General features: G+C 38.5%; 1 protein-coding gene and 1 pseudogene across 1 annotated transcript; one reads left to right on the top strand and one right to left on the bottom strand.

Moving 5' to 3' along the window:
- The first annotated feature begins 231,945 nt into the window (after positions 1-231,945).
- On the top strand, positions 231,946-234,020 carry LOC122225603 (zinc finger CCCH domain-containing protein 14-like). The gene is given in 5 exon segments (XM_042948454.1): positions 231,946-232,021; positions 232,024-232,889; positions 232,892-233,723; positions 233,726-233,836; positions 233,839-234,020. Coding segments are annotated over 5 exon segments (2,067 nt in total).
- A 34,067-nt stretch (positions 234,021-268,087) lies between these two features.
- Positions 268,088-268,996, bottom strand: LOC122225604 (annotated as a pseudogene).
- Positions 268,997-288,358: the final 19,362 nt, after the last annotated feature.

Raw genomic sequence — 288,358 nt, forward strand, 5'->3', positions numbered from 1 at the left:
ATGTTGAAAATAGAACTTAAACCAAAATCTTTTGACTTCAAGTGTTGTAGTCAGGAAATTCAGTGTCTGTGTTATGTGGACAAACTTGAGTTACTTCATCTCCTCTCACATTGATCAGGTGTGGGTATTATCCTGCCTTCTATGTAGTGGGGCTTATGAGTGTCCTGGGTCTTAGAACTGGGATTATATAATGAACCAGACAGGGCTGCTGAATTACATCTGGCTCACTCAGATGAGCTCCATGTAACCTGGATACCTACCAGTAGTGATTCTTCCATTTGGACACAGTAAGGCTCTTGGTCAAGTTACCGTTCTTGGTGCTGATATATTTTGGCTAACTCAGATTATGGAGCATAGTTGGCTTGGTCAGGTGGTGATGTCCTTCCGACCTTCTCATGTCTGAAAAGCCTCTGCCTTCTCCCTTTGTAGCATGTCCCTTTTTTTTTTTTTTTTTTTTTTTTTTTTTTTTTTTGCCACATGACTTCTCACTCCCACTCAGGCACAGTTGCTTTACCTTCTGAAGCTCAAATCGGGAGTCCTGGATTTTCTTAATCTCTTTCAGCAAATTCTCTCTTAAGGTTCAATCCCATTTTTTTTTCTCTTAAGGTTTTTTGAGTCTCACTTACTTTTTTGTCTTGGTAACCACTTTTCTTCATCCTTTTCTAGCCACATTTTCAAAAATATTTAAATTGAACCACATCCCAGGTATATGTTTTCTGCCATTTCTAGGGAAAACACCTTTAAAAAAAAAAAGATACCAATATCTGTTAATCTAAAGCTTCCCACAATGTCTCTATCTGACGCCCTAAGTATTTGTATTATTTCTGTGTCAGCATAATTCTCAAGGTGTAGGCATCACTTGTATCAGCTGTTTTTAACAGACTTTTGACCTTTGTTTCAATGAGGATATCCTCCAGCTTTCCTTCTACCCTTGTCCACATGTAGATTATACCTATAGTATGGGAGAAGACCTTCACTTCTTTTGTTATTTTTCCATAATGAAGTCCTCTTCTTTTCTGTGAAAGCTGCAATATAGATCTACAAGATTCACAAATGTAATTAGCACATGGTGAATTAAAGGCAGGCAAGCCACCCAGTCTTTGGAACAATCCCACTTTGGCCCAAGATGAAGATCAATACTTAATATTCCAAGACCAATGTCTCCTATTGGTTTATAGAACTGGCTGAGAATCAGAGCAGAGGGTCCAGACTGTTCAGCTCACTGATACATGGGTTGGTAAACTTCTCTATAACAGGCCAGAGAGTATTTTAGGTTTATGGGCCATATGATCTTTATTGCAACTGCTCAACTTTGCCATTGTAGCATGGAAGCAGTCATAGACTATATGTAAATGAATAGGTGTAGATGTGTTCCAATAACACTTTTTATTTATTTGTTTGCTTATTTGTTTATTTGTGTGTTTGTTTTTACAAAAACAGGAGGCAAGTCACATTTGACATGTGGGCTATTGTTCGCCAAACCCTTACTAATGCCTGAACAACTAGAACTTAGAAACTATTCTGAAGTGAGCTTTCAAAAGAACTAAAGAAAGCAGTCAAGGTTAAAGATGTATATGCCTCTCACTGGAGCATGCATCCTGGCTCTATCAAATGCCTCTAAGTATGTGTTTTGTTGGTTTTTTTTAAATTTTTTTAAATCTTTATTATTTATTTTTGAGAGAGAGGGAGAGAGAGACAGAGAGAGTGTGAGCAGGGGAGGGGCAGAGAGAGAGGGAGACACAGAATCCGAAGCAGGCTCCAGGCTCCAAGCTGGTAGCACAGAGCACAATGTGGGGCTCGAACCCATGAACCACGAGATCATGACCTGAGACAAAGTCGGACGCTTAACCAACTGAGCCACCTAGGCGCCCCTGTTGTTGTTATTTTTTTAATTTTGTTTTGTCTTCATCTGCAATTCTATTTCCTGTCCTCTTTCTCTCAAATTCCATGGTCCATTGCACCAGATATTGGGGTCATGGTGGGAGAGACCAGTAATAACATTCTTTTCCCCTATCCACGTTCTGAACCACTTGAGAAATAAAGCAAGGAAGTTGACATATGGAGAGCAATGTTTTACTTTTATGGCTATGAAATACCAGATTGGAGGCTGTGCGTTTCCTAGTTTAGAGTCCCAAATTTAGGCATTCTTATCAGCCTAGAACTTCTGCTCTCTGCAGGCAGCTAGCATTCAAGAGAATGGTAGAAGAAAGGGCTCTGCTTACTTTTTCTCCCCACATTTACCTTTTAGGTAAGTAATTCCACCTAGCCTGGACAGGAGTGAGGGAGGGAGCCAAAAAGTTCTAGAAGTACTGTTTCAGTTGGGCTTTTCTCCAAAGGGAAAAGAAGAATTCTGCAATAAACAAAGTCACCAATAAACAACTCACGACTCAAGCCATGAGATCTTAAGCATTGTTTTCTGTTGAGATGAATAAGGCAACTGGTGATACAATAACAGATGAAGAAAGCAGCAGGATTCTTAGGTTGAATGACATTCACACAACTATTTAAAATCGTCCTGCTTTAAATAGTGGTCCCGCTCTGTTGCTCCCCAAAGGATGTGGGAAAGTCAAGAACATCCTCAAAATAATTTGTTTGATGAAGTTCCAGGTTTCTTATCATTATAATAATTCTTTCTGCAATAACCCAAAAACCTTGAAAGCAGCTCTTACAGGTCTGCAGAATCATGACTAGCAACACTTTCTCTTTTTTTTCCATCAGCACCTAATACAGTGGTGGTCAAATAGAAATCCTCAATAAATATTGCTTAAGCAAATGAATAAATACAACCTTCTGAAGTCTTGATTTCCTATCCTTATTATCTTGTTTAAACAGTTAACAATAAACCTCTCTTTAACAGTATCTGCTCATTCTCTTAAAAGACGCTTCTCTTCAGCTCATGGAAATTTAGATTCATCTTACCCTCTTCTTTTCTAACTAATTGCTCTTGAAAAAAAAGGTGGGAAAGTAACAGTATCTCATGCATAAGACACAGCCAGAGGTGATGGTATAACTGAAAAAGGATGACAATTTTTGTAATACAGAGGCATCTGCTAATATGTTGCTAATTTATATTTGGAAATCGATGTTGTCTCTGAAGTATTTAATGAGGTCAGGAAAATATAGAGGCTCCTTTAAAAAGGGAAAATGAAATAAAAAAAATAAGTTTCATATTTTCCTTGGTCTGTTGCTTAAGAAGGTTACTGTAGGAAATGTAAATAGACCACAGGAAGCTTTAGAAACTCAGCTCCTTGATTGGAAAAATGGAAATTCTGTTTTTTATGGAAATAAAGTAATTCTATGAAAATACAAAATGTAGTTGGTTATCATTTTAAAAAGGTTAGTCTTTTGGATTATGGTTTCTTTGATATAGTACAACTCTGGCACAGACCATTCCAAGTATATTTCTGAAAGCAAAATAAATGGAAAACTGTTTTCTCTCTTCATTAATGTCTTGCTGTGTTCTATTTGTGGAATGCCAAGAGAAGGAGCACACAGAGTTTCCCTGGACGATTTTCAGAGAGAGAAGGATGAATGGGGTAAGGGAGTAGACCCCGGAAGAAAAGAGTCACTCCACTTGAAGGAATAATGCTTCTACAGGCTTATGGTACACTTAGATTCTCTACTTGTGCAAAATAATACTTTTTCTAGACCTTCAATACCATTCCTCTTAAATGAAAAATATCCAAAAGAACACGGCAAGTGGAAGAGAAGATTTTGTTTGTTTGTTTGCTTGCTAACTATAAAGTTTTCATGACCTTACCAGGCTTATAAATTATTCTTTTTGGGTTATTTTTCTCATTTCCCCTCCAAACACACATTTCCTATCTTCTCCATTTGCCTTGAACTTTGTACCATCTCTTGGTGAAATTCAACTCAACTCTTTTTCTTTTTCTTTAAATAAATTTTATAATGAAAATTATATTATCTTGAAGAAGTTATACTTCCTTATATTTTTTAAATCGATATATTTTGATCAATGACTATATGCCAGGGCCTAGGGATACAGTAGAGAATAAATCAAATGTTTTCTGTGTCCTCATGAGGCTTATTGACTTTCTAAAGTATCTAGAATAAGAGTCAGCCAACTACAGCTCATGGGGCAGATCTGGCCAATTGCCATATTTTGGAAATAAAGTTTTACTGGAACAGAATCATGCTCATTCAATTACATATTGTATATGTCTGTATATGTCTGCTTTTGTGCTACCATAGCCAATGTAATTATTCTCATAGCTGCAATTTAACCATTGGGTTGGCAAAGCCTGAAATATTTACGACCTGGTCCTTTACAAAAAAATGTTTGTCAACTGCTGCTCAGGAAAACAAACTAATTCCTATAATACATAGAGCTAAAGAAAGAGACAGCCATTAAAGGATTTCTGTGGAAAGGTACATCGAGGCTTACCAGTTGACCCCCAATATTTACTTTTCACTCTTTTCTTTGAAAAATAGACCCAGCTTGCAGTTGGGCATACATCACCTGGAATATAGATTGTATTTCCCAGCCGTCTTTGCAGATAAAGATAACCTTGCATTTAAGTTCTGACCAGTGGGATGTAAGAAGTATTATGTGAACTTTTTAGAAGTTTCCATAAGACAGGATGGATCCTTCTTTATGGATTCTTTATGGATCCTATTGATTATAGTGCAGTTATGGTGACTTTCACTTGAACAGCTATCTGGGACCATGAAACCCAGAACTAGAAATAGTGACACAACACAGCAGAAAAGACTGATTTATGGAGCCAATCATGCTAAACTTGGAATACCTCCCATTGAATTTCATTTATGTGAAGGAGAACTAAACTACTATGGTTAAGCTAATGCCATCTTGGCTTTTCTGTCAAATGCAACTACCCTCTAGAATTTCTATCTAATAAAACTGATATACATTTTTTACTCCCCCTCTTCAGTGTAAACCCATGATTTTTTTTTACCTTTTTAATGAGGTGTACTACACATAAAAAGATGTATATGTCATGTTTATTGTTCAATAAATTTTTATAAATTGAGCTGGCTACTTTACTCACTGGTTAGTTTGCTGGGTATTTAGCGTAACCAGTACCTAAATAAGAAACAGAATATTACCAGCACCCCAGAATGTTCCCTACTCTTCCTTCTAATAGTTATCCCCACTTATGAATAACCACTTTCCTGACTTCTAATAGCATTGATTACCTTTTCCTGTTTTAATTTATTATACAAATGAGTTAACACAATGAGTCTTCTTCCATGTCTGGCTCCTTTTGTTCAATATTATGTTTGTGAATTTTATCCATATTGTAGAACATAGGTATGATAATTCATTCTCACTGCTATAGTATACTACAGTATTTCATTGTGTCACTATACCACAACTTATTTATCCATTCCACATTTGATAGACATTTGAGTAGCTTCTAATTTTTTGAAAACTACAAAGAATTCCACTATAAACATTTTAGTACATGTCTTTTGATGAACAGATATACACATTTCCTTCTGGTATTTTCCTAGGAGTGGAATTGCTGGTCATAGGGTATACATAGGTTCAACTATAATAGATATTGCAAACAGTTTTCCAAAGTGACTAAATCAAGCTGCACTCCCACCAACAATGTATGAAAGTTTTGATTGCTCTAAGTTCTTGCTAACACTTGAGATTTTCTTTCTTTTTCATTTCAGAAATTTTTGGTGTGTATATAGCAGTATTACATTGAGTCTTCATTTGCATCTTTCTCATGACTAATTGTATCATTTATCTATTGCCACAGTAGTGCTACATATCAAGCAACCACAAAATGTCAGTGGCATTTCACAGTAAACATGTGCTGATCTCAAGTATGGAGTCATCTGGGGGGCTGGTTTGGCAGGTCTGCTGTTCTTGGCTGGGATTGTTCACATACCTGTGGGGGTCAGCTGACTATCATCTGATTTAGTCTGGCTGCAACTGGAGTGATTGGGGTTACTCATCTCTCTTCTACACATCTCTCAATCCTCAAGAGGCTAGCCCCAGGATTCTCATGGCTATGGCACAGGTGCAAAAGGAAACAAGCCCAACTGTGCAAGTGCAAAGTTTTCAAAACTTTGTTTGCATGACATTTGCTAATATTCCATTGGTCAAAGTGAGTCACACAGTCTAGCTCAGATTCAGCATCAGTCAGTATTACAAAGTTACATGGCAAAGGAAATAGAGACAGAGATGGAAGAAGTGAGCCAGTTTTGCAATGTATTACACTAAATGAAGTTCAGTAACTTTCAGATTCTTATTGGCCATATCTTCTTCTTTGACCTGGCTGCTCAGGTATTTCCCATTTTCCTTTTGGGTTGTCAGTCTTCTTATTGATGTATAGATTTTTATGTTTCTTGATACAAGTTTTATTGAATATATGTATTGCAAATAGCTTCTTCCCCTCTGTGAACTACCTATTTAACCTTCAGTGATGTCTTTTGAAAAACAAAACTTGTTAACTTAATGTAGTCAATTTATCATTTCTTTATGTTTAATGTTTTCTGTGTCTATTTAAAGAGTCTTGCCTAGTCCAAGAGCATAGGGATATTTAGTTGGTCTTTTTTCCAATATTTTTATTATTTTATCTCTCATATGTAAATCATAATTCAATAACTATATTTATGAAAAGACTGAGATAGGAATCAAAATGCATTGTTCCCTTATGTTACCCAATTAACCACGTAACACTTACTGAAAAGGCCATCCTTTTCTTACTGTGGAACAGGCTCACCTTTGTCATAAGTCAGACAGCCATGTATGTATCAATATGTTTCTATACAATTTTTGATATAATCTTGAAAATATTATGGCCTAGTTTTGGCTGCACTTTGGGAGTTAATATCTAGTCCTGTTTTTTGTGCCTAGAGAGATGTGATAAAGATTAAGTTGGGTGAGCCTGCAGATTCTTACGCGAAGTGAATTTTTACTGAAGAATATGGATTTGAAACAGTGCAAACGTTTATTTCATACTATTTTTGACTAAGGATCAAAATCAATATCTTATGAGGAAACCTATTTTTTTCTGGTTTAGAGTATTAGGCAAACTATTTTTAAAGTATTTGCAGCACAAAATTTCTCTGTCAGTTTAATCCACAAAGCTTCAGTGTTTACATCTATTCCTAGGATGATATCTGATGTGTATTATAGCTTTCAATAGTTTTCATACCCACATTTAGGTAGACACCAGCATATAGGAGATTTGCTTCCTTTCCCTCTGCCCAGGACTTACATAATAGAATAATTATTGTTTTGTGTAAAAACAAAAACTTTCTTATTGGTATAACAGTAAGAAATGTAGGCACTGAATTTCCAGATGGAGAATCAGGGATAGAGAATGTCACTCCAAATTTTCCAGACCATTTGAAACTGCAGCCTAATGGACCAGAAAGGGAGATTTTTATAATGATATGCCCGAGTTAATCTGACTCTCATTCAGGCCAGAACCCAAAAGGTTTTGTTACTGCATGTTGTCTGCCAGGAGTGGCTATATACCAGAGATAGTATAATCTAAATCTAGTATAAATACCAATTTTTAAAATTTGTTATCTGATCAGATACTTGAGCCTGCTTTACTAGAAAGAAATGGCTGAAAATGCTGCAGGTGTCTGATTTGTAGTTGCAAGTGAATAAATAAATATTTCGCCAAGAAGAGCTTGGACAATCTTGAAGGTCCCATTCTAATTTACCTGGGATATATTTTCCTTGACATAATTCCTCATACAGGCTTCTTCTTTTTTATTAGATATAAATATGATATGTTTTAAAATATTTTAATAAACCAGAATAATAGATTTAATGTAAGTTATACCTACTGCAGGTAAGGAACCATGAAAACAACGAAAAGGAGACAGCATGCAAGGAAGGATGCAACTTAGGAAATGGTATTTTCTTTTTTTAATGATTTTTATTTTATTTTAGAGAAAAAGAGAGAGTGCACAGTGGGGGAGAGGGGCAGAGGGAGAGAGAGAGAAAATCCCAAGGGGATGGGGCTCAATCCCATGACCCTGGGATCATGACCAAGCCAAAAACAAGAATCTGACTCTCAAGTGACTGAGCCACCGGGCGCTCCAGGAAATGGCATTTTCTTCATATAACTTCCTCCTTGTGCCTCAATTCAAGGACAGGGAGGGAAAAGCTATTTATCTGGTGGCTTAGTGCTTGTCCTCTTTACCCACAAAAGAAGAGACATTTCTTTATTGTCATTAATTTAGTAACTACACCCAGCTGGTATGTGCAGTGGTCATTGTCAGTTGGTGAATGTATGAATTCTGCCTTGGATCACTTCTCAAAATGTTCATGTGTATACGTTCCATCTCTAAATTGCCTATCAATTTTCAGAAGATAGAAAATGTATCTTCATCACTTTAGTATTCTCCTCTGTGTTCAGCATGCTACTGAGCATAAAGCAGGCACTCAAAACCTAGTTAGAAAGATTGAATTCAAATTATCAGATAATTAGGAAATCCCAGTGTTCTTTTACATTTTCCAAGCTACACTTATATCCAATACCTAGATGAGATATATAGTATATGGTGAGAAGTTATGAGGACCTAGGTCAGGACTGTAGGAAGCAGCAATATGAGTGGGACAGAAGAGGCTAAGTGCTCATTAGAGAAGATTAAAGTAACTAGTAAAAACAATGAGAGGAGACTGGAAATAAGATAGTTCAGAATCCAAGGAAGAAAAGGGTTTCAGAAATAAAAGAGTAGTCAATGATGTCAATGTCACAGAGAGGTCAAGTTGAGGGAGGCTCAAAATAGATCCTGAAATTTGGTAAATAGAAGGTCACTTGTGACTTCAGAGAGAACCATTTCAATAGAATGGCCAACAGTAGTGAGGTCAGCAGTGGTGAGCTAAGGAGTGAGTAAGAGAGGGCATGGGGAAACATGAGTAAAGACATTCTCTCAGGAAGTTTTAAGTGTTTTGAAGAACAATTAATGTTGCAGGAGTTCAAAGAAGGGAAAGAGCAGGGAAACTCTATAAAGGAGGTATGATGAAGGGAAGGGAAATTTATGACTCATTGGGAAATGAGCATAAATAATAGTTTGAGGTTAAAATGGCACATATAGGGGTGGCAGCAGGAAAGTGAAAGAGGAGAAAAGGTATTAGAAAATCGTGGTGATGAAGGCTATGTGCCTTGGTATTGGTTGACTACAGGGAGCTTGGGAAATGGGGGATTTGGAAATTTCAAGCCTGTGTGATGAGCACTATATAGTGCCATGGACAGAAATAGGGAACTGGGAAGAACTAATAGATTTTGCAGAAGGCTGGGAATGAGTTTAATCTAAAAGCTATTAACCATGAGGTGTACATGGAATCTCTTGGTGTGAGCGTCAAGATGGCAGTAGGAATTGTAGGCTGGAGGAGTGATTTTACAGCATCTGGCACTGTATCCCAGCACCTGATTTCCCAGAATTTAACAAGCACAATCTCTTCATTTCCTCTGTAACAACCTTCTTGTTGGTACTGTTTTTCAACTGAAAAGCAAACTTTCTAGTCTATATCACTAAAAGCCTTTATTGATAGTTTATATAATCATCATTTACTATATAAAATCCCTCTTCTCTTGTGGCATGTTGCATGGAAAGCACTTGACAGAGTGCTTAGCCACAACAAGTACTCGGTTAAAGAAATGTAATTTTCCCTGACTGCAAGCTCCTCTGCTCCTTCCTTGGGTCAAATCCTACTTACTCTTTGTATCAGTTTTCTACTGCTGCTGTAAAACAATGACTGTAAACATAGTCACATGACACAATACAGGTTTATTTTCTTATTGTTCTAGAGATCAGAAGTCCCAAAAGTGTTTCTCTGGGCTATAGTCAAGGTGTTGGCTAAAATCAGAGCTGTATCCTTTTCTGGAGGAGAGGATCTGTATCCTTGCCTTTTCCAGCTTCCAGAAGCTTGCCATACTCATCATCTCCTCTTCCCCCTCGATTTTTAAATTCAGCAATGAGTCTTGTATCTCATCACTCTGACACTGACTCTTTTTCTGCTACCACTCTTAAGGATCCTTGTGATGACATTGGGCCCACTCATAACCCAAGATTGTCTCCCCATCTCAGGGTCAGCTGAATTACCAACCTTAATTTCAGCTTCACCCTTAATTCTTCTTTTCCATGTAGCATGACCTATTCACAGGTTCTGGGGATTAAGGTGTGATTATCTTTGGAAGGCATTATTCTATTTACCTTGCAGGTCACGTGCAGGTATCACTTTTGTGAGCATACAGTGACTCTCCAAGATAAAGGGAATCATGCCATTCTCAGCATTTCTTCAGCCCATAGTGACTATCTCTTATTATATTGCTTAGCAAATTGTTCTGTGTTGTTTGTATAATAGTCTGACACCTTCATTCCAGGAAGGCACAGCCTTTGTGTCTGGCAGAGAGCAAGTTCTGAATGAAAAATTGTTTAATTAACAGATGTGGAGGAAGTAGACAGAATTTTGGTTTAAAGTTTTATTATTAGAAGGATGAAGGGTTTATGATGGGGAAGTGAATTTGAGGGCCATTTTATGATATGATAGGGATATATGAGCGAAAGTCAGGTAAATACCTATACTTAGGGTCAAGGTTGAGAAGTCAGATTCAATGAAATGGGCACAATGAGCTAACTATTGCCCAGAAATTGCTGGAATCTGTGTAATTTTATCTCACACTCCACTGCAATTTAGGAATAGCTTATTTATGAACTCCTACTTCATTATGAAGAGAACCTAAAATGAAAGGAAGGCTATATGTCTCAACATGAGGAGGGCTTTATGTCTCATCATAAAGAGACACCATCATGAAACAAAATCCAGAAACCGATATTTTTTTTCTCTCTCTCTCCATATGTATGTGTGTGTGTGTGTGTCTGTGTGTGAAACTAACATAAACAAATAAACAATAACAATAAAAAAAATCCTTCTTTATCCATCACTCTCCAGGGAGACTGGTGTTTTGATTTAGATGATAAGGATAGTTCTATTTCCTTCTTAGCCTGAGCTATCCCTTGGGTGGAGTAGGTCAACATTGGGTTGTATGAGTGTGACGCACATTTCCTTCAGGCAACAATCAATTTCCTTTTTCCGATCTGTGCTCCCCACACACCCGCTGATAAACAGTCTCGTCTCCGAGGGGAGCCACTCACCAGGAAGGGAGTGCCTGGTTCACATCTGACCAGTCCTATTCCCAGGCCTGCTGGTGGTTGGCCCACAACAGATGAATAAACTGTGTCCAGTTGTAACGGTGTTTGGGTGGTTATTAGAATGAATCAATTTTCCAGGACCAAGTGGGAAGTCTAATAAATATAATGTATCTAAAAACATGTCAAAGACCAGCCCTTGATCACAATGAGTCCAGGAAGATGTAACCTCTCTGAGGCATGTCTGCGCTTGTGGCTCTGTCTGTGAGTGCTACTGTGGTGGTTAATTTTTGACTCATACAGCTGTGCAGCGTAGGTGATGGGATGCTTCCACATGGCAGGCAATAGGTGGTCACTGGAGCTTCATAAATCATTAAGAAGTAAGAGGGTAAAAATGGAGGCTTAGAAAGATTCATCTGACTTTGCCATACATAAAGGATTAATAGGTTATGAAAGACAAATGGAGTCACTAAGGAGGCTGTGAAAATACTGCCTGAATAGCTAAGGGCCTGGACTTCCAAACCCAGAAAGAGGGTTGTGTTAAGACACTGTGCAGTTAGAAACTGACCACTATCAAGGATACGGTATGTAGAAGGAGCAGCAACCGAAGAGGAGTCTTTGATTTTGATTATGGACACCAGAGTGAGGCTAATCTGAAAGGATCTATATTCAGTTATATATTCAATAAAACTTTTCAATGGCCCCTACATTAAAGGTGTGACATGATTTCAATATTATTTTCTTTTAAAAAAGTGTCAGGCAATATTTTTCAAAAGACTTGTTAGCAGCAACTCAAATAGAAGATTATCACCTAGACATACTCTTGACTATATGAGCAATTTCGTTGTTTCAAACCTTAGCTCTGTTGCTGTTTTTATCGGTTAGTAATAGTTGATAAATTATTTCAGAAAGCAAGTATAAAGTTAAAAATAGTCTCCGAAATATGATGCTTAAATTAGTAGGAAATGGTAATGGCATTTGAAAAAATCCAATTGCTACCAGGAAAGACCAACTTGAAGTGATGGGTATGCACCAAGTCTCTTCCAAAATTACTCTAACTGCCTAGAATCATGCAGGAAATATTTTGCAAAGCCACCTGGAGTTCTAACAAATACCTAGGAAGCAATACTTGTAGGTGAAAGCTGAGCAGAAATTTAGAGCCCTTGATGGTACCAAACAATGTAGCATCTTCAGGAGACTTGCATTTCATTTACAATCCAGGTCACATTAAATTTTGTGCAAATACTTTGGCTCAACTCCATATCCAATACTCCTTTCAAAAGTCACATGAACACAAAAGTAAAGCTAAGATAAATAAATAAAATTCATAAAGAACAAGAGCCTCATTGTCTGCCTGGCAAATTTACCTGAAGCTGTTCTCTCTCTCCTTCATACACACACACACACACACACACACACACACACACACACAGACACACACACACACACACACACACACATTTTTTTTTTTAAATCCTTAATTGAAAAATTGAGCCTCCAGGAGCCAAAACATACACTGCAAAGCTAAAGCCGTTTGGGCATTGGCATCTCCAAGAACCTGGCACTTATGACTGCTGTAGCTAGTTTTCGCACTGTGAGGCTGCTTTTGATTTATTGCTGTCATAAAACAGGAATAGGTGTAGCATTATGATGATTTGCGATTTGTTCCTAACTCAAAGGGCTCTGGTGGCCTCTTAAACTTATTATAACAACTCCATATTAGGAAAATGGAACTAACTTGACAGGATTCATTCCTTCAGGTCACACAGAAATTGCGGGGGTTTTCCCTCCTATGTGTGAGGTTTGAGGGGAAAGGGCAATGAAGAGCTGGAAGAGGGGAAAATGTAGCCACTTGATGCCCTTGCCCCCAGACAGTCAACTAAGAGCAGGAGGGGTGGAGTTTTAGGTATTTAGGGCTTTCCTTGTGCAATTAAAAACATTTCTAAAAAGTCACATATGTTCCCATTTTATTTGCTCATCTTTACATTTTTCACTCTGCCATGAGGGTTCCATTGGGGCAGGGTTCCTGCCAACATGACAACGATATCCATGCTGGCTCATGGCAGCTTGACGGGGCATCAGGGAGAGAACGCCTCAAACGGGCCGCCCACGACCTCAGCATGAGTGAGTAATTGTAAAGGCTCCCCGCCATGTGTGTTAATACTTAGAAACACAGAACTGAATGTCAACACTTTGCCTCTCCCGAGAGCCCTCAGATCTGAGCATGGAGGCTGAGGGTAACACCACACCAACCTGGAGTTCATAAAGGAAAGTATATGTTATCTGCTTTAAATCACTTGTCAAAAAGGAGTTTTTCTTGAACTCTCTTCTTTGGGAAGAAAAAATATCCACGAGCCTTTGGCATCAACTGTCTTGCCTTGGTACTGAGAAGAAGCTATGAACACTGAGACAGGGCACCCATACCAGAATGGCTCACACACTCATCATTACTCAAAAACAAAGCATTTGCATAGCAAAGATTGGTTCGTTCTGCTGTTCTTATCCACAGCAATCCTCAAAACTTGTCTAAATTCCAGTTTTCTCACTGACAAAGGGAGCTTAATTTTTGTTTCCCTAACAGGTCTGCCATAAGGAAAAGTCACCTCTAGTCCTTGCTAGGGAACATGCATGTGCACGCACATGCATGTGTGTTAGTAGTGAAGAAGAACTTTTGCATTGTGCAAAGTAGAATCCATGTAGTGGAGTTGGAAAGGGACCCCATGCCCACGAAAAGCTAAATTAACACCCATGGTAAAATTTAGCCCCTGTTAGAATATTAATAATCTATTAATTTAAGGCAGAAGCATTAAATCCCTTGGTAACATCACCATGAACAGGAAATTGCTAAGGGTCTCACTCCACAGATTCCTCTGCAAAAGAGAAGCTAAAGTGCAGGAAAGTGGTATCTGCTGTGCTTCTACTTTTCTTTCCAAAGTCCTTCCAATCATGAATGTGCCAAAAGAAATGGTAGTGCTCTTGGGAAGCCATAATGATAGTCCTAGTTGGCCTGACCCCTCTATGTCCCTTGGTTGTGACAACATGATAGGTTGCTTGCAGCCCTCTGCCCAGGCTTGATCAACTTTGATCAAACTCTTCCCCCAAGATAAAGTGGTTTGTCTCAGCTTAGTTTCATGGAAACTGCACTGTACCAGGAACTGGGGTGTCCCAGTTCTCGTCCTGACTCTGCTACTAACTCTGAGAAAATTGCTTAACCTCTCTGAGCATGTTTCCTAGTCTACAAGATGTGATGGGTCAGGGGAAAGGGGGGCCTTTGTGAAGTGGTAGACTAAATGTTTACATCTCTTTTCAGTTCAGACTGAATGACTGGATGGTCAAATGGAACATCTAGAACATGCTTAGTCTCATAGATGGGAAGTAATAGAAATAGCTACCATTCGTTTAGCTCTTTCTATGTGCAAGGGCCTTTTCTAAGCAACTTACATGCATTATCTCATTTCCTCCTCACAACAACCCTAGGAAATAGGTGGCATTGCTATACACAATTTATCAATTATGAAATCAAAGTATAGAGAAAGATTGATTTTCCCAAATAACACCTCCAGGAAGTAGTGCAGTATTTGAGCCTAGGTTGTTTGGCTCCAAAATTCATGTGCTTTAGCTTCAAACTATAGTGGCTTTTTGCAACATTATTTTTAGAAAAAATTAAAAATCTCAATAGGAAAGAATTCCTTGATTGATTACTAATGTTTGCCAAGAGCTTGGAAGTCAGGAGTACAGGCACTCATGCTGAGTATCTGTTGGTCTTGATGATAGATGAATCATCCAGCATTCCTGAGGTACCAAACCTAGAGGAATATTTACATTTTTAAATACAATGCCTACATACCTTACTTAGGACACCTAGCAGGGTAGGACAGATGGGGGGTGGGTGGGACAGATGCAACCATGCCCCTCATTGAAAGGACCTGCAGCATAAGCTTTTCCCCAACTGAATTCAACAATTTTAATATCTATTCTCCCACTCCTCACTTCCTTGTTTGCTGTCTCCAGAATTTTATAAATCTTTGGGAGCAATCCAAAGTAATCCTTCTGCAGAAAAAGGATGGGGCCTTTTCTTTAATACAAATAGTGGGATTCGGGTTGGATGTCCCAAATGGTAGGAAAGAATTTGTAGGTGTGAAAATGTCTCCTGGGAAGACCAAACTTGACGCCTGGCATTTCCATACAACTTGAATTTACATATGGAGAAAGAACATATCTTGTTGTCCATTTCCAGATGATTCAGATATTTTTTGGGGGGGATATAAAGATACACTTCTCACATTGCCAATAAATAGAATAGAACTTAATTCATGTTAGAGATATAGCTTATGTTTAATCTTGAACCAATTGTAACTTTGGAGTAAATGTAAAAAAAGTATAGAGGAGAAACTTTGAAACACACAATTTATAAACAAACAAATTATAAACCAGCAGGAATTGGTATTTAATTAGTTATGTAAAAGGTCAGTTTTCTCAGAAAATATCTTTAAGGCTAAAGAGAGGACTAGTGTGAACTCAGTGCAGTGGAATTCTATTTTGATGGCTATCCACCTTTTTCTTCAATTTGTTTCTTTTTTTCTAGAGTACCTAGTCCATGATCTCTCATAACACTACCTACATTGTACAGTTTATGGACCCATCTCTGCTATTAGACCAAGTTTCTTGAAGACAGGAGCTGTCTTTAGTTCATCTTGAGGTCCCCAGGGTCTAGCATAATGCCTAGCACATAAAAAGTATCCATGTCAACAATTGCTACAAAAATGCTCTATAACCACCCACTAAAACTCAGGCTTACACAAACTTAGAGTTTGTACTTTAGAGCAAGGTTCCAAGGTTCACTGTGGATCAGAAGTTCTCGGCGGAGCTCAGCTTGGAGATTCTTTTCCAGCTGTGTGTCCAGTTGGCTTGGCTCCTTGCTGAAGGCTGTGCTCCAGTCTGTGTCTGGGACCCAGGCTGCAGAGGCAGTAGCTAATCAGAAAAAAATGTTCCCGTGACAGAGGCAGGAGCCCAAGGGGGCAAACCCAACCACCGACACACACATTTCCAAACGTTTGATTATGTCATGTCCATTAGTATTTTATTGGCCAGAGCAAGTCACATGATCAAGCTCAACATTAACTGAGTGGGAGAATACACTCTACATCCGGTGGAAGAAACTTCAAAGCCATGTGGCAAAAGGCGTGGATACAGAATAGAGTAAGAAACTAGAAATGCTAATGCAGCCTACCACAATAGGTACCCAATAGAAGCTTTGAGAGTTAATGTGTTCATGTTCCTCACCCTATTTCTTCATACCCTTTTTGAGGTCCTAACTAATGACTACATCAAAAGCTCTGTTGGTTTGTTTTTTGGGTTTGTAATTTTATCAGAATAGTATTAGCGGTCGGTAAATATTAAATAATTGGAAGTCCAGAAATTATTCTAGTGTGATTTGAACCAGAGGACTTCCCAAGATGAACCCAAAAACTCTGCAAATATTCTTTCTGGCAGTGTATAGCATTTCTTTTCATGATCCAGCCCTGAGCCAAGAAGAAAAAGAAGAAACGAAAATGGAAAAGATTTATAGAAATGCCCTCTAGTAGTTGAGCTCATAAACATGTGGGGTCTGTTGTTTTCAGTTCTTTTATTTGAAGGCAATGGTTTGAAGCGGTCAGTTTAACTCCCCTATCTCCATCCCAGCCACAACTGAAGAATTTTTCTTTGCGAGATGATGGACACCCAGGACATGCCCATCTAGAACTCCCACAGCAAAGGCCCTCTAGGAAGTTGTTGCCCCGCTGGGACCCTAACCTTCCTTCCAGAACCACTGAATGACTTCTGCCATGTTTCTGTGAGAGGCTGACACACCTGCTTTGAATATCAATTTGCCTGTGCCTCTGGATTTCCAGGTGGTGATTTTTATTGCTTTCCAAAGCATGAAATTTGAACTTGCGTTTTCCCTGATGTCAGATTAGCAAAAGCACCTTAACAGTGAGCTTTTTAAATAAAGCAGCTATTTCTGGTGGTTACCTCATATTTTAAGAGCCCATTAGAACTATATAGAGAGTTTGCTAAAAGGCAGGGAGAAGAGTGTTAGACATTTAAAGTTTCAACTGGTCATCTCTCCATTAAAATATTAGGTGTAGACTGGCTTACATACTTTTTTTATGTTACAAACCACACATCTGAAGATAGAATAATAAGCCTCAGCGGCCAGAGATGGAGTTTCCTTGTCTGTTTTTCAAAGAAATGTGGGAAACTTAACTTTACGTTAGGGGAGACGTATGGAGAGAAAAACAGCTCTGGATGGCACAGGACGTTGCTGGTGGCTACAGTGTGAGGTCATCTTGCATTTCAAGTCACAGAGCACAACGTGATCCTTATAAACTCATAACCTGTTTTAGCAAACACGAGTAATTACAAACAAAACACCACGCAAGTTGAGATTTTACATGCTACCTCATTTTTACCAAGGCTGAAATGTAAAGCAAATAAAATAAAACTCTGTCCCACTTGCCATGCAAATTGGTTGCCTGGGGTATAATTATCTGATTAGTCGTTGCAAACCCTTGCTTGTATGTGCAAATTTGATTTAGAGGCCTCTCCCAACACGATAGCTAACCGCGTTGCATAAACATTGCCTCCGCTGTGCAGAGCCCAGTGCCGAGACAATTTTGCAGATCTGTTATGGTTATTCTCTGCATGAAGAAATGGAACTTGTGGGAATAAGCGGGGCAGCTGTAAGCATACAAATAACCTTCATTGCCCACTTCTATTCTCCTGGGAAAGCATGCATGTGGGCCAATATTATATTTCTAATCTGTCACAAAAATCTTTCCTGCAGGAAACTCAAAGTCTTTCTGGCACTTTCGTAAAGCTTTATTTTAAATCAGTTGATTTCTAAGATTTTTATTTGTATCTCTGTCAAGCAATAATACTGATTTTTTAGAAATGTTTTCACAATGTCTTGTCAGTTGGACAGGAAGGTAAAACATTATGACCAGGTGATGCCCTAGCATTTGCTGGGTTCAACTGTTTCATTGTGCAGCTAAGAAAACTAAAGGTCAGAGAGACAAGGGCCTGTTCAGGTAACAGAACACCCATACCAAGTTCCAGATCAGCTGCCACCTTGTCAAATACTCTGTTCACGTCTCGGGCTGCCTCTCACAGTAAAACCATAGTGCAGTTTGTACTGGATTTTATTGGTCTGCAAACTGAAACTGAGAAGCCTACAATGGATACAACTGAGATTCTGAATGTGGTCCCCACATTCTTCACTGAAACCATGCCCTTCCAAGGACTTATTTTTGCCCTTTCCTCAAGCATGGGCTTAGGATATAGGATATAGGATAGGGAACATCTTTGTTACATTCTCTGCTGTACTATCCAATGTGATAGCCACCAGCCACATGTGGCTATGTCAGTTTAAATAAAATGAACATTTAAAAATCAGTTCTTCAGTTGTCCTAGCTACATTTCAAATGTCTAATAACCACATGTGGCTAGTGACAACTCTACTGAACAGCACAGGATATAGGACATTTCCACCATCACAGAAATTTCTATTGGATGGTGCTACCTTTCCATCGGGAAATGAAGTTTGACACTTTACATTCTCTGAGTTTGGCCATGGCTGGGAACATTTTTCACAATTACTGGTGGGCTGAAAAACTCCTCCCTGAGAAAGTTCCATGTCTTGGTCTGTTAGGGCTGCTATAACAAATACGATAGACTGGATGGCTTTATACATTACAGAAATGTACTTCACACCGTTCTGGAGGCTGGAAAGTCCAAGATCAAAACATAGACAAATTCCATGTCTGGTGAGAGACGTCTTTCTAGTTCACAGATGGTCCTTATCTCCCTCTGTCCTCACAAGGCAGAGGGGAGAGAGGGTTCTCTAGCGTATCTTTTATGAGGGCACTGATACGAGGGCATTGGTGAGGCCTCCACCCTCAGGTCATGCTATGGTGTAAGCACCTCCCAAAGGTCCCACCTTCCAGTGCCATCACATTGGGCGTTAGGTTTCCACATATGCATTTGAGGACACGGACATTCTGTCTACAGTATCCTGACTTCTGTCTTTGTGTCCCAATCTTAATGCCACCTGAGGGCGACCTTGATTTGTGTCTGCAGCAGTTTGGGTCTTCAGACTTTTCATGTTCATACCAATATTTCTTTCTCAAACAAACACACAAACACACACACATTTTCATTCAGCCAGATTTCTACAGAGAAATTAGGTGCTGTACTTTATTGGAAACATACCTTCAGACAATTTAATGAAAATTCATTACTTTCATTTTTACCTTCTAGCAAAAATAGTCAGTATATTTAAACATGAAGCATTTTAAGAGTTGTCATTTTGACCTTTATTTTCTGTACTAAGTGGTGTGGAATCAAGAGAAACAAATTTTTTATGTCACCTTATTGATGCAATAAAGGTTATTGAACCACACAGTCCAGTAAATGTCAGTGAAAACATTGGTATTTATAGGTAACCAATTTTTCTAAATTATTTAAGCTTCTAGAACGGTATCACTGTGGCAATGATTTGCCCTTCTGGCAATGTGAATGTGTTTGTTCTTTCAGGTTTTAGAAGAGAAAATAATTCCCTTGTGCTATGATCCACTAGAGGAAAAGTCTTTGTAAGGTAAGGGAAATTAAAATAGTGATAAAGGGGCACCTGGGTGACTCAATCAGTTAAGTGTCCGACTCTTCATTTTGGCTTGGGTCATGATCTCATGGTTCATGAGATAGAGCCCCATGTCAGGCTCTTCACTGACAGCATGGAGCCTGCTTGGGATTCTCTCTCTCTCCCTGTCTCTCTGCCCCTCCCCCTCTATGAGTGTATACACGCTCTCAAAATAAAAAAAATAAACATTTAAAAAAATTAAATAGTGACAAAAAACCCACGAGAACTGATAGGACACTAGAGTATTTGAAAAATATAAAAATGATTAAATATTATTATTTGGTGAAGGAAATGATGACGAATTTCTTATTTGGAGGCAGTGTGCATAGTGACTAAGAGAGCAAATTCCAAAGTCCATCCTACTGCCTAGATGGATTCCAAAACCCAGTTCTGTGATTTTCTAACTGTGTGACTTTGAGGAATTTAATTAGCCTCCCTGAGGCAAGTCTAAGAAAGCTCTTATAAGGAGGATTGCAACCCTTATAAAGAGGATTAATGAGGAGTCATTGCAGAGGGACCCAATTATGAAATAATGCCAAACCAGTTTTCTGCTTATCAGAGCCTCCTTACCTTTCAACTCCTGCCTCATTTTCCTTTTTCTCCCTACTCCATCCATTCAGCTTGCCATGTGCAAAGCACCTGCTCATTCTCGCAGATATGGATCATCTGTGCTATGAATATAGCTTAGCATTTGAGACCTCCACCTTTTTTTTTTCACGAACGTCACCTGTTTGCCCTTCTAATGGTTCTTTCAAATGTGTGTCTGACAAGCTATCTTGAACAGATATCCTACTTAGCTTGTCCCATTTTCCAAAGTTCAGATGCCTCTCCTCTTCCAGGCACTGCTAGGTATCCCTGACCCTGCAGGGATCGGCCCTAACAGCCTATCTTTTCCTCTTTCTTCCAAGGCCCTAAGCACTAGCAGGAATTTTACCTAGTTAACATGTCACCCTTTGCCTGGCCCGAATAAGGGTGTGATAAATGTTAACTGAGGCAATAATGCTCAAAATTGTCTGATTTATTACTCTTTATACAGTTCTTTATATAGTAATTTGTGTTGGGCACTCTGGGGAGCAGAAGTCATTTAAAACAAGGTCCTTCCAAGAAGGAACTTACAATTTATTTTGGGAGGTCAAGCATATGATTGAAAACTGTGTTGCAATAGGAAAGATAGGTTTCTGGATTCCATAGCTATTGGGGAAATGTTCCAAAAATTGGCCTACATGAAATTTCCACCAGCTTGCTAGGAGTGACTATTTCCTTCCAACAGCATTAAAACTTCTTTATGTGTTAATGGCCATGGGAGATCCAGGTCCACCCCAGGAGAAGGTCTGGTTCCCAGGAGATAAGCTGAGTTTACAACTGTGAGGAAGGGAGTGAATATAGCTACGCTTCCTGGCACCAGAGGAAGAAGGGTGAGGAAAAAAGATATTCTTTTAATAATGTCAGTGAGGTTATACAAATTGCCAAGAGTGAATGCTCTTAAACTTATAATGTCACTGGCCCTTTATTAAAATTTGTAATTCGTTAAAACTTGTAACTTATTAAAATACATGGCTTTTCCTTGTGGGTGGCTAGTGTGGTTATGCTCTTTGATGGAGAAGGTCACTGAATAATTTCAAATTTCTGGCTCCTAAGACTGACCCCAGAAATCAAGACTAAGGGGCTGGAAGAGGTAGCTCAGGAGCTCCCCAGGGTGACTGAAATATGAGGGACTTCATATTTGAAGTAGGAGAGACAGCCTATTGGTGCAACAGACAGTGCAAAAGGAGCTTAAAGAGCATCGTAGTAGTTAGGCAAAATTCATCAAAGGATCATGGCCCTGGAGTATGGCCAACTGTGCTTTGCAATGATAGGCATTTACTGGAAAATTAAGGCAAAACAGAAGAAAATTGGATAGTAAAAACAAGTTGGTTAAACCTCCACATCACAAGGTCTAGGTTTCCTCATTATCTTACCACAGTCCACTTCTTTATCAGGTTCCCAGGTCCTGCTCCCTTCCAAGCTGCCTGGGAATTCTCCCTCCCAGCCCCTCCCTCACCCCTCCCTTCCACAAGAGATGCCTTGGTCACACAGTAAGAATGGGAGAGAGGAGAGGGGAAGGGATGATGTCACCCTATGTGTGAAAGTTTGTATGAATGCTGATGGACTTTCTGAAATGTATTTACTATGGAAGTTTTCTTAATGGTGGAATAGAGTTAACAAATACCAATCTCATATATGGGCTGCCCTTGGTCAAATGGCCATGGCAAGTTCAATCAGCTGAGGCTGAGCGGTTGGTCTTGAACAGGGCCAGAATCAGGGTGAAAGAATGAAGCACTCCCCTTGGGTGCACGATTTAGAGGGATGCCAAAAAAAGTAGGTAATCAAAATAAATAATATTTAACACACTATTTAAAACACAAAAGTAATGCACAAATCCATGAGGAATGTTGGAGTAGAAAACTGGCAGAACAACTTCCGAGAGGCTAATCCCCATACAGAAGTAGCGACTCACCTTGCCAGGATGGCTGAGGCTGAAAAGCAAGATCTCTGCAGCCAGTGATTAAGCAGCCACTGTTCTGAACTGTGTTAGTAGAGCAATGGGCGTCATATGCAAAAGGAGGGCAGAGAGAGGATGGCAGATAAGAAAGCACAGCTTTTAACCAACCACTGTGGGCTTAACCACTACCCTCTGAAAGAGGGGAAAGAAGCCGTCTCTGGGAACCCCAGCTACTTTTCAACTTCATTTCATTCTTGATGCTTATACCACATAACAGTAATTATTTGGTCATTTCCATGACTGTACTGATCATGCTATTAAATATTTTATAGCATATTATGATATTGCCCCAATCGTCTCATTTATACAGCGGGCACATATAACAAAGTGGTTAAGAAGTTAGACTCTCTTCCATGTGTGGATGTTGCTTATGTAGCTGCATGTTGGTCAATGAGTTCAGCATTCCTTTGTTCTTCAGTTTCCTCATCTGATAGGGGAGATAAGAAAACTCTGTAGTGTGGTTGTGAACATTAATTTACCTAATACATAAAAAGTGTTCAAAAGGCCTGCCAATGCCAACTCTTGGTGTTACTGCATCTTCCTAATTCGCTTGTGAAAAACCCATGAAGGGAACTGTCGTATATTGTCTGGTAATAGTCTCCTGTCACACCTCAAGTGACCGGCACGATGGAAGGCACCCGATGGCTACTGGAAAAGTGGGTGCGGTTCAAGAAAAAGAAATACTGCCAGGATGAATGTATGAGGATTACAGGTGGCAGAAGAAGTGAGAAATCAAAACTAAAGTTTAAAAGAAAAAAACAGGATTTGTTTTTAGAGTAGAAAGATATTTGGTATGAAAATGTCATATCAATATGATATTTGAATTAAGACTGAAAAGAAATGGGACAAGCGAGCACGAAGCAGTGCTTCTAGCTCCCGCTCACGTAGTTGGCACAGTGTTCTGATCATCAGGGCCCCGTCAATGGAGTGGATATATGGAAAAGCTTTTCTACCCCCTGAAGCCTCAAATACATCTATTACTATTATCTTATGTAACTAGATGCTCTGTGATCTGAACACGAGTTACAAGTAAGCTTTAGTGATTTTGCTGTGGACGTAGGTTTAGATCTGAAGGGTTTTCACCCACCACCTTGTTTGAGGTGCCTCATCTTGTGTCCCAGGGTGGTTGCACAGGTGGACCGAGTTCTTACCCCCACCTCTGTTTTGTACGTTTGGATCCAGGTTTGATGGAAGAACACACAGCCATCTCAAAGTGAGGTAGTTTGATGGGAGCTGAGCAAGGGACTTACGCTTGGATGGGTGAGCACTATCTGGACAGCTTCCGAGTGAGGTGTGTCTTGGAGTGAGCTTTCTGGAACCCAGATCTAAAGGAAGTTCTTAGCTTAGCATCACCAGCTGAAGAAGAAACTGGGCCTTAAGAAAGTCAGTTCGTCTCCAACTTTTTCACAGGATCAAGATGGTTCAGTTTCATTCCCAAGTATTAGCTAATTCAGACATCACTAAATTCCTAATCTAACGAGATAGCCCCCTTACTCCCTCTTAAATTTAATTGCATTACAGAAGAATAGATTTTGACTGGGGTTGTCAAAGGATGCTTGAGACAAATGGGCAATCCCAAGAAACAGATCTTGGCTTTTTTGAGTGGCATAGCGACTGAGTGACTCAGCCTGGACTATGGGCTCCTTGACCTTGAGACAGGTCAGTTATGGTAAAGGTTCTGTCTTAGCTCCCCAGTGTGGAGAATGGAGTGAATACCACTGGGGAGGAAAATCACATACAAATGTCAAATGCTGCTTTGTTGGTTTGTTTGTTTTACTTATTACTCTAGTAAGCTATTTTGATCAGTTTTTGTGTTTTTGATTTCCTTTTTAAGAGGGAAAAATCCTTTTCTTCTTAAAATGTATCCTTTAGATAAATTTATCCTTTAATTGGGAGAGTTAATATTTTGCTCCTCTCCTCTTCCTAGTCCTTCTGACCCACCTAGCTATCACAATCAGCAACACACACCTAGAGTTAGCCCCTATCAAGAAGTTTTTCAGGAAGAACATTTTCACCTTGAGAGGAATGGAAAATGATAATTCTGAGTTGAGATAGAAATTGCTGCATCGCATCAGGTTATAATATTCTTTGGAAGGTTAGAGAGGTGACCATGATTTTTGTGCAATACATTCAAATATAAGCAATAATATGACAAGCTTTATAACTGAATTGTGCCACATAAATATTTGGGGGATATTTAATACTTCTTTTCTGCAAATCCATTTTCCAATTGTTTCAGCTTAGATGTATTTTCAGGCACACTAAATGACTTCTGAGGTTTCACTAACTTAACTGCTCTTCGCTTTCTAACAAAAGTAACCAAATTTCAATGGAAGAATGTCACTGCTTTGGATAATACATCAGTGAAGACATGATTTCATTTCCTTTGATATTAAGAGTGAGTTCAGCTTGGCTAATACATCATAGATTGTTAACATAATAATCGTGCTAAAAAATGTGGTCCCTGCTGTCATTAACTTTGCAGACCCAGTGACAGTACATGTGATGGTTAATTTGACGTGTCAACTTGATTGGGCCATGAGATCCACAGATATTCAAGCAAACATTAATCTGAGTGTTTCTATGAAGGTATTTCTGGATGAGAGTAACATTTAAATTGATAGACTGAGTGAAGTAAATTGCCCTCTATAATGTGAGTGGGCCTCATCTAATCAGTTGAAGACCTAAGTCATACAAAAGACTGACCCTCCCCCAAATAAAAGGGAATTCCTCTGCAGTGAAATAGGACATTATAGCCCTTCCTGACTATGGCAGCTACTGTCCTTTGGACTCAAACTTGGATATCAGCTCTGCAGATTTTGGGCATCTCAGCCTCCACAATCTCATAAGCCAATTGTTTGTAATAAATCTCTTTCTATAGTATCTTAATGGTTCTGTTTATCTGGAGAGTCCTGACTAATGCAGTACACCATGGTTGACATGTGAATAATGGTGTTCAGGATTTTAGATAGAGATCACATCATATATACAGATTTATCTTCATGATTTTTTTCTTTATTTATACTTAGCATTACATTGTGTATTTTTTTCTTTATCATAAAGTTATCAGAAAATAATTTTAAATCCTGTTTACTATTTCATAATATAAATATGCCATTTCTTTATTATTTGACTTGAGGTTAATTTTAGTTTTTACTAATATACATAAACATTTGATGAATATCTTTGAATGCAAAATTTGCCCTCATTTCTGATTATTTTCTTGTGGTAGATTCCTAGGAAAGGCATTATTGGGTCTGGTGTAGGTTCTGGCTGGCTCTGGGTCACCTGAGCAATATACCAGACTCTAGTAACTGAACAACAGTTCTTTTTTTAAGTTTATTTATTTATTTTGAGAGAGAGGAGGAGGAGCAGAGAAGGGACAGAGAGAGAGGGAGAGAGAGAATCCCAAGCAGGCTTCTCACTGGGGCTCCATTTGGATGTGGGGCTTGAACCCACAAACCATGAGATCATGATGTGAGCCGAGATCAAGAGTTGGACACTTAACCAACTGAGCTACCCAGGTGCCCCTGAACAACACTTCTAATAGGGAGGATGATTAGTTAAGATGCAAGGAAATAGCTTAAACAAAAATACACCTGCCCTTCCCCACTATCAGAATCTGATAAGAGTGGAGCCAGGTATCTGTATTTATAAGACCTTTGCAGAGGTTTTAATGGTCAACCATGGCTGAGAACCCCTTGAGAACCTCATACCTGTTTTTGAAATCTAGGCAACATGGATACTTCTCTTATCTTTTCTCCTCAGTTACAGCCAGCTACAATTGTATTCAGCAGGAGTTCAACTCCTGTGTGAATTCAGTTTATCATTCATGTTAAGCTTACTTTTCTGTCACTCCTGAACCCCTACCTTCATTACAACCTTCACTTTTCCTATAACCATGCTCTTGTCACTATTTTGAAGCTCTTCTAGCTGGCCCTACTGATGTTGGTCCAATGTCAAGGCAGTGAACAACATCCCATTGTGAACTCCCTTGGGACCAGACTTGGAGATCCCTTGCCGCCCTGCTCAGAGGTGAATTCTACCTGTCTTGAGAAAAGCTCAGAGTTAAGACTTCCTTCTTTCAGAATGACTTGCCTTTCTTCCTCTTTCCTATGCTGTAATTTCCTTTTCTGAGGTCATGGAACCATATGACCATTCCAGCCCTCCCGCTAAGGTATGTCATACTTAAGAACCTGGATATTGCTCTTTACCATTCTTATTAAAACAACTAATGGTCAGTATCACTTTAGAGTCTGAATGAGGATCATGTCTTTTGTTAATCAACAATAAAGTTATCCATGATAATAATAGTTTTTCTTTTCTCCCTTAGGAGTATTTGCATTTCAAGGAAATGTTATTAGAGAAACAGATCTTAAATTTAAAGAAACAAATCTCCACAGATGGTATTTCACAAACTGTATGGTTGTCTGATAGGGATTTGGGGGAGATTTTTGGTAAGAGTGGCCCAGAAAATATCATTAAAGAAACGAAAGACTTGTGCATTAATGAATGAGTCTGGAATTAACAATAATTGTTCACACTTGTAAGCACCTCTTAACCTTTGAATGACTGTGTTTTTTATGTGGTTCATAATTTAAAATTCAACAGACCACTACACCAATGCAATATATTAATAATAGGTGAAACTGAGGGCAGAGAGAGAGCACGTACATAGGAAATCTCCATACTTTCTGCTCAATTTTTCTTTAAACCTAAAACAGCCCTAAAAATAAAATCTACTCATGAAAAAAAAGTTCAACAACAATATCAGGTAGGTTTTTCATCTGCATTTTACTGTTGAAGAATCATAGATGTTGAGCCGAGCTAAGGCAAACCCGGATCTGTGACTCAAAGACTAAGCCCTACCTGTGCTGCCACATTTCCTTTCCTGTGGAAGAACCTCACGCATGCTTATTTACACTTTATCTTCACATTCATGTTCAAGGACCTTGGACAAATTTGTCTCTGAGTTAGGAGGGAAAAAGCAAACAAACCGGCCACTCAATAAACAAAAACAATGTTCAGCAAAGAGTCAGCATGTGAACCTGCAGAAGAATTGTATAGAGAACCCAATCCTCTTATGTTTATTCTTTCCCTTCAATGGCAAGAACATGACCATGCTTTAGAGTCTCTCATCACCCTGAGTTAGTTCTAAACAACTGAAATCAAGTGCCTCCACCTTTGGTATAGAGATTTCCTTATGCCAAGAATAAAGAAAACCATTCTTCACAGAACTCAAGGGTGTAATCAGCAAAGACGCCAGCATCTCTGTTGAAAGATCCACCATTTGTGTTTGTGATGGCAGGGGAGGCACAGAAAGCTTCTGAGAGCCTGTGATACTTTTAGCAGGCATCTGGCATTTGAGGCAAGACCATTTACCCAGAAAACTGCCTGCTCTTTCAGCTTGGTAACCATGGACTCTAGCCAGAAGTGATTTTGGCTCCTACTTGTCCTTTCTAAATTCCTCTAAAGAGTGAGGGAGAGAGAGAAGGAGTGATTTTTTTCCTTTTTGGTAAATTAAATTAAAATAAACAAAAATATCTACTTATGTAGGTTGAAAATCCTTGGGTAAGTACAAAGCTCTGATTGTATGGATAGTAAGCTAGCTATTTGATCAATGTAAACACACATACACACAAAAGTTTTCTTACTTTTTAAAATGGGTTGAGACCACATGATTCTGAAGCCAGGGCACACAGATTTTAGCTTACCTTCTCTGGTCTGGCACCTTCCTTTTGCTGGCAATAAGTTTGGCTTGTACAGTGAGATTTTGAAGAGACGTCTGAGTCTGATTAACTGTGCCTTTATGAATAACATCCTCAGAATTCCAGACCATGTTCAGAATCTTGACTGTAGCAGACATGGAGCATTGGTGTATAGTTAAGCTGTTCCTTGCAACAGAAGATTCTGACAGATCATAACTCTTCCGACCTATAGCAGTCATCGCCTTTTTTTTGCAGGATGATATTCTTAACATTTTCATTTCACTCACTCTTCAGTTGATTTGTCAATTTACTGAGAATCATCAAATCCATTTTGATGCCCAGTTCGCTCCCTGCTGGGAAGTCACTACTCAGAGACTTGGGATGTTCTTAAGGATGAAGAGGTGCCTAATTAGAGAGTTAAGACAAATAGAAGAGAAGGGGGAACATCCCTAAGAATTATCTACAGCTGAGGTATTTCCTACTAGTTTAGTCTTAGAGTCTTCCCTTGGTGAGGGTGACTGTCTGTAGACTCTTCAGATTATGGAGAATCAGCTGTAGTAAAATTCCTGGGCCACACCCATGGTGAATCCAGCTACTGGATCGAGCAACTTTCCCAGTTGGTCTGTCTGCCAGTTGGTAAATGCAGTTGAGTGGAAAATCAAATGGCAACTAATGTTTCTTCCTCCTCAACAGAGACCACCAAAGTGGGGGTGGGTGGGAAGCCATTAATCTTTCCTGTGTTAATTGAGAACACTGGATGCCATTATGAAACCATTTCCTTTGGAGTCACTCTACTCATTTGAATCCCAGTTCAAGTTTGTTGAAATTGTAATGGTAGTAGGCGTTATCATGTCACAGGGTACCATATTACAACATGATTGCCTTCATTCTACATGGTTCATAAAACAAAATAAATTCTGAATAACCGATAGTGTGAGTAATAATTGGTATATGAGTATGTATTTTCAGGAGCAGAAAATGTTCCAATGACAATATACTGCATTGGTAATTCAGTACATTTTCTCTTCACTGTGCTATTCAAGATGCAAGATATTCATATTATATTTTGATTTGCTACCTCCTTTCTTCAGAAGAGGCAAAAAGGTCAGACTATCATATGTTATATGTATGTGTGTTTTGGAAGGGAAAAAGACTTTTGCCTTATTGATTTTTTTTTAATCAGCAATTTCTCTAAGAGAATAATTTCTAAATGAAAAATCATCTTTATAGAGTTTACTATAAGGGAGGAACCCAGAGTAACTAAGCAACTGTCAAATAGAGGAGTTTATTTGCAAGTCCCACTCAATCTTCTTTTGTTGAGAAAATTCTCCCCTCCTACCTTAGCTGCCAAAGACAATATACTAACTTCTGCACCAGTACAATGTCTCCAATCAGGATTTTTGGACACTGCTTCTTGCTCTGGACCTTTCTTACTGTCTACCTTCCCTCTACCCCCTGTCAAACTGTACCATTTAATCTTTTAGCAACAGTGACCAATAAATAAATAAATAAATAAGAAACAAACAAACAAACAAGATTTCATTCAGTACCAGATATCTCATCAGAAGCAATGGATAAAGATCTTCAGACTTCCATAAGAGACTTATTTTTAACTTAGAATTTCATATTTAACCAAACTATCAATCAAACAGAAGGGCATAATGATTTTTTTTTTCAGAAAGCCAAGGCAAGGCAAGGATCCCAAAAGTTTAGCTTCCGTAGACCTTTTCTTAGAAAGGTACTTTGACATATATGCCTATTAAAATGATTGTGCACCCAATTCCCAATTCTGGTGGTAGTGGTGATGGGGGCCAGGGGGTGGTTTCCTATGCCACCAAACAATTCTGGGATACCACCTGGGTGTCTGGCAATTCAACTGAAATCTGGCACTATTTACCAGGAGAGGACATCAGATTCCACAGGTTAAATGTCAGTCCTACAATACCGTTCCCCCTACTCCCATTTCAAGTGCCTGTTTTAAGCCTAGATTGTTCCATGTACCTCTGACCAACAGGCTATAAATCAGAGGTTCCCATGATTCCCTCCTTGGGTTTCATTAATTTGCTAAGAGCAATTCACAGAACTCAGGAAATCCATTTACTCACTAGATTACCAACTTATTACAAAGGATATTAAAGGTTAAGAATCAAGAGTCAAATGAATAGATATGTAGGGTGAAGTCTTAAACAAAGGAACTTCTGTCCCAGTGAAGTTGGGTCCCAACATGGTGGCATATGGACGCCTTCTGTTTCCCCAACCTGGATGTTCTCCAAACATCTTCCTTTGAGGTCTTTGTGGAGGCTTCATTACATGGGCCATTGGTGATTGATTCAAACTCAATCTTTCCCTTCCCTGGAAATCAGGAGGTGAAAGTTACAATCCTCTATTTATGGTTGGTTCCCCTGTCAACCAGTCCCCATCCTTAGGTGCTTTTCAGAAATCACTTCATTAACATAAACCCAGTTGTGATAGAAAGGAGTTTGTTATGAATAACAAGACACCTATTTCACCTTTATGGCCCTGAAGGGATTTCAGGAACTGAGGACAAGAGACCAAATATTATACCAAAATATGTTCTTGCTCTTATAGCTCAGGAAATTCCAAGTGTTTTGGGAGATCTGTGTCAGAAATGAGGATGAATGATGAACAAAGACAAAAAATACATATATACATTATGTGTGTGTATGTGTATATATATGTATATATATCATAATATATCATATCATACCAATGAAACAAGAGAGTAAATTAAGAAAATCAAGATGTGGTTTTAAAAGCAGGAAAAGAGTGGCATTTTATCCCAGATTCATTGTTTTGTAGCTGCCTTAGAAAAATTCAGATTGGAACAGATGATAGAGCCCTCTAGCTACAGTTGGGAAAATTTTGAGCTTCTGTTAGTGGCAAAAGACAGATTGTAAAAACAAAGAGAATTCATTGCAGTTTGATTGCAGGATCATTTTTATTTGAGTGGCATAGGGATAATGCTATTTAATTATGGTGTATATAAGACATATAACAAAGAAATGTAAGTATAGCTCACTATGCTTTCAGAGATGAATAATTTTTATGTGGGTACGACATAAAGGCTATTAGTTGGTTTTCAACTTCTAGAATCAACTTACAAACAAAGCACAGAAGACAACCATAATTACAGAATGAAAAGGAAATGTGTTCATTTTAGAAGAAGGAAGCAAGTATTGGAGTTCTAGTGTCTTCACGTCACAAATTGGGAGGTCAAGGCACTCTGCATGTCACGAGGGCAGTAGTGTTACTCTGTCTGGATTAGCTAGAGTGTCAGTCAGGATTCTTAATTGTAAGCAACAGAAACCACCTCTGGCTGACTCAGGAAGAAAAGGGAAGCCTCTCTTGGAGGACTGGAGAAACTGGGGCTTGGTGGCCAGAAGCACTGAAAAAAAAATGCACACACCAGAAGTCCTCTGTCAGCTGAGCACAAAGCAGGGCAGTCTGTACTTTAAACCCAGCTGGCACGGGCAGCTATTAATAGCACTGTGGCCACTGCTACCCAGGAACTGAATTTTACCACAAATGTGCTTCTGGGTCTGCATACCACGATCTGAGAACAGCAAGGGTCTGGGCTTTCAGAATGCTAATATTTTCTGGTTTGTACTGGCCCCTAAATCATCCCCTTGGCGGGGATGGGTGGGGCAGGTGAGGTCATCCCTGTGTTAATCGGGCTGAGGTGGAACAGCAGATTAACAGCAGGGGTAGAAGGGACTGCCCTTACTGTGCTTCTGCTTTCCAGTTTGGACCCCAGAGGTGTGGTGTTAGCTCACTAGCCTATCACCAGGGAACACTTCTCTCTTCTGTCGCCCATGGTGGGGTGAACCACAGCCTGGGAGGGGAAGGTGCAAATTCCCATCGGGGCCAGGATTATGTAACCTCTTTTATCACCAGGAGGGTGTGTCTCCTCAAGCTGGCAAGGAAGGCAATAAATAGCTTTCAAGTGTTTCATTTTAAAATCTCAAAAAAATATATTTTCTATTTCTTTCGCTTTGTGAGGCTTTTGAGCTTTATTAATTTTTTTTTTTTAATTTTTAACTTGAGAGCATAACCTTTTAACCTGCTAGCATCAGAAGTCAAGAAATACTTGAGCAAGTCTTGAACAAGTCATTTGACCTTTCTGGAAGTCCAGTTTCCTTGCTTGGCAAATACATTAGCTCTCTTCTCAACTTCTTTCATTGAACATTCTATGACTCTATGCCCAAATTCCTCAAACCTGATTTATATTCCTGTGCATTATTTGCATTTTTTCTCTCTTTATCAGAGGTACTGCTAACAGTTTCAAGTTTTAGATAAAAGTGAAAATTTTATCTTTACCACGATGCCTTGCAACCCTGGAAAGAATCTCTTGATTGCATCCACCTCCCGGTCAGGGAGAAGGATGTAAGGAAAATTTGTAGTTTAAAACAAGTCTCAACATTATCTATAACAGCTAAAAAGTGAAACATCATACATGTCCATTACCTGAACAAATATCTGTACAATGTAATATTATTGGGAAATATTAAAGAGAAGTATAGTACTGATATATGCTGTAATATGGATGAATCTTTTTTTTTTAAGATTTTATTTTTAAGTAATCTCTACCCCCAATGTGGGGCTCGAACTCACAACCCTGAGATCAAGAGTCAAATGCTCTACCAACTGAGCCAGCCATGAGCCCCTATGGATGAATCTTCAAAACATTTTAAGTGAAGTAAGTCAGACACAGCAGATCACATTCTGTATGATATCATTCACATGCAATATCCAGAATAGGCAATTCCATAGAGACAGGAGCAGTTAGGGTTGCCTAGGACCAGGGGTTGAGAGGGTTTGGGTTCATGAGAGTTACTGCTAATGTGTATGGGGGGTATGTAAAGGTGACAGAGATGTTCTAAAATTAATTGCAGTTTGTATAACTCTGTTAATATACTAAAAACTATTGAATAATACAATTTAAATGGGTGAGTTTATGCTATATAAATTATATCTCAATAAAGCTATTATTAAAAAACAAACACATCTGTAGCCCCTCACTGAAGGGTTGGCTACTGGGAAGAAAGTGTTGGTATTTGGGGATCCACATGGTGGTTCCCCAGGATTGGCCTCCTGAGGTATGTTTGCATCTTAATAAGTGTCAGCACATGTGAAATCAAGAAACTGTGACCAAGAGTTGTAAACTTTAAGGCTCCAATTCATCAGAGAGTGTCAATGCTCACTGAGGAGTTACCTGCAGAGAGAGGCTCTATTCTGGCCCCATGTAAGAGGCAGTGGGCCAAAAGGCCAGTAGCTACAGCCATCCTCTGGGCACAGCCTCTGAAGCTGACTCTATGGCACACTGGACTTCACTCCATGAGCTGTGTCCTCTCCCACACAGGGGCCCCTGCCAATGTGTTCCTGAGAGGTCACATGTGCCTCACAGATAACCAGCCATATTTCCAAATCTTCTCACTAAGCTCAGTCTCACTGGGTCTCCTGTTTTTGAAGAAAGGCTGCAGCAAGGACAAGGTCCCTTCCACATCGTGGCCCTTATTTGGTCCTCATTCCATACTTCAACATGACCCATCAAGGTTGGTTTCTATGGGGCAACCAGATGTGTCTGGGCTTCAAAGGGTCAGTGCAATTGCTGAGAACAGGAGGTCCTCCCTGCTGGACACTCGTAAACTGTGGGCTCCCTGGATGGATGAGGACTTGAAAGGGCTTAGAACAGGCTTCTCTTTGTTTCCCTTTGTGAAATGGGGGGTGTCGAATACTGTACCCCAAGGGCCACTTGGAGCATTTTGTTTGCTTTACAAAGTAAGTAGATGTCTATGGTCAGGCCTTCTTTCATTCAGTCATTTATCCAGTTAACATTAGTGTAACATCTGCACGCTGCACGTTCCACAGGGGCTAGAGGTAAAGATGGTTCACACAGCAAAGCTGTCCTGGAGTTGCTTAGTGTCTGCAAGAACTTGGACATGAGCCTAAATAGCTAGAATGAAGGTAGAATCTGGTGCATTTTGGTTTGGGTGATGAGATACGTAATTCTTTTTCTTTTTTTTTAAATATATTTTATAAGTTTATTTATTTTGAGAGAGAGAGAGAGCACCTGCACAAGCGCTCTCAAATGAGGGAGATGCAGAAAGAGAGAGGGAGAGAGAGAATCCCAAGCAGGCTCTGCACTGTCAGCACAGAGCCCAATGTGGGGCTTGAACTCACTAACAATGGGATCATGACCTGAGCCAAAATGAAGAGTCAGATACTTAACCTACTGAGCCACCCAGGTGTCTAGGTGAGATACCTAATTCTTTAAAAAAAATTTTTTTTAAATGTTTATTTATTTTTGAAGGAGAGAGAGACAGAGTGTGAGTTGGGGGACGGGGGCAGAGAGAGAGAGGGAGACACACATCTAAAGCAGGCTCCAGGATCTGAGCTGTCAGCACAGAGCCCGACGCAGGGCTCAAACCCACAAACCACAAGATCGTGACCTGAGCCGAAGTCGGACACCTGACTGAACCCAGGCACACCGATACATAATTCTTAACACTATTATCCAAATAATGAAATTAATCCATACAGAGACAAAGAGCTTTTATAAAATATCAACGACAGGATGTGAGGACCCCCAAACAGTAGTGTTTTATTTAAAAAAAAAATCATAGAGGTTTCTAGTGTGCAGCCAAAGTTGAGACCCACTACTCTCAACAATTTATTAAAACATAGAGAAATAGGGGCATCTAGGTGGCTCAGTCAGTTAAGTGTCTGACTCTGGATTTTGGCTCAGCTCATGATCTCATGGTGCATGGGTTCGAGCCCCACATCAGGCTCTAGGCTGACAGTGCAGAACCTGCTTGGGATTCTTTCTCTCTTTCTCTCTCTGCCCTTACCCCACTAGTGTTCATGCTCTCTCTCTCTCTCTCTCTCTCTCTCTCTCAAAATAAATAAATAAATATTTTTTTTAAAGTAGGGAAATAATAGCACTATGATCACTACCTATTCTGTAAGCAGATTTGGGCTACAGAACTTAACAGAGAATTATTTTTAGACTTGTGAATTTGGTTACAGGGAAAAAACTTTTTGTCAGGCCAAACTAACTTAAATGAATAGTTCTCAAGCCTTCCGGTCTCAGGACCCATTACGCTCTTAAATATTACTGAGGATTCAAAGAGCTTTTGTTTATTATGTGGGTTATATCTATGGATGTTGACTGTGTTACCGTTATAGAAATTAAGACTGAGAAAATTTAAATACATTTTGTATTAATTCACCTGAGAATAACATTAACAAACCCATTACGTGCTCACACCAAGAGCATGGTCTTATGAACTATGACTGTTTTTGAAAACAAAACAATTTAGTGAGAGGAGGGGCACTCTCACATTTTTGGAAATCTCTTTGCTGTCTGGCTTAATAGGAGGCAGCTGGGTTCTCTGCTCTGCATTCATTCAATCTGTTGTGATATCTCACATGATGTAGCTTCGGAAAAACTCCACCAGACCCTCAAGAGAGAGTTAGAGAGAACAAGGCAAATGACGTTTTCGCATTATTATGAAAATAGTTTCAGTGTCAGGACTCTGGGTCTCAGGGGTCCTCCCTATTGACATCCCTACATTCATTCTCATAGCAATGCTGTCATTTAAGTAAACTTGGAAACTGAGGCTTAGGAAGGTAAGGAAGGCACCCGGGATCACATGGCACTGACGGGAGGGCTGGGATTTGTTCGCAGGTGGTTGGCAGCCAGAGTGGGGGCTCTGCCCCTGCACAAGTCCTGTGTCAACAGATCACACAGTACTTCATAGTCATTTTATTTCTTCACTCATCCTGCTGCTGATGTTGATAGGATATTGTTCCCTTTAGACTTGTTTGAAGAACGTAACAAACTCAAAAGTAGTTATTGTTACATTTTTTCAAATGTCTCAAGGCAGCCTAATTCTTTTGGATTAATCAGAGGCATCTTAGAGTTTCAACAGTTATCAAATGACTTTTCTCATCCTCACACATTGTAAGTTATTGGAAATGATCGTAACACTGGCAAGAGATTGATTTCATTTTTTTCTTTTGTTTTCAATACAGTTTGTTCTATTCTAACCCAGGATTGACATCCTAATAAATTTTGTTTTACTAAAAAAACAAACAAAAAACCCCAACAAATTCATTGTTTCAATAAAGTACAAATGGATAGAAGCTAGAGAGTTTTGGATTCATAGCACTTTTTTTTCATGCAGAAATTTTAATAAAGTTTTTTGTTTGTTTGTTTTTTAGCCAAAAGGCTATAGCTATAAAAGCTGCAATTACTGAGCAAAATCCAGCTCTGATTACATTCTCTGTGCCTACAAAAGCAAGATCTTTTCCACTTAACCAGTAGCACTGATCAGTGCATCTAACATGAGCTTACCACTTCATCTTCTAGAATTCTTTTTTGTTAAGGTAAATAAAACCCAGAGCCACAAACAAAGCAGCTAAATTGGGTAACTGTTCTTTGTTGGTGATATTATTGTTTGTAGGTTTGTTTTTGTTTACATTTTTGCCTTTCCTCCTAGATGTCAGTTGCAAATCCTAGATCCATATTAGGTTATGACTAATAAATTGCCCCACATAATGTAATTTGTGCTTGCTCTATATTAGGTCTAATTGTAACTATTCATGTCGTAAGAACTTAGGCTATGGAAGAAATAAATGGCTGTTCTAATGTTCTCGTACACAAAACATTAAAATACATTTAGGCATTCTGACACATAAACACTTTCTCATTGATAAGTAATTGTTAAGACAAAACTATAAACGCAAACTCATCTCCAGGATAACTGCAGAAAAAAAAAAATGGAACACTCACTTAAAAAAATTCCCCCTTTCCCCCCCAAGAATATCCCATTTAATCTTTCTTTATTCCCTTATAAATCCTAAAATAAATGATAAGGGCAATTAAGATCATTCTTCCTAAGATTTCTTTTTTTTTTCTTTTTTAATGTTTATTTGTTTTTGAGAGAGAGAGACTGAGACAGAGCATGAGCTGGGTGGGGGCAGAGAGAGAGGGAGACAGAGATCTGAAGCAGGATCCAGGCTCTGAGCCATAGCACAGAGTCGGACTCAGGGCTTAAACTCATGAACCATGAGATCACGACCTGAGCTGAAGTCTGACGGTTAACCGGTTAACCGACTGAGCCACCTAGGCGCCACCCAAAGATTTCAACTGAATAAAGTAGACAGTTTACAAAGCAATAGTCTTTACAGGTTATAACAGATTCAAATAGCTGTTCATACATTATTAGTCATATTTATCCTTAATTCTTTTATTCTTAGTTGCAAAAGTTTAGAAGTTTGTTTTTCTTTCTTCTAAATTTAGGTGAGAATTGCTATTTTATATAGACCTTTCCATTTTGATATTATATTATACTTTAAAAATAGCTCCATGGAAGAGCTAAATTTCCACTTTGTAACACTGTAAGAATTGGAAGGAAATTTCTGAAATAATATCTTAAAAAACTCTTAAAATTGAGACAGTTTTCTATTAAAAAAATAAGCTTATAAGGACTTGGGGGTTATTTATTATTATTATTATTATTATTATTATTATTGTTACTAACAGTGGTCAAGTTTCTCAGAAATCATATGCTTAGGAACAAAAGCTACCTGTATTTTGTTTGAATAAAATTAAAAAAATAATTTTTATATCTTTTTTATACAATTTATACTTGAATATTTTTCTCTCTAGTAAAATATCAAATACAATTAGATTAACAAAATTTTAGAAATATATACTATCTAGTTTCCACTAATGCACAAGCACAATGAACTTTCTAGTCCTTAAAAACAGAGCTTTTGCTTTTTTGGACTCAGCATTTTTAGTGGGTGTGGTAATGATCTTATCAACAGGTCTGCTGATTGTCAGAATACAGGAAAACAAAATCTTTCACCTGGCAGGCCATAACATTAGTTCCAGGACTTTTATGGAAATATCTTGCCAAAATAAGAAAAACGTTTCTTTCAGATTTGAGTAAATGCATCTGATAAAACAGTAAAACACGGAATTTTTCCCAATCCTTACCAAATTGTTTGAGCTTTCTATAACATTATACAAAATGATTTCACTTTTTTGTTTGAGCAAAATAAAATTCTCAAAGTGGAAATTTTGCTTGGGGAGCAATCTGCACATTTGACGTGGTTAACTGGGCTTAATGGCAAGATATGCAGTTTTGGCTTTCTTTGCCACAACATCGATTTTAAACCTAATTACACTTTAAAGGAAATTTCTTCATTGAATCTTTGGGATCAAAAGAGCTGTATGTGTAGGAGTATTTGTTAGATATCACATAGAAAGCCTTTATATGTGTCAACAGGGAGCAATTTACTTACGAATTTGGATGCTAATGTTACCTGAAGGGCTATCACGTTTCTTTTTAAAAGAATGTTTCTTTTTCATAGCCTCATTTCAAGTGGACTTAAATTGCCCTTAGCACTTATTTTGTCACTAAAATAAAAGTCTATCATTAATTTCAAATAGTACCTCAAACAACCGTGAACCACAGACAAGGTTAATGCCTGGAAACACACCTACATCGTTTTGTCATCCTGTTAGGTTTGCCTTCTTATAATTGCATAGGCATTTATTCATTTCTAAAGGCAACAGTTTTGTGTATTATATAAATTAAAATAAATTTTTGCATTAGTGTTGTTTGTCTTATTTAATTTGATTTTTAATGTAACATTTGCATACATTGAGTGTTCAACATGATGATTTGCTCTACATAGTGAAATAGTTACTGCTATTTAATGAATCAAGCTAATTCACATATTATCTCCTCACATAGTTACCCTATTTTTGGGGTGATGAGAGCACCTAAAGCACTCTAAGTGTTTGAAACTGTGAATGTGGTGACCAAATTACTGTGCAACCACCCAACAGAACACTACTCATCAGTTGTTTTCCCTTCTCCATGGTTTTGCTTTCCACAGTTTCGGTTACCTATGGTCAATCATGGTCTGGAAGCAGATTATCCTCCTTCTGTCATATCTTCAGAAGGGTAAGAGTAGCCTAACACTATGTCACGATGTCGACGGCATTCACCTCACTTCATCTCATCACAGGAAGAAAGGTGAATACTTTATAATAGATATTTTGAGAGAGAAGAAGAAACAGGGAGAGAGAGAGAATCCACGTTCACTTAACTTTTATTATAATATATCACTATAATTATTCTATGTTGTTATCAGTTATTGTTGTTAATCTCTTACTGTGCCAAATTTATGAATCAAACTTTATGTTTATGTAAATCATAGTTATGTATAGGAAAAAACACAGTATATGTAGGGTTCAGTACTATCTGTGGTTTCAGGCATCCACCGGGGAGTCTTGGAACATATCCACCATGGATAGGGGGGTACTACTGTATATAAGGTGGAAATAGTATGTCCTACAATTGTAAGCTTACATGAGAACATGCCCTTACATTACCTGGAATGTTAAGTGTCCATAAATATAAGTTTTCCTTTTTTTCAATGCACACTTTCTTAGAGAGACATGTATTAGGATGGGTTCTGTTTGTTGCAAGTCACAGAAACACATTCACATTTAAGTGGCTTCAGTTAAAAAAGAGCATTACTGACTCATGTAATTGGGAAGTTCAAGGCACTGAACTTCAAGCATAGATGGATCTGGACCTTCAGAGAATACAGTTCTCGTTCTCTCTCCCAGCTGTTTCTCTTTCTGTTGGCTTTGTTCTCAGCCAGGTGATTTTCATGCTGTGGCAAGACATCCAGATGTAAATGACAGTTTTGCAACCTCCTGTGAAATTGAGCCTCTTCTTCAGTGTCCCTACAGCAATTTGGCTCTTCATTGGCCCAGCTTTGGTTCATGTGCCTGCCCTGAGCTAATCACTGTGACTCAAGTTAGCCAGCCTCGTGCCGAGAAACCAAACCTGGAGTCAGGGGTCCTAGCACAGAAACACATGTCCCGACTGTGGGGGACCTCTCAAAAGTGAAATCAGAATGTCATATCCAATCAAAGAGAGACTGGATGCTGGACAAAAATTGTGGATGTTCGCTGTAGCAGATAGCAAATCGTATCTTTATCCCTCCAATAGAGCCCGAAGCATTCATTGATTTGCACACGTGCACACAGTAGGGCCTCAGTAGGCAGTTGTGCTCGTGTTTAAAAATTTCCAGGAGCCTACAGGAGTGTCCCTTATTTTTGTTTTCTCTGTAGGTGGGTGTCATTCATACAGGTGTGCAAACCCAAGTGTTAACAGCAACTCCCATCTTGGCTCCCCTGTTTATCCCTACAGCACTATTGCAAATTGTTGCCATGAGAATATAGGTCTTCTTTCAAGTGTATTATTATCATCACCACCTGCTTGTTGCACAATATGTAATAATAAATACCATCATAATGGAAGTCACAGAGTGTAGTGATGCTTATAGCAGCCTATCCAAATAGATATAAACAGTTAGAGATGAAAACATCTTTTTATATAGACACATTTAAACCAAATCACAGAGTCATCTTTTAACAAGAACAGGGCAAACACTTACATCAATCCAACTAATTGCTAGGCTGACTTAACCATATACATGTTAAATATTATAAAGGAAAATAATATCCCTGTATAGAGATTGCTCAAGGCAATACTTTTTTCTTTGCTTTTGGAACATAACTTCATTCTGTGGTGTATTTTTTTTCTAGTAGTGTGATGAGCCAATTTTAGGGGAAATGAAAGCAGGGAGCATGACAGGATTGGCTCCAAGGACTTCATTCTTGCAGATTTCCATCATTTCTACCATGGCATTCCTTTTGTTAACCTCAAAAGATCATGCGCGATCCAGATTGGGGGTGGATATTTTTGCTCCATTGCATATCCTACATAATGAGCCATTTGTGTTATGAATTTATTGTCCCATTCTCCCACCCAGTATGATTTAATGTCTTCTTTAAGCACTAACCTCAGCAACCCTTATTGTGTGCAGGAGGAAGAAATGCCCCTTTCTGGCCATTACTGAAATGAAAGTCTGTGAGGCCTTAGACACTGGGTTCTGCCTTTTGGAAACAAAAAGCAAATAAACACACATGTAAGTCCCCACCAGAAACTCTAGGAACATTCTATGTGTTTAAAAAAAATCCCTCTGAGCCCCCTTCTCCCTGTCCCAGACCCTTTTTTAAACACACACACACACACACACACACACACACAGCGTACAGTTTTTTTGTCTGTGGAAGCCATGTCCCTGGGCAAACATTTTCATACCAGTCTGTTTAGTTCCCCGAAAAAAATGACTATTTTCTAATTGTTGTTTTTCAGGGTCTGAATGTAGTAAAAATTCCTGCTCCAGCTTTCTCCTCCCTGAGTGCTTGCAAAGTGCCCCACAAGTGAAGCAAGGGCACGGAGATCTGCAGCTTGGAAAAAGTCAGGGCCAGGGAAGTAACTCACATTCTGTGTCCCAGCCATGTGGGAGCTCTAGAATTCATCTTCTCACCAGAGCCAATGACACTTATTACAGGAAAGTGTGTTCATTTAGACCTGACACCATGTCTGAGACACCAATCTCAACTCATTCATTCACCCACTCATTGATTCATCTATTTTTTAGGAAGGTAGCTCCAGCTAAATGGCAACCATGGGCAATAGATGTAACATTTCCCTGCTTTGATCAAATGTGGAGAATGACATAATCTACCACACAGGGTTGTTACGAGGTATGAATCATTGATGAAAGTAGGGCCCTCAGCACAGAACCTGGCATTCAAAGCAGCTTCCAGAACAAAGTTGTTCCTGAGAATACTATTTTTTTAATATTTATTTATTTGAGAGAGAAAGAGAGCATGAATGGAGAACGGGCAGAGAGAGAGAGAGAGAGAGAGAGAGATTGAGAGAAGAGATAGAGAATCTGAAGCAGACTCCCCAAACTGTCAGCACAGATCCAAACACGGGTCTCAGAGTCACAAACCATGAGCTCATGACCTGAGCCAAAGTCAGACGCTTAACCAACTGAGCTACCCAGGTGCCCCAACAATACTATTTTTGAGTAGAAAGAAAAACATGATTTAAAAAATGAAGGAAATAGAGATTTTTGCTGTATATGCTATTTGCTCTAATGAGGTAGTCACTAGCCACATCCAGTTATTTATGTTTAAATTTAAATTAATTAAAACTAATTAAAATTAGACATTCAATTCCTCCATCACACTAGCCACAAGTCAAGCGCTCATTGGCCACCAGTATCTTAGGGACTAGCAAATCAGGGCAGATACAGAACATATCCATCATTATAGGAAGTTCTATTGACAATGGTATTTAGGTTGCATTCTCCATATTGGACTCTGCATGCTATTTTGCTTAACTTTATCCTTTTATCCCCAAAATACTTATTGATCTTCTTGCATGCATAAAGCATCATGTTATATTCAGTGGGGTTACAAAGATGAATATTCCTATCTTGAAGAGACTACAAGTTTAGCACCTAAAAAACAGAGGTAAGACGTGCTCATAATCAATGACAACACACAATGTGTAATGGCTCAGTATTTATTAGTTGTACAGTATATAGGGCAAATGATATGGATCGCTATGAGAATGATGGGTGTCTACAAGAAAGAAGCTTCTTTTAAAGATAAAAACTGCGGGAGTTTTTAACCTACAGTATGGAGCAGAAATCAGTCCCTGTGGGGATGGGGTGGGTGGCAAGTTTCTGAGTTTTAAAAAATCATATGTGAGAAAGTTTTATAATCATGCAACTATGAAGTAAATACCCACTTATTCTTCCTTCAGAAGTTCTGAATGGGACACCTGAGGATGGTAGTTTTTCATTGAGTAATGGGAAAAACTGCTTTCGATGTGAGCTGAGCACATTTCTACTGAGATTATTAAAACATCAGCTGATATTTTTCTCAGGAGGGGAAGCTGGATACTAGTCAAGAGATTAGGGATCTAGACTAAGGGAGGAAAGAGGATTCTTGAGAGAGGAGATATAGAGACCTTATTACATGGCAGCCTCTGGAAAGGGGGGCTGACGACAAAAGTAGCCATAAGAGTCCCCTAAAGGGCATTAACCCTGGTAGGAGAAGCAATGAGTGCTCATCATTTTCCAGTTTCCTCTTCCCCATTGTGATTGTTTCATGTTATCCTCTGCCATTAGTAAAGTTTGCCAACATGATTTCCCCATGTGTGCTGTGCTTTGGAGAAGAAAGTGAGGGGTGCACGTCATGTATTTGTTCTGGGAGAGAGCTGACAGAGTTGCAAGTCAGCTCTGAGAGTCAGTTACAAGTCAGCAGGCAGTGATTGGGAGAGGATATTGGAGCAACACCCAGAGTTCACCTTGCAGGTCTGTGATTTTTACCGTAACTTAACAAACTGACATTTTAGTTTCCATGTACCAGGCTTTTGAGAATGTAGCTTTTGTCAGCCATGGTTTGATCACTTACAAAGTAAGAAATAAGACCATGCCATGTGGAGAGTTCAACAAGTACTGCCACCCTTTAGAATTCATTTCAGACATTCTTGAGATGAATTAGCTATCTATAGGATATATTCCACTTTCCAAATCGGTAAGAAATGGGGAAGATTTGGTGATGACCTGGAAGATTTTGTGGTGACTTTTGTTATTGTTATTTTTTTAATATTTATTTATTTTTGAGAGAGAGAGAGAGAGAGAGAGAGAGAGACAGAATCCCAAGCAAACTCCATGCTGTCACTGGAAAACCAAATACAGGGCTCAAACTCACAAACTGTAAGATCATGACCTGAGCTGAAATCAAGAGTTGGACACTCAACCAACCAAGCCACCCAGGCACCCCCTTCTGTGATTATTTTTTAAAGAATATACATAAGTGACCTTAATTTCACCAACATCCAAACAAGTGCACTTTCATACAGATGCAGAGGGCATAGAAATTCTCTATTTCCTGCTGTGGAACCCTGCAGTCTAGTGAGGGACTCAGAGGTCGCTACTTGTCCTCCATGTTGCTTCTTATCCACAGCAATAGAAATTCCTCTGTTAGTAGACTCATCATCATCTGTGAAATTGGCTATTTTAGCAGGTTTTCTTTAGCAGGTGGAGTGGCCCTGAGTCTAAGTTTAGCTAGCAAAATATACGGGAAACAGGCATGTGCAATATCTGGAATGTGTTCTTGAATGATGGCCCCTTTCTGTTTCATCTCCCCCCTTCTCACTGGCATAATGAAGATCTGATGGTTAGCCATTTGGATATGGCAGAAAGCGAAATACCCCAGGAGTGGGGGAGCAACAAGTCGGAAGCCTGGATCCTGACAACATTGCGGAGCAGAGCTGCCTGATCAGTTTGAATTTAAATATGATCTTCTTCGAGCTGTTCTTCAGGTCTCTTTCTACTCAGCCCAACTAGTTATATAATAAAACCTGCCACTAGAAAGGGAACTGGTACATATTAATCACTCAGGGGTATTATTGTTTAAAGATACTAGTGGAATTAATTTTAGTATACATATATACTTGTCTAATAGGACATAAAACCAATAATGAAATTAATTTTTGATTGAAAATATGTACTGCTATTTGATATTCCTACAAATCATCTGGTAAAACTCTTAAAGTCCACATGAATAGCTAAATGGTACACTTTGCTTTCAAGTTTGCCAAACTGAATATATCTAAACTTATTCCACAGGGCAATCACTGCCTTGCCATTTTAAGACAACATTAAGCAATGTTTAATTGCCTTAAAGTCCTTTCTAATCCGTGTGACCCAGATATCAGTTTGGGTCACCTTGCCCTTAAGAAGTCCAATGCCTTCCCCAAACTTCTATAATTTGTATGGTGTTTGGTTTCTTTCAGCTACATCTGGCTTTGGTTTCTGGCATCTGCCAGTGCTGTCCAATCTGCATCTTGCAGCTGGGTAGTTATCTCTCCCTGCATAGCACCTTTCCTTCGATTCCCTCTCTTCCAAATACTACTCACATGCCACAGCTGTGTGTGTTAACCAGAGATCTGGTGGCAACGATAAAAGGATATAGAACTATCCCACAGTTAATTCCCAACTGTATGTCAGACTTCCCTGCTCTTCAAAAACCCTCTTGGCCATTTCTACCAACTTAGGTTCCAGCTACCCACCACTCTGTCTGGCCTATGTTTTATTCTCTCTTAGGTTTTCCTAAATTAGGTTTAGTTGACTTCTTGGACAAAGTAGTTTATTTTCCCATTGTCAGGAATATCTAATCCATGTCCTCAGACACACACTTTCCTTTTCTAAATATGGTAATACAGGGGCACCGGGTGGCTCAGTTGGTTAAGCATCTGACTCTTGATTTTGGCTCAGGTCATGATGCTCAAGCTCTGTATCAGGCTCCATGCTGAGTGTGGAGCCTGCTTAGGATTCTCTCCCTCTCTCCTTCTGCCCCTCTCCCCAGTTCACTCTCTCTCTAAAATTAATATATATATACACACACACACACACACACACACACACACACACATACATATACAGTATTTTCCTGAAAATGACCGTTCTTTCCCCACAATGATCTCCGGTGACTACTGACTACATTTAGACCCATCAACTATTCCCATGGATGAAATGAAATTCAATCTATCTTACTTTGTGGTTAGATAGTTTACTTTTTTGGTTTATGACCTCATTGTTTAAATTTTAGGAAAATTTTATGATGTTCTAGCTTTTTAAAAAAATTAGAATAGAATCCAATTTAATATATTGAAATCTCAAACTGCTATTGCACTGTCTTAATATTATTGCTTTTCTTCCAATTGTGAATGATGCTTATCTTACCTCCTTCTGTTCTCTGTATTTTCCGAAGGATCATTTCCAAGAGGGTGATACGAGGTCTTGAAGATCTTGACGTCCAGTGCTCCACAGTAACTCTAGCCTCAGATTTCCCACAACTCCCATGGCCCCAGGAATGGTTCTTTGTACCTTATCTGTCACAAAACACTAGCTCTCTTTTTTCATTCTCTTATGTCCACTTCACTTACCTCGTTATTAAGCCTTGGCTCCTTACACTTATTCAAATGCATTTATTACCCTTGCAAAATGTCCTGCTCCTTTAGGCAGTTTAAGAACATATTCTTTCTGTTGCCTCCACGTCTCCTGTGACTACAAAATACCCCTCAATAAATAATTGTTGTATTAGAAAGAATATAAGAAGTATTTCTTCCAGTTGCTAAAAAGTATTTACAGTGTCATTTTTTTAATGTGTGGAAGAATTCAGTTGGTTTCTCCCTAGCAGATTCCTAGAGATTCAAGACCAAATCCAAGAAGCTTCTGGCTGCAGAAACCTGTTCAATTTAATACCTATTTGTCTCTTCTGGTCAAATTTGGTGTTTATATAAGTTGTTAATATTCTAATTAGAACTTGAAAGTTAGATTATATTTTTCTCCTCTTTTTCACTTGGCCCTCTGGAGGAAAAGCCAGGGTTGGAATAGTATTTTAAGATTCATTTTTGAAAAAAAAAGAAAAGAAAAAGAAAAAACGACTAATCAGAAGACAGTTGACATTGGTCAATTTCTTTACCCCTTTCTGACACCAGTGACCGATAGGACTCTATTGGCTCCTGTGTTCCTTCTTGGGTCCTGTCATTTTAGATTTAGGATTTGGGGGGACCGAGAATTTAAGAAGTAAGATTTTATTTTCAATGTCCTGGTATACACAAGGACTTTCAAATGCCTTATTAAGATTTTATAGATGGGTTATTAAAGTACAATTACATGCTTAATTGGTAATGAGTGTTTTCATTTATTTACTTTTCAGGGTAAGAATTAAAAATATATATATATATATTTTGTCAAATCTTTTGCCAAGAAACACCCCACATCCCTACAGTACTTTTGGAGACTGAAGACTATCCCACTGTGCCTATAACCATTGAAACCCCCTCTGTCTGCTTGCAATCAATCATGAACAGCTTGGTGGGTAAGCAAGAGTGGTGTATATGAAGGTAAAGGGGTTATCACTCAACATGTTTCATGTACATGCTTTCATTTATAGCTTTACTTTCAAGGCAGGAGATAGCACAGCTTCACTGAAGACTGCAAGATTTATAGAAACCTTCGCAAGAAAGCCTGTGAGTGTTAGGGTTTGAGCACTAGGTTAGGTCACTTAGTCTTTCTTCCTCCAGCCAGTCTTTTCAAAGAAATTTAGCTGGCACCAGGCTTCATTTCTGCTGAATTTCTACAGTTATTTTAGCCTACCACATAATTTAAACCTCAGTTATATGCTTTTTATGTTAATATTGTTATAATTGTGTAGTACTAGGTGTTTTCATGACATTGGAAGGGGGACAGAAGAGCTTAACTTTGAATGCTGGGTTACTATTAACTATCTATCCATTTGGCTCTTCCCAAATCATATCCTCTCTGAACCTTTTTTCTCTTATGTGAAAAATGGGAATAAAAACTTACTTTGCTGGGATTTTGAATGATTTTATGTAAAAACACCTTTTGCAAAGTATTCCCTGAATAAATATTAGCTATTAGTATACGTTGCCATATATATTTTATTTTTATCTCCTTCAATATAAATGGTACATTCACCAAGTGTGTATCAAAAACTGTGAAGGGTCGGGGCACCTGGGTAGCTTAGTCAGTTAAGCATCTGACTTAGGCTCAGGTCATGATGTCACAGTTTGTGAGTTCCGGCCCCACATCAGCCTCCATGCTGATAGCCCAAAGCCTCGAGCCTGCTTCAGATTTTGTGTCTCCCTCTCTCTCTGCCCCTCCCCAACTCACGCTCTGTCTCTGTCTCTCTCTCTCAAAAATAAAATAAACATTTAAAAAATTGTGAAGGGTCTGAGATTTTCCCTACTTCCAAACAATTTAGCCTACCTATTTACCTTATTTAGTTTCATGGATGCTAATAGAAGACACATTCCTGGATCAGAAACAAAAGACAATTTATTACTGATAACAATGGCAGTAGACAGAATGTCAACATTTTGGTATCAGTTCTTCATGCCCCAAATCCCACAGTGAAGAAGTCCCAAAGATACCTGTAAATACAGTTAGTTCCTTTACAGGATGGGAGCCCAGACCTTAAGGAACCAGTTCTTTTTAAAGACAAGGAAGTGTACCTGCCATTTGTTCCACAGGGAGCTTAGGGAGCTTTTTTCCAAAGCTATAAGAAACCTACCCTTGTTCTGAGGGACATTAACTCTATCTCTCAATACTGCTATACAAACACCCTTAAAAATATAGTTGGGAATAAAATGCAATCCATGCCTTGCTCACAAGACATGCAGGAATATCAAAGACTCATGGAATATTGTCTTCCAACAACATGATTTATGGTATATAACCAAAAAACAACTTTAAAATTTAATTACTGAGTTTCAGCTATGATTGAATAATTGGGATTGAGATTTATTTGTCTATAATAAAACAACAACAACAACAAAACCTGAAAAAAATCCATGTGGCCATGGTTTTCATACATTGGATGACGGAAAACAGAGGACTCTGATTCCTGAGAGAAGACAAATCATCAGAGCCCTGTGACTTCTCTGGCTCTCTGTTTAGAGGATTTTCTGGATCTCTGTGGGGGTACGGACCAGATGGGGGTATTCCAGATAAAGCACTCAGGCTTGCTGAATTAAGGAGATGGAGAAAAGTGTTCCTGGAAGCTGAAATGCCTGGCATTTTTAGGGAAGACTAGCCAAGAAAATGGAGATATGTAGAGAGAATGCTCCAAAGATCTGTATAAGATTCCCTTTTAGATGGCAGCTGAATGTCATGCATATGCATAGGACAAAACCCCTAAGAGGCTAGACCAAAACAAGAGATTGTGAAGAGATAAGCTAAGTAGTTCCCTGGGGTTCATATGGATCTGGGAGACATCCAAGTTCCAACCACCCAGAATAAAGAGTCCCTGTTAAACACCTGAGCCCTCAGTAGAGATCCCAGAAATATCATGCTTTAGTAGTGGAGCTACACTTCCGTTAGATTAAAGCTACTTTAAATTTTCTTTTTAAAAAGATGAAATACAAGCCTCAAAAGGATAAATCAATCACAGTGATTTACTATCTGCTAGAACAAATGCCAATGGTCTTTGAAGAATATAATAAAATCTGGCTCTTGAAAACATAAAAGTCACAATGTAATAAAAATTTCTACATGTACAAAGAAGCAGAAAACGTCACACATTAACAGGAAAAACTAGAAATAATGTAACACAATAAAAACATATCCAGAAATGACAAAGATGATAGAATTAACAGAAAAGATATTTAAAGCACCTAATATATCTGTTTAAAAAATGTTCAAGAATTTAAAAGAGAGCATAAGCATAATGAATAGCAAAATGGAAGATATTTCAAAAATTTCCAAATGGAACTTCTAAAGATGAAAACTATAATGTTTCAAATTAAAAATTCACTCTAAAAGATTGAAAGCAAATTAGAAATGATAAAAGAAATGGTTAATGAACTTGAAAATATAGCAGTAGACATTCTTTATGGTAAAGCAAAGAGGAAAAGAAGGCTAAAACTTTTAATAGAGCCTCTGTGACCTGTGGGACACAACATATGTAATTAGAAGCCCAAAAGAGAGGAATGAGAAAAAGTATTTGAAGATGCAATTCTTAACATTTTTCAAACTTAATAAAAACTACAAACTTACAGATCTAAGTTTCTCAGCAAACCCAAGCAGGATAAATACAGAATTTTTAAAACTACTAATTAAAGGGGCGCCTGGGTGGCTCAGTCGGTTAAGCGGCCGACTTCGGCTCAGGTCATGATCTAGCGGTCCGTGAGTTCGAGCCCCGCGTCGGGCTCTGGGCTGATGGCTCAGAGCCTGGAGCCTGCTTCCGATTCTGTGTCTCCCTCTCTCTGACCCTCCCCGTTCATGTCTGTCTCTCTCTGTCTCAAAAATAAATAAACGTTAAAAAAAAATTTAAAGAAAAACACTACTAATTAAAGAAAAAAAAAAAACATTTTAAAGCTACCAGAGGAGAATAAAAGACACGTTATATACAGAAGAGCAGTAGAAGAATGATAGCACATTTCTTGCCTGAAACTACACAAGACAGAACACAGTGAAGTGGTATCTTTAATATTATATTAAAAACTAAAAGTTAACCTAGATTCTACAGCTAGTAACACTACATTTTAATAATTAAAGGGTACGGAAACAATTTGGTAGATTTTTAAAAGTTGGCAATATCATCCCAGTAGACTCACACCACAAAAATATTAAATGAAATATTTCAAGTAGGAGGAAAATGGTACTAGCTGGAAATTTATATACAAAAAAGAGAGTGATGGAAATAATAAATGAGTAAATGTAAAAAATATTTTATCTCATTTAAAATATTTCTCTAGAATATAATTTACTAAAGCAAAAATATTAACAATGAATTGTGGCATTTAACAGTAAATTAACAGTAAATTTTGCCAAAAAATACCACAAAAGGGGCACCTGGTTGGCTCAGTCAGTCAAGCATCTGACTCTCAGTTTCAGCTCAGATCATGATCCCATTGTTGTGAGATTGAACCCCTCATCAGACTCTGCACTGACAGCACAGAGCCTGCTTGGAATTCTCTCTTCTTCTTTCTCTGCCCCACCCCTGCTTGTGCCCCCTCCTCCCGTCAAAATAAATAAATAAACTTAAAAAAATAATACAAAAGATGGAAAGGAAGTAAGTAGTAACATAGTGTGAAAAGTTGTTACATTGTAGATACAGTGGAATAGTATTAGTTGATGGCCAATTGAGATATTTTAAAGATTCATTTTTCAAACTGTGTAGCAATCAATAATAACAAAAAAGATGTATAGATAATACCAGTAATGAACATAAAATAGAAAAGAGTAGCCAATAAATTCAAAAGAAGGAAGAAGAGAAAAAAGAGACAAAGAGCAAATGGAACAAATGAAAATAAACTAGCAAGATGATAGATTTAAAGCTGATCATATCAGTAATTGCATTAAATATAAACCATAAAAACTCTAATTAGAGGTCAGATATCATGAGACTGAAGAAAAACGCAAGACACAATTATGTGTTGCCTGTGAGAAACCTACTTTAAATACAGAGACATAGGTAGCTTTAGAAGGAAAGTAAAAAATTTCATACAATGAAAACACTATAAGAAAGCGGGGATGGCCATATTAACATAAGAAATTTAGCAATGAGAATAAGGAATATTACTAGGGATAAAGAGGAACACTTTATCATTTAAGTAGGTCAGTTAATTCAGAAGGCATAATAGTGTTAAATATATAAGTTTTATTTCTTACATTTGGGCCTTTAGCTATGTTAATTTTTGTGTATAGTGTGAAGTAGGGATCCAACTTATTTTTTTGTGTGTGGATAACCAGTTGCCCCCAACATTTTGTTGAAAAGACTTTTCCTTCACAATTGAGTGCTCTTGGCATATTTGTAAAAATCGGTGACCATAGATTAATGGTTTATTTTTGAACTCTCAATGCTTTTTTATTGATATATATGTCTATCATTATACTAACACAACACTCTCTTGATTACAGAAGCTTTTTAGTAGGTTTTAAAACTGAGAAGTATGTGTTAGTTTTTCTTTTTCAAGTTTGGCTATTCTGGGCCCCTTATAATTTCATATCAATTTTAAGATGGATTTGTCCAGTTCTGTAAAAAAAAATGGCAGTTGGAATTTTGATAGGTATCATGTTGAATCCGCAGATCAATTTGGACAGGATTGCCATCTTAACAATGTCTTCCAATTCACAAACATGAATGTCTTTCTTTATTTAGGTATTATTTAATTTCTTTCAACAATATTTTGCAGTTTTCAATGTACAAGTCTTGTACTTCTTAGTTAAATTTTTCCTAAGTATTGTATTATTTTTAATGTTATTGTAAATGGAATTGTTTTCTTACTTTCGTTTCAGATTATTTACTGCTGGTGTATAAAAATACAAATTCTTGGGGCTCCTGGGTGGCTCAGTCGGTTAAGCGGCCGACTTCAGCTCAGGTCATGATCTCACGGTCCGTGAGTTCGAGCCCCGCGTCGGGCTCTGTGCTGACGGCTCAGAGCCTGGAGCCTGTTTCAGATTCTGTGTCTCCCTCTCTCTCACCCTCCCCTGTTCATGCTCTGTCTCTCCCTGTCTCAAAAATAAATAAAAATGTTAAAAAAAATTAAAAAAAATACAAATTCTTCTTTTGGGTGTTAATGTCATAACCTACAAACATACTGGACTTATTAGGTGTAATAGTATTTCTGTGGTTTCTTTAGGGTATGTATTTTCATGTCATCCTCAAATAGGCATAGCTTTACTCCTTCTTTTCTGATCCTATTGCCTTTTACTTCTTTTTATTGCCTAACTGCCTTGGCTGGAATCTCTGGGTACAAAGTTGAAAAGAAGTAGTAATAACAGACATTCCTGTCTTGTTCCTGTTCGGTCTCACCATTAAGTATGATGTTAAGCTGTGAGTTTTTCAAAGATGTCCTTTATCAAGTTGAGGAACTTCCCTTCTATTCCCAGTTTGTTGTGTATTTTTGTCATGAAAGAGTGTTGGTTTTTGTCAAATGCTTTTTCTGTATCTATTGAGATATTACATGGTGTTTAATACTTATCTTAATATGGAGTAGTTTCACTGATTGATTTTCATATGTTGAACCAACCTTGCATTCCTGGAATAAAGCTCAGTCAGGGCATATAGTCCTTTTTATATGATTCTGGATTCACTTTGCTTGTATTTTGTTGAGGATATTTTGCATCTATATCCATAAAGAATATTGGCCTATAGTTTTCTTTTCATGTGATGTCTTTGTCTGTTTTTGGTATCAAAATAATACTGACCATAGAATAAGTTAGGAAGTGTTACCCTGTCACTTTTTTTTTTTTTTTTTTTTTTTTTTTGGTAAGAGTTTGTGAAGAATTAACATTAACTCTTCTATGAGGATTTGATAGAATTCACCAGTGAAGTAATCTGTTCCTGGGCTTTTCTTTGTGGATGTTTTATGATTACTAACAGAGTATGATTAGTTGGTATGGGCATATTCAAATTTCTATTTCTTGTGGACCCATTTTTGATAGTTTTGTCTTTTTACAACTTTATCCATTTCATTGAGGATGTCCAATTTCTTGGTATATAATTGTTTATCATATTTATATTTATGTAAGGGCAGTGGTAATGGTTCTTCTTTCATTTGTGATTTTAGTAATATTGATTTTCTTAGTGGTTTTCTTCCCATGGATTATGAGATACTCTTCCACGTGGTTTGCCTATTTCTATTTATTTTAAATGTCTTTTGATGACTTCTCTTTCTTTGTCTGGTCCTTAGATAACAGTGCTCCCTAGGACTCTGACTAGCCCATTTTCTATTCTTATTCTATTAGCTTCCTTACTCAGTATCATCTACTTCCATGGCGTAAAATACTACCTATAATGTTGATGACTCACAATATTTTATTTCTAGAAGAAAAACTCTTCTGAGATCTAGACAATATCTGTAGCTGGAGTCTTCAGTTTAATGTGCTAACATCACTCCAACATGTCCCAATCTAAAGGTGTCTACTTCTCCTCATACTAAACTTGCTATGTGTTACCTGGTTCAGTGAGTGAATGGTGTGACCATCAATTCAAGTGCTTAAGACACAGACCTAAGTTTCACATAACTTCTCACATCTACCAATCACCAACACCTAAAGAAAAGGCCTTATATCTCTTCTTAAGACTTATATTACTTAATACTTATAATGCTTAATTCCTTATATTTCTTTTAAAAAAAATTTTTAATTTTACTTATTTATTTTGAAAGAGACAGAGAGAATGCAAGTGGGGAAGGGCAGAGAAAGAGGGAGAAAGAGGATCCCAAGCAGGCTCTGCACTGTCCTTGCAGAGCTTGATGCAGGGGCTTAAATTCATGAAACTGTGAGATCATGATCTGAGTTGAAATCAAGTGTTGGATGTTCAACCAACTGAGCCACCCAGTCACCCCTATCTCTCTCTTAATACTCCTAATGTACTCTCTGCCTGAGATTTTCTCCTCTTAACTTTACCAATGTCTGTTTGATAAATTCATTCATTTTTGGATGAAACACTAATTTTTTTCATCTTTTCTCTTTCCAGTCCCTCAGGTGCATTAATCATTCCCTCCTCTCAGCTCACATTTAATCCTAACCTCATTTCAGTTCTTCTAACACTTTATCAAATATATTCATTTACATGTCTTCATCTCTTTCCTATAATGTAAGATGCTCAAGGGCATCTTGTCTGCATTCTTGTCTGGGAATAATAGATGCCTGAAATATATTCGTTGAGTGAATGAATGAACAAGTGAATATAATATTGCTGGATCTCAGTCTTGTCGGACTAGGAAGCGGTATAGTAGGATTTAAAGGGGTTAGAAGTAGGACATTCAAATCTGAGGAAACCGAGGATGCAAAGACACAGAGCCATAAAATCAATTGGAGTATTATAGGAACTACAAGTTTAGAAAATTGACAAGAGTAAGGAAGGTTACTCGTGTCCAAAGAGCCGACTCTGATGGCTAACCTCTAAACAGATGAGAGGCAAAGAAGGTGCAAAGTCCCCTTGAGGCTATAGGAATCCATATTCACTGCCCAGACTAGGGGATTCATTAGTCCTGCTCTACTGTAATTGCTGATACTAATGCTATAGACCAGAGGACACTACTCAACCCCATAGTCTAAAGAACCATGGCACCATTGCTGGCACCATTGATTGATAAAGCCAAAGTTTGTTATTGCTCCTTCCTAAAATTCTAGCAGTCTTTGGCTTGCAACTACAAACTTAGAAAGGCCCTGGCACCCACTTGCTGCAGTTATGAATACTAAGTGTGGTGCCTGCTCTCACCTTGGCTGCCCTCGGAAACACGGCTTGATAGCAATCCTGTGCTCAGGTCACTGCTGCTGAAATAGCTCTCTGCTCAAAATGTATCACTTCTTTACAGTGTTTAGAAGGTGGCTTCTTTGTGGTATACTAAGCTGAGGGCATTCTGAATCAACATTGTCCTACATTCTATTAATTCATCAGCACAGCCACTTTCCCAACACAAGTTGATTCTAGAATGTCTTGGTCAGGTATGTTGGTTTGGCCAGCTGTTTTCTTCCCAGTCCTTGGATGCCAGGCTTATCTACTGGTACACCACCCTGGTAGTTTCTTTCTCAGGTAAATTCTATCTTAGTAACTTCATCTTCCTTCCTATTTGACCTTAAACAGAGCTACCTCAGGTAAAACAATATGGTTTAGTTCTTTTTTTAACACTTTTAATTTTTTTATTTCTCTCTAACACATATTTCAAGGGAAATTACTATGAAATTCTAACAATTCAGATGAGATGAGACTAATATTTTTCTATATACATCTGAACATTTGTGTAACCATAACTCTTATGCTTTCATGTTCCCTTCCTCATTTTTTTAAATTTTGTTCTTTTAATTTACATCCAAATTAGTTACCATATAGTGCAACAACGATTTCAGGAGTCGATTCCTTAATGCCCCTTACCCATTTAGCCCATCCCCCCTCCCACAACCCATCCGTAACCCTCTGTTTTTTCTCCATATTTAAGAGTCTCTTATATTTTGTCCCCCTCCCTGTTTTTATCTTATTTTTGCTTCTCTCCCCTTATGTTCATCTGTTGTGTGTCTTCAATTCCTTTTAGGTGTGAAGTCATATGATATTTGTCTTACTCTGACTGACTGATTTTGCTTAGCATAATACTTCTAGTTCCATCCACGTAGTTGCAAATGGCTAGATTTCATTCTTTTTGATTGCCAAGTAATACTCCACTGTGTGTGTGTGTGTATATGTGTGTGTGTGTGTGTGTGTGTGTGTGTGTGTGTGTATATATATATATATATATATATATATATATATATATATATCACATCTTCTTTATTCATTCATCCATTGATGGACATTTGGGTTCTTTCCACACTGTGGCTATTGTTGATAGTGCTTCTATAAACATTGGGGTGCATGTGCCCCTTCAAAATAGCATACCTGTATCCCTAGGATAAATACCTAGTAGTGTAACTGCTGGGTCATAGGGTAGTCCTACTTTTAATTTTTTGAGGAATCTCCATACTGTATTCCAGAGTGCCTACACCAGCTTGCATTTCCACCAGCAATGCAAAAGAGATCCTCTTTCTCCGCATCCTCGCCGACATCTGTGGTTGCCTGAGTTGTTAATGTTAGCCATTCTGACAGGGGTGAGGTGGTATCTCATTGTGGTTTTGATTCGTATTTCCTTGATGATGAGTGATGAGCATTTTTTTCAGGTGTCAGTTGGCTATCTGGATATCTTCCTTGGAGAAGTGTCTATTCATGTCTTTGGCCCATTTCTTCACTGGATTATTTGTTTTTTGGGTGTTGAGTTTGATAAGTTCCTTATAAATTTTGGATACTAACCCTTTGTATGATATGTCGTTTGCGAATATCTTCTCCCATTCTGTCGGTTGCCTTTTAATTTGCTGATTGTTTCCTTCACTGTGTAGAAGATTTTTATTTTGATGAGGTTCAAATAGTTTTTTTTTGCTTTTGTTTCCCTTGCCTCCAGAGACATGTTGAGTAAGAAGTTGCTGTGGCCAAGATCAAAGAGGCTTTTGCCTGGTTTCTCCTCCAGGATTTTGATGGCTTCCTGTCTTACATATAGGTCTTCCATCCATTTTGAGTTTATTTTTGTGTATGGTGTAAGAAAATGGTCCAGGTTCATTCTTCTGCATGTCGCTGTCCAAGTTCCCAGCATCACTTGCTGAAGAGACTGTCTTTATTCCATTGGATATTCTTTCCTGCCTTGTCATAGATTAGTTGGCCACACACTTCTGAGTCCATTTCTGGGTTCTCTCTTCTGTTCCAATGATCTGAGTGTCTGTTTTTGTGCCAGTACCATACTGTCTTGATGATTACAGCTTTGTAGTTTAGCTTGAAGTACGGGATTGTGATGCCTCCTGTTTTGGTTTTGTTTTTCAAGATTTCTTTGGCTATTCAGGGTCTTTTCTCATTCCATACAAATTTTAGGATTGTTTGTTCTAGCCCTGTGAAGCATGCTGGTGTTATTTTGATAGGGATTATATTGAATATGTAAATTGCTTTGGGTGGTATCGACATTTTAACAATATTTGTTCTTCCTATCCAGAAGCATGGAACATTTGTCCTTTTTTTGTGTGTCTTTTTCAATTTCTTTCATAAGCTTTCTATAATTTTCAGTGTATAGATTTTTTACCTCTTTGGTTAGATTTATTCCTAGGTATTTTATGGTTTTTGGTGCAATTGTAAATGGGACTGATTCCTTGATTTCTCTTTCTCTTGCTTCATTGTTGGTGTATAGAAATGCAACCAATTTGTGTGCATTGTTTTTATATCCTACAACTTTGCTGAATTGGTGAACCAGTTCTAGCAGTCTTTTGGTGGAATCCTTTGGGTTTTCCATATAAAGTATCATGTCATCTGGGAAGAGTGAAAATTTGACCTCCTCCTGGCCAATTTGGATGTCTTTTATTCCTTTGTGTTGTCTGATTGCTGAGGCTAAGACTTCCAATACCATGTTGAATAACAGTGGTGAGAGTGGACATCCCTGTCTTGTTCCTGACCTTAAGGGGAAAGCTCTCAGTTTTTCTCCATTGAGGATGATATTAGCATTGGGTCATTCACATATGGCTTTTATGATCTTGAGGTGTGATACTTTTATCCTTACTTTCTTGAGGGTTTTTAACAAGAAAAGATGCTGTATTTTGTCAGATGCTTTGTCTTCATGTATTGAGAGGATTATGTGATTCTTTTCCTTTTATTGATGTGATGAATCACATTGATTGTTTTGAGGATATTGAACCAGCCCTGCATCCTAGGTATAAATCCCACCTGGTCGTTGTGAAGAATTTTTTTTAATGTATTGTTGGATCCAGTTGGCTAGTATCTTGTTGAGGATTTTTGTGTCCATATTCATCAGGGAAATTGGTCTATAGTTCTCCTTTTTAGTGGTATCTCTGTCTGGTTTTGGAATCAAGATAATGCTGGCCTCATAGAAAAAGTTTGGAAGTTTTCCTTCCATTTTTATTTTTTGGAACAGCTTCAAGAGAATAGGTGTTAATTCTTCCTTAAATTTTTGATAGACTTCTCCTGGAAAGCCATCTGGCCCTGGACTCTTCTTTTTTGGGAGATTTTTGATTACTAATTCAATTTCTTTACTGGTTATATGTCTGTTAAAATTTTCTATTTCTTCCTGCTTCAGTTTTGGTAGTGCGTATGTCTAAGGATTCGTCCATTTCTTCCAGATTGCCCATTTTATTGGCGTATAAGTGCTCATAGTGTTCTCTTATTATTGTTTTTATTTCTGTTGAGTTGGTTGTGATCTCTCCTCTTTCCTTCTTGATTTTACTTATTTGGGTCCTTTTCTTTTTCTTTTTGATCAAACTGGCTAGTAGTTTATCAATTTTGTAAATTCTTTCAAAGAACCAGCTTCTGGTTTCATGGATCTTTTCTACTGTTCTTATGGTTTTGATAGCATTAATTTCTCCTCTAATCTTTATTATTTCCTGTATTCTGCTGGTTTGGGGTTTTATTTGCTGTTCTTTTTCAAGCTCTTTAAGGTGTAAAGTTAGGTTGTGTATCTGAGACCTTTCTTCCTTCTTCAGGAAGGCCTGGATTGCTATATACTTTCTTCTTATGACTGCCTTTGCTGTATCCCAGAGGTTTTGGGCTGTGGTGTTATCATTTTCATTGGCTTTCATGTACTTTTTAATTTCCTCTTTAACTTCTTGGTTAGCCCATTCATTCTTTAGTAGGATGTTCTTTAGTCTCCAAGTATTTGTTACCTTTCCAAATTTTTTCTTGTGGTTGACTTCGAGTTTCATAGCATTGTGGTCTGAAAATGTGCACAGTATGATCTCCATCTTTTTGTACTTGTTGAGGGCCGATTTGTGTCCCTGTATGTGGTCTATTGTGGAGAACGTTCCATGTGTACTGGAGAAGAATGTATAGTCTGCTGCTTCAGGTTGAAATGTTCTGAATGTATCTGTTAAGTCCATCTGGTCCAGTGTGTCATTCAAAGCCATTGTTTCCTTGTTGATATTTTGATTAGATGATCGGTCCATTGTTGTAAGTGGGGTGGTGAAATTCCTACTATTATGGTATTATTATCAATGAGTTTCTTTAAGTGTGATTATTTGATTTATATATTTGGGTGTCCCACATTTGGTGCATAAATGTTTACAACTGTTAGGTCTTCTTGTTGGATAGACCCCTTGATAATGATATAATGCCCTTCTTCATCTCTTGATACTCTCTTTATTTTAAAGTCTAGACTGTCTGACATAAGTATGGCTACTCTGGCTTTCTTTTGTTGACCATTAGCATGATAGATGGTTCTCCATCCCCTTACTTTCAATCTGAAGGTGTCTTTAGGTCTAAAGTGGGTCTCTTGTAAACAGCATATAGACGAATCTTGTTTTCTTAACCATTCTGTTACCCTATGTCTTTTGATTGGAGCATTGAGTCCATTGACATTTAGAGTGAGTATTGAAAGATATGAATTTATTACCATTATGTTGCGTGTAGTGTTGGAGTTTCTGGTGGTGTTCTCTGGTCCTTTCTAGTCTTTGTTGCTTTTGGTCTTTATTTATTTGTTTTTTTTTTTTTTTTCCATCTTTTCTCCCCTCACAGGGTCCCCCTTAAAATTTCTTGCAGGGCTGGTTTAGTGGTCACAAACTCCTTTAATTTTTAAACTTGTTTATCTTTTTTAAACTTTTTATACTTTTTAAACTTTTTATCTCTCCTTCTATTTTGAATGACAGCCTTGCTGGAAAGAATTCTTGGCTGCATATTTTTCTGATTCAGCACATTGAATATATCCTGCCACTCCTTTCTGGCCTGCCACGTTTCTGTGGATAAGTCTGCTGCAAACCTGATCTGTCTTCCCTTGTAGGTTAAGTACTTTTTTCCCCCTTGCTGCTTTCAAGATTCTTTCCTTGCCTGACTTATTTTGTCAATTTGACTATGCTATGCCTTGTTGATCGTTGGTTTTTGTTGATTCCTCTGTGTTTCCTGGATTATGATGTCTGTGTCTTTCCCCAGGTTAGGAAAGTTTTCCACTATGATTTGCTCACATAACCCTTCTACCCCTAGTATCTCTCTTCCTCTTCTGGGACCTCTATGATTCTGATGTTCCTTTTTAATGAGTCACTGATTTCACTAGGTCTTAAATTGCCTTAGTCTCCCTCTTTTTTTCTGCTTCATTATTCTCCATAAGTTTGTCCTCTATATTGCTGATTCTCTGTTCTGCCTCATCCATCCTTGCCACCATGGCATCCACTGGAGATGGCAGCTTAGTTATAGAATTTTTTATTTATCATGATGAGTATCTTTTACTTCTTTTATCTCCACAGAAAGGGATTCTAATCTATTTTTGACTCCAGCTAGTATTGTTATTATCGTGATTCTAAATTCTCGTTCACATATGTTGCTTGTATCTGTGTTGGTTAAGTCCCTGGCTGTCGTTTCTTCTTGCTCTTTCTTTTGGGGTGAATTCCTTCAATTCATCATTTGGAAGGAGAAAAGGAATTAATGAGGTAAAAAAATTAAAATTAAAATATATTAAAATATTAAAATTAAAAACACACATACAAAAAAAATCGAATAAATGATGCTAGATCCTAGAGGTGTTTTCTTCTGGTGGTGTTGAAAGGGGTGTTGAAAGGGGCTTGATAGAGTAGATAAAAAGGGAAAAGAAAAAAAAAGGAAATCATTTGAAAATTTGGAAAAATGAATACACTGAAGTAGACTAAAATGAAATGATGGAAGTAAAATAGAATTTGAAAAAACTTACACAAAAGTAAAAAATATGGTAGAAAAAAATGAAAGAAAAATATTTTTAACAAAAATTGAAAATAAAAATGATTTTTTTTCTCTTTCTGTAGTCAAGAAAAAGAAACGAAAAAGAGAAAAAAGAAAAAAAAGAAAGAAAATGAAATAGATTGACCCTCAAACAGACTGAAATATGACTGAAATTACTTTGCTTTCCCTTAAAAGTCAAACTATGAAGACTTTATAGTCCATAAACTAAGCAGGCCGAGAGACTTGTGTTCCTGAAGAGCGAGATTCGCCCAGTTGAGCTGGGCTTAGTGTAACGGCTCCATTCTCCACTAGATGGCGCTGCTTAGCTTACCGGGGTGGATTGTTGCCGCGCTTGTAGGTGCGTTCGCGCGTGCACAGGATCGGTGAAAATGGCGTCATACGGGTACCCAGTATCTATACTCAGTATCGAACTCTGTTTTCCCTGACCCAGCAATCACGCACCCATCCTTTGTCTTCCGCTTCCGTCCATTCCCCACTTTTACACAGTTCCTGACCAAGCCCCAGGCAGAACCTTTCTCCTGAGTTTTGTCTCAGATGCGACTGTTTTTCCCGACCCCTTACTTCTGAGGGACTGCGGCTTTGACCCATTCTGCTCTTCTGCGGGACAGTCTCACCGAGCACTGGTCGGGTGCGGGCCACACCCGGGAACATTCGTGTGACCTTGCTGCTGCCGACACCCAGAGACTGTGGCTGGGTGCCAGCCCACCCCAGAAAAAGTTCATGTGATTGTGTAGCAGCAGCCTTTCAGGGATTATGGCAAATTACAGCAGCATCTGGCACCAGGCTTCACCCCCAGAGACTTTTTTCCAGCACCAGCAAATGTGGTTGTTCTCCCGGGTCCACTGGGGCCTTTACCTGTGGAGGGGGTACATGGCCTGTACCAGATGTCCTCCCAGCAGGGGAACCACCTCTCCCTGTGTGGCCCGAAGACCCTGGACTTCACTCCTCTCCTGGGGATTCGCCCTTCTCACCAGAGCACCACCAGGTATCGAGCTGCGGAGTTTCAGACTCCACACTCCCTGTGTTTATGGAGTCTTAATGGAATTTAAACCCTCTCCTTTCTCCTTTCTCTCTTTTTAGTTCAGTCCCTATGGCTGTTTCCACTTTTCCACTTTCTCTCCAGCTGCTTTTTGGGGGCGGCGGTGCTCTTCCTGTATCCACCCCCTCCCCCCATCTCTGTGCTCTCTTCGCACCCAGAAATGGCTCCCTTACCTCCACAGTTTCTCTCTCCCCCAGTTCACCTCTCTGCGCCATGTACCTGCTGAATTCTGTGGTTCAGGTTGTGCAGATTGTTGTGTTAATCCTCAGATCAGTTTTCTAGGTGTGCAGGATAGTTTAGTGTTGGTCTGGCTGTATTTCATGGACGCGAGACACAAAAAAAACTTCCATGCTGTTCTGCCATCTTGGCTCTTCCATTTAGTTTTTTTTTTTTTTAATTTCAAGGACAAGGGTCTCTGTCCTTTTCCTCCTTAGAATGCCACTATCACCTTCTGTAAGTAAATTTATTTTGCCTCTTACAATTTCCAAACTCTATACACAAGTGGGTGTGTCAGAATTAGGTTAAAGAGGCCATCCTTACACTAAATGTCCTTTTGTGAACTAAAGGTCTGATTTCTGGGGTGCCTGGGTGGCTCAGTCATTTAAATGTCCAACTCCTGATTTTGGCTCAGTCATGATTTCAAGGTTAGTAAGATCAAGCCCCCCATCAGGCTCTGAGCTCACAGCATGAAGCCTGCTTACGATTCTGTCCCTCCCTCTCTCTCTGCCCCTCCCCTGCTCTCTCTCTCTCTGTCTTTCTCAAAGTATATAAACATGAAAAGCATTTGTTTTTAATTTTAAAGAGCTTATTTCTATAAATCTCTAATCAACTACAAATAATTTTAAAAATAACTTGTGTGGAGTGTGTATTTGTGTGTGTGTGTGTGTGTGTGTGTGTATACATGTGAGTGTTTGTGTTTTAGCACTGAAAAGGAGAGAGGAGGTCAGCTCAGGGTTCTTAGTTCTGGCTGCATCACTAACTGCTGTTGACTTTGGATGACTCACATAAAAATCTTCGTGCCTCACTTCCTTCATGCAAAAAAATGGAGGGGTGGAGCTACATAGTTGTTCTGGTTACTTCCAGCTCTAGATAATTCTATAATTCTTTTTGATGACCTAAACATAATTTGTAGGCAAACACACCCTTGTGTGTTGTTCCGGAAGCTTCATTTCTGACCATTAGGTTCATTCTTGGTCATCAGCTTGATTCAGCCAAATCCTGATGACCCACTCACAGATGCTTGTGGATTACCCATGGGTGGTCTGGCTCTTCATAAGCAATAGGTTAGACTGGGGGCTGCCCTAGGGCGCACCATAGGCCAGATTCATCCAAATACAGAGCCAGAACGATGCCAGTCTCTGCAGGCTGGTGGAGCCCAAGGCAAGGTACCTCCAGTTCTGCTTCAGAATGTTCATGTCAAACTGCTCAGAAGTTTGTTCACAAACACAAATTCCTATGGCAGCCTAACAAAAAGGAATCGAAAGAAGAGAGAATGCCTCACAAAATTCCCCTAGGCCCTGGACAGAAGCTGCTTTTTGAGACTGTCATAAGACCGAATGTAAGGGTGTAGCCCTTTCGTAAAATTACCCTGCACTGTTTGTGTTTTCCTGATATATGGTGCTCATGTCAAATCAGAACTGAATCCAAGCCCTCACCCTCAGACACAACGTGAGTGTTTTGGGAGGTTCCAAACATCTTTGGTTTGTTTTTAAATTTTAATAAGTTCAGTACTTCCTGGGTTTGGCCAGGCCAGACACACCACAGGACGTTTCCAGCCTGAAACCAGAAAGCGTGCAGGCACTCACAGAGGAGACTGATGCAGCGAGCTTTCCATCCCACTTGCCAGACCTAAAAGCATCTCGTGTGGTTAGCTGACTCGTGGTTATACCTACCCAGAGCGCATAACATATGAAAAGAGATTTTATGTATTGGCCATGTCCTAGCACGCTATGCGTGCACTAGCCCTCGTATATCCGCTACTTCGCATAATATTTCTAGGAAGGAAGGAAGACTGGCCTTCTCATTAAGTAGATGAATGTGAACATTTCTTGACAGCAAGGACAATGTTTCCATGTTCAATTTACTATTAAAAGAACTCCACTAGTAATTGCTCTTGATGAGGAGGAAATTGAGGCACTGACATTTTGAATAATCCAGTTCGGTGCTGTGAGTCACCCATCCACAGTATTCAATTCAGCAACTATTTAATTGAACGCTACTGCCCCAGTACCAGGATAATTATAGACACTGCGGAGGATTAGAAACTTGTAAAATTTTAGGGTTTTGAGAACCAAGTGGTCATCCAGGAAACCACGACACAGTATCTGGCCTCAAAGAGGTTATACTCCGGCTGGGGAGACAGTATTAGCTCCCATGAATCCCATGGCAAAATAAAAGATGTAGGGCAAGTGCCTCCTATAGCCACTGATCTATCTACCTTTCTGTTTCCCTTCAGAGCTACATTCATTTCCAGAGAAGTTTGTATTGACAGTCTGTATTTTCTTACTTTCTTACTTCCCAGCTTCCAGGAGGAACACTATTAAGTCCAAATGGGCACTTTCTGTCTGCATCTGACTTGTCCTTTCTGCAATATTTGACACTCTTAACAACTTCTTCCTTCTGGAAACTCTCCACATGTCCAATATTAAGTATACTGTCTCTCCTTTCTTCCCCACTGCCCCACAATCTCCTAAACCAGTCTTCCTGAATTTCTCATCTTGGTCAAGAACATCACCATCTACCCAATTAGTCAAGCCAGAAATGGCAGTAGGTGGAAATTTTGGAGGGTGAGGAGATCATTTACTAGTTATTTTTTATTCACCCTTTTGTCTAGTCAGTCACAAAATCTTATAGAATTTTCTTTATTAACACCATATGTATTCCTTCTTCTGAGTCTTAAAGCTATTGGCCTTATCATATATCACCTAATTCTTTCTCTTTTTTTTTTTTAAGTTTATTTACTCTGAGAGAGTGGGGGGATGGGTGGGAAGAGAGAGGGAGAGAGAGAGAATCCCAAGCAGGCTCCACACTATCAGTGTGGATCCTGATGTGGGGCATGAACTCACAAACCATGAGATCATGACCTGAGCCTAAATCTAGAGTCAGACACTTAACCAACTGAGCCACCCAGGTGCCCCTATATCACCTATATTATTGAAGAGTCTATTATTAGATTTTAGACTCATTCTCTGTCAATCCATCATGCAGACTGCTACCAAATTTACCTTTTCCAAAAAAAAAAAAAAAAAAAAAAAAAAAAGAATTGTAATCAAGCTAGCTCCCTATTCAAATTTGACTCCACATTCCTGTAGGAAAAACTCAAAGTCCATGGTGTGACATACGAGAGCATTTGTGATCTAGCCCCAGTTGTGCCTTCACCTTTATCCACCACTTAGCCATTCTCAACGACTTATGAGCCTGGGATAGTGTGAGTGCCCTATAACACCTCTGCACTTTGGTTCATCCAGTCAAAAATCAAGAATCCCCTTTTTTCATCCTAATCTACTTTGTCCAAACCTCTAGCTTAGCACTTACCAAGCTGTACAACTTTTGCAGAGGCAATTAAAATTTTTTAATGTTTACTTATATTTAAGAGAGAGAGAGACAGTGTGCGAGCAGGGGAGGGACAGAGTGAGAGAGACAGAGACAAAATCTGAAGTAGGCTTCAGGCTCTGAGCTGTCAACACAGAACCCGATGCAAGACTCAAACTTACGAGCCACGAGATCATGACCTGGACCAAAGTCAGACGTTTAACTGACTTAGCCACCCAGACACCCCATACAAAGGCAATGATTTAAACAGACAAACCAGACAAAATAAAAACCAATGAGGTATGTTTGGAAAACTATAAGTAATTTCACTTAGTAGAGTTTAGGGCCTTGGTGAACCTCAAAGGTATGGAGCATGAAATAAAATGGGTAGTCATTCACAGATTTTATTTTTTTCAAAGTTTATTTTTTTTTGAGAGAGAGAGGGGAGGGGCAGAGACAGAGGAAGACACAGAATCTAAAGCAGGCTTCAGGCTCTGAGCTGTCAGCACAGAGCCCGACATGAGGCTCGAACTCACAAACCGTGAGATCATGACCTGAGCTGAAGTTGGATGCGTAACCAACTGAGCCACCCAAGACTCCCATTCACAGATTTTTATTAGGGAAGTTACGTGATCAGATTTGCATTTTAGAACCTTATTCCATTTGCGTGTAAGATGCACTGCAAAAACTCCATAATTATTAAGGCCTGAAGGAGGGCCAGCAGTGTGGCTAAAAAAGGAAGAGTAATGATTCCACAAGTATTTATACAGTAAAATTGGCAAGTCTGATGAATCAATTAAGCAAATGGAGAATTTATCCATTGATTCAATAATTATTGAGGACTAAGCATTGCTTAGTTTCTAGAATTAAAAAAAATTATGAGATGTCCCCACTCTTAAAGATATTATAATGAAATACAAAGTAGACCAGAAGGAGACTCAAATACAGATAGGAGTTTAGTAAATGATAAAGATTGAATTCTTTAATATGTACTTTTAGGACAGTTAGCTGTTTGGGAAATACAGATATAAAGTCATATTTTCCCATATCAAATTCAGTTCCAAATAAATTGGATATAAAATGTGAAATATAAAAACAATAAAATGCCCATAGTTTAATATATATATATAAATTTATGGCATTTAAACCTTCCTAAGCAGAGCATCAAAGACATAAACCACACACTGAAAAGCAATACATTTGACTATATAAAATTGAAAATCTCTTTGTCAAAAAAGTATGGAAATAGAGAAATAATTACAACATAAAAGTATATAAAGGTTTAGTACAATATAAAAATTGTTACAGTATTATACACTGGCCTTTGTTTTGGCTTGTTCCAAAGGCTGTCATGAGAGCAGCCTGAGGATCTATTTGATTAAACATGTGTAATAAAACAGAACCATGAATCTCTAATTGCTCTTATAAGGATGTTAACTGAGTACCAAATAATGGTAACAGCTTTGTATCAAAGAACTCTAGAAATTCAGAGACAGGGGTTGGGGTACCCAATAATACTCTTCAAAGAAAGAAAAAAAATACTCAAGCCTGATAAAACATTTCTACTCTGAAGTTTCCCACTGATCTACTTTTGTTTCCTGAAACTTAGTTCCAGGAGCCAAATAATTTCCATCCATCCAGTAAGCAGTTGATGAGAACCTATTATGTTCTAAGGCAGTATGTTAGCCACTGTCTTTTCCACAGTAAGCACAATTATCTTCCTCAAAGATGAGTAAGACAATGTCTTTGCCATCAAGAAACTCATGCATGAACATTTAAAGAAGGGAATAATATCTACAATGCAGTCTGTATTTTACTCATACTGAATGCATTTGAATTACTTTGTGATCCCAGCCCAACTGGGTTAAGTGACTTATGGAGGACACTGGAGACAGAACATTTTTATTTAATGGTTATAGCACAGCTTTCCTTATTTGGTTAGATGGAGCCTCAGTTTGTGGGCTGTCAGTACAACACCTTCTAAAATGTCACATTCCCTTTCTGTGATGTTTCAGAGGCAAGTGATGTGGATTTAAGAGCGTAAGAAAGTGATGCTTATTAGTTTTTTTTTTAATTTTTTATATGAAATTTATTGTCAAATTGGTTTCCATACAACACGCAGTGCTCATCCCAACAGGTGCCCTCCTCAGTGCCCATCCCTACCCTCCCCTTCCTCCCACTCCCCATCAACCCTCAGTTTATTCTCCGTTTTTGAGTCTCTTATAGTTTGACTTCCTTCCACTCTTTTTTTTCGCCCTTCCCCTCCCCCATGGTCTTCTGTTACGTTTCTCAGGATCCACATAAGAGTGAAAACATATGGTATCTGTCTTTCTCTGTATGACTTATTTCACTTAGCATCACACTCTCCAGTTCCATCCACGATGCTACAAAAGGCCAGATTTCATTCTTTCTCATTGCCAAGTAGTATTCCATTGTGTATATAAACCACACTTTCTTTATCCATTCATCAGTTGATGGATATTTAGGCTCTTTCCATAGTTTGGCTATTGTTGAAAATGCTGCTGTAAACATTGGGGTACAAGTGCCCCTATGCATCAGCACTCCTGTATCCCTTGGGTAAATTCCTAGCAGTGCTATTACTGGGTCATAGGGTAGATCTATTTTTAATTTTTTGAGGAATCTTCACACTGTTTTTCAGAGTGGCTTCACCAGTTTGCATTCCCAAACAGTGCAAGAGGGTTCCCGTTTCTCCACATCCTCTGGAGCATCTATAGTCTGCTGATTTGTTCATTTTGGCCACTCTGACTGGCATGAGGTGGTATCTCAGTGTGGTTTTGATTTGTATTTCCCTGATGAGGAGTGACGTTAAGCATCTTTTCATGTGCCTGTTGGCCATCTGGATATCTTCTTTAGAGAAGTGTCTATTCATGTTTTCTGCCTATTTCTTCACCAGATTATTTGTTTTTTGGGTGTGGAGTTTGGTGAGCTCTTTATAGATTTTAGATACTAGCCCTTTGTCCAATATGTCATTTGCAAATATCTTTTCCCATTCTGTCAGTTGCTTTTTAGTTTTGTTGATTGTTTCCTTTGCAGTGCAGAAGCTTTTTGTCTTCATGAGGTCCCAATAGTTCATTTTTGCTTTTAATTCCCTTGCCTTTCGAGATGTGTCAAGTAAGAAATTGCTGCGGTTGAGATCAGAGAGGTTTTTTCCTGCTTTCTCCTCTAGGGTTTTGATGGTTTCCTGTCTCACATTCAGGTCCTTCATCCATTTTTAGTTTGTTTTTGTGAATTGTGTAAGAAAGTGGTCTAGTTTCATTCTTCTGCATGTTGCTGTCTAGTTCTCCCAGCACCATTTGTTAAAGAGACTGTCTTTTTTCTATTGGATATTCTTTTTCCTGTTTTGTCAAAGATTAGTTGGCCATACATTTGTGGGTCCAATTCTGGAGTCTCTATTCTGTCCCATTGGTCTATGTGTCTGTTTTTGTGCCAATACCATGCTGTCTTGATGATTACAGCACTGTAGTAGAGGCTAAAGTCTGGGATTGTGATGCCTCCCACTTTAGTTTTCTTCTTCAATATTACTTTGGCTATTCGGGGTATTTTGTGGTTCCATACAAATTTTAGGATTGCTTGTTCTAGCTTCGAGAAGAATGCTGGTGCAATTTTGATTGGGATTGCATTGAATCTGTAGATAGCTTTGGGTAGTATTGACATTTTAACAATATTTATTCTTCCAACCCATGAGCACGGAATGTTTTTCCATTTCTTTGTATCTTCTTCAATTTCCTTCATAAGCTTTCTATTGTTTTCAGCATACAGATCTTTTACATCTTTGGTTATGTTTATTCCTAGGTATTTTATGCTTCTTGGTGCAATTGTGAATGGGATCAGTTTCTTTATCTGTCTATGTATTGCCTCATTATTAGTGTATAAGAATGCAAATGATTTCTGTACATTAATTTTATATCCTGCGACTTTGCTGAATTCACGTAACAGTTCTAGCAGACTTTTGGTGGAGTCTATCGAGTTTTCCATGTATAGTATCATGTCATCTGCAAAAAGTGAAAGCTTAACTTCATCTTTGCCAATTTTGATGCCTTTTATTTCCTTTTGTTGTCTGATTGCTGATGCTAGAACTTCCAACTCTATGTTAAACAACAGTGGTGAGAGTGGACACCCCTGTCGTGTTCCTGATCTTAGGGAGAAAGCTCTCAGTTTTTCCCCATTGAAGATGATATTAGCTGTGGGCTTTTCATAAATGGCTTTTATGATGTTTAAGTATGTTCCTTCTATCCCGAATTTCTCAAGGGTTTTTATTAAGAAAGAATGCTGAATTTTGTCAAAGGCATTTTCTGCATCAATTGACAGGATCATATGGTTCTTTTCTTTTCCTTTTCTTTTATTAATGTGATGTATCACATTGATTGATTTGTGAATGTTGAACCAGCCCTGCAGCCCAGGAATGAATCCCACTTGATCATGGTGAATGATTCTTTTCATATACTGTTAAATTTGATTTGCTAGTATCTTATTGAGAATTTTTGCATCCATATTCATCAGGGATATTGGCCTGTAGTTCTCTTTCTTTGCTGGGTCTCTGTCTGGTTTAGGAATCAGAGTAATGCTGGCTTCATAGAATGAGCGTGGAAGTTTTCCTTCCCCTTCTATTTTTCAGAACAGCTTGAGAAGGATAGGTATTATCTCTGCTTTAAATGTCTGGTAAAATTCCCCAGGGAAGCCATCTGGTCCTGGACTCTTATTTGTTGGGAGATTTTTGATAACTGATTCCATTTCTTCACTGGTTATAGGTCTGTTCAAGTTTTCTATTTCTTTCTGTTTGGGTTTTGGAAATCTGTGGATACTTAGGAATTTGTCCATTTCTTCCAGGTTGTCCAGTTTTTTGGTATATTATTTTTAATAGTATTCCCTGATAATTGCTTGTATTTCTGAGGGATTGGTTGTAATAATTCTATTTTCATTCATGATTTATCTATTTAGGTCATCTCCCTTTTCTTTTTGAGAAGGCTGGCTAGAGGTTTATCAATTTTATTTATTTTTTCAAAAAGCCAAGTCTTGGTTTCATTGATCTGCTCTATAGTTTTTTTTAGTTTCTATATTGTTTATTTCTGCTCTGATCTTTATTATTTCTCTTCTTCTGCTGGGTTTGGGGTGTCTTTGCTGCTCTGCTTCTATTTCCTTTAGGTGTGCTGTTAGATTTTGTATTTGGGATTTTTCTTGTTTCTTGAGATAGGCCTGGATTGCAATATATTTTCCTCTCAGGACTGCCTTTACTGCATCCCAAAGCATTTGGATTATTGTATTTTCAACTTCATTTGTTTCCATCTATTTTTTAATTTCTTCTCTAATTGCCTGGTTGACCCAGTCATTCTTTAGTAGGGTGTTCTTTAACCTCCATGCTTTTGGAGGTTTTCCAGACTTTTTCCTGTGGTTGATTTCAAGTTTCATAGCATTGTGGTCTGAAAGTGTGCATGGTATTATCTCAATTCTTTTATACTTAAAAGGGCTGTTATGTGACCCAGTATGTGATCTATCTTGGAGAATGTTCCATGTGCTCTTGAGAAGAAAGTATATTCTGTTGTTTTGGGATGCAGAGTTCTAAATATATCTGTCAAGTCCATCTGATCCAATGTATCATTCAGGGCCCTTGTTTCTTTATTGATCCTGTGTCTAGATGATCTATCCATTGTTCTAAGTGGGAAATTAAAGTCCCCTACAATTACCACATTCTTATCAATAAGGTTGCTTATATTTGTGATTAATTTTTTTACACATTTGGGGGCTTCCGTATTCAGTGCATAGACATTTATAATTGTTAGCTCTTCCTGATGGATACACCCTGTAATTATTATATAATATCCTTCTTCATCTCTTGTTACAGCCTTTAATTTAAAATCTAGTTTGTCTGATATAAGTATGGCTACTCCAGCTTTCTTTTGACTTCCAGTAGCATGATAGATAGTTCTCCATCCCCTCACTTTCAATCTGAAGGTATCCTCAGGTCTAAAATGAGTCTCTTGTAGACAGCAAATAGATGGGTCTTGTTTTTTTATCCATTCTGATACCCTATGTCTTTTGGTTGGAACATTTAGTCCATTTACATTCAGTGTTATTATTGAAAGATATGGGTTTAGAGTCATTGTGATGTATGCAGGTTTCATGCTTGTAGTGATGTCTCTGGTACTTTGTGGTCCTTGCAACATTTCACTCACAGAATCCCCCTGTGACCCTCCTAGGATCTCTTGTAGGGTTGGTTTAGTGGTGACGAATTCCTTCAGTTTTTGTTTGTTTGGAAAGACCTTTATCTCTCCTTCTATTCTGAATGACAGACTTGCTGGATAAAGGATTCTCAGCTGCATATTTTTTCCATTCATCACATTGAAGATTTCCTGCCATTCCTTTCTGGCCTGACAAGTTTCAGTAGATAGGTCTGCCATTACTCTTATGGGTCTACTGTTGTAAGTTAGAGCGTGTTTATCACTATCTGCTTTCAGAATTTTCTCTTTATCCTTATATTTTGCCAGTTTCACTATGATATGTCATGAAGAAGATTGATTCAAGTTATGTCTGAAGGGAGTTCTGTGTGCCTCTTGGATTTCAGTGCCTTTTTCCTTCCCCAGGTAGGGAAGTTCTCAGCTATGATTTGTTCAAGTACACCTTCAGCCCCTTTCTCTCTTCTTCTTCTGGAATTCCTATGATACAGATATTATTCCGTTTGATTGCATCACTTAGTTCTCTAATTCTCCTCTCATACTCCTGGAATTTTTATCTCTCTTTTTCTCAGCTTCCTCTGTTTCCATAATTTTATCTTCTAATTCGCCTATTCTCTCCTCTCTCTCTTCAATCCATGCTATGGCTGCCTCCATATTATTTTGCACCTCATTTACAACATTTTTTAGCTCCTCATGACTATTTCTTAGTCCCTTGATCTCTGTAGCAATAGATTCTCTGCTGTCCTCTATAGTCTTTTCAAGCCCAGCGATTAATTTTATGACTATTATTCTAAGTTCTTGTTCTGTTATGTTGCTTAAATCGTTTTTGATCAATTCATTAGCTGTCACTACTTCCTGGAGTTTCTTTTGAGGAGATTTCTTCCGTTTTGTCATTTTAGGTAGTCCTTGCAGTGGCTCCAAACTGCCGGGCACTTCCCCTGTGCTGTCCAAAGAAACTTGCTTTGGTGGGCGGGGCCACAGTCAGACCCGATGTCTGCCCCCAGCCTACTTCTGGGGCCACAGTCAGACTGGTGTGTGCCTTATCTTCCCTTCTCCCAGGGGCAGGACTCACTCTGGAGTGGTGTGGCCCCTGTCTAGGCTACTTGCACACTGCCAGGCTTTTGGTGCTGCTTCTATGGGACCTGGCATATTAGCAGGGGTTGATCCGCAAGGTACACAGGGACGGGAGGGGCAGGCTTAGCTCACTTTGCCATTGGTGGTTGTCCCTTGTGGGAGGGGCTCTGCAGCATTGGGATAGAGGCAGACCCGTCAGAGGGATGGATCCACAGAAGCACAGCATTGGGCATTTGCACGGTGCAAGCAAATTCAGTGATGGGCACTGGTTCCCTTTGGAATTTCAGCTGGGGGATGGGAGAGGGAGATGGCGTTTGCCAGTGCCTTTGTTCCCCTGCCTAGCTGAGTTCTGTCTTCCGGGGCTCAACAACTCTCCCTCCTGGTGTCCTCTCGCCCTCCCCACTCTCCAAGAGCAGAGCTGTTGACTTTTAACATTCCAGATGTTAAGTTCCGCTGGCTGTCAGAACTCACAGAGTCTGGTCCCTCTGCTTTTGCAAGCCAGACTTTGGGGGGGGCTCTGCCTTGCTGGGCGGGCTGCCCCTCCACCACCCGGCTCCCTCCCGCCAGTCCATGTAGCACACACCGCCTCTCTGCCCTTCCTACCCTCTTCCGTGGGCCTTTTGTCTACACTTGGCTCTGGAGAGTCCTTTCTGCTAGTCTTCTCATGGTTTTCTGGGTTGTTTAGGTAAATGTGGGTGTAATCTAAGCGATCAGCAGGATGAGGTGAGCCCAGCGTCCTCCTACATCGCCGTCTTCGATGCTTATTAATTTGAATGAGGTCATCAGAGTCACTCTGCAGGATGCTTAGGGGTAGGATAGGGCCCACAGACCCATACCAGTTAAAATAATCTCAACAGAGTCAGACATTGTGGTGAATGTATATACAGAATGTCATCATATTTTCCTCAAGCATGCTTTTACATGCTAAATCCTAGAAACCTCTGAATTCGGGCTTGAGAACATTGAATACTTACTATGGCAAGAAAGCAATAAACATCTCCTTGTGGGCAGTCTCATTGCCACCCTGAACTTCACATCCCTAAGTCCATCCATGGCCCTGCCCACATCTGTTCTTGGGTTTCCACCTGCCAGATTTGACACCTCGCCCATCGCTGATTTTCAAAAGTCCTTTGAGTCTTCTTGTTTCGGGTGCTCCTACTTGATTCTTTTTAAAAAGGTTTATCTGGGGCAGGATGAAATTAATGTCCTGGCATCAGGCACCAGCTTCCTTAATGCTTGTTCGCCTCATACCATCCTCACTCTCCTTCTGCCCCATTCCCAGTCTACCGCATAATCTCCAAGATGATGTTCTACAAACACATATTTTGAAATTTTCCTCTTTTTCCCTTCATTCAAATGTTCCCTCAATATTTACCTCTTTCCAAGACTAACTCTCAGAGTTTTGGGTAAAGTGAAGCAAAACATAAGCTAAACAAAAACCAGCCATTCAGGGACCTACTATAGACCTACCAAACTAGGAAAGGGGTCCAGACTCCAACTTCTTTCTTAATTGGCTTCATGACTAAAAGCTACAGGGACCTGTAAACAGCAATTAGGAATACATACCGTGCTTCCCCTCCATTAGCTCCCACCCCCTTCCAAATCTGAGGTAAGCTAAGGACACCGATTCTGGGATACTTGTGGGTTCTTTCTGACCCTCAGTGATTATTAAATAGCACATTTGGGTTAGGGTTTTTTTCCCCTGCATTGTGGTTTCTGTGATTAAGTGATGTACTACATAATGTTCTTGCTACTCCAACTGCCTCACATAGTTTTACTATTTATGCATATTCATTTTTTATTTTTCTACAAAAAAAATTAAAAGAGGTATTTGAAAAGCAGATTGAGATTTGTTCTTTTTTCTCTCCCTTTTAAAGATCTGACAAAATCTTTAGAAGTGCTCAATGGGATATTGTTCTGAAAGATCAGTACTTTTGTAAGCAAACAAAGGGAAGTTCTTTCTTCAGCCAAGTCAGCCTCTGCCTACTCTACCAGGGAAGTAGGCAGAGTTTCTAAAGTATGCACATGTTTGCTGACTGGCAAACAAAGGGGGAAAGGAGAGGAAGGAAGGGGAGGAAGAAATAGAGAATGAGAAAAAGAAGCAAGAAGGAGAAGACAAGAAAGCAGTTGTATATTCAATGAGCCTGAGTTAGTATAAGATCTTCCTTCACATGTTGACCCCTGGATTACAAAGGTGGTCAATTTCCCATCTTGCTCTAGGCCATATTATTGCCTCACATTATATCGACTTTTTTTGTATTTTGTATTTAAAACAAAACAAAAAAACAGTGTTGCTAAATCTTTTGACTTTGAGCTTTGCAAAACAATAAAAGACACAGAACATTTTTTTCACAACAGTTACTTTGTATGGTTCCCGGCACAATTTAAAAGTGATTTAGTTACAAAAGGGTAAATGTTCAAATGACCATGCCTTATTCAAAGTAGTCTTAAAAATATACAGAACTGATTGTAAGAGAAAGACCTCCTCAAGGTGATATATTTTGCTTGAACAGGGAAACAAAATCGAGCATGGCTTCACTCTGTTGGCTTTGTTTTTCCGAAGTTATTGAAGAAAAGAGAGGTTTGCCAAAACTAAACAAAACACAGAACCATTTCTTTGAACCTGAGAACTCTCCAGTGCCCAAACATGATTAAAAACCATCTTGGTTAAGCCGTTTTGATCGGCATGCCTGTAGTAAAACCTGTTCTGAGTCGCTGGCAATTACAGTCTTATCTGTGTGGTCCTTTCCCTTCGAGAACTTTCAGTATGATGTTGTCCTGCTGGAGCTCAGCTAATTGCTTATGGAAGATGTCGCATAGAGAGCTCAGTGCCCATTGAGAATGATGCCACCAATGTACTCCCCCCCTCCCCACCCCGCCAAACCCCAGCAAATGTGCCTTCTCATCTCTCTACAAAAGAGACTTTCTGAGAAGAGAAAGGGAAAGAACGGAAAGGAAATTAAATGAGTAACTTCAGGACAGCATAGAGAAACATGCAGACAAATGCTTGGCGTTTCTGGAGTTTTCTTTATTAAAGACTCTAATTGAATTTCATTGACTGAAGTTGAAAGCCATGTCTAGAGCACACTGTAGATCTGTTACTTTCCCATTCTATTTATATGTCTATGAAGTAGATCATTGTAATGAATACAAATGGGCAATAAGTACAAAGTTATTGCATAATTTTTCAAAATTTTATGATTGCTTTTCCTACTTCCTCTTAGAATAATGGCCCTTCTGTGTAGCCTGTAGACCATTCACTATATCTTCAGTATATTTTACCACTTCAGCAGATCTCAATTTATTAGAGACATACTAGAAGTGGTATGTAAACAATCCACAGAATGAAACTGATCTGTAAGACATGGACAACCTGAACTAGTATTAAGTTACTTCTGACATCACTTGGTGAATGCAAATGCATATGTATTTTTCCCTCTTTTCCCCTCCCTGCCTGCTTCTGATTTGGCAAAGGTTGGGACTTGGGACTGGAAGAAAAACCAAATTAAAGCCACCCACCAGTCCATAGCAAGCAGAACAGAAAATGTCAGTCTTTTGATGGGATGTGTAACAAGATGGAAAGTTTCTCTATGGGTTTGCATTTCTAAGCCAGACTTCGGCAAGGGTTCAAAGCAGTGAGCTCTGAGTAAACAAACACAGCTTTACAAGATGAAGTAGGCTAATGGCTGCTCCAGCATTTGTGGGATTGACTCAGATGGAAATGACTGACACTTTACTTTGTTCCGCTCCTTTTACTTTATTCCTCTTCTTTCTGAGACCTTGACTCCTCTCTAGATATGATCACTAAGGGAAAAGTTGTCTGATGTGACAATTCCAGGGCCTTTTGAGCCTATGTCAATAGCCATTCTTTGTCATGCCATTTCTAGGACCGTGGTCTTTGCTTCTCAGGCTCTTACGTACAGTTTATGTTTCCAGTTGACCTTGTACATACAGCTGAAGTGATTTTGACCACCTGTATGTTCACTGCTCTAGATCTAAGCACAATGGATGAGGTTTTCATGTACTTTGGAAGCACCTTAGAGGAAGTGATCAACTCTGCCTGACAGTGCCGGAAAAGGCTTCGTGGAAGAACAGCATGGGCACTGGTGTTTGCAGAACTACTTGAAGCTGCAGAATCGATGGGCAAGCATATGATGACTCATGATATGAATCATCATGTAGGCAGGGTGGTGCGCTTTGATGGAGATACCTATTTTCTGTGGATTTAGGATCTTGCAATTTTAAATATGAATACTCACATAAAGGGGGAATAAAGTATGGAAGGCTAGAATTAACTATAGGAAATGTGTGATGTGTATATTTCTCTTGGTTTGAAGAGAACAATTTAAATCTATATTGCAAAGAATTAAAAATTTTGATTTAAAAAGCTTTTATAATATACACTTAAAACTAGTAAGGCTACACAGAAAGACTAGGTATATCAGCAGTAAGTGGGCCTGTGAAGCAAAGCAGTACTCCTCAAGCCATAGTTCTCATATCCTCCCTACAAATATTTGGAAAAAACAGGTACCATCTGACATATTGTCAAGTTGACATCCGGAAAATTTCAAAAAAAGTCTCAATAGTTGCGAAAGATGTAATTTGTGATAGTTTATAACACTGATGTTTTAGATGCCTTTTAAATTAATCAAATGGTATCTAAATAGTATAGTAGGTTGATAAACACTCATCCATTAAATTTTTTCCTTTTTTTAATGAATAAGCTGATTTTCAATAGGGAGAATTTTTTCTCTTTGAACTTATATTTCTGTCCCATTTTACTCAAATTTTTGTTTTCTAATGCAGTGTTTTTAGACTTGAAATTATTTTATTGCTCACTTTATCATATTTCTCACAACTAAAAACATATGTCTATATTTAAAAATTACTTTGACATAAGATTCTTTTTCTTTTTTTACTTTGGCATAAGATTCTAAATTCAAAATACATCTTTTTGGGTTGAGTTATTATAACTATTATTATTATAAAATTGATAAAACTATAAATATAAATTTTGGAAAAATCATTAAATATTAAAATGAAATTTTGCTGGAAAGTTCTTTCTATTTAAGATGGTTGGGACTTTTGTTTTTCCCATGGGTTCATGTGTCCCCCTATTATTTTACTGTTGTAAAAATGAACAATGTTCAGCATCGCTTCTACCCCTGTTTTTTCATTATGATAACTGTAAGTGCTGAGAAAGGTTGTTCTCATAGAAAAGCAAATGAAGGATTTTTGTTATAGCAACATCACATATTTTGAATTTCTGAGTTTGATGCCAGATATCGCATGGTGATATAGTATAGAAATACTTTTTAATACCCATCTGCTAATAACTTGATTAGTTATTTCATTTTATGGAGAGCAAAGAATCTTGATAGTCATTAACACTAGGTGCTGAAGCTCTATGAGTAAAGAACTTAGTCTAAAGAAAGAAGGTTCCTGAAGCTAGAATCGTGAGAAACACCTATTTAAGTAGGCAGATGATGAAAAGTAGCCAGTAAAATATATCAAGAACTAGGATCCAGGGAGTACAGTGTCATGGTAGTCAAAGGAGAAGAGACAGTTTCAAGCAGGAGATGTACTTAGCAGGGTCAAAATAATTCAGGAAGACAGGCTTCGAGAGAACTGATGCCATTATTCTTCTGAGGTTCTAAGAATAATAAAGAAGCTAAATTTTTCCTGTACACAAAATTGTGAACATTTGCCATTTTTATCATGTTACAGAGGCTCTGGGATTTGGGTAGTTGGAAGTCTGTTTAGCACCTGTTTGGAACCAGGTCCTATAATGATGGTTTGGGGGTGCCTGTCCTGCAACTGGACTATTTCAGATACAGTCATAAGGCTGGTTAGCAGTTTGGCTTCGTTCCTGGTCACAAAACTATCTTAGCATTTCTGTCTCCTAGACCTATAATGCTTTCTGAAGCCGTAATCTGATAATTATTTTAAAAACATATCTTGACATATAGGGGAGGGAGCCTCTCTCTAGGCATAGATGTCAAGCAGTAACTCCAGATCTGGTCCTCTGCCTTGCATGGGGGACTTTCAGTACCAGTTTTCCTTGAGAAGCCAAGACTTTTTGGTTACCATGCCTACTGCTGGGCATGGAGACCAGCAAGGTTGGACTTCCATCATGCTTACTGCTTTGCCTTTCAACTCTGTTTTTAAGTTTACTAAAAAGTTCATTTTGCTTTTGAGCATGCCATGTCTTTTTAGTTAAAGTTTAGTTAAAGTTTTAGTTAAAGTTTAAAGTTAAAAGTTAAAGTGCTCTTTTAAAGCACTTTATTTATAATTGCTATAGGCATAAGAGGAGCAAAAAACTAGACTTGGGATCAACTAAAAATGAAAATAAAATGAGATTTTAAGAGATTATGTAAATTGGGAATGCTGATTTTAAAGTGTTTCTTCATTATAGGACTCTGACAGTTATCTGAAGAATCACCCTTCATATCAAAGCTTTCAATAAAGGGTATATTGATTTGGCTTAAAAAACAAAGCAATTAAACATCAAGATGTTTTTAAATGGTTGATTAATATGTAAGACCATTGCCATCACCTCAGCACTGGAGCCGACCATTGGCTTTGTTCCATGCCATCTTGATCCTTATCTGCTATGGAAGACATGGTTAGATGGGGGTAAGGTTATGCATAACCTACACATACCACCACCCAAAGCAAGTGTCCTTACAAGCCCCTTTACAATATGAAACTTGAAAATACACAAATGTATTCAAAGCCCACTGGATTAGCCAAAAATGTCTAACACTCAATTGTAAGAAGACTAGACAGTGCAAACATTAATGTAGTTAGTTGATATTTTAGGAAAACTTGAGGCCTGATAAAGTGTTCCTGGGAAATCAGAGAAAGTAATATTTATTAATTCAGCAAGCATTATTCAAGTAAAAACTGTATTGTAAGAAATAAAACCTATGTTTGAGAAGCACATAGCCTTTGAGGGATAGTGTATAAGTGCTGAATCACTAGCTAAGAAACACAAGCAAAGAGCTATGAGCAGAGAAGCTTTTATCTTGTTTGTTCCTCTGAGGCAAAGTAATCTTTAAAATTACTTAAGGAAGAAAATTTTCTCTGTTTGTTTTGCTTCCAGGAAATTCTGAGCTAAATTTTATGCTTAATTGTATTACTATCTAAGATTTGAAAATAATTATCTCAACCTTCCATCTATTCAATTTTGAATTTTTTTCAGATGTTATCTCCATTATGAAAATCTTTTAAGTTCTTTCTGGAGTTAAGATATTAATGAGTGGATTGAAAAAAAAATGAATTAATAGCATTTGAGCTGTGAGGGGAAAACTACAGAATCTGTTCATACTGAGTTCAACAAAAGTCCCAACACACCCTCACCTCAGAAACAGGAAATGGCTGAAAGTATTTTACTTGTATTTGTATGTTATATAATGCAAATGAGTAATTACTATATTCTTACTGTCTCTCTTCCTTCCTGGGAACTCTTCAAGTGGAATTTTATGTCTGGTTAGGATGAATACAATTTAAGAAGGATGTGGATATACTGGAGAGGTTACAATGGAAACTACTTAAAATTATGAGAATTCTAGAAACCATGGTCTGTAAAGGAAAATGGAAAGAAAAATGAGACATATTCAGCAAAAGGAGAAATAGTGCTAGGTTAGGAAGAAGACAAGATGAGGTAAACTAGAGGAAAGTCATTTTTAACTAGAGCAAGGGTAGATTAGAATTTTTGAAAGATCCACTAAATATTTTAATTAAATATTTTAGTTAGTTAACCTCCTTAGGGAGGTTAAGAAAGTTTTTCTAAATGGAGGTTTCTCATAAACCACCCTGTCCCTCAACACTGCTTCACTCTTCAGTCTTCCTGACAAAGAAAGTTTGCTTAATTGTCTTTCGATGTGACACAAGTAATAGGGTCAATGAGAAAGGACCTACCCACATGCCCATAAAGGAACTGTGTCTTTGACCCTGGAATTGCTGCCAACTATCTTTGCGGGTAATTTAGAGACTAAAAATTTCTATTCTTTCAAGAATTCTGCAGCAGATGACCACCAGGATCCAGCGAGGAGTGAATGGGACAGTGGAAAAGGCAAAAGATCTCCTCTTTAGGAGACAGAAAATTCCAGTCCCAGCTCTTTCACTAGCTGGTGGTTCATCACTTAACCTCCTTAAGCTTTGTTTCTTCATCTCTAAAATTAGGTGGGGTTGGGGGGCAGGCAGGGAATCTCTGAGGGTTTTGGGAGTTCTGACCAGCTATGGGTCCATGGGATTCTGAGACAGTTCCTGGGGGTCAAGCAGGAGTGAAGAATAAGGAGTAGGGTTTTCCAGCAGCCACTTTCATCAGCAAATTATTGTATAAGCATGGCAGCTGAAACAAACAACTTTGTGGGGCTCACATCAAAATGCCTCACCGTCCTCATTACTGAACCTTGTCACAACCACGCAGGATGCTGCCATCATTGGTGGATTTTGATCCACACAGAAAGGGAGAGAGATTATCAAGCAACTGGTTGCCTGTCTCTGACCCCAGTACCGCCCTGTTTGGCAGTCACCATCACCTCGGTCTAGCCTCATCCAAACACTGAGACTTTTATTTATGCTCCAATAAATAATGCCTTTTAGATACTCAGATAGCTACTTTGATTGCATTCAAGCTCTCAAAGTGAACTAAACCCAATCCCTCAAAGTCTGAAGGCTTTAAATTCTTTTTTCCTTTTTAACGTTGGCACATTGTGGTCCTGCCCAGTGTGGAAACTGCTTCCACATCCTTATCCCCTGTTCACACTTTCCCCATCAATCTGATGACATGAAACCGCTTGACTCATAAACAGGAGTTAGAGAAACAGAGGTTAAACCACGGGCACCAAAAGTGGTTGTGAGTCTGTGAGTGTGGAAAAAGTGGGAAAATCCACAAGCATGTGGCTTTTACCATCTGCCTCAAGTGCTGAACTGTAGAACTGTGTTCAGCAAGAGCCTGCTGTTTAAAATAATACAAATACTTTGCCCCCCCCCCCCACCGCCTTTCCTTGGTAAAGACCAGTGTGTTTTGCCACAAAACACCTTCTCTTCTGAATCTCCAATATGAAAATAGATGTATCGACAACTGTCCATTTTCTTTTCCTTTTAATTGACAATGGGAAGACTCCTAAGTCTCTACCAATATTGTTCTATATTGTTGATCTCCTTTTTCCACCTCTAATATATCATCTACAGTAAAAGCTGTTGTAAATGCTTATTCAGTGTATATTATGTAACAGAAACTGTTCTAAGTACTTTACGTAGATTAACACATTTAATGCTTAAATCAACCTCATGATACAGGTATTGTTATTATCCCTGTTTAACACACAAGGAAATCAAATACAGAAAGGTTAAATGGCTTTTCCCAGGTAACAGAGCTAATAAGTTTCAAAGCTTGGATTTGAACTTGGACATTCTGGCCCCAAAGTGTATGCTTTTAGGCATTGTGTTCTTCGGAGAAGGACAAAGATGGAAACTAAGAAAACAGATGATGCCATAGTAATGGCACCAAGATATAGAAAGTTTTTAAATAGACTAAGAAATCAACTTTTCCTAGGAGAGTACATTGGGCACAACTACATATAAAATTTACTTTTTCCTTACTTTGTTGTTGTGTTCTTGTAGTATGTACAAAACTGCTATGCACTAAGCAGGGCGCTCTGGACCCTTAAGCTCATTGCGTTACAGTGAATTCACTAACTGGAGAGACCAGGACTACAGATATCAAAGCCAGTTTTGTGGCAATAATGAGATGTACAAGGGCAATGGAGTGTGACAGTTCAAATGCAGTCACTTGAGAGGGTTAACACTGAACCTCTGCCAGGTACCATCCTGTGACTGGACATTTTCAAGTACTCTCCTGAGGGCATCTCAGCAAGGTCACTGTGCTTGCATAGAGATGATTATAAACAACCCTGAGCAGTGAAACAAATTATAATGTGATTTTAATTATGATGGTAATTAAAGTAAGCATAGTATATCTTATCTCTCCTGTTTGCCCTCTCAGCCTTCCACTCCTTTCTGATTGATAATGAAGCGGTCTCTATTTCACTTTGTCATTAGCTGTTAGTTTAGTCTAATTCAACAAACATTATGATGAGCACCTACTAGGTACCACAGATTTCCTGTCATCAAGTTTACTCAGTCCAGCAAGTTGATGTCGTTTTCATCCTTTTAGTGCTCAAACTAAGTCACTCCTAAATTTCACACTGACTTACAACTATAAATAAATAAAGTACTTCATTTTGACTGCTGGTATCTGAGAACATGTAAGAGAAACTCTTTCTCTGCGAATTTCAAAGACAGTGCACTAGAAAGGAAAACTCATATATTTTTTTCTTCTATGATTCATCATTAACTAGGAGATTTTTGGGGGGCACAAATGATATCAGAATATTTCCTTCCTTTATATCTTCTCACATTGTGTGGGTTTGTTCATTGCATGAGTCATATGGTTAAAACTTTTGAAAATTTCTGATTTAACAATAAACAGTAAGAGAACAGACCTCCTTTATCTTTGGAGTTGGGTATCCCGTCATTTACAGACAGTTGCCCAGAGCTATGAAATGTTGTGTGAGTGACTGACTGGGGGAGGTGGGTAGGGCAGACATTCACTCAGTCTCTATCAATATAATACTTGTCTAGAGTCTGTTTATCTTCCACCTTTAACCTCAGCAAATCTGTGTCCCTGACCTGGGAAATGTGGGAGAATTCAGGGGACTGGGAAGATTTTTCTCATGGAAAAAAAAAAGTGCTTTTATTTTCCAAGAACATGAAATAAATGGATATGTTAGGATCACTGCATTCGTTCCCTAGAACTGCCATAACAAAGTGCCACAAACCGGGTGGATCAAACAACAGAAAGGTACTGCCTCACAGTTCTGGAGGCTAGAAGTCCAAGATCAAGATGCGGGCTGGATTGGTTCCTTCCAAGAGCTGTAAGGAAGAATATGCCCCGTGCCTCTCTTCTAGCTTCTGTTGGCATCAGACATGCCTTGGCTGATAGGTGGTTCTCCCTGCGTATTCACATCATCTTCCTCTCTTAGTGTCTGTCTCTATGTCCAAATTTCCCCTTTATATAAGGACACCAGTTTTATTGGATTTAGGATCCACGCTTCAGACCTCATTTTAACTTGCTTATGTCTGTAAAGACTCTACTTAGAAATAAGATCACATGAGGCAACTGGGACCTCCACATATCTTTTTGCAGGCGGACAACTCAGGCCATAACAAGCACCAAGAAAACAAAATGTCGTGGAGATTTAGAAATAAGCCTAACAGGGGCATCTGGGTGGCTCAGTTGGTTGAGCGTCCAACTCTTGATTTTGGCTCAGGTCATGATCTCACAGTTTCCGAGTTCAAGTCCTGCATCAGGCTCTGTGCTGACAGTGTGGAGCTTGCTTGAGATTCTCTCTCCTTCTCTTTCTGCCCCTCCCTGCTCACTCTCTCCCTCTCTCTCTCTCTCTCAAAATAAATAAATAAACTTTAAAAAATTAAAAGACATAAACCTAATAAAACTGTATTCTTTAAATAAAACCCTTCCAGCTCTCCATCCTCTCCCGGCTTTCATCCTCAGGTAGATTTTTGCCTGACTTAAATAAGAAGGATTGTGTGAACATAATTTCACATCCTTGGGCTCTGAACACAGTTTGAGATGGAACCATGGATTTATACCCAGACTAGGGAAGACCCGGGGCGAGAAGTTGAAATCATAGTGCCAAATCTGTCATTAATTAACTTGTTTCCTAAGCCACTTTTTTTTTTTTTTTGAGGCTTCATTTCCTGATCTGTCAAATGCGCATAAGTACACATGCCTGAAGTATCCCATTAGGATATATAAACCCTGCAAGCATTCAGACTTTAGTCCATTTTGTTCCCTGAAATATCCCACGCAGCAGCTAGAAGGGTCCTTGCACATAATTGACAATTACTATTTATTAAATTCATGAGTGAATGAGTAGACTTTCTACATACATTAAGTTCACCTTGTGCACATAAAAGATTTTAAAAGTTAGAATATTCTGTATAGGCGAGAGTTTGAGGCAGAAAGAAGTGTGGCCGTGGAAGTCAGGAGACAGGTTTCTAGTCTCAGTATTCCCAACTCATTGTTCTGATCCTTCACTGTGAAGTAGGGGGAAAATAAACTCCAAAGTCCCTTTCACTCTAAAATCCTAAACCCCATGTTTTTCATGACATGTAGTGTAGTATTCATGTGTGTTCTTAAGTGCCATGTAGAAGTGAGCCCTCTGATACACAGGATGCCTGTTCTCTCAAGCTTTCTTGGAACTATTTATTAATCTGACCTCCTCCTCTTGTGCATGGACTGAGCTCCAGTCACACCCTGGAGAACCAGCTGAAATGGTTCTCAAGGGTCTGAGATGGAACCATGCAAGGGGAGCAGAGGCAATATTTTGTCAGGCTTTTTCTCATATGTATTTTTCTCCACATTTGGTGCAGAATTTCAAAGAAGTTTCATGTGTAGCAGATGAAAAGTACCAGGAACGAAAAGAAGTGGGTTTGGATTACTTTCCCAGAGTAGTGGGAATTTGGAATTCTTATAATGCAAATCAATACTAAGCCCATTTAGAATCAGAAAAACAAAGTGATGATTATTTTATGTCTCTGGGCCCAGAGCAAATCTGCTTCCAGCTAGTCTAATACCTATTAACATTTACAAAGTTCTTTCTAGTAAAAGACATGTCTTTGGGGAATAGCTCATGCCTAGCTATTTCATGCCTTTTCACACTTGGCACAAACAGATCTAGGTTTTGATGTGGAAATTCTTCCTTATTATAAGAATTCTGATTCTTGAATCTCCCTTTTCCTCTCTCTCTGTCTCCCTCTCTCTCCCTCATCTCCTAAAACCACCTGGTGGTAAAAGAAGTCAGTGGGGAATAATCCCTTACACAGCACTAAGATTAGCCTGCAAGCAAAATGAACTCTGTCATTGAGGTGATGACTGAGACAATGGGCCCAGCCTTCCCCCACCTGGGTTAATGACTCCCATGTGCCCAGACATGCACACACTGTCTGTCCAGGGCATGTCCTAGGCACCTCAAGTACCTCTCTTCCACGTTGTTTCTAATAATGTTGACTGTCCAATTTCCCCTGCCAGTCCTATCCTATTAGCAATGCACCCCTCAAAGTGAGGACACTGACTCAACCAGGAGTCCCACCTCACACTTACCAATATGCTTGCAATACTGCTACCAGGAGGCTGCCTAACTCTACAAATCCTAACAGCCCTGTTCCTAGCTATACACTGTACATCGGACACAGCAACTGCCTTCTCATCAGTAACCCACAGTTACTGTGACGTTAACTATGGCTGAATCATTCGATATATATGTGCCGGCAGAGCTTCCGTTTTTTTCACCTGCCTATTCATACAGGTAGGCTGAGGCATGTACTATGGCTCTTACACCTTCTCAGAAACATGAACTATCAGAGTTGTATTGTTATTCATAGTCATAGCCATACATTCATAGGTTATGTTTTACCATGAGGCCAAACATCCTTGAGGAGCCACTGTTATCACCAACTCCTATCAGCAATCCCCTACATCGGTACTAACTTAGTAGAATGAATCTGAGGGGCGTTCTCCGAAGAGGAAGCCACTTTAATAGGAGTCCTTGCTTTCCACTTTATCCTCCCATTTGCTTCCAGTGGGAAATGTGTTTCTTACATCTTAGATGGAGAGTTAAACAGGAAAATTAGCCGTGAGCAATCATGGTATCTTTTGAAACATGGACTCTGAACAATCCTGATGTGATTTCTCAATGGTCTTTTCTTTCTTGTTTAGGGAAGTGTCTGTGTAGCATGAACTATAACAGGTGCTCAGATAAAAAGTGAATTTGCCCTCAGAAACCTCACATTCCAGATGAAAAATATTTAGGTAAAGAAACAATTGCAGAATAGTGAGAAAATAGGTAGGTGGGTAGGCAGGCAGGTAGGTAGATGGGTACATAGAACATATCAGATAGGGGAAGATTTGTTCCACCTAGGGGTTCTAAGATGGTTGGTCAGAGAAGGCCATAACTGATCTAGTTTTGAAGAATGGGAAGGAGATAACATGCCTGTCAGAGAAAGAGAAACATAAATAAAAGTAAATTTGGGTGGGGTAAAGAAATAATGAATAGTTCTGCCTGGTTGGAAGAAACAATATTTAGGGGGAATGGCCAGAAATAAACTGGAAAATTTGGACCAGGTCTTGAAGCTCCCACCAGACCTGAAAGAACTGCTGTACTCACATATCAACTTTTGGCAGCTCAGCAGCTACCCCTACTGGCCAGGCGCAGTTGGTATCCAGAGTTTTGAATAGGGTCTTCCCTGTCTTTTATCTGGAACTATATATCTGAAAGTATGTCCCATGTATTACCTACCACCCAGCTCCCAGCCCTCGCTCTCCTCCACAAGCTATTCCATTAAAAGAGAATGTGGGGTCTAATACTGTATCTGTATCTAGTACAGTTCACCAGCATAGGGACTTATGGCCAAAGCCATAGGCAGCAATACAGAGTGTACCTTACCTAGAGATGTATTTGGGATCTCAGTGGAAATGGTTGAGGCTGCTCAACAGTTTTGGATTCTGCTCAAGGGATTCTATGTCCCATCATAACCAACAACTAGTGTTTCAAGCAAATACAGAATAGAGACTTCCACAATGGAATCTGTGTAGTCCTAATCCACTGTTCATGCTTTCTGTGGTTTTCACTTCCAGAAAGATAATACAGTGTGACCTCCTTTTCTCTTTAGCTTGTCTCTACCTCATTGATTGATTCATTCAGTTTTTAATACAAGTTATTTTCCAGGCATGACCAAAAACTTAACCCCATCAGGAGGGAAGATTTCTACTGTCAGGGAAGCAGGTGAATATAACACTCCTGATTTATGTTCCAACATTCTATCAAGCAGATTTTCTAATATTTCCAAGGAAAACTATACTTTTCTCCTGCAAAGACATTTTGAATCATTATGGTGAAGGAACCTCTCCACATCCTTCAAATTTAAGGGTGGTAACAAGAAATGAATCTTTGCAGTGTTTCTCCTGAGGCTCAAGTGGAATGTCTTAAAGGGCCTAAGTTGAAAAACATAGGCTTCTTTGGGGATTTGGCCCATTCTGTCAGGATTAAGTCCAAGTTTGGGGATTACCAAAGGTAGGAAGTTTTTTTACTCTAGGAGAGTTGAGAGTCCCAGGCTTCTCCATTTCCAGGGAACAGGAGATACTTGCCTAGTTTTGGGGATATACTTTTCCTGCATAAAAAAAAAGGCAATATTTGCAGAAGTCATTGCTCTCCATGATACCTTTGGGAATGATGTCCACCTTTAGCCCAAGCTCGACAAGAAATAGAGGATAGAGAAGAATAATAAGTCTTGAGGTTTGGTGTTTACCTGCTCACAGTGTCAGGAAAGCCTCCAGCAATCTTCCTAACTGTCCATAAATGATGTAGTGGAGGAGCCTGGGTCAGACTGAGGTCCCTGAAGAATTTCAGAGTATTGCCCAAATGCATGTGCTGTGAAAGCTCAGGCCACTCCTGGTAGCTGTTCTGGTCTAGCTGGTGAGTGATCAAGTGCAGGTGTCAGCAGCTCCATTGTAATAGGAAGAAATGGAGTGAGAGCAGGGAAATAGGTTTAATACATTACAAATTGTAATCCTTGTTGTGTTAATCTACTCAGGCTGCTATAACAAGATACCATAGACTGGGTGGCTTAAACAACACACATTTACTTTCCTACAGGTCTGGAGGCTGAAAGTCCAAAATCAAGATGCCGGCCAATTTGGTTGTTAGTGAGAGCTCTCTTCCTAACTTGTAGACAGCTGCCTTCCTGTGGTGTCTTCACATTGTGGAGAGAGATGTCTCTCTCTTCCTCTTATTATAAAGCCACTGACTAATCCCCTCATGAGAGCCCACCCTCATAACCTCATCTAACCCTAATTATTTCCCCAAAGCCTCCTTTCCAAATATTATCAAACTGGGGGCTGGGACTTCATCATGTGAATGTGTGTGTGTGTGTGATGATGGCAGGGGACACAATTCAGTCTGTAGCAGTTATATAACAGAGGAAAAGGGCTCAGCACAAAAATGGAAAGGAAAATCCAGATATACCTTTAGTGACAACTGCTTCTTGTTCTTAATCTTCATCATTGAGGGTGGAGTTAGGATTCTGTTTTCAGCTCAAGTCTTTTTCTGCATAATCAAGAAAATGGAAATCATTCTAGGTATTTGAAACTGAAAATGGTTGTCATAAAAGGCAACATGTGTTTAGAAAACTGTTGGAAGGGGTGAAAGAGCAAGGACTGGGAGAGGACGAACTAAACTTTCTCTCTGGTGCAAAGTGTCAGGAAAATACCATTGCACCCAAAGGTCATGAGACTTTGGGAAACCACACTGCTGTCAAAACTGCCCCCACATCACTTTCAAAGTTTGTTACCACTAACGGGTAACAGGGTAACAAAAGTCTTCAGTTGAGAGAGTCTAGGGAAATGCATTTCTAGGGTTTCTGGTCCCTGAGATATCAGAGAGAAGAGAGAATAGGATGGCAGTGGACGATTTCCAGCAAACTCTCCTCTGCAATGTCTGCCTGCCATTGCATTCTTCCCAGCTGTTGATGTCTTGGTTTGCATTGCGCTTCCACACAAGCTAAGGGAGTAGATGAGACTGAATTGTTTCCTGCCGTCAAAAGAAAGGGAGCCTTACCTTGTCAAAGATGTATGTTCATGTCCACATTAAATGGCACACCCACGGAGATTGCCTTAACTTTACAATTCAAAATTTTTACATTTTTCCTACATAGTTTTCTGTCTCCCCTCCCCCACCCCACACACTTCAACAATAGACTTTTACTCATCAAATCAAATGGACTTCTACTCATCCAAGTATTCCTGAGCACTTTTTCCTTGCTGTGGGCCTCAATTCATGCCAAGTACTAGACAGTGTTAAAGAAAAAAAAAAGTAAGAAGACAAGGCAAATAAGAAGATGCTGGGTAAAAATATATAACAATATAAATTTAAATAAACTCTCCAAAGCTCTCTATAAGTAAAACAAGAGAGCAAAAAAGGAAAAGTCCACTGGAGGCTTGTGTACTTGCAGCTAAGCTTTCATAGCAAAAGAGAGATGAACTGGGTTCAGAGGGAAGATCTGGATAGAGGGAGAGAAGACAAGGTATTTGAAATGTGTCTAAGTACATGGCTATGTCTGAGTCAGTGAAGAGATCTACCATGTTGATGATGAAGGTGGTCCCCTACTATGGTGGCCTTTACTATGGTGGCCCATAATAAGATCCACTGGTGGTTCTTTGCTACTACTTTCCACTTCTGTATAGAGCCAACATTTTTGTTCCTTATAAGATCAAAAAATGCCTTAAAATGATACCTAAAAGGGGGTATTAGGAATTGTCAGGAATGGAATTAGCTGTCAGTTCTACCCTTCACTAGATGTAGTATTTGACATGGAATTAGCTGTCAGCTCTGTTATTTGACCTAAGTCTTACTTTCTAGATGTATGGAATATGGGGAGCTCCTCTCTCTTGTTCTCTCTTTTCCTCAAGATTGCGTTGAGAAATACATAAGGTAAAGGATGCATTTCTCATGGTGCCTACCATATAGTAGGCATTCAAAAATTGTTAACTTCAACTTTCCCCTTTTCCCCTTAGTGAGTGAAAAAACTAACCACCATCTAGATGTATGAGAATTTCTAGCTACCAGAATAATCCCAAGAACTACTGTCTTTTAGTTTCATTAAAAAAAAAAAAAACCCAAACTTCCAAAATAAAATACGCTGGGAAAAGTTTCCATAGTTTGGAGTTTTACAAAGCCTGCCTACATGCCAGAACTTCACATAAAGTGTCTGGGTTTTGCACTTAGGGAATCAGTGTCTCCATGATGCACATAAAATATGAAGAGTTTGCTTCTCATCTAGCCATGGAAGAATGACTGATTGTAGAATGCCAGACGAGATAATTAGATGGTACAGACAATAGCTATTATCACAAGCACTAACACATGGTAACTTGCATGCTACTGTGCCAGAACTGTCAAGAATCCTCAAACTATATATCCCTGGAATACACTGAAGGAATCACTTCATAGCCTGAGCATCTGCTGGAGCAAATGAGGGGCAATTACTTCACCTCCAAAATAAAGAGAGTGATTTGATTGCCTTAACTTACACTTGCTTAACCTTCTTGGCTGAAAGGATAGCACAATGTAGAAGTGCCCTCTAACGTTGCTTTCGGGGCAAAAAAAAAATTGGCTGTGGGTGGGGAAAACCTGGCCTCTGATACTTGCAGGTGTATTTTTCTTGGGAAGCAAGATTGCTAGAGAAACAAAAGATTTGGTTCGTTTGGCTTGGCAAGTCAAAAATGCAATCCTAGAAGAAGACTTTATTTAGAAACTTTATTTTTCCCCTGTTAACTTGAATAGTTTGTGGAAGAAAAAAAAACTATAAATGGTTCATAAGTTCGCAATTATTTTTGTTTTGGTTTTAAAAACAAAATATACTATCCCCACCCAGGTAGATCTTTCTATAGATTAATTTCAAATTTAATTGGCTACTATTCAGATCCCCACAAAGCTTTAGTTTAGACTGAGAGATATGATTTTAAAGCATGTGAATACATAGAAGGGCTCTGCTCCCTCAGTATCATTACTCTGTCCTGAATCTTCAAGTCCTCCCTCACCTAAGCTTTGTCCTAAGTCTATAAGAATGTCTATCTCTCCTTTTAAATATACTCCTTCCTTGATTCTGCTTTCTTTCCATTAATCTCCAAATCACCAATTCTTGCTTTCCCCCCACCTTCCATGCACTCTTCAACCCACCATCATCTAGTTTTTGCCCCATCACAACCATGATACTGAATTTACTGAGATCACTCGTAATTACCAAGTTTAAAAGAGACTGTATATTTAACTGATGCCTCTGAGTAATTAAATACTGTTGATCACTACCCCCTCCTTGGAACTACTTTTTCATCAACTCTTTTCTGGTTCTTCTATCACTATGACTTCTCTTCTTCCATGTCCTTTCCTGACTTCCCTCCCACATGTATAGAGTACATTTTCTCCCTTTCTATGTTCTTGCTGGGTGATCTTATCACACCTGTGACTTCAACTTTCCCCAGATCCTAGTGACTGCCAAAACAATATTCCTAATCCTTTTAGCTTTTCCAAGCCCTAGTCCCATATTTCTAGTTGCCTAGAGGACAAGTCATTCTGACTACCCTATAGGAAACTCCAATAGAGTGTGTTCAAAACTGAACTTACTGCATTCTCTCACAACTTGTTGCCTTCCTATATGCCAGTTCCTATATGACATCATCCAGTTGCTTAGGCTAGAAATCTTTGAGTTGTCTATGAATGTCTTGACCCCCAATATTCAGATGCAACCAGTCACCAATTCTTATGAATTATATTTCATCAGTATATCTTGACTCTTTTATCTGTTTTTGCCACTTTAGTTCAAGCTCTCTTTCTGAACTAAGACTACTACAATGAATTTTTTTTTTTTTCTATCACTACCTACCCTCTCTGCAATCCATTCTATGTCATAGAATAATTAACACTTTAGGACACATTTTTTAAAATGTCTCTCTGCTACAAAATGTATACATAAAACCAGACAGTAGATCCTGATGTATATGACATAAATTCTAAAATTCTTAATTTACAGAAGACAGCAGAAAAATCTGTTCATAATCTGGTGATGCCCAATGCTTCAACTCCCTTTTAGCATCCTCTATTTACATCCCCATTCACTCCATGCTTCAGCCACAACTTTGCCATATCACATTCAATTCATTCATGTGCATGCTTTTCTTTCATGCCCTTCTCTTCAGAAGAACAGGCACGCTTCCCCTTCCATCTGGTGAACTCCTGTTTATTTCTCAAATTATAACTCAAATGTTGGCACTTCTAAAAAATGATCTGACACTCCTGAACTGAACTGGTAGTGACTTCCTTTGAATTTCCTTTTAATTTTCTATTCTACAATTACCTATTTTTGCCATCTGTTGTATTAAATTGCTTACATGTAAATATCCCAGCTAAGTTCTTTAAGTCCTGGAATGAGGGACTGTGTCTGATTTCATTTATACCTCTAGTGTTTACCACAATGCCTGCCATTTGGGAGTCGGGTGAGTCTGGTGAGTCTGCGGAATGAATGAATGAATACATTCTATAAAAGTGCAACACTACAATCTTTGGTTAGGCCTATAAAAAAACAAAACAACAACAACAAAAAAGCAACTCAAGACTTCTAGTGTTCCAAATCATAGGTCTTCATTCTTTCCCTGTTGGAATGGTCTTCTCCAGTGGCTTTTTCTTTAAGTATGCAAATGACTACCTTGTGGTACTTGTATTTAATCTATTTATCTGGCTTTATTTAAATAGTGAATAGAGGCTCTACATTCTATAGTTCTAGTACAGCATAGTGGGAAATAATTTTATATGAGTGAAAAGAGACAATTACTTAAGAAATCTCCATAAGAAGGTGAAATTAAGCTTCCTTAGCCCTTGTTGTTTGAGAGAGATATCCCCCATTGGCTGCTCTGCAGGCCCAAACCTTTTCTACCTACCTCCATCCTTTTCATGAACCCAATTTCTTTAGAACACATTTCTTTTCCTCACCTTCTTCAACTCATTCCCAAGTTTATTAACTTAGTGAGATCACTTATTAATCAATCATTATATGAACATTTCCAAAGCCCACTTTTACATATGGCATGTTTTTTTTCCCCCACCTATTGGGAAGCATGGGATTACCATTCTATATAAAAATAAGGGGGAGAGAATTTCCTTTATTCCATTATTTTATTGTTTTTCCCCCAAACCTTATGAACTAAATCCCATGTCACTGATAAAGCAGCTACACAGCTAATAGGTGCTAATGGATTCCATTTGGCTCAAAATTGCAGGGCTGAGAAAGTAATTTAAAGATTCAGAGCTGAATTATTGACCAGTCTTCAATGGCATCTTTAAAGGGCCTCGGGAATTGAAAACAAAATCCTAACAGATCTAATTAACCTGTGAAAGTAAGGTAAGGGGAGAGTCATAGCAAGGAAACCTCTTGAGTGTGGCTTGTAACTATAGGGAATGAGCCAAGAAAGATTTGAGATTGCATTCAGATATGTTATCAAGAAATAATTCATGCTTTTAATAAAGATTTGGGGCATATTTTTTTTATGATAGGAAATAATATCTAGCCAGGGAATGTAACCTGTGACATCTCTTTTAAAAAGTCTTTGCCTGTCCTACACAAAATATGAGTTGTGTTATGGTAGCCAGAAGACATTTTTTTTGTGCCAACCCAGTAAAATGGCAGAATTCAATAAAAGAATGTTCTAGGCTGCATTCTTTACCAGCTGCCATCAGTGACTGAGTGGGCTCAGGTCAGCTTACAGTTTTCCTTTCCCTCTCACCCTGAGCCAACTCCTTCTGTACTTTATCCAATTCTGAGCCCTCAATTGGTTTTCCCTTCCTTCCTTCCCTTCCTTGTTTTAATCTAGAGAATTTTCCCCAGCTTAAGCACTACTCCCAAACAGGTTCACTTAAGTCCTTCTTTTTTCCTGCCCATGCAGAAATAGAAATCTTTTCATCAACACAATTACCTTTGCCAACAGAATATCTAATCCTACAGAGAGGAAAGAGGCAATATGAAAAGGGATGCAGAGACAAACTCATCAAAATGACCAATAAGAAAGAAAAACATAAGGGACCCCTGGGTGGCTCATTCAGTTAACCATGACTCTTGATTTCAGCTCAGGTTAGGTTTCATGGTTCATGAGTGTAAGCCCTGCATCAGGTTCTGTACTGGTAGTGTGGATCCTGCTTGGGATTCTCTGTATCTCCCTCTCTCTCTCTGCCATCCCCTACCCCCAAAATAAATAAATAAACTTAAAAAAAAGAAAGGAAAACATATACTGACAATAGTCTATTTTCCTGTTAGAAAAGAGTAAAAACTAAAATGGTATTTTTACACTCATGTTAACAGTGTTTCCTTTGTTTTTCAAACACGTAGTGGAGCAAGGCAAGGGGCAGCGGGGGTGGTTACTGAATCTTATCAGTAAGCAGTGTGGAAGGCTGGGCATAGAGGATGTGACCTGAGCAGTTTCCACCCCCCAGGACAGTGAGCATTTGGAAGAGAACCTAAGGCTTTTTCTGCACTCTTCATTAGCTCTAAGGATCCTTGTCTGCAGAAAGATGGTTTGTTCACAAGGCCAATTTTACTCCAAGTTAGTTCATGGGCATCTTGTCCTTACAAAGAAGGAAGGGGTGGTCATGCAAATAATCCTAAAGACAGCTGACTTCTACTGGAAAATGAAGTGAAAGGGATGATTTGACTCCTTAGCATAAATGTGTGAAAAGTGCTTTGAGTGAGAAAGGCACTGCAGGGATTTTCAAGGACATTCAGCACAGCAGGACATCTTTCCCAGGCCTGGTCTGAATGATTTTCCTCCCTTCTTCCTGTATTCTTTTCCCACCTTTCCCATTTCTTTCCTCCAATCTTTGACAATTATGAGGATGACAAGCTGATTAACATTTTTTCCATGAAAGACTAGATAATGCTTACAAAGGTTATTGAATTCTCATTGTGTGCTCTGTGCTTTTGCAGAGTTTTATGTGTCATCTATTGAATCCTCACCCACACTCTTTGAACTATTTTTATTATACCCATTTATGGATGAAGAAACAAGGCTCAGAGAGAGTAATGCTGCCTTCTATCAGCAGACTCTTTCAATTGGACAAGCCAGGAGTCAAACTCCAGTGTGTCTGTCACCCAAGGTGATGCATTCCCTACTATGTTATACGTTGTCTCAACTTGACCCCTCTGTTTTATCAACCATACATTCGGTATTTGGAATGATATCATTTGCTTTGTATTGTTTTATATTGGACAATATCATTTGCTCATTGTGTAGAAAAATAGAAACAAACTCATTATTTTGAGAGGGAAAATAGAGATGTTTTGCAGTACCCAAGATAAAAAATGCACAGCTGTCAGGAGGAGAGAGAACCAAGGACTGGAGAACTTGGATCTCTTTCTACCTCTCAGCTCTTAGATGTTAGCTTCATCCTTACCATTCTCTGCAGACACATTTTCTCTGCATTCCAGTCCAACTATTAGTGAACAGGTCTGATCACTATGCCTGGCTGACACCAATTAAAACTAAGTGCCAAATCCTATCATTCCATTTCAAAATTTTTAGAGAAGGGATTCTTATTGGCTTATCTTAGGTGTGGACTCATATTCTAGACCAATCAACTATGGTTAAGGGGCTAGGGTCATATTGTACAAATGGATGCTTTCAGAGGCTCACTGTCTTTACATGTGTTTTTATAGGAGACTATTAGGATACCCACCCAGTATATGGCAGACATGTATTAGGTCTCCACTAAGAGTTGAGAACACATGCATGCATGGTAATGAATCACCCAGTATCTTAGAAACTCAAGATGCTTTGGCTGTGGAGTACAAATGTTCAAAAGTAAGCAGTGTAGATAGGAGTACCTTATTTGTCTGTTGTCTTACCTTAAGCCTCAACTTAGTTCAGCCAAAACTGGTAAATAAACCACTTTTCTTCCTTCACATGCCCCTGAATTCTTGGGTCAACTCTTGAAAACTTAATGGCAATTTAAAAATACCAGTATATTTCAATTCACTATTATAAGCAAGGGCATTGAAGATCCTCATCATTCAGGGAGCCTGAGTGGCTCTATCAGTTGAGCATCTGACTTTAGCTCAGGTCATGATCTTATGGTTTATGAGTTCAAGCCCTACATTGGGCTCTCTACTGTCAGTGCAGAGCCTGTCTCAGATCTTCTGTCCCCCTTTCCCTCTGCCCTTAACCCACTCATGCTTTCTGTCTCTTAAAAATAAATAAATATTTTTTAAAAACTTTTAAAAAAAAAGTAAAATTCTCATCATTAGGCATGATTCAGACTAATAAATGTTGGGGTTTTTTTTGCCAAAAATAAAAGAAGCCTAACCAAATTGTTCATTAACATGTTTCAAAAAATTGAAATAATACTATGCACAGATTTTCCCACATTTGTATTCTCTGAAATACTTTAGTTAGATGAGAAATTCTGTATAATACATCCCCTTTTTGGATACTGACAAAGGGTATTTTTAAGTTTCAGAGAAGTCTTTCAGTAATGAAACTTATTTAACTTTGTGTAATCTAACATCTGTCTACTGGTTTAATGAAGGAATATCTTATAAGTATTAGTATTATCATGAACACGGTTTGGAAAACACCACTGCAAAGGCTATGAAATAATTTCATGGAAAGATAGATTTCCTGTAGTTGAATACAATTGAAAACAAATCCCATTTTACTGAACAGAATTTCATCAGAATTCCAGGAAGATCAGTTAAGGTAGAGATGACCATCTCTATTTTTAAAGATAAAGCTGTCAGAGAAAGTAAATAATTTTCCTAATGTTCTATTACATAATAAGTCTAAAAGGTCTCTAACTCTTAAGCTGGTGTTCTTTCTACGTGTCAACACATGGAACAAGAGCTTGTTTGAGATCTAGCAAAAGGAAAATAGTCAATTCAAATGGCCTTTAACGTTTTCCACAAAGCTCATCAGTGATTTCATAACACAAAGGGTCAACTCTTCAGAGGTTGATTTCTACAGAAACCATGATTACTCCAAAATATAAACTCACCAGCTGACCAAACTCCTAGCAATGTTTGAGATACCAAGACTATTTGAAAATAACAAACATAATAATAATAAAAATAGGGTTAGATTTGTTTTTGTGTTTTACCTGTAGAAGAAATGTTAGGTAATAAGAGAATTTATCTGTTCACCCCACCTGGTACTATAGTAATTTCACCCTCCTGAACTTCCACATTCACCCCCCTGAATTCTGGGAGTTCCCTAGATGATTCCCACAAATACCCTTGGTACTTCAACATTTGTATCCACTTATTCCCCAGTCTGATGCCACAATAAAAGTGACAACTAAGCTACTAAATGCCAAGTAGAGGCATATGTATTTGCTGCTGCTAGCTGCATTGACAACATCAATGCCTAAAACCGAAACAACTGCTGTCTGCAAGTAGGTGCTGGTGATCTGGTCAACACCCCACATACTACCATTGCCACAGTGGGCAACCCACTGCCATGGAGGCTGCCAAAGCCAGTTTTTCTGACATCCCTGCCATTTTCACCTTGAATTATCAGTATCTCACAGAGACAGTGGAGAAAAAGATTTTTAACTTTCACTGGACCTTTGGTATGGTCCATTCACCCAGTGACTCAAATGGAAGACAACAGCAACAAGGCCACAGGCAAAATTCTCTCTCCCAGTCCTGGTTTCTGCAACTTGATCCAAATCAGGGCATGTTGGCTTCCTTTTGCCTTGGAATGATGTCTTTCCTGCGTGGCTACTCAGTCTTCTGTGGCTTTGCCAATCAGTTATTTAATTTTCTCAGATGCGGGACAGAATCCTAGGATGGACAAAGCAGAGCATCTGGCTAGAGCCCTGGCTGTAATAGCCTACACCCAGCTGTTCTCATCTAAAGGAAGACGGGATCTCTCCTTCAGTGACTCTATTAAACAGTGTGCAACCGTTATGGGTTGGGCAAGCCCAGCTGCAATGAGAGTATCATTTTCCTAAATAAACATCAGTGTTTAAAGTAAGAGCTCCATGAAGTGGTGAAAAGGCCCTGGCCTGGGAAGAGGACATCTGGACTCTGCTTCTTATTAGCTGTTTGGCCTCAGTTGAGTCCTTTAATCTCTCCGGACTTCAGCTTCCTAGCTTGTAAAACCCAGTGGTCACTCTGGTCGCTAAAGCTTCTATCTAGCCCTGACATTTGCTACTTGAATAGGTGAATCCAGGTCATCTCATTTCCACAAAGGCCCCTAATGCATTTATTTGTCTTGTTGAATAAAACATTTATTATTACTGTTCCATCTTAGTGATTATTATTCACCTTGTTTAATAGATAAACAAATTGAAGTCAAAAGTCTTATGTTAACATATACACAATGCTAGTATAAGTTTTTTTTTTCGGGAAATTAAAGAGTTATGCCAACTTGCAGCTGATTTTTTCTTCTTTTCCATATATTTATTAGTGATTCTTTATCGCCCTTGTCTTTCACAACCAAGTTATGTCAATATTTCTCGACAGCAGCACCTTTTGTATTCTCATTGCTAACTGCCTGATTTGGACCTTCTTTGTCTCAGCCCTTGAGCAGCTCATTGCTGAAGTACCTTCTTAAATGCCTTCTATTCTTCTAACCTCCTCAGCACCCCGCTTATACCCTCCATCGCCCTGGTAGATAATTTTATTGAGTACAGACCCATTCACATTCCTACTGTTCATAAACCTCCAGAGAACCTTTATCAATCACAGAATAACATCTACACTCTTTAACCTGACATTTAACCTGACATTTAACTCTCACAATGTGGCTTCAACACACTTGTCAATTTTCATTTTTCTAATCACCTTCCCTTATATTAAGCAAATGGATTTACTTCCAGTTCCTCTAAACACTTTGGAATACTCACACATTGCGCCTCTGTTCATGATGTCTGTACCTCCATCTGAGACAACATTCCCTTTTACTTAATACATCCAAATCCTCTCTGTCTTCAAAAACTGAGCTCCAATGAATTCTTTTTAAAAGCATTCCTCTATACCATTGGAAGTAGTCTTTCTCTTTGAATCACCTAGCACTTTATAAGTATCTCTAGTTTGAAGTCTTTATACATCTTTGATTTTTCATTTATTCAATCTTTCTTCTCCCTCTAGCAATAAGCTTCTAAAGGGCAAGAATCATGTCTATTTTTGCTTATCATTCTGTTCCTCAGGTCTAGCACAGTAGGCAATTATCAAACAATTAGTTGAATGAACATCTCTTAAGACTCATTTTCTAACTCATGAGGTTAAGTATTTGTATCCATGTCTTGTCTTCTACAATCAACTCTTAGCTCCTTGAAAACAGTATTTATGTCTGATTCTGTTTGGGTATCTCTTAAAGAAAAATGGCTTACATGTTGAAAATATTTATTTATAAAGATTATTAAATATTACTTATAAATATTTGTTAATTTATAGTTGACTAACAAAGAAAATTTAGGGGGGAAAAACTTTGAGGTCATAGAGCTCTATGTTCAAATCCTGGCTTTATAAACTTAGATGAAAATGTTCCAGGATATTTTCCAATTAACATATTGTTTTTACAATCTGCAAAGAACTTTCATATATATCTCAGATGATTGCCAAACAATGTTAGATAGTATTATTATCCCTAATTTATAGATGAGGAAACAGAGAAGTAAAAATAAGACAATTCAGGCTTTAAGAGGCTAATGGTCACTCAGGTATTAAATGGAGAAACAGAGAGTCAAACTAAGGTTTTTGGAGACAAAAACCAATGTCTTTTGTTTTAAGTTTATTTATTTATTTTTAGAGAGAGAGGGAGCATAAGCAGGGGAGGGGCAGAGAGAGGGAGAGAGAGAGAATCCCAAGCAGACTCCATGCTGTCAGCATGGAGCCCAGAGCCCAGTCAGGCTCCAACTCACAAACCCTGAGATCATGACCTGGGCTGAAGTCAAGAGTCGGACACTTAACTGACTGAGGCACCCGGGTGGCCCTATGTCTTTTCCATTCTCATGAATATATTGACAGTACATAGATGCTGACAAGTGGATCTGTGCCTTTGGATAACAACATTATAACAACATTGTTTCTAGAATTCAGGCCTCTTTAAGTCCTTATCCACTGTTCTGACCTCTGAAGACACAAGAAGGAGCTTATTTGGAATTTCTGGTCTCAGGATAGAAAGATAGTCCCCCCACACCTGCCCTTATCTGTGGTTTTACTTTCCATGGGTTCAGTTACCCTTGCTCAACTTCAGTCTGGAAGCAGATGACCCTCCTTCTGATATGTTGTCAGAAGGTCAAAAGTAACCTAACAGTACATCACAATGCCTATGTCCTTCAGCTCACTCCATCTTATCATATAGGCATTTTATCATCACACATCATCACAGGAAGAAGAGTGAGTATAGTACAAGACACTATCATGATAAAGAGACACCACATCCACACAACTTTTATTACAACATATTTTAATAGTTATTGTATAATCATATAATAATTTATAATTATATAAATAATACGATCTATTTTGTTATTACTTATTTTTGTTAATCTCTTACTGTGCCTAATTTATAAATTAAACTTTATCATAGGTATGAATGTATGGGACATAGTATATATAGGGTTCGTTACTATCTCTGGTTTCAGGCTGGGGGTCTTGGAACACATCCCCTGCAGATAACAGGAGATTACTGTATGTGATACATTTTGGAGAAAGAGCATAAATAGGCCTATTTTCATACTTGACACAGAAATTACAGAAGAACTTCAAGAATTTTTTTATTCTGACTGAAGCCATCTTCACTAAGTAGGTACAAAATGGAAACTCATCACTTTTATTTAAACCAGAGACCCTTCTTTTCTTTTTGTAAAACATCTCTATCTCTATATTGAAGCTCAAATCCAAGTCAAGAGAAAAACAAGCTATTATTTATTATGCAGTTTGCTCTCATTATGTTCTTCCCAGAAATGAATCTCCGTCCCTCTCAGACTTCCTTTCACAGGACGCTCTGATCTGGCTCACCCTCACAGCACTGGGCAAGTTGTTTTGCCTGGCTTATCCCATCAATAGAAGGCTCAGCTGCCTTTTCTCACACTCAGAATCCAGCAGACCATTTTCCTTGGTCATCAGCAGAGAAATGGGGAGTCTCTTCTCTTAATGGGCTGAGCTCCTGCCAAGTTCCAAAGTGCTCTCACCCTTTCTTAAAAATGCTGAATATTTGCTCCTCACTCAAGACATCTGGACACCTTGTGTGAATAGTCCCCTCCTAAGGGTGGTGGGTTTTTTGAAAGCTGATCGTTCCAGTAAAAAATACTCAGGCACTTTCATACAATTCTGATAGAACTTGGAAACTTAAACAAAACAAAACAAAAACCTTCCCAGTTGTAGTTTCTACTCAATAGCAGGTGAAACAATAAAAAAAAATTATTGAGCAAGCAAAATTAATCCGCATCCAGAGAATTTTAATAAATTTTAAAACAAATAAATCCACATAGATCCTCTGGGGTTTTGCCAGCAAGTCTTTAACAATCTGTTTTTAATAGCCAGGCAGTATCCTACAACAGCAGACATGGAAGAGTAACAAAGTACTTTGTAAAAAATAAATAAATAAAAGTGATAATAATGCTGAACACAATTTCAAAAGAGAAACAAAATGTTTTGACTGAAACACAAGGAGTACTAGAAGTTATGCTGGTTAAATACCTATCAGCTGGATAACTGAGTTCAATGGTCCTTAAATTCTTACTTCAGAGAAGTGTGACAGGTATGTGGCTTGACTAGAGGGCATTTACTACTTACAAGCCAGCCAGCCAAAAGTCAATACAGATCTTATTAACAGTCACATGGGAATCATGAGATTTGGTCTGTTTTTCCTTTTATTTTTTCATAGCCTGAAAGTTGCCTCCAAACTTCAGAAAGAAAAAAATAATTTTTAAAAAGACACTTTTTTGGTAACTGTTATTCCTCTAAAGTAACACCTCATTTGTCCATCATCAATGAGGGAATGCATATTCTTCACAAATTCATTTTCCAATAAAAGAAAGCAAGTTTAGTGTTCAAAGAAGCAAATTTCCTTGAGATATTTTTGCTGGAACTCTTTCTAAAAGATATTACATATTGAACAGGATTTGACCTTTTCTGGTGATTCAGAGTTATCATCATGAGCATCAATCACTATGAATCGCCACCACCTCCTTCCTCCCAGAGTGCAAATATACTGGAATCTCTCACAAGCTAAAAGAAATGCTCCTTTTGACCCTATCCACCTTTAACTATTCCCTTTACTTTTTAAAAACAGCTTTATCAAGATATAATATACATACCATATAATTCACCCATTTAGAGTGTACAGTTAATAGCTTTCATGTATTCAAAGGTATATGCAACTATTACCATAGTCAATTTTAGACTACTTGCAGAAAGAAACTTGTACCCATTAGCTATCATCCTCTCCATTCTTTGCTACCACTCCCACCCCCTCCAGCCCAAAGAAATACTGCTCTGCTTTCCATCTCTAGACTTCCCTCTTCTGGACTTTCATATCAATGGCATCATATCCTGCAAGGTGTTTTGTGACTGGTTTCTTTCACTGAGCATGATTTTTCAATTTACATCCACATTATTGTATATATCAGTACTTCATTCTGTTTTATGGCCAAATAGTACTCCATTGTGTAGATGGATATACCAGATTTTTTTTTAAGTTTATTTATTTTGTGAGAAACAGAGACAGCACAAGTAGGGGAGGGTAAGAAAGAGAATCCCAATAGGCTTTGTACTGTTAGTGCAGAACCTGACATGGGGCTCAATCCCACACACTGTGAGACAGATCATGACCTGAGCTGAAATCTAGAGTCAGATGCTCAACAAACTGAGCCACCCAGGTGCCCCAGATATACCAGATATTTTGGTTCACTTTTCTATTGACGGACATTTGGGTTGTTTCTACCCTTGACTCTTGAAGAATGCCACCATAAACATTTGTGCACAAGTTTTTGTGTGGACGTATGCTTTTATTTCTCTTGAGTATATACCTAGGAATGAAGTTGCTGGGTCATATGGAAATTCTGTATTTAATCGTTTAAGGAACAGCCTGACTCTTTCCCAAAGTGGCTGCAACATTCTACCTCCCTTCCAACAGTATATGGGAGCTCTAATTTCTCCACATTCTTGTCAAAGCTTATCTGATTTTTGATTCCAGCCATTCTAGTGAATGTGAAGTGGTATCTCATTGTGATTTTGATTTGCATTTCCCTGATGACTAATGATACTATCTTTTCATGTGCTGATTGGCCATTTGTGTATCTTCTTTGGAGAAATGTCTATGCAGATTCTTTGCCCACTTTTAATTAGGTTGTCTTTTTACTATTGAGTTGTAATCGTTCTTTATATATTTTATATATGTCTAACAAGTCCTTTATTGGAGGTATGGTTTGCAAATATTTTCTCCCACTCTGTGGGTTGCCCTTGTACTTTTCGGTGATCTTTTCCCTTTTCTTCTGTTGTTGCCCAGCTACTTGAAAGAAGTTCCTTGTAGTCCACTATGTCTTGCTTCCCATTTATTCCTAAAAACTACCACAGTGTGGTTCCCACACCCTCCATTCCTTTGAAACCCTCTTACTAAGGCCAAATTGCTCTTATTAGAGCCAGTGAGGGATTTCTCCCTGTTAAATCCAAAGGCTTTTCCTTAATGGCCTCTATTTGTCATTTGACATTTGGCAATGCTCAATCTTCATTTCTTTGAAAAATTCTCCTCCTTAGCTTTTATGATACCATTTTCTTCAGATTTTACTCCTATTATAATAACAATTCCTCAGTTTCCTCTTCTTCTCTTTTCCTACTTACACTCAAATGTTGATGTTCTTCAGTTTAATCTGCAATCATCTTTTCAGAGTACATATTCTTCTAGAATGATCTCACTTATTTCCATGCCTTTGACTCTATTGATAACTTCCCAAATAAATCACCAGACTGTACCTTGTTCTAGAGTCCAGAACTGTATCTTTAGCTGACTGTAAGTAATCCTTCTTAATCACTTGGAGGCAGTTAAACCATTTCTTTTTCAAAATCCAAAATAATCTTTCTCTCTAATTGTTTATCTTCTCTTATTCTTATGTCATTGGGGCAAGGAAGTCTGGAATCATTCCCCATTAATCTTTTTCTTTCATGTTGGTTTCATGTTGGTCATGTCTGTCTTACCTTCTAAATATTTTCTAATCTTTTTCTTTCACTTATTCACTACTGTCATTGTCTTTTGATAAACTTACATAACCACTTATTAGGATTATTTCAGTACAGGCTGAGTCCGTTCATCCATCATCTCTCCTGTTCAATCCATCTCTATCATTTTGGTCAACATTAACTTTCTAAAACATAAATCTGGTCCTGGTACCCTTTACATTATCTACTTTTAATGACTCCCTGTAAACCACATGATAAATTTAGACTTCTTTTCATTATATATCAGACTCTTAGTTTTTCTCTTGTCTACATTTCTCTTGCTGTCTTGTTTATCTACCCCACAATCCTGAAATCTTAAACTTCTCTTCCCCCAAATGCTGTATCCATTTCTTTTTTGTTGGCATGGAACAAATTACCAGAAATTTAGCAGTTTAAAATGACATAAATTTATTATCTCGCATTTTCTGTGAATCAGAACTCTGGCACATTTTAGTTGGGTTCTCCACCAAGGTCTCACTAAGGTGAAATCAAGGTGTCAGACACCTATGTCCTCATATGGAAGCTTAACCAGGGAGAGATCCATCTCCAAACTCTTTCAGGCTCTTTGCAGAATTTATTTACTTGCAGCCATATGACTGAGGTGGCTGTTTTATTACTAGCTGTTGTAGGGCCCCCACCAGTAGGGGCCACTTACAGCACCTAGAGATGACTCTTGTATCCCTATCACAGACTCTATCTACAATGCAGAGCCTGTGGATATATCCTTCAAGGCCAGGAGAGTATCTCTCTCTTTGAATCTCTGAACTTCTTTTAAGGGTGCACTTTTAAGTCAGACCACCCAAGATAATCTCGATGTTTTATTACCTCAAAGTCAACTGGTTAGAAACCTTAATTCCATCTGTAAAATCGCTTTTGACCATTCATACAACATAATCATGTGAGTGATATCCCCTCATATTCACAGGCTGACCTGCTCACACTCAAGGGGAAGGGGCTATACAAAGCATGTTCAGCAGGGGTGGGAATCTTGGGGACCAAATTAAAAGTCTGCCTGCCATACACATGCTCTTTCACTACTCTATGCCTGTGTTCATACTGTCATTTCTTTCTATTATATCCAGTCCTCCATTATTAGTTTGGAAAGACCCCGATTGTTTTTTAAAACCAGTTTCAAATATTACTTATCCATTAAGCCTTCGAGACAAATCAGTTTTTCCCTTCTCTATGCTCCTATTGCACTTGCTCTTTCTATCATAATTCTTATGTCTCTGATTCCCCAGCTGAACTGTAATATTTTCAAGTACATGAACTACCTTTTACTTGTGTTTGCTTCCCCAACCCCAGCTATGTATTAAGTTCTTAACAAATGTATATTGAATGAATTAACCCACCTCTTTGCTGTGCAGTAAGGCCATGATATCTCATTGGCTGTTTACGTGACTAGAGCTTTGAACCACGTAGCAAATGTCCTCAGTTTGACACTGTTAAGCTGGTTTTTTGTTTTGTTTTGTTTGGGTTTGGGTTTGGGTTTGGGTTTGGGTTTGTTCTCCCTCTCTCACTGTATTATCAGATTGTCAAATGTTACTGCTTCTTAGAGTCAGGAGACTTAACTGTAAAACTGCTCCTTTGGAATTGCTACATCCAAACTGGTGTGGACCAGGAAACAAACAAATTAAATATATTAGAATTAAGAACAAAGTCTGAGTACAATGGTTGTACTTTCATTAATTGTCAGAAAGTCTCTTTTATGGTTGTGGTACATGACCTTTGGCACAGAAACTGCAAAATCAATTTTGAATGTTTTTGTAGGCATTTTTCCAGATACTTGAAAACCAGCTAGCAGTTTGCTGGGTAAGTGACCTTTGAATAAGTAAGGGCCAATTTTGCATTCACAAGATCAACGATTTTGAAAGGTAACTTTTAATAGAAGGCAGCTAAAAACAAGAGAACTTGTCCAACACTTTACTGTTCTGTTTACATAACTACTAACAAATGAAGGTTTTCAATGAACTTAACAGAAAGTCTTGAAATTGGAAAAATTATCTAAAAATGCTTCTTCTAATCTTAAATATTTAATTCACTTGTTTTGGTCATTTCATTCATTGAGTGTCCCAAGAGAGATAAGATCATAAATGTATATTTTAGAATTAAGCATCAAGTCCCCAGCACACCACAAAAAAAGCAGAAGTCAATGAAACAGACCTCAGCAGAAAAACCTATAAATTTTGAGCTGCCCAAATTCTATACTTCCAGTGGCTACAATGGCAATTTGCCAGAAGCCTGAGGGCCACAGTTAATTTGCACATACATTTATAAAAAATTTTAAATTGTGAGCATGCATGCACAAGCTTAGCACTCATTTGTATTATAAATGGAAATGTCTTGTTTCCTTTTACTAGTTATAAGAACTCTAAGATGGATAAGCTTTGTCCCCAGACCGCTATAATGCAAAAATGGTACCTCTGGGCTTTTAGTCATATAGCCTAGAGACAAACCTTCAGTTTGGTTTGACATTATTCTCAAACCACAGACTCTCAAAGACATCTTTACTGAATGAGTTATTCTAATGTGGTTTTTTTTTTTTGGTAAATGATGGGTTAGATTGGGTGTTGACTATGTGTAGATACCAGTGACACTTACATAGAATATTTTTAAATAACAATTTTAATAAAAAGCAAGTACTCAACTCTTAACATTCATCTGCACCCAAGAAGACACATAAATTAGGAAACAGAAGATAACTATAATATAAAGGACTTACATGGAGTTGGGAAGGATATGGGTCAAGGTGCATTCCCCTTGGATTGTTCTCTTCCTGCTCAAAGTCAGAAAGATCTGTAAAACCCTATTCATTTAGGTAATCTAATAAATGAAGCATTCACTAATAAATATTATATGAAAATATTTCCTCAAGGAGAGAGTAAGCTTTTAATTTTTCAATATTAAATGTGCCCTTATAGTATGAAATAAGAATAAAAATAGTTGAAACAACAAAAAAGAGTCGATGATAAACATTGAGCAACTATGGACATAAAACTCAGTACTTTTTTACAGTCTATATGCCAGAAAAGAATAGTCATTAGAATGTGTGTGCTCTAAGAGTGAGGACTACATCCAACATGTTCACTATATTATCTCCTCTGCTTGGTCCAACTTCAGCACCATTAAATCTTTATTGAGTGAAAGAATGATGGCAGATCTGATATCTAACGCTGTGACTCAATATGAGTCTTGAACTGAAATATGTGGTGTTAGAAGGGAATCAGTGGATAATAGAGACTCAGCATGAGAGGTAATGGAGAAGACTTTAATCCAAACATGGAGATACATTTTCTCATTCCTAGTGCAGTATTTCATCTTCACTAGTGGGATTGATGGTTATAGAGAGACTCAAATGCCAGTGATGCCTCCATATATTATTTATAGCTATTGTATGTATTGTACATGTATGCTTAGGTTAACAGAAGACTACTCCACAATATTACTTTTGTCCTTTATCAATTCACCTAAGTCTTCAAAACCTAATCACACTAGACTTAGGTGAATCAAACAACACTTTTCTCAGCAGTCTGTTGGCCAGAGTATAAAGGCAGAGTAAGAAGAACTCTTAGGATGATTCATAACAAGAGCCTATTCTCCTATGGCATCATTTTGTACAGGCTGATCCCTTTAAGCTTAATCAGGATAATGTAAGCAGAACACATATCTCTGCTAACAGTCCCTATGGTATAATATTAATTTCAAAACTGAATAATTTTGAGTTTTTGAGTATTTCTAGGAATTGGGGAGTGGGGTGGATAACTGTAATTAGAATCATTTTATAACAAATAAGTTATAGCCACTCAAATGATATATAGGAAATTCACTAGATTGAGTAATAAGAGATCTCTGCAAATAGCTGTGTAATGTTTGTTGGAGTCATTTAGTCTCAGGACGACTCAGTTTTCTTGCTGAAAAATGATAGTTGATCCACATAATATCTAACTTCCCCTCTCTAACATTCTAAAGTTCTGATCCTGATTTTTGGTTGTTGTGTTTTACCACTATTTCATTTAGTAAGTCCATGATACAGTTTTGTCATTCTCTTCCATTTCTGCTTGGCAAGAATCATCCATAGGCCTGAATTGTTTCTCACACATTTGAAGATCATCATTTGTTGAGTTTTAATTGGCATTTATAATCATATAGGTCATCTAGACCACCAAAGGATAGGCATGACCAAAAACTGGGTGGACATAAAAAACAGGTGTCTGGTAATTCTGGCTGAGATGGAGTAATAATACTACCTGTATTGGAAAGCCAGTGACAAATTAGAAGCCAGTGACCATATAAAGCTTCCAGGTAGATATTGAACATGATATGTATACTTTATGAGTATAAAATGTTGAGCATATCTGTCTGTAGACAGTAATGACCATGAAAAAGTCTCTGAAATCAACCTCAAACACAAGAAAAGCAGAATAGAATTTTGAATGTCTTTCTTCCCAATGCATCTAGTATGAAAGAAGAGGATTAGTAAATTTTGGAAATGGCTTAAATACTTCACATAGTTGCCAAAATACATTAAAAGCAATAAACTACCCTGGAAGAAAGAATATATTATCCAAATACTTATGCCCAAGAGTTCTGGATTCTAAGGTATGGTTATTCCTTTAGGCTTTCACCCTACTGAACTGATTTGAACACTATATGTGGCTATTTCATCAAAGGCCTTGGATCAAATTTTAAAAGCCTCTGAAGATGCTTTGTGAAATGTCTTGGGCAGCAAGAGATGTTTACTCTGGGAATATCTCTTTGGGAAATTCAGTCACTACTTGGGAAAGGATCACTTCCGAAATCATAATGACTTTGACAATATTCATGCATGTCTCTGAAAGCTGAAAAAATAGGGTATATTTTTAATGAAGTTCTAAGAGAAATGGTCATCAAATAACAAGTCTTCCCATTTATTTTGCCAGAATGAGTACTGTGTTTGGAATGGCTGGGGTTCCAATTTACTGGTAGGACTTCTATGAGAATGTCAGCCTTCCTGCTTCACAGATTTTTGGCAGTTGCCATTTGTCCTATATTTTCCATTTAAGCATACCACACAACATAAAACTCACATCTAAAAATATAGTATAACGTCACCTGTGAGATCTCAGTAAAAGTAAGTTAAATGGTAAAAACCTCTCATACTGGCAGAGTACACGTGGTTCTTCAGTAAACCAATCTGCCTTTAAAATAATTTTCGCTAAACCTACTGCTTTAATATTTTTTGTCCTTCCCTCAGGGGCCATTGCTAGCAAAAGTCCATAGCAACCTTTTCGATATTTATAAACTATGTTTGTTGATACAATAGAAACTTGGTGCAGTCAGCTAAATAAAGCACCAACCAGCTGCCATATCTTCTGCCCTCTGAATTTGAATGAGATGTGGCCCGTAAAGATTCTGATGGGAACATAGGGAAAGAAAGGGTTGCATGCTAAAAGTCAAACTAGTTTTTCTAAATAATACCAAAATTCAAACACCTTTATTTAATGAGATAGCATAAAACCATTTCTTATACCAAAGTGAAGTGTCTTTTGCCATGAGCCCTAAAGTGTTTTGAGGTCCTGAAACTTCCACAAAAGAGTAAGATAAAGTCTAGAAATGCTACATACTAAATTCTCCTCTGTTAGTATCACAATATGTGTTAGGGTATTAGAAACTCTGAGAAATCCTGTTCCAAAGAGACCCATTTAACTCGTTTAAGCCTTTATAAAAACTTATCTTACCTTTTTTTTTCTTATAACACCTATTATTGTTGAAAGAAATTATTTTTCTGCAATCCATGCCAGGGGGGAGGCTGTCTTTCCCTTTGTGGAAATGAAACATAAGTGGCCACAATTTTCTTTACTTGGCTAAAATACTATTAAACTGGCACAAAGTAATAACACATAACTGCCATTCTTTTCATGACTTAGATTGCCTCTTTCTCCTAAAGAAAAAATAACAGATAACCCAGAGCTCATTCCAAGTCCCTCTATTCACCAACCAACCCCTTGATTTGAAATTACTAGTATTGAATACTGAGCCTTAGAACTTTTGAGCCATTTTTTCTTCCCATATGTGCCTGCCTATCAGGTGTGACCTTAAAGGTTATCAGATTAATGGTGTTTCATTATCAACAACAATAGCAACAGCAACGATATAAAATCAACTGTCTTAGTGGTGAGTGGAGGATATGTGATAAAAATCTCCACATAGTATTCTTTTCTTCTCCCTGGAAAGAATATAACCAGAATATCAAAATAATATCTGAAAGAAGACAGTTTAAGAAGTAGCTAAAACAATAAACTTTGATTATTGGAAAGGGTGCTCACTACTTTGGTTATCGTGTTATTACCGGTGTATTTGAACAAACTTCTCATTTTATTCACCTCTAATTATTTCTAATTCTTCTTGTGTCCTTACAGTTGTTGAGGGTCTGAGTGAGCCATAATGACTTGTAGGAAACTGCTCAGCAGAAATAACAAAATTGACTTCATGGTGAGCTAAAGGTGGAAGGCAGACAGGGAAGTAATAATAGTTATTTCATTACTAAAATTTTGAAAGAACCCCACAACATGTTCTTCCTGAAGTTCTTGACATCCAGGAGCCCTCTGGAATTGCTACTTTAAAATACAAGCATGCAGACCTTTGAACAAAAGCAGAGGACAGTGATTATTTCAAAGTGGCATTTAGGACATTAAAGTCTAGACTTCTTTAGAAGGTAAAATGCTATGTTTGAGGATGAAGACTTTGAAAATTCTACCTTTTATTGGAGCCACCATTAAAAAAAAATGGCACTTGAATCCTTATGTATTTGGTTGCCTGACTTTGAAATTATTTTCTGTAGGATAAAGGCACAAAACCAAGAAGATATATTAAAAATCCTACTCTCAAATGTATGTCTGTGGGACCTACATGAATTTAAAATGCTTACAATATATATAATTTTTTTATGGAGTATTTCTACCTTCAATGGCACTAAAAGCTTGTACATTTAGAACTTATAAAGCAAGTCCCTTCAAGTCAATTTACGTGAATGAGAGCATTAGAGGTGCATGCTTCCTAAGATGATTGTTGAATTTGGCTTAGGTAATCTTGGCAGAAGGTTGCCACCTTCCAAGCTTTGTTCTACCTGACTGAAAACAAATATGCCATTTTCCTGATTAAAAACCATCAGAATTTCCTCCCCGCTTTTTCTCCAGGGAAGATTGTATAGTTAATGGTTCAAATCCTGCCTCTGATACTTGTGGCTATGTGACTATCACGTTTTCATCTGTGGACTAGGTATAATAATACTTTCCCATGGTATTGTTGTAAGAATACAATGAAGAATAGAATGGGCTCATTTTCCCCAAGATAACTCTAAATTGACTTCTTAGTTGACAAACTGGCTCATGGGGACCTCCTCTCCAAGAGAGATCAGAACTGCTTTAAGGATGCAGGAAAACCCCTGTGACCCAGGATGTGGGTAACCAGGCACCCTATCCCTTACTCAAGGAAGAGTTTCCTGCAGGTATTTAGGAGATTCCATTCTTTCTTCCCAAGGAAGAGTTGCCTGCAGGCTGTGAAAGAGCCCAAAACTCTAAGGATGAGAACAAGCCTGGCAAAGTTGCCCTGCCCAGCCCAGCTGGAGGCCACTGGGAATAATATCACCTAATTCAGAATCTCCATGAGAATGGGAGTGAAGTGAATGTCTTTTGAAAACAGGACTGGTCACTGCTCATGATCATCAGTCAGCCACAACCAAGAGCATGGAGGCTGTCTATTTGTACATGCAGTTATCTTCTATGAATGAGGAAGGCACCCCTCAGAGTCCCCATCCCAGTGGGATCTCCCCAGGCTCCTTCTTTCCCAGCCTTTACTAAAGTGTTAGCTAATTGAAAAGGAATATGCTAGTAGGACCTGGGTCTTTTGTTCCCTGAACCCTTACACCTCTTTCCTCCTCAAGATATCCAGTACTCTCCCTTCACAGAGGAGATCTGAGCTGCTTTCAAGCAGCTGAAGAAGATATAGCCCTCATGGGTCATGGTTTCTTTAAAGGTCAGGGCTCACACAATTCCTCAGTAGAGAGGGCTTGGCATGAACAGGAACTTCTCTGTAGGATTTCTTATCAGTGAAGAGGATGGGTCCCTTCCCCTCATCACTCTTTTCCCCTTTATCCCAGAGCTCAGCTTGGACCCAAAGACTCTTCCATTTACCATTAACATGAAAACTTGGCTCATCACATGGATGTATTCTTCCTCTTTTGTGCACTCTCTTATTCTTCAAAACTTCCCCTCCATGAAGGAGGCCTGTGGAGTCAAGGGGCCTGGCCAGTCACCCAGAGGTGACTGAGCCCCTCAGACCTCAGGTTTGGTAGACAAGTTTAATAAAGGCCTTATGTCCTTGAAAAAAAAATGAAGAATAGAATGAACTATGTGTTCAGTTGACGTTATTATTACTTTTGTTTTCATCAAGTCATGCTTGTTTGCCTTCTTGCCTTTCTTAATTTGAGTCTCTCTGCCAGAAATGGCTTTGTCGTACTTTTTTTTTAACCACTGAAGTTCTAAATATCTTTTAAGTCACAATCTAATTATAGTTTCCTTTATAAGCCATTCTTTAATGTCTCCTGGTACAGTTAATTGTCCTTTCTTCTGTGTTTCTGTAGTTTCCTTTTAAGTATCTGCATTATTTAATTTTTACCAAAGATCTATTATATGTGAAACACTATGGAGATACAAAGAAGAATGTGACCAGATCTCTGTTCTTGATGTATTCTGACATATTACATGAAGGCTTTTTGATCTCCCTCACCAGACTGAGAACAGAATAAGGCATGCTCCAAGCCTTTTTTAACCTTTTTTTCTCATCCCTTCCAAGTTTTATCTAGCTGTCTATGATCTAAAACAGTATTCATCATAAACTCTGAAATGTTATACAAATTTCCTCTCCCACATCCCTCTCCTGGGCCTCTTTTAGAACATAGCCTCTGTTCAGTTTAAGTTGAGGGTGACTAAGCTCTATCACTTGCTCTAAATAGGAAAGAGATGGCATTGAAACTAAATATTTTATTTTATTTCTGAATACAAATGTCTCATTAAAACCATAAAATCTTCATGGCAGTTCATTTTCATATCTCTTTGCCAACCCAGTAGAATAAATAAAGAGACAAGTGAATGTTAAATCACACTTTAAAGAATCAGTCAACCTTTCCAACACAATCATCAAGAGGAACTATTAATAACAATTTGGTTTTGAAATATAAATGCAACAAGCACATCCTTAAGAATGTATCATAAAGAATATCCCATTTGAAAAATGATTAGAAAGAGAGGTCCCAAGAGGTCCTGGAAATGACTGAGAAGAAAAGGAAAAGCAAAAAAACAAAAACAAAAACAAAAAACAGAAGAAGAAGAAGAAGAAGAAGAAGAAGAAGAAGAAGAAGAAGAAGAAGAAGAAGAAGGAGGAGGAGGAAGAGGAGGAGGAGGAGGGGAAGGATATACATCTTAGCAATGTATATGGGGTTTTTTTATGATCTGTCCTATGGCTTATTTCAATCTGACAAATTATACAAATCATTTGCAATCCCTGTGCACACCAAACTCCCTCAGGTTGCTGTAACTAGTTGATTAAAGGCATTAACTTAGTAAGGTACAAACAGAAAGTACAATTATTCTTTGTCACCATTTCCTTTTAAAACCCATTCAGTTGAGTTGTTCTTAAATGTACTTAGGTGAAATCTTGTGCTGACTCCTTAGTTTATTCAGGTCATTCCTAAATCAACAAATATTCTCCAGTTTCAGATAGTAAATATTCTAATCTAACCCAAATGAAGGTTTTGATCTTTAATCCATACTACAACATTTCTCATCCCCTTGCTCAGGTTTGAAAACCTCCACCTAAAAAGCTGGATGTTCCTCCTGTTTCCTCTGGGCTCTGATACTAATGCCCATACACTAAGATGTTTCTGAATCCTCTGAGATTAGAAGAAAGAAGGCATAATTGGAGAGATGTAGAAGTTGAAAAATTTTTAGATATCAGGTGATGTCTGTAGTTTTCTCTTCAGTCATGGTAAATGTCCAAAATCTTGTTCTTTTTCTAGGAGGGAGTTTTATGATTACTTTCAGGGCCACTTCATATTCATCATTAAGTATATTTGATTTATAGTTTTCTGATTCAGAATATGAATCCTCTGGATGTCCTTGCAATGCAATTCTTACTTTTGGTGGGCCTCAAAGATTCTTTCTGTTAGGATAACCTGTCATCTCCAACTGGACCACTTAGATAGGACCACTGTGATGGTTAATTTTATGTCAGTTTGACTAGGGCATGGAATGCCCACATAACTAGTTAAACATTATCTCTGGGTGTGTCTGTGAGGATATTGCTGAAAGAGATGAACATTTGAATTGGCTGTCTGGGTGAAGCAGATTGCCCTCCCCAATGTGAATGGACATCATCTAATCCATGGAAGCTCTGTATAGAACAAAAAGGTGGAGGAAGGCTGAATTTTTTCTCTGCTGACTGCCTAAGCTGGAACATGGATCTTCTGCCTTCTGTGCTTCTGGTTTTCAGGCCTACAGATCTAGACTGGAATCTCCACAACTAGCTCTCTCATTCTCTGATCATTGAACTATTCCACTGATTTTCCTGGGTCTCCAACTTGCAGATAGCAGATCATGAAACTTCTCAGCTTCCGTAATTATGTGAGCCAATACCTCAAAATAAACGTGGGGGGAGGGTGGGGGGGTATCCTATTGGTTCTATTTCTCTTGAGAACTCTGACTAATACAAACACTTCCAAGTCTCAGGTTTGGCTCCATGACTGGACCATGGGACATACTCACTTTTTTCCCCCAGCTTTAGTGAGGGAGCCATTCACTACCATTGTAATCCTTTCTCACTGTCATTGGGGGCCACTTCAGCTAGCTTCTTGCCTTTAAATTATTTTTAGTATGAGTTAGATTTAAGTCCTTATCTTTATCAACTGCCAGGAAACATCTTTATCAAATGCCAGGGATCTCTGTTAGATCTCAGAACGGTCTTCAAAAGCATTAAAAAGCATAGGGAAAGCACTTGCCATATGTCTCTAGAAAGGTTTGGGAGATCTTTTAATTTTTTGATTCTTCACAGAGGTGATGATGTTAGAAATTCACTTTCTAAATGGTAAAAATAGCTTCTTTTTTGAATTTTTTAAAATATTTATTTATTTTTGAGAGAAAGAGCGTGAGCAGGGGAGAGGAAGAGAGAGAGAGAGAGAGAGAGAGAGAGAGAGACAGAATCTGAAACAGGCTCCAGGCTCTGAGGTGACAACACAGAGCTTAATGCAGGGCTCTAACTCATGGACCATGAGATCATGATCTGAGCCGAAGTCAGATGCTTAACTGACTGATCCACTCAGGTGTCCCCAAAAAGCTTCTTTTTCATGTATAATTTTTTCAGTGATCCTCAGCAAATGAAACTTACTAATGTAGATGCCTTTCAGAGGCCTCAAGTGCACAAGAGTTTGTGGCCTTTTCTGCAATACACTATAATTGTGTACTATAATAAGGATCTCTTTGGAAATAGTTTCCCAAATAATTTCCTGTCTAGAGTACTTCTACAATATCTTACAAAGATAATAGTTTTTCTTTTTCAAACTCTTCCAGTGATGTTAATTATATGAGAATAAAATAATGCAGTATTGTTTTGTAGCAACGGGTCAAGTGTTAATTTTAGTGTTTAAGGACTTCCCCAGGAATTATTAACCAATTGCCATTCAATAACTGAGAAAGAAGAAAGAGATGTGAAAGATGGTAGTGAAGCAGAATTTTAAAAGGATTTTTTGAATCTTTTTTGCTCAAAGGACCCAACTTATATCATTATAATTTAGTTGAGAATATGTACTGAGTTGTCTTCTAAGTGTTAGAAATATAGTGAACTTTTCTCTGCTGTCACCAAAACTCAACTTTTATTGGGAAAGATAGACATTTAAGAGACAATTGTAATTTAATATGATTAATGTTGTAAGTACATAACATCAGGATGCCACAGAAGCATATAGAAAGATCTTTTGAAATGAGGAGGAGATAGTGAAGCATATTAAGGAGTGATTCCATTCTAAGCAAAGGGAAATGTATATTCAGTTAGAAACAAGAGGATAAAATTGTCCATTCAGAAGAAGTAAAGTATGTCTGAAATATAAAAGTATAGAAACAATTCCATGTCTTCTCACATATCACACAGACACTCTTTTTCCCTTGTTCTAAAAATAATTCCATTTTGAACCACTAACCAACACCCATTATATAATGGTATTATATAAAATGGCATTATGTAAAAGGCATGCATGCAGGATTTGTGATTATTATTTTTGCCTTCCCAATATTATATTGATGTCCTCTTTTATAGTTTAGTGATTTATGAATAGTGATTTATGAATATCTCAGGATCTTTTATTGCTGCATCATTAAAAAATATCAGATTATACAGACACATCTCCGAAAGTGGTAGAATAAAACTTCTCAATTTTTTTCATTCATAAAGGAAATGAAACACTGGTAAAAATTTCTCAGGATCAACCTTTTCAGAACTCTAGAAATTAACCAAAGTCTTACAGAAATTAAGTAAGCATTTATCCAAGAAAAGTGGCTGAATCTCATTAAGAATAGTATTTGCGGCAATTTAACTTTTCCAACTTCCCTTTCCCCAACTCCATGCTTCAACCATATGCTCTGCAAGAGATACATTTTATAATCAAAGACAAAAATAGGTTGAAAGCAAAATGATGTGAAAAGACCATGCAATCAGTAACCTAACAGGGGTGGGAGTGGCTATACTACTGTCATAAAAAATAGACTTCAAGACAAATTGTAACTAGAGACAAAGAAGGACATTTTAAATGATAAAAGGGTCAATATATCAAAAAGATACAACAATTATAAACACATATGTACCTACCAGAGAGCTCTAAATTACATGAATCAAAGACAGAACTGAAGAGAGAAATTGACAATTCAATAACAGTAGTTGAATACTTCAATATCCCACTTTCAATATTGTATAGAACAACTAGATAATAATAATAAGGAAATAAAAGGTTTGAACAGACTATTAAAAGAACCCTAGACCTATCAGATATCAATACAACACTCCACTAAACAGTAAAACATATAATCCTCACAAATGTAAAGGAAACAATTATAACTCAATAATAACAACCCCACCAAATAATCCAATTAAAAATTGCAAAGGTTTGGATAGATATTTCTCTAAAAAAAATTAAAAATGGACAAAAAATATGTGAAAAGATCTGTGACATCATTAGTCATTAAGGAAATACAAATCAAAACCACAGTGAGATACTTCACAACCATTAGCATTGCTATATTTAAAAAGACAGAGAGTAACAAGTGCTGTAAGGATGCAGAGAAATCAGAATCAGAATATACACTGTTGGCGGGTATATGAAATAGTTGAGCCATTTGGGAAAACAGTCACCCTAGGCCTTAGGCAGACAAGGGGAAGTATACGGGTGGGTGCTAGGGATAAGTCACCAGAGGAGGTAGAAAACAGGGCTCTGCTCCAGAGCTAGAAGAGCCAATAGAATCAAGGAAAATAACATGAACACCAAGACAGTGAGAGATGGGATGATTGTGGGCAAAGGACTCTTTCTGCCTGGGCAACCCCTGTACGCAGCTGAACTCCAGGACTACAAAGCTACAGACAGGCTCTGTGTCTCCTGTTTAGTTTTTCTGCTTACCAAAACCAGAAAATAGTTCCTCATATACCCCAACATTTCTGGTTCCAAAATATAGAGACAAAGAAGATTGGAAAGTTGCTTCTGAAAAATAACCTGCAGGAACCTCTAATTACGCTTTGCTAGACAGATACCATGAACTGCCTGGCTGGCTCTGTAAGGAGGGGGAAAGGTACTCTTCCCTTGACCTACAGGTCATTATGCTAATGGTTCTCTCAAATTATCCCTTTAAACATCTGATCTTTTCTTTTATCGGCTAGACATGAATGACAGAGAGTGATTGCAAATTGGATGTGGTCAGCTGTACTAACTTCCTATTCTCAGTTCAGGGATTGTAGAAAAAAATTCAAGATAAGAAAAAACATCTCAGCTAGCTTATTTCTACTTACCAAATCATTCATTGGTTCTATACATGCTGTTACTTTAGACTCAAGTACAAAATGAACCCATATTCACTACTTTAAATCTCTTACTTGTTCCAACTATAATATATCATGATGTCCTAGGAGCTCTTTTGCTCTTAGGAGCAGTTTAGATGCCATTTTCTCAGAGAAGCCTCTGCAGATCACCCTATTCATGGAACAGTCCCCCCACCCCCACCCCACCCTGGCCGGCCAGTCTCTCAACTACATCTCCAAGTTTGTATCCTTTGAAGTACTTCTGAATCTCTGAGGTCACCTTACTCATTTATTCATCTGTTTATTGTGCTTCTCTCGCCACTAGAATATGCTTCATTATGGTAAGAAGACCTTATTGTCCTGTTCATTCATGTGTCTTAAATGCCTAAAATAATTCCTGACACAGAGTAAGTGCACAGTAAGTATTTATTGAATGAATAAATGAGTAAATAACCAAGATTTTTTTAAAAATATGGCCCAGTTTCATAATTTCATCTTGCTCTTGGAGTTTTTGCCCCTTGATAGAAGAGTTTCATAACCATAGTAGTATCTGTACAGTAAGTTATCTACTGTACTCAGCAAGCCACCAGGTAAACTACATTGAGGACATTTGCTTGAGGAAATATGTCCTTGCCTGGAACTTTCATAGCCCATTGAGGCAGCTTTTTCAGGAAACTCTGTATTCACGAGAAAACACTGAGAATATTTGTTATTGAGTCATACTTTTGCTGTATATACATCATCATTTTCAGGTAGTTACCTTTCAAAATAGGCCTCAAATCTGACCATCTCTTTCCAGTTTTTCTAACTCTACCTCTGCCAGGATTACTGCAACACCCTCCAAACTATCTCCCTAAATCTAGTTTTGTCTTTCTCTAATCCAGACTGCAGTCTGGATGATCTTTCTGAAACAGAAATGCTATTGTTCTCCTTCACTAAAAACATAAAACCCTCCAATATTTTCTACTGGTTATCAGACTAAGGTCCAAACTTCTTGATATAGTTTGCAAGAAACTTGTGACCCACTGTCCTCTGCCCTCTATAATTTTATTTCAAATCACTCTCCCAACATTCTTTCAGTTCATAGAAGAATATTCTCATTTTCTCTCTCTTTCTCTTTCCCCCCTCCTTTTCCTCCCCCCACTTCTCCCTCTCCTCCTCCCCACAGTAATATTCTTTATAAATGGAATCAATTTCTTAATTTCATTGCTGGATTGCTCATTACTAATATATAAAAATATAATTGAGTTTTGTATATTGATTGTTGGTCTTGTATCCTGCAACCCTGCTAAACACACTTATTAGATTAAATTTTTTATAGACTCCATAGGATTTTGTCTACAATCATACCATCTTCAAATACAGTTTTACTTTTTCCTTTCCCACTCATATGATTTTAACTTCTTTTCCTTGCCTTGCTTCTCTGGCTAGAATCTCTAGTATAGTGTTGAATAGAAGTGGTAAGTGGACATTGTCACCTTATTCCCAATCTTAGAGGGAAAACAACCAAGCTTTCACCATCATGTGATGTTAGCTATATATTTTTCATAGAAGTTTTTTATCAAATTGAAGAAGTTCCCCTTTGTATCAGTTACCTACTGCTTCATAACAAATATCCACAAACTTAGCAGCTTAAAGCATCATGTATTTATTATTGGGACAGCGTGCAATGTGTTCTTGAAAAGAATGTGTGTTCTGATGCTGTTGAGTGGTGTTTTCTCTACATGCCACTTAGGTCAAATTGGTTGATAATGTTACTGAAGTTTCTCACTCTCTCACCCTGCTGGCTTTGAGGAAGCCAATAGGCATGTCAGAAAACACCATTGGGTCAGGAGCTGAAGGTGGCCTCTGGCCAACAGCCTACAAGAAACTGAGTTCTCAGTCCAACAACTTCTAGGAACTGATTCTGCCAACAACCTGACTGAGCTTAGAAGAAGATTCTTCTCCAACTGAGCCTCAAATGATACTGTACCTCACTTGATTGCCCTTGTGAGATCCTCAGCAGAGGATCCAGTTAGGACATGCCCAGATTTCTGACTCAGAATAACTGGAACAATCATGTGTAGAACATCAATATAGCTCTCTTACAGTCACTGTTTGTGTTGTGCCATTTGCATGGCATATCTTCTTCCATCTTTTTACTCTGAACTTATTTGCATCTTTGATTCTAAAGCATATCTCTTGTAGGAAACACAGAACTGTATTATTTGTATCCAGTGTAACACTCTATGTCTTTAGCTGGAGTATTTGGTCCACTTACATTTTGGTTTTGTATTCTATATGTCTCACATTGTTTTTGTTCCTCTATCCCTCCTTTATTGCCATCTTTTGGTTAAACAGATATTTTTTAGTATATAATTTACATTTCCTTATATTTTATTAACTGTATGTTTGAGATTTTTTGCTCTGGGAATTACAAAAAGAATCTTTAATTTATTATAAGCTCATCAAAATCCACTTCAGGTTACTATTGATTTAATTCTAGTAAATATAACAATGGTGCAAAGCTGTGAGTTTCTGTCCTCTGCTACAAATCAAGCTTGCCTCCTTTGGTAGCAAAGCTGAACATTTTGAAGTTATTCCCAAGCTACTAAAACTATAGTTATCATCAAGTTGTGGCGGGGGGGGGGGGGGGGGGGGGAGGATGGGAGAAGCCCCTAGCAAATAGGCCATAGACTCCCGTGTTCTTACCTGACACTCTAGGAGTTTTTCAACAATAAATGATTCTTAATTTATTGTCTGTCAGTAATCAACAAGAAATGGTTGTTCTGAAAATTTTGTCTAGTTTGGGTTTGTTTTTTTTTTTTTTTGAGGGGGGAGGGAGGATAACAAACCTTACCACAATATAAGTGGAAGTACCAGGTGCCCTCTTCATTTTTAACCTTACCTCCAGTCTTCTTTAACCAGGATTGTCAGAGATTTATGCCTGTTATTTAGCAATGGTGAAAAAAATCTATCAATTTAAATACGACTGTTTCCCAGCATAAAAATTAACAAGACTGGGGCTGATGTCAGCAAGAAGTCAGAATAGGAAGTACCCTGCTATATCCTCTCATGGAAACAATAATTTGGCAGCCATCCATGGACAAAAATACCTTCATGGGAGCATTAGGATTCAGGTTGGGAAACCCTGGTGGAAACCAAGATTGAAGGGTCCATTTTGGTAAGGCACCCACAAGCAGGTAGCAGGCTTGCTGACCCTGGTTCTGGCTACAGACCCAGAAAGAGCTCTGCACCACTGTGGATGCAGCTACAGCTCTGCTTAGCCTTGGTCTAGCCATCAGCACCATCCCCAAGGGACCTGGGAAAACCCATGTCCACCCATTCCTTGGGTAACTGACATGCCGACCTTGGTCCTGAATATGAACCCTGAGGCAGCTCTAGCTCCTCTCCATGGTCTAGGAGTAGTCGTGCCTCCCCACAGCAAGAGATACTCCCATCTGTAACCCTAGAGGTAAGCCTGGTAGCCTGTCTGATTGTTAATCCTGAAGTGGCCCTATGCCTGGACTCCAGTTCCACTCAACCATGGTCCAAAAGTAGTCCTGCCCACCAATGAACCCAGCAGCAAGATCACCCATCTGGAGCCAGGCCTACAGACCTTAGTCCTGGCTATGGATCCTGAAGCAACGTTGTGACTTTATTCTAGCCCCTATCAGAGGCAGTCCAGGCCAGTTCTGTCCACCTAGGCGCTCACCAAGTGATGTGATAGGGCCCTCCCAGGGTCCTGGTTAGAGCTACATCCATCTGTGGACCTGGTCACAGGCTTACCACCTGCAGACCTGTATGAAAACCAAGTGATATGAAGTATCTTTTCAGACCACAATAGTATGAATCTACAGATCAATTACAGGAGGAAAATGGGAAAATTCACAAATATCGGAAATTAAACAACAGAATCCTGAACAACCAATGTGTCAAAGAAGAAATCAAAAGGAAAATCAAAAAGTATCTTGAGACAAATGAAAATGGAAACACACACACCAAAATTTATGGAATGCAGCAAAAACAGTTCTTAGAGGAGAGTTTAGAGTGATAAATCCCTACAAAAGAAAAAAGAGATCTCAAATAAACAACTTAATTTATACAATTTTAACCTAACTTTATAGTAGAAAAAAGAAGAAGAAACTAAGACCAAAGTTAGCAGAAGGAAGGAAATAATAAAGATTAGAGAAGAAATAAGTGAAATGGAGACTTGGAAGACAAAAAAAATATCAACAAAAACGAGTTGATTTTTTAAAAGATAAACAAGGTAGGGGCACCTGAGCAGCTCAGTCAGTTAAGTGTCCAACTTTGGTTCAGGTCAGGATCTTACAGTTCATGAGTTTGAGCCCCACCTCAGGCTCTGTGCTGACAGTTTGGAGCCTGGAGCCTGCTTTGAATTCTGTGTCTCCATCTCTCTCTGCCCCTCCCCCCACTCACACTCTGTCTCTCTCTCCCAAGAATAAATATTTAAAAAATTAAAAACAAAACAAAAACAAAATCAACAAAATTTTAGCCAGACTAACCAAGGAAAAAAAAAAGAGAGGATCCAAATAGATAAAATTATAAATGAAAGAGAAAACATTACAACAGGCACCAGAGAAATACAAAGGATTGTAAGACTACTAGAATATCTCTATGTAAACAAATTGGACAATTTATAGGAAATGGATAAATTCCTAGAAACACACAACCTAATAAGACTGAATCATGAAGAAACAGAAAGTCAGAGCAGATCGTTAAGGAATATGGAGATTGAAGTTATAATCAAAAACCTCCCAACAAGGAAAGGCCAGGACCAAATGGCATCATGGATGAATTCTAGCAAACATTTAAAGAAGAGTTAATACCAATCATTCTCAACCTCTTCCAAAAAATTGAAGAGGAAGAAACACTTCCAAACACATTTTTTATGGCCAACATTACCCTAATAAAGCCATATAAGGGTGCCACAAGAAAGGAAAATTACAGTCCAATATTCTTGATGAACACAGATGAAAGATGTTCAACAAAATACTGGCAAATCAAATTCAACATCACATTAAAAGCATCATACACCATGATCAAGTGAGATTTATCGCCTGGGATGTAAGAATGGCTCAATATATGCAAATCAATGAATGTGATATACCACATTAACAGAATGAGGGATAAAACTGCTATGACATCTCAATAGATAATCATAGAAAAAACATTTGACAAATTCAATTTTTTATGATAAAAAATCTTGATAAATTAGGTATAGAAGAAATGTACTACAAAATAATAAAGGCCATATATTACAGTTAATATCACACTCAATGGTAAAAAGCTGAAAGCTTTTCCTGTAAAATCATGAACAAAACAAGGATGCCCAATCTCACCTAGTCAACATCATACTGGAAATCATAGCCAGAGCAATTAGACAGGAATAAGGAAAAAAAGGCATCCAAAATAGAAAAGAAATTAACTTGTCTCTGTAGATGACATAACATTCTATATAGAAAATCCTAAAGACCCCATCAAAAACTATTAGAACTAATAAAGAAATTCAGTATTGTTTCAGGATATAAAACCAACACACTAAAATCAGTGCAGTTGTATTTCTATACACTAACAACAAACTATTTGGAAAAAAATTAAGAAAATGGCACCATTTACAATAGCATCAAAAATATTAAAATAGGAATAAACTTAACAAAGGAGGGGGAAATATGTGTACACTGAAAACTATAAGACATTGGTGAAAGAAATTGAAGAAAACACAAATAAATGGGAGGATATCCTATGGTTATAGACTGGAAGAATGAATATTTTTAGAATACTGCCCAAGCAATCTACATATTTAATGTAATCTCTATTAAAATTCCAAGGGCACTTTTCATAGAAATATAAAAACCAGGGTGCCTGGGTGGCTCATTTGGTTAAGCATCTGACTTTGGCTCAGGTCGTGATCTCATGGTTCCTGGGCTCTATGCTGACAGCTCAGGGTCTAGAGCCTGCTTTGGATTCTGTCTCCCTCTCTCTGCCCCTCCCCTGCTCATGCTCTGTCTTTCTTTCTCAAAAATAAATAAACATTTTTAAAAATTCAAAAAAAAAAATAAAAACCAGTCCTAAAAAATCATATGGAACCACAAAAGACTCTGACTAGCCAAAGCAATCTTGAGTGAGAACAAAGCTTGGAGACATCACATTTCTTTATTTCAAACTATGGTACAAAGCTATAGTAATCAAACAATATAATTCTGGCAGAAAAACAGATACATAAACCAGCAGAACAAAATAAAGAGCCCAGAAATAAACCCACACATTTACAGTCAGAGAATCTTTGGCAAAGACACCAAGAATACAAAATAGAGAAAGAATAATCTCTTCAATACATGATATTGGGAAAAATGGATATCAACATGCAAAAGAACAAAATTAGATCCTTATCTTACATTATACACAAAATTTAATTTGAAATGGATTAAAGACTTACATGTGAGACCTGAAATGATAAAACTCCTAGAAGAAAACATAGGGAAAATTTCCTTGACATCGGTTTTGGTAATGATTTTTTTTTAGGTATGACACCAAAAACACAGGCAACAAAAGCAATGACAAACAAGTGGGACTACATCAACCTAAAAAACTTCTGCACAGTAAAGAAAGCCATCAACAAAATGAAAAGGCCAAGGCTGGGGGTGGGGGAAACAGGTAAATGTTGCCCAAAGCATACAAACTTTCAGTTATAAGATGAAAAAATTCTGGAGATCTAATATACAGTATCATGACTGATGATGAAAAATACTATATTGTATACTTGAAATTTCCTGAGAGTAAATCTTTTTTTTATGTTTATTAATTTTTAGAAGAGAGAGAGACACAGAGTGTGAGTGGGAGAGAGGGAGGCACAGGCAGGCTCCAGGCTCTGAGCTGTCAGTACAGAGTCTGAAGTGGGGTTTGAACTCACGGACCACGAGATCATGACCTGAGCTGAAGTCGGACACTTAACTAACTGAGCCACCCAGACACCCCTTCTGATAGTAAATCTTAAGTGTTCTCACCACACACATAAAAATGTTAACTACGTGACATTATGGGTATGTTAATTACCTTGATTGTGATAATCATTTCAAGACATATATGTATATCAAATCATCATGTTGTACATCTTAAATATATTCAATTTCTATGTGTCAATTATACCTCAATAAAGCTGGACAAAAATTAATAGTCCTGATTTAGGGAAAAGAATTTCTAAAACCTATTGTTTTATACATATCTGCTATAACTAAATGACTAAATGATTAAAATAAACAATAAAGACTTCTTCTTGGCTCTTTTGCTATTTTTGGCATTCTCAGATGCCCTTTTGTGGCATATGTTCCAGTGGCTGTTTGAGTTTAGAACATATTTTTTATTTTCAAATTTAAAGTGAATTAAAGAAAATAATTAAAACTGCTGGATCTGGAATATCTGCAATAGAATATTTCAGCATTAAACATGAATATGTATAGTTTTTTTACTCTCAACCAAAATGGTGAGTCTGAACAAGACAAGAAATGACATTTACAAGATTTCATGAAGTTAACGAGAAAAGATTTTTAGTTAAAAAAAAACACTAAACTGATTTTACTGAAAAAAATGTAATTACATTTCTTACAGCATATTCATATGAAAATATAGGGGCATGTTGCCCTTAATGAGGATTCAGTATGGTATTTCCAGCAATCTTTTTGCATAGGAGAAAGAAATACAAGTTAGGAAAAGAAAACTTCAAAAACTTGAATGCTCTGATACTAATAAATTTTGAAAATGCCATTTGTTGGTGACAATAGTCTCTCTATATAGGGCAGAGTCTTTGCAAAGACTTAACCAATTCATTGGGACCATTTCTGCAGGGTCACCTGATCACAGGGAAGTTGAAGCACGTGAGAATGCAAATGACGACTTGAAAGGAATTCAAACATATTTAGCATCAAAGGCATGTAATGCAGATTGAAGGGAGGCCAGACATTGTGCTATGTTTATTAGTTTACATTAAATCATCGACATATTATGTCATTCGGTCTCCACACCATGGCTGTGGGACAACCAGCACTTTGGGGCACATTTCATTGAGGAGGGGATTGGCAGTGACCTCCCACCCTCGGAAACTCTGCCTAGCACCTTGGGAATGTTCTTGGCCTGCTAGGCGAAGGTAATGTGAAGCTGTTCTTGGGCCACAAGCAGTGCAGTTAGCAGTAATTACCTGGAAACTCAGCAGGACGATAGAGCTTAAGAAGCCTCCACAAATGACTAAGTTTTTCCTAGAGAATTTCTCAAGCCCTGGAAAAAGGTAGCTTATTATATGTAAACATTGCTGAGGGTGTTTCTGTGTGAGAGTGAAGAGTGAAGTGTTTGGGTGGCAGGGACATGAAGGGAGCACTGAGGGAGCTACAAGACGAGACCTAAACAGGAGCGAGAGGATGAAAAGATGCCCTGCACTGGCAGGCAGATGCAGTGGATTGAGGAGTCTGGGGGCTCTGAAGCCAAGTCATGGAAATTGAACTCCCAGGAAAAAAAAAAAGCATTTGAAAATAAAGAGTAAGGCAAGAGCTTCAGAGAAACATCCAGAAATTTCAGGAGGGAATTAGGTTACATCTCAAAAATAGGTATCAGAAAGATGGTGGTGCCAGGAGGGCAAGACCAGCTCTAGGAGGAAAACATCATTGCACAGTGATGGGGATGACCCCCACAGTTCTAAAGACGACTCTCTGTAAACAGCTGCTGGCCAGATGTCTCAAAGCGAATGGCAAGTGATAACACGCCCCTTCCCAGGCGCCCCCCAGCCAAAGAGCCCAGTCAGAACTGAAATTCCCTGCAGAAGCCGCCCCAAACCTCAAGTGTCAGTGCCTCCAATCCTGCCAATTTTTCATTGGGGAATTTGTTTTCCAACCCCAGTGAGGAGTTTCCTGAAAGAGCAACAAACTCTATCCTCACCAATGTGACTCACGCTGGGAGTGGTGAGGGGAGCCAGGTCTCCCCAGGCTACATGCTATCTGGGCTCCCAAAGGTGGCCTTGGACTGTTTCCGAGGGGTGGTGCCAGTGTGCGGCTTCCCCGTGGCCTCTAGAGAGGAATTGGTTCTCGGCGTGGGCAGCTGTTGTTGGCGGGAGATTCCCGGGCATGTCTCATCACCAAGGCACCATGATGGCGGCGCTTGTTGGCATGGCCTCCCTTTGGCAGTGGCAGCACATTCTCTGTCAGCACCGTTCACGGGGCCCACGCTATTTTTCTGAGTCTCTTGCTGTTCCATAGAGACAGTTAAGCGCCACCTCCCACTGTTGCCTGCAGCAGGGACCTACCGCGCGTTTCAGTGGGAGTTACTCTACACCAATCTGTAAATGAACTAGTTTAACAGCCTCCATAGGTGTAATGGGGTACAAACCTAAGTACCACTTACGGCGTATGTCATTTCCCTGTGTTAAGCTCAGAAACACCGATACTTGGCTTAGGTTGAGTGCCTGTACTCACAATGATGCCCTATCAGGAGATAGGGCCCATCACTCTCTCGGGCAAATGTCTACACTTGTTAAAAGACTCCGATCAAAGATCATATCAGCTAGATATGAATTTTAATCTAGTCTGTCCCACATATTAATGCTGTTTCTTTTTTAGCTAACTTATTAACTTGCTTAGCTCAGCCTCAGTTTCCTCATCTATAAATATTTTATCTCACAAAGGGGTTATGATTGAATTAAATTCAATAATTTATAGTACAGTAAAACCTTAGTTTGCAAGTGTAATTCATTCTAGAAACATGCTTATAATCCAAAGCACTTGTATATCAAAGCAAACTTCAAGAACCATTGGTTTAGTCATGATCATGTGACATTAGGTGTCATGTACTACTCGTATTGCAAAGCATAGCTCGTTTGGCAAGTTAAAATTTATTAGAAATGTTTGCTCGTCTTGTGGAACACTCACAGAACAAGTTACTCGCAATCCAAGGTTTTGCTGTACTTATTTTAGACTCTGGTTGTATACTTCCTTCCCTAATAAAAAGAAATGAACCTGAACACAACAACTCCCTGAGATAAGAGATTACTTGGCAAATACTCTCTGGGTGTCCCTGGGAGAATGTCCATCTCCTTCATGCTGGGTCAGGTGCATCTGCAGCAAGGAGACAGCTGGGGTGGCCCTGATAAGCCCCATTTGACCACCTCACCTGGGAGCCAGGAAGCCTGGCCTGGGCCTTAATTTCCCAGAACTTCAAAAGCAGTAGGTGAAATGTCTCAGGAGAGGAGGCAGCTACAGGTTAGAGGCCTTCCCGGGAGAGAGGCAGGGAATGCCATACCTCACACCAGAAACACAGAGGCACCTCCTCTCCAATTTTTAATAACATCAATCTTTGTAGAATCCACCTATCCTCTGGCACACCTGAACACATCTGGTGACTTGTTGACCAGATCTGCCAGAATTTGCATGAGGAACCATGGAGAATTTATCATCCACTTAAAACTATCAATATTTATTAAGCATCAATTATGTACTAGGTGCTGTACAAAGCCCCCATATACAGTGATGTGAACAAACAGTGTTGTGTAGGAAGAGAGAAGCAGGCAGAGGAGCATGCCCAGTAGTGCAGTCTTGGCTGAGGGGTGATTGGGCTGGCACATGGTCACATGATGTGGACCTTCTTTTCAGCTCCAGAGGCATGTGGAGAGGAGGACCATGAGGGACAGTGTCCTTCTTCTCACAGACTGAACAATCTATAGCATGCCTTTAGTTCCAAAGGACTTCCAGGAACACTGTGTTGGCAGCCACCTGGCAGACAGAGAAGTTTTCAGGGGAAGCCACAGTTGTGACTAGAGGAAGTATCTGTGGACATAGTGAAGGGGTTTGAGAAAGGGGAAAATTGGAGGAGAAAAAGGAAAACAGAGGACCCCAAGCGGGAGCTAACAAGACTTACCTATGAACACAGGAGACAACTGTGTGGATTCCCAGACATAAAAAGGCAGGACTTTGGCTTTGGCTTTGCAGTGCTTGGAGAACTTCAGCAAGAGGTGTGTTCAAGAACAAGGACGAGCCATAGGGGGCGCTCTTCTACTATCAGAACAGGGGCTCACACCGGGCTCACAGCACAGTCTTGGCGGTGGCTGTGGCAGCCACAGCAAGAGAAGAGAATGCTTCCTCCTTTGACTCCATCAAAGACAGTACCTCGTTAGCTGTGTGGGGTGCAGAGGGTGTAGACACTGAGGTGTGCGCACTCAGGGTCGGCTCTGACGCAGGTTGCTCCTCAGAGTCAGGGCGGAGGGCTGCGAAGCTATGAACATGGAAGGGGCCCACTCCTGTACACACCTGTAGGGCCTGCAACCCTAGTTATATTCCTAAACTTCCCCCAACCTATGTGTGTCCTGCACGATGCTCATGTTCAGTCTTACCTTGTGTAATTTATAAAATAGTATTGTCATTTACTTCCTAGGATACACATTTTAGATCCTGCTTTATACCAACACTGACTAAGCTAACTCCTGGTTCAACTAGTATCTGAATGCATACGGGGGAGAGGCGCCTGGGTAGCTCCTTGGGTTAAACGTGGGACTTTTGATGCCAGCTCAGGTCATGATCTCACGGTTCATGAGTTCCAGCCCTGCATGAGGCTCTGCACTGACAGCGTGGAGCCTGCTTGGGATTCTCTCTAAAAATAAATAAACTAAAAACAAAATTTAAATACATACCTGGGGCAACTACTTAAACCAGGGCTTCTCTTCCACAAGAATCACCTGGAGAGCCTCTTAAAATGCAGATGCTGATTCAGCATTTGTGGGGAAGAGCCTGTCATTAGGCGTGCCTTGCAGGCAACCAGGTAATGCTGCTGCTGCTCCTAAACCCCACTCTGAGTAGTGGGGACTTAACTCTTTGATCCTCAGTTTTCTCATGTGTAAAATGGGGATAATAATGGTTAGGTTGTAGTGAGGTTCGAAAGAGATGGTGCACTTAGCACAGTGTCTGGCAACTGTTAGGTATTCAATGGGACCAAATATTTTAGGACTATTCGTTAGTTGCACTTTATGGAAAACCCACAAAAATATACCATATTTGGTGTATTTGGTATAACTGACATAATTGATATAAATTTGTGTGTTCTAGAACAAATATCTCATTGCAAACTTTCTATTTTACATTTCCAAACATTGCAGAAATTCCTTTAAATAGTTATTTTTTGTTGCTTATATAGTCTCTTCAGTGCAATGAATAAATTTATTATTAGTAGTAAGAATAAAAATAATAATGTATTTACCTTCTACATAGTAATGTATAGTAATCCTTGTAATCAAACCTCTGGGACAAGCTACAAAAAAATCAGACATTTATTCATCCCTGGTGGCTTTACCTCTGGTAAAGCAAGTGACAATGTTCTGACCTACTTTCTAGAGTTAACTTTTAAGTATGGAATAACTAGTTATGGGTCCCCCAATACTAGTAACAAACTGTTATTAGATTTACAGAGTTTTTTTTTAACTAAAAGCAAACACCATCATTGTGCAGATTCTTCCAAAAAAGATAATAGAGAACTTTCAACTTACATTTATCTCAAAGTAGCTTAAAACTTTCTTTAAAAACCTATATCAAAACTTTTCTGATTTCTCATTTGAAGTTTTATTTTTAAAAAATCAAGTGTTTTAACATTTCTATATGACATATCTGTAAATTCATCTGTAGTAATTATTTTTACTCATTTAAAATGGATTTTCTCTTTAATTTTACATCGGATTTTTTAAACCACTATAGTAAAATATCTCTTAGTAATAACTACTGAAAAATCGGTTTAAAAAAATCTTGCTGATATTAAGAATACTGATCTCTGCTCTCTCCATAGAGTCTATAAAACCACACCACAGGCTTTTGTACATGCAAAGGAAAAAAGGAATGCCATATATGATTCTCTTTTCTCCAGTGTTGTTGACCACTTGAGGGTAAGTGAGAATGAATGGGTTATTTTAGTAGTTCAGAGACTCTCATCTTCTTCCTGGTGGCTGAAGAAGTGTTGCCATTTTAAGTTTCCCAAGAAGTTAGTCATCCTCACTCTCGAATGATGACTGCTAACATTCACTGATCCAATAGTTTTTAACACTGGCTGCCCATTAGGATCTTCTAGAGGCTTTAAAAAACACCACTGTCCGATTCCTGCCCTAGACTGGTTGCATCAGAATCTCTGAGGCTCAAGCATTTATATTTTTTTAAAGTGCCCTAGGTGATTTTGGTGTACAATGAGGTCTGGAAAATAACTTAACCTAATTAATAGAACAGATTCAAAATCTAAATACAGGCTAGTAGAATGAGATTCACTTTGTCATATAATCCTTTTCACAATTCTGTGAATTCAGTATATTTGGTCATGCCTTCAATTTAAGCTTAGAAAGACTGATTAATTCAATCAAGGTCACAAAGCCAGGACCAGTTAAGTGGTAGCTGCATAAATTGAATCCAAGTCTGTCTAACTCTCAAGTCTCTAGTAGTTCCACTAAGCTATATTGCAGGGGAAAAATAATAATAAAATAATGAGAATAATTAAATTAAATTTTAAAATAAGTGAAAAGTAGACATTCCTCTTTGACATTTTAGTAAGATTAAACACAGTATTTCTGTTTTCTAGAGAGTTTTATCACAATTTAGGCCCAGAAAGACCCAAACTGATTCATGTTCCAGAAAGAAAGAGAAGACATCCAGAGAAGATGGTTTTAGGCATAGTAGTAATCAAGAATAATAGGCAAAAAAAAAAAAAAAAATTATAGGTCCTGAGTAATAACACGTTCTGGATGTGCAAACATGTATAGCCACATTCATCTGAGGTTGTTTAACATCCCCCAGTTGCTCAAGAAGACATTGATATAGTGACTGCTTGAAGACAAACCATAGTCTAGGTTAAGCCCAATGCATGAGAAATGTGATGTCTATGTAGAAGATGAAAATATCAAGAAAGTCAAATGAAACCATGTTTAGCATTATGTTGGGAAGATAACACAACCACTCTGTATATTTCAAAGTCCACATTTCAAATTCCTGCTTCCAAAGTTGTCCAATATTCAAAGAGCAAATCTAAAATCTGCTTTGAAAGCAACATTTTCAAAGCTCCTGCTTAATTAACTTCAATGTGGTTTCATTTTAGACCACCATTCTAGTCCAAAGAAACCTCATTTGATAAGCTAATACTGAATTAGTATTTGCCCAGTCACCAGAAAACTGACTTAAGACTAAGACTATCCCCATATAGGCTATAACAATAGAATTGCTATGGAAATGACCCCATCAAGATTATAAAGGCAAACATCCTTTTTCTTTCTTTCTCTCCAACATCAGTTTCCCAACTTAAAGAAAAAAATTCAATGCAGATATACATTGACTAAAGTTGAATTAAGGGTAATACTTGTTGAACAATTAACCAGGATATGAGTATCTAAGAGAGACTGCAAACATAATGAGATAGAGAAAATTGAACATATGTGAATTCTTTTTAGGCAGAGGACCATATGAGCCACATGGGTAAGCCATTAAGAACTCCCACCACCTCCACCAGCTGTACTACTTCACTTACAAGAGCATGTTTATGCAATAAAGAGTGCCTGAAATAATTTGCAAAGAGTTCTAGTTAACTGCAAAGCTTTCTTTATCCAAAGCTTCTCTTTTTTACCAAGTGGGAGATTGGTAAAGCTTCTCTTTTTTACCAAATCCTCTTTCTGCAAATTTGGGGCCAAAAGAGTCACCTCTGGTTCTCTTATCCCACCCTTTGATATACCGTTTCACCCCTCTTCCAAATAAAATTGAACTGAAATACCAGTTTGCAAATGTCTTCCCAGAGCAACCAGCCATTGGTCTACCTGGGCCATTGGTCAGTCTGACTCTGTTGCTGATTCTCCTATCTTATTGCCAGTCTACTGAACTAGATGTTGATTAAAAATAATTTATAGACCAGGCTCATTTCTAGCCAAAGGAAATTTTCATTCCTATTTTTTAGGAGCTATGTGCCAAGCAAAAATAGGAGTTATGTGTGAGCCTGTCCATGAGGAGCTCTCAATCTAATCATGGTTGGGATCAGAATTTTAAAATTCTAAATTTTGAAATTCTAAATATGAGTTGTTGTACAGAAACTGGCAGGAAGAGAACTCATCTCCTTTAATAGAAAAGTCCTACTATATGTGAGGAAAAACTGATGTTTCTCAGAAAACAAAAGTTTTAAAGAATAGGATGTTCCCTCCTGTTGTTTCACATTTAAATGCCTGTGATTCTAAGTCACCCATTCTGCTGACATTTACTGAAAATCTCTTGTAGTCTAGGCACTGTGGGATAAGGGGAAGCTAAGACTGCTCAACCATGGTGGATGACCACAAGCTCAAATCATGAAAGTAGAGAAATTTTTTGAAAAAAATTTTTAACAGTTATTCATTTTTGAGAGTGAGAGAGACAGAGCATGAGCAGGGGAGGGATAGAGAGAGAGGGAGACATAGAATCTGAAGCAGGATCCAGGCTCTGAGCTCTCAGCACAGAGCCTGATGCGGGGCTAGAACTCACAAACTGTGAGATCATGACCTGAGCTGAGGTCAGATGCTTAACTGACTGAGCTACCCTGGCACCCTGAAAGTAAAGAAATTTTTAAGAAGATATAAAGCAGAGAGGACAAAGAGAATAAGGGAAACAAGAACAGTAAAAAGAAGGTCAAATACAAACTAAAAGAGGCCTAGGTGTAAGATTCTATAGTGAATGGTATCTCAACTTTGCCCTTTGGGGATGCTAGCAGCTAGCCATAGATCATTCCCAACCCTACCCTCCACAGAAGACTGGTGAGGTTTTTTTTTTTTTTCCTTTGGTGAAAAAGAATAACTCTAAAGCAAAAACTTATAGATACTGATATTTGGAGGTCCCCTAATTGATTAGCCCACCATTTGGGCTAATTATGAAAAGTAAAAATGAAAAGTAGAGACCACAAGAATGAAAGAAAATAATGAACTTGAAAGAAATATGACAACCCAGGAAACATAAGACAACTTTTAAAACTGTGACTTTGTTAAATATATTTGGACAAATAAAAGGTGATATTGCATCTGTTAAAAAAAAAGAGTAGGGTGTCATAAAAAGGGAAGGAACAGAGAAAAAGAAGTTTTTGAAAATTAAAAAAAAATTGATGGCAGAAATAAACAATAGAAGATTTGGAAAAATAAAGTTAAGGAAATCATCAAGAAAGTAGGGCAAAAAGAGAGATGGAAAATTGGAGATAAAGTGTAAGAAAATTAGAGAATCACTTCTAGAGGGCCAACAGTTAGTGACTAGGTATTCTGAAAGAGAGCAGAGAAAATAGAGTATATTGCTAAAGAAATAATAGAAGAAAACTTACCAGCACAAAAAGACATGAGATTCTAGCTAAATAAGTGAAAAAGACCAACACCCAGGCACACTCACAATGTGAAATTATGTAACACTAGGGATAAAGAGAAGATCCTGAAGACTTCCAGAGAAACAATTACATCGTGGAGAAAAAAGAGGGAATAAGCATGGCTTATGGTCTAGTAAAGCTAACAGATGAAAGTAAGGTAATGCATTAAAAATTGTGAGGTGTGTTTTAACCTTATCATTGAGTAATTACAAATTTAAAAAAAATGATATTTCAACTATCAATCATATATGTGGATACAAGAAAAATAATTTTCAGTCATGTTTGAAAATTACTTACCTCCCATCCCTTCTTTCTCAAGAGACTTCAAGGAAATATGCTTCACTAGAATGAAGGAATAAATCATGAAACAGAAAATTCCAGAACCAGCAAAAGGAGAAATTCAGCAATGGAGCAAAGCCTAGGTAAACTCACTCACTCCTTTTCCTTAATTAGGGTAGGGTTATAGCTCCTGGGGTGACAGGACCATACTCCTGCAGAAGTCCCTGGAATTTAACCTTGGCTATATGTCCCTGGGACACAACCATTGTCAAACACTAGTCTCCATTGTTTATCTTAGTAGCAAATTCCTTACCTAAAAGAATGCTCAGTAGTCTGATAATCTGCAAGGGTCATCACTTATGTGTAAATATCCAAAAATGACTCAATGTAAGGGTACATGTACCTTAGAAGCTGTTAATAGTGCAGCCAACCTGACTTTAACTTGGAAAAAAAGTCACCATTTCATACTCCTCACCTATTTACTAAAAGGCAAAATAGTGGGGTGATTGTACTAAGTCAGTGCTTTCAAAATATGGCTCAGAATGGCCTTAGCATCACCTGGGCTATTTATTAAGAATATAGATCATCAATAGCAATCTGTCCTTCTGGTTTTTTGTTTTGTTTTGGTTTGTTTTCCTTACTAATTTGCACTACAAGATGCTCTGGACTCATCTTGGATCTTCCCTGTCACAATTTTTGGAATCATCCATTTCTCCAAGTCATGTATATTTTAAAGAAAAATATTTCAGTACCAATACCATTGTAATGAATCAGCACTGCCTAGGTGGAGGTTCCATAGGAAGGTCTGAGATAAACCAAGACACCCGAGTTCCTCCTAAGTTATACAGTATAGTTCTAGGTGAGCCACTAAAGTTTACTTCAAATCTAATTCTGGGGTCCACCCCATTACATGGCCTATATTTGGACTACTTACTTCATGGTGATGGAGGCTTTTTCCTGAGTCTTTGTTCCATACATTTTGATGAGAGCATCCAGAATATTTCCCATCTTACACACCTCACCTGCATGAGCAGAGCAAGAATCTGACATTTGGGGCATGTGTATACTCCTGCCATGCACACCTGTGCTCACAGAAACCGCACCTCATTTGTACTGATGAATGAAAACTAAGGCAGCTTGTGTCTATTTTTTAATTATCACAAAGATCTGCATTGTAACTTAAAAAAAACCTTGGCATTCTTAAGTGTGAACAGATTCATGTAACATTAGTTGTTCCCCTTTTTTGTTTATAAACTGTGATAGTATCTCTTTCCATCTCTTCCAATTGGGTGCTGCCAAGACTTATTAAGCTGATATGAGTTAGTCATGCCTGGTACTAAATGAGTTAGCATTGTAGTAACTTTAGGAACTTCACTGGGGCATGATTTATTTTAGATAAACAAACTTGCCTATAAACATTCCAAAGTTCAAAGCATGTTTTTAAAACCAAAATTTAATAATAAGACACTCTCATTTGTGTTCGATCTTTTCACAGTAAATAGTCACTCAAGCTATTTGAGAACAAAGGAGTTAAAAATACTCTTTCGCAGTTCTTTCTCTTTTCTGCCCATTTTATCATTACTTTGTACCATAGAGAAAAGGGATTTAAACATGGTTGGTTGCTTATTTGTCAACTTTTGGATTTCAGATGACTTGTTTTTACTTTAGGCTCATTTTGTTTGTCAGAAGACTGCCCCAAGCAGTCTTCACTGTTGATGACTCTTTCATAGACAACATCAATGGAGTCTATCTCTGCTTTGATGTCTGCAAAGGGGACTCCATAAGACTATTAGATATTCTTATATGGCTTGATAGAGGTCCTCACTTCTTAGAAACTTAATTTTCAAAATGATCTGGTTACCATGTTTCAGTGTATTACTTCTGAATGTTAAGAGTTTGGAGTACCTTCCATCATTTAGCTCTGCATAGAATCACATAACTAAAAGAAACTTCAAAACATATTGCTGAACACTATTGTGTTAAAAAAAATGTATCACAGTCTGAACCTGAGATGGATCTGTAATGATCATGTTTCCTGGGCAACACTAGTCTCAGCACATGATGGGGATATTGTTAACCAATGAGCAAGATTCTGTGCAGCCTCAACCTCAGAATAGGAGAAGCCTGATCCAACCCTAATTTGTCCTCACAGATTCCAGAACTCAGGAAAGACCTCTCTAGGAAGGTTATCTTTAAGCAGAAACCTGCATGAAATGAGACAGGAAGTGAGGTGAAGATCTAGGGAGAGGCAGGCTGGTCAGAAGGAAAGCCAATGCAAGGCCCGGAGGCTATAGTAGATTTGGTTTGCTTGAGAAACAGCAAAAGAGTCATAATGGCTGAAGCAGAAAGGGAGAGATTATGAAGGGGTAGAGCTGGTGAGGAAGGGAGGAGTCAACACACAGAGTTTTGTTCACCTTGGCAAAGAGTTTCAGCTTTATATTGGGTATGGTAGAAAACTACTAGAGAATTCTGAAGAGTGTAATAATGTCATCATGATTCAGACAATGGTGGCTTTAAGTCCTCTGTCATTTTGTGTGGTGACATACATTCTTCTATTGTATTTTCCAGTGTGCTCCTATAACCTTTTTAGTAAAGGGAGGGAAAAAATCCTTTATATGTAACTATCATTGTATATATGTACCAGTATTTATGTGGATATACATCTAACAAGTATAGTACATAATGAGCATCACCTTGAATTCAAATGTTTTACAGCAATTTTATCCATATATTCCTACTTTTTATAGGCCCCTGTCTCCAAGTATCTGGTCCAAGTCCCTGCATCAGACTCTGCAAGGCTTTAGAAAAATAAAGTAACAGATATTCTGCTATTCTCAAAATTCTCCCTTTAGCCTCACCAGTAGTTTATTGTCCCTGGAATAACGTTTCCTAGTGAGTCCTCTTCTGTTCTTGGGGTTAGGTTTCCTTACACAGTTCCCTGGAATCCCTGTGAATAGAACTGTGACAGGTCCCTCCTTCTTGCCCTTCAGAAACAGGAACTTACATTCATCCCCTGGCATCCCTTCATAATACATGTCTAACATGAGTGATGCTTTAGGTGAGTCTCGGTCTCTGGACTCATAACATCAGTCCATTACAACACAAAGGGATTCTTCTGTATCCTCTGCAGAGGGACTCCCTCTAACCTTCCAATAAGTGATGTCATGAGACCTCTTGAATAATTAACTGTCAAGACCAAAGTGTCCATTTTCCTTACCCTGGAAATTTTTGCCTTCCGTTAGTTTCCCATACCTTCATGTCCTCAAGGAAGATGAGTCCTTTTATTTAATATCTACTCTCTACCCTGTTATTGTTTGCAAATACTTATTAAAGTGACTCTGTATTTGACATCTGGTGAAGAATGAGCTACGCGTGTAAACTGAAAAGTCAGAGATGATAAGGTGCCCAAAGAACACGTGGATTTCTCGAGTTGAACTACACCACTGAGGATTTGTTTGTTCATCTGCAGATTTTGTTATTGTTTTGCTTTTGGCAAGGAAAGACTCATTAGTGGCTGAGGCAAACAAAACCTTCTGCCACTTTGTAGAGGTACATAGAATGAAATGGTTCTCTTTTTCAACCAGCAACATAACTTTAGACATGATTGTCTGATCTGTTCACCTGGAGAGTTCACACAGAAAGTGATGCTTTTATTGCTGTTGAGGAGCTCATGGTGCTGTGCTCATAACGCACTCAAATGCTCAGAGAGAATGTTTCCTTTTTTCCATGGAAAGCTTGTCTGTGAAATGGAGCCATGACTTAGTACTCTATTAGAGTTTTAAATGTCATAATCTTCTGCTGGACCCACTTTGATAGCATTTATCATTTTACACGATCTTTGATGTCTCTGTCCTATTATCAACAGCCCTTTTTTTTATGAAGTTGGTTCCTTTGGGGAACCTAGGTGGCTCAGTTGGTTGAGTGTGTGACTTTGGCTTAGGTCATGATCTCACAGTTCATGAGTTCGAGCCCCGCATCAGGCTCTCTGCCGTCAGTGTAGAGCCCACTTCAGATTCTCTGTCCCCCTCTCTCTCTGTCCCTCCCCTGCATGCCCTCTCTCTCTCTCTCTCTCTTTCAAAAATAAAGAAACATTAAAAATAAGAAGTTGGTTCCTTCTTCAGTTTTTATGTCATTTCAAAGTTTCACTCTTTTACTTTTGTTTAAAATCTAAAATATCATATCCAAAGAAGTCTTCATTTTCTTCCATAAGGCTGTCCTCTGCAATGGATATTGTGACCAAGGATACAGGAATAATTTTAAAACACACGGAGTTCTTAGAAAATATTCATTCTGCAAACTGACTTGAAATGGTAACAGCCAACAGTCCTGCATTTTCTTTAAAGCTCAGGCTGTGTTGTGGCAGAGAATGAGATGCCAAGGGGGGACTTGCCTGCAGCACTCTGGCAGCATAGGGAAGGACCAGCTGTCCATTCCTACTGCCTCAATCAGACAGCACTTGTGGGGCAAGATCCTAACATCGGTGTACATTTTTGGACCAATTTCATTTTGAAAAGCTCATACTGCTGCTTTTTTAAGGTTTCTTTCTTTTTTTTTTTTTTTTTTTTACATTTCCCAGTTACAACTGCTTTTCTGGCCCTCTTTCCTCCGCTCTCATCACATGCTCTTGGTTTTAGGGACATTTACATTAAGGACATTTATTTAATTCTGTTTTAACCTCAGGTTTCTGAGGGCTGTATTTGTACTCCATTGTTGCTTTTTGTTTTGTTTTAACTTGCTGCCAGATGTGCCACGTGGGACTGGAACACACCTTCTGCCAGACGCAACCCTGAATTCATTAATTTGCCATTTTCTTTACTCTCTGTGGGACCTGACAGACAAGCACCTCCATGAAAGGAGTATTTACCCAACACCAACACCTGCCAAGAAAAACAGAGAGAAAAACAGGATGCAAAGAAGGTGGAAAGGGTAGGAGTGCGCATGTGTTTAGAGACTGGAAGAACCTTTAAAAAGTTATTGTTTCGGGGTCTGGGAACACGATTCCTGCTGTTGCCAAAAGCATCCCATCAGTGACATATGGGCTCATATTTTAGCTAAGAGGAAAACCTTGAACTCTTTACTTCCGAGACAACATGAATTAAAATCACAGCAGACTTCTGACAGGGAAATGAACATTGTGATCTCAGCGGGAGTCTCTGTAGGGTGGTAGTCCGCTGGATTACAAAATAATCTCTGTAATTAAACACATTTGACCTCTTCAGTGTGTGGGAGAAGTCACGGATGAACAAATAGGAGGATTTGATTTGACGCTGGAAGGAGGGTGTCCCTGCTGAGGCAGGGTCAGCTATCGGGCAAGAAGGCAGGAGCAGAAGCATGTTGTTTGGCTGGCTGACATAACCCCTGGATAATTAGAAAACTGAAATCATGTCTTGATATTCTCATCATCCCACAGTCCCAGCACATGCAGAGAAAGGGGAACAGAGATGCACTCATCAGGCCACACTTATGTCAAGCAGAGGCCTTCCTCGCTTCTCTGTACCCACTGATTTTCTGCCCGGTGTTTCCTCCTCCCACAAAGCTAATGAACACAATACAGCCTATTCTTCTCTTCATCTCTAACACTGATAGAAAAAGGACTTTCAGAGAATAGGGATAAATGCACAAAATAAGAATGCTACCTGTTTTCCATTTCATTGCAGAGAATAGATTGTGCCACTTGGGCTACACCTTCCAGAATGATCAACAGTCAGCCACAGGAATGAGAAGCATGTTACACGCATCGCAGCTTTTTGAGACATTATGTTTCACAGCTAAATGTTCTCCTCTGTCATTGAGAACCATCTGGACATCTCCACTCAGGCAGGACTGATGATAGTTCCTCTACTCTCTCTCTGGGATCACGGTTATCATCCTTGTCCTCCACATTCTTCTGCACGGATAAACAGAGCCAGTGAGGGAGTGAATGCACTGGGCTGCTGGAGACTCCAAGTGTGGTGGAATAAAAACCAGTGGAACACACAGAGCCCAGACCTTTCTTGTTACTCCCTAGTGATTTAGGTTCCTCCATACAAGTGCAATGGCATTCCACTCAAGTGATGTTGAGGACCTCTCCTTTGGGGGTTAGACCTTGTTTCACAGTATTCTGCATCTCTATAACTGCAAGTCTCTGGAATGCTAAGTGTTTCTCACGAACAAGTGTATCATAGGTCAGTCCTTCTTCACTGATGAATTTTCCAAATCTTTATGATGCTAACATGTAATGCAGAACTCTAAGAGTCCCATAATAGGTAGCATCTCCAGAATATACCTGACTATGAAGTCCTTATTGTTGTAGCTAATGAGAGTATATACCAGCATCAAGCTAACTGTTAAATTAATGTTAACTTGGAGAGATCTCTAGAGTGACTTGCATTGAGGCTCTATCCTTGATCTTATTCGTCTCAGTATTTTTATCAAGAGCTTGGATGAAGTCCTAGAACGCTTGCTTACCAGATATCCTGAGGAACCAAAACTGGAACGGATGACAAATTTGTTAGATGACAAAGTATGCTGTCACCCAACAGACAGGGTGATGGACCAAATCCAGCAAAGTGAAATATAATCAGAAGAATTTAAGGTCCTTTCCTAAAGCCCCCAAATCATAAGTGCAGGGTGAAGAAGATGTGACAGTGTAAAAGAAATAAATACTCAGTGTCTTCATTTGGCTATATGATCAATATGAGATAATGATGAAGGGTTTGAAGCCACATAGAGGTTAGAAAAAGTGTGTGAAATACACAGTTTGAGGCAAGATGAAGGCCATTTGTGTAATGTCTGCAATTCTTCAAGAAGGGCCACAGGCTTGAGTGAGGTTATGTCCATAAACACTTCATCCCCTGTGAGTGAACAGGCCGGTATGTGCAAGAATGTGAATGTGCACCAGGTTATGCTCCCTGGTGCAATAAGTGCAGCGTGACTCACTGGAATTGTAATTCAGGAATTGTTGCACATTTAAACAATACTTGTAACATTCTCTTCCAAATTCTTATAATTTAAAGTAACTCTGGTTCGTTGACAAGTCCTGACACTTTCCTTGGCTGGTAAAACCTCTCAAACTGGTACCTACCACTTCATGTATATGAATAATACTTTCACTGGAGTCTCACAACTACCCTGTTATAACTATCATCTCTCCTCTTCCTGGCTTGCAGGTGTGTGTGTGTGTGTGTGTGTGTGTGTGTGTGTGTGTGTAAAGTTGGTGTTTCACCTGAATTATTAATAGATTATATTCACAACCTAAAGTAATAATTTTTGTCTTTTCCCTTATCAACACTCTTTTTTGGAGAGCCTAAACAATATTAATGGTAAAAATGAACATTTATGGAGTGTTCATTATGTGCCAGGCACTGTTATAATTGCTTAAAATAGATTCTTTAATTTTCACACCTCCCTATTTCCCTCTCCCTCTGGCAACCCCTGGCAACCACAGTTCTATTCTCTACTTCTGAGTTTGACTATTTTAGATACTCCAAAGTAGAATCATACAGTACTTGTTCTTTTCAACAATGGTTTATTTCACTTAAAATAAAGTCTTCCAGGGGCGCCTGGGTGGCTCGGTCGGTTAAGCATCTGACTTTGGCTCAGGTCATGATCTCGCGGTCTATGAGTTCGAGCCCCGCGTCAGGCTCTGTGCTGACAGCTCAGAGCCTGGAGCCTGTTTCAGATTCTGTGTCTCCCTCTCTCTCTGCCCCTCCCCTGTTCATGCTCTGTCTCTCTCTGTCTCAAAAATAAATAAGCATTAAAAAAAATTTTTTTTAAATAAAAATAAATAAAAATAAATAAATAAATAAATAAAATAAAGTCTTCCAGTTTCATCCATGTTGCCACAAATGGTAGAATTTTCTTCTTTTTTTAAGGCTAATACTCTATTGTGTGTGTGTGCGTGTGTGTGTGTGTGTGTGTGTGTGTGTGTGTACAAGCAGTAAAACCTTGGTTTGAGAGCATAATTCATTCTGGAAACATGCCTATCATCCCAAGCACTTGTATATCAAAGCAAATTTCTCCTTAAGAAATAATGGAAACTCGGATGATTCGTTCTGTAACCCAAAAATATTCATATGAAAATGATTACAATACTGTAATATAATACAAAATAATTAGAAAATACAAAATACAAAGACAAGTTAACCTGCACTCACCTTTGAAAACCTTTGTGGCTGGAGTGAGGGAGACAAGAGAGAGGAGGGTTACTGTGTAAGACAACTTTCACTATCACTAACAAAATCACTGCTATCTATTGGTTTAATGGAATCTTTTCCTTTTCGTGCAATTTTAACAAGGAAGCTATCCAAAGACACTTGCTTTTGCCTCCTTTTGAGGATTTTGCGGAAATGTGACATTGCATTGACAATCACCCACAATCCTCCAGCAAGAGAGTGTGAGAGAGAGAAAGAGAGGGGGAGACAAGAACCATTGGCTCACTTGTGATCATTTGACATTCGGCATCACACACTACTCGTATTGCAAGACATTGTTCACTTATCAAGTTAAAATTTTTTAGAAATGTTTGCTTGTCTTGCAGAACATTCTAGGAACGAGTTACTCACAATCCAACATTTTACTGTATATATATACATATATATATTTCTTTATCCATTCATCTGTTGATGGGCATTTTGATTGTTTCCATAACTTGGCTATTGTAAATAATGCTGCAGTGAACATGGGAGTGCAGGTATCTTTTTGAGACCATGAATTCAGTGTTTTGGGGTGCATACACAGAAGAGGAATTGCTGGATTATATGGTAGTTTTGTTTTAATTTTCTTGTGGACACTGTATACTGTTCTCCATAGGAGCTGAACCATTTTACATTCTCACCAACAGTATACAAGAGTTCCAATTTCTACACATTCTTGCCAACACTTGTTATCTTTTGTTTTCTTTTTTGATAATAGCCATCCTGATAGTTGGGAGATGTTATCTCATAACCTAATTTTTAAAATGGGCACAGGACTGGACTAGACATTTCTCCAAAGAAGGCATACAAATGGTCACCAGGTATATAGAATGTGCTCAACATCAATAATTATCATGGAAATGCAGAGCAAAACTATGAGATATCTCCTGTACTTGATTTTATCAAAACTTTTAAAATCAAGTTTTATTGAGGTATAGTTTATAAACAATAAAATGTACTCATTCTAAGTGTACAGTACAATGAGTTTTGACAGACGCATATCTACTTGTATACATCAGCAAAATCATTTGTAAAATATTTTCATCACCTCCAAAAGATTCTCCTGTGACTCCTTCCTGGTAAAGTGCCACCCCATCCCAGGCTCCAGGCAACCACTGATCTTTCTTTTTTTTTTTTTTTAATTTTTAATTTTTTATCATTTACATCCAAGTTAGTGAGCTCATGGTGCAACAATAATTTCAGGAGTAGATTCCTTAAGCCCCTTACCCATTTAGCCCATCCCTCCTCCCACAACCCCTCCAGCAACCCTCTGTTTGTTGTCTATATTTAAGAGTCTCCTATGTTTTGTTCCCCTCCCTGTTTTTATATTATTTTTGCTTCCCTTCCCTTATGTTCATCTGGTTTGTATCTTCAAGTCCTCATATGAGTGAAGTCATATGATATTTGTCTTTCTCTGACTAATTTCATTTAGCATAATACCCTCTAGTTCCATCCATATAGTTGTAAATGGCAAGATTTCATTCTTTTTGATTGCCGAGTAATACTCCATAGTATATATATACCACATCTTCTTTATCCATTCATCCATTGATGGACATTTGGGCTCTCTCCACAATTTGGCTATTGTGGATAGTGCTGCTCTAAACATTGGGGTGCATGTGTCCCTTCGAAACAGCACACCTGTATCCCTGGATAATTACCTAGTAGTGCAATTGCTGGGTCCTAGGGTAGTTCTATTTTTCATTTTTTGAGGAACCTCCATACTGTTTTCCAGAGTAGCTGCACCAGTTTGCATTCCCACCAGCAATGCAAAAGAGATCCTCTTTCTCTGCATCCTTGCCAACATCTATTGTTGCCTGAGTTGCTAATGTTAGCCCTCCACTCCTGGGGATTCTCTTTCCCACCAGAATACTGCCAGGTATCTAGCTGTGGAGTTTCAGATTCTGCACTCCCCCTGTTTCTAGTCTTAATGGAATTTAAACCCTCTCCTTTCTCCTTTCTCGCTTTTTTGTTCAGTCCCCTGAATACTCTTTCTTTTCTCTCCAGCTGCTTTCAGGCAGGGGGTGGGGGTGGGGGATGCTTTCTATACTCCTCCCCACCCCACCCCCAGTCTCAGTCCTCTCTCCACAAGCAAAAACAGCTCCCTTTCCTCCACGGCTTCTCTCTCCCTCAGTTCACCTCTCCTCGCTGCATACCTGATGAGTTCTCTGGTTCAGGTTGTGCAGATTGTTGTGTGAATACTCAAATCAATTTTCTAGGTGTGCAGGATGGCTTAGTGTTGATGGCTTCATGATTTCAGGGATGGGAGATGCAAAAAAAAAAAAAAAAAAACTTCCATGCTGTTCCGCCCTCTTGGCCCCTCCCTCCGTGATCTTTCTATTACAATACATTAGGTTTAGCTTTCCTAGAGTTTCCTATAAATAGAAGCCTACAGTATTTGCTCTGTTGTCTTCTTTTCTTCAGTGTAATATTTTTATGGCTCATTATGTTGTCTATATTAATATTTCATTCCTTCATATCACTGTGTAGTATTCCATTGTATTATTTTACCACAATTTGTTTATCCACTTACCTGTTGAGGGATATTTAGATAATTTCCAGCGTGGGCCATTGTGAATAAAGCTAATGTGAATGTTTGCGAATAAGCCCTTATGTGGACATGGTTTCATTTTTCTTGAGTGAATATGGATTAAAACTACTGGGTAGTATAGAAAACGTTATTTCCCTTTATAAGACACTGCCAAACTGTTCTCCAAAGTGGTTGTGCCATTTTACATTTCTAACAGAAATTAATAAGAAGTTCAGTTTCTCCACGTTATTGCCCAAATTTGGTATGGTCTGTCTTTTCAATCTTACCATTCTAATAGGTGTGCAGTGGTATCTCGTTGTGGATTTAATTTACATTTTCCCAATGAATATTGATATTGAGTATCATTTCATGAGCTGATTGGGCCTTCATGTAGTTATTTTTCTCATGTGTTTACTTAAATTCTTTTCAGATATCAGTTTGCTTGTTTGCTTATTAAGGAATTATAAGTTCTTTATAAATTCTAGATACAATTTCTTTAATCTATAGTGGAAAAAAGCAAATATTTTGTTCTTCAACTTCCTTTTTATTATTTTTATTTTATTTTTTATTGTTTTTTTTTTTTTTTTTGAGAGAGAAAAAGGGCACAAGGGAGTTTGAGAGTGCAAGTGGGGAGGACAGAGAGAATCTTAAGCAGTCTCCATGCCCAGCGGAGCCCCCATGCTGGGCTTGATATCACCACCATGAGATCACGACCTGAGCCAAAATCAAGAGTTGGACACTTAACCAACTGAGCCACCCAGGCGCCCCTGATTTTTTTATTTTTTAATGGTGTTTTCAAAGCACAAAAATTTGGAATTTTGATGAAGTCCATATTACAGTTTTTTTTTCTTTGTAGTTCATGGCTTTTTGTTCTAATTTAATAATCTGCCTGCCCCAATTTTGCTAAGATTTTCTTCTGCTTTCCTTTAGAATTGCATATATTTAATTTTCTTGCATATATTTGTTAATGTTATTTAATATTTTAATGATATAAATTATATTGATTTCCTAATTTCAAGTTCCAATTGTTTATTGCTAATACAGTGAAATGCAATTGAATATTGTATTTTGACCTTGTTTCTTTTAACTTGACTAAAGTCATTTTTAGTTTGAGTAGTTTTTTTTTAAGATCCCTAAATTTTTTTCTAAAAAGATTATGCCAGCTGCAAATAGAAACAACTTTATTTTTTTACTTCCTCCTTTCTAATCTACATGCCTTTTAATTATTTTCTTTCCCCCCTTATTGCATTGGCCAGAACCTCCAATACAACAGTGAATGGCAGCATTGAGAATTAATATGTTTGCCTTGTTTCTGAACTTAGGGGGAGATATTTCAGTTACTGTTCATTAAGTATGAAAATAGCTTAAGATTTTCATGGATTCCCCTTATCAGCTTAAGAAAGTGATCTATTTTTATTTTGCTGAAAGTTTTGACATTGATGGGTTATCAAATGTTAAATGAACCTAGCATGCTCAGGACAAACACCACATTATATATATAATTTTTAAATATATATATATATATATATATATATATATATATATAATTTTTAATTATATATGTACACATACACATACTTTATTGCTGGATTTGATATCTTAAAATTTTTACCATAATAATATATTATTAATATACATATATACATATACATTAGATATACTAAAATTATTTGCTCTATGCTTCATTGCAGTTGGCTTCTATTATTATGTCTTCAGCACAATGTAATCCGTCATTAGTCTAATCCAGTGAACTTGTCATTTTAGGCATTTTACTTTTCATGTCTGTGACTTCATTTGGTTCTTTTTTATATCTCCATTTCTCTCATTCAGTTCACATTTTCTTTTATATATTGTAAGACTACTTTTAACACCTTTGTATGCTAATTCCATCGTTTCCATCTGTTTCCATCATTTTGGTCCTTCTCTACTGAGTGATTTTTCTCCTAATCAAGGGTCACATTTTCCTGTTCTAAAGGTCTAATAATAAATGATACATTTTTTAAGTCTGGATTTTGTTGACTTTCTCTACAGACTGTATGGCTTTGTTTTTAAAGGTAGTAAAATTAATTGCAAGTTAGGTTGATCTTTTTGAGTTTTATTTAAGCTTTGTTAAGGAAGGTCCCAGAGTAACCTTTACTGGAGGCTTTCTTTCTTTCTTTCTTTCTTTCTTTCTTTCTTTCTTTCTTTCCCTCTCTTTCTTTCTTTTTAGTAGAGTTGACACACAATGTTACATTCATTTCAGATGTACATACTGATTTGATCGGCTTATACATTATTCTGTGCTTATCACAAATGCAGCTACCGTTTGTCCTGATACGTTGCTGTTATAAATTTCATTGACTATATTTCTTATGCTGTGCCTTTTATTCCTGTGACTTATTTATTACATAACTGGAAGCCTGTACCTGTCACTACCCTTCACCCATTTTGCCTACCCACCACCCCTTGCCCTCTGGCAACCATTAATTTGTTCTCTTTATTTATAGGTCTAATTCTGCTTTTTGTTTATTCATTTTGTTGTTGTTGTTTTTAGATGCCAGTTATAAGTGAAGCATACAGTATTTGGCTTCCTTAGTCTGACTTATTTCACTTGGCATGATATCCTCTAGGTCCATCCATGTTGTCTCAAATGGCACAATCGAGGGATGAAATCATCTTATTCATAAGGTCTGACCCATACAGGGTCTCTAACAAATACCCCAAGTGATCACTGTGGACTTACAACTTTGACTTCCTGAAACTTCATGTCCTGCATGAATTCTTGGAATCATGAAGTTCACAGATTCCCCCAATTTTTTCCCCAACCTCATGGAATTTTACCCTTTGCATGCCTATCTTAGTATCAGGAGACTCAAGAATACCTGTGTGCAGATTTCTGGAGTCCATTTTCTGCATTCTCCCTTGTCTCTGAGCTCTGCCAATACAAGGAAATTCTGTTTCCAGCCATGACAGAGCAAGGCCCAGATTTACTCTCCCACTGGAAGCATATGAAAAACTGAACAAGATAAATGAAATGACCATTTTCAGGCAGTGGGCAACAGGCAACCCCAGACTGTGATGCCTGAGAGAAAAAAAACCAAGGTGAGCTCTCTGCCTAAAGTATGTTCATATACTGCACAGGGAGAATAATCAAAAGCAATGTTTGGTTATCTCACTGAACTAAAGAAGTACAAATTGGGGCTCTGAGAGTGTGAGTTGGTTGGAATTTCTGGGGCAGTACAGGGAGGAAGGAACTGTGAGAAAAGAAAGAGCTTCAGAAATCTACTTGGGAGGCTCCGTTAGTTTATCAGACTTTTTGCTTTTTGCCGACCAGGAGGGTATGAAATCATAGTTAAGCAAGGCGTTCATTTGAATTCTGATTGCTGAGAAGATTGCATATCTTTCAATATATTTATTGGGCACTGTTTTCTGTCTTCTAGTAAAGTGCCTGGTCAAATCCTTTGTCCATTTTTCTTGACTTTTTTTTCTTATTTATTGTTACTTCTACCTTACTAAACTCCCCTATTATATCTACTAATTTGTCTGTAGGTTGTTTGGTGTTTTTGCTATGAAGGAAATCTTAAAATGTGGAAACAATAAGTTGCCTCCTTGTTTCCAATTCTCATACCATTTTATGTTCCCCTCATTGTCATGACTCATAATGACAATAAGTGTTGAGAGCTGATATTCTCCTGAAGTAAAGGGGTTTTTTTTTAACATTTTTTTTTAACATTTATTTATTTGAGAGAGACAGAGCATGAGCAGGGAGGGGCAGAGAGAGAAGGAGACACAGAATCCAAAGCAGGCTCCAGGCTCTAAGCTGTCAGCACAGAGCCTGATATGGGGCCCCAACCTACACACTGTGAGATCATGACCTAAGCTCAAGTCGGAGGCTCAACCAAATGGGCCACCCAGGCGCCCCATGAAGTGAGGTTTTTAAAAATTTTGCCAGTAACTTTGATGTTTGTTCTAGGTATTTTGTTTTTAGATTCCTTTATTGGGTTAGGGATGGTCCCTTTATTCCTAGTTTCTCAACTGTTTTTATTTATGTATTTATTTTTACCCAACAATCCTGAAGAGAACTAAAATTTCTCTGTCACCAACTTGTGCTGGCAGAAAAAAATGTTTTTTCTAATTTCCCCTTTTAGAGTCATGATTTGTGTGACTTTCCAGTTCCATTTCTCTGCCTCATGCAGCTTCAAGGCCACCACCTTCTGTCTTCATGCAGGGAGTGAAACTCATGCCTGTGGATTAGTAAGATTAATAACACCCCACATATACTTCATTCCTTGTTCTATATCAGATAATAAGCTCACTATCCTGATTTTCAGATTGCTCTTGTTCATGTATATGGATTTTCTTTTCTTTCTTATGAATGTACCTATGTGTTTAAAATAATGCATATTGTACCTTGTCCCAGTATCTTGGTGTGTTTGTAGCAAGTTAATATTCAAATTATCCAATCCACAATATTGTGAGAACCAGAAATTCTCCAAATGCATCATCATAATTCAGAGTTCTAGGAGAAAGGAAAGAGAAGGGATGGACTGTTAGAAATTGGAAGAAATACTCTAAAGTAGTTTGTAACATGAAAATTACCAATGTTCTAGCCATCTTCCTTCATAAAATCCCCATTAATTCCTCCCTGATGTTGTTGAATAGTGTCTCTGACAGACAATTTTCCACAGTTGCTGAGTATACTTCTTCTGAACGTATCAATGAATTGATATGTAACCCTAAGCTTGGAAAGAAGTATTCTTTATAAACCTGTAGACAGCAAAGGAAGGAGCGAAGGAAGGAAGAAAAAACGAGAAGGAAAGAGAGAGAGAGAGAAGAAAGAAAGAAAGAAAGAAAGAAAGAAAGAAAGAAAGAAAGAGTGGAAGGGAAGAAGGAAGAGTGGAAGAGAGGAATGAAGGGAGAGAAGGAGGGGGGAGGAGGAGGAAGGAAGGAAGGAAAGGAAGGAGAAATAGAAAGAGAGAAGGAGACAAAGGACAGAGAAATTCACAGAATATGGTTGAATGCCTTTTCTAAATGGAAACCTCAAACTCTAACCAGGAAAACCTTGTAAATGCATTCCTTAAGTCATTAGCTTATTCCTCTAAGGGAAAAATAGCTAAACATTCTTAACTTCTCTTTAAAAAAAAATGAAGTCTTAGCTTCATAACTATGTGTGCTCCCATTCCAGTAAGCCACCCTGTGACTGCTGCATGGGGACGCTTGCTCCAAGCTGAAGAAACACCACTCTGTACTCAGCTGACACTGAGATGCTGCATTCCACTCCCAAGAGTCAGCTGCTCATCTGAGGACATTGCAGCCTCTAACATGATTGACGCTCCCTCTGTTCCAGAGTCATACTTGTTCCCTAAATCACGCTCTTAGAGGAGGAAAAGTATGCAATGATCAATTCTGTTCTCTCTGACCTCTCATTATGGCCCCACACCTAGAGAATGGGAATAAGCATTTATGGTTCAACCTTTTGAAATTATTTTCTTTAGTGCCTTTCTGCCCACTGAAAGGACATTCTTCCCTGCTCTTCAGACCAAGGCAAATGACCTTGGTCTGGATGCAAGCCACCTTCAAAAGATATATTTGAAGACCTGTGCCTCTCTTTTCCTTTTCATCTTACAATACAGAGATGGCTCTGCCTACTAAAACTGTCACATGGATGAGTGAATCCAACGTCTTCACTGACAGTTGGAGGAAGAAAATATGAGGTAGTCCAGCCATGGCCACAAACATCTAATTTAACTTCGTCAGTTAAAAACAAAACTGATATTTTGTCCTCTAGGTGTCTCACTCATAAGTCATATTTCTCCACTAAGTATTTGAGATAGGCAGAAAATTTAAGATTACCAGCCTTAAATCACAAGTCCTGCCTCCATTGCTGCTCTCCTCCAACTTCTTTCTCCAATCTTTAACCAGCAGTTTCTTGAAAATGCAACTTTGGTAGTGTAACTCTACTTGCTTAAAGCATTTCAGTTGCTTTATTAGTAATGTCTAATGCCTTAACACGCCACCATTTGGCACCTGCTTTCCTCTGCAGCCTCCGTTTTAACTTTTCTAGTTACACTGTTTTCCTCACTCATAAATGTTCTCACCAAATCTCTTTCTGTTTCTCCACTTTTACACAGTTGTGGCAAGTTATTACTCTTGAGCCATAGAAAACTTTGAAAATGGCTTTTTGAATAATCCAAGAGAAAGCAAATGATGTTTGGCATTGACTAAGGATGCAGTTTTAAATCCAAAATATTTGACAATTCATTATTTGAATGTATGTGACAGCCATTTAAAACATTTTTATTATAAAAGCAATATATGTTTGTTACAAATAGTTGAGAATCATAAAAAGTGAAAAATAAAATCCCCTCTCCCTTCTACAGTCTAACAAATTCTACTCCTCAAAAGAGATTATAAATCTTTTCCGATATTTTCTGTGCATTTAGAATACATATATTCAAGTGTTTTTACTTAAATTAAGTCCAATCTGTACTTTTTTGCAACTTGTTTATAGGATATAAGATGTGTGTGCACACATATATATAAATTTTTGTGAACATCTGTATATTCCATAGTGAGGACATGATATTATTTATTTGTCATAAATTGCACTGTTGTTTAAATATTCTCTATTTTTTTACTAATTTCAGTAGTCTATATTTGGGTTTTGGTTTTAATCAAAGCTAATAATCTTTTAAGTTTATCCAGTTTGTATTTGTTATAGTAGGTATATTTGGTCATTTTACTCTATGTGATTTTATTTTATATTCTATCATATTATTTTAGGTTAGAGCTTCCCTGTTATCAATTCTTCTTCTGTCTACTTAAATTTTAGACACGTAACAGTTTTTGTGTTTCTTTTGTACTCCTTTTATTCTCCTGATATGCAGTTCTATTACCGTTTGATTTTATAATTTTCAATAACATACTTAAAACTCTTCCAATTTCTCAATTTTAAGCAGTACATATTGATTCACTTAAAAGAATGAGTAAAAAATTTAAAAGATTACTCCTTCAGTAAGAGTGGAATATGACTACAGCCACAAACCGTGGATTTTCAAACATTTGTAAAATCTGTGGAAATTAGGACCAAATTGAGGGAGTACAAATGAGAACCTATATGTAATCCTACATGTTACTTTATGTTGACTTCAACAAATAATTCTTTGTATTTTGTGACAGAAACTAGGATTTGGGGTGGGCCAGAGAAAAAGTTTGAAACTAGTCTATGAAGCTTTAACTCCAAAACGTACAGAGTTAAGCAAGAAAATTCTGAACAAGATATGACAGAGTGGCGCCATCTTTGATTTTTATTGATTAGATTCCTAAACCCAAACCAGGTAGAAGAGAGAAGGAAAGTTGTAACCAGCTAGAGTTATATCCACTCCCATAGTGAAAATAAACACTAAGTCACCAAACAGAAGGACTTGGCAGAACTATGCTTTAGGGCAAGCCTTTTTGGCCTCCCTCTGAGCAATCTGCCCACTCCACAGTGTGGTAAGGGAGATGTGGAAGTAATTCCTGGAAGATGAACACAGCCATTCCACTGATGGCTTGGGATTCTGTATTTGGTAGCTTTGCCATCTTCCTTCCTGATTTTTGTAAGTGCAAGTCTTCTTAGCGCTGAGAACAGACTGTTTTCTAGCCCACAGATGAAGCCCTCATCACTCTTCCTCCCTTTTTAGAACTTTAGGTTAGGTGGGTTGTCAGCCCAAATCAACAGTGATTGCCCGTCTGCCTAAAGACAATAGTCAACAGCACTGTACATTTTTGGAAGTGGTTTACATGATCAATACATGTCATCATCAAAAGAACCATACGAAGTAGGTATTATTATCCAGTTTTATAGATGAGAAACCAAAGATAAAGATTAAGTGATTTGCCCAAGGGCACATGGCTAGTGGGTACAGAGCTGGGAGTCAAAGGCAGTCTGACCCCAGAGCCTGAGAACCTCCTCAACTCTGCTTGCCTGCTTCTGAGTATACTGAAGTGCTTACTAAATGCTGCAGATTCCTGGAGAGCTAGGAATTTCTACCCTACCAATAATTTTCCATAATATTCAGCTTGTGTTGTAGGTAAAAATATATTTTCCCTTCTGCCATGGCTATCACTTTTCAATGGACACCACCTATTTCCTTTTCCCTTCAATGAACATCTGTTTCACAGCATCTAGGTGACCTGGTTAGAATATTGCAACTGGAGAGAGGTGGGTGGTGTTACAGTGAATCCCAGCCAAGGCAAACCTTAAAACCCGGCAGCTCTAATGCTCTCCAACACAGTGCACAATTTTGTTTGGTGGACCAGTTTCGGTTTAGCCATCCAAGTAACTTGTCACTGCCTGGTTTACATAAGAGAGTGTACTGTGTGTGAGCATGCATGTGCATAAAACTAAGTTTCTTTCCACCTTTATATCTGAGGCCAAATGGCTCCAGGGATATAACTTGAAAGCATTGTAAGTGGAAACAATTCTACTTAGTTTTCTACCACACATTTTCAATGTAGAAAGGGATTCTTTTCTGTTTTTTTTTTTTAATGCTAGAGGACAACATTATTTTAAATTTATATCATAAAGACAATTTATTACCTTTCAACTTTGAAGCAGTTAACCGATGTAAATTGATTTTCACAGCACTCCTGAGTGTAATGCTAGTATGCCCCACTCTGTAAATACAAAGCAGAGAGAGTGGTTTTGAGTTGTGAGTGGAGTTGACATTCAACCAGTAACTGTAAAACTCTGTCCTCTCTGTTAGAAATAAACTTTACCTTCATTCCTGCCCCTGGACATATAAGCCTCTGTGTTCTGTCTGTGAAATCATAATAATGAGTGGTTATGTCTTGATTTCCACTCATTCCTCCATTCATCATTCATTCATTTATTCAAACAAATATCAGAGTTTACTCCAAGGACTGTGTCAGGTGCTGTGATACAAGTTATGACACTGCTCTGGAGAATCCTCTAGTCTAAAAGCTGAAACATACATGTATACAGTGTTACTACATGCTATGAGCACCCTATTAGAACTCTGCAGAAAGACTCTGGATCACTGGGGATCACTCAAGAGGTACAGGGAGCTGACTGGTCAGAGGAGGGAGGAAAGCACAGAAGGCTTCCGAGAGAAGGTGATGACTGAACTGTGTCAAAGATGAATAGGAAATTTTTACATGGTGAAGGGTGGAAAGGTACTCTGATCAGAGGAGAGAGCATGTGTAAATAAAGGACAATATGATGCATGTACCGTGGCACATTCTTAAAGAGGGTGGTGTGGTATGCTTGGAGTGAATCTAGGCTGTGAACGGCCAGCACTGCGAGATCAGAACATTCTGAGGATGGATTGGGTTGAACCCTCTATTTTGTGACAAAGAGTTTGGATTTTATTCTGTAAATTCTAAGGAAATGTGTGTGTGAAAAAGAGAAAGTGAGTGGATGAGAGAAACAGAATAAGCAACAGGATGGTGCATTCTTTTTAATAGAAAACAGAAGACAAATCAGAAAATACAGTACAAATTATTCTTTTGACCTTTCAATTTGAATTTAATTTTTTAAATTAAGGAGCTTTTCCATGAGTCAACATTATTTTTTACATGTTCATATATATTCAGAAAATGAAGGCCCTTTAGTTTTGTTATTTTTATTTAATTTTTTTCTTTCTTTTATTTATTTTTTTTAAATTTACACCCGAGTTGGCTAGCATATAGTGCAACAATGATTTCAGGAGTGGATTCCTTAGTGCCCCTTACCCATTTAGCCCATCCCCCCCCCACAACCCCTCCAGTAACCCTCAGTTTGTTATCCATTTTATGAGTCTCTTTTGTTTTGTCCCCACCCCCGTTTTTATATCATTTTGTTTCCCTTCCCTTATGTCCATCTGTTCTGTGTCTTAAAGTCCTCATATGAGTGAAGTCATATGATATTTGTCTTTCTCTGACTGACTAATTTCACTGAGCATAATACCCTCCAGTTCCATCCACGTACTGGCAAATGGCAAGATTTCATTCTTTTTGATTGATGAGTAATACTCCACTATATATATAGACCACATCTTCTTTATCCATTCATCCATCGATGGACATTTGGGCTCTCTCCACAATTTGGCTATTGTTGATAGTGCTGCAGTAAGCATTGGGGCACATATGTCCTTTTGAAACAGCACACCTGTATCCCGTGGATAAATGCCTAGTAGTGCAATTGCTGGGTCGTGGGGCAGTTCTATTTTTAGTTTTTTGAGGAACCTCCATACTGTTTTCCAGAGTGGCTACACCGGGTTACATTGCCACCAACAATGCAAAAGAGATCCTCTTTCTCTGCATCCTCGCCAACATCTGTTTCTGCCTGAGTTGTTAATATTAACCATTCTGACAGGGGTGAGGTGGTATATCATTGTGGTTTTGATCTGTATTTCCCTGATGATGAGTGAAGTTGAGCATTTTTTCATATGTCAGTTGGCCATCTGGATGTCTTCTTTGGACAAGTGTCTATTCATGTCTTTTGCCCATTTCTTCACTGGATTATTTGTTTTTTGGGTGTTGAGTTTGATAAGTTCTTTATAGATTTTGGATACTAACCCTTTGTCTGCTATGTCTTTTGCAAATATCTTCTCCCATTCCGTTGGTTGCCTTTTAGTTTGCTGATTGTTTCCATTGCTGTGCAGAAGCTTTTTATTTTGATGAGGTCCCAGTATTCCCAGTTTTGCTTTTGTTTCCCTTGCCTCTGGAGACGTGTTGAGTAAGAAGTTGCTGTGGCCAAGATCAAGGAGGTTTTTGCCTGCTTTCTCCTCAAGGATTTTGATGGCTTCCTGTCTTACATTGAGGTCTTTCATCCATTTTGAGTTTATTTTTGTGTATGGTGTAAGAAAGTGGTCCAGGTTCATTCTTCTGCATGTTGCTGTCCAGTTTTCCCAGCACCACTTGCTGAAGAGACTGACTTTATTCCATTGGATATTCTTTCCTGCTTTGTCAAAGATTAGGTGGCCATATATTTGTGGGTCCATTTCTGGGTTCTCTATTCTGTTCCATTGATCTGAGTGTCTGTTTTTGTGCCAATACCACACTGTCTTGATGATTAGAGCTTTGTAATACAGCTTTAAGTCTCGGATTGTGATGCCTCCTGTTTTGGTTTTCTTTTTCAAGATTGCTTTGGCTATTCAGAGCCTTTTCTGGTTCCATACAAATTTTAGGATTGTTTGTTCTAGCTCTGAGAGGCATGCTGGTGTTATTTTGATAGGAGTTACATTGAATATGTAGATTGCTTTGGGTAGTATCAACATTTTAACAATATTTGTTCTTCCTATCGAGGAGCATGGAATCTTTTTCCATTTTTTTGTGTCTTCTTCAATTTCTTTCATAAACTTTCTATAGTTTTCAGTGTATAGATTTTCCACCTCTTTGGTTAGATGTATTCCTAGGTATTTTATGGGGTTTTGTGCAACTATAAATGGGATCGATCCCTTGATTTCTCTTTCTGTTGTTTCATTATTGGTGTATAGGAATGCAACCAATCTCTGTGCATTGATTTTATATCCTGCAACTTTGCTGAATTCATGAATCAGTTCTAGCAGTTTTTTGGTGCAATCTTTTGGGTTTTCCATATACAGTATCATGTTATATACAAAGAGTGAAAGTTTGACCTCCTCCTGGCTGATTTGAAAGCCTTTTATTTCTTTGTGTTGTCTGATTGCAGAGGCTAAGATTTCCAATACTATGTTGAATAACAGTGGCGAGAGTGGACATCCCTGTCTTTTCCTGACCTTAGGGGTAAAGCTCTCAGTTTTCCCCCATTGAGGATGATATTAGCATTGGGTCATTCACATATGGCTTTTATGATCTTGAGGTATGCTCCTTCTATCCCTACTTTCTTGAGGGTTTTTATAAAGAAATGATGCTGTATTTTGTCAAATGCTTTCTCTGCATCTATTGAGAGGATCATGTAGTTCTTTTCCTTTTATTGGTGTGATGAATCACATTGATTGTGTTGTGGATATTGAACAAGCCCTGCATCCCAGATATAAATTCCACTTGGTCGTGGTGAATAATATTTTTAATGTATTGTTGGATCCAGCTGGCTAGTGTCTTGTTGAGGAGTTTTGAGTCCATGTTCATCAGGGAAATTAGTCTATAGTTCTCCTTTCTGGTGGGGTCTCTGTCTGGTTTTGGAATCAAGGTAATGCTGGCTTCATAGAAAGAGTTTGGAAGTTTTCCTTCCATTTCTATTTTTTGGAACACCTTCAAGAGAATAGGTGTTAACTCTTAGATGTTTGGTAGAATTCCCCTGGAAAGCCATCTGGCCCTGGACTCTTGTTTTTTGGGAGATTTATGACTACTAATTCAATATCCTTACTGGTTATGGCTCTGTTCAAATTTTTTATGTCTTCCTGTTTCAGTTTTGGTGTACATGTTTATAGGAATTTGTCCATTTCTTCCAGGTTGCCCGTTTTATTGGCATACAGTTGCTCATAATGTTCTCTTATTATTGTTTTTATTTCTGCTGTGTTGGTTGTGATCTCTCCTCTTTCATTCTTGTTTTTATTTATTTAGGTACTTTCTCTTTTTGATCAAACTGGCTAGTGGTTTATCAATTTTGTTAATTCTTTCAAAGAACCAGCTTATGTTTTAATTGATCTGTTCTACTCTGGTTTTTTGCAGGGGTGGGGGGGTTGATAGCATTAATTTCTCCTCTAATCTTTATTATTTCCTGTCTTCTGCTGGTTTGGGTTTTATTTGCTATTCATTTTCCAGCTCTTTAAGGCATAAAGTTAGGTTATGTATCTGTGACCTTTCTTCCTTCTTTAGGAAGGCCTGGATTGCTATATACATCCCTCTTATGACTGCCTTTGCTGCATCCCGAAGGTTTTGGGCTTTGGTGTTATCATTTCATTGGATTCCATGTACTTTTAAATTTCCTCCCTAACTTCTTGATTAGCCCATTCATTCTTTAGTAGAATGTTCTCTAGTCTCCAAGAATTTGTTATCTTTCTTGTATTTTTTTTTCTTGTGGTTGATTTTGAGTTTCATACTGTTATGGTCTGAAAATATGCACAGTATGACCTCAATGTTTTTGTATTTGCTGAAGGCTTATTTGTGTCCCCGTATGTGATTATTCTGAAGAATGTTTCATGCGCACTGGAGAAGAATGTGTATTCTGCTGCTTAAGATGAAATGTTCTGAATATATCTGTTAAGTCCATCTGGTCCAGTGTGTCATTCAAAGCCATTGTTTCCTTGTTGAATTTCTGTTTGGATAATCGGTCCATTGTTGTAAGTGGGGTGGTGAAGTCCCCTACTATTATGGTATTATAATCAATGAGTTTCTTTAAGTTTGTGATTATTTGATTTATATATTTGGGAGCTGCCACATTTGGCGCATAAATGTTTACAATTGTTAGGTCTTCTTGGTGGATAGACCCCTTGATTATGATATAATGTTCTTCTGCATCTCTTGATACAGTCTTTATTTTAAAGTCTAGATTGTTTGATATAAGTATGGCTAGTCCAGCTTTCTTTTGTTGACCATTAGCATGATAGATAGTTCTCCTTCCCCTTACTTTCAATCTGAAAGTGTCTTTAGGTATAAAGTGGGTCTCTTGTAAACAGCATATACATGGATCTTGTTTTCTTATCCATTCTGCTACCCTATGTATTTTAATTGGAACATTGAGTCCATTGATGTTTAGAGTGAGTACTGAACGATATGAGTTTACTGCCATTATGTTGCTTGTAGAGTTGGAGTTTCTGGTGGTGTTCTCTGGTCCTTTCTAGTCTTTGTTGCTTTTGGTCTTTTTTTTTTTGCCTCTCAGAGAGTCCCACTTAATATTTCTTCCAGGGCTGATTTAGTGGTCATGAACTCTTTTGATTTTTGTTTGTCTGGGAAACATTTTATCTCTCCATCTATTTTGAATGACAGCCTTGCTGGATAAAGATTTCTTGGCTGCATATTTTTCTGATTCAGCACATTGAATATATCCTGCCACTCCTTTTGGTCTGCCAAGTTTCTGTGGATAGGTCTGCTGCAAACCTGATCTGTCTTCCCTTGTAGGTTAAGGACTTTTTTCCCTTGCTACTTTCATGATTCTTTCCTTGCCTGAGTATTTTGTCAATTTGACTATGATATGCCTTGTTGAAATAATGGGAGTCCTCTGTGCTTCCTGGATGTCTTTGTCTTTGTTTGATGTCTTTGTCTTTCCCCAGGTGGAAAGTTTTCTGCTATGATTTACTCATATAATCCTTCTATCCCTTTTTCTCTCTCTTCACCTTCTGGGACCCTGATGATTCTGATGTTGTTCCTTTTTAATGAGTCACTGATTTGTCTAATTCTTAAATTATGTTCTTTTGTCTTTTCTCCCTCTTTTTTTCTGCTTCATTATTCTCCGTACGTTTGTCTTCTATATCGCTGATTCACTGCTCTGCCTCTTACATTCTTGCTACCTTGGCATCCATTTGAGATTGCAGGTCAGTTATAGCATTTTTTATTTCATCCTGACTAGACATTACTTCCTTTATTTCCACATAAATGGATTCTAATCTGTTTTTCACCCCAGCTAGTATTCTTATTATCGTGATTCTAAATTCTGGTTCAGACATCTTGCTTGTATCTGTGTTGATTAGGTCCCTGACTGTCGTTTCTTCGTGCTCTTTCTTTTGGGGTGAATTCCTTCATTTCGTCCTTTTGAAGGAAGAAAAGGTATTAATAAGGCAAAAAAATTAGATTAAAAAATTAAAAACAACACACACACACACACACACACACGCACACACACACACAAATCGAATAAATGATGCTAGATCCTAGGTGTGTTTTGGTCTGTTTATTGAAAGGATCTTGATAGATTAGAGAAAAAAGGGGAGTGGGAAAGGGAAAATGTTTGAAAATTTGAGAAAATGAATACAATGAAATAGCATAAAATGAAATGATGAAAGTAAAATAGAATTTGAAAAGTTTATAAAAAAATAAAAAATATAGTAGAAACAAATAAAGAAAAATATTTGTATAAAAATTGAAGATAATAATAATTTTTTTTTCTTTCTGTATCAAGAAAAAGAAAAGAAAAAGAAAGTTGAATAGATGGACCAGCAAACAGACTGAAATATGATTGAATTTACATCCGTTTCCCCTAGAAGTCAAACTATGAAGCACTTTTTAGTCCGTAAACTAAGCAGGCGGAGAGACTTGTCACATTCCTGAAGAGCGAGGTTGGCCCAGTTAGGCAAGGCTTAGTGTAACGACTCCATTCTCCACTAGATGGTGCTGCTTAGCTTACTGGGGTGGATTGTTGCGGCACTTGTAGGTGCCTTGTGCATGCATGGGAGGGGTGAAAATGGCATCACCCAGCTACCCAGTCTCTAGTACAAGAACTCTGTTCTACCCAATCAGCAATTGCACACCCGTCCTTTTCTCTGGCTTCCATCCATTCCCGCTTTTACACTGTCTGTGACCAAGCCATCAGGTTGCCAGGTGGCACCTCCCTCCTGAGTTTTATCTCAAATGCGGCTGTGTTTCTCTACCCCTCACTTCTGAGGGACTGCAGCTTTGACCCACTCAGATCCTCTGGGGGAGGGTGTCACAATGCTGGGTGCCAGCTGCACCCAGGAACATTCAGGAGACCGTGCAGCTGCAGATGCCCAGAGATAGGCTGGGTGCCAGCCCGCCCCAGAAAAAGTTCACGTAATCGTGTAGCAGCAGCATTTCAGGGATTATGGCAAATCACAATACACATCTGGCAACAGGCTTCACCCCAGCCACCTTGTTCCAGCACCAGTGAATGTGGTTGTTCTCTGGGGTCTGCTGGGACCAGGTGCCTCTCAGCCTCTACCAAATGTCCTTCCAGCGGTGGAACCACTTCTCGTTATGTGGCCCGAGGACCTTCTGGACCCCACTCTATTTCTTGGGGATTTGCCCTTCCCACCAGAGCACCAACAGGTATCAAGCTGCAGTGTTTCAGACTCTGCGCTCCCCCTGTTTATAGAGTCTTAATGGAATTTAAACCCTCTTTTTTCTCCCTTGTTAGTTCAGTCCCTGTGGCTGTTTCCACTTTTCCACTTTCTCTCCAGCTGCTTTGGCGGGGTAGGGGGGTGCTTTTCCTGTACTCTCCCCACCCCCATCTCCGTCCTCTCTCCACATGCAAAAACAGCTCCCTGCCCTCAGCGGCTTCTCTCTCCCCCCAGTTCACCTCTCCCTGTCATGTACCTGCTGAGTTCTGTGGTTCAGGGTGTGCAGATTGTTGTGTTAATCCTGAAATCAGTTTTCTAGGTATGCAGGATGGTTTAGTGTTGATCTGGCTGTATTTCATGGACATGAGACGCAAAAAAACTTTCATGCTCTTCCACCATCTTGGCTTCTCCTGCATCCTTTCATTTCTAAAGATGTGTTTGCTCTGGGCTCAAAGCAGGAGGCTGGGTGGCTGCCTAGGACCCACAACTATAATATTAGTATCACCATTTCTTTGTTTCAGTACATTCTGGTCTATTGTCTAAAAAACTCATCAGGGCAAAACAACTTCTTTATGAGGCTAAAACAAATTTAAACTTCTCTGTTCTGAGGCATTGCCTCTAAACAAAAGAAAATGCCTTTGTAGATTCCCAAGGTAATGTGTTTCTCGCTTTGGGTTTGGGAATATACCTAAATGTTGCCTAAAGTCAAATATAGGGCATGCGTTAGTACATGGATGGGCAGAAAGGTTGGGGACAGGCAGAATGGAAAATCAGTACAAAAATGATGCACACATACACACACAAAACAAGAAAACAAACAAAAAACAAACAGGAGTTGCTGAGAGAAAACAACAAAGCATTCTTTTTTTAACGAAATATTTTTTATTCTGTAAAATTTACCCTTTTAACTATTTTTAGGGATACAGTTCCATGGCATAAAATATATTCACCTTATTGTGTAACCAACATCACTATCTGTCTCCAGAATTTTTATTCTTCTCCAGCTGAAACTCTGTGCCCATTAAACAGTAACCCCCCATTCCTTCCTCTCCTCAGTCCCTGGTAACCACCACCCTTCTTCCTGTTTCTATGAATTTGATTACTCTAGAAACCTCATATATATGGAATCAGACCGTATTTGTTCTTTTGTGACTGGCTATTTCACCTAGCATAACATCTTCAAGGTTCACCAAACTTGTAGCATTTGTCAGAATTTCCTTCTTTTTAGGGCTGAATGGGATTCCATTGTATGTCTATACCACATTTTGTTCATCTATTCATGTTACAGTGGACACTTGAGTTTGTTGTATCTTTCAGATGTTGTGAATAATGCTGCTGTGAACATAAGTATACAGATATCTGAGCAGGGGGATTCTTTATTAGCACCGTAAGGAAGAAGTTGAAACAACATGCTGGGGAAAGAAAATTTGGGCAACATTAGACGAAGTGTAATAGTATGATGCCATTACAATCTTTGAAACACCCCAGTTTTTATGAAAAAAGATAGTGAGGACATTTTGTTTACGGGAGAGCCAATATCATTTTGTTGAATATAAAGATAAAATTGAAAATGAACAAAGTATATTGAATTAACATAGAGGAGGACATTAATTATGAATAGAGAAATCAGAAAATGCTTCACCAAAATCGTGGCTTTCAGCTACACTTGACCTTTCTCTGCCAAGACTGCCCCTTGGATGGGAATGACCTTGGTATAGTGGCCTTTGGAAGGTCAGAAGGAGAAGCTTACCAGTTCAGTAAACTCTGCTTGTTTCATAAAACTCAACCTCAAGAGAGTATCAATTTTTCACTATGCAGCTTTGGTTACACGTGCAGACGTAGCTCAGGGAACTGATCTCCATTTTCCCCTCCTTGTTCTCTCAGCTCTTCTGATCTCACTTAGAATGTCTGGTTCCATGAAACAATTCTTCTAGGGAATAGCACACATATGAGTGAGTGCAAAAGCTCCTTACCCTAACACCCTATTCCCACATTCCCCCAAAATAAACTTTAAGACACAACTTTTCCTCCATTTAAAGATGGTAAGTGAGAACTGACAAATGCCTATAAAGGGCACAAGGGACTTTGGGGTAATTAAAAGGTTCTAAATGTGTAATTTAAATAGGCTCCAAGAAGAAATGGAACCTTCCAGGGGTGTTTGAAATGGCAACTCTCTAATGCAATAGCAGTAGGCAGTAATGGAAAATCCAGCTTTGGTGGAAAAAAAGAAACAGGTTTCATCATTAAAGGTGTGGCAAAAAGATTTTGTAAATTAATTCATAAATCAGTCAACTTGTATTTTAATTAACTTAGCCAAAAACACTAGGAAAAAAAATTTGTTAGAGTTTAGAATGAAGTATAAATCACTCACTAATTTAATGATGTATAATATGCATACAGAAAACTGCAGAAACCATGAGTATACAGCTCAATGAATATTCACAGACATCCATGTCACTGCTGTCCAAATCCAGAAAGTAAACATTATTAGCATTCTAGAGAGCCCTGACTTGTTCCCTCCCCATCACTATCTGCCCCATCCCCAAAGGTAACCACTTTTCTGACTTTAAACCACAGTCATTAATTTTGCCTGTTTCTGAACTTGGCATACATAGGATGAATATAGATGGAATACTACTCTTTTGTGTCTGGCTCCTTTTGATCACTATTATTTTTGTGAGTTAAATCCATATTGTGTAAAAGTCTAGATTTTTCTTTCTCATTGCTGTATGGTGTTCCATTGTGTAGATATACCACAATTTCATTATCCATTCTTTTATTGGTGGACATTTGGGTAGTTTCCAGGTAAGGGCTGTTACTAATAGAGCAGCTATAAGCATTCTAGTGCATTTTATTTTTTGGTATATGTATATTTCATCTGGGTACATGTCTAAGGGTAGAATTGCTGGGTTGTGGATTTTGCATATGTTCAGCTTTATCAGGTACTACAAAAAGTTTTCCAAATTGTGTGCCAATTAAAATTTATATATGCAGTGTACAAAAATGTGAATTGTTCCAGATTCTTGTCAATACTTGATATTTTCCATCTTTTTCATTTTAGCCATACCAGTGCTCATTTATGTTTCTATCATGACTAATGAGTTTTGCCAGTTGGATATCCTCTTTTGCAAAGTTCCCTTTCAAGTTTTTACCCATTTTTTTTGTCTGCCTTATTGATTTGTAACAGTTTTTACACATTCACATATTTTCGAAAACATCTGTATGTGTGCATGAGTTGTTTGTCAGGTAGAATTGCAATCAATTATCCTTGTCCACTCCATAGGTTGACTTTTTTACTCTCTCAGTGATGTATTTTGGTGAATAAAAGTTTTTATTTTAATTTAATTTAATTTAATTTAATTTAATTAATTTTCTTTAATGTTTATTTATTTTTCAGAGAGAGAGAGACACACATACAGAGAGTGAGTCGGGGAGGGGCAGAGAGAGAGGAGACACAGAATATGAGGCAAGCTCCAGGCTCTGAGCTGTCAGCACAGAGCCTGACATGGGGCTCAAAATCATGAACTGTGAGACCATGACCTGAGTCGAAGTTGGATGCTTAACCGACTGAGCCACCCAGGCACCCCAAAAGTATTATTTAAAATAATAAAATATTTTATCACTTCTTTTCTTGATGGCTAGCACTTTTGGAGTCCTTTTTACATTTTTCTACTAAAAGCTTTTTTGCTTTACTTTTTATATTTAGATCTGGAATCCATGTGGAACTAACTTATGTTTTGATATTAGGTAGAAGTTAAAATACGTGTGTGTGTGTGTGTGTGTGTGTGTGTGTGTGTGTGTGTCCATTTTGCTCAGTATCATTTATTTTTAAAAATGCCTTTCCCTATCACACTGCATTGTCGCCTTTGCCATTGATCTAATGAATGGTTCTGTTTTTGGTCTCTAATATATTCCATTGGTCAGTATGTTTATCATTATGTTAATCCCATGCTGTTTTATTTACTATAACTCTGTAAAGGTCTAGCTATATCTAGTAGTGTAATTCTTCCACATTTGTTGTTTTCCTTCTTCAAAATTACAGTAACTATTCTTGGTTCTTTGCATTTCTATACTCATTTTAAAATAATTTTATCAATTTTTATAGCAAAATATTCTGTCCGTTTCAAATTGTGTTAAATCTATGGTCTAATACAGAAAATACTAATATCTCTAAAGCATTGAATCTTGCGATTCGTTAACATTATATATCCCTCTGTTTATCTTGCTCTTATCTAATTTCTCTGAATAATGTTTTTACTTTCAGTGCAAAGTTCACACATTTGTTTTCTACTTGTTGGTGGTATGTTGAATTTGTACTGAGTTTTACAAATTGACCTTATATTCAGCAACTTTGTCAAATGGACACTTACATAGTTTCTCTATGGACAATGATGGATTTTCTATCTACACATTTATGTCACCTCTGAATAATTCCATTTCTTATTTTCCTATTTTTATACATTTTAATGTTCTGCCCTTGCCTACTGAGCTGTCTGGGAGTTTATTCAGTATAATGCTGGATAGAGTGATGCTAATGGACATCCATATTTCATTCCCAACCTCAAGACCAAGCTTTCAATATTTCACCTTTAATTATGTGCTAGCTATATCATTTGTATAGCTTCCATTTATTAGGTTAAAAAGTTCCCATCTATTTTTCTAGTTTCCAGAGAAATTTTTGACCTGCTGTTTAACTATGCTAAGTGTACTTTCTGTACTTTTGAAGAGATTGCATGACTTCTCCTTTCGTTCTCTTAATACATTAAAATATATTGACTGAAACGGGAACCCTCTTGCACTGTTGGTGGGAATGCAAATTGGTGCAGCCGCTCTGGAAAGCAGTGTGGAGGTTCCTCAGAAAATTAAAAATAGACCTACCCTATGACCCAGCAATAGCACTGCTAGGAATTTACCCAAGGGATACAGGAGTACTGATGCATAGGGGCACTTGTACCCCAATGTTTATAGCAGCACTCTCAACAATAGCCAAATTATGGAAAGAGCCTAAATGTCCATCAACTGATGAATGGATAAAGAAATTGTGGTTTATATACACAATGGAATACTACGTGGCAATGAGAAAGAATGAAATATGGCCTTTTGTAGCAACGTGGATGGAACTGGAGAGTGTGATGCTAAGTGAAATAAGCCATACAGAGAAAGACAGATACCATATGGTTTCACTCTTATGTGGATCCTGAGAAACTTAACAGAAACCCATGGGGGAGGGGAAGGAAAAAAAAAAGAGGTTAGAGTGGGAGAGAGCCAAAGCATAAGAGACTCTTAAAAACTGAGAACAAACTGAGGGTTGATGGGGGGTGGGAGGGTGATGGGTATTGAGGAGGGCACCTTTTGGGATGAGCACTGGGTGTTGTAGGGAAACCAATTTGACAATAAATTTCATATATTAAAAAAATATATATATTGACTGATTGTCAATGTTAAATAATCTTGTATCCCTGGGCAATGTTTTTTGAATTTTTGCATACATGTTCTTGAGAAATTGAACTATAATTTTTCTTTCTTGAAATGTCCTTGCCATGTTTTGGAATCAAACTTCTCTTGATCTGATAAAAAGAAATAGAAAGCGTTTCCACTTTTTGAATTCTCCAGAAGCATTTGTGTGAGATTAGTGTTCCTTCTTAAATATTTGGTAGAATTCACTAGTGAGGCCATCTGAGTGATCATGATATTACTTTTTGGAAATATTTTTTAATTATAGACTCAATACTTACATGGCTATTCAGGTTTTTTTATTTCTTCCCTTTATTTTTTTAATCTGAGTTTTGCTAAGAATTTGTCCATTTTATCTACCTTTTCAAAATTCATTGGCATAAAGTTCATAGTAAAATCTTATTACGTCTTTGTAAGGTCTATAGAATTTGCTTTAATGATTATTCTTTCAATCCTGATGTTACTAATTTTATCTCTCTCTCTCTTTCTCTTTCACAGTCTCCTTACTCTGTCCTCTTAGCCTTGATGCAGATTTGTCAATTGTATTGGATTTTTTTTAAGAATCAACCTTTGATTTTTTTTATATTTTTCATATTTACAGTTTTACATTTTTACATTTTACCTTTATTTTTCATTGTATTTATTTATGCATTTTTTTTTTGCTTGCTGTCCTTATTACTTTCTTCCTTCTGCATCATTGTATTTAGTTCCTTCTTTTTGAGGTGGATGCATTGTTTTTTAATCTTTCTTCCTTTCATATTTACTTTACAGCTATAAATTTCCTTATAATCACTGCCTATCCCACAAGAGTTGATATGTCACATTTTTATTATCATTCAACATAAAATATTTTCAAATTTCTGTTGAGAATTCTTCTTTTACCTGTGGATTATTTATACCCATACGTTCCTTAATTTTCAAAAACATACAATTTTCTTATTTTTTTTCTGTTATCCACTTCTAGCCTAATTGTCTTATTGTACAGGCTAAGGCTTCTAGTACAATATTGAAAAGAAGTAGTACCTTGTCTTATTTTCAATATTGTAAATTACTGTTCAGTATTTTTCCTTTAAGTAAGATGTTTCCTATAGGATTTTTGTAGATACATGTTATCTTATTAAGAAAGTATGACATGTAATCCTAACCACTATGATATACTTCTCATTAACTAATATTCAGAATACTTTACCTTATCCCACTTGTCTCTTAAACTTGGCCTGAGCTAAGAAAGACCTGCATGGTCACTGAAGTCTGCTCCTTATGAAGAGCAGGGCTTCCAAACTAAGCCACATCCCAATATTTTAATTTTCTGCACCCCCAGTGGATTTCTGTATACACTACATCTTCTGAGGAAGAAAGTAACCTCTTCCTCTGCTGCAGGATTCAATGAAGCAGGTTTGTGGGTCATTTCAGATCTGAGAGTTGATAACCAAGGGGTGAATCTTAAAGCATTGTATTTTTGCATCATTTGTTCCTATAATTGGGCGTCTATTGCCTGTACCTCTCTCCATTCCTCTTGTCCCCTCCACATATAAACTTCCATCGTCAAAGAAAGAGAATCTCCCTATCAGTCACCCAAGTCATTTTTTTTCCCTTACCCCAAAGTATTCACATTGCAATGTCTGTATTTGTGGGCTAAAGAGATCCATTCAGTCCCTTTCTACTTCCTTAAGTAATTTTCCATTCTCAGCATCAACAGATGAAATGCTCATGTGAGTAACACCTTTTGCAGGTGCCTCTGAAACCATACTATTTAATGCAGAGATACCAAATAGACAATGTTTGTGCAACCCTGTTGCCCTCAGGGACCAGGCAGACATTGTTAATCTTTCACAGAATAAAGTCTTACTATCCTTTCTGACACTGAACACTGGGCTTCCTCTAAGAGCATTTCTTCCTTATGACTGGGGCAGACACTTACTCCTCTCCTTTTTAAAATATCTTACTCCACTGTTATCCCTCAAGTTGGGAAGTCCTTTGGTGGAGGATGTGAACTTCAGGCTGCTTTTTTTTATTCATTTATTTATGTTTATTGAACAGCCTTATCTTTTCTTTTTTTTCTTTAATTTTAATTTTTTTTTTACGATTTACATCCAAATTAGTTAGCATATAGTGCAACAATGATTTCAGGAGTGGATTCCTTAGTGCCCCTTACCCATTTAGCCCATCCCCCCCCCACAACCCCTCCAGTAACCCTCAGTTTGTTATCCATTTTATGAGTCTCTTTTGTTTTGTCCCCACCCCCGTTTTTATATCATTTTGTTTCCCTTCCCTTATGTCCATCTGTTCTGTGTCTTAAAGTCCTCATATGAGTGAAGTCATATGATATTTGTCTTTCTCTGACTGACTAATTTCACTGAGCATAATACCCTCCAGTTCCATCCACGTACTGGCAAATGGCAAGATTTCATTCTTTTTGATTGATGAGTAATACTCCACTATATATATAGACCACATCTTCTTTATCCATTCATCCATCGATGGACATTTGGGCTCTCTCCACAATTTGGCTATTGTTGATAGTGCTGCAGTAAGCATTGGGGCACATATGTCCTTTTGAAACAGCACACCTGTATCCCGTGGATAAATGCCTAGTAGTGCAATTGCTGGGTCGTGGGGCAGTTCTATTTTTAGTTTTTTGAGGAACCTCCATACTGTTTTCCAGAGTGGCTACACCGGGTTACATTGCCACCAACAATGCAAAAGAGATCCTCTTTCTCTGCATCCTCGCCAACATCTGTTTCTGCCTGAGTTGTTAATATTAACCATTCTGACAGGGGTGAGGTGGTATATCATTGTGGTTTTGATCTGTATTTCCCTGATGATGAGTGAAGTTGAGCATTTTTTCATATGTCAGTTGGCCATCTGGATGTCTTCTTTGGACAAGTGTCTATTCATGTCTTTTGCCCATTTCTTCACTGGATTATTTGTTTTTTGGGTGTTGAGTTTGATAAGTTCTTTATAGATTTTGGATACTAACCCTTTGTCTGCTATGTCTTTTGCAAATATCTTCTCCCATTCCGTTGGTTGCCTTTTAGTTTGCTGATTGTTTCCATTGCTGTGCAGAAGCTTTTTATTTTGATGAGGTCCCAGTATTCCCAGTTTTGCTTTTGTTTCCCTTGCCTCTGGAGACGTGTTGAGTAAGAAGTTGCTGTGGCCAAGATCAAGGAGGTTTTTGCCTGCTTTCTCCTCAAGGATTTTGATGGCTTCCTGTCTTACATTGAGGTCTTTCATCCATTTTGAGTTTATTTTTGTGTATGGTGTAAGAAAGTGGTCCAGGTTCATTCTTCTGCATGTTGCTGTCCAGTTTTCCCAGCACCACTTGCTGAAGAGACTGACTTTATTCCATTGGATATTCTTTCCTGCTTTGTCAAAGATTAGGTGGCCATATATTTGTGGGTCCATTTCTGGGTTCTCTATTCTGTTCCATTGATCTGAGTGTCTGTTTTTGTGCCAATACCACACTGTCTTGATGATTAGAGCTTTGTAATACAGCTTTAAGTCTCGGATTGTGATGCCTCCTGTTTTGGTTTTCTTTTTCAAGATTGCTTTGGCTATTCAGAGCCTTTTCTGGTTCCATACAAATTTTAGGATTGTTTGTTCTAGCTCTGAGAGGCATGCTGGTGTTATTTTGATAGGAGTTACATTGAATATGTAGATTGCTTTGGGTAGTATCAACATTTTAACAATATTTGTTCTTCCTATCGAGGAGCATGGAATCTTTTTCCATTTTTTTGTGTCTTCTTCAATTTCTTTCATAAACTTTCTATAGTTTTCAGTGTATAGATTTTCCACCTCTTTGGTTAGATGTATTCCTAGGTATTTTATGGGGTTTTGTGCAACTATAAATGGGATCGATCCCTTGATTTCTCTTTCTGTTGTTTCATTATTGGTGTATAGGAATGCAACCAATCTCTGTGCATTGATTTTATATCCTGCAACTTTGCTGAATTCATGAATCAGTTCTAGCAGTTTTTTGGTGCAATCTTTTGGGTTTTCCATATACAGTATCATGTTATATACAAAGAGTGAAAGTTTGACCTCCTCCTGGCTGATTTGAAAGCCTTTTATTTCTTTGTGTTGTCTGATTGCAGAGGCTAAGATTTCCAATACTATGTTGAATAACAGTGGCGAGAGTGGACATCCCTGTCTTTTCCTGACCTTAGGGGTAAAGCTCTCAGTTTTCCCCCATTGAGGATGATATTAGCATTGGGTCATTCACATATGGCTTTTATGATCTTGAGGTATGCTCCTTCTATCCCTACTTTCTTGAGGGTTTTTATAAAGAAATGATGCTGTATTTTGTCAAATGCTTTCTCTGCATCTATTGAGAGGATCATGTAGTTCTTTTCCTTTTATTGGTGTGATGAATCACATTGATTGTGTTGTGGATATTGAACAAGCCCTGCATCCCAGATATAAATTCCACTTGGTCGTGGTGAATAATATTTTTAATGTATTGTTGGATCCAGCTGGCTAGTGTCTTGTTGAGGAGTTTTGAGTCCATGTTCATCAGGGAAATTAGTCTATAGTTCTCCTTTCTGGTGGGGTCTCTGTCTGGTTTTGGAATCAAGGTAATGCTGGCTTCATAGAAAGAGTTTGGAAGTTTTCCTTCCATTTCTATTTTTTGGAACACCTTCAAGAGAATAGGTGTTAACTCTTAGATGTTTGGTAGAATTCCCCTGGAAAGCCATCTGGCCCTGGACTCTTGTTTTTTGGGAGATTTATGACTACTAATTCAATATCCTTACTGGTTATGGCTCTGTTCAAATTTTTTATGTCTTCCTGTTTCAGTTTTGGTGTACATGTTTATAGGAATTTGTCCATTTCTTCCAGGTTGCCCGTTTTATTGGCATACAGTTGCTCATAATGTTCTCTTATTATTGTTTTTATTTCTGCTGTGTTGGTTGTGATCTCTCATCTTTCATTCTTGATTTTACTTATTTGGGTCCTTTCCTTTTTCTTTTTGATCAAACTGGCTAGTGGTTTATCAATTTTGTTAATTCTTTCAAAGACCCAGCTTCTGGTTTCATTGATCTGTTCTACTGGGTTTTTGTTTTTGTTTTTGTTTTTGTTTTTTTTCTTTGGTTTCAATAGCATTAATTTCTCCTCTAATCTTTATTATTTCCTGTCTTCTGCTGGTTTGGGGTTTTATTTGCTGTTCTTTTTCTAGCTCCTTAAGGCATAAGGTTAGGTTGTGTATCTTCCCTCTTTAGGAAGGCCTGGATTGCTATATACTTTCCTCTTATGACTGCCTTTGCTGCGTCCCAGAGGTTTTGGGTTGTGATGTTATCATTTTCATTGGCTTCCATGTACTTTTAAATTTCCTCTTTAACTTTTTGGTTAGCCCATTCATTCTTTAGTAGGATATTCTTCAGTCTCCAAGTATTTGTTACATTTCCAAATTTTTTGTTGTCGTTGATTTCGAGTTTCTTAGCGTTGTGGTCTGAAAATATGCATGGTATGATCTCGATCTTTTTGTACTTGCTGAGGGCTGATTTGTGTCCCAGTATCTGGTCTATTCTGGAGAACGTCCCATGTGCACTGGAGAAGAATGTATATTCTGCTGCTTTAGGATGAAATGTTCTGAATATATCTCTTAAGTCCTTCTGGTCCAGTGTGTCATTCAGAGCCATTGTTTCCTTGTTGATTTTTTTATTAGATGATCTGTCCATTGCTGTGAGTAGCGTGTTAAAGTCTCCTACTATTGTAGTATTACTATCGATGAGTTTCTTTAAGTTTGATTATTTGATTTATATATTTGGGTGCTGTCACATTTGGCACATAAATGTTTACAATTGTTAGGTCTTCTTGGTGGATAGACCCCTTGATTATGATATAATGCTCTTCTGCATCTCTTGATACAGTCTTTATTTTAAAGTCTAGATTGTCTGATATAAGTATGGCTAGTCTGGCTTTCTTTTGTTGACCATTAGCATGATAGATAGTTCTCCTTCCCCTTACTTTCCATCTGATAGTGTTTTTAGGTATAAAATGGGTCTCTTGTAAACAGCATATAAATGGATCTTGTTTTCTTATCCATTCTGTTACCCTATGTATTTTAATTGGAGCATTGAGTCCATTGACATTTAGAGTGAGTACTGAAAGATATGAGTTTACTGCCATTATGTTGCTTGTAGAGTTGGAGTTTCTGGTGGTGTTCTCTGGTCCTTTCTAATCTTTGTTGCTTTTGGAATTTATTTATTTATTTATTTATTTATTTATTTATTTATTTATTTATATTTTCATCTTTTCTCCCCTCAGAGAGTCTCCCTTAAAATTTCTTGCACGGCTGGTTTAGTGGTCACAAACTCCTTTAATTTTTGTTTGTCTGGGAAACTTTTTATCTCTCCTATTTTTTTTATTTTTTTTAACGTTTATTTATTTTTGAGACAATGCAAGAGACAGAGTGCAACCAGTGGAAGGGCAGACAGAGGGAGACACAGAATCTGAAGTAGGCTCCAGGCTCTGAGCTGTTAGCCCACAGCCCAATGTGGGGCTCGAACTCGAGAGCCATGAGGTCATGAGCTGAAGTCACGCTTAACCAGCTTAACCACTCAGGCGCCCCTCTCCTTCTATTTTGAATGACTGCCTTGCTGGATAAAGAATCCTTGGCTGCATATTTTTCTGATTCAGCACATTAAATATATCCTGCCACTCCTTTCTGGCCTGCCACGTTTCTGTGGATAGGTCTGCTGCTAACCTGATCTGTCTTCCCTTGTAGGTTAGGGACTTTTTTTTCCTTGATGCTTTCATGATTCTCTCCTTGCCTGAGTATTTTGTGAATTTGACTATAATGTGCCTTGTTGATGGTCGGTTTTTGTTGCATCTAATGGGGGTCCTCTGTGCTTCCTGGATGTTGATGTCTGTGTCTTTCCCCAGGTTAGGAAAGTTTTCTGCTATGATTTGCTCACATAATGCTTCTACCCCTATTTCTCTCTCTTCCTCTTCTGGGACCCCTATGAATCTGATGTTTTTCCTTTTTAATGAGTCATTGATTTCTCTAATTCTTAAATCATGCTCTTTTGCCTTAATCTCCCTCTTTTTTTCTGCTTCATTATTCTCTATAAGTTTGTCCTCTATATTGCTGATTCTCTGTTCTGTCTCATCCATCCTTGCTACTGCAGCATCCACCCGTGATTGCAGCTCAGTTATAGCATTTTTAATTTCATTCTGATTAGTTTTTACTTCTTTTATCTCTGCAGAAAGGGATTCTAGTCTATTTTCAACTTGAGATAGTGTTCTTATTATCATGATTCTAAATTCTGGTTCATACATCTTGCTTGTAATGTGTTGGTTAAATCCCTGGCTGTCATTTCTTCATGCTCTTTTTTTGGGGTGATTTCTTTCATTTCATTATTTTAAAGGGAGGAAATGAATTAATGATGTATAAAAATTAAAATTAAAAAAATTAAAATTAAAAAAAATTAAAATTAAAAAATTAAAAACACACACAAAAAATCGGATAAATGATGCTAGATCCTAGGTGTGTTTTGGTCTGGGTGTTGAAAGTGGTTTGATAGATTAGAGAAAAAAAGGGGGAAAACAAAAAGGAAATCATTTGAGAATTTGAAAACAATGAATACACTGAAGTAGACTAAAATGAAATGATGGATGTAAAATAGAATTTGAAAAAAATTACATAAAGGAAAAAATATAGTAAAAATATTAAAGAAAAATATTTAAAAAAAATTTTTTTTTCAATGTTTTTTTTTTTTTTTATTTATTTATTTTTGGGACAGAGAGAGACAGAGCATGAACGGGGGAGGGGCAGAGAGAGGGAGACACAGAATCGGAAACAGGCTCCAGGCTCCGAGCCATCAGCGCAGAGCCTGACACGGGGCTCGAACTCACGGACCGCGAGATCGTGACCTGGCTGAAGTCGGACGCTTAACCGACTGCGCCACCCAGGCGCCCCAAGAAAAATATTTTTAATAAAAATTGAAAATAAGGATTTTTTTCCCTTTCTGTATTCAAGAAAAAGAAAAGAAGTGAAAAAGAGGAAAAAAGAAAGAAAATTGAATAGATGGACCTGCTAACAGATTGAAATATGAGTGATTACTTTGTTTTCCCCTAGAAGTCAGAGTATAAAGTGTTTTATAGTCCATAAAGTAGGCAGGCGGTGAGACTTGGGTTACTGAAGAGTGAAGTTGGCCCAGTTGTGTGGGGCTTAGTGTAATAGATCCGTTCTCCACTAGATGGCGCTGCTAGCCTCCTGGGCTGGAGTGTTGTGGTGCGTATAGGTGCGTATGCGCATGCGCAGGAGCCGTGAAAATGACGTCACCCAGCTACCCAGCTTCTATTATCAGAATTCTTTCCTCTCCGAAAAGCAATCGTGCACCCGTCTTCTGCCTTCATCTTTCATCCAGTCCCCGCTTTTTCACTGTCCGTGACCATGCCCCAGGCATACCTCTCCTGAGTTTTGGCTCAGACACGGCTGTTTTCCCTGGCCCCTTACTTCTGAAGGACTGCGGCTTTGACTGGTTCTGCCCCTCTGTGGGAGGGTCTCACTGAGCAATGGCTGAATGCCGGCTGCACCCAGGAATGCCTGCTGGACCCTGCTTCTGCCAGTGCCCTAAGACTGCAGTTGGGTGCCACCCGCCCAAGAAAAATTTCACGAGATAGTGTAGCAGCAGCATTTCAGGGATTATGGAAAATCACAACACACATCTGGCACCTGGCTTCACCCTTAACAACCTTGTTCCAGCACCAGTGAATGTGGCCGTTCTCTGGGGTCTGCTGGGACGAGGTGGCCTCAACAGTCTCTGCCAAATGTCCTTCCAGTAGTGGAACCTCTTTTCCCATGTGGCCCAAGAACCTCCTGGACCCCACTCTGCCCCTGGGGATTTGCCCTTCCCACCAGAGTACCTCCAGGTATCAAGCTGCAGAGTTGCAAACTCTGCGCTCCCCTTGTTTACAGTCTTAATGGAATTTAAGCCCTCTCCTTTCTCCCTTTTTAGTTTATTCCCCTCGGCTGTTTCCACTCTTCCACTTTCTCTCCAGCTGCTTTTGGATAGGGTTGTTTTTCCCGTATTCTCTGCCCCCATCTCCATCCTCTCTCCACCCACAAAAGCGGCTCCCTGCCTGTGCGCGGCTTCTCGCTCCCCAAGTTCACCTCTCCGCTCCGCGTACCTGCTGAATTCTGTGGTTCAGGTTGTGCAGATTGTTGTGTTAATCCTCAAATCAGTTTTCTAGGTGTGCAGGATGGTTTAGTGTTGGTCTGGCTGTATTTCATGGATGAGAGACACACAAAAAACTTCCATACTGTTCTGCCATCTTGTGCCACCACCCCCCCCCCAGGCTGCTTCTTATAAACAATTACGGGCTCTCTTTTCAGGTCACCATCAAAAGAGGGGAGGAGGATACTGCCGTTAATATAGCATGACAATATCTTCATTTATTTAAAAGTAGATTTTACTTTTTATATAGTGAGAAAACCAGTGTCTTAGAAAATGGAACTAGTTACCCAGAGTCATGTTTTTTAATGGGGCAGGAATTGACATTCACTTGCATCCCTGCTATTTTTAAATGGAAAAAAAAATCAAAGCCAGATGAGTCACTGTATTGTGATTGGTTTTCATGTCATTTCCTCCTCTTTAGTTTCCAATATTCATCTGTCCAGTCTAATCTCATAATTTGGAAGTTTTTAAAAGTCCTTTCTCTTTTCCATCTCTTTTCTTTATGCCTTAAGCTCCCAGGGCTCCTCCAATTAGATGAGTAAGTGATAAATCTTTTCATGACTCGTGCAGCTAACCAGAGATTCTTTCTTCCTCCAGGCTCCCACACATGCCTCCGGAGCAGAGGAAAGGCCTGGTCAGTCCGGTTACTCCAGAAGAGGTAAAGGGAACTACATTATAGATTAAGTGCTTCGTTCTCTTCCTTGGACAATTACTGACAGCTTCTTTGAGTCATAAAATGCTTTGCATATATAGGGAGTGGGTTGAATGACCCATTGAGTAGGTAATCACGCATTCTATATAGAAATGATCAAGAGCCTTTTTTAACAAATAGGAGAAAAAATAAATCCTCTTTTTTGTTCTTCTTGACTCCTATGAATACATTAGTAAAAAGGTAATTCCCATACAACTTAAGGTCCACAGTAGTGTTCCAAGGATATTTTTCACTGTAAACACAGAATAAAAAAATGGTATTGTGGAATAGCAACTATGTTGCATGGAGCAAGGGGCCACATTTCTACCTCTCTGACCTCCTACGACCTTAAAGATTGACTATTGGGTTGTGAGGGGACAGGTCATGGTTGCTGAGATGATCTCACTTGTTTTGCTCCTGTCTGGATCTGCAAATACTCTCTGGGCCCCTCCAGTCTCTCTTACTCCCCTCTTGCCATCTTTCTTTGCTGGCATTCAAGAACAAGCACATAAGGGACTGACACATGAAAGCCCCCCTGTATTTAAGAAAACATGAAGAATTTGGGATGGAGTGGGGAGGCCAATGCATCAGAGCCAGCTTCTGTTCTATTTACCTCATGTGTATTTCTCAAGAGAAAGATGTTCCCTTTCAAGAGCCTGGGACCACCCAGGACAGTGAAGCAGTCTTGAGACAGATGGCCTCGTCAGGTGGGCCTCTTTGGGCACAAGTTGTCTTACTTCTCAAGAGATTGGCTGAGAAATTGAGTCATATTGCACAACAGATCCTGGAGATTCAAACTTTAACACACACAAATTTCAGGAGGGAGGGAAGGTGAACTTGCGGCAATCCCTATTACATCTTGCTTTCCAAGACCCTTGCTGTTCTCCCTGAATCCCCTCTTCTTATTTATTCCTTGACGCCCCCGCATCACCCCCATCAAGTCCCTGTAAGAGTGCACTGACCTACTTGAAAGTTGGCTGTGGATCTGAGGATCCCAGTCCTTTCCCGGTTTCTGTGGTTGCCACATTCATTACTCATAAAAGAGACAGGGAGTCCCAACTCTCCACGGAGTCTCTGGCCTTTACTTTACTTTATTTGTTTGTTTATTGATTTTGCCACAGCTCACACTGGAGCCCAGGGAGGGTCCGTCTACTGGACCAAGCCTGTGAGTGCGCAAGTTTTGCTAGAAAGAGCCGCCAGTTCTAACATCTCAATCAGGTGAGGGTTGGGTGGTTTTTTTTGTTTGTTTGTTTGTCTTTTAAGATTACCTCAACTAAAATGTTATATGTTTTTATGAGTGCTCATACATGTATAATTTTTTAAAACATGACTATTAGTAGAGGCAAAGGAAATGAGTTTTCCCGCATGTGCAATATTTAAAAATAACAATGCCAAATGTAAATAAAAAGGGAAGGTACTTCCTGTAAGTTTGTGAAGGATTCTGAAAATAGCTTCAAGCTGAAGCCAATGTTAATACAGTTACACAGCCAGAATTTCCATGAAAGCATTGGTACCTTGGGTGTTTGTACTAGTAAAATTGTGCAAATATCTGCAGCCTGGATGCTCTGCTCACCACAGCTTGACTGTCCTGCACACAGTGACTTGAGATTCCTTGGTTCTGATGCCACTTTTTAACCCCCAATTAAAAAGGTGGCAGTCATGTAATTTCTGATGTCCAAAGGTTTTCAAACCTGTGCTGTGTTTTATAAAATAGCATGAAACCAGACTGTGTCATTAAACCAACAGGCTGAAGGGGTTTTGATCATTCTGTGAGTGTGGATGTGGAGGTGTGCACATGTGCATGGGGTGGGGGCAGGGGACAGGGGAACTTTCTTCTCATTTACCACACTGCTGTTTACAGTAGTTCTGTACTCCATACAAACTGAAAGTCTTTCTCAATGTTGATCAACACAATCATGACTTTTCCAAATACGTTCTCTTAATTATTTCATTTAGCCTTCACAAAAATCCCATGCAGAGCAGAGTTCAGAAAATACGATTTTCACTTTGGAGATGAGGAAACTTAAGAGACTCAGAAAAGTATAAAATTGAGTAACTCCTGGGGGTGCCTGGGTGGCTCAGTTTGTTGCACATCTCACTTTGGCTCAGGTCATGATCTCACGGTTTATGAGTTCAAGCCCCCATAGGGCTTTCTGCTGTCAGTGTAGAACCCACTTCAGATCCTATGTCTCCACTGTCCTTCTCTCTCTCTCTCTGCCCCTCCCCTGATCTCTCTCTCTCTCAAAATTAAATAAAACTTTTTAAAAAAATTGAATAATTCTTGAATTTTCAATTTCACGAACTAGTACAATTTTTAAAGTTGTTTTATTCATTCATTCAGAGAGAGAGAGAGAGACAGAGAGACAGAGAATCCCAAGCAGGCTCTGCACTGCCCAACACGGGGCTTGAATGCATGAACTGTGAGATCATGACCTGAGCCAAAGTCTGATGCTTAACTGACTGAGCCACCCAGGCTCACTGACTATTACAATTTTTAAAACGCTAATTAAGGAGGCCACTTAGAATAGAAATTAGTATTTTGCCCAATGAGGACATTAAAAACATGCTCATCAATAATTATGATGATGGTCGACTCCACACACTGTGGCACGCACTTACCATGGATGGTGAAGTTGGATTTCACTGGTGAGAATTATAGTTCTGCCACTCAGCAGCCATGTGATCTGGGCAAATAAGTTAGCCTCTTGGTGCATCCACTTTCTCACCTACAAGATCAAAGTAATAGCATCTATCTCATAAATTTATTGTGAACATCAAGTTAATATTTGTCAAATGCTCAGAGTGATGTCTGGCTTACAGTAAACACTATTGCTATTTGTTAAATAAAGAACTAATCTCATTTACTCCCCACAGCAGCCCAATGAGATGAACAGCAAAAATAACCAAGTTACCTAAGGCCACACAGATAACAGGTGGCAAACGTAATGTTCTAACCCAGACAATGTGAGTCCAGAAGCCACAAAGCTAAGGGTCATGCAACACCAAGCATAAGCTTTGCAATTTTATATTAAAAAGGGGACATTTTTACCACAAAATTTAAATAGGACATGATGTTAGAATAAAGGACAGCTCTCTTAAGAAAAGATAATTAGAAATTATACAAAGGTATTCATGTATATTTATATTTTTATTTACTTAATATATATTACATATAAATACATATGTTTATATACACTGTGTTGTGCTTCTTTAAAAATTTTTATTATGTAGCAACAAAAACTTGGCAGTGGGTGGCACCGGCCTATGGAGAACATTGGCACTATTGATGTGGTGCTCTGTGTGCTATTTGCCCAGAAAGAAAGTTCCAGATATTGTAGCAAATAAAAGCTATAATACTTCTTCCATTCTTTTGATGATGTTGTTAGAGAAGAGAGAGCATAGGTCCCATGGAATGTGCCTCACATAAGTAATAGAATCATGAGTATATGTTACCATAACCCTGCATTACCTTCAAAGGAGATATAATCAGGAGTTCAGAGCACTCTCAAACTACTACCACCGCTTTGAAGAGATCATTGGGGTGGGGCACCTGGGTGGCTCAGTTGGTTAAACTTCCAACTTCAGCTCAGGTCATGGTCTTGCAGTCCGTGAGTTCAAGCCCTCATTGGGCTCTGTGCTGACAGAGCCTGGAGCCTGCTTCAGATCCTGTGTCTCCTTCCCTCTCTGCCTCTCCCCCATTCATACTCTGCCTCTCAAAAAAATGAACAAATGTTAAAAAAAAAAAAAAAGAGAGAGAGAGAGAGGTCATTGGTTGTCTCTGTTCTCCATCCACAAGAATAAAGGCATAGTGAAAATCCAGGACAACTGAGACTTGAGATGAGAAAAATCTTTCAGCAGAGGGATGAAACCTGTGTGGACAATAGTTGAATAGGATTTAATGATATTTAGGATAGAGAATAAGAGTCAAAGGAAAATCTTTCACTGGATTCTTGGTACCCTGAATATTCTATCTCATTGCTTAAAGTGACTCCTGACTTGGGTAGGGTCCTGAACAATTCCTCAAGTTTTCATGACTAATAAGTCAGAAAAACCTCCTGACCCTTGAATCCTAGTTCAGGAGGATTTTTATCCTATGATACTGGGTCTTGGTGGTTGTGACTATCAGAGCTTTGACACACAGCCTGGTATTCTGGCGAAGTTTTCTCAAAGGTCTTTCTTCAGCCTGATCTAACCCAGTGGACATGGTAATTATCCATGTTCCCTATGGATACCAGAAAGACCATGGTTCTGGAAGCTTTGCATCCAATCACACTGTAATCCTTTTTAAAAAAAATATATTGTAGTAAAATACACATAACAAAAAATTTACTTCATCATTTTAAGTGTATAGGTCAATGGTATTAAATACATCCGTAATGTTATATAACTATCTCTGCCATCCATCTTCATTAACTCTTTTAATCTTGTAAACTGAAACTCTATACCCATCAAAAAAATAACCCACCATCATCACTCCTCAAGCTCTTGGCAATCACCCTTCTACTTTCTGCTTCTATGATTTTGACTACAGGTGCCTCTTATATGTGGAATCATACAGTATTTGTCTTTTTGTGACTGGTTTATTTCACTTAGTCCTCAAGGTTAATCCATGCTATGGCATATGTCAGAATTTGCACACTGGAATCCTCTTAAGTTTGAAATAAAATATCCGATTTGCCTACTGTATTTGGGAGTATTCAAAAGAAAAATGGCAATCTAACTTTGAAAGCATTAGCTGATCTCCTTACTTTTTCACCACAAAGATGGAAGGCAATACAGAAAATATATTACTCATATAATTCTCATGGTTTGAAGGCCTTCAACTCTGTTACCATACAAGGTGTTCTTCTCTATGGCAAGTAATTATTTTCCGTGTCCATTTCACCTTCTAGTCTACTGTAATTCTGAACCTCCTGAAACAGTGATTTCTTTCTGCCATTTCCTAATATAAAAGAATGGATGACTCCCTACCTGTGAACACTTTTCTAATTTTATGGCCTTCCATCACCTGTCTACTCCCCTGTTCATGACTTATCCAGTCTGATTTTGATAGTTTGATTTTTTCACACTTCCTCCCCTCTCCATTCCTGCCATGACTTCCCTTTGAGCAGAGTGTACTGCTCCACCCTACTGATACAGGCTTGGATATGTCACTTGGTTTTGCCAACTGGAGTGGATGGAAATGACAAGTTGTTAGGTATGAGCCAAAGATTTAAAAGGCATGGCAAGATTCATTGAGTCCTCCTAAACTTCTGACATCTTCCATTACATAGCATATGCCAAGTTGTCACATATCCTACATCCTGAGTCCTTGGATGAGTAAATATGGCTTGTATCCTAGAGCTAAATCCAGTTGAACCCAGGAAATCTTAGCCAAACCCAACAGAGGCATACCTAACCTATAGACTCATGAGCAAGAAATAAAGGTTTGTTGGTGTAAGCCACTAAGATCAGGGGCTTGTTTGTTACACAGCAACATTGCACCAAAACTGACTGATACATTAACCTCAAACTATACTCTTCATCTTGAAATATATCTCCCACTCTAAATAAGGTTTCTGGTCTTTGCATATACCAGACTTATCCTGCCTCAACTATTATTCTTGAGCCCTTTCCCTCCTCTACATTTGTAAATCCCAAGTCAAGCTCCTCATCATATGAGAAGATTCTCTGACTCCCTCTACAATGTCTGAACATTCTTCTGGTTTAATATGGACAGAAATTGGTACCATGTATTTTATTCTGATTTATTTTATTTTTAAATGAAACAATTGACTCATATTTACTTAGTGTTCTATTTTATGACACCTTATTGAAAGAGTTGATCATCAGTATAGTAGAAAGTACTTTGGCATTGAGTTAAAAAACAGGGTTCAAATCTTGCTTTTTTGCCTTACAAACTTAAGCAAGTTATACAACCTCTCTGAGCATCATTCTCTTCATCTTAAAAATTGTTGCTATTAGCACTCTCAACAATAGCCAAATTATGGAAAGAGCCTAAATGTCCATCAACTGATGAATGGATAAAGAAATTGTGGTTTATATACACAATGGAATACTACGTGGCAATGAGAAAAAATGAAATATGGCCTTTTGTAGCAACATGGATGGAACTGGAGAGTGTAATGCTAAGTGAAATAAGCCATACAGAGAAAGACAGATACCATATGGTTTCACTCTTATGTGGATCCTGAGAAACGTAACAGAAACCCATGGGGGAGGGGAAGGAAAAAAAAAAAAAGGTTAGAGTGGGAGAGAGCCAAAGCATAAGAGACTGTTAAAAACTGAGAACAAACTGAGGGTTGATGGGGGGTGGGAGGGAGGGCAGGGTGGGTGATGGGTATTGAGGAGGGCACCTTTTGGGATGAGCACTGGGTGTTGTATGGAAACCAATTTGACAGTAAATTTCATATATTAAAAAATAAATAAATAAATAAATAAATAAATAAATAAATAAAAAGAAGGTGTCAAAACCTTAAAAAAAAATTGTTGCTATTATATCAGATTCAGAAGGAAGTATAAATAAAATGAAGTATACTCTATGTTCTATATCCCTTCCTTACTCACATTCATGAACACACACCCCATTTAAATCATTTTGTTTTATTCCTTCTGTTGTGATGCAACAAAATCATTTCACTCAGATGTTTTAAATAGTTGGAAGATTTTACATGCATTTTTATCAAATCAATTTTATCATGCAATTTTATCAAACAAATCAATTACCTAGATCAACTTGATCTATGCAACATCAAATTTAAGCCCAGAACTGCTAAGATTCATGTTAACTACAGTATAAATTTAAGATATATTTCCTTCTTTATAAAATTTAATGTATAGCCTAGAAGTCAAACTAACAAACCCACTTGAAAATAATTTTCAAGCAATGAAGGAATAATTGCACAGTATGGATTTGTTTAAGTTCAATAAAAATAAGTAATCCAAGTAGTCTAAGAAGTAAAGAAGTTTTTAAGAGGGCACTTGGGATGAATATTAAAAGATCTATAACAACAGGGTTGGCAGAAGCTGAAGGAAGGGTGTTCCAGGTAGGGTGTAAATAACATCAATGAAGCCCAGTGGTAAAGGAATGGGGCAGTTTCTGCAAAGACAGTGGAAATAAGAATGAAGACATGCACCATCCAGAAGACAAGAGATTGGTTTGATATAGTGGGGCCCAGTTAAGAAGAACCAGGAACTGTTACTGGGATTTTGTGCTGTTCACCAAGAGTTAACTATTATGTATACTTGGGCAGATCAATGATGTAAAGGATAGACAGATGACAAATGTAGTTTATTATTCTCTCAGCTCTTGATAATTATACAAAAGCATTTTGCGTTTGTTATCACTTCTTTCTTGTCTCCCTCCTAGAGCCAACAATGCATTTCTCCCAAGTGTAGACTTACCAGAGGTACAACATTTAATCAACCTTTCTAAGAATTACAGTAAATAATGATATACTTTGAAATATTTTTTTAAAAAATACAGTCTTTTAATATTTATAGTATATTGGTACTGATTCCTTTCCTCATCCCCTATATATCCTCTATACATCCTTCTAGAGAACAGCAGGAAAGATGGGGGAAATTATATAAATCCATCTTATCATAAAACATTATAATACTTAGAAACTTGAAAACCTTTATATCATGATGATCTTTGTCATTTGGGACAAATCATATTTATACGTTCATTATGTGCATATTGTCTATGCTTGAAATACAGATTATTATCCTTTTAATTTGCTAAGTTCTCTTATGTTAGAGAGAGTTTTTTAGAATAATTATTGAGTCCATATGATAAAAGGAGTTGGTTTTGAATTCCTCATCATGTTGATAGAAAGATTGAGGTATTAATGTCCCTGAGAATCATACCCCATCTCTCTACAATTGCTCGGTAGGTAGATCAGAAAGCCCTGAGCTATAACTTACTCTTCTCTTTGTTAGTAGTCGCAAGGAAAAAGGCCAGTATTTATTTTACAACTTCTTGGCTTTTCTAACATATTCTTACTCTGAAAACAAAAGAAAATTCCCCTTATTTACTTTGCCAAAATATGAGTCTGATATTAACATGCATTGGCTAGACAATAAACTACATGGTAACAATAGAGAAAACTGATTTGTGGATGAAAAGAGAGATGACAGATACTGTTTGGATTCATTATCTTTTTTCTTTGCTAAAACTTCTTTTCTCTCTCCATAGACTTGAGTCATAGTGACATTAGGACTCCCAGTTTGACTGCCAAATCCTATAAATGATCCCATTCATGCCATGCAAATGCCATGTGGTGGGGGGGGGGGCAGGCCCAGTACAGTGTTTCTACTCTGAAGTTTGCTTATGTTGCTCCCCTCCTTCTGCTGTATAGTACACGGGACAAAATCCCAAGAACTTGATAGAAATTTCTCTTTCTCAGTCTGAAACTAGTCACCTTCAAGATCAATGAATGCAATACCCAGAGGGAGAAAAAAAGAATGATTACATGATAATGGAAATATTTTCACAGTGGGTATTTGTGTACTAAGTGAACTAGCTTAGGGGGTCCTGTGTGACAAAAACTGCCAAAATAACATGAATATTGGGAGGGCTAAAGAAAAGAATAAGATGCTTTAAGCCTGCTCTATGAAGTCTGAATACGTGCTATATCAGAAGTAAATGTATGATAAATCTGATTTGGGTACTAGTTTCTGCTTCCAAAACTCTGAAGAAAGAAGAAGATAGATTTTGAGTTTGCCTTACTCCACTGCCAAGAGGAGCATGGGATTGCTACTATTTCTGGTGTCAAATCCTTTATAGTGGTATACTGTAAAGGAAAATTCCAGAGAAGCCTTAGGGAAGAGAAGGGAAAAGAATATCTGAGGGTGACATGCCTATCAGTAAAAAAGTTAGACCTAAATTGAAGGATTCATTATTCTGCAGTTTAATCCTATCTTTCCAGGTCATTCCAGCCCAATCTTTTCAGTTCATTTCAGTGTTTCCTTTAATTTTCATCCCTCTTGACCAGCTCTTTCTCTTTGTTATGAGAACTACATTTCCAAGTCATGGAAATTTCCTATTCTCTGGCAATTTTTAGATTATAAGCCTTCCAGTACCTGTTGTCATCTCTTCCCTTTGGTTTGAAGGCATTTTGTATGATGTCTAATACAATGCGATCTATGTGCCTAGTAGATATTCATTAATTCCTGAAAGACCACTGGACTGCTTTGTAGAGTGCCAGAATAAATTGAGTTTTTACAAGAACACCCAAGTCCTACAACAACAGAGTCCGGGTAAACACACTGATAACATATTTAAACAGCAGGCACTCAAATAGTCCACACACTACTTATTTTCAGTAGCAGGAATCTAGACATAGCCAGCATAAGAGTTTGCAGAGGTGGGGGCAATGGTGGGGAGGAGGTTGTGGCTGGAGGAGATGGAATCCTAGGATGAGCCAAATAAAACTTTAAGCTGAATCCTTGATTTCTCAGTGGCAGGTATGGCTCGGCAAATAAGGATTGCCCTTGGAAATATTTAATAAAAACACCCTGTTCTGTTCTGCTTAGTGGTGTTAGGAGGTAGACCACACTGTTGAGTAGAGTCAAGCATTGCGCTTGTTGTCTAGAAACCTGGCTATTCTTTACAGGTCGATCAATAACACCCAGGAAAAACATTCTCCCCTGGCTTGCTCATCTGAAAACAGAGTGAGAGCATGGTGGCATCTTTCTTACCTGCCATACAGTACAGTTTTAAATTCAAATGATGAAACCCAGAGTTTAACAAAGAGTAGGCATCCAAAAACCATTTGTTGAGTGAATAACGAATGTGGATAATTTAACCTGACCACATGTGAGTGTGCACCATGCAAATTATTCAATACAGTTCTCATTAAATCAGGAAAACAGAACTAGGCATTTTCTGAGAACTTTCACATTTTACCTTGTGTGTGTGTGTGTGTTCTAACATTGTTGTTATTACTTCTTGTGATTACATATATAGTATAATTTTTAAAGGAAAAAAACTTAAATAATCTATATAAATACTGCCCCTTCAAGGAGGTAGAGTATCACACCCCATCTCTTAAGTGTGGTCTGTGCATAATGACGTCTTTCCAAAGAGTATACCATAAAAAGGAGTGAAAAGAATAATGTTACAGTGGAAGAAATCAGACAAACACTGACTCAGCCAGATGATCAAGGTTAATATCAACAGTACTAAGTCATGCTGATAATACGTACCCTTGATAGTGATGAGAATGACACTTAGGTTCTGTCCTCTTCTTCCCCAAAATTTACAACCACATTCTAATCATGTGATATACATCAGACACCCCAAACTGAAGGACATTCTACCAAACACCTTACTGGTCCACCTCAAAACTGTCCAGGTCATCAAAAATAAAAGTCTAAGAAGCTGTCACAGTGTAGGGGATCCTAAGGAGATATGACCAGTAAGTGGAATATGGTATCAAGATGGGAATCTGGAGTGGTAAAATGAACCAGAGCTAAAAACAAAAGAAATCTGAATAAAGTATGGACTTTAGTTAAAAAAGAATTTAGTTAAATGGGTGCCTGGATGTCTTAGTTGGTTAAGTTTCCAACTGTTGATTTCAGCTCAGGACATGATCTCACGGTTTGTGATTTCCAGCCTGGTGTCAAGGTCTCCAATGACATCACAGAGCCTGCTTGGGATTTTCTCTCCCTCTCTCTCTGCCCTTCCCCTGATATCAATATAGATATAGGTATAGATATAGATATAGATAAATAGATATATAGATATCTTCCTTTCAAAAATAATTAATAAATTAATTAAATTAATTAAGTTTATAATGTATCAATATTGGTTCATTAGTTGTGACAAATTTATCACATTAATATGAGATATTAACAGCAGGGCACACTGGATGCCATGTACAAGGGAACTCTCTACTGTTTTGCCTCCTTTCTGTAAATCTAAGCTTTTTAAAATAAAAGTTTATTTTAGAAAGATCAAAGCCATGATCATCTCAAGTCAATTTTAAGGGGAGTCCCCCTTTGCTCTGCATATTCTTTGTAGAACCTGGCCACATGGGCCCTGTTCTTTTTTGAGATACTGAATCCTGAGTTCTGATTCCTGGATTCGTGTGTGTGTGTGTGTGTGTGTGTGTGTGTGTGTGTGTGTGTTCACTTTATCTCATATAAAGTAGTTACGGTTTCATACACATTAATTAAAACAAGGCTTTTGGCAGATGCCAGTTTAGACATATTTATCTCCTTCCTATTTAGTAAATAACATGAGTATATTGTGAGTAACATGACATAGAATTCTTCTGGGAAGGATTATAACATATAAGTTGAGCATCCAGAATTCTGCCTGAAACATTTTAGACAATGATAGTAAGGGAAGTTAAGAACAAAACAATAGATTAGGAATTTGAAGAATTAGACCTTAGTCCTATCTCTGTTACTAAATCACTGTGTGACTTAGACAAATCTGACCACATCTCTGAGCTTTAGATGTTTTATTTTAAAGTGATATATTGGGGCTCTGGGCATTCACCTGGAAAGTGGTGTTCATTGTTGCTCACCCCAATTTGCTTTATTGCCACTTGAGAAAGTTCCCTAAGCATATGTTTGTCATGACTCCTTGCTACAAAAAGGGGAACTAGATATTTAGCTGGAAGGCAGAAATTATATTGCCAAAGCTGGAGCTTAAGCACAGTCAACTAACCCTTCATTAGTACTGGACAGGAAAACATTCTCTCTCTCTCTCTCTCTCTCTCTCTCTCTCTCTCTCTCTCTCACAAGCACACACATACACACAAACCCACCACCACCCACACTGCTTGAGAAAAGTGACTGGATCCACAGATGATCTTTCCATTCCTCTGTACTTGTTGAAAAGTTTGAGGTGCTAGATGCTACAATCTACTATTTATCTTTGCTTAAAGAAAACAAGAGCAGAGAAATTCTTTTCCGTGTTCCTAGAATATGTGTGAAGGCTGTATGTATGTGCCTAGTCCTTATATTTTCTCTTTAGTGGTGAAAAATTAGTTACCTTCTTTATTAATGAGGCATCAGGGGATGACAGAGGTGATTTTTGGCTGAACTTTCATTGTCTTAATTGCAAATCCAGAGTTTGGTGCCTTCATTGATTCCCGTTAGAACCAGGGAGCATATCCTCCTCCTTAATGTAACAGTGCCACTAAAGAAACTGCACTCTGGGAACAGCCATTTAACATGAGTAAAAACAGAATTTCATTTAAGAAAAATCAAAGAAGTAATTCACAAATGATTCCCACAACTCTTTGGAGAAGCTTGGGTAGCCACAATAAGTTTATCATGTTGTTGATATAGACAACAGTCTAAACCACCCAGGGGTCTGTGGGAAATCAAACCCCTAGGGGTGGGGTAGATAGAAGCTTTCTGGGAGAAATTCCCAGGCAACTTGTGAGTGTGGTTCTAAATGAGACTGGTGGGAATTTCCAATGTAGACGGCACTTTGGGGGGCCAGGGCAGGACAGGGAATGGGAAATCTTTCTTTTGGAGTAGGGCTGGGAATGTTTCTTTTGAGCAAAAACTAAGCACCCACAAGTTGGACTGGTTTGTTAGGGCCAAGTTATAAATGATTAATTTTATCAAGGAAAAGAAACAGTGCCTCTTTGCTCAGCTTTGTAACGGGGTTCATATAAATTTGCGTAAAATATTATGTGGGATTAGCATAGCCAGCCAGGAATTGAGCCACAGGAGCCAAGTGGAGGGTGGGAGCTCAGCCAACAGGAGAAGCAGGAGATGAAGTGGATAGAGCTCGCCAAGCCAAGGAGGCCAGCCAAACCAGAGCTACAGTAGCATAGAAATGAGAAGTGAGAGTCTGGTTCATCTGAGAGGTGTTATCATTATTAGTATTGCTGTTTGTTGTTTATCAAATAGATTTTCATCACCTCTTTCCCCAAAATAATATTCTCCCTCCTTTCAAGTTTAGTGAGAATATGTGATTACTAAAGATGACAACCAGGAAGGTCATTTGCTTTTTAGGTTAAGTTTGACCTAGCAAAGAGATCTAGTGGGTTGAGAGGTGGAAGAGGAGGGACACAGATGACCCTCCAGCCCCACAACTGCTGGAAGACAGCAGGGAGAACTGAATATAGAACATGGAGCCTACATTGTTGACCCCAGAATCCCATGTGGGAATCAGGTCCACAGGGTCAAAAGTGTTTTGTCTAGAGAGTCCACAAGTCTTCACTTTGGCTAGCTTATTTTTTCCATGATGTCTTCCTTGAGCTACTTCTCCAAGAGTTAGAGTGAAAGCTGCCAATATTTATATCAGGATAGGCCTGATCATGTCTCCTCAGCTCCATTCTGGACAATTGGGTTGCTCAGCCATATTCTTACTGGAAGAAAAGTACAAGGTATTGGTCAAAATGAATACATTTGGACCACACACAATATCTGCCTCTGTGGCCAGATCCAGTCAGAACCTGACATATAACTATGGACGCTTCAATCCCCTACCCCCCATGATGGTCCTGGGCTCCTGGCAAAGGCTCCAAGTAACAGCAGGTATCCTACCCACAGAGGGTGTATGTCCCTTCTCACATTCCAGCAGGCTTTCTTAACCAACCCCACCCTACAAGTCTGCCCTACACATTCCCCACATGGAGGTCTAAACAAAAAGGACCCCAGAAATCTGTCAATAGCAGCTCCTTCAGGGAAGATGAAGGGGGAGCCACCCCCTTGACCAAGCCATTAGGAACTGTCCTGCTCTGTCTCAAGAGGGAATTATTTCTGGCCCCACTTCCAAGCCCTAATGTACAACACACGCAGTATACAAGAGTACGAGGCAAATGCAAATTCTGAGGCCATTATTCCAATGTGACTCCTGTCTGGACCCCCCACACAAACAGCCCCTCCATACCTTCACCAAATTCTGTGGGCTCTGCTAGACTGAGAAGAGGATGACATTCTTTTTACTTTCAGCAGCAGTGAAGCTTACAATCTTCTCATAAACACAAACAGAGATTTCTTGTTTTCTGGAAAGAAACAAGGTAAAGTCTGGACTTTTTCCCTAAGCCATGGTAGAGGGAGTTTCCCTGTTGGAAAAGGAAGTCTTGCCAGCTATGGCTGGCATCATCAATGCCTAGAAATGTGTATTAGCATAGCCAACCAAGCTCCCTTTGTCTGAGACTTGTTTTCATCTCGTCTTATTTTGGCAAAGACTACTTTTGATTTGCTGGAGTCCTTGAAACAAATTTACCTGGTTGCAGGTGCCTTCTGGTGATCTAGGGCCCAAGAGACCTGTGAGCTTCCTGTGAGACTCTCTGGTCCTGCCAAACACCATTTTCATTGCCCGTGTACTATCTGAAGCGTGTGTTTGCAGACAGGAGGTATAGTATACAGCCATTTATTGAGAACTGGGAAATTCGATGTTTTTCTTTTAATTTTCCTGACAACTTCATGAGGTATGTGTTCATTTTACAGATACAGGTACATCACTTACCTAAGGAAAACTAGCTTAATAAGGTCTCCTAAGTTCTAGCCTGAGGATTCAAACCCATGTCTGTGTGACATCAGAGCTCAGGTTCATGACACTGGGTCCCCTGTCTTAACAATGCCCTGGAATTCTGTGTCCCAGAGGATGAGTACTTGACCTAGGCGCCCCGCATATGTCCCCCTCAGAATCAGACCCTGATAATGCCTGGGCAAAACTTTGAGGTCTCTTTGCTCAAGGAAGAGGAAGGAAGCACCACCCTGTGTGCTTCATGTAACAAAGGGAGGAATCTTAGGTCCCACAGACGTGATGTACCTGAGGTCACATAGTGACCTGTGGAGTCAACACTCACAAATACAAGACTTTTATTTTCTTTTCTCCTACAATCATTTGATAGTGAAACAAAATCAGTAAGAAGGAAATAAATGCAGTCCCCCCTTTAATTGTGAAATGGAGATAGTCTAATGCTGCCAGGTGAAATTAACCTAGGACATAACTGGTATTTCTACTTCTGCTTGTGAATTTTCCATCTTGCCCCAAGATAATAAAAGCTACCAGGAATGGAAGATGATTTAGATGATGATTTAGAGGGATGAAAATAACCTTTGCAAAAACTTCAAACAAAAAGAAAACCTTCTATACTTGGTTTTTTGTTAAAATTCATGACAGCTAAATAATCACATAAAGAGCAATCTTCTATACTTGCTTTTTAATTAAACTTCATCACAACTAAATAAGCACATAAACTCAGACTTTTCCTTAAGTAGGTGGGCTTGTGCTGAAACCCTCATGTTTAGACCATTCTCTGATTAGTAAATGAGTCACTTTCCTGAGTAAGAAAAAGTAAGATGATCCATCACTATTTGCTGATACTTGATCTCTGTGCACATCATCTGTATGCTATATCAGAAACTCCTTATGGGCAGGATTTTTCTTATTAATCTATATATTCTCAGTGCCTATTTGAGAACTATGCAAAGAGTAATTGATCGATAAATGTTTGAAGGATTAAAGATAAATGAGTAGGACTGGCTGATATTCAAATTATCTATTCTCTTCCTCCAGAGAGTAAGGATCTTTACTTAAAAAACTGATGGGGAAGGAAACCAGATTCCTTTTTTTTTAATGTGAAGAAGCCATTTATTCATTAATTTTCCACCATTTGTTTATTTCATGCACTTGTTGAAGAATTCACCTACTCCCCCTGCCATGTACCAGACACTGGGCTTGGGTGCTGTTAGCAGCTCACTTTTCATGAGAGGAGGTAGATTAGCAAGCATGGGCAAGTGCAATGATAGAGAAGAGAAACATCTAACCCAGCTCCCAGGCCCCAGAACTCCTTTAATCTTAGAGAGAAAAAATAACTTGGATGCTTGAAGTTGAAAGGCACAAATAAGTTTGGTTATTCTTTGGGTAACCACAAGATATTTTTCAAACTATTACCCCCAACTCAAGGTATCATTGTTACGGCTCTGCCCTTGGTGACATCATGTCGATGCTCTTTCTTCAGATGTCTCAATTCCCTTCCTCCTACCCTAAGTATATTTTTGCTGGACAAATAGCCCTCTCTAGTCTCCCTGGGGGTCTATTTTCCCAGTCATTTTTCTAGCTGACCCTTCTTTTGTCTATGGCAGATGCCCACATTATGGCCTTGTTATCTGAGAACCTACCATTAACAGGATTTTGTACTAGATAATCAGCAGGCAGACATGGGTGTCACTCTCGAAAAAAGCAAGGAAGTTGCTAAAGTTTTATGTTTTGTTTCCCTGAATCATTTAGTTAAATAAATCTACTCTACCTTTAAGAAGTAGTACAGTTTAGGGACACTTTGGTGGCTCAGTTAGTTAAGCGTCCAACTTCAGTTCAGGTCATTATCTCATGGTTTGTGAGTTCCGTTCAGAGCCCGGTTCAGATCCTCTGTCCACCCCCCCCCCGCCTTTCTCTGTCCCTCTCATGCTAGCTCTCTCTCTCTCTCTTTCTCAAAAATAAGTAAACATTTTTTTTTTAAAAAGTAATACAGTTTGAAACAATCCTTTCTAAGAATCTTCTTGTCCTCAAAAACTCAAAAGGAACATGTATTTTATTCATTCATTTAAATTTTTTTTAATGTTTATTTATTTTTGAGACAGAGAGAGACAGAGCATGAACGGGGGAGGGTCAGAGAGAGGGAGACACAGACTCTGAAACAGGCTCCAGGCTCTGAGCTGTCAGCACAGAGCCCGACGCGGGGCTCGAACTCACAGACCGCGAGATCATGACCTGAGCCGAAGTCGGCCGCTTAACCGACTGAGCCACCCAGGCGCCCCTTCATTCATTTAGACTTAGATATGGGCACTTGCTCTTAGCCTGCACTGTGCTAAGGACTGTGATCATATTCATCCTTGGTGGCATTGACATAGAGACTCACAGTCCAATGGGAGGATATAGTGAGTGGTATAGTGCTATTGTAGGGTGTTTTGGAGACAGAAGAGAAGCACCTCAGACAAACTAAGAGTTAGAAAGGCATCAGGAAGAATGTACATCTAAGCCAAGACTTGAAAAAAGAATTTGAATTAGCTTGATGGTAGAGTAAGGAGAGAGAGTATCAGAAACAGTGGGAATAACTTTTAGTTATGAAACATGCTCAGAGAATCTAACAGTCTTTCACACACAGAAAGACAAATATTGCCTTTCCTCATTTATACATGGAATCTAAAAAGAAAAAAAGATGTTGAACTTGTAGTAACAGTAGAATGGTGGTTATCAGAGGTTGTGGAATCAGGAAGTTATGATCAAAGGGTACAAACTTGCAGTCACAAGAGACATCTAATATATAGCATGGTGACTATAATTAATAATAATGTATTATATACTTGAAAAAAAAGAAAACGTATGTCAAAATAAAAACACAAGAACACAAATGTTCCTAGCAGCCTTATTCACAATAGCCAAAGAGTGGAAAGAACCCAAATATCCACCAGTGGATGAATGGATACACAAAATGTGGCATATCCATACAGTGGAATATTATTAAACCATAAAAGGGAATGAAGTACTGATACATGCTACAAGGTGGATGAAGCTTGAAACGGTGTGCTTAGTGAAAGAAGCCAATCACAAAAGGTTACATATGATATGATTCTATTTATATGAAATGACCAGAATATACAAATTCATAGAGACAGAAAGTAGATGAGTAGTTGCCAGGGACTGAGGGGGAGGGGAGAAATGGGTGGAGGAAGGGAAAAAGAATGAGTAATGGGTACAGGGTTTCCTTCTGATGTCATGAAAATGTTTTAGAACTTTGAGGTGATGGTTACACAACACTGTGGATGTACTAAATGCCACTCAATTATACACTCTAATGTGGCTAATTTTATGTTGTGTAGATTTCACATCAATTTTTTAAAATCAGTAATTAATAATGAAAAATAAATATATAAGATTTCAAAATAGTTATATAGTAAGACTTGGAGGGACCTCTGAATCCATGAGATTAAAGGCCAATTTCAAAAAATAAAAGAATTTTTCTAGAGTTCATCTAATACTTCTCTTTTACTCCTAATATAATTCCAGGAAAATTTATAAATTACTTTGATATTATTTCCTTTTTAAAAAAAGTTTATTTATTTTGAGAGAGAGCATGCACACACAAATGGGGTAGGGATAGAGAGAGAGGGAAAGAGAGAATCCCAAGCTGACTCTGTGCTGTCAGTGCAGAGCCTGACATGGGGCTCAGTCCCACAAACCATGAGATCATGATCTGAATGGAAACCAAGAGCTGGATGCTCAACCGACTGAGCCACCCAAGCACCCCAACTTTGATATCATTTTCGACATAAAAGATGCCTAAACCAGGTTTACAGAAGTCACAGAATAAATGAATCAGTGCATCCCTAACCTGTGGTGCAATGCAGGTATGCCAGAGATTTTGGTGGAGGTGATGAAGAGCATTCAAGACAAGGGAAGGGTAGAAATGTCATTTTTCTATTGATCAGGACATGAGTAATGAACAGTTATGTTTCTTTATGTAACTGTGCATGTGCACACACAAGTGTACATGTGGGTACATATACTATGTCCCTATCTTTAGAATTACTGCATAAAAGAACACAACGTTGTAGAAGTAGAGGAGATTGGAATGAGAAATATAATTTTTCTATTTGATTTGTGTTTTATGAAAAACATTCTAATCTGAAGAGTCTATGCAGGTTAATTTTATTATAAATCTGACACATGGTTAGTTACAAGCATGTCGTTAGTTGTTTCTTGGCAGTTTCCTTATTTTGACTATAAATTCAGTAAGTTCAAGGCTGTATACCCTACTTCACTTGCTTATCCTATGTGCTAGTATGGTATAGTTTAATGTAAGTCCTTGACAACTATTTGTTGAGTGAATGTGAGAGCTCCCTGCTTTAATCAGAAAAGACTGCACAAAGAAGGAAGGGTTTCAGCCTGGCAATTGTTACAAGTATGGGAAACAGTGAGGGAAAAGACTAAATTTAGGACCTGGGACTTTGACCTTGGATCGTGAGTATGTTTATATGGCTAAGCTGTCAGTCATGCACAGAGGATGGGTGAAAACTAGATGGTGCTTGCATTACAGTGATTAAGGAGACTGTAGCTTATAATAGAATTTAGGACCAATGGTAATGTTATGGAAGCTATAGATGAAGAGATGGTTTTAATAAGAGATTTGTTATATTATGTAGGAGAAGCCAGCAGGATGTATGAACTCTGTGTGAAGTCCTCAGCAGAATTTAAAGACTCCCTGGGTTCACATCTCAGCTCTGCCATTTACCAGCTGTGTACCTTGGGGTAGCTTATGCAAGCTCTATTCCCCAGGCTTCTGATCCATCAGTGGTGATAATCATATTTACCTCACAGTGTTATTGTAAAGGTAAAATGAGTTAATATACTTCAAAATCAAAGGATAATTATTGCACATATGAAGTGCTTAACAAATGTTTACTTATTATTTTATTACATGATTTACAGAGGATCAAATGGCCCTACCAGCCCAGAAATTTCTTCCATGGTTTACTCTTAGCTCCCACCTGGCTTAAAATTCTCACCATGCAAAATTTAAGTGTAGAGAAGGCAAACTCTGAAGAAAGGTTTACAGCCAGCCGCTTTGAAAATGTACATAAATTACTTGAAAAGGGGAAAAATCATTAAATCATTATAAAGTGGGTGCGGTGGTTAGTTTTATGTGTCAACTTAACTGGTCAATGGGTGCCCTGATTTCTAGGTGTCTTGGGGGGTGTTTCTGGATGACATTAGTATTTGCATTGGTGAACTCAGTAAGGTACATTGTCCTCCCCAAAGTGTGTTGGTAGCATCCAATACACTGAGGGTTTGAATGGAACAACAGGTGTAGCAAGGAGGAATTAGCTTCTTTCTTTAGCCCTGCTTTGCTGCTTGAACTGGGATATCTCCTCTCATCGTCTCTGACTCTGAGCCTGAGATTTACAATATTGGTTTTTCTGGTTCTCAGGCCTTTGAACTTGGAGTGAATTATACCACATGTTTTCCTGGGTCTCCAGCTTACAAATGGCAGCTGTGGGACTTTTCAGGCTCCATAATCATGTGAGCCAATTCTTCCTTATAAATCTCTTTCTCATCATTTGACCAATGAGAAAAATAGATCCTCAAGAGGGGAAAGTTACCTCTCAAAACTTATTGATGAACCCAAGATTATCATTCCATGTATCTACCTCTTAGTCACTTTTTTATTCCACATCTACATCAAATCTTCTTCCATTAATATAATCGCAAAGATGACAGCACACTTGTTGACTCTTGAAGGCCTTCAGAGAAGACCCTCAGTAGCTTATGGGCAAGTAGGGAACACCCTACCTTCTAGGCAAGGGGCAAAACAAATATTATCAATCAAGGAGCACCTTCAGATAATGAAGAGGAAGAGAGGAAGAAGGAGGAGGAGGAAAACATTTGCTTAACTCAGAAGGTTTCTTTTCATATGTGAAAAGGTGAGAGGTGCCAGATAGAGGTGATTACTGCATTCCCCAGGGTATGGTTGAGGGGATGAAAAGGAAGAAATGGGAATTAAGAGAGGCTGGGATGGGGAATCTGGGGGCTCAATCAGTTGAGCATTCGATTCTCGATTTCAGCTCAGTTATGATCTCAGTGTTCAGGAGTTTGAGCCCCACATTGTGCTCTATACTGTTAACATGGGGCCTGCTTGGGATTCTCTCTCTCTCTCTCTCTCTCTCTCTCTCTCTGCCCCTCCCCCCACTCAAACTCTCCCCCCCTTTCTCAAAATTAATTAATCAATTAATTGGAAAAAAAAAAAGGTTGGGATAACTGAGTCTGGCTTTCTTTGGAGATTTGCAGAGCATCTATTCCAGAACTTCACACTTGGAGGGAAGTAAACGCCCAAACCCAGTGAATGTTCTAAAAGAAAGCATCCCTTGATAAAGAGTCTAAATATCTGTTACCCTCTCAACAGAAATTGGAATTTAATGGGATTTTTTTCCTTTTTAGCAAGATCGAATGTCATACAAGAAATCTCAAATCATGTGTAGCTTTTCTTCTGAGAAATCTGAGGGTCTTCAAATTTTCATTTCAATAGTTGATGATTGCAGTGTGACCCCAGAATAGCATGACTGTGAGTAATGGTCTAGGACATCACAATGTTTTGACTTGATGCTTTTTTCTTTTCTATAATATGCAAGCAACATGTTTTATTGGTAAAGTGGATTTTAATTTATGTTTATTCTTTGCCACTAACATATTATAAGACTAGTAGTTTTCATAATTTGAGAGTCAGGACACCAGATATTTGCTATGTAATTTTTTTTATATACTCAAATGCCTTTAGACAAAACAAGAACCTAATTTAGCCACCCACTAGCCATGAAAGCATCTGGGGCACATAATATTTTTTCCATGGGGCCTGGATGACTGCTTTCAGTGCTTGTTTATTTGATCTGGGAAAACCCAGCTCACAAACAGCATCTGGATTTCAGAGAAGGTTCCTATATTTGCCCCCAAATTCTCCCTTTCAGTCAATGGTATCCAAGTGACTCATCGGCAAGGTCAGAGAGTTGAGTTGCTTAGCAGAGACTAAAATGCAAAATTCTCTGGCTCATTCCTTGTAACCGCCAAGCCCCACGATCTTCTCCATGGACGTGTGGCATGGGAACCTGCATGAGGTTTTGCCAAGACCACCAGAGACTGGGAAGAAAACCAGACCTTGTAGCCAAAAGTGGGCAACACAGTTCTGACAAGGGTAAGAGGGATCCTGGAGAGGTTTTAGAACTTGTTTGCTTTATTTAAAGAGTTCCCTGCTAAGAGCAGAAGCTGGGGGGCAGGAGGGGGAGGATAGAACTTTTTTTTTTTTTCATTAAAAGGTGTGACTGAGAACTTGCAATTTTTGATGACATGTTTCTCCCTGAGAGATCTTCACTACTGGCAGTCCCATTTAAGTCACTGATGAAAAGCTGTGGGGCACCATTTTCTGAGGTCTCCAAGAGAAACCCAACAGTTTTAACTTAATCCAGTTTCAGTGGGGGCAAGCATCTTGCAGTAAATGAAAAAATAAACAGCAAGTAGTGCTTCTTGAACATGTGAGCAAAGGTGAAACAAGGCTAGGCCATGTCAGTGTCAGCTTGACCTGTACAGCCTCTTATCAGCTTGAGGATTACAGCTTCCCTGGTTTTTGCCCAGATCCTTCATTTACTTTATTGAACAACCTCCTGAAACAGGACACCTGTCTAGCTCAAATTCCCTACCACTGTGATTTTTTAGCAACACCAGATTTAACTCCATAGCTGATTTATTGTATTGTTATTGAATCATCAAGACATACTTCAGCAGAAAAGGAATATTCAAGGAACATGGAGACTTCTGTTATTTTAACGAATGCATAATAAAGTTAGACAAAGGGAAGAAATATCTACTCATTTCTCAAGCACTCACTAGCTGGTGACCCAAGATAATGTTTAATTCTGGGCTTCTACATTTTTTATCTTTTATTTCTTTCTTTTCTTAAATTTGATTTTTGGCATAAGGAAGAAGACTCCAGTTATTCTACAATGTATGAGGTCAAGCTCTAGTTATACCTACAAAACATTGTAAACCTGCTAAGAACTGAAAAGTATGATTATGTTTAAAAGAATACACAAAATACAGATTAATACTTACACAACAGTAATTACATAGGGTCATAGCCTCAAAACAAAAAGAAAAAAAAATCCAGCTTTTCCCTTTATCTTATAAGTGGCACAACGTAATATTTAAATGTTATTAATTTCCTAAAAAGAGAGTCAATATTTAAATCCCTTGACTTCTTCCATAGACATGTGCTGGATTAGATTCCCTTACTATTCTTACTTTTTAATTTTTTTTCTCTCTCTTTTTCTCCATCTTTTCTTTCTTTCCTCCCTTTTTCTCTTTCTTTATCCATGAGTTCACACCTTTTACTCTAGGACATCATTTGGTTTGCTTATAATTTCTTTTGCCTTAAATAACAGTGCTTCTCTTGTCTTCATGTAACATTATATTCTTGAGACTCACAGCTTTCTTTGTCATCTTAAAATGAATTCATTGTTACAGACCAGACCTATGCTTGATTTATGTATCCTACAGTTTTGAAGAAATGTGCATGGCATTCAGAAATCTTTTTAGAATTCCTCTCAAATCTTTCCAATGTTTTTATGGTGAAACACTATCCATCCCCAAACTAGCTATCTCTTGTGACAACCATGGTCCAACCCTGAAGGATAATACTGGCAATGAAAAGGTAGAGGTGAATGTACCCAATTTTGCCTGTAAAGAAATCCCACACCACATTTCCTTTCCAACATGTTCATAAAGTCTCATGATCAGGGGAGGAAGCATTGTAGATTAGAACAATCATGATCTTTGGATTAGATAAACCTGACTTCAAACATTGGCTGTGCTACTCACTAGCTCCATAATCATGGTTGAGTTCATCTCTCTCTGCCTCAGTTTCCTTCTAGAGTCTACTAGATAATATTGTGGTAAAGATCAGTAAGAAATGGCATGCATAGTATTAATGTTACATAGTATGTCACACAGTATGTGCCTAGTGGTACTTTAATGTCATAGGCAAATATTTTTCACTGATGGTAAAATCAATACCAAAACTGCCACCTCACATAAGTCACATTAGCTTAGATAGCATAAGAGAACATTTCTACAGTTTCTACAGCTTTAACTCAACGCTGGTATTATGTTTTTCCATGGAGAGAGGGTCTGGATTTGAGTCTTAGCTGAATTAATTTGATTATAGACTCTGACTTTGGGAGGTCTGGTACTTCACTCTGGATGTGAAGCTCTTTTCTAAATAAAGTCCACTCCCTACAGTGGTCACTGGCTGGTTGATGGCAAGGCAACATTAGTCATCATAAGCACATTGTCTTTGTAAAGTGATCATCGACGGGCTCTTTTGTGTTACTTCTGTAACTCCTCGCGAATAATTACCTGAGCTCATTTATAAACCAGGTCTAGTCTAAGTGAGAATATCATAAGTAGAGCCCAGAAATTTGTATTTCTCCTGTTTTTCTAGGGATTGTGAATACATTTAAGAATCATAATGAAAGCTATATGTGATGTGCATCACTTTTCTCATCAGCTCCAGAACCTTCCTGGGTCTGTATTTTTGAAGTCTACACAATTCATGAAATCACAAATGCTGAGTAAAACTAATCTTTACTGGTCATCAGTGCCTTCATGGAAGTGAAGAACATTAGTGAAAAAAATGTCTATTTGTATCTTAGAGGGAAGCTGGGTAGGGGGGATGGGTGAAAGAAGTGATAGGGATTAAAAAGTGCACTTGTGATTAGCACCAGGTGTTGTATGGCAGTGTTGAATCGCTACATTGTACACCTGAAACTAATAGTACACTCTATGTTAATTAATTGGAATTAAAAACTTTAAAAAAAGAAAAATAAAACTGAATGTAAAAGCAATTACCTTGAATTTAAATGGCTTAATGCTCAAAACTTACCGGCTGGATTAAATTAAAAAACACCTGACTACTCTTCTGATTTTCAGAGACACGTTTGAATATCATGGCACAGAATAGTTGACACTACAATGATGAGGATATCATATCAAAGAAATACTAACCAAAAGAAAGATGGTACATCAGGCAAATTTATTTAGTATTAAAATAAACTTTAAGAAAAATAAAATATTATAAAAGATTAAAAAGGATGTTCATGGTAAAAAGGTCAATTCACCAGAAATAAACATAAACTATAAATTTCACATATCTAAGAATATAACCTCAAAATATGTAAAGAAAGATTGATAGAAACAAAAAGAAATAAGTGGAGGGAGATAATAGAGGGAGATTTTAACACACCTCAGTAACAGATATAACAAGCAGACAGAAAAACAATCAGGAAGGATGTAGAAGAGTTTAATAACATGATTAACCAATTTAATTAGTTGATATATAGAACACTGTACCTGACCACTGGGAAATTCCCATCTGTCACATATTCCCATGTGGAATATTTAGAAAAATTGACTGTTAGAAATGAGGGGAGACAGGGGCGCCCGGGTGGCCCAGTCGGTTGAGCGTCCGACTTCAGCTCAGGTCGCGATCTCACGGTTCGTGAGTTCGAGCCCTGCGTCAGGCTCTGGGCTGATGGCTCAGAGCCTGGAGCCTGCTTCCGATTATGTGTCTCCCTCTCTCTTTGCTCCTCCCCCATTCATGCTCTGTCTCTCTCTGTCTCAAAAATAAATAAACATTAAAAAAAATTAAAAAAAAAAAGAAATGAGGGGAGACATGAAACCAATTTCAAAATATTTAAGGCATACAGAGTATAATTCCTCACTGTGCTGCAAGTAAGCTAGGAACCAATGATAAAAAGACAACAGGAAACTCCTCTTATGATTATAAATTAAGAAATACACTTCTAAATAATCCATGGACAAAAGAAATCTCAGTGAATATTAGAAAATATTTTGTTCTAATGGAAAGTCAAAATACAACATTTCAGAATCCGAGTCAAAAAGGTATAATGAAGGGCACCAGGGTGGGTCAGTCGGTTCGGCATCTGACTTCAGCTCAGGTCATGATCTCACAGTTTTGAGTTTGAGCCCTGTGTTGGGCTCTGTGCTGACAGCTCAGAGCCTGGAGCCTGCTTGAGATTTGGTGTCTCCCTCTCTCTAACTTCCCCCACTTGCACTCTGTCTCTTTCTCTGTCTCTCAAAAATAAATAATAAACATTAAAATTTTTAAAATTATAATGAAAATTCAGCAATATTTTGATCTGACTGAAAATAAAGCTACATATCAAAATTTGTGAAATGCCCCTAATGCCCTATAATTTATTAGAAAAGAGGAAAGGCTGAAAATCAATGAGCTAGCATACACGTTAAGAAATTAGGGAAAGAACATCCATTTGAATAAAAAGAAAGTAGAAAGAAGAAAATAATAAAGATAAGAGAAATTAATGAAATAGCAACAAATAATAGAAAAGACTAATAAAGAAGCAAGTTTCATTGAAAAGTGTCATAAAATTAACAAATGCCAGCTGAGACAACACAACCAGGAGAAGAGAGAAGGTCTTTGATAAGCAATATCGAAAATGAAAAAGGGGGACAGCACTGCTAAGGATCCTGCCAATATCTGACAAAATCGTCAGATGCAATGACATGGTGTCCAAATTTGCTTTAAAATAATCCAGGGAAGGGGCACCTGGGTTGCTCAGTGGGTTGAGCATCTGACATCAGCTCAGGTCACAGTCTCACAGTTCTTGAGTTCGAGCCCCGCATCTGGGTCTGTGCTGACAGCTCATAGCCTGGAGCCTGCTTTGGAGTCTGTGTCTCCCTCTCTCTGCCCCTTCCCCAATCATGCTCTGTGTGTGTGTGTCTCTCTCTCAAAAAATAAGTAAACATTTTTTAAAAATTAAATAAATAAACAAACAAAAACAAAAAACATAATAATCCAGGGGAAGAAGGTAAAGGGAAGAATATAGATTAAATTATCTGGCATGTGTTAAAAATTGTTGAAGCTGAGAGATCAGTACAGTCCTTTCTAATTTGGTATATGCTTAACATTTTCCAGGGTGGGTAATGAAAGGAAGGAAGAAGGGGAAGAAGGAAGGGACTGAGGGAGGGAGGGAGGAAAGTAGGAGAGAATTTAGCAGAGTACTATTTGTAGAATGACTGCATGTCTAATTTATAGCTTTTGACCTGGTATCCCAACTACTTCCTATTTCACCTGAGTTGCCTTTTGTAATGAAGTATTAATACTTGTAATAAAATAATCCTGGATGGACTGCGTAGATCTCTTCTTTGTACTTTCACCTTCTGCTGTGGCATTATCTAATGGCATATGAAATGTATGTTCAGTGAACAAAGTTCTCACTATCAAACTAAAGATACTAACTGATAAACTGTCATTCTTGTTAATCTTAACTAGACACAGCATGGCAGACACCTCCCTTCACAGGCAGCAAGCAAGGTACCCACTGATTAAATTAGTGCATTCTGTAGAACGGCAGCAGTAGCTGATGCTGGGCTCCAGGGAAGATAGAGACTGGTCATCTGACTGTCCCTGTTAGCTACTTGGTGTTCTAATGCCATGATTCATGCTAAGACTATAGGATGCATGAACCCACTAGGGTGTTAGAGGTGAAGTCTGTGAGCAAAGTGAAAATGTGCAGGTTACATGAGGAATTTATGTGGGAAGATAGCTGTGTAGTCCTGCTAGAAGGGGTATGGACTAGAAGAATCTAAATTCTCTTGCTATAATGGTTTTGTCATTCATTGAATGCAGTAAAATGTATAACTATATGCTTCTTTTACTGCTAGGTAATGCTTTTTTATTTTTTTTTTAAGCTTATTATTTTGAGAGAGAGAGAGAGAGAAGAATGGAGGGAGAGGCAGTGAGAGAGGGAGAGAGAGAGAATCCCAAGCAGGCTCCACATTGTCAGGGCAGAGCCTGATGCATGGCTCGAACTCATGAACTGTGAGACCATGACCTGAGCCAGAATCAACAGTTGGATGCTTAACCAGGCACCCCTGTTTTTTTTTTCTAAAGAACATTTTTGAATTTTAAAAAAGCATATTTGGTAAAAAGTACCTGAATTTCACTTTATCAAGGATGCCACTGATAAACATGGTAACTACACAAAATATTTGTTTACATTATCAGTTATCATGGGAGTCCAACTGTTATTCCTGACTAGACACAAAAAAGACAGAGACACAAATTTGCTAACGTATCACAATCTTACTTAAAAATTAATATTTACTTTGAGATTATTTCTGAAGACAAAAGTTAGCAAAAGCAGCTGCAGAAGGTACATTTATATATTATTCTGTGAAGCATGACTTTTCATTTAGATCAAATGACTGTTCTAAATTAATTTCACTCATTTTGTTAATATAAGATTTCTTGTACACATATGAAAGTGAAGTAACAGCTATGAATATATTGCCTCCTTAATATTTTGGCTCTTTAATAACTCCTTAATAATTCAACCTCAATGACCTATAATGCTTTTGAAGTTCTTCAAAAACATGACTTCTAAAGTCTGGTTGTATTTTTCTCAAAATCAGTTGTAAATCTTTAATGAATATATTCAAGAAATGGAGCAACAGAAAGCTTCAGCTCTTAAGATTTATTAATTACAATTAAGTAAAAAAAATACTTTCAGGGAAAGAAATACAAATGCATCCCTTCAAAAATGAGGAGGAACTGGAGAAATCAACTACGAGAACTTAAATGGTGTGCAAGATTTAACATTAAAATGTTATCATTCAGATTTGTGATATGTTAACTTGTCATGAGAATCTTTTGATAGGCCTACTATTTGTAATTGGGTAAATTTACATTCTGAATGAGGGTAGAATGAAATTGAAAAGGCCCACAATTTTTCAGCTTCTAAATTTCATGAATGCACAAAGAATCATAATTGTAGACCACTTGCTTAATGAATTTTGCCTTGCAAAAAATGTTTTTCAGAGAAACTTACTTTGAATTGAACCAAAGAGACATAATCTATGAAAATATATGGACTGAAATATTTATATATTTCATTATGAAAAAATAATGAAATTTATTCTAGGAAATTACTATGAGCTTTAAGGTACCTCAACACCTGGAGAGAAAGTATGCTCTCAATTAAAAATATCTTGATCAAGTTGTAGGGGCACCTGGGTGACTCAGTCAGTTAAGCATCAGACTTCGGCTCAGGTTATGATCTCATGGTTTGTGAGTTCAAGCCCTGCATAGGGCTCTGTGCTGACAGCTCAGAGCCTAGAGCCTGCTTCGGATTCAGTGTCTCCCTCTCTCTCTCTGCCCCTCCCCCACTCACATTCTGTCTCTCTCTCTCTCAAAAATAAATAAACATTAAAAAGCAATTTTTTAAATATAAAAAAAATCTTGATCTACAAAGAAACATCAATTGAGATTGTCAACAATTGCAAATTTATAAAGATAAAATTCAATTTTGAAAACACTGCAGGAAATTATATGAAAAAAATTAAAAATAGTAAGACAATACTATAAAAAATATATTCTTCAGAAAAATATCAGTGATACAATAATATCAATGATAAATACATCCAAGAAACTAATTAAGTGACATAAGTATTTACTAAAAACAAATATGTCATTTTATAATGGTTAGGTAACCAGTATCAAACTTTTGTTGTATTAATAAAAATAAGTAAACTATAGAAAGACTTTTATCTTTGAAAATAGATATAACAGCAAAATAACAAAGTCAGTTTCAGGTAAAGAAATAAGTACTTCAAAAATTACCCAATTTTAATCATATGCACTTCCTTTCTCCCTCTCAAAAGTGTTCCAGTAGGATTACAAATTATATGGTCACTATAATCATAAGCAACTTAAAGAAAATGAACTTGGAAATTTACATAAGTGAACTTCAAAAAGAAATTCAACTTACTAAAAAATATATTATTACCAGAAATGAAAGAAGAAATCAAAGACATAAACAACACTATAAGCATTAAGTAAATAAACTCAGTGGGTAAATATCTTTACTTGAAGAAAACTCCGGGCCGAAAAGGTTACCAATAAATTTTAGCAAACATTCAGGAAGGAATAATGCCATTTTTACACAAACAGAGAAAAAAAAAGAGGGGCAGTGGAAGAGCTTCCTATTTTTATTTTGTAAGACCAGCATAACCTTTTTTTTTTAAATGTTTATTTGTTTTTGAGAGAGAGAGAGAAAGAGAGAGAAGGAGACAGAGCATGAGGGGAGGAGGGGCAGAGAGAGAGTGGGAGACACAGAATCTGAAGCAGGCTCCAGGCTCTGAGCTGTCAGCACAGAGCCGGACATGGGGCTCAAACCCACAAACTGCCAGATCGTGACCTGAGCCGAAGTCAGATGCTTAAACAACTGAGCCACCCAGGTTCCCCAACCAGCATAATCTTTATAACAAAACTTGACAAAGACATTCTGGGAGGGAAAATTACAGACAAATCTAACTCATGAACATAGAAGCAAAATTCTTAAACACCATATTAACAAGCCATGTCAAGTTAATACATCATGATCAATTTAGGTTTAGACCAAAGAAGCAAAGTTGTTTTAACTTTAAAAAATAAGTCAGTATACTTCACCACATTAAAAGGATTGTGGAGGAAAAAAAAATATGGTTATCTCAATTTTTGCAGAAAAACATTTGAAAATATTCAATGTATATTTGTGATTTCTAAAAATTCCTAGTGAGCTTAAGTAAACTTTCTTAATCTGATCAACAATGTCTACAGAAAACCTTCAGTAGACATCTTCCTTTATAGTAATAAATTTTGAAAGCTTTCCCTTTGAGATCAGGAACAAGAATAAGAGGCGCACTCTCACTACTCAAAATCATCATGGAAGTGCTAGAAAGAGAAGTGCTGTCAGAAAAATAAGTAAGAGGTGTAAGGATTGAAAGAGAATAAACAAAATTGTTATTCACAGATAATGTGATCATATAGAAAATGCAAAGTAATAAGCCGTTTTTCAAAATTTCTAGGTAAAAACCAGTATACAAAAAATCAATTTTGTTGTGTTCAATTGCAACTAACAAAATCGGAAGGTGAATTTTTAAAAATATGTCATTTTCAGTAGTATCAAATTACCAAATTTCTAGGAATAAATCTAAAGAAAGCCCTGTAAGGCATCCACACAGAAATTTATAAAGTATACAGCACAAAAATCATAGAAAACCTAAATAAATAAATAGATGGGTATATCATGTTTGTGGAATGGAAGAATTAATATTGTTCAGATGTCAATTATCCCCAAATTGATCTTAATGATTTAATGTAATTTCCTACCCCCCGCAAAAAAAAAAAATCCTAAAGCATTTTTTAAATAACTGGTGGGTCTTGAAAAGCTGATGCTAAAATTTAGATTAAAAGATTTAAAAAGTGAAGGCTATTAAAGAGCCATTTGAAGGAAAACCAGGTAAAAGGATTTGCTCTCCCAGATGCCAGACACCAAGACGCATTATAAAGTGGAAGTAATGAAGACAATGTGATATAGGCTCAAGGATCACCAAATAGATCTACAGAAAAAAGAGACTACATAGGCCCACCCGTATGTAGACATTACAATGAAGACAACAGTGTTACTATACAACCACAGAAAAATAATAATCTTTTCAATAAATAGTGTTGGGACAATTGGACCTACATACAAACTGAAACATCCTCTACCTCAAATTATATGCAAATATCTATTTTCCAGAGATTATAGATCTAAACATGAAAGGCAAAGCAATAATGTTCTGAAGTAAAATATAGGAGAGTATATGCTTTACCTAAGGGAAGGAAAGATTTCTTAACCAGAGCAGAGCAGAAAAAGCATTATCCTGAAGGAAAAAAACACAATAAATTGAACTATATTAAAAATAAAATATTTAATTTTTCAAAAGACATCAAGAGAGTGAGAAAGGCAAGCCACAGAAAGAAAGACAAAACTTACAACCCTCAAACAAAGGGCTCATATCCAGGATATATAGAGAAGTCCTACAAGTCAATAAAAAGATGGTCTATTTGATAGAAAAATGATTGAAGCAATACTTCACAAGTGGCCAATAAACATATAAAAATGCTCAACTTTATTGTCATCAGAGAAGTGCAAATTAAAACCATAAAGCAAAACCATTATGCACTTGCCAGAATAGCTAAAATGAAAGAGATTTAACAATAGCAATTGTTGATAAGGATGTAGACAACTGGAGCTCAGTGCTGGTGTAAGTGTAAAGCGTAGAACCACTTAGGAAAACTGGTAGTATCTATTAAAGCTGAACATACACATATCTGTAATCCAACAATTCTATTCCACAGAAATTCAGGCACATATGCACCAAAAGACTGGTACAAGAGTATTGTTACTATCATTATTCACCATAGCTCTAACTGAAAACTTTTCAGATCTCCAGCTATGGTATATTACTCCCTGGGAAATGTATTCCTCATTGAGAACAAATGAGCTACAGTTACTTGCACAACTTAAATGAATTTCACAAGTATATTGTTGAGTGAAAAAAAGTCAGATACAATAGAATATACACTATAATACTACACTATGCACTGTATTACTATAGTGTAGCATTAACAGGACACTCACAGAGGAAATGAGCAGATAGTTCAAGGTTTTTAAAAGTAACTCAGAAAAAAAAATCAGACTATTTGATCATTGAGTAAAAAACACTATTTCTAATTGATAAATCTGAAGTCGAACTATAGAAGTTTTTACTGGAGGGAATTATGCATGCTTGGTTAGCAGACTTGGAGAAAAAAAGAGTGTAATAATATTTTTGTGTCATAGTGTGTGGGTCCAAATCTTGATTGCACCATTTACCCAGCTGTGGGATTTTAGGCAAGTTACTTACCTTCTCTGTGTCTCAGTTAATTCATCTGTTAAAAAAAGAAAGAAAAAAAGCTGATAATATTTACCTGACAGGATTGATTGTTGAAAGAGTTAAATTATACAATATAGGCAAAATAAGTAAAGATTCTAGTATTTAACAGCCACTTACTGACACTCAATTAGTGGCTGATATAATTGTTATTATATACTTGGGTGTTCTAACAGTTAAGTTCTTGAAAAGGAAGAGAAATAATATTCCCTGAGTCTATTATGCTTCAGGTACTGCATCATCCTATTACTATATTAAAAAAACATTTTTTAATGTTTATTTATTTTTGAGACAGAGAGAGACAGAGCATGAACGGGGGAGGGTCAGAGAGAGGGCGACACAGAATCTGAAACAGGCTCCAGGCTCCGAGCTGTCAGCACAGAGCCCGACGCGGGGCTCGAACTCAAGGACCCCGAGATCATGACCCGAGCCAAAGTCGGCCGCTTAACCACTGAGCCATCCAGGTGCCCCATTAATTTAATCCATAAAATAATGCTACTGAGTAAAGATAGTTCCTAATAGAGCATTTTAGGGAAACATCATAGGAGAGATTAAATAGCTTGCCCAGGCTCAACCAGCTTATTTTGGAATAAAGGCTTCTTTTTCATAAATATTTTGAATGTCATTTGGCAGTAAACTTGACATCTTCTCCAAGTGTATCTGCCCTTCTGTTTTATGAAGTAGCCTCCCCCCCCCCCCACCTTTTTTCAGAGTCAGAAAAATTCTTAGACTCCATTTCTTTACCTGATATCACATTTCTTGCCTATCTGAGTAGCCAATACCTCCCCAATCTCTAATCATTTCCCTGTGGATCCAGATCTACAATTAGACAAATAGGTAGAAGGTATGAAATGGACAGAAGGGGACATTCTGTCAATGGTTTTTTACATGTGTCCCTCTAAGGGATAACGGTAAATGGATTTACACCTTAGGAGGAAAAGTTAAACTTGTCCAACCCTGATTTACCACCACCACCACCACCCCCTCCTAACATACACCATTTTGCTGTTATTTGGAGATTGATTTAGTCTCTAATTAAAACTTAAAGCTTAAAGAATAATGAGTTTCTAATAACCCCAGGAGCCTACAAGGGAGTCAAATTCAATGAAACAGTAACCAAGAACAAGAAAATGTGGACTGGGGGGTCCTTTCCATTTCTAGCAAGAAAAACAAAGGCAATATTTTGCTTCCATCAGAAGTAAGGGACACAAGCTTGAGGGAACAAATTCTATAAAGTGTTAAGGACCATCCCAGTGGTGAGGTAAAGGAAAACCAATCATGGCAGCCACTCCTTGGCTGAGGCTGCTCTCCAGAAGGGCTGCCCAGTTTTCCTGTGGTAAAAGGGGAAAGGAACTAGCACATATCTTAGGAGCATAACCATTAATGGACACTGACGCAGTGCTCTAAAAATGAATGGGCCAATTCTGACTGATTGAAGTTCCTAAAATTTGTAACCATGGAGAGTCTAAGATGCCAATTGTCTAGACTTCTCTCTCTGTAAAGGAAATTAAATCATGCCATTTATCACCTAAATTATATAATTATTTTTTAATGTAAAATAATAATCAAAGTTGTATTGGTTTTTGGTTTGTTTACTTACTTTAATTCTTTATTTTTATTGAAGTATCGTTGATACACGATGTTACATGAGTTTCAGGTGTAAGGATGTCTTGTTGATATAGATGTAGGCATGGGAAATGAACTCGTTTTCTCTATAACTAGTTTGGCCACATCATTATAATAAAAACTTATAGATAATCAGGTAGTTTAAACAAATCAGACCCCAAAATCAACATTTTCAAAACAAATAGACCAGTTGGTGATTATTCATCTCACAAAAGTCTGTTTTTCTAAAGCATCCACCATAGGATTTCTTTTTTAAATAGAAGAGCTGTCTGGTGCATTTAAAGTAGGATTAATTTTTTTTTTCTTTTTTTTTTTTTACACCAGGGACTCAAACCAAGTGAAATATCAGGTCGGTCAAGTTGGGTTTGGAGAGTATTTTGATGTTCTGGTTTTGTTCCATTTCAATTGCTTTAGAAAAATTTATAATGTCAGTCATAGCTCGAACTGACTCACAGAGGCTTTTTGGAGGGGGCAGGGTTGAGAGTGGGGAGACCTGTGGTTTGTTCACAATGCCACAGAAAAGAATAATTCAGAGTTTTAATTTCTTTCAGACTTGAATCTATAAATGGAAGTCCTCCTGCTCTTTAGCTCATAGTTTGATTTTGGTAAACACTCTTAATTTACATATAGTTTTTCAGAAAAGAAAACTTATTTGCCTAAAATAAAGTAAATCTGAAACACAAACTAATCCTTCTAACTTCTGTAAAAATAGAAGCCAACAAAAAACCTGCAATTTTTATAATGGTATTAGGTATATGTGAGTGGTACTCGATCTTTTCTGCTAAACTGAACAACTCAAAGGCCATTAACATTTACCTATAATTCCTGTCTTCAGTCTCTTCCACCTTTTGGCAGTTTTTTTCTAAATCATTTTTATCTTTCTATCTTTTTTTTAAGTGTACATCAAATTTGCAGTTAATATGTTAGTAAAGGCTTAACCATTTCTGGGTATATGAAGAAAGCTCATTTTGCCAGTCTCTCTCTGTTCAATTCTATGCCATAGACTGACTTAACTCTTTTCCTCTCTTTTTTAAAAAGGTAATTCACATATATGTTTTACTTCTATATCATTTTCAGATTAGCTTGTGTCAATTAGTCATTCCCCATTTTGTATTTCATTGCTTTGATTAAATACTTGCACTTCTTTCCATTAACCATCATTCCATTATTAATATTATGCATTTCTCTTTTTAAAAAGCAATCTTCTGAGATATTATGATCAATGTCTTAACATAGCATCATTTAGAAGTCTTTTGAGCTAATTTCTACATTTATCCTTCATGTCATTGGAAAGAAGATGGAGTGACAGCAGCCCCAAGATCTATGTGATAACCACCTGTCTTACCCTCACAAGTCACAGATCAGCCTTGTTTGAATAGAAGCGTCCCTGCTGAAGAGCATGGATTTTGGAGCAAACAGACTTTGGTGTGAGTCCCAGTCGTGCTATATTGTCACCATGTGACCTTGGGACATTTACTTAACCTGTCCAAAGCCTCAATTTCTGCCTCTGTGAGGGGATCATTGAATTACTAGGAGGAATAAATGACATAAATGTCATCTCTATGGAAACTGCTAATACGAGGTACATCCTTAACACTATTTTTATTATTTTTACTGTCATCTTATTTTGCCCTGTGGGTAAAGTGTTATGAGAATATATAAGTCTTGTAGAGAGGAAATTGAGAAATTCTCTGGGGAGCACATGAGCAGAGAAGTCTGACTGTCTGAAATTTCTGGGAGATTTTCAAATCCTCTGCTTCTCCAAGAGATGCATTTGTTGACACTGACTTACCAAAGTGGATGATGTAGAGCATAAGACAGAATCATTATAATTACCATCATTTAAAGTCATTAATTCACAGTCATTTTCAAAAAGTGCCATGCTAGTTCCTACCCTCTCCAAGCACAACTGATATCATATACACTGACAAGAAAAAGAAAAAGAAAAAACCAACCAGAGCAGCATTGCTGGAGTAGCTATAGGAGAGAATAATCAATACATACATTCTATCAAGTAGTTTGGGAGGTGGGGGATGAGTATAGCATATGCAAGGAAATCCGTAGGCATCTGTGGTTCAAAAAAAGACAATCTTCTTCTTTATATGAAAAGAGTGTCTTCAAGTTTTCTTAGTGTGATGCTCGAGGGTTGTTGGTGCCAGGAAATCACATTGCTTTATGTTGAATAAAGACTATGTGTGTACAGGACTGTGGGTCCCAATATGAATCGTTATGCCTTAGAATAAAGCCTGACTATTTTCTGCATATTTAACCAGAGCCTCCCATGGAAGCTACTCAACTTTTTGGGAAATGTAGTAGTATTTAGAATTCTATTTAACAAATTTACTAATTACTATGCTAAGCATTCAAGAGCCATGGTAAAAGGGACTTCAATCTAAAGTCTTAGACACTGTGCTTAGTTTCTACTTGCTATCACCAGGTGACTTGCTGGTTATAGTTCTATTTTCTGAGTCTTAGTGATCAGGTGCCAGTCATTCTGATAACGTGTTCCATTTTCCTTGGAACCCACTACCTGCCTTCTCCACTTCAAGATTTCACTCAGAGGGATTTTAATTCAAATTCTGTTTTGGGGTGCCTGGCTGGCTCAGTCAGTAGAGCACATGACTCTTGATCTTGGGGTTGTGACTTTGAGCCCCATGTTGGGTGTAGAGATTACTTAAAAATAAAAACTTAAAAAAAAAATCCTGTTTTATTGTTTAATGAAAAGGGAAATAGTATCAACTCTACCTTTGTTCTACTATAAGAAGTAGAATAGTGAGAAAGTAAAAATGCACATCCTATCTTTTATAGTCACAGTTGGCCCTTGTTTTAACTTCCTTCTGTTATTCTTAATACCCTATAATGCTGCTTTTGAGAAATCCCTACTTTATTTTCCTAGACTAGATGTTATGAACTCTTACATTACACGTAAGAGTTTGTCTATACATGTCCATGATCTTGGGATGCCCTTCTCCCCTGTGTTTTGACATCTATTCATGCTTTATATTAAAAAATAAATGTATTCTTTTAGAGAGAGAATTCCATGACCGCTTCACACTCCCCTAGCTAAGCAGAATCAATAGATTCTAGTAGGCATTTCTACTACACTTTTTTTCTTATTTTTAATTTTTTTAATGTTTATTTTTGAGAGAGAGAGAGAGAGTATGGGAGGGGCAGAGAGAGAGGGAGACACAGAATCTGAAGCAGGCATCAGGCTCTGAGCTTTCAGCACAGAGCCCAGTGGAGGGCTCAAACTCACAAACCACAAGATTGTGGCCTGAGCTGAAGTCGGACACTTAACCAACTGAGCCACCCAGGCATCACTACTACACTTTATTTTTTTAATGAATGTATAGTTGGCACACGAGTGTTACATTAGTCTCAGGTACACAACATAGTGATTCACCATCTCTATAAGTTATGTTATGCTCACCACAAATGTAACTACCATCTTTCCCCAATATCTATTATAGGTATTGCTATTACAATATCATTGAGTATATGCCCTATGCTGTACCTTTCAGTCCCATGACTTACTCATCCCATAACTGGAAGCTTGTACCTCCCACTCCGCTTCACCCATTTTGCTTCCTACACTTTGTATATACACCTGTCTTATTTATTTTATGTTGCTTGGGCTATGCTAATACCAGTAGGAGCACTTATGGGTGGCAGTGTCAGCTCAAGCAGGGACCAGTAGAGGAGGCACCCCTGAAGGCCAGCAGTAACAGGATCTCAGTGGATTTTGACAAAGCCAGGAGACATTACCACAATGAACTGGTATAGAAGCAAACAAAAATTGTGTTTGCAACATGGGGGTCAATGATTTAGTGAGTGGGTCACTCCTGGGTACCAATGATAAATTGAAAGAAAATAGAGCCAATGAAAAACTCTTTTGTAAGAATCATTTTGATCCTATGTTAACCCCTGGAAAACAATAGATGTATTTATGAACTCATTTTTCCCTTTTAAGGTGCAATTCTTAGAGGCCAGGAATGTTTTTTCTTTCCAAGTCTGGGTTGTGGTCTTGCACATAGAAGTTGCTCAGAAAAATCTATATTGAATCACATTATCTCAATCAGCTTTTCTGAGTATTAGATCAGAGTATTACTTGAAAAAATTTTAGGAGTCATTCACCATAAGAAAAAGATCAATGGTGATTTTCAATATTTCTCAGACTTTAAAATATGCTTTGGCTTACATTCTGAACAGACCAGAAGGCAAGAACATTTGAGGTTTGACTTCTCTTTCTTCCTGTGCACTGATAAAACTTAATTTCCTATTGTCAGTTTCTTGTCCTTTCTCCCAAAATTGCTTTCAGAAAACATAGCTGTTTTTGGCATAGCTCTTGGTACACAGAACTTTTCTATTCAGCTCTGAGCATAAGAATCACTTCATTAAATAATAGTAATAATATACCTAATTTATATATCACTTTACACTTGTAATACACAGACCCATATTCTCTCATATGACTCTCAAACCAACCCTCTTTAAATAAACACGGTAACTATTATTGAATCCATTATCTATGTGGAAGCTGAAATCATTAGAAGCCAGTAAGTCAGAGTTCAAACTAGGTCTTCTGTCTCCATATTTATATTCTTTCCACTGCACTAGAAAACATCACATCCTGGTACTTTTCCTCAAACTTTGCTCTGGGAACATCTAGAAAGCACTTGTGAGCTCAGGTTTCCTATTCACCGCCATCTCTCTTTTGACCACATCCCTTCAAACTCTGCCCTTTGCAGATTTTGACCTCTGAGTGTCTCTGGACTTACATAATGGATTTGTTCTTCCCAGGGTAACCAAGTAAAATATAACAAATACAAGGAACAGAATGGGCAAACACAAGTATGTATTGGCCTATTAAATCATCTATTCCCAAGAACAATGGTTCACAGAAATTGGAGATGGAAAAGACCTATGAGGTCATCTTATCCACCCCCATGCCAAAGCAGGTTCAAGCCCAGAAAACTGACAGCCAAGTTGTCATTTCATTTCCAGCCCTGCCTTTGAGGCTCTAGATTGTATCTGCTGCTGGAATCTTCTGGAGGGGAAACAGCAAAGTGATCTCCAAGTTGGAGCATAACTGGGGTCCCAAGGGCCTTATTGCACTGTGCAGAGGACAGTGCACTTGGAATCTATCAATCCTCCCCTATCAGATGTGGTTCTGATCAGCAATGATTATTGCAGAAGCTTTCACAGGTAACTGGCTGAGAATGGAAGTCCAAACTAATAAAAGGCCCACAGGCTCAAATCCTTTCTGGTCCAAAGTGACCAGTGGGAATGTCATATTGCAGGCAGACAGTTTGAGTGATGAGAAACCCTGCCAAAACCAGTGCTTTGATTTTTTTTCCTCTATCATTTCCTAAATAATCTCTGAGGCAGATCAGTCAGGCAGCTGGAGTGCTGGAAGTTTTGAGAGACCCCTAAGTGTCCCCTAAAAAATCACTATTTGAAGAGCAACATTAACATATAGAAGCATCCTTTATATGGACCTTCTTATTTTAACCCTGTTCTTATTTGAAAGAAAGCAGACACATGTTATGAAAGCACAGGGAGAAGAATACTGTGCTGACAGCTTTACAAAGAGGGATAATAACCAAGCTCAAATCCAGTCATTCACCAGCCACGTGACCAGTGGCAAGGTATTTCCCTCTTTCCCTTATAAAATAAGAGTGTCAACCCATGTTGCATCTAAGATGTTTTCTAGGTCTAAACTTGACCTAGAAAAGTCCCAGATAACTATTTATTTTCAACAAAGACTGGGAAAAAATGACTCCCCTTTTTCTCCGATTTCTCAAGATGCCCTCAACCTACCTAGGTGAAGAACTTGGAACATTAAGAGACTGGGCCTCCCTTTTATGCTTTGGTTTTCAAAACCCAGTCACATTAGTGCCTTCTATGAAGAGAGATTTTAGAAAACAAACAGTAAGTTTAGAAAAACATGGTGGAGCCCTGTATGCGTTTGAATTCCTACTGAAGCTTTAGGCTGGAATGAGCTCCAAAGTCAGCACCCTGTCTCTATCCCCGCCCCCTCACCGTCCCTTCCTGGGTCCCACAGGCCTGTCTGTGCCACCTTTGGGAAACACTTCTCTCTTTTTTAATTATTATTATTTTTAATGTTTATTTATTTTTGAGACAGAGAGAGGCAGAGCATGAACGGGGGAGGGTCAGAGAGAGAGGGAGATATAGAATCTGAAGCAGGCTCCAGGCTCTGAGCTGTCAGCACAGAGGCCGATGTGGGGCTCGAACTCAAAGACCGTGAGATCATGACCTGAGGCAAGGTTGGAAGCTCGGTCGACTGAGCCACCCAGGTGCCCCACCACTTCTCTCTTTTATACCCCAGGCATTCTCAAAGAACTGCTCATCTAAGTACCCGTCTCATTAGAATATTGTTTGTGGCTTCAGTTGCATTAAAGACTTATCTCTTTAAATAATCAGTCTTCAGCCAAAATTGTGTATCTAAACTCAGCTTTGTTTGAGGGCCAAGTTGTAAAAGTTCCTTCTTACTTGTCCCATTTCCCTTTTCTTGTCATTTTTAGGTCATTGTTTTCACTACACAAACAATCTTTGTTTCCTTCTCTGAATTGCTTGGCCCTCCCTGAGGACCAGCCTCCACCCCACTTCATCTCTGTTTCCTTTCCTTGTGCCCCACTCCTATGGCCCTACCGTCCCTTGACCATTTGTCAACAGGTGAAATCTTAAATAAACTATCAGGAAACCTCAGGGCTTAAGAATTTCAGGAAAGATTCACCTCAGCCCCCTTCAGGCCCCAACTGATGATCAGGTACAAAGTAGAGTCTGCCTGTCTCTTCACGGGCCAACAATTGATAAAATAATATATTCCATTTGCACAGATTATTTTTTATGTTCTCACTTGTTTTTGTTAATAGGAAAAAGAGGATAGAGTATTGAGAATGAGAGAAAGAAGATGGAAATGGAAAAACTGAGCAAATGTTTTCTCAGCTCATCTTTGAGCAAATTAAGAAAAGCTGAATCAAAGTATAACTTGCCCTTTACTTGAACCTCTGAATTTGCTCAGGGATAAAAAGGACTGACATAATTGTATCAGAGTGAACTAGTGAATGTTCAAAGTGGACAAAAATAAGGCAATAAAGTTCTGTATGAGAAGCCAGAGTTGGGGAGTGATAGCTCTGGGTACAAAGAGGGTAACCTACTCCAAGTATCTATTGATGTGCATTTAGAAGGTTTGAGGTGGTAGAAGCTAACATCGTTAATGGTGTTGAAGGAGGGAAAATAGCAGAAAAGCATCTGGCTTTTGTGCTCCAAATACCCTCAGTACCTTTGGTGGCTCTGTTAACCTTCTCAGCACCATTTCTTAAGAAAGTGTGAAAGCCCAGTTACCCATTGTTCAGCAGTGAGAATTAAGCTTGATTCTCTTAGGATCCTCTTCCTTACTTGCTGCTTGGTTTGACTGCTTTAATTGAGTGTGTGTTTGGGGATTGGAACTGGGAAAATGAGATTTTCTTTGAACATCAACTTTTAGACCTGAATACTTGAAAAGAGGAGGAAAAATCAGGCAAGTATTATAATCAATAACCATTCACAGATACACAGACAAACAGACACACACGCACAATTTCGTCGTGGTCTGGTTGAGGGAGACAAAGGCAAGCTGAGGGCAAAGCACAAGCTAGCAACCCTCCCCTCCCCCACACCCCCAGGTGGGACTTCTGTGATATTCCTCAGGCACTCTGGCTGCCCAAGAACAAAGGAAAGGAAAAAAAAAAAAAACAATGATTAACTAATAGAGGTCATAGTCCTGCAGGACAGGAGTCTCCATTGATGAGGTTTTTGAGGTGATAGTGAGGTTCATGGGGTCCAGAGCTGACAGTCAAGAAAGAATTCTTGAAGACGTTTTTGGTGACAAACGGTGATTTTATTAAAGCATGGGGACAGGACCCGTGGGCAGGAAGAGCTGTCCCAGGACCATGAGGAGAGACTGGTTTTATACTATGGAGTTAGGGGGAGGTAAAGTCCAGGGAAAGTTTCTAGTGAGATTTTCATATACTAAAGAAGACTCCCAGGATACTAGAGGCCTAGCTATTGTCAAGCTAAGGTTGTTTTTACCTCTAGCAAAACATTAGCATTAAGACAATAAAGAGTTCCTGGATAGGGGCGCCAGGGTGGCTCAGTTGGTTAAGGGTCCAACTTCAGCTCAGGTCACGACCTCACAGTTCATGGGTTCGAGCTCCGAATCGGGCTCTGTGCTGACAGCTCAGATCCTGGAGCTTGCTTTGGATTCTGTCTCCCCCCTCTCGCTGTCCTTCCCCCACTTGTGCTCTGTCTCTCAAAAATAAATAAACATTTAAAAAGTTTTTTTAAAAAAAGAAAATAAAGAGTTCTTGAAGAAATGTTTTACTCTGCTAGCCTTAATTATTTATCAAGGGTTGCAGGTTATAAGGAAACTGAGTTCTATCTGCCATTTCCTTCTGCCTTTGTTCCCCACATCACTATGGAGGGGTGATAGAGACTTAGGTCCTGCAGGACTATGATCTCTATCAGTTAACCATTTGTATTTCCCCTTTCCTTTGTTTTTGGGCAGCCAAGAGTGCCTGAGGAATATCACGCATATCCCACCTTGGTAGGGTGGGGTGTTTGCAGCCTGTCAGTTTGCCTTATGCTCCCTCATCATCCATCATTTACAAATTACAAATACCTTAGTAAATTATGAGAAAAAATCAATCTTATCAATAGCCTAATCTCCAGAAACCCATAGATCCAGTTTCCTAGAGCCCTAACATCACCCTCCCCTCCAAAGTGATGTTGGGAACAAAGGCAAGAATGAAATGGTAAATAAAATTAAATTTCTTTATAACCTGCAGCCCAGTGACAAATACTTGAAACAGAATAAAACCTTCCTCCAGGAACTCCCCACTGTCTTAGTGTTAATGACTTACTAGAAGAAAAATAACTTTAGCTCAGCAATAACAAGGCCTCCAGGATCTTATGAGCCATCTTTAATGTATGAAAATCTTTTTGGAAGCCTCCCTTTTGCCTTTACTTCCTCTAACTCCATAGTGTATAGCTTCTCACTCCTCACAACCCCAGTGCTGCTGTTTCTGCCCATGGGCCCTGTCCCATGCTTTAATAAAATCACCTTTTTGCACCAGGACATCTCAAGAATTCTTTCTTGGCCATTGGCTCCTGATCCCCATCACTCCAAAACCACATCAGTCTAGTTGATATTCAAAGGGTGATGCCTAGACCAGAAGCATGAGCTTCACTGGGCACTTGTTAGAAATGCAGAATCTTGGGCGCCCGGGTGGCTCAGTCAGTTGAGCGTTCTACTCTTGATTTCAGCTCAGGTCCTGATCCCAGGGTTGTGGGCCCACATCAGAGCATGAAGCCAGCTTGAGATTCTCTCTCTCTCTGTCTCTCCCTCTCTCCCTCTCCGTCTTTCCCTCTGCCCCTCCGCTCTCTAAAAACAGAAAGAAAGAAAGAAAGAAAGAAAGAAAGAAAGAAAGAAAGAAAGGCTCCACCCTAGACCTATGGGCTCAGAAACTACATTTTTTTTTTTGAGAAGCACAGTCCTACAGCCATCCGTAAAAGGAGAAAGAGGGGCACAATATAATGACACAGAAGGGAGACGTGTGATTGGGGAGACTATCCGGTGAACGCTGAAGAACATTTGCCTAACCCTATTTTCAGCCTGTCTCGAGAATAAAGTAGGACAGCAATTAACACATTGCTCTTTGTTGTTTTTAAGGCAAGTCTGAATATGTCATTATCATCCTAAAAGTTCAATCTGAAATTCCAATAGTGCCTCCAGCAGACAATGGTGTTTCACACACATAATTGTAAAAATCACCCAGGGAGGCTTTCCTCAAGCAATATAACTGGGTCTCACATCATGGCACCCAGTCCAATCAATGTTGTTTTTCTAAGAATAAAATAAACATTTAATTAAACATAAGCATAAGCATAAACACACATCTGCTCTCTAGTTGCTAACTGAAGCAATAATACATGATTTCGTGTAAAATGAAAAGAAATGACATTGGTATCTCTTTCAGTAAATAGTTTTCAATTGCTGTTTAAGCTAATTGCTTTATTTCCATAGAAACAAAACTTACCACAAGCCTTTCCTTAAAGTCAAAATAGCCTTCCAGAACTCCATGGCTTCAGCAGCACTTTGAAGCTCGAGGGCTGTCTGGCAGAACCTCTCTTCTTCTTGCTAGTGATACCATTCAGTTTACACTCTTCTGTGCTCCAGATACCCCCACGGCTCCCTTGTGCTCCACTGGGGCTTTGCTAGTTGGAGAGTAAGCTTTCACATACCAGCCCCTATCATAAAAGCCCCCTCTCCACCTTCGCCTATTCTGCAGGCAGCTAGTTCCTCTGATGAAACCAGACATTCCAGCTTTCTTTTTCTCCCTCCAAGACTCCAAGCTCACCTTGAGATTTTCCTCAGAATTGATTTCTGCATTTCCCTTGCTTTTCCAGAGACTTCAGAAATTGGCTTTTAATTAAAGGAGATGGATCATTTTCCCCTCATGAACATTTTTAAAATAGGTTTTTATATCAACCTACAGACTAGTTTCTCTACATGATGATACAAACCATGCTTGCTTGAAGTAGTCTCCATTGGCACTGCATATTGAAATAGCAAATTATAGGGAAATGTTTTTGTGTGCGTTTTGCTTTATTTCAACATAATTATTTGCTCGTAAAATACATGAGAGGGAGAAAAATTTCATGAGCATATTTTCAAGATCAGAGAGCTCAGCAGCAGGATTGGGATCATCTGGCCTGAAGATAAAATTTCTTATCCCTACAGAGGTTAATAATATGTGCCTTGGGGGCACCTGGGTGGCTCAGTCCATTGAGCATCTGACTTCAGCTCAGGTCTTACAGTTCTTGGGTCAGGCACCACGTTGGGCAGTACAGAACCTGCTTCAGATTCTCTGTCTCCCTCTCTCTCTGCCCCTCCTCTGCTTGTTCTCTCTTTCTCTCCCTCTTTCTCTCTTTCTCTCTCATAAATAAATAAGCATTAAATAATTAAAAAAAAAAAAAAAGAATATGTGCCCTGGAGTTTATGTCATGGTTCAAAGCCTGACTTTGCCAAACTATGTTGGCAAATTGGGCAAATTACTTACATGTGTCTTGGTTTCCCCATGAGGACAATAAAAGAACCAAGTTATTAGTGTCATTGTGAAGGCTGAGTTAATACGCATGAAACACCCCGAATACCTAGCATATAGCAAGCACCACATAAATAATTACTATTATTAGGTGCAGACTACCAGGGGGAAAGAATGAAGCAATTCTCCCAATATGTTCAGTGCTATACTTGAATTCACCATAATTCTAGGCTTTCCATAATGTAATTTCTTACTTTTTTTAAATTATCTGGCAGCCTTGCCCTCAAGAAGTTTGAAGCATTTCATGTTATCCCCCTACCAATTATCAAGGTAATATATGCATACATCCTTTCTGGAATATGGCAAACCTGAGGAACAAATACTATAGCTCACTTAATTATAGAAAAAAAATGAAGGCCAGCCCCTGCCCATCTCTTTTGATGCCCAGCCAAATATTCTTTCAATTAAAAGACAGAACTTTAAAGCTAGTTCAAATCTGTTTTGACATTGGAAGGGTGGAGAACTTCTGGTTTCTAGCTTTTCTATTATTTGAACTTGCCTACCAATAAATAGTCCCACTGCTGGAAATCCCCTAAAAGGCTAAAAGAGAGATGACAGAGGCCTGCATGTGACTCAGAGGGCCTGAGCTAAGCCCATCCTGCACGACAGAAATCGGAAACATGCCCAGCCTCGTATTTCCCTACTTACCCACATAAAGGGGGCCAGGTCTTAGGTAACTGGGTGCATAGTATATGGCTGAAAACAGGAATATTTAAGAAACAGAAGAGGACCTACATCATCTTCTAAAAAAGCAAACAGGATGAGAGAAAAAGGAGAAATGTCTTTACTCTCTGGGAATTCTTGGTTTACTGGAAAAACTGAACTGCTCGGAGGCCGCGTTGCTTTGGGTCCCTTATTCCCTTTCCAAGGCAATTGTTCTGTGCAGTGTGATCCACGTGCCCCAGAGTCAACCTTAACAAGTAGGCGATTCCCAGGAAAGGTTTTCGCCCCCCACTCCTTGCAAACCCTCCAGATTGTGGTGCTTCTGTGAACTGCATTCAAACTTCTGCCTTCAGTGAATGGAGCTGGAAATCTTTTGAGAACATGTTCCCTGGAGGGTGATTCTGAGACTCCTTGCTTCTGGTGTCAGCCAAGACCAGAGAAACAAAGCAGGAGCTGCATTGGAGAAGGAAAGAGACTGACGTATAGTTGGGGAACTGTCTCCATTCCTAGCAATTGGTCCAGTTAACATCGGGAGTAGAGGCTTCAGTTGGTTCTCATTTAATCTGAGTCTGTTTTATTGCAATATCCTGCACAAGCAATGGTGCTTTGTAATCAGACCCCCCAAAGCACAGCCAGTTGTTCTTCCTTATGCTTTGCTCAGAGCTGAAATACTCCGGCAGGGAGGTGAGGCATGTGCCCCAGTCGGGGTTTGGACAACCCCTGCTTTGGTTCCGGGTTGCAGCATGCCCCATGTGCTTCATGCTTCCTCGCCTATGCAAACACCACCACAGTCTGGGAAATGGGTGTCTGCCTGGCTGTGAGTCTGCTGTTGCCATCCCGGGTGGGCCAGCACTGTAGGTTTGGACTCACTCAAACACCTCAGAGCACTTCTCAACTGTTTTGGGTTCGGTGAAACCCTAAAGTGTGTTTGGCCTGCTCATTCCCCTCCTTTTCTCAAACCCCTGCGTGCTTCGAGGGAAATTTAATCCATATGTTTCTGATACATTTACACTTAACTCATCAAAATATTGTTTTGTGAAAACCACTGGATGTCCAGGGCACTTTAGGAGTGCTTTCAATGGAACTTTTGAAAGCTTTTTTTTCTTAGAAACAGGAAGTCACATTTGTGCCAAGAGCGAAAAGAACTCGAACCTCAAAAAAAAAAAAAAAAAATGGAATTCTATCTGGAGTTCCAAATCCACAGGTTTCCAGGGGGTTCTAAACTTGGCAAACCATTGCCTGGTTTGCAAGCCGAGGGCCTATAAACAGAACCTAGCTAGCATTAGGTTCCACATTCTACCCGTTGAGCACACCCACTTCCCTGCTACAGTATGTGAAATATAAAATGTTCTCGGGAAGGGGACCATGGTGACAGTGCTCCACAGAAAAGAAACCCTTAAGTGTTTTGGTAGGACCAGCAAAACCAGTGCAGGAAGATCTGAGCTGCATCCGTGCCTTGGGGTGAATTTGATTGTTGCAAGTGCTGGGTAAATTATAGGTTCCCCTGTCTGCCTAAATCCTTGCTTTTTAAAAATAGAAAGTGAGAGATATGGGCCAAAGGTGCTTTGTTGCTGCAGAGCCCAAAATGAAAACCAGGGCCAGGAGCTTCAGTTGTAAAACCAGGAGTTTATAGCTGCAGGAGAGAACAAGGCTTTCCCCTCCCAGGGCTATAATTACTATTACTTTGCATCAAGGTCTTGCCAAGGGGACAGCTCGCAGGCACTGCCCTCTCACCCTGCCTGCTAAGGGTTTCATTTTCCTGCCCAGGGTCTCAAACTGAAGCCCATTAGAGACAAGGTTAGTCATCTGGTTTCTCCCAAAATTCAGTCCTCTGCCAGCTTTGTACTTTAAGAATCTCATAAAAGCTATCTCACTATTACTGTCCTGACATGATTCTTTACAACCACTCCAAATTAAATACTTTTCATCACAGTGAAACACAACTACATTTTTTTGCTCAGATCTGGGACAGATCTAGCTATTTTCCTCTAAGACCCAAGGTGAAGGAGAGCTTATATCCCATGTTTGCACCCCTCTTCTTGCAGACTGGCTTCCCAACCCAATGCCTCAATAAAGAAGCTTCATGGCAATCTGCCTTCATCCGGAGCCACCTGAGAGTGACCAGAGAGGCCTCAAAAGTTCCTATGAGCTCATTCCACTGAACTTTCCTATAGTTTAATGGACTGGATGCTTGTGTCCCCCAAAATCCATAGGTTGAAACTCTAATCCCAAGGTGATGGTTTTTGGAGATGGGACCTTTGGGAGGCCATTAGGTCGTTGAGGGTGGAGCCTTCACAACTGGTATTAGTGCCTTTATAAAAGGGACCCAGAGAGATCCCTCACTCTCTTTCCACCATGTGAGGACGTACTGAGAAGTCAGCAGTCTGCAACCAGAAGGAGGGATCTCTCCAGCACCTGCCCATGACTATGCTGGCACTCTGATCTCGGACTTCCAGCCTCCAGAAATGGCAGAAATTTATTCTTACAGTGTAGAAGCTGCCAGCACTTCGTTATAGCGGCGTGAACCAAGACACATGGCATGAGAGGCAGGTCTTCCCCAAGCAGCAGAGTACTATCCTCTATCTTTATGATACAGCTGCCAGCCCCTTCTGACAGGAAGCAACTTCTTCTTTGTTGTGTCTCGTCCCCACCCCATGCGTGCATTCAGATATATATGCATTGTCCACAGATGCTTTGCCACCCATCAAAAACTGTAACATTCCACATGTGTCTCCCTCATTCAGAGCATGGCCAGAGGAGCTCTTTGTCAACATCATTCCCCGTGTCTCCTTCTCCAAAATTTGGACACTTTAATGACTCTGGCACCACATGCATGCACTGAGTTCTCATTTAGGGATGTGCATGTATTAAACTACACACACACACACACACACACACACACACATGGTGTGCCTACTTACAAACAATATACATGCTATGACCACATCTGGACTGGGAAAGCAGCTGGCTAGATGGAGATGCTGGAGATGCTGGAGAAGGTCCTCAGTTTGCTTCAGTCTTGGCTTCATCCCCCATACACAGGGCCCCAGTGAGTGCACATGGAGAGGAAAGGCCCCGTCTAGGACTCCAGGCACCTTCCTGTTTGCTTGGCTGCATTTGCACAATCTCTCTAAAAAATCAACTGTCTCCCCTTTCAGCCTCCCCCGGGGGAAGGTTCTGGCAGTCCATGGGAGTACTGTGTACAAGGTTTGTGAAATGAAAAAATTCCCAGGAAAACAGTTTTGGCCCAAGCCACTTTCTGTTAACCTTGGGTATGCACTTTTGATTTGAAAGCAGGAAAAAAGAAATGCCATATTGTTTCCTCTCAACTTCTCTTACCTTGCTTGGCATGCCATTTGCCAGTTCAGACCACCTATCAAGCAGACCTGCCTTGGAAGAAAAGGCTCTCTGATGACAAGAAAATCCAGAAATTTGTGAAGCAAGAATGCCCTCTAATGGAAATGCAAAGGACACCATATAATTCACAAACTTATTTATCTTACCTGGTGCCTATTTTTAATCGAACTGGCAATAGCACTGCTCCAGACTTTAGATCTTGGGCTCACAGTAACATTTATTTGCACATGATTCTAAAAGAATGAATACTTCAAATGATCATAATAATGTCTATCTCTAAACCCTGGGATCTCATACACAATGTTTTGAGAAGCTCTTTGGTGTTATTCTGGTCTTCTATGCCATTCCAGCCTCTGTATCCAGCAAACTATCCAGTCATGCTATGGTAAAGTAGTGCCAAAAAACCAACAAAAACTATTCTACAAGTGTCTAAGTGTGTATAGGTTTTGTATAAAGATAGCTCCTCTTAACAATTTCGCTTATATTTCCATTTAAAAATGTTTCCCTTACTCCGCATCCGTGATGGTTGAGAAGTGTACATCCATGCTTAGTTTCTTCAAGTTCAAGATGGAGTACCCAATTCTTTCAGACTCATATCCATCTGGTAAATGTCTATTTTCTTTCATAAAGGCATATGTTTGCCATTGAGACAATATCACTTGGCCCAGAGCACCTCAAAGGCCCTCTTGGTCATACAGTGTTGGAGGATATGAGTCTAAACATAGCTGTGTCAGGCAGCATAGGAAGGTTTTGTTCAGACTTGCTGACTGCACTTACTGAGAAAAACCCACATAGGCATTTCCCAGAAAGACTGATGATTAGCTCAAATTGAACCTAGGATAAGGCTAAATCCTTCTGGGTATTACATATCTATTTCCTCTCTTAGCCAATTAAATAATTAATACTAAGTGGTGCAAGGGCAGTATTCTTGGCACTTAGCAGCCCATGTCTTAAAGGACTTCCTATCTAGAGTTATTTAGCCATGATGATGGCTCAGGCAGTAGACAGGATCTAGCCAAGGTAGGACTTACTCTACATACCACCCAATCAGAATCCCAGAATCCAGGCCATGGGTGGAAATGCTGACCATGGACTTCTGAGGATGGAGTTTTCTGAGATAAAAGCTGCAGAGATCAGTGTTGGCAATTTAATGTCATCAGAATCAAACCACATAGACACTGCTGCCTTCCCCCAGTAGGGCAGAAAATTGCTGTGAGGCTTATGGGTTGGTGGGTATTCACTTGACTTCTGACTGGACTAGTCAAACCTGAGCCAGTAGGAGTGTCTGCTCTACTCTCAGGTTTTGATTACTGGTCTGGTCTCTAACTTTTGTGATTCAGAACATCAAACAGCTTGGGTAGGGGGCTTCTTTGGAAAGATTACTATCTAATCTTTCCTGTAAAGATAGATCTCTTGCCAAAAGTCTTAGGCATCTAAAGCCATTGCTGGAGGAGGTAAGGATGAAGACTACAGTATCAGTGGGACCTAGTTACTTAACATTAGTGCACATGAGCAGAAAACATGAACTAAGCCACTGCCATTACCATAACCACATCTTGGCTGACCTGAGGCAATTGCTTGCCTGCCATATGCTTTGGTCCTTCCAGCTCTAAAATGAAAACAATGACTTCAACTCATGGGTGTACCAAATGGTTAAGGAGACCAATTGCCTCCAAATGAGTAGACAATTTGCATTTTGTTGGTCAACTTAGAGAGCTTTGGTCTTGAAACATAATAATGAACATGATATTCCATCATTCTCAATTCTGCTGTTGTTGATTTACACAATAGGGAGGCACATAACTAACTAGTTCTTGTGTCTACCTAAGTCTCTCGTGAAGGACATTACCCTCTCCTGATTTCTTCTGTTGAAAATCACTCAAGTTGGAGTGATTTGCTTTTGAATGAAATAATTCTTGTTTAAACACTGGCAGTGTTTTTCACTGAGAAGACCCTATTTCAAGTCCCACTTTACTTTCCAAACACCTTTCTAGCAGGATAGGTCCTCTAAAATCATTATCCAAAAGTTGAAGTATCCATGAACAGCCAACACCACAGTCTGTCATTTGTTCTGGTGTATTTTAGAGGGCTCTGAGTCTTTGCTGAAAAATTTCATCTTGTTGTGATATGAAATTCTGCCATCAGAACACATTTCACTGAACTCAACATTACATTCTCTCTCTGTATTTTAAACTGTAAATGCATCAGGCAGGGTGATATATCAACCAGCAGGGTAAAGTTGTAGAGAGGAGAGAATGCATTTTGTTTGACAGCAAACTAGAACCTCCTTGGTCCCTTCTTATAGGCCTCCCCTTGCTTTAAGATAGCACAGGGGCAAAGGGCCTGGAGGCCCAGATGGAAAAATATCCTAAGGCTCCAGCAGTGAACAAATTACATCTTTGCCCTGGCTGAGGCCTTAGCCCCCAGGGCAGAGTCCAACATGGAAGACAGTGAGAAGCTGGTCATCGACAAAGAAGGCATAACATAGATGCAGTGCTGTAGGTGAGGACTGCAGGTGATTGTTTGAATACAATGCAGGCTTGGGACTTAAGAAGCAAAATGTAGGTGGCCTGGCCTCAGAAGTACATAAAGAACCATGTGGCAAGATCCTTAGATGACCTCTGCCCAAAGTTAACTCAATATGGATCCAGCAAAATGTTATTCATCCCTCATTTTTAAGAGTGACATAGTCACTCACCGACTCCCAAAGGCCTGGAATTAATCAAACATCAGAGAGAACAACAAAAAATTGTGTTTAAGTAATACCTGGTGATGGTCTATAAAGCTTACAGTGGGGAGCCCTCCAGTGGCCATTGGAAAAATTGAACCTTGATCAGTTTGGGCATGAGAAAGTCTCTTAGAAAAGATTCAATCAACATCACAGACTTGCCTATTAATTATCCCCAGTCATGTAACAGCATCTAAGACTAAGCTGAAAGAGATCTCAGAAGAGGAAAGAGAGTCTTGCTATCCTGAGGATATGGGTCACAGCCAGGAAAGAAAGTTGACATTGATATTGGCTGCTGAAGTTTGTTCTGGTTCGTCCACTTGCAAAGTGCATAGCTTTGGGTTCTTTATGCCCCTCTCTGCTTCATCAGCTCCCTGCATTGTTTCTTTCCTGTGGCCCTGTTATGAAGATTCAGTGAAATCAGGACTCAACCACTAGCACACAGAAGGTATCCTAAGAATGCCAGTTCTGTCCACTTTCCCCAAGATTATAATTTATGGTTGTACCACTAACGTTGGACCTTACAGAACATAACTGTTTTCTTAGTTGTCTACTTCTTTGATTAAGAGATGTCTTCTCAGCTAGCTTGATGACTGGATCTTCACACTTCGTTGCATCCACTAAGTGGTGTCTATCTGGTACGTGGTGAGCACCAGGTGAATGTTGGTTATGTTTATATATATAACAAATATTACCTCAGAATCTACTGCATGAGGTACTTTTATTTGGATTGACCTGCATCCCCAGCAAAAAGAGGCACTCTCTTGCTCTCTTTTTTCATTGACCTAAAAACAAAATCTCATTTAAGGAATTTTGGGCTAAGATAATGATTCTTTCCAAGGACCAGTGTGGACACTGAAGGATTAAAATTAACCTTCTGCTACAATGGATGAAATATTTCTATTCACCAATAATCCCTTGCTTCAGAGACGAGAAGATGAAGATACTCTGAGAACGCCAATAAAGAGGAATAGAGCATATAGAACCAGCTCTATAAAAGGTTGACAGAACAAGTAAAAGTAGTAAAAAGATAAGAAAGAAAGAAGGATGGAACAGCAGGACAGATAAGCTCAAAGTTCTGAGCATTATTGCCCACTCTCTGCATATTAGTATATTATGCCATAGACCTTGAGCGTGACTCATTGGGTAAGTGTCAGGCCTGGCATAGAACTGAATAGGTTAGGGGCACCTGGGTGGCTCAGTCGGTTAAGTGTCTGATTTCAACTCATGTCCTGATCTCGCATTTCTTGAGTTCAAGCCCCATGTCAGTCTCTGTGCTAACAGCTCAGAGCCTGGAGCCTGTTTTGGATTCTGTGTCTCCCTCTCTCTCTGCCCCTCCCCCATTTGCACTCAGTCTCTCTCTCTCTCATAAATAAATAAACATTAAAAATTTTTTAAAAAAGAACTGAATAGGTCAAAGTTCAGAAGGTGATATGATTAAAAAAAAAAAGAAGAAGGTACAATATGAATGAAAATGGCCATAAGTCTCTGGGGTCGAGCGTGTTTTCACATTATTATTTGTATGTGGCAGATTGTATTTTCTAAATATTGTCACAACAATATCTCCCATCTCATTTGTTCTTCTGCAATGTGACCTTGCTGTACCCATCAAGGGGTATAGTCTAATTACCCTTCCTTTGAATCTGGGTGACTTGTGGACACTTATAGTGATACATTATAACAGAAGTAACACAATAAACTTTCAAGGCCAGGTCACAGAAGACAATGCAGCTTCCATTTTGTTTGGTTAAACCTTGCACTTGGAACCCTAAACTTTCATATAAGAAAGCTGATTACACTCCCAGCTCCACCCTGAAGAGGCCACATATTGGTGCTCTGGTCAACTGCCAGTCCTGTAAGAGTGAGCCATCTTGGACATCCAGCCCAACTGAGCTTTTTTAAGATGACAGAAGCCCCAACCAACATATACCTGCATAAGTGATTCCAAATAAGAGCTTACCCAGATGAACCCTGTCTAAATTCCTAACCCACAAGTCATGAGCACAGTAAAATCATTGTTTTAAACTGCTAGGTTCTGGGATATTTTGTTATGCAGCAACAGTATCCAGAACAATATGTGAAGTGGGTGGCTGATCATTCCCATTTTAAAAATGAGAATGGCTTCAGATCATTAACATGCACTAAGTACTGGGAATTGGTACAAAGAGACTTAAGATGTAAGCCCTGTATTAATGACCTCTCAGACTACTAGAGAAGATGACTTGTAACGAATATGGTATGTGGAGTCATGAATAATATGATCAAAGCACTACAGAGATGAGGAGAACAAGATTGTTTTAATTCGTATGATCAGAGAAGGATTCTTACAGGTGGTGACATTTGAGCTTGACTTTGAATGATATGATAGACCTCTTTTGAAGAAGAAATAATATAAACCAAGATCTAGAGATTGGGAGTAGGAAGTGTTTTTGTGATAGTGAAGTCTTCAAGCAACTGAACGTTAGCCCTTTGACTTCCCACTCCCTTTCTGATTATTGTTTACTAATATCTAAAGTTAAGTTACCTATCAGGAAACCATCTGAACAATTTATTTCACCAGGAACAGCAGCAAGACTTTGAAAATGCCCAGAACTACCAAGAGACACTCCTTACAACATCTCTAAAGTGAGATTTTTAGGGTTTTAAAAAGAAATTGTGTGTGATATGTTAGAAAAAGTCTTTGCAGTTGTCCTTGGAACATTCAAAAGAGAGCTAAAAAATTCCCATTGCTCTACTCTGTTCAGTATTTTATACGCTAAGTGTTTATTTAAAAAGTAGCATAAGTCAACCTCGAACCAATGGCAAATATTCCTTATATCCCAAGACTTGATATCTGAGATATTCCAACTGTTTGTTGTTGTTTTAAGACCATGGTTTTAGGCGGCGGCGGAGCTGCAGGCCGGGAGCCGGCGCGGGTCTCTTGGTAAGTGAAGAGCCGCGCATGGCTGAGCCCGCCACCCGCCGTGGAGCCATGGAGATGGGCGCCGAGATTAGCCACAAGATCCGGAGTGCCATTAAGGGGAAATTGCAAGAATTAGGAGTTTATGTTAGCTTCATGGTGTATTAGATAAACTTCGTTCTGTTACAACTGATCCCTCCAGTCTCAAGTCTTCTGACACCAACATCTTTGATAATAACGTGTCTTCAAACAAGAGCAGTTTCGGTCGGGGAGACAAGAGAAGGCCTGAAGCTGCAGTGCCACCCCTCGCAGTTGCTAGCACAAGGCCTGAGAAAAGAGATTCCAGGGTTTCTACTAGTTCACAGGAGCAGAAAACCACTAATGTTAGACAGACTTATGATGATGGAGCTGCAACCCGTTTAATGTCAACTGTGAAGCCTCTGAGGGAGCCAGCACCCTCTGAAAATGTGATTGATATTAAGCCAGAACCAGATGATCTCAATTTTGTGCAGGAGAATCCCTTATCTCAGAAAAAACCGACAGTGACACTTATGTATGATTCTTCTCGCCCTTCTATTGAAATTGATCCACCACCTGCAAGTCGAAATGCAAATAGTGGTGCTCATTTAAACAGGTTGCAATTTCAGCAGCAACAAAACAGTATTCATGCTGCCAAGCAACCTGATATACAGAACAGCCGGGTATATGAAACAGGACGTTTGTGTGAACAGGAAGTGATTAACAGCTTAGAAGAGACTTCTAGTCCCTTCTTCAGAAACAACTCAGAAAAAATGAGTATTGAGGAAGAAAACTTTTGGAGGAGAAAGTTGCCTGTGGTAAGTTCAGTTGTTAAAGTAAAAAAATTCAATCATGGTGGAGAAGAGGAGGAGGAAGATGATGATTGTGGGTCTCATACAGGAAGCATCTCCAGCAGTGTGTCAGTGCCAGCAAAGCCTGAAAGGAGACCTTCACTTCCACCTTCTAAACAAGCTAACAAGAATCTAATTTTGAAGGCTATATATCTGAAGCTCAAGAATCTGTAAGAAAAACAACTAACTATTCTACAATCTCACAGAAACAGATACTTCCAGTTGCTCCCAGAACTCGAACTTCTCAAGAAGAATTGCTGGCAGAAATGGTCCAGGCGCAAAGCAGGACCCCCAGGATAAGTCCTCCCATTAAAGAAGAGGAAACAAAAGGAGATAATAGAGAAAAAAGTCAAGGAGCTCCACAGAGGCAGTTGTTATCCCGACTACAAGTCGACCAAGTAATGGCAGAAACTCTGCAGATCAGTCAAGATTACTATGACATGGAATCCATGGTCCATGCAGACACAAGATCATTTATTCTGAAGAAGCCAAAGCTGTCTGAGGAAATAGTAGTGGCACCAAACCAGGAGTTGGGGATGAAGACTGCGGATACCCTTCGGGTACTTTCAGGACACCTTATGCAGACACGAGATCTTGTACAACTAGATAAACCTGCAAGTCCCAAGCTTATAGTGATGCTGGATGGTGTCCCCAGCCCCCCAGGATACATGTCAGATCAAGAGGAGGACATGTGCTTTGAAGGAATGAAACCTGTAAACCAAACTGCAGCCTCAAGCAAGGGACTCAAAGGTCTCCTCCACCCACAGCAGTTGCAGTTGATGAGCAGGCAGCTTGATGACCCAAATGGTAGCTTTGCAAATGCTGAGATGAGTGAACTGAGTGTGGCCCAGAAAGCAGAAAAACTTCTGGAGCGTTGCAAGTACTGGCCTGCCTGTAAAAATGGGGATGAGTGTGCTTACCATCATCCTGTTTCACCTTGCAAAGCCTTCCCCAATTGTAAATTTGCTGAGAAGTGTTTGTTTATCCAAATTGTAAATATGATACAAAATGTACTAAACCAGATTGTCCCTTCACTCATATGAGTAGAAGAATTCCAGTACTGCCTCTAAAACCAGTTACAACACCAGCACCACCTCTCATAGTCAGCTGTGCCGTTATTTCCCTGCTTGTAAGAAAATGGAATGTCCCTTCTATCATCCAAAACACTGCAGATTTAACACTCAATGTCCCAGACCTGACTGCGCATTTTATCATCCCACCATCACTGTACCGCCGCGACATGCCTTGAAATGGATTCGACCTCAAACCAGTGAATGACACTCAGTGCTACTTGGGAGAAGGTTGTGGAGTTTGAAAGTTTCCATCTACTGATGAAAGATACTCTGCAGAACTTGTCAAACCTTTGAAACTTGGAATATATATTGCTTTCATAATATGAAGTTTATTGCCTATCTGAAGTGTCTAATTTTTCTAGTTTGTAAGTTTATTAAGTGGTTTTAACATTGGGTGTTTTTTGTTGTTTTGACTGTGAAAAGACAGTTTAAAGGAAAAGCTAAATTCCATTAAAACATTTGAGGCTTGTTTGTAAAAAAAAAAAAAAAAAAAGACCATGGTTTTAAAACTCAAGCCAATCTTTATTACATGTGTGACCTTTTAACTTTGAAAAATAAGTAATTCCTTCTCTTCCCTTTTTCCTCTGCCACCCTTGAAAATACCCCCTTTACTACTTATCAACTTACAGCCATATCCTAGATGTAAGGGTTTTATTTTTAGTATTGAAGGAAACATTATAAAATAAAACTGGAAAATGCATGAGAAATAAGCAAAGGCCATTAGTTTTTTAAAAACTATTTAAATGTCATGGCCTTTAATGCCTATATTATAACGAAAATTGTTTTTTTATGCAGTGACAGCAATTTGGGGAAAAAACACATTTGGGAAGAAAAAAATCTAAACAAAGCTAATATGTCTCAGAACACAGTGACTAAGAGGCAAGGGTATCTGAGGGTCCATCAGCTAGAGCTGTTCCAGTTTGGCAGCTACTAGCCACATATAATTATTTACATTTCAATAATTAAAGATAATTAAAGATAAATAAAAAAACAATTCAGTTCCTCTGTTACACTAGCCTCACTTCAAGTGCTCAGTAGCCACCTGTAGCTAGTGACTACCATGTTAGATGGGCAAATATCAAACATTATATCATTGTGGAAAGTTCTATTGAACAGCACTGCTCCAGAGAGTCAGCGATTTTTCTTTCATCGATATTCAGACAGAGTGTGGAAATGATTTGGAATGGAAAGGATCTAATAATTTTTGAATCACAAAGCACTACGTTTCTGCTGGAAGAGCACATTAACATCACAACAAAAAGCCTTACTTGTACACTAACTTTTGAAGAGGAGTTGATAAGTTTGAAATACGACTATAAAAATTTATTCATTTTGAAAATTTTCATCGATTTTTGGCTTGTAAGAATCCAAATAGGTGCTAAGTCAAGAAGCCAGTTTGAATTTTGAGGGCAGTTAGAAACTATAACTTTATAATATGTATGTTGAGTAAGATGAATATTTGTTCAGCTTCCCATATATCTACCCAGACACTAAGTGAAAAAAAATTGAAAAACAGATTTGTTTTTTTCTGAAATTAGTAGTAATATTCAATACATAGACCAAGTTATATGCTTTATTTTATATTTCAGCTTTCCTCAGCAATACATTTCATTTATTAATTTATTTATTTACTTATCAACAAATGTTTGACCATTATCTGTAAGTTTACATAATAAATTTTCTCTTCTCAAAAGATTTCAGCACATTCAAGAGACAGCAACCAGAATGGGGAAACCATGGCAAGTGGGAACAATTGAAAGAACTAGGAGTGTTTTCTCTTACAAAGAGAATTCTCAGAGAGCATACTGCTTTCTTAATACACGAAAAGGATTTTCCTGTGGAAAAGGCTTGAGACTAGTTCTGTGTAATCCTGGTGGAGAAGTGAAATCAGTGTGAGAAAGCTACAGAGAAACTGATTTGGAATCGATGTTAGTTCAAAACTAGCTAAAGACAGAATGGACTGCTTTAAAAGAAGTGAGTTAAAAGTCATTGATGACATTCAATCCAAGCTGGGTTTGTCAGGGATGTACTGCAAAGACTCCAAAGATCACAGGTATGATTTTACAAGGTCTTCTTTGAGGTCTTTTTAAATTCTGAACTTCTGTGATGCCAAGACTAATCTGCATCGCAGAAGCCTTTTGAATCATAATAAGTTGTTTTTTGATGTTCACTGTTAATGATTTTTGCCTAAGGCTAATGTATGTAATAGGTAGTATTTGTAGAATGATCTATTTTTTGATGATATTCACTTTTATAATCTAGTCACTCTATTCATATATCAAATTCAATCAAAATGTCTTCAAAAATATAAATGATAAGCATTAAACATATTGTATTGACTGCAATTTTAAATCAAGAAAATAGAATGAGTCACATAACATTTGACAACTCTGGGAAGTTTACCACACTTGGTCAATTTTTTTTAAAGTTGTCAGGTGGCTAACAAAGTGATTAGTTAATAGTGGATAGAAGTTGGTCAGCAAGATGAAAGACAATGTCTAATTTGGGCAGAAGAAAACCTGAAATGTTATCTGAAATACTGATAATGCCACAAATTATTTACTTGGCATTGCACAGAATGCATGTCTCTCCAACTTCTATATAGCTACTGACTTTATTGAAATCTCTTTCAAAATGTTAATAATTATCTCCATTTGAAAAACTAAATCCAAAAACATTTCTCTTTTAAGTGGCAGACTGAACCAGAAATCGAACTTAAAATTATGGGTAAATTTTGGAATATTCCAAGTTTTGTCAGAATCTGTGAAACCTTTTTTTTTAATGTTTATTTATTCATTTTGGGAGTGAGTGAGACGTGAGTTGGAGAGGGGCAGAGAGAGGGAGAGAGAGAATCCAGAGAATCCCAAGCAGTCCCCACACTGCCAGTGCAGAGCCCAATGCAGGCTCAATCCCACAAACTACGAGATCATGACCGGAACCAAGGTCACAAGTCAGGCGCTTAACCGACTAAGCCACCCAGATACTCCTAGAATCTGTGAAACTTTTTAAAAGTTATTTTGAAACAAACACACTGACAGAGGAGAGGAACATGTTAAGCAATCAAACTGAAGCAGAGACTTCCCATTTGACTTATGAGTATTATCAGAGTTCTGTCAGAGTTTCTTAATATCCTTGTCTGTGCAGTGTATTTACTTGGAGTGAGTTTCATTCAATGGTATGAGCCATGAAAAAGTGTAATCTGTGCATTTTAATTATTTCATAACTGCTTAGTGTCATGTTAATAATTCTTATAATTATTAATTCATACTGAAAATGGTCTTATATATTCATCAAAAAGAAAGTTTTAATTTTTTTCTTCTTATAAGTACTGGTAAAAGAGAAGTAAAATTAAATACATAAATATCCATCAAAGGAGGAGTTTGATTAAAGGGACCCATGTTTTAAAAAGGAAGCTCCACAAAAATAGTACCCTATCTTAATTGAATAACACATAAAAAAAAATGCCACTAACAACTGTCTTCATTTAAATGATCAGTTTCATCTGAACTTTTATTTGTGTATGGATTTCTTGTCATTCATAGTTCAACAAATGCATCTCCATCTAACTAAAAAGCTTACACAGAGTAAAAGATTCAATCAAAAAAATGAAAAGGTAATTTTGGGGATAGAAGAAAATATTTGCATATATCAAATAAGGGGTTAATATCCAAAATATATAAGGAATTGATGCAACTCAATAAGAATCAAAAAAAAATCTGATTTTAAAATGAGCCAGCATTACTAATCATTAGGGAAATGTAAATCAAAATCACAATAAGATATTACCCTATACCTGTGAAAATAGCTGCCATCACAAAGATGAGAGATGAAAAGTGTTCGGGAGAATGTGAAGAAAAAGGAACCCTTGCGCACTCTGTGGGAATGCAAATTGGTTCACTCACTATGGAAAACAATATGGAGTTTACTTTAAAAATTAACAATAGGACTACCATATGATCCAGAAATTCTACTTCTTGGTGTATATCCAAAGGAAATGAAAACAGCACATTGAAGAGATAAATGGACTTCTGTGTTTATTGCAGCATTATTCATAATAGCAAAGTAAAGGAAACAAGTTAAGTGTTTGTCAATAGATGAATAAAGAAGATGTAACATGTTGTGACATGTTCTGACAACATGGATGGACCTTGAGGACAGAGAAAAACAAATATAATATGACATCACTAATACAAATGAATAAACAATTGATATATGCAGCAAAATGTATGCATCTGAAAGTAATCATGCTCATGAGGCATGCAAGATGGGGAAAGAATATGAGTAAGGAATTGCAGTGGGGCCTATGAAACTTTCGATCATGGTAGATATTTTCATTATCTCTACTGTAGTGATTGTTTCACAGGTATATAACATATATTTAAAAACAAAATTGTAGCACCTTAGATATATACATTTATTTTATGTACATTGTACCTCAATAGAGCTTGGAGAAAATCTCACAAATACCAACCCCCACCTCCAGCTATTAACTCCAGCTATTTTGATTTAATCACTTTTCCAAAACTTTTTGAAGCGTTTATTCACTATTCTCTCATCTTGATTACCCTTTTCTTATGTTATTTAGGATTTAAACTTCTTCAAAGATCCAGCTCAAATTTTTTAGTTTTCATAAACTTTACCTATGACAACTACACTAATTGGTTCTCATAAAGACTGAGTCTTATAAATTATTTTGTATATGCACTGAATGCTTTTTGTTATATAGACTTTCTCTTTTTTGTTTGTTTGTTTTTACTTTTTTAAATTGAAGTATAGTCGACACACAATGTTATAGTAGTTTCAGGTGATGCTGAGTGCTTTTTTTTCATGCTAAATAAATCATTCCCATAGTGAACAACACCTTATATTTAAGCTCCTTTAAAAAATATATCTTTTAAACTGAACTGCTTCCTGGCAACAATATGGTTAAATCCCACAGACATAACATTAAGCAAAGAAACTGTACACATAAGAGTGCATACTGCATCATTCAAAAGTTCAAGAAGAGGCAAAACAAATCTATGGCGATAGAGGTCAGAATGATGTTATATTTTGGGGTTACTGACTGGGCAAAGTAAAATGCTATGTCTGGGTTGCTGAAACGTGGGTGTAGTGCATATGTGTGCTTTGATATCATAAATGCACTTTTTCTTTGTTACAGTTGTTTGTACAAGTGTCCAAATAAGAACCACATAACATGAGCCGTTATTTTGTCTTTTAAGTCTCTTCCACTGGATCACTGACCTCTAAATTTTGTACTGAAGAAACCAGACTGTCCTATGGGGTTCCCACAGTCCAGATTTTGTATTGCATCCCCATGATGTCAGTGAACATATTTCTTTTCCTCTGCCTGTCCTATAAATTGATTATTAGCTCTAGGTGTTCCATCAGATGCACTTTCAATTTCTTTGGCAACCTAGGTGGTGATATGTTCCTCCTTCAGGAGTTATAGGAGTTCTGTTTTTCTTTGTTTTTTTGATTTTAGCAGCTGTTGATGATCAATGACTAATTATTGGGGATGGCAAAATGATGACATTCTAACTCTATTATTCCTTCATTATTGAGAATATTATTGAATTTCAACGGGGAAAAATCACCTTTCTTTTTTCTTGGGTTTCCTTTCTTTTCTTTTCTTTTCTTTTTTTTTTTTTTTTTTTGAGAGAGAGAGAGAGAGAGCAGTGGAGGGAGAGAGAAAAATCCAAGTAGGCTCCATGCCCAGTGTGGAGCCCTATGTGAGACTCGATTCCATGACCCAGAGAGGATGAACTGAACCAAAATCAAGAGTTGGATGTTCAACCAATTGAGCCACCCAAGTGCCCCTCTCCTGGTAAATATTCATATATATTTCCCATTCTGATTGCAATCATCCATGGATGGCTTGGATCAGAGTAGACAGGATTTGGTCAGATTCAGGATAATTGCAAAATAGCTAATATTTATTGAACTCTTGCTCTTTTGGGGGCTTAACTCAAAGAATATATATAGCGATAACTATGTGCCAGGAACTATTACCAGCACTAACTTATTTTCAGTTCCTTTAATTTAATTATCACAGTAATCCTACTGAGTCGGTATTTTTGCTGGATACAGATTTCCTTCCTTCTTACATACTATAAGGAGTCCAGCTCCTGGCCAAAATCCCATGCATGCTATTCAGGCCCAACCATAAGTAATTACAAAGACTTTACCTGGCCGACCTCACTGGGAAAAGTTGCTCTCTCCACACCAGAGTTAGTCGCAGAGTACATTGCGTCTCTGGAAAGAAGTGCAGGCAAGGAAGACCCTGGGCCCCTCTGCTCTTATGCATCTTTGTATTTCTAGTCGTGGCAACTGCGTTTAGAGACGTGTTTATGTGGGGCTCTCAGCCTAGGCCTTCTTCAGGCATTTCTACTTGAGGCCTCCTTACCAAGAGGAGGAAAGACTTGAGGACACTTTTCCCCACTCTGAATCCGTCCTTGGCACTTTTCCTCTCCCAGCCTTCCTCTTGTCCTCCTCCTCCTCCTCCTCCCCCTCTTCGGCCCCTAGGTCCACAAAACTGCAGGAACTTTTTGTTCAGGGATCCCTCCTCAGTGAGACACCCCCCTCATCTGTGCTTATCCACCTACCTTGGACGGGTGCACTGTTCCATGGGGGGGAATGGAATAGGAAAGGGTCAGCACTTTTTCCAGTTTTATACTCTTGCTCTCACCATTGCAGTAAGCGATTAAAGGCTTGACCATGACTTTCATTTTGGTTGGTTTTTAATCAGCTACTCTGACCGCTAATGGTTCCCTTGGCTTTCTTCAGCCTAGCTGAACTGGCACACTACTTTTTAACTGACCAAACTCAGAGGGATGAATCCCATTTTACAGATGAGTGTTGGAGACTCTGAGGGGTGACTTGCAAAAGGTCATTCACCTAATGGTGATCAAAGCAGGATGTGAGCCCAGATCTGTGTGCCATGGCTTTGCTTAGAACACTTTTTTGTTTGTTTGCTTTCAAATTAATGTCATGAATGATTAGTGGCTCTTAAAAATATTTTAATTATTTCAACCAGATGTTTTAAAATAAAACAAAAAAGAAAAGATTAGATTTCGCAGATAGTAATGGTAACTACTGTTTTTTGGACACTTTAGTTTCTAATAGATTATTATGGACGATAATCAAAAATCTTTCAAGGTCACTGGCTTCGAAGGGTTTCTTTCATACAATTCACCCCTACAAAAGTCTAACTGGTCTCCTTGGGGATAATAATATACATTGCATTGGATTTCTGAGAGGGTTAAATAAGGCAATACATGAAAAGCCCCAACACAGTGCCTGACACCTGCAATCCCACAGGCACTGCTTGTATCACTGTGCTGAGCACCTCCTCTCTGTCTGTTTGCCTGCTCAGTACTCCAGCTCTTGTGCTCTGAACCTCCATCCTGTATGCTCTCTCTCGCTCTTTCACTCACTCTCTCAGAGGTCACTGGTGCTGTTTGCAAAGGATGGTCCCTGTCCCCTCTGGATTCTGAATCAGAGGAAAATAAAAGTATTGGTATCTGCTGAATTGAAGGCCACAGCTTGTACCCAAGACTGCAACAGGCTTTTAACTCCTTTGGCCTGAATTGGATTTACCTACTCCTCAGACAGAGCCAATGGCAGCCTCAACTTCTCCTCACCAAGCTTGACCTAGAGGGTTTCCCTGTAGAAGAAAGGAGGATGCTGGCTGCCTGTGGGTCTGAAGAGGGAGCCAGGGAGACTCTTGGGAAGAATCAGTGGGGAGAGTGTGGTGGAAAACAACACAAAAGCTTCCCTCCCACAATCTCCATGGGAGCAGGAATTCCTATTATAATTCCCATGTTTCTTTGGGCTCCCATCATTTTTGTTCTGTAACCTACTATGCTTAAGCATACAAGCCTGCTGTTTATGACTGGTCCTCTAGGGGAGAGATCTCACAGTTTGTCAAGCAGTACTCCTTCCATCCTTCTTCCAGTGTGGTCTTCCTCCAAGTCCAAAGACTGTTCCTCTCTGGACTGTCTGGAGACCTGAGACATACAGTGTTGACTCTGTTCTGAAGTGAATCAGACAAGGGCATACATTAAGCCATCCACAAAGCCACTCTACACCAGAGGTCAAAAATCCTTGATCTTTCTCCTGTTTCAAATAATACCACATTCTCCATTTTATCTCAATAGAAGTTACATCATGAGTCCATATGACTACATAAATTACCCCTATTTACTATTATAAATTATAATAGTATAGTGCCAGCAATATTAAAATGTCTTCAAGGGGTGCCTGACTAGCCCAGTCAGTTAAGCATGTGACACTTGATTTCAGCTGAGGTCATGATCTCATGGTTCATGAGATCTACAGGCTCTGAACTGATCATGGTGCAGAACTTGCTTGGGATTCTCTCTCTCCCTCTCTCTCTGCCCATCCCCGTACACGTACACACATATGTGCATGCTCCCTCTCTTTCTCAAGAATAAATGCACTTTAAAAAATTAAAACGTTCTCAAATTTGAGTATGAGCACCCGTCTAGTAGTAAATTTCTCAAAAAAAATGAAAGTCAAAAGTTAAATTTCTTTCCTCCTCTTATATGTTAAGCACAAAAACTTTAAAAGCAAAAAAACAGCTTTGTTTCCTCATTTCCCTATTCCTTACACTATTCAATCCCAGCCAGAATGACTTTATTTAAATATCTGGGTAGAATTGAGGTTCTTTACATAGCTACTGCCTGGGGTATTTCACCAAAATGGGTAATTTGTTCTGCATCTCTAAAGTTGAATTAATCAAATCCTCAAACCTTTTAAAGAAGTCTAAAGAACAAATCAGATATATGAAATTATTAAAGGGCCAGCTCTATGCTACGAAACTCTAAAAAGCTTAACAAATGCTTATTATAGCAAAACAATATTTTCCAAACCACACATAGTGCAACTTTTAACCACATGAGTTATGCCGGTCAAACATTGTAGTAGATACTTGTTGGACTCCTGAGGACACAGGCGTAATCAATCCATCTCAATTCATCAGTCTATAAGTAGGGAGTGGTGCTGCATATTTTCAACAATCATTACCATCTTTGCTTTGTCCAGATCTTACCCTAATGGGTAACGAGGCTACTTAAACTTTACAATTGTTTCCTATGTTTCATGTCAGTCCAATTCAATGACCTTTTTTCCCTAGCTTTATCGAGATATAATTGACAAATAAAACTGCAATCTAATGACTTTTTAAAAAAATCTTATTAAGATCTCAGTCTTATTTTGGTACAAAATCTCCTTCTTCTATTCAATACCTATAAAGCTTTCCCTCCCCTCCATTCCAGGCTGTTTTGAGCCACAGAATGTTTGTTTTAGAGTATAATTTTCTTTCATCCTCTTTGCCTTTCTTCTCTTTTCTTACCCTTATGAGGGATGGGCCATCTAGGGGCAGCCATTATTGTATATAATTGCCTGTTGAGGCAAGTTTACTCTCCTCTGATTTTTTTAAAAATTACTTTTTGTCTCATATATATTGTACATTTATCTATTTCTTAAGTTTGTTTGTTTGTTTATTTATTTATTTATTTAGAGAGTGTGCAAACATGTGAGTGAGCAGGGGAGGGGCAGAGAGACAGGGTGAGAGAAAGAATCCCAAGCAGGTTCCGCACAGTCAGCATGGAGCCCAACTGGGGCTCAAACTCATGAACCATGAAATTATGACCTGAGCTGAAATCAAGAGTAGGCAGCTTAACTGACTGAGCCACCCAGGCACCCCTGTGCATTTAACTATTATCTGTCTCTCTCAATGAATGAAAAGCAATCTTTGTCTGGTTTATTACTCTTACACTCTATCCCTTTGACAATAACAGCTCTTGACAAATAGTAGGTACTCGGTAAATATTTTGTAAGTGAAAGACTCCCTGCTCATCTAGCTCAGCTGGTGGATACTATATGTATAGGTAGCTGAGGAATCCAGTCCCTCAAAGGTTTCTTGTCATGAGTAATCCTCTTGAAAGATATAATTGGAAGTTCTATCTGGCCACTGGATGGAGGTGTCTATATTCCTCTGTTTTGTGTGCCTTTACCCCTGTACTGTGACAATTCCTGGCAAGCCTGCAGAGTATTAATCCCTATCCTCTCTATCCCTACATTGGGACCTGTGGACATAGGGTGGAGCCACCTTCCCCATGGAGGCTTGGGCAGGATGAGGGGGGAACTCCATCCTCTCTCCTTATGGGTCTTCTCTTTTGCTGTGGCAGTTGCGCAGACCGCCATGTCCTTTTAGTCAGCAGTCATCCTGCTAGAAAACATAAGGCTAAGTCTTTGTTTCCTACAGACACCTGCCATCTTCACAAGAAGGGTTCTTGGGGGCTCCCTGGCACTCTACCCCATAGGATAGTTATTGTTTTCTGAATTATTCTCTCCTTAAGGTGATATCACCTCCACTGTCTCCAGCTTTTTTTTTTTTTTTTTGTATAAACTAGAAGGAACAGAGTTTGCTATGCTGATTCTTCTAGAACTTCTCTAGGAGTTCGGTAACTCTGAGAGACCAGGAAAAGATTATGATAAGTAATTCATAACTTTATAATACATTGGAGAAGGAAGGCAGACAAACAATATGACAGTAGAGATAAGTCAGCGTTTTTAGCTGTGGCAGTCAATCTGTACCAGTTTTGAAGAGCTTATGTGTGGCCACCGCCCCCCCCCCCGCCCCCACCCTTGCTGCCCCTGGAGTTTCCCTAAGAATTCCAATGAGAAGCAGAAACCCAGGCCATGTTCTTATCCCCAAATCTTGCTTTTTCAGCATTTAATCATTAGACATCAAATAAACATTCCCTGTGGCCATCTGAAACTCCCTTTCTACCACATGTGACCTTCTGCAGCAGAACCAAAATTTCTACGAAGGTCTGTCTCTTAGTACAAGTTGAGAAACAAGAAAAAAAGGGCGGGAGATTAAAAGAAAAAAAAAACAATTACATCTTTACATCTTTTTGCTCAGTACTCCAAAAGTAATGAACAGTAGGGGCACCTGGGTGGCTCAGTCAGTTAAGCCACCTTCTTTGGCTCAGGTCATAATCTCACAGTCCGTGGGTTTGAGCCCTGTGCTGACAGCTCAGAGCCTGGAGCTTGCTTCAGAGTCTGTGTCTCCCTCCCTCTCTGCCCCTCTCCTGCTTGCATTCCATCTCTCTCTCAAAAATAAATAAACATTAAAAACTTTTTTAAAAAGTAATGAACAGTAGAGGTCAGGGGGTATCTGCTCTGGCTCTATGCCCTCCCAGTCCTGGCAGAGACGCCATAAAGCAAGCACTACCTTTTTTGAGGTGAGCATGTTCTCCCTCTGCAAGGGTGTCTCTTCTCCCCAAATGATTTTGACATTGTCAACAAATAAGCTTGTTCTCCAGAGTCAAAAGAATCTTTTCTGACTGACGAGAAGAAACCTCAATCTCTTCCTGAGAATCTACTCACTCAGTTGAAGGCCCTAATGATCCCAGTCCCTAAACTGAATCCCTTTTCTTCCTAAACCCAGATAGGAATCCACACTTGAAGATACCAGACAAAAAATTGGGTTAATCCTCCAAATCTGGCAGTGCTTTTAAAAACCAATCACACGCCTGTAAACATCAGCCACAATATAAACTGCTACAGCCCACAAATTTAAAGACTGGCAAGGCCTATGTTTAAAGCCATCCACACAAGCCACTCCAAGACACATTTTCTCTATATTCTACCCCATTTTGTTGGTTTCTTGAGGTTTCCAGACTAATGTACCATGCATTGGGCTTGAGAGAATTAGATGCCTTGTGCTTCCAGATTCTGAACCAGTTAAGATAAAAAGATACAAAACATTTAGCCACCAATATAGCAATAATTGATTTAGTCAAGAATCATCAGTAGAAGCTACACAAATATATCAGTTTGTTGTTTAATGGGATCAAACCATCAAAATAAAGATTGCATGTCAATTACAAAAGGAAAAATGCTTCCTTTATTGCGGCAAAATCACATAACCAATGATCAAAGTTAACATCTTGAATGGGACAAATGTGGTCAGCTGAGAAAGACTGATCACCTTTATAGTATTCCTGACAAAAATACAAAACCTAAATCTAAATCATGACAAAATAATCAGATAACCCAAATTAAGAGGGCATTTGTAAAAAAACTAAATCGTATTCTTCAACAATGTCAGTGTCACAAAAGCCAAATAAAGGCTGAGGAACTATTCCAGATTTGAAGGATACTAAAGACAGAAACGCAATGTCAATCCTGGATTGGATGGATCAGGAAAAATAATTACTGTAAAAGACATTTATGGAGCAATTAGTAAAATTTGAATATGGACTGTGTATTAGGTAACAGTATTATGTCAATAATTGAACTCAATAATAAAAGTATTGTGATTATATAGGATAATATCTTTGTTCTCAGCATACACTTACTGAAGTATTTAGGAATGATGGTTCATGATATTGTCAACACTCTCAAATGGTTCTGAGAAGTAGTAATTATATTAATATGTACATATGTATACATAAAGTATGTGAGAAAATGATAAGAATTGCTAAATCTAGATGAAAAGTATTATGTGTATTGATTGCCTTATGCTTGCCACTTTTTATAGGTTAAAATTCTTCCTAATAAGACATTAAAAATAAATTCAAAGTGTATCAAAAAATTAAATAAAAAAATAGGTCTAAAAGTCAGATTAAAAATACAAGCTTTGTGGAGTGCCTGGGTGGCTCAGTTGGTTAAGCCTCTGACTCTTGATTTCTGCTCAGGTCATAATCTCGAGGTTCATGAGATAGCGTCCCACATCAGGATCTGTGCTAACATTGCAGAGGCTGCTTGGGATTCTTTCTCTCCCTCTCTCTGTGCCTCTCTCTCGCTCACACTCTTCCCCATCTCAAAATAAATAAATAAACATAAAAAAATTCAACTTTATTACTGGTAAAACTGGATTAGAGAACATGAAGAGTAAAGGAAAACAATATGCATCCTACTCCTTTATAAAGTGACTTACTTGAGAGAAAGCAGCTGGATTTCCCGAAACTACCTCATCACCTTCTCCACCCCTGATAAAAGTATGCTTTTCTAATGGCTTTAGGATGTATTCTGTTGGTTTTTTTTTTTTTTTTTCTTAACTTCTAAACTTCAAGTGTCACTTGAAACATACATACAATACATTTTATTCCTAGAGTTCCTATTTGGTTTTGAAAGTCTTTCTGTTCATTCTTGGTATTTGTGGTATACCCTTCATTGTAATAGTATACTTAATTGTAGTATATAAAATATGTTCTTACAGAGTTTTTCTGCAAGCTGCCTCTGCCAGTTCTAATATTGTCAGTCTTTTAGTATTTACGTGTTTTTGTATCCTGTTCTTGTTGACGAGCATTCGCCGGAATTGCTTGACTTACCATTTTTTGGCAATCTTGTTTCTGAACTATGTTTATTTCCATCTGTGAGAGTGCTGTCCTGAGCCAGTTCTGAGAAACTCTTCAAATTATTGTCAGCCATATGATCCCCTGTATGGGGACATCTCACATTTTCAGTTATTTTGGCTCAGAGCAGGTATCTCAGACTCAGCTTCCCCTCTCTCTGCTCTTTTGAGAATTGATAAGCCCTCGACTCTGATGCTATAGGAATCTGGCCAGCCGTAGGGAAATTCTCGCTGCCTGCTGGCTCCGAGAGTGTCCGCCATTCTGCTGCGGTAGCTTGATTTCGGCTGGTCCAGCTGTTGCTGCGAGCTTCTGGAACTCTGACTTCATTACATGCTGGTCAGGCTTCCCAATAGTCTCACCTCAGCTCCCGGCCATAAATATCCAGGCCCTGTTCCCTAGAAAATCCAGGCTTGTTTTTGTTACTGGCTTTTTTTTTTTTTTTTTTAGGTGTTTACTGACTTTAGTGATGTTCCTTCAAAGTGGTATATTTCCTTATGTGTTTAGCTTGGATTATGAACTCATCTTCCCTGTTTTCTTCTCCTGCTGTGAGAGTCCTATAAGCCTTAGGTTGTGAAAATCTTCACTACGCTTTTGAATATTATTCTTCAAAAGACCCTCAAGATTTTAGCTTCTTCTGAGTAATTTTCCAAACTGGATTACTGATGGCTAGGAGAGACTTTGTTTTCTGTGCACATTTCCAGGTGGGTAACAAGCATTCTGTTGTTCCCTGTTGCTGGGTCTGTAGGTGGAGTTATTCTAGGCCCTTTTTTTCCAGAAATACGTGAGACTGAAAGACTCCCAGCTCTATGCAGAAGCTTAGTGTCAGATTCCTCCTTGCACGGACTGAAGACCAAATCTTCTGTCCCGTATCTCATGTCTGGGGCTTGTGTCCTTTAATAATGCTGTGTTATCAGCTCCTGATTGTGCCTCTGCCTTGAATTTCCTCTGAGTTCTGACACCTGAGAAAATATGTCACTTTTTCTTAGAGTTATGTTTATCAATATATTAATAGCATGGGATGGGGAGAAGAAGTTGAAGCTTCCATGATCTCTTTTATTTCAGTCTGGCTGTTCTCATAATACTTTCTCTATAATACCACTTAACAACCTCCCTGACTGCAGTCAGTTGGACAGATACTTTGGTAGGATTTAGTCTACCTTCAGGTCCATGGGTAGGAGTAAATCAGTTAATAAAGTCCATAACCCCAGACAAGGTGATTGGTTTAGAGATGGTAACATTCACTCAGTACAAGTCAATGAGATGACAGAAGACATTTTCTGACATACTTGATAAAATCTGCCAAATTTTGAAAGATACAAGATGGTAGTATGCCAACGCTATTGACCACAATACATACTGCAGTTTTTATTTGATGATTTTACATTAAATTATGTTTAATTATGTATAAAAGTCATTCAAAGTAATGTAATTGATTGAGTACAAAAATGTCATATTTGTTTACTTTACACAAATGGGGCATTTGTATAAATGACTGAAAACCCTCTCCAGAGAGGCCCTACCTGTTCCTCCAGATAAAAGATATTCTCCATTATATAACGCAGTTTAATTTTCTTCATACTATGTATCACTAGCTGAAGTTATTTGTTTGATTACTTATTTTGTCTCCTCCATACAATTAATCTCCATGGAACAAATATCTTGTCTCTATCACTAACCATTAAATTCTCAGTGTCTAAAACAGTGTATGACACATAATATAGACTCAGTATTAGTTGAATAAACCCAGCCACAATTCAGGATATTCCTGCTTAGTCTCTTTCCAATCACTTGTTCATGCCCCAAAAGAAGAAAAGATCATCTCTGTTAATAACTCTTTCAGAAGTATAATGTTGCTTCCTTCCAAGAAGTCACCAAAAACAAACAAACAAACAAACAAAAAAACTCTCCTTATCTCATTGGCCTGTATCAGGATGTGTGACCACCCCTAACCCAATTACATCAGCCAGAATCATGGTCCTCACTGACTGATTTAAGCCAAGCAAGACACATCCACATTACTAAAGGTAGGAAGAATCCACTGAAATCAATTTTCTAAGAATGTGAAAGAGGCAGTTCCCTGAAGAATATTCTGGTGCAGTTACCACGAAAAAGTGAGAGAGAGAGAGAGAGAGAGACTGGTATCTCCAACAACTATCCACTCAACCTTTAAGATAGGATCTTACACATGATAATTTTAGTCCAGGAAGGTCAAATGACTCATATATGTCATTAACAAAGATTTAACATAGAAAAGGATTAACATTGAATTCCCAATGGGCTGAAATTGGAACAAAATCCCTAATTCCTCTGCTTATTATTTAATTATTATTTTAAGTATTTTATTTAATTTCTTGGTACACCATTCATTCACCAGCAAATATTTATTGATCATTTACTATGTGCAATACACATGTTATGTCAGGTCTTGAGGCTAGAGCAGTAAACTGTACAAACAAGTTCCCTCTCCTAATGGGATTTATATTCCATCGTGAAAGACAAATGATAAGCTGATGAATAAGTGCATATCTAACATCATGTCAGGTAGCAATAAATGCTATGAAAAAAGTAAGGAAGAGTAAGTGGATAAAGAATGGGAAAGGGTGATACCTTATGAAATATGGTTAGAGAAAGCTCACCAAGAAGGTACAGTTGAGCAGCAACCTGTGTGAAATAAGAGCGTGAGCCATGTAGGCGGAAGGAACAGCAAAGAGCAAAGGCCTTGTGGTAAAAGCATGCTCAGCTCATTTGTGGAATAGGAAGGAGATAATGTGATATAAAACAAACACAGGTTGTATACTCTTGGACAAATTAATTCACCTCTCCTAACTGTAGTGTCCTCTTTTGTTAGCAGAAGATAACCTACTTTGTCCTGCAGATAAAAGGGACCATATATATAAGTCTCTGACACACAGTACGTTTATGGCCAAAGACGATGCCTTTCTTTTAATGCCCTTCACCTTTCCCGTGGGTCCAGTCTTCTCTCCTGAGTCATCCTAGGACACTAACTAACCATATGCTCAATTTGCCTCTATAAACCCTTTTGGTCTTAAGGCAGCTGCTGCTCTGAAGTGTTCTCTGTCCAAACCAAGTGGTTTTGTGATCCTTTTGTTCATGATCCTGTTACACTAACCACAATCCACAAAGGAGACTGAAACAAGCTACCTTCTTCACTCGGGTGGGTTTTTTTTTAAAGCTAAGTGGGTTGTGTGGGTGTCTGATCATATGAGTCAAAGGTTCCAACCAGAATATAAATAAAATCCAGCTCTCGGTCAAAAGAAGCCAGTGTCAGTTGGCGCAAACCAGACCATGCAATGTACCGTAAACCCTTGTAAACTATTAAAATCCATTCTCCATTGACATTTCCAAATGTATCAGGATAATATTTTCTATTCGGTTTCTACGTTGCTAACTTTTTCTAAACGGCCATGTCTCACTCTATGCATAAAATTATACACATGCACACATATATACATGGCATATATGCATACTGTGTGAACGCATGTGGGATGTGTTTGTGCGCATGTGCATGTAAATAAATAGTCTATGAATATTTATTTGCCTAGGCTTTTTATAGATCCCCTTACTACACTGGTTTTTAATCTCAGCTCCACAAATTCCTTCAGAGCTATATGAAGAAAAATGTGGGGAGTGAAAACATAAGCACAGAGATGTGGGCCATACGTCATCACTCTGTCAACTGGAACTTGGGCTCTTTACCTATTTCTCTTTTTTTAAAGTTTACTTATTTATTTTGAGAGAGAGAGAGAGAGAGAGAGAGAGAGAGAGAGAATGAGTGGATGAGGGGCAGAGAGAGAGGGAGAGGGAGAATCCCAAGCAGGCCCTGCATTGTCAGTGCAGAGCCTGACACAGGACTCAATCTCATGAACTGTGAAATCATGACCTGAGCTGAAATCAAGAGTCTGATGCTTCACCGACTGAGCCACCCAGATGCCCCTTTTACCTATTTCATAGTAAGATTTCATTTGAATAAAGAGTCTTTCTAATAAAAAAAAATTGAAAATGTCTTAGGATACCAGAACAAAGCCAAAGTGAGATATAACTGGAGATATAATTAGGCAAATTATGTCCTATTATCAGGTGGTGAGGAAAAAAGGCTGTTAGATTTTCCTAACCTCCTTGTCAATGACAAGAAATTATCATTTTGGGCTTCCCAATTACCATTATTTCTGATTTGCCAGTTGTATTAGCAGGGAAATGACTTTGCATTTAAGAGTATCTCTCATCCTGGGGTGCCTGTGTGGCTCAGTTGGTTAGGTGTCCGACTTCGGCTCAGGTCATGATCTCACGGTCTGTGAGTTCGAGCCCTGAGTCAGGCTCTGTGCTGACAGCTCAGAGCCTGGAGCCTGCTTCAGATTCTGTATCTCCCTCTCTCTCTGCCCCTCCCCTGCTCACGCTCTGTCTCTCTCTGTCTCAAAAATAAATAAAAACATTTAAAAAAAAATCTAAAAAAGAGTATCTCTCATCCCATAAAATTATGGTAGTATTTCAAAGTTTCGGAGTCAAGATTATATAACAAATTTATGTAAACTAAGTGAATAAGATCTTATTAGCAGTCGAATTTTTGTTAAAATTCTGATTAGAGTTACATTTCCATAATGAAATTTATCTATATTTTCCTTTGTAAAGCTATTAGAATTATCACTTTTTTAAATGAAGTTGAAAAAAATTATTTGGTGAGAAATATGCACTTTCCTAATCAGCAATGTTCCAATGTTGGCCTCCTCAGAGCATCCTATTTAAAATAAAGAACTGGTCCATTTGATCTGGGTCCCATCCAGCTCAAAAATGCTATGGTCCTATGAAATGTCTCCTTGTGGAGTTTTCCACATCTCCCATGTTGTTTGTGCTGGAACACATCAACAGAGTGGAGAATTTCCAGCTCTTTTTACTGATTTGTTTTTGCATTTCCTCCCACCTAGATTCTGACAGAAGGGAGGGCAGTTAATTACCATTTTTTTCCTAAAAAACAAAAAATCCTAGTCTTAAAAATGCTTTTTAGAAAGAATACATTCTTATTAGGAGTTTCCTGTTTTCTTACATTCAGTGTTCTCTACCTTAGGTGCCAATTTTTCAAAGCCATGGAAGAAATGAACTGTAAGAGATGGCTGAGGTTCCCAGGTGGACCCAACCTGCTGGTGCTGATAATGATGAGTCTGCTTTGCCTCCATTTCTGGGAATATAGCCGACTGGTGAGTTGAATTGTGCAGCTTCATTATCTACCCTGCTCATATTCCTTCAAAAAGGATATGTACAATTTGGGATGTGTCTAGCATCCTGCATAGACTCCCTGAAAGACTAAAGCTCAGAGAGCTGTCTATTTTATGGGCTTTCAATACTCCTCCCTTGGTGTCATCTACTAACATTCCATGTGCTTTGTCGTATTGACCAAAGACTTCCGTTCCCATTTTAAAGTCTTTCTCTCCATCCCAAGTCCTGCCACCATCTTGAATGATGTCATCACTCTGGAAGGGTCCATCCCAGAAATCATCACTTCCAATAATTTAACCATAATTTCCGTTCTTCCATTTTCCCTACCTACTTATTATCATTGCGCCTATGCTTTGATAGTACCTCTGTTTTTCATCATCTATTTCTGTTTATCCAGATGTTCCGTTTTCTTTTCTTTCTGTACCTAGTTAGATTCTATAAACCACCACTTCTATTAAATCCTTGCAATATCCTCAGTCATCTTGCTGCTTATTCATTTAATCACTGCCTGGTAAAACCTAAGCCCTGGGTGAATTCAGCTAGCTGCTCTCTTTTCAATGTCATAAGCCACCGAGACTGAGTATATCCACAATAGAACTCATCACCCTTTCACCAGCTCCAGCTACTGTGTGTCTTCCTCATGGTATCCTTATGCCCAGCACCACCATCTATTCAGTTGTCTCTCAGAAGGTAAAACATCACACTACATTTACCCACCTCTTCACCAACTCCATTTCCAATCTATCATCAGGCCTTGATGATTGAGTTCCAGCCCTTATTTCTTCATTCTCACTTCCACTCACTTAGTCCACTCTCTCTTGGTTTCCCAGACTTTGGAAAGAGCCTCCAAATTGGTCTCCCTGCATTCAGTTTTGGCCTTGTCCAATTTATTCTGTACACTGAAGCCAGAATATTATTAAAACACAATTCTGATCAAGTTATTCTTCTAATTGAGACCTTCAGTAACTAACCATTGTTCTAAGAATAAAGGCCAAACTAAAATGGACACAAGGTCTTTCAGTACCTGAACCTCTTTCTGCTGCCTTGTATCTAATCCCAAGGAAGTTCCTCCCATAGGCCCTGTTCTTTCTAGCTTCCAAAACATTTGTTTGTTCTCTGCTTAACATCCAGTCATTTCTCTCATTCACTGACCTGGCTAGCTGCCAATATTAATTTAGGTAACATTTAGACCTCCCAAATATAAGAAAGGATGTTTGCTCTATTCTCATAGCACTCTTTACTTCCCTTATTTCCTTTATCATTATCTTATAATTTCCTATTTATTTGTTTGTGCCACCCATGCCCAATGCTAGTGAGACTATAATCCATGACAGGGCAGAAATCTTACCTATGTAATTCAACCCCAGAAGCTAGCATAGCAATAGAACATTGTAGATACACAATTAATACTTGTTGCATTAATAAATTCAATGGGTATGGGATAATGGGTATCCATTAACTGAGTCATTCATTCAAAAATATGTAATGCCGGGGCACCTGGGTGGATCAGTCAGTTAAGCTCAAGTCAGGATCTCACGGTTTGTGAGTTCGAGCCCCACATCAAGCTCTGTGCTGACAGCTCAGAGCCTGCCTGCTTCAGATTCTGTGTCTTCCTCTGCCCCTCCCCTGCTCACACCCTGTCTCTTTCTCCTTCAAAAATAAATAAACATTTAAAAAAGCATACGTATGCCATTCATAGTTACAAGTGCTAGAAATACAAAATGTAATTCTCTGGAAAACATTGGAATATGTTGTTATAATAAAGGTAATGTAATATTAACAACAAACCTTTATCAGATACATACTACGTGCCAGTCATTGTTGGGTAACCTGTCTTGTTAAATCCTTAAAACAGCATGATGAAACAGGTAATACTATCTGCATAATACCAATACACGAACTGAGGCAAATGGAAGCTAAATAACTTCTCTCCATTTAGGAAGCAAGTGGAGAGGCCAGGATTTGAACATAAATAGCCTGATTTAAGAATCTTTGAAGTTCTAGGGGTGCCTGGGTGGCTTGGTCGGTTAAGCGTCCAACTTCAGCTCAGGTCATGATCTCATAGTTTGTGGGTTCTAGCCCCACGTCGGGCTCTATGTGGATGGCTCAGAGCATGGAGCCTGCTTCGGATTCTGTGTCTCCTTCTCTCTCTCTGCCCCTACCCCACTTGTGCTCTGTCTCTCAAAAATAAATAAAGGTAAAAAAAATTTTTTTAAGAATCTGTGAAGTTCTAGTTTTTTATTGGGTTGTAGTCGCTTCTGTATCTATATGTATCTCTAGACCATTAGTTTCCAAAGTGAAGAAACCTTACGAAGCTCATTTAAACAAGAGAGGTTGTCCTTAAGGCTTTCACAATCTCTGTGTGGGTGAGAAATTAGCTGTGTGGGAAAGGTAGAGGGCAGACCAGTACACAAAAAATCACGCTTGATGTAATTGGACTGTGAACAGAGCATTCTAAAAGTTCAGAGGAGGTTGTGATTCTCTCTGTGCTTAGGAAGTGGGGAGCCAAGCAAGCCTTTATGAAAACACGTCTGTTTAGCTTGGTTTGGAAGGGTGCATAAACAAAGACTTAGAGGCAAGAGTATGAATGACTTGGAGAAGTGGTCACAGTTCAGGCGAGTTGGAGCATGGGCTCCTTGGAGTATTTCTATAAGCCATGGGGCAGCACAGTAAGTTAAAGATTTATGTACCGTGTTGAGAAAGTTTCAGTATTATTCTGTGGTGTTAGTGGTGAGGAGTTTGACCAGACTCTGTCTCCACCTCTTCCTAGCTTTGAGACTTTAGGTAAGTGACCTCAGCTCTCTGCCTCAGTTTCCTCATCATAAAATAGGGTTAATGATGGTGTCTAGTGTATAAGGTTTTGTGATACTTAAATTAGTGTATATATCTAATATATATACATATATATAATTTGTGTGTTCTAGAATACACACACACACACACACACACACACACACACACACACTAGAAAAGTGTCAGACACATAGTAAGCACTGTGTACCTGTTAACTATAATTATGGTGTAACTTTCAGACACTTTTTAAAATGAAATTTTACATGGAATCCATACGTAGAGAACAAATTTAAAGAACAAGAAAAGAAACGAGAGCTGCTGTGTTAAAAGAGCTCCATCCCCTTGAATTTTTCCTCAATTTATTACGTTCTGAGAACTCTATGACTCCAGGAGAAGAGTTTGAAAGCCTCCATGGTAAACATTGGAAAGAAGCCCTAACTGATAGGGAAAGAAAGGTTTTCTCCAGTCTACATGCCACTCTTGAAATTCAGACTCCAAGATTTCATATTTACTAAACCTATCTACAGTGATGTCTAATAGCCATCTGTAACATGTCTAAATAAAACTCTTGATTTCCTTCCCTCTGCCCCCACAACCAGAAAAATCCATTTCTCTCCACCTTCTCTATGTAGAAAATGTTCCCACCATTCAAATGGCTGTGAAGCCAAAATTGTGATTCCTTCCTGTCTCTCACCTCATATTTGTTCTAACCTGCTTAAAAACCTTTCAACCTTATGCTAGTCATATATCATAAAATTCAAACTGGTTAACATGAGCACTCAGAGCTGTAGGTGTTTTGGTCTGATCTTTGCCTTTCTCTCTAGCACTGTTTTGTGTCCCTCACTGGTTGCTTTCCTTCCTGGAAAATGTCAACTTGCCTCCTTTCTTGGGGCTTTCATACTTGGTATCCCTTCCCATCTATTTCAGTCAGTGCAGTAGGGTTTTCTATCATTTGCAGTGACGCAAATAGTATCTCGATGTCTAGAGCTCCATCACTGGCCTGATATTATGAGAACTATTCAGTCTTACATATTCATGACTGTTCTTTCAACTGGCTCTTATGGCTTATAGATTCCCCTTTCACTTCACTTTGTAGCTTTAAGGGTTTATTTGTCTGAGAGAAAGGAAAGACCAGATCATAGAGAGGTTTTGTGATTCACTAGCGAACCTGAACTTGATCCTGGAGGCTATCAGTTTAAAATAAGAGTGTCTTGGTTAGATTTGCATTTTAGGTAGATTTCTCTGTCACTTATATGGGGGCTAGTTTTATCTCTATTTTATAAATGAGTTTTATGCTTAAGAAGTTCAATAAATATACAGAGTACAAGTGAAGAAGCCAGACTTGAATCCTGATTTTCCAACTTCAGCTTCACAATTACTCCCTTTAGTAAGTCTAAGGAATGGACCTTCTTAGGCCAAATGTCTGTTTATTCTTTCCTTTAAAGTCATTTACTAAAATGCTTACAATATGTTTTTCTGTATCCTAGGAATAAAGACATAAGGAAGATCCAGTCCATTCCCTTCAGAGTCTACAGTCCTTTTATGTTTTTGCTTCAGTTTGATTTCCAATTAAGTCTCTACTTCTCTCCCCACTGAGGTGATTTCTTCCTTTCCCTCTTCTTTCCTGGTGTGAACAGAACAGGGAGGCACAGTATCCTTCTGTAGCATTGGTATGGAAACTGCCCACATTTCAGTTTGAGAGAAGTCTGGCCATTCTTGTGGCAGATAAATTGGGTTGGAAGACAAATGGGAATTTGACCAGCAGCTACACTTGACGTTGTTCCTACATCATGAACAAGTGTTCTAAGGATTTTAGTTACACAAACCATCACAAAGTTTCCAAGAGAAGAGAAACTGAACCAGTGAGGCTATGAACCTCACCCAAAAGGAGCATTTGTCCAGAACACTAAATGGCTTCTTTAATATTTAAAGAGAGGAAAAGAAAACATTCATGCATTCTTAGAGGTTTAAGCATTTTTTTCACTGTGTCATCTCTGAAAATATTGCATTCACCCCAAGGGTCATAATAACATTTTTTGGTTTGAGGACTATTTTGATTATAGGAAAGATGATCTTATACAGTGAACAGTGTCGGGTCATATAGCAGATGCATAATAAATTTAATGATGGAAAGTCATGATTAATAGTGCTAAACACTTAAAAAAGACTTTCAGCTTCCTCAAACCACATTCTTTTTAACCTTGCAAGAACCCTGTGGTTAAATGGAGAGCAGGTAACCATATGACAGCTGGAGAAAACTAAAGCACAGGAGTCTCAAGAATTTGTTTAAATTATTGATAGCTTTAGTGGGATTAAAAGTCAAGTCTGTGAACTTCCATACTGTATCTTGCCTATTAAATTATACTCATGTGGTCGAGTCAACAAAAGCACAGACTCAGAACTTAGGCAGATCTAGGTACAGACATTTTTGCATACTGCTTTATTTGTACCTTTAATATTCGATATCCTAGTAAAAAATAAAGCACAAAAGGTAAAAAAAAAAAATTAAGTGCTGGGTTTTTTCTGTATTCCATATCTAGGTTCATTCTTATTACATTTTAATTTGTATTAAATATTATTTTTTCTTGATCTGGAATATAGAGTCAGGAATGTTGGGTCAGAGAGTTTAAAGTGATATTCATTCAACTTTTTAGATATGACCTTAAGCTAATGTGAAGAATGGATGGACCACTCACATGTATCTTTGAGCTATGCTGCAGTGATAGAAACATCCTAGAGAAGAGAGTCTGATTTCATGTCCTGACTCATTTTTTTCTCTGTGAACTTGGGAAAATTACTCAATATTTTCATACCTAAGGTTCCATATGTATAAAAATTATAAGTTTCAACTCATGAGATGGAAAGGATTAACTGGTAGAATATACAGAAGACACTTAGAAAAGTGCCTATCACATACATGGTTCTCAATAAATGGCAGCTATTATTTTAACTGTTGTAATTACACTAAAGTATCTCTTTCCCTCATGTGTGACAAAGCCACTGAACTCTGGTAACTGGAAGTTGTCTTTTAATTTTAATTATTCTTATCATGCTTAATTATTTCCCCAATGAGGCCACACCATGGCAGCTAGTCCTAAAATATTCCCTCTTCTATTGATCTATTTATATAACTGCCCCATGCCTTATAGACTTCAGACAGTTGACAATGGTGAAGACAGCCAAATTCGTTCTAACAAGAAATTTTCCTTTTTAAAACAAATTTAATTTCCTTGGACATTTATTTTTTTTTTTATTTTTTTTAATGTTTATTTATTTTTGAAACAGAGAGAGACAGAGCATGAACGGGGGAGGATCAGAGAGAGGGAGACACAGAATCTGAAACAGGCTCCAGGCTCAGAGCTGTCAGCACACAGCCCGACGCGGAGCTCGAACTCACGGACCGCAAGATCACGACCTGAGCCGAAGTCGGACGCTTAACCGACTGAGCCACCCAGGTGCCTCATCCTTGGACATTTATATTTTCCTCTGTTGTGAGAATAGATCATGCCAAGGCCATACTTGGAAAACAATTAGCATGTTGAAATTTTCTCGATTCAATAATAAACATCCATTGAGCACCTAATGGTCCCTGCCCTCAAGAAATTTTTAGTTCCATAGGGAGAAAATCATATCAATAAATAATTCTAACATATATTTCCCTTTTAAAGTTTACTTTGTGATAAAGCTTTGCATATAGTGGTTTGAGAAAGTGAACTAGGGAGCAGGTGTGAGGGACAGGGAGACTGAACAGAGGAAGAGAAAAAAAAATGAAATGTATTATAAAGTTAGCCATTACTTCAGGCAACTGTTGCTTGATTTTATGGAACTGTCCAAAGAATTTTATGAAATATGTCTCAGAGCTATCTGCTCAGAAGACAAAAGGAAGATACATTTGTCCATTCATTCCTATATTACATTGGTCAAGTGCGGCCCCAAAAACCTAACTCTCCTGAAGTTTCTAATTGCATACTGTGGGTGTTGAGCTACTACAAATTATCCCATACTCTCATATCAGAGGAACCACAGAGCAAAAAGCAAGAAGTACATATCATGAAGTCCAAAATAAGTCACTCTCAAGTCTCAGCTTCATGGAGTTTGTCAAAATCTAAGCATATCTGCTTGCCATTACAATGGCTGGTGTAAAATGTGAGGCTTAGAATATGTGCAATTGTGCACAAGGGTTGCCTAATACAATCCACCTCTTGCCTTCCTCCAAACTGCTCAAACTTTTCATTAAATCCAGTATGTCACAAGGCTTCTGCAAGGGGATGACCAGCCACAATATCTGCAAAGACTTAATACAAGGGATTAGGTGAAAAAACTGAAGTCCTTGTTGTTGCAACTGGCCCCAAGGCAAAAATTGATATTCATTATCTCCCTCCTCCACTATCTGTCTTAGATTTTTCTTATTTTTGTTATCATTCCAATTTATATTTCCTGGATAAGTTATATAGATCAGCATCCTTGAGACATCTAAGCCCCTAGTTGTCTTTCTCTTGTCAGGAAATGAATGCTTTCTCCTTAGGGCACTAGGGCCTCTGCTCAAGCAGAAGTTAAGGTTGTAAAGATAATACAAGTTCCACAAGTGGTGTTTGAAAATGATGGCAAGAGGGGCCAATCCAACTCCCGTTTCTTGACTGTTTGACCTATCTAGTCAACCTATTGAAAACATAGCCCCCATAAATTTACTGTTGATTCAATACACAAACTGTATCCTAGAGGACAGCACCCCAACCCAATACCCCAACACTTGGCCAGTGGTAACCTCAAGCTGGCACCTTAGTTGAGCTTTAACTGGACATTCCACCATTCTAATATGTCATCTGCTTCAGGATAGTGAGATATGTGGTTAGATAAATGGAGTTCATTGTCATGCACACAGTGTTGTACCTCTTTTACCACTTTTATCATTTGGTCTGAAAACAACATGTGTGAGATATCCTTTTGATAGATAACTTACTCTATAAGCTCTCAAACAGTGGTGCTGGCCAAACCATTATTAATAAACAAGGAAAACTCAAATCCAGAATCGATCATTTTGTTAAGGACATATCTCTGCCCTTATTAGGGCGGAAGGGATCGGATATAATCAACTTGTTTCAAGTAGAAGGTTGATTGTACCATTTTAAAAGCCTAATATTGGCCTCTTTGCTGGCATGTTAGATATTCAACCATGGCAATAGATAAATCAGTCTTGATTAGTGGGATCCCATGCTTCAGACCTATGCATAACCTCCGTCATTGCCACCGTAGCTACCTTCATGGGTCCTCTGTAGAAAAGATGGGATGCCTGAGGATAGAGACTGGCTTATGTACTGTATTAGTCTGCCTGACGATTGTCTTCTCTGTAATGGGTGCTCTCTATGGGCATTAATGTTAATACAAAGTTCTCAGACATTGTGCCCTTTCACCAAAAAATCTACCTGCATGCCACTTTCCCAGATTTCACTATACTGGATCTTGCTCCTTCCAAGCGACTTGCCACTGGCCAGCATTCTTCTTACATCCTTACCATGAGCTATTTCTATAACCACACAAAGGGAATGCCAAGTGCACCACTCAAAGATTTACCCATTTGATGGATGTCCCCACCGCTGTCTTTCAGGACTTTACTGAGTGGCGCTTCACCTAAGCACCATTCAGATTAGAACTAGAATATTTGAATAAATCCATCTGGGAGCTAGTCCTCAGATTTTCTCTCTTTCATCAATTGGCCTTAGGAATCCTTCCATGAGGCATGTTGTGAGTTGAGGAAGAAGCATTTGTTCAATAAACGTAGGTGTATGGGAAACTGGGATAGCAATTCAAAGAATTTACTTGTGCATTCTGGACCTGGCCAGGCCCACTCTTATGTATGTACAATGCATCACTACAGTGCACATACAATTGTGTTACTTCATGGGTCTGATACTATCCAGCTCATGATAGACAACTTGGGCTTATAGTATCTTACTTGGTGCCCCATGACCTAACACTCAGTCTTTTCTAGGGTCCATATGAAACTGGGACCTGCATTTCAGAAGATGGGAGTTCCCTACCAGAACAAATATAACCTTCCTTCACATCCCTAAAGGTATAAACCCTGAGTCTCTTAATAGACCTTACCAAAGTCCCCACATTGTAATCCACCATGGGATATTCTATTAGTTATCTAACGGTCGCATATTGCTGTGTAATAAAATGCCACAAAATCTAGTGGCTGCAATTATTTTACCTTCCAACTATCATTTATTAAATCAGATATAAGTAACTAAATTAGCATACCCATATTGCTGGAAGCAATTATAGTCTGAGTGCCTTCTCTCTCACCCATTCTCATTTGTATCACTTGGCATTTGAACAGTAAAGACCTGAGACTCTCTCACCCACTGGGTAGTAAGTCATTTGCTACCATGTGGCCAAGTGTAGCCAGATGGGATGGGTAGTTCCACTCTTCCTTGCAGATGTGATGTACTCCTCCTTTAATCCAATACAAAAGATTGAATGTTTGTCCCTCCTGTGAGGTTTTCATTTCTACAAAAATGGCTATACTTTTAGTCCCTATATTAACCCAAATATATTTTCCACTCATCCCATTCCTGGCTTTATCTGGAGCCGGGGAATCCACACATGGATCACTAATTCTAAGTAACAGTCTTAACAATTGTTCCCCAGGGAACTGCTTATACCCATCAATAAAGTGGCTCAATTTCCTTTATTTTAAGTTTATTTACTTATTTTTAGAGAGAGAGAGAGAGAAAGCTTGAGCAGGGGAGGAGCAGAGAGAGAGGGAGAGGGGGAGAATCCCAAGCAGGTTCTGCACCATCAGTGCAGAGCCCAACGTGGGGCTCGAACTCATGAACTGCAAGACCACGACCTGAGCCGCAATCAGGAGTCGGATGCTCAACCAACTAAACGACCCAGGCACCCCAAAGTGGCTCATTTTCTTAACTGTATAGCCTCTAGTTTCCATGCTCTCTTGTTCTGTAGCATTTCCCGTGTTTATCATGTGTTTTGTGATTAGCAGTCAAACAAGAGTAGCTTTTGTCTCTAAAATCCTATCTGCTCAAATTCCCTTGGTTGGAGCTTCACTTGCGGGCCAAGCACAAAAAATAATAGTAATAAACAAAAATAATCTTGGTTATCTCTTGTCTGGAAACAATGAAGCAAATAACAAAATTCACCCTTTGCTGTCAATCTACATATCCTTCTTGGTTCATTTTTTTGTGTCCCCCTAGGCTCCATATCTATCATCTCTAAGTACCATTAGGTTTTCCCCAATCACAAAGCACAAAGTTTTTACGACTTCACAAACCAAGGATGACTTAGTAACCATTTCAGGCATAAAAAATTCATTTTCGTCTCTTCTTATCTGTGTCACTCTGTTCATGCTGCTAGAACAAAGCACCACACTGGGCAGCTTAAACAACAGAATTTTATTTCTCACAGTTCAGAAGACTGGAAATTCCAAGATCAAGATGCAGCAGATCCAGTGTCTGCTAAGAGCACACTTTGGTGGCTTAGAGGGGGTCGCCTTCTTACTGTGTGTTCACCTGGCCTTTCCTCATTGTGTGTGTGTTTGTGAGTGGAGGGAGAGACTGTAGGAGCAAGCTCTGGCTTGCTTGCTTTTCTTATAAGCTCTCTTATAAGCTTTCTTATAAGCTCTTATAAGCTCTCTTCCTTTTCTTATAAGGACACTAGTCCCATCTTGAGGACCCTACTCTCAAGATCTCATTTAAACCTAATTACTTCCTAAAGGTCTCACCTCCAAATACAATCACAATGGAAGTTAAAGTTTCAATATGTGAATTTGGGGGAACACAAGCATTCAATCCATAACATCATCTTCACTCTTTTTCCCCGAAAACAGTCTTAGCCACTTCTCCATACAAAGTGAGTAAGGGATAATTTTAGCCATTCTACTTCTGACACCAATAGCACTAATTTATGCTCATGGTGTCTTCTTCAGTGAATTGTTTATGTAAACACATTCCAGCCATGTGACCAGCCTCAAACATTGAAAACCCCCAGGTCCCACTGAAACCAGTTAAAAAGTCATAATTGATGAGCCCAATTATTATTACTATACAATGCTGACAAGTAATCACATTCTGTCCCCATACAACTCACAGACTCATGGTTGCAAGATATAATTCATCTCAGTTAGTCAACTGTAACTTTAGTTGAGGATCAGATACTATTCTACAGTCAACTCTGGGGACAAGCATGCAATCCGGTCTGACAGAGACTAACCCATGCTACACACTAGGAGTCAGCCAACTTTTTCTGTAAGGGGCCAGATAGTGAATATTTTAGGGCTTGTGAGCCCTATGTTCTCTGTTGCAACTACTAAACTCAGCTGTCATAGCATGAAAACAGCCATAAACATTGCATCAATGAATGTGCATGGCTGTACTTCAATAAAACTTTATGTAGCAAACTAGGCAATGAATCAGATTTAGCCTAAGTTGGCAGCAAGCCACCCCCTGTACACCATCACTTTTACTTGTATCGGTGCCTTCTCTGAATTTAACACAGAGGAACATCTTAGTAATTGTAATGCTATAACTTGTCAGCGGTTATGAGCAGCCTAGAGGTTACCTGCGCACTTACCACTGACAATGCCATCTGTACTGTTCCTGACTGATGAGTGAGCCAGCTCTATGATCCAATTCTGAGAAGTGGCTTTTAAGAACCACTTCTGTGCCAGTTTTCTTAGTTTGGACTTCCTGAAAGCAGAGGCTGAGACAGGGACTTGGGTGAGGATTGTTCATTTGGGACATGATCCCAGGACATAAGAATGAGGTAGGAGGAGAGAGACAAGGAAAGAGGAGCATTATTAAAGTCTCTTCAGTGGGTAATGAGGGTGTCAAGGACATGCAATCTAGATGTCCTAGAATTGTCACTGGTACAAAGAATAGGTGGTTGTAGTCCTTAGATCCTAGCTCTCAGCCAACGTTTGTTGACAAATATTAACTACCCTGAATTTCTGGACTGAGCTTGTGCATGGGCCCAGCAGGGTCTTACAGACCCCTGCAGGGCTGGAGAAAGCCCTCAAACAGAAACTGATGCATAGTGCACTTTGAGATAGGAAGTTTTCAGAGAAAGGTGACTCAACGGTTGTGCCAAACTATCATCACAGTGAGGGCTGAGATCAGAGGGACAGTGGCCCAGGGTGCCAGATATATAAAGGGTGAGATGGCACAGAAAGGAGAATTCACTTGTAGCACCAAGTAATAACCATCTAAATAAGTGGAAGTTTCAGAGGACTGAAGTACCAAGAAAAGAGGTGGCATAGTCTGGCAGATCAAAAGGGTAGAAAACCATTCCACCCAGGGCAGGGTGCCAAAGCTAAGACCAAGTGTCTACACTGGCTTTCACTTCCCAGATCACAAATACATCCAATTGTATGACCCATGGTTTTAATCCATTTTAAAACAAAGCAGGGGGCACCTGGTTGGCTCAGTTGGTTAAGTGTCTGACTTCAGCTTAGGTCATGATCTCATGGTTCGTGGGTTCAAGTCCCACATCAGGCTCTGTGCTGACAGCTCAGAGCCTAGAGCCTGCTTCAGTTTCTGTGTCTCCCTTACTCTCTGCCCGTCCCTTGCTTGCACACTGTCTCTCTCTCTGTCTCTCGAAAATAAATAAACATTAAAAACTTTTTAAAAAAAAGCAGATTCAGGGCAGTTTATACCTCTGGGTTCAAAATGAGGAGCACCTACTATCTTCTCAGCTGTCTCCATGAAGCCAGAGAAGCTCAGGCCTGTCCTACTGCCCAGAGGGACTCTTTCCTCTGCCAAACGAGCCAGCCCTGAGAGTCAGCCCCTCACAGCCTCTCTTCTGAAACCAATAAACCTCTAGTTAGAAAGCCAGAAGCTCCTGCTTCTATTTTATTTTCAATTGTACTCCCATAGAGCCTCAGGAGAAATTTAAGATGAGATAAAGAGAAAATTCAAGAACCTATGTTAGCATTTTGATATACAAACCCAAGATAAGCCTCAAAATAAACAAACCAAAAAAATCATTAAGAATAAGATACTTAGTATAACTTTGTGTTCAAAAATGAAAAAAAAGTTAGGGGCACCTGGGTGGCTCAGTTAAGCATTCAGCTTTGGCTCAGGTCATGATCTTACAGTTTGTGAGTTCAAACCCTGCATCGAGCTCTATGCTGACAGCTCAGAACATGGAGCCTGCTTTGGATTCTGTGTCTCCCTCTCTCTTCCCCTTCCCCATTCACATTCTCTCTCTCCCTCTCCTTCTCTCTCTCTCTCTCTCTCTCTCTCTCTCTCTCTCTCAAAAATAAATAGACATGAAAAAAAATAAGACATTTCTTATAATTTTGTGTTTAAAAATGAAAAAAAAAATACTAGGGGCACCTAGTTGGCTCAGTCAGTTAAACATATGACTTCAGCTCAGTTCATGATCTTGCAGTTTGTGAGTTTGAGCCCCATGTCAGGCTCTGTGCTGAAAGCTCAAAGCCTGGAGCCTGCTTTGGATTATGTGTCTCCATCTTTCTCTGCCCCTCCCCTGCTCACACTATCTCTCTAAAAAGTAAATAAACATTAAAAAAAAGGTTTTTTTTAAAGTGTATATTGCCTTTTTTAAAAAAATTAATTAAAAAAGCTTTAATAGTATAATAAAAAATGAAAAAAAACTAGAATAAACCTAAATGCCAAAATTTAAATAAATTGGCACATAAGTTGTTGAATAGTCATATTTGAAAATATTACACACTATTCAACTCACATTTTAAAAATACATAAGGATATTAAAAATGCTCACAGTATAAATGCAAATGTGAAAAGGCAGAATATAAAAGGCAAATACTAGTATAGCTTCTTCATTTTAGGTAAGGAGGTATACTTTCTTTTTACTATAGGCTTCTTGCTGAGGGGCTTCCAAGAACACCATAATGAAACAGAAGGAGATTGTTCACAGAAATGATCACCTGAAGAAGATTGAGCCAAGGAACCTTGCTGGTGGATTCCCAGACTCACATGCCTCTAAGACTGAAGAACTGAGACATTTTGTCCTGGTCACTGACCACAAACAAGAGGTAAAGAACACACAAAGCCTCATATGACTCAGAACCAGGCCCTTCCGAAATGTCCACTGAGCTTATCAGAGTCTTTATGGCACAGAATGGACAATAGTATAGGAGTGTGACGACTTGTTGTCCTAAATAATGTTGAGAAAACTGGGGCACTTTCACAAATATAGAAACAGAAGTAAGAAAAGTCTTTCATGGCATAGGAATGCAGCTAGCAGTGACTAATGTCTTGTGGTTCTTTCTAGGATAATAAAATGTAATGTCTACAGAGTTTGGCCTGAAAATGATTTCAGCTATTTCAGGAACACAGTCTTGGACAATTTATTGACACCCTGGCAAAAGAAGGATCATTCTCAAATCAGTAAATCAGTCTTCAGAAGGTAAGGAATCCTGATTTTGTGAAATAAAGACAGCATCACAGATCTGAAGGGAATCCAAGCCTGAACAAGAAGAAGAAAGGGAAAACAAAATTTGTAGGCGAGGATTTTGAAAAAAAGATTGGATGGAAATTTTGTAATTGGATGATCCTCATCTGTGGGGTGGAGGTGGGGCTGGCAGCATTCAATTTCATTTTGAATTCCTGAAGTGATTGAAACTGTCTCCCCCTTAATTTGACTTTTTCCAGGCCTCTCCTTGGGGTTTCACACACAGTCTTAGGAGCACTGACAGTGGCAGAGGGATAAATTAGAAGCCCCACAACACCTCTGAAACTGTTAGATGGAAATTCTCCTTTATTTTGGTTAGATCTAGCATCCCTTTAATTCAAGAACCATTTTGGACTCTGGTAGAAAGTCTAACAATTACTTTATTCCTGGCCTGGGACTGTTTCTGCTCCTGAAATTCATGGAATTCCTAGATTCTGTGGGTGAAAAAAATCGCATCAGCATCATGATAAAAAAGGAATCTATTTTTTTAAATACAAAGCCTGTCACTTGAAATGTTTCAAGTGTCAGGATAGACAGGTCCTAAGTGAAGGAAATTGAAATTACCATGTATTTGTATTAGACTTTTAAAAAAAAAAATTAATATTCTTCCAGTGATGTTTTGTTCACAATGATTTGATAAGACTGTCTTGATTTATTATATTGGCAACATCTTTAGACAGCAGGACCCAGGAGTGATACATCCTGGTCCAGAACCGCCAGTAGTTCTCTGATCAATGTTATCTCTCACATTTTGACAAAAAGTCTCTTTCATTTAGTGTGAATCTGTTTTAAGTTGAAGAACAGGCAAAATTATCAATCTTGCCTGGAGCAAATGAGTACACGGGGAAAAAATGAGATGCTATTAATAATATACAGAAACACTGCAGTTTTATGAAGTCATCCACTCTCTTGATGAAGAGAGAAGAATCCAGTTTAACTACTGACCATTACCTAATGAAGAGCTGCTAAAACAAACCAACAGGAACTGGTCATTGCAACATACAACAGTTAGCAATTTAGTACTCTGAGAAAGTATCTAAGTAAATTACTGGCCATCACATTTTAGTGCCAAATGCTCAGAATTCTTGTTTACTATCTATTCCAGAGAATATAGTCCTTCATTTACTATTTTCAATGATATCTCTAAAATAGAACAACAGCAACAGCTCAAAGTGTCAAAAGTGAGCTGTTCATCAAGAAACATACACATACTACTTGGTGATGGTACTCCAGATGATTTGGGAAATTTGTTCAGGTCAGTGATTTTTCAAGGCACAGATTTACTCCCATTTTCATCCAGTAAATAGTTGCCATTGATAAAGAGTCAACAGTCTGTCAAGAATGCTCAAGCTATGTTATATAATACAACATGGCTTTCACAGGGGGGAAACCAAGAAATAATTTATGTGAACTCCTTGATTTCATCATACAAGACAAGCACAGAAGTACCACCCATGCCTCTGAGAACATTGGACCATGCCCCTTTGAAAAAGCTTTGGCTCCTTTATCAAGAGCAATCTTCCTCTGGCAGTCAAGCACGCCTGTGTACATGAGGTCAGTTCCTTGGCATCCTGACTGCATCATCATTTAGCCACAAAGAGTGTCAAATGGGAAGGAAGTCAACACAGCAACCGTTGTGACAGATTATGGGATCATACATCTGATAAAGATGTAAGTAGCCTAGGGATCTGGTGGCATTCCTTTGCAGTGTCATAGACACCGAAGTAACAGCTCAGTAGATGATAGTGGCCTGCACAGACACATTAAAGCCTTGGTAGCCCTTAATCCCATCAGATTTGTATATCTTAACCAAGCAGTCACCCAGGCCCCGGGGTTCCCTTTCAGCTCCAGCTTTGCCCACATCAGCTGCTAGGCAGGTAAGGGCAAAATCAAGAGGATACACAAAACAAGGATGGGGCCCCAGCTACCAGATTCTGGGCAAAGGAACCTGATGCCGGATTCCGGGCAAAGAAGTGCCAAAACTGGGTTCTCTTGTCCACACCACCCACGAAGATCTGCTTGTGTTTATCTTTGAAGGTGAAGTTGAGAACCTGGTTGGGGAAGTATGTGATGATATATATTGGCCAGGTTACCCTGCCAGGAGGACGGGACTCCCTGCTCCTTGGAGATATGAACCACACAGTCCATAGTGCCCTTGTATTGCTTATCTATGGGGATTTGCAATGCTGAGATGCTGCACCTGCAGCAGCAGCTTGACCCACTCAGTGGGCGCTACCCTGGTCTTGGAGACGGCCACAGTCACTCCACCCAGCAGGAAGTCCTTGGCAAAGGACACAGTGGCATCTGTCATGTCGAAAGGAAAGAGGAGGCAGGCAACCGCAGAACTGCGGCAGGAACCGGCAGGGACTCCGGTACTCTGGGCTGCTTGTACTCATTTGCTCCGCAATTTATTCTACATTTGTTCACAAATAAAGTAAAACAGAGTAAAAATTAAACAAATAAGTTAACAATGAAATGCCTATCATGTCATGGAAGAGAGTTGTCATAGAAGGTACTGGAGAGATGACTACTTGTCAATCTCATTGAAAAAGGACCTTATGATTTAATAAGGCTGTAACACTATATCCTCCATACACCATACCAGGTAGGATATGGTTAGTGCCACAGAGAGAAACTCCAAACTATGTATGCCGAAAGGGATGAACAATGAAGGGAGTATTTTTAAATGGCGCTGACCAATGAGCAAGATTTCAGTGGTCAGTGAGGGCATTCTGGGTGGGACATACTCTGGGCAATGATGTAGAAGCAGGAGAGTGCACAGTATACTTTGAGATTAGCCAGGAAAGTCACGTTGGCTTCTATAGGAAAGTAATGGGAGATGAGATGGAACATGTATTGGTTGGTATTTACCCTTTTGCAAAAAATAAATAAGTAAATCAGAGAATCTAATTCAACTATTGGCTACTAGAGGAATAGATAATATATAAAACATTATGATGAGTTACATAAAAGAATTAGTGCTGGACAAAATTGTCAAGGGGATGAAATTTGTCTTTGGTTCCCACACTCTACCCCCTTCACGACCTTAATGGTTTCCTTAATCCTCTTAAAAATCTACTTGTAGCTCCTCACTTCATAGGTAATTGCAAAATTCTGGTTAGCATCTACCACTGTTCCCTCAGAGATGCTCTGTATGTTTTAGTTGGAATAAAAGGGTTATTAAGGATGAAACAGGAAATTCAAGCATAAATTAGTGGATGAAGAAGAATTAGGGAAGATATTAATTAGCCTTCCCAGATTCCTAAAATCAGTTACTACATATAGGGTTAAGGTTTGCTCTAACGATTACTTGGGATCTTAATCTTTAAGATAGAATTATTTTTCCCCCACTGCTATGGAAATCCTCCTTGGAGTAAATTTCTGACTGTGTCTAATTAAGGAAGAAATTTTTAAATGCCTGCTAAGGGAAGTTGGAACATTTGCAGCTGTTTGGTTAGTCCATATCCATTATGAATTAATTTTTCCCCTTCCGTAGTAGCTAGAGCACATAAACTGATTTATCCAGCCTCCCTTATAGCTCCCTTCTGGCCAAAGAGACTGAAGCAGAAGTCTGTTGAGGAACATCTAGGAAACTTGTGCTTCATTGATAAAGAGGACAGTTGGTACAGCCTCTTCAAGACTTAAACATGAACCTGATGCCTGAAACAGCGGCAGTTGTCCCATAAAAATGAAGATAAAGTCAAGAAAACTTCAGAAGTGCCAAATCTGATGGCTTTGAACTGCTGAACCAACACTAACTGCCACATATTTCTTGTTATGGGAGAAGAGATGCTCTTTTTACTCAAACCGTTGTTAGCTGGATTTTCTGTTACAGCTGAAAGTATTCCTAACAATGAAAGGCCAATATCAGAATCCACTGAAATTTTTTTTAATATGTATTCATCTCAGGGTTGGGATCAGGATGCAGTGGGACTGAGACATGGTACATAAGACCATGAGCATGCAATTCCAATTGCTACAGATCCCTCACTTAATCCTTCTATTTATGGATCAATTTTAGGCTTAGAAAGGAGTATCTCGGGTTTTTTTTCTTTTTCTTTTTCTTTTTTTTAATTTACATCCAAATTAGTTAGCATATAGTACAACAATGATTTCAGGAGTAGATTCCTTAATGCCCCTTACCATTTAGCCCACCCCCCCTCCCACAACCCCTCCAGTAACCCTCAGTTTGTTCTCCATATTTAAGAGTCTTTTATGATTTTGTCCCTCTCCCTGTTTTTATATTATTTTTCTTCCCTTCCCTTATGTTCATCTGTTCTATGTCTTAAAGTCCTCATATGAGTGAAGTCATATGATATTTGTCTTTCTCTGACTAATTTCACTCACCATAATACCCTCTAGTTCCATCTACATAGATGCAAATGGCAAGATTTCATTCTTTTTGATTACCAAGTAATACCCCATTGTATATATATACCACATCCTCTTTATCCATTCATCCATTGATGGGCATTTGGGCTCTTTCCATACTTTGTTTATTGTTGATAGTGCTGCGATAAGCATTGGGGTGAATGTGTCATCTTTGAAACAGCATACATGTATCCCTTGGATAAATACCTAGTAGTGCAATTGCTGGGTTGTAGGGTCGTTCTATTTTTTATTTTTTTATTATTTTTTTAATATATGAAATTTGTCAAATTGGTTTCCATACAACACCCAGTGCTCATCCCAAAAGATGCCCTTCTTCAATACCCATCATCTACCCTCCCCTCCCTCCCACCCCTCATCAACCCTCAGTTTGTTCTCAGTTTTTAAGAGTCTCTTATGCTTTGGCTCTCTCCCACTCTAACCTCTTTTTTTTTTCCTTCCCCTCCCCCATGGGTTTCTGTTAAGTTTCTCAGGATCCACATAAGAGTGAAACCATATGGTATCTGTCTTTCTCTGTATGGCTTATTTCACTTAGCATCACACTCTCTAGTTCCATCCACGTTGCTACAAAAGGCCATATTTCATTCTTTATCATTGCCACATAGTACTCCATTGTGTATATAAACCACAATTTCTTTATCCATTCATCAGTTGATGGACATTTAGGCTTTTTCCACAATTTGGCTATTGTTGACAGTGCTGCTATAAACATTGGGTTTATATTGCTATAAACATTGGTTGGGAGTGCTGCTATAAACAAGTACCCCTATGCATCAATACTCCTGTATCTCTTGGGTAAATTCCTAGCAGTGCTACTGCTGGGTCATAGGGTAGGTCTATTTTTAATTTTTTGAGGAACCTCTATACTGTATTCCAGAGTCGCTGCACCAGCTTGCATTCCCATCAGCAGTGCAAAAGCATTCCCCTTTCTCCACATCCTCACTAATACCTGTTGTTTCCTGAGTTGTTCATTTTAGCCATTCTGACAGGTATGATATGGTATCTCATTGTGGTTTTGATTTGTATTTCCCTGATGATGAATCATGTTGAGCATCTTTTCATGTGTCTGTTAGCCATCTGAATGTCTTCTTTGGAAAAGTGTCTATTCTTGTCTTTTGCCCATTGCTTCACTGGATTATTTGATTTTGGGTGTTGAGTTTGATAAGTTCTTTATACATTTTGGATACTAACCCTTTATCTGATATGTCATTTGCAAATATCTTCTACCATTCCATCGGTTGCCTTTTAGTTTTGCTGATTGTTTCCTTTGCTGTGCAGAAGCTTTTTATTTTGATGAGGTCCCAGTAGTTCATTTTTACCTTTGTTTCCCTTGCCTCCAGAGACGTGTTGAGTAAGAAGTTCCAGCCAAGATCAACGACGTTTTGGCCTGCTTTCTCCTCAAGAATTTTGATGGCTTCCTGTCTTACATTGAGGTCTTTCATCCATTTTGAGTTTATTTTTGTGTATGGTGTAAGAAAGTGGCCCAGGTTGATTTTTCTCCATGTCGCTGTCCAGTTTTCCCAGCACCACTTGCTGAAGAGACTGTCTTTATTCCACTGGATATTCTTTCCTGCTTTGTCAAAGATTAGGTGGCCATACATTTGTGGGTCCATTTCTGGGTTCTTGGGAGTATCTCAGTTTTTACCAAAATCTTTATTAACCAAAGGTCTGCATTCTAAGTTGTCCAGACCAGCTCAGAAATATCCACTTTGTCATGAAGCACATGTGTCAACGTCATTCATAAGCAAAATTGGAGGGATGAATAATTTCTGAATACCTCCTAGGTACACATATTTTGCTATTAGTTTTACATATATTATGCCACACATTCCATGCAGCTTGGGGAAATAAGTCTTTATCTTTACCAGACCCTCTTACTCCTCTTCTGATGAAGAATCTGAGAGCCAAGAGCTCAAGTGATTTGTCCTTACTCCTCTAGTCAAAGACAGAACCAACATTAAAACTCAGATATGCTTATATTCTTTCCATTATGATAATGTATCCTCTGTAATTTTAAATCTCAATGCTTTAATTCTTTATATTCATTGAATTGCAAAATAGTAGAAAATTTAAAAATATGAGAATCGTAAGATCTTTTAAAAAGAAAATGAAGACAGAATACTGTGTAAACTCAGCTTCCAAACTAGCTCCTCTTGCTCCACGTTTCTTATACAAAACCAATATTTCTTATACAAAACCAAAAAACAGTAGCTTTCTGATTCAATACAACTGATACTGCCATTTGCTTCCTGATATTTCAAGTCACAAGTAGTTCATAATCAATTCAATACAAATTTGGGGAGCATGATATGGTAATGTCTCTCTAGTTATAAAATTTGTGATTCATAGAGCTCATTTTAGAGCTTAATTCTGAAGGGGGGAAACTGAGCTCCAGAGAGTTTCAGTGAATAGCTCCAGGTCCCATAGTCATTTCATGATATAACTAAGTTATCACACATTTCTTGACATCTAGAGTAATACTGTTTTTATTATGCCATAATTCTGAATCTTCTACTTGCTGTCTGTGTACTTTTGGCAAGCCACTTAACCTCTTAAACTTCCGTTTTTCCCCCCTTCTCCAAAGGGGATGATAGTAATATATTTTGTGATATATATTGTGAGAGCTGTTCCTTTCTCCCTCCAAATAAACCTCTGATTTCAATTTCTTCCACACAGCTTTAGTAGCAACCCATTTCTCAGGAGTGTATCATTATTAGTCTAAATCAAGCTTCGGGAACCATCCCCTTGTTAGTAGTTCATATAGGGGTGGACATAGGACCTAATTCTGACCATTGATCGTTGAGAGGACATCTGCTGAGGAAATCAATCTGCCAGTAAAATCTTAGTATAACTGAAAAAGATATTACCAAAAAGAGGGGAGAAAGAAAGAAAATTACAGGCCAATATATCTCATTAATATAAACACAAAAAATTTTTTTTTTATTTTTTAATATATGAAATTTACTGTCAAATTGGTTTCCATACAACACCCAGTGCTCATCCCAAAAGGTGCCCTCCTCAATACCCATCACCCACCCTGCCCTCCCTCCCACCCTGCCCTCCCTCCCTCCCCCCATCAACCCTCAGTTTCTTCTCAGCTTTTAACAGTCTCTAATGCTTTGGCTCTCTCCCACTCTAACCTCTTTTTTTTTTTTTTTCCTTCCCCTCCCCCATGGGTTTCTGTTATGTTTCTCAGGATCCACATAAGAGTGAAACCATATGGTATCTGTCTTTCTCTGTATGGCTTATTTCACTTAGCATCACACTCTCCAGTTCCATCCATGTTGCTACAAAAGGCCATATTTCATTTTTTCTCATTGCCACGTAGTATTCCATTGTGTATATAAACCACAATTTCTTTATCCATTCATCAGTTGATGGACATTTAGGCTCTTTCCATAATTTGGCTATTGTTGAGAGTGCCGCTATAAACATTGGGGTACAGGTGCCCCTATGCATCAGTACTCCTGTATCCCTTGGATAAATTCCTAGCAGTGCTATTGCTGGGTCATAGGGTAGGTCTATTTTTAATTTTCTGAGGAACCTCCACACTGCTTTCCAGAGCGGCCGCACCAATTTGCATTCCCACCAACAGTGCAAGAGGGTTCCTGTTTCTCCACATCCTCTCCAGCATCTATAGTCTCCTGATTTCTTCATTTTGGCCACTCTGACTGGCGTGAGGTGGTATCTGAGTGTGGTTTTGATTTGTATTTCCCTGATAAGGAGCGACGTTGAACATCTTTTCATGTGCCTGTTGGCCATCCGGATGTCTTCTTTAGAGAAGTGTCTATTCATGTTTTCTGTCCATTTCTTCACTGGGTTATTTTAAACACAAAATTTCTTAACAAAATAGTTCTTGAGCAAATCCACCAGTATGTGCGAGGGATAATACATCACGTCCTTGTGGGGTTTATCTCAGGAATGCAATATCGATTAAATGTTTGAAAATTGATTCACAGAACTTGCCCTATTAACTAAACAAAGGAGTAAAGAACATATTACCATTTCAGTAGTTGCAGAAAAATTATTTAGTTAATTCAGCAACTACTCATGATAAAAACTCTCAGCAAGTAAGTAAAACAGTGAAACTCCTTGATCTAATGAAGGGCAATTACAAAAACTGCACAACTTTGTATATATATATGTGTGTGTGTGTGTGTGTGTGTATGTGAAGATATGTATAGTATATATATGTACAAGATTATACATAATGGTAAAATTAATTTCCCCCTTAAGATCAGGATGTCCAATCTCATCACTACTCATTAAGTATTATAATGTGATTCCAAAATTGTAATAGCAGAAGGGAAAGAAAGCCAGCATACAGATTGGAAAGGAAGAAGCAAACCTGATGCGTTTTCAGATGACATCATTGACTATATAGAAAATCCTAAGGAACTTACAAAACGATTTATAGAACTAATAAGTGAATTATAAAGTTCATAGAATACAAGTTAAAATATTAAAATCAATTTTATTTTTATATACCAAGAGAAAATAATTGAAAATTAAATTAACATTCCATTTACAATAGTATCAAGTAACACAAATCATTTAGGAATAAATTTAACAAAACATATGCAGAATGTTATCATTGTAAAGAATACAATATTGCTGACCAAATATAAAGAAGACCCAAATAAATGGAGAAATGCCCCATATTCATAAATTAGAATACTTATTATCATAAAGATAATAATTCTTGTCAAATTAATCTCTAGACTCAACATAATCCAGGTCACAAATCTAGCAGGGTTTTTTTGTTGAACCACAAAAGCTGGTTATAAAAAATGTACAGAGCTCAAAGAACCTAGAATATTCAAAGCAAGCCTGCAAAAGTACAAAGTTGTAGGATTTACATTATCTGATTTCAAGACTTACTGCACAAGTGCAGTACTAAAGAGAGTATGGTATTGGCCAAACCAGAGAGAGATAGAACAATGGTATAAAAGAGAAGGCTCCAAAATAAACACACACCTACACAGACATTTGATTTTCTGCAAAGGTTCCAAAGCAATCCAATAGGGGAAAGAGTGGCTTTTTAACACATAGTGCTGGAACCGCTAAGTATCCGTATGGAAAAAGAAACTTGACTGCCTTTTTATACCACACTCAAAAATTAAGTAGAGCTTAAAGGAAAACATAGGAGAACATAGTTACCACTTTGGTGTAAGCAATGGTTTATCAGGAAGAACACAGAAAGCAGTGAGCCAATAATGTAAGAATATTTACATTTTACCAAAATGAAAAATGTACGCACAACAAAAGATGTCATTACAAAAAGTGAGTAGACTAGTCTAGAAAAAATATTCACAAGGCTGGCATTTAGAATATATAAAGAAACCATACAACTTTATAATAAAAGGACAAACAGTAAAAGTTCTTAATCAACAAAAATGTTGAACACTTTACAAAATAATGTGTACAAATAACCAGTAAGTAAATTTTAAAAGCAGTTGACGCTATTAGCCAGGAAAGAAATGTAAATCAAAGTCACAATGAAATAAAGCTGCTAGCAAAGCCAAAATTTTTTTTCAATATATGAAATTTATTGTCAAATTGGTTTCCATACAACACCCAGTGCTCATCCCAAAAGGTGCCCTCCTCAGTACCCATCACCCACCCCCCACCCCCCATCAACCCTCAGTTTGTTCTCAGTTTTTAAGAGTTTCCTATGCTTTGGCTCTCTCCCACTCTAACCTCTTTTTTTTTTCCTTCCCCTCCCCCATGGGTTTCTGTTAAGTTTCTCAGGGTCCACATAAGAGTGAAAACATATGGTATCTGTCTTTCTCTGTATGGCTTATTTCACTTAGCATCACACTCTCTAGTTCCATCCACGTTGCTACAAAAGGCCATATTTCATTCTTTCTCATTGCCATGTAGTATCCCATTGTGTATATAAACCACAATTTCTTTATCCATTTATCAGTTGATGGACATTTAGGCTCTTTCCATAATTTGGCTATAGTTGAGAGCGCTGCTATAAACATTGGGGTATAAGTGCCCCTATGCATCAGTACTCCTGTATCCCTTGGGTAAATTCCTAGCAGTGCTATTGCTGGGTCATAGGGTAGATCTATTTTTAATTTTCTGAGGCACCTCCATACTGTTTTCCAGAGTGGCTGCACCAATTTGCATTCCCAAACAGTGCAAGAGGGTTCCTGTTTCTCCACATCCTCTGCAGCATCTATAGTCTCCTGATTTGTTCATTTTGGCCACTCTGACTGGCGTGAGGTGATATCTGAGTGTGGTTTTGATTTGTATTTCCCTGATGAGGAGCGACGTTGAACATCTTTTCATGTGCCTGTTGGCCATCCGGATGTCTTCTTTAGAGAAGTGTCTATTCATGTTTTCTGCCCATTTCTTCACCAGATTATTTGTTTTTCGGGTGTGGAGTTTGGTGAGCTCTTTATAGATTTTGGATACTAACCCTTTGTCCGATATGTCATTTGCAAATATCTTTTCCCATTCTGTTGGTTGCCTTTTAGTTTTGTTGGTTGTTTCCTTTGCTGTGCAGAAGATTTTTATCTTCATAAGGTCCCAGTAGTTCATTTTTGCTTTTAATTCCCTTGCCTTTGGGGATGTGTCAAGTAAGAAATTGCTATGGCTGAGGTCAGAGAGGTCTTTTCCTGCTTTCTCCTCTAGGGTTTTGATGGTTTCCTGTCTCACATTCAGGTCCTTTATCCATTTTGAGTTTATTTTTGTGAATGGTGTGAGAAAGTGGTCTAGTTTCAACCTTCTGCATGTTGCTGTCCAGTTCTCCCAGCACCATTTGTTAAAGAGACTGTCTTTTTTCCATTGGATGTTCTTTCCTGCTTTGTCAAAGATTAGTTGGCCATACGTTTGTGGGTCTAGTTCTGGGGTTTCTATTCTATTCCATTGGTCTTTGTGTCTGTTTTTGTGCCAATACCATGCTGTCTTGATGATTACAGCTTTGTAGTAGGGGCTAAAGTCTGGGATTGTGACGCCTTCCACTTTGGTCTTCTTCTTCAAAATTGCTTTGGCTATTTGGGGCCTTTTGTGGTTCCATATAAATTTTAGGATTGCTTGTTCTAGTTTCAAGGAGAATGCTGGTGCAATTTTGATTGGGATTGCATTGAATGTGTAGATAGCTTTGGGTAGTGTTGACATTTTGACAATATTTATTCTTCTAATCCATGAGCATGGAATGTTTTTCCATTTCTTTATATCTTTTTCAATTTCCTTCATAAGCTTTCTATAGTTTCCAGCATACAGATCTTTTACATCTTTGGTTAGATTTATCCCTAGGTATTTTGTTTCTTGGTACAATTGTGAATGGGATCAGTTTCTTTATTTGTCTTTCTGTTGCTTCATTATTAGTGTATAAGAATGCAACTGATTTCTGTACATTGATTTTGTATCCTGCAACTTTGCTGAATTCATGTATCAGTTCTAGCAGACTTTTGGTGGAGTCTATCGGATTTTCCATGTATAATATCGTGTCATCTGCAAAAAGTGAAAGCTTAACTTCATCTTTGCCAATTTTGATGCCTTTAATTTCCTTTTGTTGTCTGAATGTTGATGCTAGAACTTCCAACACTATGTTAAACAACAGCGGAGAGAGTGGACATCCCTATCGTGTTCCTGATCTCAGGGAAAAAGCTCTGTTTTTCCCCATTGAGGATGATGTTGGCTGTGGGCTTTTCATAAATGGGTTTTATGATCTTTAAGTATGTTCCTTCTATCCCGACTTTCTCGAGGGTTTTTATTAAGAAAGTTGCTGAATTTTGTCAAGTGCCTTTTCTACATCGATTGACAGGATCCTATGGTTCTTATCTTTTCTTTTATTAATGTGATGTATCACGTTGATTGATTTGCGAATGTTGAACCAGCCCTGCATCCCAGGAATGAATCCCACTTGATCATGGTGAATAATTCTTTTTATATGCTGTTGAATTCGATTTGCTAGTATCTTATTGAGAATTTTTGCATCCATATTCATCAGGGATATTGGCCTGCAGTTCTCTTTTTTTACTGGGTCTCTGTCTGGTTTAGGAATCAAAGTAATACTGGCTTCATAGAATGAGTCTGGAAGTTTTCCTTCCCTTTCTATTTTTTGGAATAGCTTGAGAAGGATAGGTATTATCTCTGCTTTAAACCTCTGGTAGAACTCCCCTGGGAAGCCATCTGGTCCTGGACTCTTATTTGTCAGGAGATTTTTGATTACTGATTCAATTTCTTCGCTGGATATGCGTCTGTTCAAGCTTTCTATTGCCTCCTGATTGAGTTTTGGAAGTGTGTGGGTGTTTAGGAATTTGTCCATTTCTTCCAGGTTGTCCAGTGTGTTGGCATATAATTTTTCATAGTATTCCCTGATAATTGCTTGTATCTCTGAGGGATTGGTTGTAATAATTCCATTTTCATTCATGATTTTATCTATTTGGGTCATCTCCCTTTTCTTTTTGAGAAGCCTGGCTAGAGGTTTATCAATTTTGCTTATTTTTTCAAAAAACCAACTGTTGGTTTCGTTTATCTGCTCTACAGTTTTTTTAGATTCTATATTGTTTATTTCTGCTCTGATCTTTATTATTTCTCTTCTTCTGCTGGGTTTAGGCTGTCTTTGCTGTTCTGCTTTTATTTCCTTTAGGTGTGCTGTTAGATTTTGTATTTGGGATTTTTCTTGTTTCTTGACATAGGCCTGGATTGCAATGTATTTTCCTCTCAGGACTGCCTTTGCTGCATCCCAAAGCGTTTGGATTGTTGTATTTTCATTTTTGTTTGTTTCCATCTATTTTTTAATTTCTTCTCTAATTGCCTGGTTGACCCACTCATTTTTTAGTAGGGTGTTCTTTAACCTCCACACTTTTGGAGGTTTTCCAGACTTTTTCCTGTGGTTGATTTCAAGCTTCATAGCATTGTGGTCTGAAAGTATGCATGGTATGATTTCAATTCTTGTATACTTATGAAGGGCTGTTTTGTGACCCAGCATGTGATCTATCTTGGAAAATGTTCCATGTGCACTCGAGAAGAAAGTATATTCTGTTGCTTTGGGATGCAGAGTTCTAAATATATCTGTCAAGTCCATCTGATCCAATGTATCATTCAGGGCCCTTTTTCTTTATTGACCGTGTGTCTAGATGATCTATCCATTTCTGTAAGTGGAGTGTTAAAGTCCCCTGCAATTACCACATTCTTATCAAAAAGGTTGCTTATGTTTGTGAGTAATTGTTTTATATATTTGGGGGCTCCCGTATTCGGTGCATAGACATTTATAATTGTTAGCTCTTCCTGATGGATAGACCCCGTGATTATTATATAATGCCCTTCTTCATCTCTTGTTACAGACTTTAATTTAAAGTCTAGTTTATCTGATATAAGTATGGCTACTCCAGCTTTCTTTTGACTTCCAGTGTCGTGATAAATAGTTCTCCATCCCCTCACTCTCAATCTGAAGGTGTCCTCAGGTCTAAAATGAGTCTCTTGTAGACAGCAAATAGATGGGTCTTGTTTTTTTATCCATTCTGATACCCTATGTCTTTTGGTTGGCACATTTAGTCCATTTACATTCAGTGTTATTTTAGAAAGATATGGGTTTAGAGTCATTGTGATGTCCATAGGTTTCATGCTTGCAGCGATGTCTCTGGTACTTTGTCTCACAGGATCCCCCTTAGGATCTCTTTTAGGGCTGGTTTAGTGGTGACGGATTCCTTCAGTTTTTGTTTGTTTGGGAAGACCTTGATCTCTCCTTCTATTCTAAATGACAGACTTGCTGGATAAAGGATTCTCGGCTGCATATTTTTTCTGTTCATCACATTGAAGATCTGCCATTCCTTTCTGGCCTGCCAAGTTTCAGTAGAGAGATTGGTCACGAGTCTTATAGGTCTCCCTTTATATGTTAGAGCACGGTTATCCCTTGCTGCTTTCAGAATTTTCTCTTTATCCTTGTATTTTGCCAGTTTCACTATGATATGTCATGCAGAAGATCGATTCAAGTTACATCTGAAGGGAGTTTTCTGTGCCTGTTGGATTTCAATGCCTTTTTCCTTCCCCAGATCAGGGAAGTTCTCAGCTATTATTTCTTCAAGTATACCTTCAGCACCTTTCCCTCTCTCTTCATCCTCTGGAATACCAATTATGCGTATATTATTTCTCTTCAGTGCATCACTTAGTTCTCTAATTTTCCCCTCATACTCCTGAATTTTTTTATCTCCCTTTTTCTCAGCTTCTTCTTTTTCCATAATTTTATCTTCTAGTTCACCTATTCTCTCCTCTGCCTCTTCAATCGAGCTGTAGTTGTCTCCATTTTATTTTGCAGTTCATTAATAGCATTTTTTAGCTCCTCCTGGCTGTTCCTTAGTCCCTTGATCTCTGTAGCAAGAGATTCTCTGCTGTACTTTATACTGTTTTCAAGCCCAGCAATTAATTTTATGACTATTATTCTAAATTCACTTTCTGCTATATTGTTTAAATCATTTTTGATCAGTTCGTTAGCTGTTGTTATTTCCTGGAGGTTTTTTTGAGGGGAATTCTTCCGTTTTGTCATTTTGGATAGTCTCTGGAGTGGTGCGGAACTGTGGGGCACTTCCCCTGTGCTGTCTCCAATAACTTGCGTGGGTGGGTGGGGCTGCAGTCAGACCTGATGTCTGCCCCCAGCCCACCACTGGGGCCACAGTCAGACTGGTGTGAACCGTCTCTTCCCCTCTCCTAGGGGCAGGATTCACTGTGGGGTGGCGTGGCCCATCTGGGCTATTTGCACACTGCCAGGCTTGTGGTGCTGGGGATCTGGCATATTAGCTGGGGTGGATCAGCAAGGTGCACAGGGGTGGGAGGGGTAGGCTCAGCTCGCTTTTCCTTCGGAGATCCACTTTGGGAGGGGCCCTGTGGCACCAAGAGGGAGTCAGACCCGCCAGAGGGATGGATCCGCAGAAGCACAGCGTTGGGTGTTTGCACGGTGCAAGCAAGTTCCCTGACAGGAACCGGTTCCCTTTGGGATTTTCGCTGGGGGATGGGCGAGGGAGATGGCGCTGGCGAGTGCCTTTATTCCCTGCCAAACTGAGCTCTGTTGTCCAGGGCTCAACAACTCTCCCTCCCATTGTCCTCCAGCCCTCCCGTTCTCGGAGCAGAGCTGTTAGCTTATAACCTTCCAGATGTCAAGTCCCACTTGCTGTCAGAACACACTCCATCCAGCCCCTCCACTTTTGCAAGCCAGACTCAGGGGCTCTGCTTGGCCGGCGGGCTGCCCCTCTGCCCTGGCTCCCTCCCTCCAGTCCGTGTAGCGCATACTGCCTCTCCACCCTTCCTACCCTCTTCCATGGGCCTCTCGTCTGCGCTTGGCTCCGGAGACTCCGTTCTGCTAGTCTTCTGGTGGTTTTCTGGGTTATTTAGGCAGGTGTAGGTGGAATCTAAGTGATCAGCAGGACGCAGTGAGCACAGCATCCTCCTATGCCGCCATCTTCCCCAGGTCCGCTAGCAAAGCCAAAATTAAAAAATAATGACACCAACTATTGGTGAAGACATGGAGAAACAAATTTTCTTACATTCTTTTATTGTTGTGTACTTTGGAGGGAAAAAGAAGTCTGAAAATTTATTTTAGAACTATAGAACTATTATAGAACTGTGACCCCACAATTCTACTTTTAGGTTTACCAGCGATATCAAAGAATAATCTATAGAAAGACTTGGATAAGAATGTTCATAAAGGCTCTATTCGTATTGGCCAAAAATTGGGTGTCCATCAACAGAAGAATAAATCAATAAAATGTGATTCATTTAAACAATGGAGTGTTACTCAAAAATTAAAAAAAAAAAAAGGAATGAACTATCGATACAAGAAGAATCTCAAAAACATTATTCTGAATAAAGTAAACCTTGCATAATAATACATATTGTAAAATCCCATTCTTTTTTTAAAAAAAACTTAGCATTTATTTATTTTTGAGATACAGAGAGAGTGAGCAGGGTAGGGGTGGGTAGAGAGAGGGGGGAGACAGAATCTGAAGCAATCTCCAGGCTCTGAGCTCTCAGCACAGAGCCCGATGCGGGGCTCAAACTCACAAACTGTGAGATCATGACCTGTGCCAAAGTTGGTCGCCTAACCAACTGAGCCACCCAGGCACCCCTGTATAATCCCATTCTTATGAAGTCCTAGAATAGCCAAAGCTAATCAATTGTGGGGGAAAAAATCAGAGCAGAGGTTGTACATAGAACAGAGGTAGGAATTAACTGGTAGGAGACATGAGAGAATCTTCTGGGATGAGGGTAATATTCTATGTCTTGACAGATGTTTGGATTACATATATGTATTCATTTGCCAAAACTTAAATGTTCACTTAAAATTTGCATATCTTGTTGTTTATAAATTATGTCATGGGAGGAAAAAATACTGTAAACAAATTTTGAACTTTAAAGATAAGCATACTGAAATGTTTAGGAAGAACTATACTGGTGCACTCTATTGACTTTCAAATGCATCCAAAAGCCAGGTGAATTGATGGATGAAGACTAGAATGGATAGATGGATGAATAAGCAATAAAGAATATGATGCTGATTACAGAGTCTAGGTGATGGACGGCAGCATTCCATGTGTCTAGCTTGGATATAAGCCAGCATCAGAAAGGTTTGATTAACTCATCATCAAAATCTCTCTTTTCAGGGCAAATCTTTCAGGGCTGCACAACCCAGGAAATGCCTGTCATTGGTCAACCTGTCAGAATCTTTGAGCACAGAGCTATTTGCAGTGACATCCAATGAGAAAGACACGGTCCCTGACATAGCAGTAGTATACTACCCAGGACTATTCTATTCTAACAAACAGATTTCTGGCTCATTGCTAAATGCCAGCTAAAGACAGAACCATCTGGAAAGTGGAGTGTAGAATGATCTCTATTTTTCCAAGAATCAAAGCAAGGTGGAACATTTCTGAATGAAACCATGGATGTTATTCATAAAATCTGGGCCACATGAGGTTAGAGGCATATTGATTTCCAGTCTAAGGATGAATTGGCCATCCTTGGCCTTTCCAGAAAATGACCACAGATTAAAATGATGAAGAACAGATGCCACTATTTGAAGCTTCAGTTAGAGAGCCCTAAATGTGCTTAATTGGCAAGACAGCCATAACAACTGTGTCCTGCCACAGATTGACGGAAGGATGACAAATGTTTTAATGTGGTAAAGACAAATCCTGGGTCTAGCTGCTTCCGAATAAACAATCTGGCCAGTTTGAAAAGGTTTGAAGGAATCAAACTTGCCAATACTTACCAAGTTCCAGGAAGGCCTTATATTTGAATAATCCCATGTTAGAATTAGGTTTAAGAACAACAACAACAACAGCAAACTGTTTTAAAAAATGTTTTCTTAGAAGAGTTCCTTAATGAGAATATCTGTACTTAGCAGGGCTTAGAGAAAGCATAGCCATAGATCTGCCCCTGGCTTGTCTGGAAGGTTTCTGCCTCCCTTTTTCTACCTCTTCCTCTCTCTCTACCTCTTCCTTTCAGCCCTCTCCTTCCCATTACCCAAAAGCTTCATCTTCTCATAATGTCCCAGAAAATATATGTTATATAATATATGTGTATATATTCACCCTAAGTGACAACTGACTGACTAACGTTGGATTATTTGTCTTTATGGAAAAAAATCTGCAGAGCTTAAGTCAGTGAAATGTGTGACTAAATTGTGGGCATCAGTGACAAGTTGGAAAAATATTGCAGGTAAAAAGCATTCAATACATACCTACAATTCATAAGGTAGGTATTAACATTCACTCTTTGCACATCTTTTTGTAAGTTATAATGAAAAATACAATGAAAATAGGAAGCAAACTTCCTTCCCTCCAAGAGTTTACAAAACAGAGAAGTACATAAAATTAAATATTTGATCAGTGCCTGATACAGATTATATGATTATTAAATATTGTATATTCTCCAGTAGTTCAAGGAGTGGAGAGAACTTCTAATTAAGGTGTTCACAGAAGGCTTTAGGAAAGAGGTTGATAACGAGTTGCCCATAAAGGGTTCAACTCATGCAGCTGGGGAATAAGGAAGAAAGTGTGGGTAGGGAAAATGAGCAAAAGTATGGAAGAAAGGCACATCTGGAGAAGGGCATCACTAATTCTTATGTGGGTGATCATCTAAGTGTGTTGACTTACAATGGGCTTTATACATCAAGGAAATTGCTACGTACTATTTTCTGTTCTCTGAATTGACAACTCTATCACAAGCTAAAAGTCTCTGTATTGTTCTTCATTCTATTACTTTTCATATAAGACTCAAAATTTCTTGGGACGCATGGTCTAATTTACATATGCCAACTTTGAGTTACTTTTTAAAATAGCAAATACACTTGAGGCAAACCAGTCCTTTGAAAGCTTCCTTTTCTTTTCTTTTGTTTTGCTTTCCTCCTTCTTGTCGCAATTAAATCAGTTCTGTACATTTCCTCTGAAGTTACCAGCCTATTTCTTTAATAAAGAGAAAAACATTATCCACACCTGCAGTCTCACTAATCCAGAGATAATCCAGAGATTATCCAATCAACATTTCTGTTCTTAGGCATTAATGCACTTATTTCATTTCATAAATAACATAAGTAATACTAGTGATAATAGTCTTATAAATGAATAACAACTCTGAATAATCTGATCTTAACATAATAAATAGTGAAATTAATGGAGCTGATTATTCTAATTATTTAGATAGGGAGTTTCTATTTATATAACAAGGATTCAGAAGCTTTGTACTCTAAACTAATACTAGAATATTGAGGGATCATTTCTGAGAGGATAATTATCAGTAATAATGTTTGTATTATTCCCAGTTCTAAAAACTTGCATAAGTCATAGCCATAGCATGCTAGGACCTCTGAAAGGGAAAGTTCACTCAAAATTTAAAGGGCAGTGCTGGGCGCCTGGGTGGCTCAGTTGGTTAAGTGTCCAACTTCAGCTCAGGCCATGATCTCATGGTCTTTGGGTTCCAGCCCTGCTTCAGGCTCTGTACTGACAGCTCAGAGCCTGGAGCCTGTTTCGGATTCTGTGTCTCCCTCCCTCTCTCTCTCTCTCTCTCTGCCCATCCCTGCTTGTGCTCTGTCTCTCTCTCTCTCTCTCTCTCTCTCAAAAATAAACATTGAAAGAAAGAAAGAAAGAAAGAAAGAAAGAAAGAAAGAAAGAAAGAAAGAAAGAAAAAGAAAGAAAGAAAGAAGTGCCTAGTTAGCTTCAGCATACTTGTATCTTCCTGACCTGAACACTTGGAAACTTCAAGCCTGAAAGGGAGCAAGCAGGTTGGATAGGAAGGAAAAGGCTTGGGCTTGGCATCAGACCCTCACTAGTTGTTCGATCTTTGGCAACTGACCCAAATTCTCTGAGTCTCTCTTTCTCTCTCTTTTTTCTTTTAATTCTCAGTAGAGATTCAAGTGCCTATGCCATATGTGCGTTGGGTGGATTGGGTGATAGAAGGTCTATAAAGCAGCTGCAGAGAGCCCACACAGGCAAGCATTCTAGGAGAAACTATCTTCTGAAGTTGGGAATTACCAATGCTTATGTCTCTGAAATAATAACTTACTCAAAGGATCTACTCTCAGGGTTACAGATGTGTGTAGGTCCACCTATACAGAAATTCCCTCAGCCCTCAGCCAACAGGAAAATGGCTGATATTTTGGCACCTCATCTTACCACTTGAAATACAGTATTCACTACACTAGACTGTGAAGCACAAGCACATTGCCCAATGGCTGGATGACGTATTTTAAATAAAAATATTGAGATATGTTTTTCACTTTATGGAAGAAAAAAACCTGTGAAAATAATGCAGGTGAACAGCACTTCTCCTAATATTATCTTTTCATGGTTTTTTCTGAAGATTTATGAATGGTGCAGTTATTGGCATCTGCATAGTGTTATTTATTATACCACCAAATGAAGTTAGCTTTATTTCTTCCTTGTTTTCATTAACGTAATATTTTTAAACCTATAATAAACATTCATGAAATTTAAAATCAGAGACACAGGATTCTAGGTTTCCAAAACTTCTATCTTCCCTACATAAAGATAATTTTTTCTAGCATTATGTGGTAACAACTCAGACTCAGACTCAGATTGATCAGAGCTCTACATTCCCAGTATAACACAGGTGCCTTACAACTGGGTCTTCCAAATGCTCACTTAATAGATCTGCTCATTCCTTCACTTACAAAGTGTATATGTACAAAGACACAGTCATGTGTGTCCCCAAACCTGTTTATGCCAGTTAGATTTATTATTATTATTTCATAATTTAATTAAGTATTACCAAAACTTCTGAACCAGGGATGAGAAAATAAAGTTGCTCTTTCTATGAAAGTCAAATAGAATGCTTTGGAGAGACCCAATAAATATAAATGACAATAAAAATCTCATTCAATTAGGTGGAGGCATACAAATATAAACAAATTAAGGGAAAAAGTAATACAAATCTAGGGTTCTGTACTTAGCATATTTTCTCCTTTTTAAAGCTGTTGCTTCACAGTAAAAAAACAGAACCTGGACGTTTAAAGTGCTACATAATTGGTGTAGTTAATGGAAGGGAAAGAACATCGAACTTCAAACAATGGACCCATACTCAAAGAAAAGATTTTAGATCCACAAAGAGAAAAAAACTGTATATGAGGATCCATTTATATGTTTAAGTTCATATAAAATACACGTTGGATGTGAATTTTTCACTTTAACCCACTTTATTAATCAACTACAGTTCTAATAAATCTTATTTTAAAAGCTTCTGTTGTGTTGGAATACTTGAGTATTCCTCAGTCGATTTTTGTACAGTGACAAAGCAATCTTATTTGTCATAGTCTTTTAGCAGGAAATCAGAAACACGAGATCTTAATTTTAAAAATAAGTTAAACAAAAATTAAGAGGTTAGCAACTAATTAACAATGAGGGTTTTTTTTTTAATTGCCTGTCTTTAATGATTCCCCATGAGAATGGACCTTCCTTGGTCCAGGTGCCCTTCCTCCTTCCAGATATTAGTCTCCTTCCTGTCATCATTGCCTTTAGCTATCTAAGATTCTTTCATGACTTAAATGACCATACACCCTGGTTACAGAGAACAGTCCTGGTTTAAGGCTGCTGTCCTGACATAATTATTAAAAACACTCTATTTCACTTCCAGTCGTGTCCCAGTTTGAATGATAAATTATATGGGCTCTATATTTCTACAGTATGTCATACCTCATTGCTCTCTGAATCTTTTACTTTCTCACCTTCTCTTATCCCCTTTCTCTCTGTGTACTCTGCATTGAGGGGAAAAAATGAAGTTGCTCAGACAATTATTCTTAGCTTGGAAATCATTTTGC

Source organism: Panthera leo, chromosome B4 (assembly GCF_018350215.1).
Source record: "Panthera leo isolate Ple1 chromosome B4, P.leo_Ple1_pat1.1, whole genome shotgun sequence".
Taxonomy (NCBI): domain Eukaryota; kingdom Metazoa; phylum Chordata; class Mammalia; order Carnivora; family Felidae; genus Panthera; species Panthera leo.